The sequence below is a fragment of the Centrocercus urophasianus genome, unplaced genomic scaffold (assembly GCF_019232065.1).
Source record: "Centrocercus urophasianus isolate 14NV4802_14NV808 unplaced genomic scaffold, USGS_Curo_1.0 seq_11, whole genome shotgun sequence".
Taxonomy (NCBI): Eukaryota; Metazoa; Chordata; class Aves; order Galliformes; family Phasianidae; genus Centrocercus; species Centrocercus urophasianus.
Genome location: NW_024884253.1, coordinates 20,241,267 through 20,529,624, shown reverse-complemented (window position 1 = coordinate 20,529,624; position 288,358 = coordinate 20,241,267). Strand labels below are relative to the sequence as shown.

Here is a 288,358-nt window from a genome sequence, read left to right as displayed (position 1 = left end):
TCTCCACCCTGCCTTTTTATGAGACAACACTTCGCTTTTCCTAGAAGAATGTGTTCCTAGAAGTCTTGACTTGTGATAAGGAGACCATCAACACTTTCACGTGTCTCCACTTAGTATAGGCATTCCTGCCCTTTAGTCTGACCTTTACCTGATTGGGGTCAGAGATGGAATAATGACCTGGTTACATCACTGATGATAGCTGATATTGCCCATCTTTTATTAAGTTTGATGGCTCTTCACTGCTGGAGGATATCCAGCAGATGGTTCTCCACCTCTGAAACACTTCTCACTGAGTATGAAACTTTTGCTTAACATTTTTTTTCACAAGTATGATCTTCTAACCTTTTCCCCTTGTATGCTGTGTGCTATTCTTGGTGCAGCTGATGTATCACCGTGCTGTCTTAGAGGCCTTGCCATCTCCTGGCTCAACAGAACCACTCAGTGGCGTGTATGCAGTGAGGAAAATAAGAGACATATCTTCATCCCTATATGAAGATGTCACTCTTTTTGTAAATATCTCTGAAGAGCTAAAGTGGCCAGCATTTATTGTCCTTGTATCTACTGGATCCTATTATTCTATGTTCTCAGTGAAATGGGTTTACAAAACTGTAGTTCCACTATATCTCCTAATTTGAAGTCCAACTTGCTTTCATTTTCCTTGGGAGCGTGCATTTACTGGACCTTGGCAGAACATGCAGATAACTACAGAAGCACCTTCGTGGCGAGCAGGAGTTGGCCCACACACTTCAGCAATATCCCTATCAATTCCAATCAGATGGACAGATGTGCCATGGGGTGGCTTACAGAAGAGAGCACTGCTGTACCATCTGAACTCTGCAGGAGTTCTCCTTACTCATGGGATTTGTTCTTTGCAGCCCCTTGGCTTCCTTGGGCTGTTGCTGAAGACAGCAGTTCTGCACGTGGCTGTTTGCTGCACATAAATGCTCCAGGTGTGGGTTTAATGAGTTCGTGAGACAACAATACTCTCCTGCACATGCTCATTACGTGGTTTCCAAATCCCTGTAACTGTCAAGACAACAACAAAAGTTTCCTCTGGGACCCAGCCTTGTGCTGCACTCTGTGAATATGTTTCCATAGCAAGCGTCACTGCTTAGGACTGCCTTTTGCTTTGAAGTGTTGCTTGGTGCATGGGGGAGGGCAGGGAAAAGGGTCTGAGTATATTTTTATAATGAGGAAAAGATTTTTTTTTTCACTTCCCACTCACTCAGCAACAGCTGAACTTTGCTTCCTTTCTTCTTGTTAAGAAAAGGTGCCAAAATAAACAAAACCACATAGCTGCAAGTAGCCACAATGCCTGGAAATCTGGAATCTAGAGGTGGTAGTTCCATAAAGTTTGGGACTGAAAGTGAGGTTACGATCAAAGCCATTTTACCACATCAACCTCTGTTCTCACCTTGGTTTTTCACAGAAGACGTTGCCTAAATAACTTATGCGAAGCCAACATGAGGAGAAGCAATGCAAGGAGAAGGACGTGTTGGGAGAAAAAGTGCATGTTAGAGATGGGGGACTGCCTGCGAGGTGTGAGGTGAGCTCCAGCAGGCCTTCTGCCATGCAGCAGAAATTTGGAGGCCTCGGAGGCATGAAATGGTCCATGGAAGACACAGTGACAAAGTGTAGGAAAGGAGAACAAGCCACATGGTCATCCAAAGGGGTGAGAAGATGGAGGAAAGAACAACCTGAGAGGTTAAAGGTGATGGAGTGAGCCCATGGGGCATCTCACATGAGGAGGGACTATGGGGTGGTTGGGCAGAGCCGGAGGCCAGGGGAGCAAGCCTCTGGGACATGACACAGCACATCAGAAGATGAGCAGTCCCCTGCCCACCTCTCTGAGGAGCAGCCTGGCTGCTCTGCCTGCCCCATGCGCCTGGATCACTGTGCGGCCCATCTACCTCTCCCCAACACTTTGGCTATGCGCCATTGGCTCCTCACTGTGGCCAACAATTTTCAGCTGCTTTTCAAATGCAAACCTGGGACCTGTAGTTTAGCTCTAAGATAAACATTTTGAAAGCTGTCTTCATTCTCATAAGGCAGGCGTGAGGTGTTTTTAATTAGCTTAGGAAAGCTTTCCTTGGCCAGGCTGATTTGCTCACTGTTTCTTTTGTATAGTTGGTCTGTTTGTCTTGTGGAGCTGGCCTATAAACCAGCTATTAGGGGTTTGCTGTATAACATTATCAAGAAAATAATCTTTGACAAAACATGAAATCGCTTGTTAAATCCCTTTTTTTTTTTTTTTTCCCATTGCAAAGGGACTTCAAGGGAGCCAAATGTTCTCCACAGCTGACCAGGCAAACCTGCTGGAGATTGCTTTCTCCAAATATAAATTAAAACCTGTTTTAGTTCTAAAATATTTGAAGTGATGGCTTGGGTGGAGAAAAGTAAGGGAGGTGGTAGCAGTATTGGTATAGGAGAAGGATGAATTCTCTTTTCTTCAGAATGATATAGTTTTGAGACATCAATGCATGATACGTGCAGAGACGAGCTGGACATACTCTTTGCTGGATTTATATCTGTTTCGTACACATGCACACACATATAAAGAGAAAGTGATGAGGAGAGGGAACAGTGGATTATTACACCTACTGGCTTTATTATTGGTTTTGTTCTGCAAACTCCTAAACTGCGTGGGTGTTGATGGTTGACTTTTAAAGAGACTTAAGGTTACCAGTGGAAATTTTGACAGTCATGATGATAAATGCTCTATTCACTTAGAAGAATTCAGTCATCTTAATCACGTAGCTGAATATAACAAAAAATTCATTTTCTCTTTTTTTTCTTTGACATACTTTTGCATTTTTCCTTTTCAGAGTTAATGCCTGTATTTTCAGATGACAGTAATTTCTTTTTTGTTTTCTTACAGACAAGAGGAGAAGAGTTACCTTTCTTAAGTGCTCCTCAAAAAGAACAGAAAAGCATGGCCATTGTTAAGTGCCAAAAGGAGACTCATCAATATTTACATTTTTTCTTTACGTGAAGAGGAAATTTGTTGGGGTAGCGGGGAGTACTGATTCTAGTAAGACTCTCCTTTTATGTCTTTTATCTGAGGTACCTCTCATTCATAAAGAAAATGTTCTTGACTCTCAGAAAGCCTCTGCTCAACCCAGAAAATGAAAGAAACCCATGAAAAAGCCTGGTGCTTTTCAGAGGTGTCTTCTGTTGCCCGATTACTTTCCTTTCTTGATATGCTTTTACACTGCTGAATATTGGCCGCTTCACAAAAACTGCACTCCTCAGTTCTTACACACTTTGGTCACTGATGAACTGAAGTCATCTAGACCACACAGGGCACTGAATGTATCAGCTCTGATTTTATACTCTAATTCATGGGAACACCCAGGAGATCTATCTCTGGACTTCCACAAATGCTTGCAGAAGAACAGCATGGATTACATTTGCATTGGGATTTAAATATTCCCTTCACTCTGACAACAATTAGAGCACTGTTTTCTACTTAGCTGTAAATTAGAGCTGTGAATAACAATGGAGAGGTCTAACCACCCTTGCTCTACCAGCATTCCCTCATGAACTCGGCAGCTTTTGGGAACAATGCAGTTGTGCTCTAAGATTTTTTTTTGCCCAAGTGTCCTTGGGACAGTATTTCTCAGCCTGTACTCTCGGGACTATTCGTGGTCTGAAAGGTTTCAGAAAATGGTTTGTGAGATCTCTCTAAAACAAAGCAACTTCCCCACTACCTCCCCCACCCCAAAAATGCTTAAACCCACACGTGGGTTGTCACAACATTCAAAGGGTGGTCTAATTTTTAGTTGATTATTCATGAAGGCCACTGCATTAAGACTACTTCTACAGTCTACAGCTATGTTCGCCAAAAACTGGATTAAAAGGCATAGAGAAACACCATTTTGTAGAAGTTTGTCCACTGTTTTATTCGCTTGGGAAGACCCCATATATCTGCCTCATACATCGCCTGTACTCTTTAGAGTACATCATGCTTCCATCTTCCAACAGATACATAATTCTCAAGAAGAAAGTGTATTAGATGTGACAGTGCTGTAGTAAAACCCAGCAGCTTTATATGATTTTCCTCCACTTCTGGACACCATCTCCAGTGCTGCTGGAGTCCTTGTTACCACTGTTGCAGTAGGCTGGATTGGCTCTTCCAATGTAAACACTGCTGCTGGAATACCTCAGCTACTGTGCAGTCTGGGCTCAAGGGCAAGACTTTTCACTTCCTCGCAGCTCCGCTACGCACAGATGAGATGCTTTCTGCTATGCACAGGAGTTTGCATTGCAGCTACATCAGATTATGGAGCATGAAATGGGGAGAGACCTCCACAGCAATATGGCTGGAAGCTGTATTTCCAGACACATTTTTATGGTAGATGTCAGCCTATTTATTCTTGTGTTCATGCTGCCATTTATCTTGATGAATTATTTGTTCTGTGGTCACACTCTAAGCCCTAACCAACTTCCACTGAGTGCTTAACGAATGCTGCAATCAGGGTGACACGAAAAGATAAAGGGGAGACCCCTACATAAGAGATGCTCAACATCAATGTTTGCTGAGGTGTCAAACTGGTGTCCTGGCTGCTCACAGCTCTGGTACCTCTGTCATCACCAGGAGCACCGAAATGCACCAAAGTGTAAAGCAAAAGGGGAGACTGTGGGAGAGCCAACAAGAGTTGTTGCTCCAGAAGGAGGTTTCTACCAACATAGCAGAGTTAGGAGCATTTTGCAAAGTAGAAACCATTCCTACCATATTTTAGCACTTTCTTATAGGTTTCTGCTTAGATCATCTTTACAGCTCTACAATAATGTTTGTTGCATGAGTTACCTGACTTCAACCAGACTCAGCTGCAGCCTGGCCCTGCTCATGGCTTACTTAGAGCTACCACTCAACTTTATTAATTAGCATGGCCTTGAGCTCTGGCCAGCCAGACTTGATATATATTTTAGTTATGATTTTGTTTTGGCCAACGGTTAATGATGACATGTTTCAAAGCTGTGATTTTATCTTACATTTGGATTACTTACGTGTAGCAAATGAGTATTCTTCTTACTCCTGATTATATTCACTGCATGTTGCATAACTTTGGGCTCTAAGAAAAAATTTTATAAGGTACACTCTAAGCACGGTGTGGCACAGCACGTTGTATACTTGTGAATGCATGTTGTTGTCATCCCGCCAGGGGATCCTCACTCTGATGCAGAGAAGCCATGAGCCTTTCCAAAACCACAGGCCAGAGTGGGACATGTTAGCATTTGGTCTCCAGAGGAGTCTCCCACCAGGGCTGGGCTGCTTCTCTTCATATGTCTGGGACACTGCCACTATGACTGGGAAGATCTTGCCTGTTGTACCAGTGCTGCTGTCTTAGGTAGGAGGACCAAGGCAGACACAAAACAGGACCCATATGCTTTATAAAGCTCTACATGGCACCTGCTGGACTGCAACAGCAAAGATGCAGCCTAGCAGGGATCCTCAGCCCCTTTCTCATAGGTCTAGATCTTATCAGTGTTCTGACCAACAAGAGGTTCTCTGGTGTCATGCATGCCCTAACCCCACTTGGGATATGTTGTACAAAGCACTGCATCCTTTGGAGTCATGCCCATGTGCAGGAGCCCTACCCATTCCTGTGACTGAGGGCAGCTCGTGGATGGGTCTATGAGAACAGTCCCTGATCTGCTCTGAGCAGCAGCAGTGAGATTAGCAGAGGCATCCCTTCATCTGTAGTTAAGCTGATGTTAGAGTGATCAGAGCTGCTGTGTAACAGCTTTGGCTGTAGCCTGGCCAGTGTGATGGCCAGCAGCTGGGGGAAATGCCATTTTGTGTTCTGCACATCCTTGGCAGAATTACAGCTTGGCTCACTGTGAGAGCTTCGGTGAAGCATCTGGTGAACATGGGATGCTCCTGGAATTCACGTGGCCACTTCTTTCATATGAGATCCATGTAAGGCTTGGCCAGCTGTCTGCAGTATCAGGCCCTGAATCGAGGATCAGGCCTATGGTCAGGTCTCTCCTTGGCCAGCTCACCCCAAAATGTCTCTCTCCACTTTCCTCTCTTCCAAAGGTGTCCTTTGGGGCTCCCAAGCAAAGCCTTTGCTGACCACAGCTGAAGAACAAGGCAGCATGATCAACAAGAAAATAAGAGTCTATTTATCTCTGGCACAGCCTGCCCTTTTCTGGTCTGGATGGAAAAGAAGACTAAAGTCCATGGAGCCCTTCAGCAAACAACCAGCATAACAACAAATGCAGCAGAAGAGAATGCCAAGGTTGTCATCCCCCATCAGCAGTTTGGATGGATTTCACTCTGGAAGAAGCTTTTGGGACGCTCGGGGCGGAATCTTGCGCAGGAAACAGGTGGTTTGCTTTACTGAGAGGCATGTGTAATGGCCAGGGAGCTGCGCCGCACCACGCCAAGCTACAGCAGATGGGCTGCAGCTCGCTCCGCTCCGCTGAAGGATATTTTTCATGTTATGTGTGGAAAAGAGCAGTAACCCTTGTTTGTTATATGAGGCCTTGTAGGGCTTTGTTTGGAAAGAAGCCATTTGCAAGATTAAAAAAAAAAAAAGCCATTAAAAATATGAGTCACCATAATCACATTCAAAGTGCTCCAGCATGGCCTTTTATTTGCAAAGACTTCACTGTAAAATCAGCTTTTTTTATTATTATTTATTTTCAAATGAAGAATTCCACCACAGGTTACCTTGGGTTGATTGATGTGACTTTACTGATCTGTTAATTTTAAATTACTAAAAAAAAAGCTCAACAAAACCCCAAACAACTCAAAACACATAATTCAAGCTGTTCATGGAGCAAAAGAGCTGTGCCTTCTCTGTGCTGTATCACTGGACTAAGATTTGTAAATATATCCCAACATTATCTCAAATACAAATGCATTCTTTGCCATACCAAAATCTGATACCCCATTTTGAGTCATCACAGGTGATCACATCCTCCCAGAGGAGAGATGACTTAGCTGCTGCTTTCAAAATGCATCCTCCCTTTGAGACTGTGAGAGGCAGAGGGAGCAGGAACTTTTTTGCTACGTATCACAAATTAAAGCACTCATTCTCTCTAGTGAGCTGCCATCAATCTTAAAACAAGATCAATCTTTTGGGCAGGCTTTTCCCACATTGAGAGCCTTTCTTGCAGCCCGGAAAGCCAACCATATCCTGGGCTGCATCCAAAGACGCGTGGCCAGCAGGGTGCGGGAGGTGATCCTGCCCATCTATTCTGCACTGGTGAGACCTCAGCTGGAGTACTGCATCCAGATGTGGAGTCCTCAGTATAGGAGAGATGTGAACCTGTTGGAGCATGTCCAGGGGAGGGCCATAGAAATGATCCAAGGGAATGAACAGCCTCAAGAATGGTCTGGGTAGACCTGATAACAGCCTTTCAGTATCTGAAGGGGGGCTGTAAGAAAGAAGGGGACAGATTCTTTAACAGGGTCTGTTGTAATAGGACAAGGGGAAATGGTTTCAAAGAAAGTTTCCTGTAATAAGAGTAGTTAAGCACTGGAACCGGTTGCCCGGAGATGTTGGATGCCCCTCCCTGGAGACATTCAAGGTCAGGCTGGATGGGGCTCTGAGCAACCTGATGTAGCTGTAGGTGTCACTGTTCACTGCAGGGGATTTGGACTAGATGACCTTTAAGGGTTCCTTCCGACTCAAGTGATTCTGTTATCCTATGATTCTGTTTACTTACTGCATCTCAAATGGCTGCTAAAAAATCACTCTGCTTTCAAATCTGGGCTGAGCTCAAGCTGCTCTGGCACTGGAAAAAGGGCAGCTGTGTGAGGTTGCTTCCTGCTGCTGCTGTTTACAGTGAGAGTGGTGAAGCACTGGAGCAGATTGCCCAGAGAAGCTGTGGCTGCCCTATCCATGGGAGTGTTCATGGTTGGACAACCTGATCCAGCAAAAGACAACCCTTCCCAAGACAGCCTTACCCGGCAGAACCGGGTAATATTCAAGAGTCCCTTCCAACCCAAACTTTACTGTGATTCCACAGTTCTATTGCCCAGTGCCACCACTCCCCTGTCCGTCCCTACGCCACTCATTTTCAGGGTTTCCAGCTGTGCTGAGCCTCCTGGAGACGTCTTTGGACTACCACCAATCTCAGGGTGACTCAGAAGTCAAATTGCTGAGACTTATCTAGACTGCTGCATCTCTGGGAGTGCAAAACAGCCACTGTTAAATTATAGTGGAAAAAAAAAAATAATCAGGCACCTCTTGGGAGAGATGGCAGCTGGGCTGGGCTCAGCTTTGGGGAAGAGAGGAAGTCAGGCACCCTGACCACTGTGTTCTGGCTCCAGCCCAGCTCTGTGCTACTTTGTCAGTGGTGTTAGGGTCTGATTTCTACACCATATTTGGCACTCATTAAGCCAATTTTAGACTCTGGAAAAATGGAGATAGAGCAGAAGACAACCACAGAAGGCAATTTGAGGCTGACAAAAATGTCTGATGGTGAGAGACTTAAACGGTCTGTCTGTTTGGCTCGGCAAAAAGCCCAAGTCATCTTATTCTATTTTACTAGAGGGACTCACCAAGTGCTTTAAATCAATGGTAAAAGACAAATAGCTGCAAGCTAAATCCAGACACTTTAAAATAGACATAAGGCACAATTCAAAAGCAATGACTCACTGCTAGTACTCTTGCTAATGGCAGTGGTGCATCCTCTCATTTGACTTGCAGGAGAGGACGGAGTACCTTCTCCTGTATGTGGGCAACAGGCCTTGCACAGCAGTGCCTGGAGGAGGCAGAAGGCCAGGTAAGGTGACTGCAGGCTGCTTTCTCCTGTCTGCAACCCAGCTTCATCCATGCTCCCAGAACCCAGACAGTGTTTCCAGGACAGGCTTGTTAATTAAATGCTAGATATTGTTTGGAAAAAATAAACACATGAGTAACTGTGATGTTTAGTAATATTAAATAGTATTTCTCATCTCCTTTCCCTTGTAAAACACAGAACAGTTGTTCTTGGAAAACAACATAGAAGTACTTTGGTGTTGCAGTCCATTGTCATGTGAGTTATTACTGGCAGTAATCTCCAGTGACAGGTGAGGACTACCTAATGGGCTGCCTCTGTGCCATGCAGGCTCTCTCCCTTACTGCTGGCTGAGTGTACAAGAGAGCGTTTGACAACATGAGGCTCCAGGCCTGTGCACATGCTATTGAAACTCAAGAAAAACACTGTCATTTTTTTAAACATGGAGAAAAGTCCTGATCCTGTGTTAATGCAGCTCTGGACGTATGCCCACTAGCTATCAACCAGAAGACGAATGACGGTGCTGCTCTTTCAACCTATTTAATGATTCTGGCAAAAGACCTGGCAGCAGGCTCCAAAGATTTCATCTAGGCAATGCCTATTCCAAGAGTGGAAATCTCCAAACTGGAGAGCTGGCAAGTGCATATTTGTGCTGGAAGCTTAAATCAATCATTTCCATTTTCCCCGTTGTGACCTAGCAAAATACAGAAATTGGCTCGTTCATCAAGCACCTACAGGCCACTTTCATGTTTAAGGTATTAGTGCCGCCAGCTGCAGTGATACATTAACTTCACGTTAAGCAGTCAGTGTTGAACCACCTGTCTACTTGTTCTTTTACAGCAGTTCTGTTCTGAGAACTATCAGCATTGTCCTGTTGGCACTGTGGCCAGTTGTCCAGGAGCCGCTGTAGCTTACCAGTCACCTGATCCCATTTCTCTGTGTCCATGCAAAGCTTGCTGCCACCACCAATGGCCACGTCTGTCAGCAATCAAAATGCTACTGCAGATTTTATATTATTAAGTGCACTTTCCCCCTGAAAGGCTTGAGTTAACTGTAGGGGCCTAACAGCAAAACTGGGAGGTAGGTTAAATAAGAAACCTACTGAGTAGCCCCCTAACTCTTTATTCGGGGTCTCATCTGTTGAGTCTGGAAGTTCCTGAGGTGACAATAGTTCTGCTCCTGTGGATACGCAGAACTGTCTTTGCTAACTCTGGTGACAGTCAAGAAGTAAAGAGAATATTATCCAAATCCGTAGGTTTTCATAACTTCCTGATAGACAGAAACTCTTCTTAAGTTAAAGGAAATGTACTGCAATACTGGTATCTTTACAGGGTAAGCCTGTGGTACACACACACCGCACAGCAGGATTTTCACAACAGCTCTGCATGGAGTGCACACCAAAGACGTATCGGTGGGATGCTCAAGGGGCCAGAGTCCACAGTGTGGCTCAGTATGCTTCAAAAATATGTTTATGTGCAGCCTAAGAAGCCAGATCAGCCACATGTCCTCTGAACAGCTTCAGACATGACAACAGGACAAGGATCCCTTCTTAAAAGTCATAACTGCTTAATACGTAGTGGTGCATTTGCCAGTGCTGCCCCTCAGTTACTTAACGGTTGGAAGGAGCCTCTGTGCTTCTTCCAGCTCCAAAAGGTTGAAACAACTCCCAGCTGCCAACATCTCCAGCTGATTTTCTCTTTGCTTCTCTAGGCAGAGAACAGCCATCCTTCACTTCCAAATCAGTTTAAAAAATTAAAAACACATTCAATAATATATAGAATCACTGTTTATTCACTGATGTCTCTAATTCTGTCCCGGAATCCAGCAACACTGCAAACACAGGATTTTCAAACTCCTGTGAAACCATAGAGCTGAGCTTTTCCCTACCTTTTTCTCCTCAGGAAGCCCAGTGCTGTACAACATCCAGCTTGGCCCTCCAATAATAATTATGGTAATTAGCCTTTATCTCCTTTGGGCCAGCTGCTAACACAGCCCAGCTGATTTCTCCAAGAGGAATAAACAAACAAAAAAAGAAAAAAAAAAAAGAAGAGAAGGTCATGTCTCTGAGGATAAAAGCAAAAGGCCAAACTGAAAGACAGCTCTGTCTAATCATCTGCACCCCACTGTTACCAGTTTTCTCTCCAAGCAATCAAAGATCCTGCAAGTGGGTTGGGAGGAGAGATTGCAATGGGAGACCATTATAAGGTCAGAAGTAGGGAGATTTGGTTCCTGTCCATCCTTCCAGCACTGTTCATGCCCCTTATAGCAAATGGTGATTGGATAGAAAAAGTCAGTCCTTACGCCGAGCTGTGCACGTGTCCCTGCTCCTCACTGCCTTCAGGGCTCTCCTCATGCCATGAGCTGCCTACCTCAGCCCCACAAGAGCTTCCCAGTGCTCACTAGCCATGGCCTAGTGAGTCTGGCCCAGGGTTTTGCATTGTCACCATAGCTTCGAAACAAAGAAGCTCAAGCTACGAAGTCAGAACTCCAGAGCCCTCACATGCCACCAGAAGCTGCCAGGTTAGCGAGGAGTTGGCATCAACCCTCACAGGCAAATGCCAGGCTTCTGTCATTGGCAGATGCAGGAATCCAGTCCAAGATTATTATTATTATTTGCAAGCTGAAATGCATCCTGATATTTTCTTACGGCAAAAAACAAACTGCCTAGCTCTCCTCCAGAGTTCCCATTTCCAGGCCTGCGGCCAGTTAATATTTCATCTTTTACTGCAGCTGACCAGTAGTGGAACAAGCACTGAGTGAGTCCTGCTGGTTCTGATCTGTCAGAAATCCCAGCCTGGAGCCAGCAGGGACCATCTGAGATGCAGACTGTCCTCCATGACTCCCTTCAGTTTTATTTCAAATCCTGTGGTGCATCTGCTCAAGAAAGTTCAGTCTGCAGGTGCAAGTTTCACACTTTGTATCTGGCACATGTATTTGATGTCAGGAAAAACATTGCAAGAAAATAACTCATTGGTAAAGAGAAGGGTTCCAGGAGCTTTTTTTGTGTTCCAGTGAAAAAAACTTTTTGTTTGTGTCTTGTGTTTGTCTTGTCTTGTCTTGTCTTGTGTTTGTGTTTGTCTTGTCTTGTGTTTTGTTTGTTTGTCTGTGCTACTTGTCACCTAAACATCACAAGGCAAATCACAAAATCGCAGAATCATTCAGGTTGAAAAAGACTAAGGTCACCTAGTGCAACCATCAGCCCATTCTCACCATGCTCACTAACCACGTCTCTCAGTGTGACGTCCACATGTCTCTTAACATCTCCAGGGATGGTGACTCCACCACCTTCCTGGGCAGCCTGGCCACCCTTAAAATAACACTGATTACAAACCGATTCTTGAAACAAACTGTGTCCCTTTCTTTGCAGAGCAGTAATAAATTACCATCACCACGTTTCTCTGACCCTGTGATATGTTAATTTTTCGGAATATGCTCACACTTCCAAAATCATGTCTAATCACAAGTTTTAACTGCACATAATTCCTGCCAAGATTTTCCTCTATCAATTCATTTTAATTACATTCCAGTTTACAGAAAACATTTTTAACCCTTATAGTTTTGCATAAACCCATATGAAGGAAAGTTATATTATTTGAGAATACAAAAATTAAAAATCAATAATAACTTTTGCTATGGGTTTTTACATTTCATTTTGTACATTGAAGAGAAAATACTATATCTCCTTCAGCCCTCATGAATCACGGAAGCAGATTTCAGAAAGATGCCCAAGGCCAGTAATTTTAACAGGAAGCAAAAATAAATCATGTCCCGCTTCACATCCCAGGTCACAGAATGAAAAACTATAGGCCTCCTATTTACATCTTTAGCACATGTTCTCACTTGAGAATCAGAAAGTTACTTACATTTGACACACAAGAGGCAAGGGGCATAGGAGGCACAGAAGTATGCCCTTATTCCCTGCAGAAAGCATACAGAATCTGGTATCTTTTCTTTCATGAACTGTGGGAAAATTGAACTTAAACTATGAGAGAGTAAAGGAAGGCTGCAAGAAGGCAACTGGTACAAGCAAGGTGCAGACACTGAGCCCTGTCCTGTACCAGCTGGAAAAGATCCACAGTAAAAAACAGCTCTGCAAATTTCACAGCTGGAACATCGCTTGAATAGGAAAATCTACAGAGCTGTGCACACTTTGTTTGAAGTGAAACCATCTCATGGATCTTTGGCTCTACCTATGTTAGAATGAAATAAACAATTACTTGGGAGGGAAAAAAAAGGAAGATCTCATTTCATTGTATCCCAATGAAACAAAATCTGCTCAGCCTATGGCCCATATCCATTACAGAAGATTAATCCAATCCCCAAAGAAGTATCTTGTCCAAGATGTGAAGGCTATTATTGAATGCTTTTCAAGAGCACTTTTTGTCTCAGAGGAGGTGTGTGAACATCGCAGTATCAGCTGGGGCAGGCCAGATCTACCAGCAGGGTGGATGGGCACACCATTAATGCGCAGCAGCAGTTTTCTTTCCAGGAGGCTGAGACTTGGGGACACCACAACCTCCCAGACCTGAATCACAGAATCACTGAATCTCAGAATCATAGGGGTTGGAAGGAACCTCCAGAGATCATCGAGTCCAACCCCCCTGCCAAAGCAGGTTCCCTACAGTAGGTCGCACAGGTAGGCATCCAAGCGGGTCTTGAACATCTCCAGAGAAGGAGACTCCACCACCTCCCTGGGCAGCCTGTTCCAGTGCTCCGTCACCTCACTGTAAAGAAGTTCTTGCGCACATTTGTGCAGAACTTCCTATGCTGCAGTTTCCGGCCGTTTCCCCTTGTCCTGTCTCCACTCACCACTGAAAACAGTCTGGCCTCGCCACTCTGCCCCCCACACCTTAGATATTTATAGACCTGGATCAGGTCCCCTCTCAGTCTTCTTTTCTCAAGGCTGAACAGACCTTAGAACTTAGCCTTTCTTCGTAGGGGAGATGCTCCAGGCCCTTCACCATTTTTGTGGCTCTCTGCTGGACTCTTTCCAAGAGGTCCCTGTCTTTTTTGTACTGGGAGCCCAGACTGGACACAGTACTCCAGATGAGGTCTTATCAGGACAGAGTAGAGGGGGAGGATCACCTCCCTCCACCTGCTGGACACGCTCTTTTTAATGCACCCCAGAATGCCTTTTTTGGCCACAAGGGCACACTGCTGGCTCATGGCCAACCTGTTGTCCACCAGGACACCCAGGTCCCTCTCCACAGAGCTCCTCTCCAGCAGCTCATCCCCCAATCTGTACTGGTGCATGCAATTATTCCTCCCCAGATGCAAGACTCTACACTTGCTTCTGTTAAACTTCATCTGGTTTCTTACCGCCCAGCTCTCCAGCCTGTCCAGGTCTCTCTGAATGGCAGCACAGCCTTCAGGCGTGTCAGCCAATCCTTCCAACTTTGTATCATCAGCAAACTTTCTAAGGGTGGCCACTATCCCCATCAAGGTCATTGATGAAGATGTTGAACAAGACCGGACCCAGCACCGACCCTGAGGAACACTGCTAGTTATCTGAGAACTGCTATGGTCCCTCATTGATGTCAGCTCTTCAAAGAAGTGTAGAGAAGCTACCATTTAATGAAGGAAAATTTGTGCCGTTATTGTGACTCTAGTGACCCTATGTTTTACAGGCTTTCCTCATGCAAGATTACCATGGCTGTAGTAAGGGTGCAAAATTTGCATTAATTTCTATTTCAGGAGTATTTCTGCAATACCATAGAATCACAGAATAACTGAGGTTGGAAGGAACATTAGGGCCCACCCAATTCCAAGCCCCTGCCATGGGTAGGGCTGCCACCTGCCATCTCAGGCTGCACAGGGCCCCATCCAACCAGGACTTGAGTGCCTACGGGATGGGGCATCCACAGCTCCTCTGGGCAGCCTGTGCCAAGGTTTCACCACCCTCTCCTCCCTGGTCAATAGTTCCCAAGATTTTATAAATATTTTTATCACTTTAACTATCATACAGAGCTTTCTTGGGGTGTTGAAATACATATAAAGAGAGGAAGCCTGGATCCCTCTTTTTCTCTTTGCACTTCCTTCATTAAACCCTCTTTTCCTAAAAACAGTGGCTAAGCCTCAGACTAGTCTAGACTAATTTAAAATATGGCCAGTCCAACTCAGTACGCAAGACATGGGAAGGATATAAAATGCCACACTTGATTGCTCAGCTCCACCTTGGCTGGATTCCTTGCAAATACGTGCATGTGTGTCCTTTGAAGATAAGAGAATTAGTCTGATAGCAAAAGATAATCAGGATTTTCCCTCTGCACATAGTAAAAATGTGTGTACATGATTATTCATACCGCATATATACCTACAATTTTGATTATCGAACAAGCAGGATCAGATTTTTAAAGGCAGTAGATATACAGCAGAATATTTTGAAGTCTCTCACAAAAATCCTCTTTATTTCCCATATTTGTCCTTAAGCATCTATGCACATCTGGGGGTTTTCAAAAACAAATTTTAAAAATCCTGTCATGTGCCTATTTGCATTTCTAGGCAATTAAAAGCCTAAAAATATCCGTACTCGTCACTGAGAGGCATTTATACTTCTAGAACATTCTGTTTCATTAATGGTTATTAAGTTTTTCTTAAGGTTTTCTTTATCTTCAAAACACATTTGGGACAGCCAGAGGATAAATTAAGTAAGATTAAATAACATATGACTCATCAACGTGCAGGAATTCAATATCTACTTGAGTACATCCAATGAAAAGGTGCTGCGGCTTCTTGTTCCAGTGGCATTCCTCTCATTAAGTGGAACGTAAGGTGCCTTCTTCTTTCAGCTTTGATTTTTCCCCGAGTCATCTTTATTATTCAAAGTGCCATAGCATGAACCGTAAGAATCTGGTTGTATTTTGCCTGTCAATTTTTGTCCTAAGGAAATGGGGTGAGAGAAGGGAAAAACAACAACTCTGTGAAGAATTTTAATAAAACAAATCCCCCAACCAATCCATCATTTGAACATTCCTTGCTCCAGTAATCATTGTTTTCATTTGACTGGTTGTAACAATAGCTTGGAAAAACTCTCAAAAATTATTTGAAAAATCTGTTGGGAACAGGAATAGAAATTAAGGGAACAGTATATTTATTAAATACGACTACAGCACATTTCTGACTCAACTCTCCTAGGTCATTCCATTATCTGATATCTCATTTTTAAACAGACAGGAAAAAAAGTCCTACTTACCAGGAATACATCCACTGTCAATATAAGGAACTTGTAAATCCTCCTCTTTTTTATTTACTGCAATTACAAATACACTGAGGAAAGATAGGAGACACCTGCAAAATAACAGTGGCATTGTATTATTAGGAGCAGTTCACTGCGTCTGAGATGAGAACTTTTACCCATGTTTCTTGTTCAAGGATTTCCAAACACAAGCTGCTCTGTTCTCAAAGAGCCATTTCCTCCTGGCTGTTCTGTACCTTCATTTTGAGCTCCTGTCAGACTAGTTTGTGCCTCCTGAAGCTTTACAATTGCTTCCAAGGCTTTGTAGGAAAACGATGCTTTCAGTAACATATACCTAATCAAATACCTGTGAGCGTGAGACCGCAACCTTTGGGTTCCTGACCAAATCTTGACACAGCGTCTCAGCTAGCACTGCAGCATCTGTGATTTCATCAATAACTCAGGCTTGTTGCAGACAATCAACATCTCTGTTGTTTTTCTCACTCGACTGTGTGTCTCAGGGGCAAGCTGTAAGCCAGGAGCAATGAGAAACTGCTACGCTTGGACAAATCTCCTATCCACTCTGTGTTGGACACACAGAGTGTTGGACAAACTCTTGCCTGCCAAATCCATGGTTGGATTTGCTCATCTCCATTTTCTTTTACTTTTCCCATAGTCATGCAACACTGCAGTTCTGGGCATCTACTGCAGTCTGACTGCAGGGGACAAAGATGTCTGCAGCTGTTAGCCCAGCTGTTTGACAGCAAGGGGACAAGATGGTCCCGCAGTTCTGGAAGGTGCTATTAACCATCTATATCCCATCCTTAAGTAATATTCACCCCTCCCCTGGGCTGTTGCTGTGCTGGCAGCCATCGGATTACTGGCTCTCGACACTCAGAGTCTTCTTCAAATGTGTTTTAACAGCTTCTTAGCAGGCTTCTTTGGCACAGGAAGATCCTTGTAGGCAAGCAACTCCTCTAAGTGCCCACATCTAATGGCATCAAAGCGCAGCTGGACATGCAGGTGGAACGTGCCATGGGAGATTTCTCACATAGGTACAAGCACCCCTACAACATCATCTTTGGTGGAGAGCATTGGAGGAATACTTGCTGCTAGGTTTTCATACCACTGTGGTAGTAGTTCGCAAGTATCTCACATTTTTACATATTTGGATTCAAAACCAGGCCTCCAAACTCCCATAACATAGATATTAAGTCATTCCTTTAATGTCTTTTCATCCTACAATTCCATAATACTTTAATAACAAGATGGGTTCTTCTTACTGAGAAAAGAAGGGGTTCCACAAGGCAATGCTGTTGCAGTACAAGCGTTTGTGCAGATTGTAGGCTGATACACTTACCCGAACAGAAACATGAACACGCTCAGGAAAGTTGCACTTTGGAATTCCTGATAAAATATGACCCCTGGAATGTGACAGAAACAAGAATTGCAGATCTTGACTGGATTCCAAGTGATATGAATTACAGCTGGGAGGGTCAGGAGCGGTGTCATGCTCAAGTGGAGCAAAAAAATGCCAAATATGGTATTAATACACATTGTGGTGGGTTCATATTATATACCCATATGCCATTATCAAGGCTTTCTCAAGATACTGCAAGAGACTGGAGAAGATTTAGTCTATCGGGCTGGAGCATGTGCTATGGTAGTAACTGCACAGATGCAGGCTATTTTTTGCATTGTCAGCAACAGTTTTTGTGCAGGTCAAACTCAAAGTCTAACTCACGGGCATACAGCTAGCAGGTTCCTCATGGATTTAATTAAGCCACTCCAACAGTGTGGACACATTAACTCCAATTGGGAACAGGTTTTTGATAACTAGCTGTGTCCCTGGTATTTGCACCAAGTTAAGGGCTCCAGCAGCCAAGTTTGCCAAATCCTTCTGGCTGAAGGGATCACTAACTCTTTCTGGTCACCCCTCGAACAGGAATTAGCACCTCTGCAGTGGAGATGACAGAGCCAGATGTGTATCTGGATCTCAGCTGCCCTAATGCACAGCCAAGTGTATTTGTTTTAAACCACTGATGAGCATAGTTTTGATTAGAAACACCAGAGTGTGAACCAGAGCCACTGAAGTGTGTCTGTATATTCAAAGACTGCAGCTTGGGCCGGGAAATCACGAGAAGAGGTATCTTCCACCAGTATCCCAGCAAGATTCAGCAGAGCTTGTTCTCTAAGATCTACACTGGTTTAACTAACCTGATGCAAATGCATATGTATCCAGTCTCAAAGCCATTAAGCCGTTTCTGAATAGGTACTTGATCTCTTACTGAGGCACAAGGCCAATTTCCCCATATGGCTGCAAGAATGCAACCCCCTTTTGGAAAAAGTCTCAGTCACAAACTGTAGGCCTCCTAATGCAGGTGCTGAGGGCAATCTCTGCACAAAGCTAACTCTCCTTCTCATTAATGGCAGCTCTGCATGAGAAACTCCTGCGCAGCAATGACAGGAAAGCCCCCAGTGTGTGCTAAAATGAGTCATAAATGTTATAACAACATGATCATTTTGGCTCATTGCTGATACAGCGTCTTAGTTGTCCTCCCTGCTCATGTTCTTCCACTCTGCACCATTTCCAAGATCTGAAGTTCCTCTTTAACAGCACCGAGTTCAGAGTTCTCACCCAGAATAAAATGCTAAATGCTTAAAAGGTCTTTGGAGTCATTTTATTTCCTTCACTTAACCTAGAATTCCACCTTCTGAAACTGAATATACACTAACTACTATGAATCACAGCTGGTTGTCATTTGAGCAGTTTGCCAGGCTGTTAAAATTACTCTACCAGCTCAGATACGGGGAGGTTGGTGTGCACATGGGAAATGCATTTGCTTGATGTCAAGATGCGGCTAAGATAAATGCAGGTAATTCTAGTGAGCCAGTAAAGCACAGCAAGCTGTACATATCAATTCTGGTAATGCCAGAATTCAGTATTTTTTATTTTGCTTTGAAAGTTGCAAACTGGCTCATTTTTCAGAGCATAAACACCTGTCACTTAGGAAAATCTTCTTGTGGAGACAAATGTGATTCGTTTGTGGTCCTGTCTGAAGACAGTAATGTCTGAAAACTCAGTGTTTAGAAAACCATTCTGTAGAGACTGAGGGTCAGAAACCAACCTGATATGATGGCGGTCGTGGTGCAGAACACAAAGTTAATGGGCACAACTGCTCTTGCTTCATATAGATGCATTGCTTGATTTAAGAACCTGGAAAACAAGTGTTATTGCACCACTTGGCTACAGGAGATTCATTACACATAAAGTAAAGTTAAGCTGGCTTCTGTCGGTTCAGTGTGACCATTTTTTTAGTAGCTTTTGGTAGCAGTGGTAATAAGAAGACAGTTGGGGTAGATGATCTTAGAGCTATTTCAGAGTCATTTAGAGTCATTTCCAACCTTGTGATTCTATGATTCTATGATTTCTTCCCACTACAGCAAATAGTCCTTGACAGATAGGTATGTGTATTGAATTCACTTACTAGCTCTGACTTTGCAGAGTAGAAACAACAACAACAAAAAAAGAGCTAAGCAAGAAAGTTGGATTGGATTCTTCTGGCCATAGACTGCCAGAGAGACCTTTGAAGTACTGCTGGAAAAATTGCTTGCCACAGATAAGGGAGGAATGCTAGGATATTGCTGGCCATGGTGTGCCTCAGCTCTTGGAAGAAGTGCTGCCAGGGACAAGTTGCTCTAATTTGAGCAGGTTGGGTAAGGATATATTTCCAGCGCGGACATGCATATGCAACTCCTCACAGAACTGTTGCTCAGTCCAACTTGGCTAAAGCATGTATTTGCATGTTTATCACCCCATGCAATCACACCCAGACACACTCAGTTCCACTAGAAAAGTCCAGGGAAGTGGCTCCAGGCCTGTGCTCCTTGGTGTGGAAACTCTCTGCTGTGCTCCTCAGAAAGGCAACCCAAACCCTCATCAAAATAATCAACACGAATTTGCAGGAGCATGTGAGTGTGCACTGCACACAAACATGCAGCACTGAGGCACCGGTCATGGAGCAGCCCACACATTCTGCATCAGCAAGCAAAGAAGGCCAAGCACTAACCCACTTGTAAGGAGACCAAAGCCATCAACATTTACCCACAAGGTGATGAATCATGAGCATGAGCTCTTGGATGCACCGATAGTCTGTTACAGGAACGGTGCATTTCAAACTGAAAGAGAAAAATCAGAAGACTGAAGAGTGCATTCAAAACCTATAAAAAGAACCACACTTAAATGTTTCGGTGGTACAATATATGTGAACAGTAAAAATCCAAGCTTGGATCTGTTTTAGCCATTAAAGTAATTGCATGGTTATTTTAGCAACTGTTGAACAGTCTCCATGGTGCTTTAAAAATAAAGAAATTCTACATATCCACAGGATAGTCAGGATTTTGAAGTCATTGAAAACACCTCATTATTTTCTCTCACTTGCCACAAACTTGGTCACAGGGACTAAAACAGTGATACTAAGCCCAGCAGTGAGTCGAGGAGGATGCAGCAGCCCAGGCTGTCATTGTGAGCTGACATGACAGTCAAGTAAAATAAGAGAAGAAACAGTGAGAATGAAAAAAACTAAACTGACAGCACTGTCAGTTAGAAAATGTTTCCAAACAGAGCAAGGATGAAGAGTCACTGAGCCCAGGAAACAAAATGGGCACATTTTCATTTTGACCCAGCAAAAAGAAATAATGAAAGTGTTGGCAAGGACAGGTTAATTCAGCAGCTTCCTATTGGCAAGGAGAGGTTAATTCAGCAGCTCCCTATTTACCAAACTTTTATTTCCTATTTTTAATGCCCTGAGCTGTTGTCCTGGTGAAGACAAGCTGGTTGTAAATCACTCCACTATCAGTTATGGCGAAGTTCCTGAGTCAGCCATGGAGAGCCACTGCACAGTAATGCATGGACTTTCTGATTACACATGGAAATGGTATGTTCTGCCACAGCAATGCTGGATTGGCTCTTCTACCAGAAAATAATCCTGCAAGTAAACACTGGAGCAGCCTAGATGAAATTACTGAGTGATGCTATCACCACCTGAAGCATAAAGAGAAGGGACTCTCTGTTCAGCTGCAAGTCGTATTTTACCAGGCTGCCACCCCCAGCAATCTGCAAAACCAGCCTAAAACAATCACTTAACAGGCCAGAGGCCAGCAGGGAAAACTCTGATGTCCCCCATTCACCAAAAGCAAACTACTTCCTAAAGCAGTACAGACATACAAGGCAGCAGAGAGCAGCATGCACATGTAACAGAAGCGGGGAGAAAGTGGGGGTTAACGTTAACTCTTCTTCAGTATGATGAGTGGCATGAGCTAGGGACAAGAGGTGCAAAGTGAGGGTAAATGTGGCCATTTGATTATTCAGCACTGAAGGTTTCTGAAAGTAATAAAAAAAAAAAGTATCAGGAATATAAATTTTATGTAATGAGTCCAAAACTTGTGCCGAAACAAGAACTATATTTGGCCAAACTTTGTTTAAGGTGATAGTGAGAGAAAGCATCTGTCTAACTAATCAATTATAAACTGAGAAATAAAGCCTAAATAAACAGTATTATCAGTTGTAGACAATTCATGCATCTTTCAGGGTTCTGTCAGGAATTTGCTGCCTTTAAGAGCAACTTACATCTAGGGTCCATGTCAGTGTTGCAGAGAACTGACAGATTAATTGATACAAAGATGAGGAGATAAGGAGAAACTCACTTACTTGACCTGGAAAACACAAGAAGTTGCCATTAAGATGAGCATGATATAGAAAACAGGGTAAGTTAGCTGCATTTTCCCTTTGGCAGAGAGCGTTATCATGCTGGCCACAGCCTTCACAGCAATGACAGTCAGCGAAGCTGAAAGGGAAAAGGAAGGATTAACAGGGCAGGACCCACAGTGGTGACCTCAGAGCATCAGTGAGAGATGTGCCATGGAATTGATGCCTTGAGAGACACCGAGGTGGAGTTTGGGCACCTAAAGCCAAACGTGTGATTTATAAACATTTGCTAAGTTGATGTCTCCGCTCAGAGCAGCCTTAACTGTGTGTGTGCTTTACTGATGTGTTTTGCAGGTCTTCCAGAACTGATGTCTGCAACCTTGCATCTGTCCAAAGTCTCTCTGCTTTCAGTGTGGCAGAGGTAATAGACTAATAAAATCTTGCACAGTGTGTGAGAAAGAGACAGAAATTGAGCTGCGTTCAAAGAAAGACCCCATCCATTTTGTGCTGCTGAGTATATGCCCTCCACAATGGGCAGAGGTGCTCAAATAGCCTCCACATCTGCCAGACATCCTTTATTCAGCCCAGCTGTTAATCCGGAGTCCTCGTTGCATTGTGCAAGCATGAGAGGCATCCTTCTCCATTCAGAGAAGCCAGCACACCTACTGGCAGCCTGCACATGACATGGCAGCCAGAAATTACTGCTAACCCTCAAGATTTCTCTGCTGAGACAGGAGCTGGTCGGAGCTGATCTGTGGGATCGCATCACCAAGCATCTAACTTTCCCACAGGTTGTGTACAGGGTTCAAGCAGTGAGCACAGGCTCTGCACTACATGTCAGGGGTGAGTCTTAAGACCAGAGAATTGTGTGTTTTCAATCCATTAACTCATCTTCAGTGCATCACAAAAAAAAAAAAAAAATCCCAGCAGACGATGATTTGGTATATGTCAGCAATTTGGAGAAGTCTTGCAATGCCCATCTTTGAGAAAGGGGCTGAGAGCTGAGCTAAGAGCTACTTCAGGATTCTTTTTGGAGTGCGCTTGTGGTTTGTTGAAGCTAAACTAACGAGGTTGTGGTGACAGCAAGAAAAAATACAACAACCTCAAAACAAACTGATAATGGTAAGAAGAATCAGGGTGCAGTGGTGACCTTCAAAGAGAAGTAATTCATTGTCAGGAGCACCGCTCCCCAGCTGAGATCCAGTTCCACCCTGTTCCAGAGCTGGGAGTGTTGGATTTCCGTGTCTGATTCATCCTCCTGTCACTGCAAAATTCAGATTGGCAAGGCAAGCTGCATTGTGCAAAGAGTTCAAAGCAGGGGCTCGGAGGAAAGGTAGGGGAAGAAGAATGGATTTGGGCCTGAGGTTTTGACTGCAAGCATTTTTCTTACAACAAGTCCAAAAGTTCAGAGGGAGTTTTGGAGTTGTATACACTTGTGATGATCCTGCTCACTATCATGGAATTCACTCCTCTAACAGCAACCTTTGCACCCAGTGCTTTACTTCCTGCTCTATAATTGAAATAGGTGGAGTAGTTCACCAAACACAGCATAACAGTGAGCAGGATGGGTCAAATCCTGACCCACGCTAGGGCTTATGATAAAAAGCCAAAAATACACAAAGCCCCCACCAAGCAGCCCACATAATAACTGAGATTTGTGTTGCAGCTGGGAGAGTTATTATTTTGGAAAGAACAATTCCAGGTAAAAGTCAGCAGTTTGAATTGTCCAACTAAGTAAAAATTGCTGAAAATTAGTTTCTGATAAAAGCATAATTACTTCCCTTATATTTTTAACAAACCAGAAAAAATAAGCAGAAGGGATTTTTTGGTTTATGCTGTTATTTTTGTTTTGACGTTGTTTTGTTTGAAAAGATGGAATGCTCTTTCAGCTAACATAGACCTGGAATAGGTTTCAAACCCCTAGGAGATGGTTTCTCTGTTTCTGATAGAATGACCCCTTCCAAGCTAGCGTGACAAATGATGCCACTGTCCAGCTGTTAGAGCAGGAAACTCAGAAATCCCACTTTAATCTGAAATATTTCCCCCAAAATTTATGATAACTCCCAGTATAAGCATGAGGTAAGATAAGTCTCAACAAATGGACTTGAAGATTTACAGTAAGTAATTTCAGATTTCATGATCACCTCTGCATTTTCTTTGTAATGGAAGTAGCTTTCCCATCCAATGGAACACGAAGGATGCCTTTTCTTTTTACATTTCTTTTACATCCATGTGAACTCTCCACCAGGAATGAATCTATGCAGATGTTAGGTAAGGCAGAAATCTCCTTCCCGTGAGCTGTCCTTGAGAATTTTGGGCATGGTGACCCCATTCCTCATCTGCCTGTCCTACAGCCACTCCAAGGGCAGGGAACACACAGGATGGCTGTGAGCCCTTCCTCACATCCTCATGGCTGTGCCCAGCAGAAATGTCAGATAGGAAGCACTGCAGCTCTGCAGGGACTCCCAGGCACCAGGACAGCTTCAGGAGCTGGAGCCAGCCAGAGTTCTGCACTTCCTGCTTGAGGGAACTGTCTGAATTTCAAAATTTCCCATGAACCAGGATTTGTTTGTTTGTGCCTCTTTTAATAGAGCAGGAATAATGACACATTTGTCCTAAAGCTGCACATGCTCACCAAAACCTCAGCAGCCACCAGCTGCAATTGTTGTTTACGCTTGATTTCAGCCTTCCCACCAAGCTGCAATGAGTGCCTCCTGGGCTTCCTGCATCAGCATCCCCATACGTCCATTTGGCACTGCTGGTGTTGGGACTGGCAGGGTCCACAGCAAAACAAACACATAGGGCTTCACAGCCTGATGGACCAGCTCTCCTAGACTTAGCCCAGATGACTTTCTGCCGGTTCTGCCCCAAACTGTGGAAGATGAGCATGGAACTCCATCCTGAGTTCTTTAGCTGTGTGGCAAGAACGCCAAAGCTCTCATTGACCAGGAGCACTGAGGGGTTGGAAACCACTGGGCAGCTCAGTGAGTTCTGCCAGAGCTGCCAGGCTTCCATGCTAGGAGTTGTCTGGACTCACAACCTCTCTTCCAAAGCAAAACAGCAGTCAAACAGACTGATGGCTTTTGGGACTCTTTGATCTCTGCTTCATCCAGGGAGAAGGAAATCCTTCAAGGCTTCTGCAGAGCTGCTGATCCTAATGTTCAAGGTGCTGGGAAATTTAGTAGGGGGACAGTCCCAGAAAGGTAGATATGAAAGGAAGTCTGAGCTTTTCAGCTAGGTGAGAAGCCGGGCAGGAGTCTGGAGGAATGTGGCCAATAAAGCTGCATGTGTTTTACAGTGTATCACTGGCAAACTTCATTCAAATTCAGTTTTATCAAAACAGTTCTGACCAGCTCCATGAGAAACGCTCTGTCTTTGTAGGATGACACATCCATCCAGTGAACACAGTTAAAATACAAGGGTGTCTCCTCTGTAATGTCTCCTATTTGATCATGTTGGCCCATGACATCAGAGGCTCATGTTGGTGGTATGGCAGTAGAGGTTTGAACCTTCCCACCAGTATTCTGTTACATGTTTTTGCTGTGTGACAGATGGCAGCAGAGGGACAGTCTGACAGAATGACATTGATGTGGATGTGCGTATGGAGATGGTGTATCATCAGGGTTTCATAGACAAGTTGACAAGACAAAGATGAGAAAAGGGATGGAGCAGTGACAAATTCTTAATATATGCCTGCTTGCAGTGGAGCTTTAAAGGCAGCCTCCTGGTATTTTTCATAACTGGTTCCAGTTTGACTTCAGTGAAGACTACCTGATTAAATGCTCTCTCTTGTTTCTCTGGGTATTGATTCTTTTCTGGTGGCAGTGTTAATCAGGGGGCAAACTTCAGTGACCTGCTGAATGCTTGTTGTGTTTCTAGAAAGATGGTGAAGTACAGGCACCCATATAGTCACGGAGTGTCACTGCATACGCTTACAGAGTGCTTACACAGTCTTAAAATTGCTCTAGCTTAAAGAGTTGATTTTCTCAGCTATCCTGCTCTGCTCCACAAAAGAAAGTTTCAAACAGTTCACTTTCCCAAGATCCAAAGCATTGGTTAAAAAAGCTTCACAGTATTGTTGCACACACCATATTCATATAAGGAGCTCTCTAAAGAGAACTAGCCCCAGCAATGAGCACAGAAACTACATTCCGTAATTGGCTTCCCTCTTCAAAAAGACCACAGTAAAATGATGTGAAATATTTCAGTGATTCTCCTTCCCTTTGAAGTGACCCTAATCTAAACTGGTTGGGGAGTCTGGGTGACAAGGAATTATCAAGTGACTGACAGGAACATCAAAGTGAGTAATACGTTCTTACCCAGCATTGCCACCATCATTAACAAAACCACAATGTGCTTCACAGCCTTTCTTTTGTAAAAATAAAGGAGAACGCAGAATATTATAATTTCTAAAATCTGGAAATAAAAGGGAAGAAAGTTAGAGCTGTAAAACTGTGTAATAAATGCTTCATTCAAAGTCTTGTAAATGTCATGTTTTTGCACTTCTAGCTGTATTTTCTCATTGGTAGCACTGGACGATTTTCAAGGTGACAGTAAAGATATCTATAATTACTGAAAATAATTTTTTCAGAACTTCTGTGTTTTTAATTCTTATAGAGTAAGGCACTTACCTGGGGAAACAGCAGTTTCTCCTTCTGGATATGATATTCTTAGTGTCACTCCTTGTGATGTGCAGAATGCTTGTTGACCTCTTTGCCCTTCTCTCAAGCCCTGCTCAGAAAAATCCACCTAACCCAGCCTTTCTGCTCTGACTTTCTGCCATACATCATCAGGGAGAAAACATTTATTTGCTGCGGCTTTCTCAGATGGCAGGGTACCTGTCAGGAGCTCACCTGGAAAAGCTCAGTGACACACCAGCAGACCACACTGCAGGACAGCTGCAGCTGCTGAAGCACTTTTACTCACACTGCCCATGGTCCAGACTTGCTCCCTCAATAACATCTGACAGCTGGTTAAATTTATGGACTTGCTGTTAATTTGTCTCATTGCATCACCACCTCAGCAGAAGCTCCCTGCTGTTCCAGCTGCCCAAGCCACCACCAGGCTTTCCTCTGTGCTTAGTGGTGCCGAATGGCTTCAGGGAGTGACTGAGCTTCCACAGCATCCCAAAAGGATGGGGATTCCTCTCTTACCATGCATAGTGTAGTTGCACAAATGCCCCTCTTTGCTAAAGTCAACAGAAATTGCAAGTGCAGAAAGCCTCTTGAAAACAAGAATGAAAGGACCTCAATTCTGAGGGGTACTGAGAGCCCCCTGACCTGAGCAAGTGGATGGAGAAAGAGAGGTTGGTGCACATGAGGAAGTAACTGAATGGAGGAAATAAGACAGAAAATGAGATTGTCATCAGTATTGAATCTGATTATTTTCATTGTTTTACCAGTGAAACAAGTCAAAGAAAAACCTTGCCTCTACTCCTTTGGCTCCATCAATACCATGTTGTTTTATATTCTATACAGCCCCTCCACTCGTAACACAGCACTCCAATAAAGAAGATCTGGGTGTTGCTCTGCTGCTATTTACAAAGAAGGAACTGAACGATTAGCAACAATAGTTACATAATGTAAGATTGCAAATTTCTCATCATGGAAAATGAGTGCACAAGTAAGAAGCTGTCAACTGCATTCAGCAACTAACATTTTCTACCACGCTCAACCCTCCCCCAGATTATTAGTGTGCAAAAATATGAACAGAATGTGGTATGCTTTAATTCACTTTTGATTTACTTTCACACTGATCTCTTGCTCTTGAAGACAACTGAGACACCATTGCAGCTCAAAACAGTGCAAACACAAATTTAGATTTTATAATTTTATACCACCATTCTTCAAAGAAATTCAAGCATTTCTTACAAGTGTAAAACAAACAAATAAACAAACATTTTTTGATAAGTGTTTGAATGTAGGAAAGCATTTTGCTACTGGTTAAAAGAAACAAAAACATTTCTGGACTAGTTGTTCTATCATCTTTGCAATCTCTTGCAGAATTCTGCTCTCCTCTCCCTCCAGAACAACACCCCTTGTGTGCCTGCAGGGATGAAAGCTGGAACACCATATGGTAGAACGAGGCCTTTGCCTCAGCCTCCCAGTAGGGAACCTCTGCAGCCTACCCAGCTTCATTCAGCAGTGTAACACTGGTTATGTCTCAGCTGGGAAACAAAGCAGAAGACGTTAGCAACTGCAGGCTTGTGAGTTCATCTTGGTTTCCCTGTGGAAAACTGCAATGGTTCTGAGGGAACTCAAGAGGAAGAGTAAAGGTAGCAGCTTCACTGTTTGTGCCACTGGCAAACACATCTCAGGGCCTGAGGGAAATATCACATTATCCAGCTGCAGTTACAATAGCCTTCAAATTGCTCCAGTTGCCTTTTGTTTTGTTTTTATTTTAATCAGAGAACAATTGCTAATGGAATAGAAGAAAGCTGTGCTAAATAAGTATCTCCCATGTGGAAAGGTCCTCAATGCTAGAAAGAAGTTTCAGAGATGTCCAAGAACTCTTCCTCCATGATGTGCTGGCTCAGGAGGTGAAAGGCTCAACTGGCTCAGGGTGGGCAAGCAGAGAGTTGTGACAGGGATGGGGACGTGGCATCATGTGACATGGCACTGCAGGACCTGCTCCCAAGGCCCTGGTGTAAACCTGAGCACCCACTGCCTATCCCAGCTGCTTGGACTGGTTGTGCAGAGCATGCATAAATGCACGAGACAGCCTGCTGTAAGCAGCCAGCTGTACCTCAGGTATCCATTCATTCTATACTCCCTAGACAGCTTTAAGAGATCCAGTCACCATGAAAGAAAAGAGAAGTGCCTTTATATGCAGCTGAACCTAGGAAGAAAGCAGATGCTTGCTTTTCAGGGCTGTTATTTAAGTTTATACAACTCTCCTTTTGCCCATTTTGCATGAAATACAAAAACTTAGTTCTTACCTCCTGTTGCCCAGCAGCCAAACTGCTCTTACCATCAAGAGGTCCTCTTTAATCAGAAGACAAGGGGAGGACACTGCACTGAGTCACACTGCAAGCAGAGTGCATGGCTCCTAACAAGACCTCATGCAGATGGGGTCCTTCCTGGGGGTGTTCTAGGTGTTGCCTTTGGTTGTGTCTTGAGAATTATGCCAAGTGGTGCTCAGTTGCAATAGATGTTAGCTGCAGTTGTGTTAAGTACAGCAACCAGGAATGGGAAGTGTGTAGAATCTAACAACTTTCTTAATATATTCTGTTTATAGAACTGAAGGAACTTGACTCGTTTACAGTAATTTTTACAACTGTAACTGATGTGCACTGAAGTCTTCTCAGGTCCACATTATCAACATTTTTATAATTGTGATGTTTTTTATGTTTCTAAGCATTATCAGAGCCTGGAACAACATACTGCATTGTCTGCTTCTGTTGTTTTTCTGAGACATACAGCAATGCAGGAACCAATGAACCAGAATGGTCTCCTAGACACTTTGAAGGAAAAACAGAAATGTTTTGAAACTGATTTTATAGATATTAAAAATTCGCAACCCAGTGCTCACTACTCTTCTGTTTAGGGAAGTCTAAAAGCTTCATCCATAATTGATGTCTTCTGCAGTGACTCAAAGTGTGCATATACAAAAAAGAAAGAAAGCTAAGATAGTCATTCCCGCTTAGACATGAATGCGAAGTCTCAGAAGGTGGCTTGAAGTTGTCTCATGGGAACCACAGGCTATTTCTGCAGAACTCCACTGATGCCAGTGGTGAGCCACAGGAGGATGGTTTATCACCCACACAGAACATTTTGTACCACTGGGGCTTTGTATTCCTCAGCAGACTATACTTCAGGACTACTTTTAGAAAAACCGTTGGCCTGCTTTATACTGCTGCACTGTCTCCTTTCTATATATATTTATACTGGATACTCAGCAACTTCTGTAGCTGTAGCTGTGCTTTTTTATACATCATCATCAGCCAACCTGCACTAGAAATTTCACAAACAAATATGATGAGCTAATTTCCTGTCCAAAGAGAATATTTACAGGAGGGTCTGCTTGAACTTCCAGCAGCATGCAAGGCACATCAGGCTGGTACCTCTTGAGGAGACTTTAATTCTTCCCTTTTCTTTTGAAACAAAAAGCTCAAACCAAATGAATCTAGGGAGTAGAAGAAACAAATCAAGCTTGATTTGTTGTTGAATCAAGAACACTTGCTATGTAGTTGCTCCATTCTCCCCTGCAATCCATGCTAGAGAACTGGATGCTGGCTGAGGCAGGGAAAAGAGAAGAGGGGAAAGAAAGTCGAGGGGTTGCCTGTAACTTCTTTATACTTTCTCCTAAGAAGAACAGAATAAAATCTTCCTATGTATTCAGCTGTGTTCTTATTAAATGTTCCTGAAATGAAGTCTTTGGGAAAAGCACTTTTTCAACAACCTGTAATAACATGTGCACATTATATGGCACAGAAGTTTGTGGTGTCATGGTGGGTGGATGGAGGGTTGTCTCCTTCCACATTCTTTACACAAAAGGGTGAGGCAGTAGTTAAAGTCTGTACCTAGAACAACAGTCTGTTTTGGTACCTATAGGTGGAAGCACATGGTTGAAGAGAATATTCAGTAGGAAAAAGACAGGGTTCTCAAGCAACTGAGTTTTTTGTTCTGAATTACCTCCTTAAAGGGTCCCCCTCCCTCTGCTAATTACACAGACTTGCTGAAGCTCTCGTCAGAGCTGAGGATGGCCTAAGTGAGTACCCCAGAACTCCTAGGCCTTCACAAGCCAATCTGCTACATGATCTAAAGTGCATACTATGTTACGTATGTCTTTGGAGTGTAACCATTAATTTCTTTCCTTGGGTTGGATTATCATATTTCAGAAGCTTTAAAAGTGCACAAATAATAGAGCAAGAGGATCAACTTTTGTTTTGTGCTATTGTGTACTTTTGTGCTCAGCAAGTATCCTCAATGAGTGGTTAATATATATTTTAAATCTGCATGCTGGATGAAGCATAAAGACCCTCAGTCCGCCTACTCAGTGGTTTTCTAACTCAGCTTCCTCCTGGAGAGAAAACTGGGCACTAATAATCTAACCCAAGTGAGAGAAAAGTAACCACTTCTGAAGCATCTTTTACATTCAGCAGGAGGAAAAATTTTTCAAAATTCCAGAGAGGAAGAGAGAGAGAAATTCCTCCTGCTCACTCTTGTCTTGTTCCTGATGCTAATTACATACATCAAAGAAACTGCACGGGATTTGAAGTTTGTATGCGGATAGTTTAACCAAAATGGCATTTTTGTATTTAATTCAAACTGCAGTTCAGACGAATCTGAATGGAAGTGAGACAGGCTATCTACATTTCAGCTTCATACAAAGCTCCTTTGGGGTAGACTCAGCAACATGTAGATAAAATGGGGCGATATAGAAGAACAGAGGACTATTTTCAAAAGTGCAGTTCCATTACATTCCAGAAAAACACTGTAACTAATACATATATACACAGACAGTGTGGCATGAACACATATTTTGGTTCAGCACATTTTCAGCTTGGAGACTGGAGCTCTCTTGCCTGTGAAAACCACGCAGGGAACAATGCCTGTACCTGCAGCAGCAGTTTTTCTGCCACTAATTCATATGGCTGCTCACAGCCGAAGAACCCCAGTTTCTCTGATTCAGGCAGAAATGTGAACCAAATACTCACCACGTATACCAAGAAAGGCCAGCTCACTAAGTCAGTCTGTACTCGTCTTGCTGTGAGCTCTTGGGGTACATTTGGAGCAAATGTCACCAACAGGAATGTCCCTACTACTGCCAGAGTTCCTCCTTTAAAGAAAAGGAAATAATGACCTGTTAATACATGTAACCGTGGTGATTCTTGCTCTCCAGCTTACTTAGAAACAGCTTCAAAAAGAAGACTGAAGTTTTCTTGATCAGATCTGGGATTAGGTATTTGGACTGTCTGTGGTTCTATCTAGTACAATTTTTATTAAAGACATAAAGAATTCTGGAATTACAAAATAAAAAGCTGTCAGTAAAGCCTCATGGATTAGGATCACAGTGCAGCAGCAGATTTTCATTTATGCTCAATTCTAATACCAAGTGCTTTGCAAAGGAGAATTGATGTTTTGTATTCTTCATAGGCACAGTGCAGGTCGCAGAAACTTCTCCTAACCTGGGAGAACATGTTATTAAGACAGATCATCAACCGGCATAAACACACTGCTCTCCTGAAGTCACTGTGTCCACAGAGATTTGTTCAGAGATCTGCCATGCAAACAGTAAGTGCAACAGATAGGTTCTAGTCCAATGCTTATGCAAAGCTGTCAGGGAGCCAGTGTTTCAGCCACTCCTTGCTGCACTTGCAGACCTATGAACTGTTTTATGAAAGTCTGATTTGCAAAAGACTGCTCAGCCATTGGGTTGCTGGGGCCCCTTTTCAAGGTCAAACTTGCATTGTTGTGCTTTTAATAAAAATCTGGAAGTTCTGCCTTGTGGACAGCCAGCTGACAAACACAGATGTTCATTGAGTTATCTAGATAGAAGTGAGCTGATCCTGAGCTCATAAGCTGTACTGGATTAGGGAAGATATTAGCTAATCAATTTTTTTTCAAGCAATCTTTAAAATTCTTGGCAAACCTACAAATCGGTGTGGAGTACAATGCTCAGGAATACAAAACAAAGCACATCCGGAGGGTTTTGCTGGCACTGCTATCACACACAATTTCTTTGGAAAAGCAGCGCTGTTCTATATTTATGTGCTCGCAAAAACATCACCATATTTCCCATCATACAGCTCATTCCTATGGAATGTAGCAACATTGTTAAATCCTTCTTGCATAGTCTAACTCACAGAAATAAAATAAATCAGTGCTGAGCACTAGTTAAAACAGCCCACAGTTATAAGGCCATAAGGGAAACACGATCAGTTGAGGGGAGAGGGGGAATTTTGAACGTAGCAGCTGAGCTGGCAAATTTGGATCTCAAACCTAAATAAATATTATATAGTATTCCTGGAACAATTCTGAATGGATCTCTCCAAAACATTCATGAGAACAGCTGGGATGAACTTGTTATAGTATGGACAATCAAGCCTAGATGCTGGAAGCTCTGCAGTAACACCAGATGCCCCATGGCAGGTACCTGTCAGGTGTGCTCTCTATATTGAGAATGTTTGGTGCAAAATCCAAATTCTGAAATATGCTTGTCTCTCACTATTACAAGCAGGGCAGTTTTGATACGTAAAATATCTTGGACACACACACACAAACATGACATACTTTTGTAATGAAGACCACATTTCCCAACAGAACTCTTGACAACATGATTGCTTGCTCTTTGAAGTGATAAAATTAATACCAAAAGGGAATTTGCCACTTTTAATTGAACTCAAATTTTTGTGCAATATCTATGCAGTAAGAAAAAGAACCTTATATTTGAATGAATAACTCAATAATATCATTAATTTTATTAGAATTTACTCACAAAGATAACGCTAAATACAACCTCACAAGTAAAACCAGACTATGAAAATAAATCTGAGCAAAGGACACATAAGGAATGAGTTATGGCTATAAGCTCAGAGGATTTGGGAGCGCAGCCTGTTTCACATGCACTGAAGATTCTCCCTCTTTTTGTCACTTCTTCCCAATTTTATAAGTAACTGCCTCAAAACACTCGGGAAGTGGGAGTGTGAAGTGGGGGGGTTGCGTGAGAGCTTCAGCTTGCTAAGCATATGGCCACACACGTCCATATTAGCAAACACTTACCCAGTATATCTGCAGCCCTCATGGTCCTCTTTAGGAATAAGACAGAAATAAATGCACTACCTAGAACAGAAATATCAAGTCTTTTTTTTATATATATATTGGATAGAATATCAAGTGCTATAGCAAAAAGCCACTCTGAGCCAAGTGTAAATATATCTCAAAGCTGTTGCACTGTACCATGATATAACCAGACAGGAGTCCATTCCAGCAACCAACCAATACTTAATTTTGTATAATTTTAGACATAACCAGCATGCTCTTACGTAGTTGAAGAGCTCCCACACAGACACTACATGAACTGCCCTGATTCAGTCATATGTGGAAGCATCAGGAAACTTGGGTACTGATCAATCCTGCTGTTCCACTCCCTATTTTTCCCACAACTATCTCCACGGATTCAGACAAGGCACAGAAGGATAAATTTCTGCTTCTCCAAACTTCAGTGTATTAGAAGCCTGTAAGTAAACTAGCAGAAATACAACTGAAAGGAAGAAAACCACTGAAAAAGCCTAATGTCATGAACAAGTGGGAGGAGGAACTAGTACGTATAGGAGGGCTACTCACAGTCTTCTAGAATGACTTGTAATGAGAAAGGGGAAAAATGGAAGTGAGCACTTGAAATGTTCGCAAAAATGGAAATGAACTCGTCTTTCCTCAGCAGCTCCACCCCTTGCCCAGGTTTCCCACATTGCCTGTGGCAGCTTCCAGCCCAATTCAGCAGTAGGGAGTGGGTGAGCAGCAGCAGCCATCACAACAGTATTTCTGGTGAGCAGCTCAGTCTGGACGTGTGCTAGAGAAGGAAGAAGGGGTTTGGAATGAAGATGTACCACTAAGATTGTCAGACACTTGTAAGAAGTGGCTCTCTTCCAGTATGCAATATTAGAGTATCTACATCTAAGGGGAGGCAAAAGAGGCTGAAAAGCTAAAAGAGGTGGAGAAAAGCCTTTGGGAGAAGTTCATTGGTAATGTTAGATTTAGAAACTTCAAAAAATGAGATTTAGAAACCTCATTGTCCCAGAAGGGACTGTGAAAGGACACACTGAACCTAAGTTGTGGGAAGCTGTTGTAAGTTCTCTGTTCCTGTCTACATTAGTTATTGGTTTATTCTTGAAATAATAGATCTTTTTGTGACCATCTTTGCATCATTATCATTCCAATGGAAAAATTAATCACTTGTTAACTACTAGATACACTCTAGATATATCAAAATAGGTTCATAACAAGATAATTAGAATGAGAATTCAGCATCATGTCAGTAGAAAATGAGACAAAACTTAAACTGCATGAAGAGTAATGGAGCTCTATGCAAATGAATAAGAACAGTAAAGGAATCTCTAACTGAAAATGCCATGCTGAACGCAAACTATCTGACACAGTTTTCTTTTTAAATGAAAACTCTGCTATAGAAGACACTGGTATCCAGGCAACACTGGCAATACTGGTGCTAACTAGTTTCTGAAAAGAGAGAGGATAAAAGGCAGGAGAGAAGCAGCAGCAACCTGAGTTAGTGCAGGAATTAATTACTGCTGTCAGAGCTCTCCCAAACCACATCTCAGACCACCCCATATGTAGCCACTGTAACAGTACAGACCTGTTGTTTAATGAACTGATGTCTCAGTGATTTCTTTTCTTGACTACTTTGTCTGGGCTCCCCATGGAGATCTAATAAACACAACACAGAGTTCGATCCTGGTATTGGCATCCAATTTGGAGTGATATGATTTAAGCCCACATTTCCACTGCCTGGATCTCTGGAGATGATAAATAGCAACCTGAGTACACCACAATCTCTGAGGCTGGCAGTAGGCACAGGAATGCATCCAGATAAGGATTCCAGTCACTCAGCCTGTCATCCACTTGAATAATGCAAATGTGGCAAGCTCTTTCTCCAGAGATAGCTGGTAATGCACAGGAGATCACAAGCTCAACAGAATATATGTATAATTAATGCTCTTTATGATGTGTAATATGTAGAGGGATTTAAAAAAAAGAAGAGGTTCAGAGAATGTATATTAGGCCACCTGGGATGGGAGGAATTGGTAAAATCTAAAGTAGGAGGGAAGATGCCAATGGAAGAGGAGCAGAGTGAAACCCAGGGGAGACTTTGAACAGAAAAGGCACCTGTCCCCGTGGATAAGCCACCAACACTTAATATGTATTCAGGTGAAGCAGAAAAGCAAAAACCTCACAGCCTCAGGTGCATTCCGCTCCTTAAAATGTTCACTTCTCAAGCCACTGTTAGCTGACAAACATTGTTCCTGCCATCTCCTCTGTGCACGGTGACCTGCCATGCTATGGGCAGGAGGCTGGGACCTCCTAAGGTCCCCTCCAGCCTGAGTTATCCTAGGGCTGTGGTCACCCCTGGCAAAAGAACAAATGGGCTGCCAAAGGCCAGAGCTAAGCACACCACATATATGAGTAAAAACCCTTCCCATCATCCCACCCCAGTTTCCCCTTTCCTACGGAAGGTCCTCTTGTTCCCCTCTCTGCCACAGGAGCTGTGGGCATCCTCTGATGTTATACCAATGTGGGAAGGAGATCACTGAACATTGTGTTCAACCATATGAATGAACAGACTAAAGAAGTTGGGCAATCGCTGTGCTGAAAAGTATTAACGCATCTTTCCAATTCTTCATTTATTAGCCTGCTTTTCTTTAAAATAATAATCATAAAAATCTGTAGACAGTCATAGAGATTGAGATCCATGTCACCGAGGACTATTCTCTGGTTCTTTTCTTAATTGGTCAGCAATTGAATTCAGCAACAAAGAAAAGTAAACAACAAAAAAAATTGTCAGAGCATAAGCTGGCAACAGCATGGCACTAAAGCAAGCAATTTATCATAGTTCTACACACTAATTGTTTTGGAACCACTGGTTCAATCACACGCACAGCTCTAAGTCTGAACTGTCAGCCTGTAGTCACTGAAGCGAAGACTGCACCTCCACTTGTCTGAGACAATTTGTATACTTTCAGCTGGATCAAAACGTTTTCAGTTTATTAACTAATGAGGTAAAATTTTAAAAACAAGGCATGGATCTTACTCCAGCTGAAAGCAGACACAGCTGGCCTGCTAGACCAAAAAAAAGGGCAGAAAATCATCACTGGAAGTGTTCAAGAAAAGTGTAGATGTGGCACTGACAGACATCAGTCAGTGGGCATGGTGGTGACAGGCTGGTGGTTGGACTAGACGATATAAGTGGTCTTTTCCAACCTCAATGATTCTATGATCTGTTAAGGGCTGAACATTACATAATCAAGCCTGGGCAGAGGAGAACCATGCAAATCAGATGCAATCAAATAAAATCAATAAAATGTCTGTATCTCTATAATAGAGCCTTTTTGACAGCTCCTGAAGCTCTTCAATCTGGAAACCTGGAATTATTATTTCAAATGAAAAATATTATGGCTTGCTATTACATCAAAATTGTGATGAATATAAACTATCAAATGGGAAAGGGAAAAAAAAGAGTTTGTTAAGAAGCTTAATTGTTATGTTGAAACAACCATGCTTTTTTACACACCGGCATAAAACAGTCTGTTCTGCATTCACTGTCTGTTACTACAGTGTATGAATTTCTATTTAAATTGAAAAATATGATAGGAAATGTCCATTTTCTGCATGGTATACAATTAAGGGCCTTAAGGGAGAGGTGTAATAGTGCTGCACACAAATTAGTCAATGCTGATTCTCCTCAGAGAGCGATAGCATGCGATTATCTCCATATGTAGGTTTTCTGCAGGAGAAACAGAAATAAAGAATAGCATGATGTGTGGGTTCTACCACCAGCAGACACTGAAGGGTGAGAATCCAGCTGAGAAAACAACTCCTCTGCCTCCTAGTCAAGAAATGTGCCGTCCAGCTTGTTTCTTGTTTGTTTGCTTGCTTATTTTTAAGAAAGGAATAATATAGAGCAATAGAAGTTAAAACAGAGAATAAATACTGAACATTAGGGTGCATTTTTTGCATTTAATCCAATCCAATCTTAAAAGACTCAAATAAAAAACAGTGTTCATTATTCATTTTTTCTACGCAAAACAATTTGATGAATATTTTTCATTTATTAAACTGTTTTCCTGGTACTGAAACCATCTATGAATCTCAGCTCTTCAATTTTAATTTCAGACCCTACCTCAAGCAGTGATTTCTATAACTGTCCATAACTATAAATCATAGAATACCCCAGACCGAAAGGGACCTTCAAGGATCACTGAGTCCAACTCCTGGCTCCACACAGGACCATCCAAAATGCTAGTATATCCTTAATTTTCCTCATTTTAAGTCTTAGATTAGCTTTATTTAAAATAATTAGTACAGTCTTCAGAAATGCACAGATAAACTTTGCTCCTTCTGTTTTTTTGATAGAGAGAAAAAGAAATTGAACATTAGTCTCAAATAGCCATTCTCTTAAGCTTAGCTGATTGGTAGCAAAGCTGAGATCACACCAGTTAGGCAAAGGCTCCTAAAAACACCTGTTTTGCAGAATGCTTCTCTATACTTTTCACTGGCAAGCTGGATAAATGCCAAAGGAGGAGTACTAGCCATGATGTGAAGATTTGTTTAATGTTTGCACCTCTCCCAATTTATGCAGTAGGGAAAACATTTCACTTGATGTGCAAGCATTTGCACCACTTTATGGGTCTGCCTGCAACTTATGAAGCAGTTTAAACTCACCCAGATGATTTCACACTTGAAATGCTGAGGAATGCTCAAACTATGAAGATGCTGCTGCTCAGGAAGGTCACATCTGAAAATGTGACCATAAAATGTGCTCTGTACAGGGAGATCCTCAGAGCTCTGCCTATCTACTGAGCTGAAGAGATTCAGGACCATCCTGGTACAGATGTGAGAAAGATCGTAAATCACAGAATCCTACAGGTTGAAAAAGACCACTAATCCATCCAATCTAATGTAGGCTGCCACATAGGCAGGGAAATACGGAGAGAAGATGAGGCAGGTAGTACATTTGATCACTGTAACCCAAATGAGCAGGAGGCTAAGGAGACAGATGATGGGGAGCAGCTCTTCCTGGGTAAGTATCAATATGTCCACAGGGGTTCTGGAGGCCAAACACTAAGAGCGGGACAAGAAAAAAGTGAACAGTTGAGGTTGCTAGGTTGCTGGTCATCAAAAGAATGGGACGTAGCTGAAGAATAAGCACCTGTAATGTCATCTCCATGGTTGAGTCTGCAAGTAAATAATTCACAACAGAATCTCCCAGAGAATATCAGCTTGAAGCTTCTACCATCTTATCCTTCTGCATTCCTATCTCACTCACAGGGAGGGCAGCAGCCCAAGAAAATCCAGGCTATGGTCCTACTGTGGGTCATTTTGGGAAGACAAGGGAGAGGCTTCAGGTGTGAGGTGAAGAGGTACTGTTAGACCCGGTGAAACCTAGGCCTCCTTTGTTGCCCATTAACATGGATTTGGAGAACATGAAGGAACATCTGCATGCATAGATAGAGTTAAATAGAGAGCCAGCTCTGCCCAGGACATCTACGAACAAATTCATCATAGCTGATCATTAAGACTACTGTTAGTTTAAACTATAGCTATTAATGGTGCACTAATACAAAGGAAGGTATTAAAGATTTTAGTCAGGTGGTGCCTGACCTCACGACAGATATTCTGCAAACTGAACATGCAACATTTTTAATGTGACGAAACATCACTACTGGAAGAGCGGTGGACAAGACATTATTTGCTTTTCCCCTGTGTCAATATCCTAATAAACAAGCAAGCAAGATCTCAGAGAAACTGCTCAAAAGAAAGGCCATTATGGTGAGTTTAATTCTGGAAACTGGGCTATAGAACATACACATTGAAGAGAGAAGGAAGAACCCTGGAAATGATTTTGTTACATCTTCAGAAAAGCACTTTAAAGAACAGTCTGGTGACTGCTTCCCAGTTCCCATTAGTAACAGAGTTCTCAGAATCTCATGGTCTTGGACCACAAAGGTGTTATGTTACATGGAGTGGGAGAAATACTTTTCTGCACAAATATCTGAGATTGTTTTTTCCCTAAAACACCATCAGGGATATCATTTTCCAAAGCCTAAAGCAATGTCTTGCCCCATGGCTATTTAGAAGGAGCATACGAAAATGAAAAGGGATCTCAACACTGTCAGCCTAAGTGAGTTTAGTGTAAAAAAAACTCTCTAGAGAATGATGAAAACTGCATAAGAAGCCTTCTCTGATTCCACTGGCCTCTCCTCACACAACTCCCCTAAGTTATTTCTGCAAGCAAAAGCGAGGGAATGAACAAAAAAACCACATGGGTCTAAAATTACCCAAGCTGCTTGTAAAAAATGATTTTTAATTTTTAAGTATAAAAAGCTTTTTAGTGATCACATCAAACATGTATTACCCCTCTTTTTTTTTTTTTTAATTAAAAATTTACCAATTTTTCCTCTGAAAGAAAACAACTGCTGTCTTCTCAAACTATTTAAAACCCTGAACAGATGCAGAGCTTGCATCATTGCAACCACACACAGAAATGCTTCCACTGTGCAAGAAAAGAATATATAGTCTTTGTAGCTTAATTCTAAGAAAAGAGAAAAATCTACTGGTGTTGTGCCAACTCATGGTCTGTGGTGATGAATTCTTTCTAAAGCATCCATCAGAAGCACCCATCTCAATAGGATGAAGCACAAACTTTTTGCTATTTAATTGATACTGAATTAAATGCAAAATTCAGTTGGATTTGGTTAACTGTGATTGCAGGATATAATAGTTTTTGGCTCCATCTATTTTAAGACCCAAGATGCTTTCTATTTCAGAAGTTTTGAGATACATTATGGGAATAGCCCAAATCTGGACTGGGCAGACTCCAGTATGCCTTATTCTCTTTCCACATCCTGGTTTTGAAGCAAAGAAAAATGTGGATCCTGAGTCACAGAGATCTTCAGGGACAGCTGGGCGCACCACGAAGCACAGCTTTTCTCTGCGCGGCCACAGGTGCTGAGCACCCAGTCAGTGACAGAGAACTCTATTCTTGTAGGTGCGTTGAAAACACATTCAGAAAAAAAGTGCTTCTCAGAAGGTTCAGATACAGATTTGGAGTTTGTTAACAAGTGATTAATTTCTTCATTTAAAAAAAAAAAGTTATGAAAAGTTGCACATTCAACAGTGTGCCTCAAAAGAGCAGCCAACTAGACGACACAAAGTCCACAGTCTCCACCTAAACAAGATCACATCATAATGAAAAAGTATTTTTTGATCTCTAAAAATGGAAGACCTATTCTCTGCACAGCCACTGGCAGCTGATGTGCTGCATCTTGGTCAGTTTGTCATTGCCCTAAACTCTGAACTATTCTAAAATTAAAAAGAGGCTTGCTCTTTCTCTGATTCTAATTTCAGAAGACAGGGAAGTATCTAGTGGTAGGAAGCGTTACTGGGAAGTTATTGTTGTAATTGGCCATCCACATCATTTTTACTTTCCCTTCCTGAAGGGAATGTTAGCTAGACTAAATACAACTTCAGATATCTCTATTGTTTGGGCTAAGAAAGGGATACTGCCAGCTGATATATGGGAATGGAATATAAGTTATTAAAGTGCTTTCTGGGGTCTTCCAGGATAAACATTTTGGGGTCAGTTAAAAATTAAAAAAAAAAAAAAGAAAAATGGATAAGAGTTTTGACAAAATATAGCAGTAAGGAAAATGATTTCTTGGTATTTGTTACAAGTAAGGGAAATGGAAAATGAAGGAAACAGATGCAGTGCTTCTTCATATATTGCAAAGGTACGGAAGAAGAAATCTCTTCAGATAAAAATCACCCTAAATATGACCTTTTCTTTGCAGCAGCTTAATAACCAAAGTAATTTTTTCCCTTCCTAATGCTTTTCATTTCTTCTTTCTAGATGTATATGTTTGCATTTTCTTCAGTATGGGCAACAAATTAGATCAGGTTCCCGTATGTTCAGAAACATCTGGAAATGCCTACAATTGTTAAAGATAAAACTGCAGCCACCAAAATCACACTGGGATCTGTCCTGTTAATTTACATTTTCATCTCAGGTAATATCTCATTCCTTTCCTAGAGAAATCTTTCCTACAGTGGTGAACTACAGTGGTTTTTTATCTTTCTCCAAAATTCTGCAATAGTTTAACATTAAAGGTTACAGTAAATTGCCTGCAGTTTCCTTCCCCCACAACTTCTTTGCTAAATTGCACCCACATATGTTTGGCTGCCTCTTCCAATACAGACAGACAGTCCACAGGGAAGATAATTCATTTTTCGACCTTCCCATGCAGAATTGCTCACTGCAGCATTGCTTCTGAGCTTGAAACTGGTAGCTAGACAAAGACCATGAAATGTTATCACTTGTCAATAGCAAACAAATGAGCTTCAGTGTATACAGAACTGTTGTTATATCTCAGCCCTGTGTGTTTCAGCTGTGGATGTGAACTATATGATTAAGGGATATGCTGCACTCTGTATCTCTGTTTTCCCACACTCTGTATGATACTGCCCTGTGCACTCTGCTTTGCATTAGCACAACATAACCACGTCTTTTAAAATGTATGTTTCTTTATCAAAGAAGCAAGAGACCTCATACCTGGGATAGCCCTCTAAAAACCCTAACTACAAAAAAAAAGTCCAAAACAAAAAACAACTATGAAGAATAAAGATTGTATCAATTGCATCCTAACAATACAAATGATTCTACTGAAGTCCTATCTGCACATCTGATTTTTGGGTGATCTTCAATGAAGCCAGGAGTTGGACTTGATGATCCTTATGGATCTCTTCCAGCTTGGGATATTCTATGATTCTATGAAATATCCATAACTAAGATAAGAATTCCAGGAAATTTCTGCTCCCTACTGCCATAAGTATTCTTTGGTCAGAGAAGGGTTCGTAAAACACAGTGAGAAAAAGAAAGTAATGATCAAATGAAAGAAAAATTGCTGCCCATTTACAGAGCATACTGTTCTGCAAAAGTGACTCTAGTGTGTGAGTCAGGACAAACTGGTACCATTCAGACCCCAAGGTACACCCAAGTGTGAGGGTACCTGCCAGTGCCAGGTGAGTACAGACAGGTGAATTTGCCCAACCCAACATTAAGCACGGGGACGGGCAAGGAGCAGGCAGCAGGAACTACTTGGTGTGATGGTAGCACAGAAAACACACTGGGTACTCAGGATCTGACCATAGCTCTGCAGGCAGCAGGATATCAGCCCCTGGCCTTGACAGCTTGTGTTGCCAGCACCAGTGGTACAGAACCAGGTGACTAAATGGCAGGAATTAGCACAGCACAGAGTGACAAGAGTCCCCAGAGCAAAAAAAAAAAAAAAAAAAAAAAAAAGAAAAAAAGAAAAGAAAAAAGAAAAATATTAGAAGAGTCTCTGAGTTAAGTACAGGGTTTGTGTTAAATTGTTAGCTCACATAATTATATATGAGTCATTTCTTTTCAAACCACAGCATTAGCATTTTCCCCTCATGTTCCTGCTGCGGTTCCTGTGGTATTATCCTCCAGTCACAAATAAGCATTCAATTAAATCAGGTACCCAAGCAAAACATGGGAAACATCTCACCTATGATAGATACACATCCTAGTGGAGCAATAAGGGCAGCGGGGGCAAATCCATAGGCTGTGAAATTGCCCAGCTCTCCAAGGCCCAGCAGGACAGCTCCATACCACCACAGCTTGCTCCTGTAGAAGGGCTTCAGCTCTGCTTGGCGAGCCAGTCGGAGATGAATGCATTTCTGGAAAATTAATTATTAGGAACAGGCATGAAAAGAAAGACTTCCATTGTGTTCTTATGGATAGCAAAAGTGGAGTAATTAAGGGGTTGTCATCTCTGAATTCCAGGTGCGTCGACGTTTTCTCTTTAAGCACGCCTTTCAGCTTGCTATTGCAGACAGATGGCTTTGTGTTAACTCAGATGTGTACTTCCTAAGCCATGGTGGAAACGACTGAAAAATTAGACCTCTGAACAAACCTGAAAAGCATGAAGTGAATGCTAGCTAGTGCTTCTCAGCCATCCCTGCAAGCCTCTGTGCTAGTCTCAAAGTACAGAAGAGCAGGTTGTGCTGTGAATTTAGCAACACCCAGGGAGAAGAGATGGGCCAGAATCAGAACTCTGGCAACAGACTGGGAGAAGGGGACTGAACAACCTGCTGTTTCTGTTCCTGATAAGTATTCTAGCTAGGAATACAATTCCAAGATGGAAAAGGCAGCACTTAACTACTTCTACTGTTGGGAGGACTGTTAATTCATTAGGGAGAATTTAGGATCTGGCTACAATCTCCTACCTGACCTTAGAAAAAGACCTCAGCTAAAGCATTATTTTCAAAAGAAAAACCAGCTTTAACAGTATCAACAAGAGAAATACATACTCAAGTAGTATTTCATCAGTACTTGCCACATAGAGAAGGTATCACTTACACAGCATCATTGTTTTCCCTCTGACTGTACAGAAAGTACCTGTATGTAACAGGATAATTTGATTTTGACCATGCTGGAGTTCTGAAACAGAGCCCAGGCATTCACCACAAGGAAGGTGTCATTATGGGGAAGAACATCACGTCCACCACATTGGTTCTGCAGAATATCATTTCCTTTCTCAGATACCCCATCAGCCTCTCTGCATGGGGAAATGAGTCAAAAAAAAAAAGAAAAAGATGGAAACAAACTGATATAGCTATCATAGTATAAATTATTGTAAAGTATGCACTTTATACCACCATCTGATATTTGATTTTGGAAGTGCCACTGCAGAGTCACAAGGAAGTTCTAAATCATTTTCCTCATGCTTCCATTTCAATCGGCAGGTTTCGCTACAGAATATGGGTCAAACAGTGATGTCTGTGATATGCCATAGCCTCAGTTACAACCCTTTATGAGAAAAAGCAGAACATTATGGCAGCTTCATGCTTTGGAAAATGCTCAGGGGATTAAATCCTAGGAAGAAGCTTAGCCCTTGAAGGAAAAGGGAATATAAAGAAAAACATAATTCTCCAAGCCACAGGCCACCAATGCACAGTAATATACACTATTTTGTATGTTGCATCTCTATAAACAAAAACAAACAAACAAACAAACAAACAAAAAAATTCTTTATGCCTGCATATATTTAATCACATTGATCACTTCACTAAGCAGTCTTAAGAATATGCAGTCACTTCCAGTTTAGATTGGACCTACTGAGACAGGTTTCTGTGATGTGCATTGGGACCAGATGGAGGTCACATCTGATCATTCTTACAGCACAGTACAAGGAGGTGCAGGAGGACTTATGAATTTTGATTCTGTTCTCATATGGGAATCACAGCAAATAACCAACTGAGATATACCACCTAGCCAAGAACTGCTGCGAGTTAACGCGAGTTAAAGAGAGGGAATGTTTATTAAATGCAACAAAATTTGTATTTTGAACTTCACCATAAAAACAAATCATAAAATAAGTTGCTTTCTAAATACAAACAACTCAGAATAAAGAGAAATAATTTCATACCTGCATACTCAAAGAGATGCTAATCAGAACATTTGAGGCAGCAGCAAGTAAAACTCCCAAGAGCTCAGTCTGCAGGATCACCAAACAGAGAAATACAAAACATACTTATTAGGTGAAGAAGAACAATATGACAGTGGTTTTCTGATAGTACATCATAACAGGATCAAAAACAAATTATTGCACTTTTTAGTCACTAAGTTCAGGCTGCACTAAGAAACTGATAAAAATTCTCTCTGTACAGTGGACTGTAATAAGAAAGCTTGTGCATGGTGCCTAGGGCTTGAGTAGTAAACAACTGGGAACTGGAAGAGCATCCCAATGCAGGAGGTGGTTTTGCAGCCCTTTAGAAGAAAATGTCCTTTAATCTTGCAAAAGGAAAAATTAGATGTGTCTCACACGAACACTACACACACAGATTCTTTCCTTTTTTTTTAAGTGTGTGTTTTATTACATAACCCAGAAGTAAAATCAACAGCAATCACACTGTTCATATTAGAACACAGTGATTTTATTTTTCAACATATCCACTATTTGACAGAGCAGCCTGTCATAAGTCATATGGGTCATAAGTCTGCTGACAGTTTCTTTAATGTACCATGTTATTTAACCAAATCCTTTTCTAATCAGCCTAATTTTCTTTAAAAAACTTTGCAAACTTTCTGTGAGGCTGAGAAATTAAAAGCATTCAAGTAGGACTCTCTTATTTTGGGAAACAGCCATTCAAAGATGTCATTTCAGCAAGTTCAATGAACAGATGCACAGCAGAGCTTTCCATCTATGTTTGAAATGTTGCAACCTTTGTATGCTGCCCTAAGTACACTCACCCATCCAAGGCCACTGGTATGGTGCCATGAGAAGACACATTAGCTTGCAGAGAGGACAAATGTAGTATCAGTGGACTTTTACAAACAAAGACAATGAATGAACATCTCCAAAAGCATGAAGAAAGAGCAGCCTTACCACAAAAGGTCTAGCAAAGGATGATAATCTTAAGAGGCATATTTGAATCCAACTATCTCCAGCCCCATTCACTTCTGCAGCTGCTTAGGCTCAGGAGGAAAAGCAGACAACAGAATCATACATGGTGAAATGCTCTGCAGATTGCAAAATGTCACGAAGACAAGTACTATGGGAACACGATGAGTCTTGCATTCTCCTTCCACACTGGGAAACTGCTATCAAATGGCCATCACCCAGGGCCTCACAGAAGCACAGGGGGGTGAGTTTTCCTCCCCAGAGCTTTGGTGTTGGTGGTATTAAATCTTGTGCAAAGTTTGACTATTCATATGTGGATTACTGTGTTCCTTTCTTCATCCAGCAAACAGACAGCATTATCAATAAAATAGCAGTTAAATCAAAATTGTTTTCTTGCTCCCTAAGACTTGGTTTTTCTAAATGACACATTTTCCTTTGTGAGGGGGTGGAGAGGCGACCTTATCAGCCTCATCATGAAGGGTTTAAGAATAAGGCGGCAGCAGGGAACAAAAAACAGGAACTGCCAGTTCATTTACCTCATCATTTTGTTGCCTTCACGTAAGTAATTGTAATACATCCCTGCTAGTTGCAGCACAGAGCATGGGCTCTGCAGCTTTTTCCAGATCAGCAGCCAATACAGCCCTCACAGGTGTATCTCTGAGCAGCACCTTACAGCTCCTTAATCCCAGCCAACGGTTGCAGAAACCAAGCAGGAGGCAACCAGACTCAGGGAGAAACTGTGCTGGTCTCAAAGGGGGTTCTCAATCCAGCTTTTAAGCTGCCAAAAGCACTTTCATCATTTGGTGTAAAATTCCCTAGGAGCCCTAACTCCTGATGGCAGCCAGCAGTCCTCAGACGAGGTGTACGTGCCATGGCTGCAAGGGATGAGCAACAGTGTCAGTGAAGAACATGGGTGGAAACAGTAAGGTCACCAAGCTCAATCTGCATGAGTGGGCAGACCTGTGCACTTACATCCATCCTGGGTTGCTGAAAATCCAGGTGTAAGGTATCATATAGAATGACTGTCTTGGCCTATAATGTTTCTCAGAGCCGTTCCTTTTCTCTTAAGATAAAACTTGCATGCAGCTGGTGGCAGAGGATGAGACTGTTTAATTTGTCATTATAAACAAAAACTGCAAAATTACACTCACTTACTGCTTCCAATGATGATCTGAGTATCTACCTCCAGGAACTCTGAATCAAATGCCCCTTTTATGGCTCTATGTAACACATGAATAGGGATTCCAGTAGGAAGTCTTCCCATGCTGTGCATCGCTGGTGCCCCCTCCAGCACTAAATGCTTTTGTACCTCAGCGGTTGGTTTGCCAATTACATGAGAGCTTTGCTTCATTAGATTAGAGTGAGCTTTCTTCAACTAGCCTTGTGGGCTGCTCCAGATTTCTCACCATGATCACCCAAGTTCTGAATTGGAATTATCTCTCAAAAGTCATTGCTCTTTTTGCAGTTTCCAGAAATTCCTGAGAGCAGCTCAAATATTTGGCCTTCTAATTTTCTGGTAACTACTGAGACAATGTATGCAATCATAGTTTCAGTACTTCCCTGGTACTGAGACCAAAATTTCCCTCAGCATTCCGTATGACATCTCCCAGGGCCAACAGTGCCAGCAATTCCTCATGGAGACCATAAGGGTAAGGCCTTCCCATACTAAGGCAGGAACAGGCAGCCAGGGGCACCAAGCAGCTCCCTGGGGATGGAGACAGAGGATGGGCAGGGCCATAGGCTTGGCTTGGCAAAAGCCCATTTCAGGCTGCAGCCTGGCCTTTCTGTGGCCTCGCTGGGGCAGACTCTGACAGTCATAAGGCAAATGTGGAGACTTAGGCCATGGGCAGGGCTGAGGAGCCAGGGAAAACAGTGCTTGCACAGGATCATGGCAAATCTATAGTGGCAGTCTGAGCTCTAAACTTACCCTCACTGCTCAGATCATTTTATCGTAATGACCACATGGTTCACCTGAATGTTGCTGTTGGCATATATACTGTGCTGCCTGCTCTAAACTGACATGTGTTAATGAGCTCTGGTTAATAGTGTGATAGCATCGTACTTCCAAAGCCAGGGCTGGACAGACCCCTACAGATTAAAAGCAGAGTGCAGTGCATGAGGGAGGTCAAATATCACATGGGAGACAAGATGAAAGTACAGTCACACCACACAGCTATAGCACGGCAAAACTGTCTTATGTGTGTTCATACTCAGACATGCCAATGTTAAAGAAAACAACACGGAACAAAAATTCAGTAAAGGAGAAAATTAGATTGTAAACTTCACAAATCAAAGAGCATCATAAGCTAACAGACTTTTCCTAATGCACAAGAGCTATCATATAAAGAAGTGCTCAAAGCGAGAAAGAAAAAATAGGATACAACATCTCAGACTAATAAAACCAGGCATGAATGAAAGACGATGACTTGCAACAGAAGAAAGATTACACTATCAAACTGAAACGGTTGCTGTATTGCCCTGAAGGCCACCAGAATCCTTGTATTCTAATCTTGTCATATAAAAGGCTTTAGCATTTGTGCTGTGTCCACAATTCAGTGTCCTTTAGAGGTTAGAGGACTGGTATAGCAGCCAGTTTTCTAAGTAATAAACATGACATTCTCTGAACACAGAGTTTCCAGTTGTGATATCCAGTTGTGATATCATCCATACAACTGCAGAACTTCCCACACAAAAGTCTTGAGACAAATCTCCACAAGGGAATTCAGTTGCAGACACAACTCCAGAGCCATGGTGCTACTTCACTCGACTAAGAAGTTCTACAGGAAAAAGACTGAAATACTCAAAACTGTTGGCATAAGATGCAAATCCCTTCATCTCCAAAACATCTGTCTGAACCTACAGGCCACTTTGTTGTACCCCAGATTTCAAACTGTTGACGCATTCTTCCAATGCTTCCAAATACATTACACTTGTCCTAGAAACATCCTTCCTGTAAGTTTTCCAAAAAGTAAAAGAATACAGACATTTTATTTCATTTACCTTAATTTGATTTGAAACAAGCTGTTAAAGTCACTTGCTGGCTTTGCAGCACATGGACAATAGACAGAAGATTTACCAATGTTTGGCAGATCTCTAGTTGCGCAACTGTACCCAAAGAGCAGTGGTCAAAGGTTCAATGTCTGGATGGAGATCAGAGATGAGTGTTGTACCTCAGGGGTCAGTACTGGGACCAATGCTCTTTCACATCTTCATCAATGACACCAAGAAGTGCAGTCATTATTTTCTGAATTACACAAAACTGCCTGGTGTGGTCAACATGCATGAGAGATGGGATGCTGCTGTCCAGAAAGACCTAGACAGGCTTAAGCAATGGGTCCACACAAACCTCATGAGTTTCAACAAATCCAAGTGCAAGGCCTTGCACTTGGGTTGTGGCAACCATTGCTATCAGTACAAGCAGGGAGATATAAGGAAGGAACACAGCCCTACCAAAAAGGACCTGGCAGTACTGGTGGATGGCAAGCTGACCATGAGTCAGCAATGTGCCCTCACAGCCCAGAAAGCCAACTGTATCATTGACTGCATCAAAAGAAGCGTGGCCAGCAGGTGGAGGGAGGTGATCCTGCCCCTCTACTCTGTGCTAGTGAGACCTCATCTGGAGTACTGCATCTAGATGTGGAATCCTCAGTACAGGAGAGATGTGGATCTGTTGGAGTGTGTCCGGAGAGGGCCACAAAAATAATCCAAGGGATGAAACACCTTTCCTATGAGAGAGCTGGGGCTGTTCAGCTTGGAAAAGAGAAAGCTCAAGGGAGACCTGATAGTGGCCTTTCAGTATCTGAAGGGGGGCTGTAAGTAAGGAGACAGACTCTTTAGCAGGGTCTGCGGTGATAGAACAAGGGAAAGTGGTTTCAAACTAAAAGAGGGAGGATTTAGATTGGATATAAGGAAGAAGTTTCTTATGGTAAGGGTGGTGAGGCACTGGAACCTGTTGCCAAGAGAGGTGGAGGATGCCCCATCCCTGGAGACATACTGGTCAGGCTAGATGAGGCTCTGAGTAAGCAGATCTAGCTGTAGACATTCCTGTTCATTACAGGGGAATTAAACCAGACGACCTTTAAGGATCTCTTCTAACTCAAGCAATTCTATGAATTTATGATTCTGTGTTTCCCTTGCTGGCTAAACTGGCTCAAGGAATGCCTTTCGATCCCCATTCGTAGCCCTCCACTCCTCACTGCCTCATTTGTGTTAAAACAACTGTTTGCGAGTCTACAAAGGCACTGTTCCAGGTTTGAAACAACCCTCCCAAAATATACCCCATTAGTGTCATGTTCTTCATAAACCACCTGCCAATGTTGAACGCTGAAGGTGGATTAAAATTCACAAGCCACAGCAAGTGCTGTAAAATGGTGACCCTGCGTGGTTTGCCAGCCATGAAAGTGACCAAAGGATCATGACTTTACGAGGGACTGCCCGGGGGATTCAAGAAGTGATAAACTTGTCTCAAGTAAGGTACTCTCACCAGTACGTGGCATCCCACGTCCCAGCTGCATAAGCCTCTCACACAAGCTCAGGCGTGGGGAAGGGGGCTCTGAAGGATCAGACAGAAGGCATCTATTTGCCAACTGGAGTGGCAGTGTATTGCTAGTCAAAATAAATGAGCGGCAGAATTACATATTGCTGCATATGATCCTCCTCTGAGCACTCATGCAGAGCCTGATGCTTATTTACCCTAACACCTTTTCACATCATTCTGGCAGTGTTTTAAAAGAGCCTTTTATATGCAAGGTCTCTTTTTATTGTTAAAGTAAAGCAAGGGACTTATGACAAATGAAAGCCAGGCTGAAATCTAAATTTTTGGCAATAATTCTAATAAATTTATTCCCAGCACAGTAAAATCTGCATTGGAGATTCAGTTATACAGTGAGATGCAAGTTACCCATACAACAGCTGTGTTTTCCTATTGCACATTAAACTGAAGTTTCCAGGCCCCTGAAATGAATACTTAGAAAGATTAACTGAATTTGTATCGAGTAAAAGGTATATGGGCATTATTTGTGGAAACTTTTCATGCTGGTAAATTAAACTGATGAAAAGAAAAAAAAAATCATTTTGAAGGCATGTTCTCTGCTAGCTTTGCAATGCCAGTTAAACTATTTGTCTTTATTTCTGCATTTATTTGTGATCTAAAGGTGTTCTCAACAAACGTTATGAATTACATGGCTTCAAATGCCACATCTGAATTCCAGTAATTAGGATTTCTCCAGACAGAGATGAATGGATCCTGTAACAAAAATAGGAGAAACGCCTCCTAAAATTACAATTCTGAATTAACTCTGAAGCAAGGCAAATTCCGAATCCTTAACAAAAAACATAGCTTTGAAAGAGTTACCATGTGGAATTAGGAGAAGCTTATCATTTAGCTATTATTACTTATAAAGCTCTGGCTGTACTCAGTGCTTTACAGATGTATAAAGAAAATAAATTCCTTGTTTTCAGGGGTTTTCACAGTACAATTTGTATATTCATATGATTCAGGCCCACGTAAAGTACTGAAGGAGACCTGAAACAATAGCAAAAGAGCAATTAACAGTATTGGAACATTTAATGAAAAGACATGTGGATCGTTCACTGTGACATGGAAGACAAAGGACATTCAAGGAGAGAATTAAAACATTTCTCTCTGTCTTTTTTAGGAGCAAAAGAAGAGAGGAGAGCTAGGGAACTAAGCCAGAGTAAATCTGACTGAAGACAAGACACTTCACATGTTTTACCTGAGTTGTTACACAGGATTCCAAACCACAGTAGACATAGTTCCTATCTACAACTATTGCAGTTCTCTTGCCTTTGCTAGGTTTTGTCTTCCATTAGCTTCTGAATTTAGAGTGCATCTTTATTTTCATGAAGGATACAAATTGTAAAGGCTGAGATAAAAATCTTGGTAAGGTATCAAAGGGTGTGGGAGCTTGAGAGGATAGATCATCCACAGAAATGGGGCACTTCTGCTCAGCTCCACGCTTCATTTTCATGCATTCTTATTTATATTCCTCAGTCCGATTAGTTAACATCCATAATGTATTCCAAACTGAGGTGATGAATTTTAATGGTAAAAGATAATTAAAAAATAACTTTTAACATGCTCACTATACATGTACACAGACATATCTATCCACTATAATATTACAAGCACTATGAACAGTAATTTCTTTTTGAGGAGTTACAGCAAAATCTCTCATCTCCTAAATTTCAATTTCCTATACTCAAGAATCAAATAGCAGAATTAGGAAATAAATGAGAGAACAGGGAAGGGACAGAATGGATTTTTACACTGTTCCTCAGATGAAGAGACTGAGACGCCGTGCTGCATAATCAGAGAGCATTTCATGTTTTAATATCACCTGTTAGATTGCAAATAAAAGCCTCTCCAGTGTGTGCACAATAGAGGCTCTAAAAATTTCAATCATAGTTGATAACATCTTAATAGAAGGATTTTCTCAAGGATCATCACATAACATCTCCATGGCAACTACAGAAATTACATACCCAGAAAAGCAAGAAAAGGATTGCTTAACTTTGTCAGTTTTCAGGTCCCTCAGGAGAAACAAGGATGTCTGACCAGCTTCTCCCACAAAAAGGCCAACTGGCTGAGGGATATCCCTCTGCTGCTGTGCTTGAGCTGGCTTCCTAGGTATTCCAGTCTGGACCTGCCTTGTTTCTGGTATAAAAGGCAAGGAACAATCCCAACCACTAATACATTTGATATATTAATTCCCAGAAATGATAGCATGGCTCATAGTGAGATGCTCCACCTGTTAGACATGTCTCTCTGGACACCTAAGAGTCCAGAAAGCTGAGGAGGAGGCAGATCAAAGCACGGAGCACACACAAGATTCATGGGGACAGTTCATGCTCTAGAAGATGGAGTAGCTCTGTCCGTACTCAGAAACACTGCAAACTCAGTAGGGAGCTACCTGAATGACTGAATAAATCATGCTGTAAGTGTAATGTTAGGTTGCAGGAGAAGGCACAGAGTGCCTCGCTCTGCCTGTACACACAAACATGCCTCGGAACAAAACACACTCAGCTTGTTCCCTTCTGGTATTTTAGTATAAGCCTTGCTGGAATACAGAGATACACAAAGCCCAGACAGCAACAGTAAAAATCTCCTATACCAGCTGTGAGGAGCAAGGCAATGATATGCCTTTCCCAGCATGCACCTCTCAGCATTGCTTTCCAACAAAGGCAGACTACTCTCATCCCCTCTCAATGAATCTGTTAGCTGTAGCAAACTCTTCCCTCAATGTGCACAGAAGAGTCTTCTCAACATGCTCAGTTGTTGGACCCCACTGTCAAACTTGTGGGCCTGCGTAAACATGAATGGGAAATTAGACTTGTGAAGGGTTTGGAGAATATGCCCTACGAGGAGAGACTGAAGGAACTGCGGATGTTCAGTTCGGGAAGAAAAGGCTGAGGGGAGACCTTACTGCTCTCTCCCAATACCTGAAAGGTGCTTACAGTGAGAGCGGGGTTGGTCTCTTCTCACTGGTGACAGGTGACAGGATGAGGGGAAATGGCCTCAAGTTGTGCCAGGGTAAGTTTAGGGTGGATATCAGGAAACACCCCTTTACAGAAGGCTTGTTAAGCCCTGCAATAGGCTCCCCAGGGAGGTGGTTGAGTCACCATCCCTGGATGTGTTTAAAAACTGTTTGGATGTGGTGCTCAGGGACATGATTTAGCAGAGGGTTGTTAGAGTTAGGGTAGTATGGTTAGGTTGTGGTTGGACTCGATGATCTTTAAGGTCTTTTCCAACCTGAGTGATTCTATGATTAGTACACTCGCAGACTGGTGGCATTTCGGAGCAGCTTCTAAGAGAAGTAACAAGAGGAGGGGTAAAAAGAAAAGACCCAACTGCATTTAGAATGAAGTTTGATCCATCTGGGAAAAGAATTATGTGATTATATAGTAGAGGAATGGACAGCCCAAAGGCCTTTCCAGTTCCTGCAGAGGAGGGGTGCTGCACATTTTCTTGCTTTTCTTCCTGCCCCTCACGCACTTGGCTCTCCTTGTTCATTTCCACAGAGAGCGTTAATCATTTACAGATAGTTTGTAATGTAAAAAAAGGACTGGACTCCAGAAGGCAGAACATTCTGGTTAGCAACACCATTCATTTAAATATAAACAACTGTTAGATTATCAGTGATGATTTAGAAACAAGAGGTCTTGCACTCACTAAAATATTCACACACATGTATATGGGCGCATAGACACACAAACACAACTGGATGCTTTTAATTCACAGATGCTTCTGGTAAAAACTTTAAGATGTAAATCTGGGGTTTAGGATAACGAATGCATTTCTTAGAGAAATGATCTCATACGCCAACTTCTTGCAGGGGCCTGGGATATAGACAATGGCCTCATTTTCCCTTTCTGTTTTCCTGTGACACATTACAGTTGTACATTTTGATCTTTTACTTTGATTTGTAACTTGACTTAAAGCATTGTGAGCCAACTGTAGTTCATGATGGGTGCTGGCTGGTATACAAAGGAATGTCTAGTTTACCACAAACCAAAACATCTTTTGACCTGCTGGAGAAAACAGGAATCAGCTTAGATGGACAATTCCTTCTAGGTACCTTTATCTACTTTTTATGCTCTCTGTTGCTCTTGAATGAGATAAAAAGTATTTTCACCTAATTTTGAGCATTCTTCCAGAAAGTTTATCTTATAGAATTTGCTGGCTTCTTATTGGTATATTAATATAATATTGAATACAGTATGAGGGCTGCTCCAAGACTAATGCCTCCTATTTTATTAAGTTGGCCCGTGATGGCAGAGGCAGCTGGGCACTATGGCAGTAAAGGTTGAAACTTCCCACCAATATTCTGTTCTGTTTTGTTGCTGTGTGACACATGGCAGCAGAAGGCCAGTCTGACAAAATGGCATCTGACATAGAAACGTGTATGAAGTGAATGTGTGTTATTGCGTTCCTCTGTCTGGAAAAAAATGGCACCCACTGATATTCATTGATACTTTCTGAATGTGGAGACCAAACAGTGGATGTGAGCACAGTGAAGTGGTGGTGCATTTCAGCAGTGGTGAAAGCAGGTCACCTGTGCTAGTGCAGATTTTTACAAGTGCTGCATGCAGGCTTTTCTTCATCACTGGCAAAAATGCATAGCTAATAACAGTAACTAGGCTTAAAAATATTGCTTTGTAACTGATGAACTGCTCTACCAAACAGTGTTATTGTGCTTTTTTTTATCTGTTGTAGTTTCTGTGGAATAAATAGGAGAAATTACTTTCAGAGCAATCTATGTAGTAAAACAGTTTCCACTCAACAGGGAGCACTAGAGAGATGAGACCTATACAGATAAATTCCGTCCATTCTGTTTTAGATATTGAAAGAAAAAGTGAGAACTGAGCACCCTTTTCTTTAGGTGCTATCAGCTCTCTCTTGTAAAACGCATAATGATCAAAAGCTTCTAGTTTGTCCTAGAAGCTTTTGATCTATAGCCAAGAGATGCTAGAGCCTTGATCTGATAAAAGCTGTTAGTCTTTGTTTGACTCAAGGTTTAGCAGACACTACAAGCTTTGTTCTCCATCATTTTGATATGATGACTAAGTCACTACTGCATGATAACACAGACAATGAATGTTCATGGTACTTTAATCACTGCAAGGAGCAACAGAAATAGGAATAGTCACTGTCACTGAAATAGGAAAAAAAAGCAAAAAGATTAATGTCATTAGAAGTCAATAAATGCAAGAACTTTGTGACAAGTCCAAAACATAAATATATAAATAAAATGCCTGGAAAGAGTAGGTTAGAGTCATAAAGCAAAGTAAACGGAATCAGAATTCACTCACTCCAAGGCTGGAATCCCTAAAATTTAAAGCAGGTTTTAATTGTCAGTTGACTCTCTGGTTACAAGTCTGTTATGTACACAAAGCTCATATTTTGATTGTTTTTACAGGAATCTCTTTCCAGTGTGGATATCTTTGGCTGTTGATGAAAAAGGATTCAAGCGCAATTCGTATCAGTTGGCAAAATGACTGCATTTTGATCAAGATAAAGGTTAAATCATTGTACATGCTAGCTAAGACTCTGGTGTAGATTTTAGCTCCTTCTGAGCTGATTCAGTTAAAGGAATTAAAGTCAGCAAATTAGGCTTACTAACTACTTTGTCTTAGCCATACTGAAGCAGCAATGTCCAAGCAGCCAGCTTGCTTTCCTGTGAGTCATGACCTTCACACATGGAGCGTCTTCCTCCAGATCTTGCACTTAGTATGGTGGGCCAATATCCCACATGCCCATGCACCACGGGATTGCTTCTGCAGAAACAGTGCTGGATACAACGGATGATACAAGCCTTCTCTTAGACAGTTACTGGGTGCCTCATTCAGGTGTTGAAATCCAGCAGTCCCATGATTTCTCTCCACTTTTCCACAATATCTCTTCATTTTCACCTTACAGGCAAAACAGTTCATATCACCAAAGGAGGCCAAAGCTTCCAGCTTAGATAACGTAAATTAGCCATGAGCATCACAGAAAACAGTGAAGTTACACTGGTGTAACCCCAATTTTTGCAATACACATCTGTTTGTTTGATATTATTTACTTTTGAGCTTACTCTGCAAATATCACTGCCACATTTCTCAAGATCTCTGTTCTAGGCCTGGCGTTGATTTGCACACCAACTGGCTGTCTTTTGAAGCTGCTGGCAGTATGTTTCTAAGTCTAGATTAGTCACAGAATGGAAAGCATATCTCCCAACTGTTCACATTAATAAATGCCATTCTTCTGGGACGACGTGTGGTGACATTATAAACATGGACGTAACAGTTTATACGTGTCACCAAAACTCCAAATGGAATGATCACAGCCTTGGTTATTAGGTTAGCCAAAGGTCCTCACTCCCCTTATGGCTGAAGTGCACATTCTGGAGTTTGCTCATATTTCTAAAGCCTTGTTTCCTGAGTTCGGTCAAATTTCTACACAAGTCACTGGGATTTTTTTAATTCCTTCAAACAGGAGTTAATCAGTCCCAACATACTGCTACAGAGATGCAAAGGTAAGATTGAGACATCGATTTTTTTATGCCCAAAGCAGACTTCCAGGACATAAGAAGATGAACATTGTATCTTAGCTTCAAAGAACAACGAAGTCTTCTTTGGATCACAAAATTGTAAGTGCCCATGTGATCATAGGTGGGATTTTATGAGAAGGGCAACTTCTATTTAAGAAATTAGATGAGTATTCTGCTGCCCATTTATCCAAACTGTCTCACCAAATGAGGCACTACAGCAAGTGAAGCAGCAGAAGCACAGATTTGATATCTTCAATCTCTTCAGTGATGCCCCAGAAGCATGCAGCACCTTCATGAAATCTCACCTGCAGACTGGTGATCACATGAGCAGCCAGACCTTCAACCACGCCTTGCAACTCTGAGGCAAGACTGTGGGACACCAAAATCAACATAATAGCCATGGCCAGTTTAATTTAGAGCCCACTATTTACAGAGCTTCAGGGTGGGCAGGACAAAGCAGGGTAGGGATTGAAGCTTGTCCTGTGCCTGGTGTTTCCTACTTGGTGATGTCAAGGGGAAGCAATCACCCTATTCTGCTCCAGAATAAATCTGATTCCACTGCTCTGAATCACTGTCCTGAAGGACAGTGCCTGTTTTAAGCTCTGCAATCAGCGTGAGCTGGATATCTGACAGAGTCTGCACTATAATGAAAATCTTTCAGTTAAATACCATTTCGAAGCAGTCCAAACCAAAACTAATTTATGCACTAAGCAGGATATGTAAAATGGTGAGTAAAGTTCTCTTGCACTGGTCTTCTGCTCCCCCTTTCTGACTAATGGTAAGATGTTATTCATGCCTAGAAAATTCCAAATTAATGCTCTCAAATCTATTAAAACGGATTAGCATGATTAAGAAGCCTCAGGTTAACTCTATCTCCTGAACAATTAAAAAAAAAAAATGAAAGAAAGAAAGAAAAAGAAATCAAATTTATATGCTCTTTAATATCCTCAGAAAAACTGAAAAACTCATTTTACTCTATCAAGGGTGGAAGGGGAAGCACTGGAAGAAGTCTGAGATGTGGGAAAAATAACTCAGTGAGAATCAGGAAACAACGCTCAGCAGAGCTCTAGTTGGGCCTACACACATATAGTTCTGGACCTACAGCAGTGCTTGGTGAAAACCAGATCAGCAGATCATTCCTTAGATTGGCTGAGAAAACCGTAAGCTGCCTCCAGTCTTTGGACTACTTGCTCATCCATGGCATCTGCTCCAGACCTGCTGCCCTGCCTTCCCTATATTAAGGTATAAACTGCCCCATGGCTTACTCTCATTCTTCCTACAATGAGTAGAGGAAAAAAGGAATTTGAGAGCTGCAATAATACAAATTTTTCTATGGTACGAGCACAAGGAGGACAGGACAAGGGTAAGGCTCTTGTGTAGTTATTTCCTTTATCTGTGAGTAATTAATAAATTCTCATGCAGCAGCTGTTCTTTCTCTAACCTGGAGAGTGTTGATCAGAGCTGCAGCTTTGGCAGAATCTGAAAGCTTGTGCTCAAAAGCTGGCCCAGCTGACAGCCCTGCAGTTGTGATCCTAAGCAACATGTTCTTTTCTAGCAGAGCTTAATTAAATGCGGACAGAGCAGTGGAACTGCTGCTGGATTCCCGACAGAACAACACACCAAAAGAGCATGTAACAGCACTGACAGCAAGTGCTCACAGAGCTTTTTTAATTATAAGTTTTGACTTTTGGATTCCCCATGACAGATTAAAAGACAGAGGCAGCTCCTTTTTATAACTTCAAGGGCTGTGAAGAACATGCATTTCCACTGAGAATTCTGTACACATTTTCTCCCGTGCACACTCACTTGTGTAATGAAGGAAATGGAAACCCTCTGAACTCTGAAGCCTAACAGGTTGAGCATGATATGAGGAAGTAGAGTCAGTTTGATACCCTTGTTGGCTTTCAATAGTTTTAGAAGAGGGAGCTGGAGTAGGGGAAAACTTTCCACCATAGCCTTCGCAGATGAGCACAGCAGCAGAAAGCAGGGCGAGGGCATGCTTGTTTCTGCTCTTTGTGCTCAGGGACTGGCTTCCTGAACAGCCTAAAACAGTGAGCATCTGCAATCTATCAGGGAGCAGAGCGTGGCATGAGGGAAACTAGAGACTGGGAAGAGGAAAAAAAAACCAATACCCTACAAAACACTTAAAATGGAACAAAAATAGGAGGGTTTGCACCATTAACAGCCTGATAATACCTGGTGGTTGCTCCTTCCAGGGGAAAATTCATTCTTTAAGTGCTTTAAACATTCTGGTGGAAGCTTGTACAACAGCACGTGACAACAGCTTTCTCTGGTGCAAGTGCCAGCTCTCACAGAAGAGGATCTCATGTTTCTGGGGTGCTTCCTCAGCCAAGGGATATGAGGAGACAACCTTTCTCTGGCAACTCCCTCTAGGGCCAAACCATGCTTTCACCTTGCTAGAACATGAAGAGGCTGCATCGAGCTCATAGCAATGAGAGGTGAGATGAATTGCTGAAGACTTCCCCCTTCAAAACAATGAGCTAAAGCCTTAATTGTAGCACTTTACATTTCATGTATATGATAGAAGGTGGCACAGAAAAGACCTCACAGCGATGTGCTTAATCCTGGGGATTTCTCACCACACCTGATGGCAGCCACTGCTGCCAGCAGATCAGAGCACACGAAGATTGGGTTTCTGGCTGCACACAGCCACCACCTGCATAGTGAGCCTGTGACAGATGCTGATATATTGCCATGGGACAGGAGGCCACGGGTCCGTCTGAAGGAGCTGTCAACATTTCAAACCTCAAGGTTAGAGCTGAAATGACTTATTACAGCCCATGAAATAAAACAACCTCTTGATGTGAGTGTCTGGGCAGCCTGTAATAACCCCAAGCTTATTAAGACAGGCAAAGAAGGGAAAAAAACAGAAATGAAAAGACTTTCCCTCTCAGGCTCAGCTTCCACACTTGAACAACCACACACAGTGACTATACACAACAGTCACATAAAATACTGAGTTATGGAGGAAGCATTTCTTCTGAGCTTTCATTGAATATTTCTACCCAAGCTCTTTTCTCTTTCTCTGATACAAAGTTAAACCTTGATTAATATGATAGTTAACAACCTCAACTAACGCTGCAAAATGGTTTTGCCCATAAACAACAACACTGAAAATAAATAAACAACCTTTGAGATTTGCCAAGAGAAATGAAAAAAAGGATTAAACTGAAGCAATTACATACACTTTAAATTAAGCAGACAAATTCCACATGTGGTGGCTTCCTATGCTCATTACTCCAACAGACTCAAAATATTACAAAAGTGGTAGCTTGTCAAGAAATACATCAGGTAAATGAGTGTTCCGTCAGATTTTGCTACATCATTAAACACGTCCATGACCCACGATGCACAACACAAGACTGTGACAGGGAAGGCTGTCAGCGCATGGCCCAGAGCAGCACCAAGAAAGCTGCATCCATGTGATGCCAGCAAGTCCCACTTCCAGCCTTTGCAAACACGTAATCTCCAGCTACCTTTGTGCCAATATCTAGGATCAGTAAGGGCACAGGCGCTTTAACTTCTTCCAGAGAGCTTCGTGTTTACAAACGTCATTCAGGACTTACTTGATTGCCATGCATTTCCCTATCATATATGTTAGATCCTCTTGCCTCAGTGGATGTCCTTGATACTCACATGGCATGAGGCAGCTGTGGCCACCAGCCATGCCAAGGCCCTCATGTCTGGGGGATCTTTAAACTCCTCATGTCTCACAGGGCTGAGAAATGCTCCTCCCAAAACAATCCACTTCCTCTTTCCTGTAATGTTTCCAGGTAGATGAGAGCTGGCAGAGGCAGAAAACAAAGAGCTCCTCTTCAAAACCTAATGAAGAGGACAAAATGGTCTTGTGTTCCCAAGGGGAAAGGACAGAACCTCTGCCTGCAGACCTGAAATGATTGATCCACAGAGACAACCACAATCCATTTGCCAGGAGTGGAGGGAGGAAAAGGTTTGCAATGCTTCCAAAAAATGTAAAATGTGGAAACAAGGGTGCCCAGAAGAAGCTAACTCTTGGGAAAATGAAGGTTGTTGGCAGCTCATGACCCAGAGTTATCCATTGTCTGCTCCAAAGCCTCAACTATACCAACACAGAAAACCAGAGCAAGAAAACAGCCGACTCTAAAAAGCAGCCATTTTCATACAACTACTCTAAGAAACACAGGAGCAGGGCTGAGATGCTTTGCAAGCAAATTTAGAACTCCATTGTGATGTGCAGGCATCCCTGCATTCCCCAACAGATCTGCAAACACTCCAAGCCCTAGGGCCCTAATTCCCAAACCCACACCAACTCCTGGCTCCACACTCTTCTTTCCTTAGGGGGTCCCAGCTCTGGTTCCCAGAAGCATTGCCACTGGGCATCAGGCAGGAGCACTACTGCTCAGGGACCCCAGCAGAGGGGTTTTCCTCCCTCTGAAACTGAGAAACACCTCCTGCCACCTGGATATCCAGCCAGCAGCACATGCAGAATCCAGAGGGAAACGTTTTGGGGACCTTCCCTGAGTTACAACCTGCTACTGGGCTGCTCACAGAGAAAGGAGAGCAGTTACCAACAAGCCATTTTATGCACAATTTATACTAATACTTTGCATCATAAAAAAGTGGTTTGCTTCTTACGTAGTGAAAAACAAGAATGTTGAGTACCCTGCCATGCCTCCTACTTTATGAGGCAAAAAGAAAGGAAGAAGTAAAGGATTTAATCAGTCTCCAATTCATTTTTATTGTTAGCAGATGCTTCAACTTGCTAGATCTTGGGGGCTGCTTCAGTCTCTGTTTTCCAGTCGCCCAAACACCACAATGACCATCACTGACATCAGAACATCAGAACATCAGAAACTCCAACATCAGAGATGCTCCAGACCAGGACAGCACAGTCTCCTGCACTGCCACTGCTTAGGGGGTGCAGAAGGAACATGTACTGGCAGCAAGAAGGTGCTGGAAGGTGCTTTACAGAGAACAATGTGGAGAAGCTGAAATGATTTCCCCGCTCCCCTCTCCTAGTGCCTGAGGGCTGGCACTTACCTTGTGTTTGCTGTACCAGGAGCTGGAGAAGGTGCCCTCAAAGAACGTGCTCCAGGATGCCCACTCTGATTCGGGGAGGATGCCCATGTCCCCCTGGCCATGCCATGCGCAGACACAGCAGTAGGGATAGGCGGCTGGAGGCGAGGCGGGTAGGGGACGTGGCACTTGCTTCCTGGTGCAGACAGGGCTGTGCTGGTAAGTCACCCCACACCTAGGGGTGCACAAAGCAGCACAGCACAGCCAAGGGCTCTGACAGATGCTCAGCTGGAGAAGATCTGCATCAAAGAGTACAGGAGTGGAAAGGAACTTGGTCTACAAGTGCTGCTGCTCCTTCCCAGAGCTCTCAGGTGCCTTTTTTCCCCCTCTCTGGCTTCCCTGGTGCCCCACCCTGCTCTGAAAAGGCAGCCTGGGAATTTAACTCCTTCAAATCAGCGCCTAAATTTCATGGCCAGAATATTCACTGCTAGGTTATGGGTTTTGTTTCCATATTCATGTACTCACTTGCAGAAATTCTTATTTCTGTCATGTATACTTTACCTGTGAATAGGTATCCTGAATAGATTCTTTACAGATTTCAGGAAATGGGTTTGTTTCCAACCTGTGGCTTTATCCATTCATTCTGTTACTTCTAATACAATCACTTAAGCTCTCCTGGAGAAGACAACTGAAAAAGCTTCTTAAAAGGTAGACTAGCAGCTAGCAAGGTAGGAGCTTGGCAGAGTTGCACAAAGGGACAAAAAGGGCCTTCTAGAGGAGTACAGAAGGCAGAAATTAAGCTACTGCATCTACTGGCTCCAGGCATGTTAGCTGTTTGTTACCTGGAGAGCTCAGAAGATGCTCTACTGTGGAAGTACTGGAATATTGGTCAGCTGGGCTTGGAAATGTCCAAAGTGACGATTTCTGTAACAGATGAGGCTCAGCCTGCAGTGATTGTACCACCTGCTGCAGAAGAGATTTCTCCTGTTCTTTTGCAGAAGAAATGGGCTTGATTCTTAGTTGCAGAGGGACTGGTGGTCCCAGCATCAACAGAAGGTTTAGAGAGAGAAAAACCAGCATGCAGGAGAGCAGGCTGGGGAGTGTGGTCCAGAAGGCAAGGAGATGCCATACCCAATGGATCACAACAGCAATGATGACTGTAGAGAAACAAATGAAGATACAGCCCCCCTGTATGATTAAGCTGTTTGAAAATGGAAGGAAAGCACACTTACAGGAAGGAAACCAAATTAAATCAATACTTTCCTTCTTCACTACATCAATAATTCCTGCATTCCCCACAGGAATGGGATCTGAATCCAGCCAAAGGTGAATTAGGATATGGGAGAGGCAGAACTGGCAAAGCAGTGCTTCAGTTTAGATGATGACATAACACCTCACAATAAGAAACCTTGCTTTATAACATGAAATGTTTTGTTCGTGTGTCTGGTCTAACTGGAAATACCAGTTTCTGTGATTACAGCTCCATGAATCCTCTGTAAATACTGCAGCTAGTTGCAGTGTGTGTAGGTAGGTACACTGAAAAAATAGCAAACACAGCTCCAATAGTTCACAGCTATGTAAATCGCTGCAGACTATTTTTACAGTGTTGTGTAATTATTCTCTGGAGTCCAAGCTTACATTTAGAAAAAAGTTTCTAGGCAATTTGTATTATGATTGCAAAAAAACCTAACAACCTTCTACTTTAAAGTGGAACTGGAGTGTAAACTGCTGCAGTGATATTTGCCTGGTCCAGAGAGAGCTGGAACAATAGCTCAGAGGGAAGTGTGAATGGACTCATTCTTCTAACTGGAGCGCTAAACTGGAAGTCTGCTGACAATTTAAGTGTCAACATCAGCTACTTCAAGGGGGATCATTTTAGCAGAAACGCCAGGCTAATGTTCTTATTTGTCATCCTCAATTTGCAGTTGTTGGATGGCAGATCCTGGGGCAAGGAGGAAAAGCATTAACTGGTTGACGAAAATTGCTTGGGCTGAGGAAGACTCTCCCAATCTTCCATCACCTGTAGTCGCCTCTGCTCTAGCTCAAAATAGGGAGAAAAGAGGTTGGCATTTCAGCAGGCAGGGGCCCAAAACTAACTCTGGTGGCCAAAATCCACAGCAGTCTCCACCAGGCTGGCAGTGACCTATGCAACATGGTCCTCTGTTGCCAAAAATTCACAAACTGCTAAGAGATTGAAACAGAGTCTAAGGGGAGTGGAAGGAGTGGAGAGCCCAGAATGTCTCTTGAGGATAGTCTTGTTTTCCTTCATTCCCATTGGTTCCCTGCCTAAAACAGTGTGACTGTGGTTTTCTCATGCATAAGAATGCTACTGGAACAGGTTTTCTGTAGTGCTGTCTACGTGGAGCCCTTGTTGAATTGCTTTGGAAATTGATCTAGCAGTGATGGATCACTGTTCTGCACTGGGTCCAGACATGCCTGCTCTGTCTAAGCACTCCAGGGGCCCTTGTGGCATGCTTTATTTATTAAAATCTCAGATTGTCTCACATGTGTAAGAGCTCAAAGTTACTCAGATTAATTTTACCTTTCTTTAGGTTTTAAGCCAGTCCTAATAGGAAAGTAAACAGCACTTTGGAAACAATTTCTGCTCAGTTACCACCCTGCATTATTTAAACCAATTCAGTATGTGCACATGTCTCTGTACATGTACATTGTGGATTTCAGGCTGCTAGTGATACTGAAGTGATGGGTGTAAAGGTACTAAATCCCTTGAGACCCATGCTCAGAACATTCTGAGGACATGTTCCATGGGGGCAAAATGGAAAATGGGATCAGTAGGATGTTTTGACGGAGAGCAGTGTTTCCAGTCTTCAGTGTAGCCGAAGATGGAGTAGATGCTGCCTGAGTTGGCAGTGCTGCTAGAAAATCTCAAGGATGCTTAAATTGAGTCATGCATAAGATGGGAATTTTTGACACTTCTCATCCTATTGAGAGTCATTTTGAAAGGAAAGAAGGGGTGGCTCTCATCAAGTTCTTATCAGCTTGTGTTACTTCTGAGCAAAGGAGACACAATAGACTATTATGGGATTTAATTGTATGGTTTCCCTTACTTGGATATTGTATTTATATCATATATTCCTTGGCCAAGCATGGGTCTGCGTTAACAGAAGATGATGTTTGTTGAGTCACAAAGTTTTGTAGACTGAACGGACACTTTGTTGACGTCAGGCCCTGGTTATCTAGGACGGTGCTTCATCCTTGTCACTCCTGAACTCTAGCTTGTCTGTTACTGGGACCACATAAACCATGTCCTTTGCATGCAGTTTCTTAGCTCTAGCTGCCTTAAGCTCCTGCTTTCTTCCATGAATAGCTTGACCTGAGATTAGGGTTTCTTCATTTCAGGCATTCTATGCACTTGGTTGTCTAAAGCCTTTCTTGTTTGAGAGGTGCCCAAAGCCTACACCCTTTCTAAGATTATATTTTGGTTGGTGGGTACCTACAGCTTCTGAAATTGTAAGATAGAATGGCAGAAGAGCAAGCTTCTAAGAACCTGCCTCACTGCCAGTCAGAGGATCAAATACAAGAGATGCCTTAGTTCTTATCATCAAAAGTTCTTTCTTTTTAATTGCATTTGTGCCGATTGGGCTCTTTTTTGTTTCTGGTGTAATTTTGATAGCAGCTGGAACAGTCTGGAACTGCACTGTGGTTGCACTGTAGAAATTAAATTTTGTTGGCCAATATCCCATCACTTCTCAGAGTTTACACCTTGTCACTGTAGATGAATCACACTTTTAGATAAAGAAAGTACACGTTCCTTGTCTAATGGATTTTGGTCAGTTATGAACACTCCTTAAGCCATAAATGGTTGAAGTTATGGTTACTTTCTCATTCAAATAGGAAAGCACCCCTTTCTTCAGGGTATGTTGGTGTTCCTACCACTGTCTGCTCTCCACTGTTCAGAGTCCTGGTAAAGGAAAGTTCACTTCTGGGATGGATGGTATGAGCTGGACAACAGAAGAGAAAGTGAAGACCTTGGCTTTGAGGATATGGCTGCTAGTGTCATATTAGTGCTAAAAGCACAAAAATTGTGCAGAAATATTTCTAAGTTAAGTGTCCATCGGTAGGCTTTTGCTGGATCATTTACTGTGTTAAGTAAAGGTGGTACCTGGAGGACTGATCCCATGAGCTGGGGAATCTGCTCAGTGTGAGATACAGGTTGTGTATATTGTGTAGTACTAGCACAGAACAAATTGTGTAAGATTTGTGCAGACAGTACACTGATACTTACAAGCAATTTTCATCTCCCTTCCCTCAGAACTTTTACAAGTCCACAGTACAAGTGTGTCCTACTCCATATGCTGTCAATCTCTGGAAGTTACTTTCCATCTTAAAGCCTAGAAATGTATGAGAAACAGGAGTCCTGGAATCAAGATGTACATTACAGACCTTGGAAAAGTCTTTTGTCTTTCCTTTCTGGATGGTGGATCAGTGAGAGATTTGTAGACTTTGGATATTTTCATTTTTGCCTTTTAGACTCTACCAATTTAGGCTTAATACTGATCCTTTCCAAAAAAAATGGCAAAGTTCCCACTAACTTCAAAAGAGACAGCCTGAGCTCTAAAATACTTTAAAGAACAATTTTAAACAAACAAACCTAAGATGGATAAGAATTGCATTTTCTCTCTCTATTAGGTATGAAACTGATTTTCTCCAAATGTAAACGTTACCTGGAGAGCTAAGCAGTGATGTGTTTTTTATTATCTCTTTAGGAGGCTACGGTACCCAAAGTATACTCCATACATACTTGTTCATTTAGGAGCCAAACATAGCTATGTAAAGTGAGCAGCTTGTTTACAGTAGGCTCTTATGGCTTGCTATCAAATTAGTGGCAAATCAGGACTGCAGTAAACAGAGGTCAAAGATCAAACCCATAATTTCACATAAAATTCCAGACCATGTACACAAAATTTAAAATGCAAAATCTTCAAATCACAAGACCATCAACTGCTCTTAAAACTAATCAAAAGCAGTATAGAGACTGGAGGAAATGAAATTTAAACATGATTTTAATCCAAATTTTAATGGAACAGCTACATCATGGATATCTTTTAAACCATGACAGTTGACTCCATGCCATTTATTCTCACTTGCCATGAAATGGGGTTTTGATATATCTCACTCACTCTTCACACATTATTTTTCTTATATTTCTCCAATTTGAAATAAAGATAAAATAAATTACATAAAAAGTATAGCCATTTAAGAATTTACAGTGTTTCAGTTCCTGTTCATGCTCCTGGTAGTTTTGCCTCACTTATTTTTAGTGTAGTGATTGTCCACCTTTAGAATGAGAAAAGTCAAGACTCCATTTGTTCTATTTTGCACTGGCATAACTGAATTTGAAGGCAAATAGTGGCTAATGCTCCCTTCCTTACCTAGTGGACAAAATCCATTTAAATGTCGCTCAAGGGATTTAGAACAATTCCAGTCCCACAGGTGGGCATCAGGCTAACTCCTCAACCTGAAACTGTCTGGGAGGAACCCTCAGTTTCCTGATCCAACTGGAGGAAAATGAGAATAACTCCTTCAAGCTGAAACTTATTTGTTTAATGAAGATTTGGTTACTGAATGCCACCAGATGTCAGCATACGCTATATGATTGTGAGCAAGTACCTAAGACCTCTTAAAAATGAATGATGATAAAACTTAAGCCTTCTATCTCATGGAAATGATGTACAAGTTCAGCTTTGCTGACGGGAAAATTATGCCTGGGATGTGCTGGAAGAAGTTGGCTGGAAGATTTTGCTTGAATATCTGCTCAGTTCTTCTCTACTTGGGGGTGTCCATTTACCCTTCCAAGCAGAGTGCTGCCCCTTAATACCTTCTCTCCATCTACAAGCCTGCAGATGACCAGAAGACCAGACCTGTCCCCCATAGCATTTCCCTCAGATCCAGGGCATGGAAGGAACTTGGTGTGGATCCAGATAACTTTTGCATATACATAGTGAAGATACACATGACTCCAAATACTGCAGCACTGGCTACTCTGGCTATGCAGGAAAGTAGGAACCCACTGAGGAGGTGAGAACAGAGAAGTACTAGAGCTGGCTTAGGGAAAAAAACGAGTAGCAGGAAAATTGTGTTGTCATTTTTTTCCTGACAGACACTTTCCCACTCTGGTAAATGCCAGTAAACCAAAGCATCATCCTGTTTAATCCTGGGCAGATCGAGTGATAGCAGTTTTAGACATTCATTCAGGCACGAGGGCTCTATGCTCTGTTCTGAAATCAGTAACAAACCTCTTTAGACTAATAGCAAATCTTTGGGAACCTTCAGCCAACCCTGTCTTTTTCTTGCCTGTTTGATATGCCAAATGTGCCCAGTGTACATCCTCATAACTCAACAATTTAAATGTTGATACATTTTCTTAATGAAGAGCTGAAGACACTGTTCTGCCACCTCAGATTTTGCCCTCAATCTGCCACTGAGAACAAACATCTGAAGTGGTTAAAGAGCATTATTCTGTGAGAAAGGGTGAGCCCAAGTAATATAGTCAGAGCCCCAGGGGAGCAGGGCAAGGTGATATTCCTCTGGATGTGGGAGTCGAAATAGCCTATAGCTGAGCTTCCCAGACATTATCTTTTTTCTTTTTTTTCCCCCTTTCTTTGAGATTTAAGTTAGTTCTGAGGATTTCTCTGTGTTTGGCTGACTTTCTGATGTACAGCAGATTTAGCTGAAGATCCAGTGCAAAAACACTGGCATCCCTTTGGACTTCTCAGTCATGGCTACTGTGCTGTAGCAAATAAACTGTGCTGCAGGCACGTACTCTTGTCACCACACAGCACCATGGCAGATCTGATGCTTTGGGGCAGCTTTAGCGGCCATACGTTCATAGGAAAGAGACAAAAACTGTGGTGCTTCTGGACACTATCAGCACTGTTGCCTACATGCTGCTCAGCTGCCTTGTTCCTGCTCAGCTGGTCTGGTGCATCCCAGGAGCATCAGATGTCCCTGTCAGAGGCACATGTCTGCAGACCATCTGTACAGCAAGCTCAGAGCACATGTGCATGCATTTACATCTCAGATTCTCAAGCAAAATATCCATCAGGTCTCTCAGTTTCACAGCCTAAGCTAGAGAAATCTGGGGACGCCTCTGCCTCAGTTAAGTCTCACCTGAAAGAGTGCACATTTTGCGTATATAAGACTTAGTGGGTTCACCACAAGGCTAGGGGATTTGCAGCAATGAGATTGCCTGGGGTTGATCAAATGGCTGTTTAAACAGTCTCTGTCTATGTCCTGAAGAGCCCTTCCACCTTTGAAGGGTATCAGACAGATGCCTTGCTTCAAATCAGCGGAATATCCTTAGATTCAGTTTGGATGCCTATGTGTCTTTGAAGATCCAACCTGTGCCTTGGTAACTTTATCCACTGAACAGACTGATTTCAGAGGAAGGATACAGCATATCATAAACTCTTTATTCCAAAACCACAGTGAAACCAACCCTGGAGCCGGATACTTCATGTATTATAGCCTTGACAACACTTACATATGGTGGCAGTGAACTGAAACAGAGAATGATAAGATCTGATCTGGGTTGGATCTATCAGAAGAAAGATTAAGAAATAAAAATTATAGTAGTTTGGTAAATCCATAAAATCCCTTCAATATTTAAGATAAAAACTAAACCTGAGGCAACCTCCAGGAGAAATGGACTAAGAAAGCACTGGTTTCTTCCCTTCAATAAAATTTATTTATTGTTAACATGAATATCACATATGTGTGTGTGTGCATGAGTGTGCTGGGAGCAGGGGAAGAGCTCAAATATGTTTAGTAACTAGTGCACGTATATTGAAAAGCTTGTATATACAGAATATTGCTTGTTAAAATATTTGGGGAATTGGAAACAAGCTTTCTTCACGTTACAAAGAACAAAATGATTTTATGCCTTTCCATTTCAAATTAAGATTCGAGATTTATTTCCTTACAAGTCCTGATTTCATAAATGTACTATTTTGCCTTATAAAAATAGATAGGATATCCTGATTATAAACTAGCTTTTATAAACACCACAGATCAAAGTCCAGTGTTTTTTACATTAGCTACAGAAATACTCACTGGAGTGTTTTGGAAATGCTGCTTTAATCAGTGTAAATTGCAAACAAAACCTATACACATCTTCAGAGATGAGCACAAACTTGTTGGGTTATTGGACAACGCAACATCAAATACTAATAAATCAAGAGCATGGTGACAGATTTCTTTCTCAGAGAGCATCCTCACTGAGGTGTATGGACACAGATGTTTCCTGAAGGAGCATCCCAGAAGCATTTGCTTCCCTGAAGCGTAGACATTTATTTTGGTGAGGAATACTATCACCAGGTGTAAGCAAACAGGACTCGGATTTTGCAGGGGTGTCTAGTGCAGAGGGGCTACGCTTTCTTCAGACAACTGATGGAATTGTACTGCACTGCACTGAAGAAAAAAGTAACTACATTAGTGGAGAAAACATGTATTTGGTCTGTGATTTGTGGTTTCTGTAAACCTAAACAGTTTTGTTAAAATACATATTTGTTCTCAAAAGCATAGAAAGTACCTCCATCAGGGATGCTGCATGAGATTTATCTTCTTTAGGGGAAAGTATTTCTTTTCTTGCCAGAAATTTAGGTCCTTATTAGAGTCTGTAGAACATTCCTCCCTGTACTTAATATATTTTTACCGTATTATAATAATTTTAAGTCATATCGATCTTTTTTTTTTTAACTTTAGAATGTGTGACAGTGTCCCTTTTTCAACTTAGCCATGAGGAATTGATCTTCCTTCTGAAAATACCTTTTTTATTATTAGAAAGCCATTTGTGATACAGAGTTTACAGACTGTTTATGATAGTTTTGAACATGATGGAAAGAAAAAAAGAGCAGCATAAATTCAAATCTAGCTGTACCAGACAAGGAAACATATTATATAAGGAAAAGATTTACAGGATTTCAATCAAGAGTGGTTTATGTGTATAACACATGGAGAGGTTTCAGTTTGGTCATTGCAGATCCTCCAATTCCTCATCCAGTCTTTGCACATGTGGAATAAATGGATTCCACCCAAATCTCAAGTCTGCAACGTTTTCCTTTGCCCTGCAATATACTCTCCAAAGCAGAACAGGTTTTGTGGCTTTCTCCTAAAGGTCGATGATCAAATTCCAGATGCATGTGTGGGTGAGGAGAGCCCATTTCCAGCCCACGGTGGAACTTCATGCAGAAACCCACTCATCTCTTTATAAATCAAATGTGGCAATTACTGTTGTTTAAATAAGCACAGTTTAGCCTGCACACAGAGATATGTGCTTATTACCATGGTTCTGTAGATCAGAGTTTATACACTAATTTGCTAGCTCACGACACGTGTAACTGAAATGTATGGCAGAAACTGTGGTGATTGGCTTTACAAATAGCTGAGATATACATAGAAACTATAAGCCATGGGGATTAGAGGGCTCTGACATTTTGAGGAATTTTGATTTTTTTTCCCCAATTTCTTTGAGGATGATTTAGATTCTTAGTGAGAAATGATATTTTGGAGTTTGAAGGCTAAGCCAGGTTTCCTCTAGCTTTTTACACTGAATGCAAACTGCATTTTCAACTTCTGTAAGGACTTTTCTCATCCCCCTGACTTTTCCATTTTTGTATTCTCCTTCAGGATAAAGATTCCATATGGGTACATCCTCCCCATTCCCTCTCTCCTCAGATATAGGAATGGCAAAGCAGGAGTTACGGCATTAAGCCTGTGGTAGCCTTCTGAAATCACGTTTATTTAACCTGCAAAGCTCCGAGTTTGTTACTTTGGAAAATCAAAATGTAGACAAAGACCACTAAAAAGACGAAGAAAAAATCTTGAAATTGCCTTCTAAAAGATTTGCAGGTTTAGCTTCTGAGATGGGAAATCCCTGTGGACAGGCAGGCACCAAGCCAGCCCAAATAAAAATGCACATCCCTGGTGGCAGGAGAAAGAGGACCTTGGGGCATGCTGTGTGGCATGGTGCTGACAGGGCTGGATTTTACTTTGACACTGGTTGTGGTGTAGCACGGACATTCAGGACAAAGTGGTCTAAAATAACATTCTGCTATTTTTGCCTTACCTACAACTGAAAGTGAATTTCCTATCATTACCAGTATTATCCCTTGAGAGAGCTGCTTGGAAAATGGATATTTTTTTCTTTTGCAAGGATACCATGGCTTTTAAACTCAATATAAAGCACATCTGAGTCTCAGTTTTCCTAATGAATGTTTGAAGTCCTGAAAAGACAAGTTGGACACCAAGAAGACAAAAAAAAAGAATAAATAAAAATGAAATTTTCATTTGAAAAATTTCCATAGAAAACATATTTGCCAGGCATTTCGACATTTGTAGATCACCCATCAGCCTCAGGTACAGCTTGAAAGTGTTCCCTGTGTAGATACGTCAGTAATTTTAAATGAAATTTTGCAAGCATCAAGCTTTAGCACCAATTTAGTTCTGTACCATTAGCTCAACCTCGTGTTGTCTGGAGATAAATACATAGAATCATAGAATCATAGAATCACCAAGGTTGGAAAAGACCTAAAAGATCACCCAGTCCAACCGTTCACCTATTCCCAATAGCTCCCACTAAACCATGTCCCTCAACACAACATCCAGTCTTTCCTTGAACACCCCCAGGCTCGGTGACTCCACCACCTCCCTGGGCAGTCCATTCCAGTGCCTGACCACCCTTTCTGAAAAGTAATACTTCCTCATGTCCAGCCTGAATCTCCCCTGCCGTAGCTTGAAGCCATTCCCCCTGGTCCTATCACTGATGACACGAGAGAAGAGGCCGACCCCCAGCTCACTACAACCTCCCTTCAGGAAGTTATAGAGAGCAATGAGGTCTCCCCTGAGCCTCCTCTTCTCCAGGCTGAACATTCCCAGCTCCTTCAGCCTCTCCTCATATGGCCTGTGTTCCAGATCCCTCACCAGCTTTGTTGCCCTCCTTTGAACACGTTCCAGGGCCTCAATATCTTTCTTGCAGTGAGGGGCCCAAAACTGGACACAGTACTCGAGGTGCGGCCTCACCAGTGCTGAATACAGGGGAACAATCACCTCTCTGCTCCTGCTTGCAACACTGTTTCTGATGCAAGCCAGGATGCCATTGGCCTTCTTGGCCACCTGGGCACACTGTCGGCTCATGTTCAGCCGAGCATCAATCAATACCCCCAGGTCCATTTCCTCTATGCAGTCCTCCAGCCACACCGCCCCAAGCCTGTAGCGTCGCCTGGGGTTGTTGTAGCCGAAGTGCAGGACCCGGCATTTGGCCTTGTTGAAACTCATCCCATAGGCTTCAGCCCAGCTCTCCAGCCTGTCCAGATCCCTCTGTAGGGCCTCGCTACCCCCAGGCAGATCCACACTTCCAGCCAATTTGGTGTCATCTGCGAATTTACTGAGGGTGCACTCGATGCCCTCATCGAGGTCATCAATAAAGATATTGAAGAGGACAGGCCCCAGCACCGACCCCTGGGGAACACCACTCACGACCGGTCGCCAGCTGGATTTGACTCCATTCACCACCACTCTCTGTGCCCGGCCCTCTGGCCAGCTCCTTACCCAGCCAAGAGTGTACCCATCCAAACCTCTGGCTGCCAGCTTCTGCAGGAGAATGCTGTGGGAGACAGTGTCAAAGGCTTTGCTGAAGTCTAGGTAGACCACATCAACAGCCTTTCCCTCATCCACCAGATGGGTCACTAGATCATAGAAGGAGATCAGGTTGGTCAAGCAGGACCTGCCCTTCATGAACCCATGCTGGCTAGGCCTGATCCCCCGGTCACCCTGCACATGCCGCATGATCTCCCTCAAGACGATCTGCTCCATAACCTTCCCTGGCACCGAGGTCAGGCTAACAGGCCTGTGGTTCCCCGGATCCTCCTTACGACCTTTCTTGTAAATGGGAGTCACATTGGCAAGCCTCCAGTCTTCTGGGACCTCACCAGTCAACAAGGAGCGCTGACAGATGATGGAAAGCGGCTCGGCTATCACCTCCGCCAGTTCCCTCAGCACTCTCGGGTGGATCTCATCTGGCCCCATCGACTTGTGGCAGTCCAGTTGGAGCAGTAGGTCTCTGATTGTTTCTTCCAGAATCACAGGGGGGTTAGTGTGCTCCCCGGCTGAGATTACCAGGTCAGAGAGAGGGGTATCCTGAGGATAACTGGTCTAACTTTTAAAGACAGATGTAAAGAAGGCATTCAGAACCTCTGCCTTTTCCTTATCCTCAGTGGTCACATTCCCAGCCTCATCCAGCAAAGAGTGGATATTCTCCTTTGTCCTCCTCTTACTGTTAATTTATTTATAAAAGAGTTTCTTATTGCTTTTCACCCCAGCTGCTAGGTTAAATGTTGTTCCACTCACCCACTAATTTCAACAAGGAAGGATGTATTTTGTGTCTGACACTGCTAATAACTTGCATTCTGGTTGCACCTACATTTCCTCGGCACACACAAAGACTCCACTGTACAAAATAATAATTCTTTCCCCTAATAATGATTGTCACATGGAGGCAAACAGCAACTTTTGCATATTTGCTCCTTGATTCAGTGCTCCAAGGTACTGAGAACAGCTACTTCGAAATCATGTTAGATCTCTGCGTGCGGTCACACTGTAACCAGTTTGTTTGTTTATGATTCCCCATGTGTAGCCCATTACCTAGTAGTGCATGCTTATTTTCCAGCACATGCTGATGCTGCTGTACTGTCAGAGACATATTTCTTCGTTTGCAAATGTAGCATTATCTTTGAAGTTGTTGTGAGCTTCTCCATAGAATTGTGTGTGAAACCTACTGCATGGGGAAAAGCAAATAGGAAATGAAAGGAAGGTGCTTTTTAATTAATTTTTTTAAAAACCTCTTCTAGGAATAGCTTAAATACAGTGTCCCTGCAAGGCTTAAGTTTTACCCACAATGTCATATTGATCATATCAAAGGAGGATAAAGGTAGGACTTTCACATGGCTAGAAGTTTCATAGGCTTTCATTTTGGGTAGTTCCACAGGTTGGCTGAGGTTGGCAGGGCCCTCTGGGTCCATCTCATTCACCCATTGCTCCAGCAGGGACACCCAGTGCAGGGGTCCTAGGCCCATGTCCAGGCAGCTTCTGAACATCTCTGAGGAAGAGACCCAACAGCCTCTGGGCAACCTGTGCCAGTGCTCTGCAATGAGCTACAGCAGTGCTACCTATGGACCTGGCTTTGTAGGAGCTTTGTACATTTCATCTTGAAGATTTCTAATGCATCCATGCTCTCCATTCAGATGTGGAAGACTGAAAGCACCATCTGCTCCTCACAGCACCTTTCAGTGCTGCAGTGCAGGATTAAGAGACATGTATATGAAGCAAGCCCAAGTGCCATGTTGCACTAGGAGAACTCTGTGTCCAACCTGGTCTTTCTGCCACTTCAGAAGTCCACTTCTCAATGTTTTAAGGTTTTTCACCCCAAAGACAACGCAGATTTATTCTGCTCATCTATTCAAAATCTCCAAATTTTGTCCTTGGACAAAAATTGATCCTAAAGGATGTGGCAGGTACTGAGATTTTAAGAAAACTTGAAGCAGTCCAGCAGGTACTGCCACTGGAAACCACTGTCAGACATGACTCAATCTGATTGGGTTTTGCTGGGTTACTTTTCTAGCTTTTCTGCTTACAGTTATGCTTATCTTGATGTAGAAGTCTCACAATCCCCCCTGTAAATTATGCACACACTACAGTACACAAAAATAACTTACTACTTGAAGGGTTCTCAGGAACCACAGGCACCACATCTCACCAAGGGCCTTCACAGAGTGAATGAGCTTGTGCAGAGCGATAGGGACTACACAAAGTGATGGGCTTGCACAACGCAGTGGAGCCTGCACACAGCAGAAGATGTGTGAGCAGGGCCTGAGTGCTTTAGCACCATTTGGGAATAATGAACCTGACCTGAAATACAACCCACTGTCCTCTGGTGTTTTACTTTTCCTGAGTCATTATGTCACAAGCTGTTGTTTAACTGAAAAATTCCTGAAGGTGCTATTTTTTAATTTCTTCATTATAGTCTAATGGCAAGGAGCCAATGAATCCTTGTTTTTTGCAGCAGCTTAACTTGCTTCAAAACACGTGTTTTGCCTTATATAGCCTTGCCTAAAAGCACTGACACCCAGTCACAGAACAGAGTCACAGAACAGAGCATACACAGCCTGCTTATCAACACTTCCCTATTCTGATCTTGGTGGCAGCCTGCCAAAGATATTGGGAGAAGATTCTACTTGTTTCAAGAGTGGAAAAAAAATAAGATGAAATGCCATTATCTTTGAAGACCATTAAAAAAATCCTGAGCTACGCTGGGGCTGGGGCTCAGCTCTGTCCAGTGGTGCGCGCTGAATAACTGCTGCCCAAGACACATAGATGGGCAGGATCAGCCCAGCCTACTACTCTGCTGTGCTCTGTCTCCCAACAGCTGTCTCCCAGGCCTTGTTTATGACGGGAAATTACGCTGTGGTAGTCACCAGGAGTCCCAAGCAACATGTTCTAACATGATGTAATTTCTCATTGTAAACCGTCCCACTGGTGTCTCTTTCCAGTTGCAAGGCCAACAAATAGCATTAGCATTGTGATCAGTTGCTAGGATTGCAGAAGCATCCAAAAATGCCAGTGCAAGGAAGCTACAAACTCTTTTCTTTCATGCTTCTAATCTAATCTAGTGCATTGGTAGAAAACACAGGTGAGAGATTTCATACCTGTTCTACACATGTATCCTCCAACCCTGGAGGTGTTTGAGACCAAGTTGGATGGGTCCTGGGAATCCTGATCTGGTGAGTGATAACCCTGCCTGTGGCAGGGGGCTGGGACTGGGTGGTCTTTATGATCCTTTCCAGTACAAGCCATTCTATTCTGTGTTATGACTGACTTTTCCAATGCCAGGGTTGCAGGTTGCTTTTCTGTGTGCAGCTGTGACTGCTGTCCTCACCTCTGTTAGCACTCCGAGTAGCTATCACATAGGTACTAGTACCTCTGTTAGTACCCCGAGTTACTCTGAGTAGAGGAATGTAAGCACTCCTTCTGCCCAAGTAGCCCAGCATTAAAACCATTCCTGCAGCAGCAACATTCACCTGCACAGTGAGAGTGCTCAGTCTCATAGCTCTCGGTTACTTGAAGATTTATAAAGCATACACCAACTGATGCTGACATTCCCTTGGCCTTCTTGCTGACCAGTGGTATTTAATGATTTCCTACAGGCACAAGTGGGTGCCTTAAAATCATGTCTCAGCTTCACATACAGTTTGACATTTACACAGGACAAAAACTGCCTTCAGGATGCTATGGAGAGAGACAGGAGAGCACAGAAGGAAAAGTGCATTTCAGATGGCTTCAATACACTCAGCATCTTGCTGCCATGTGGATTCACTTTGTAGGAATTAAAAACGATTATGATGATGAGAATAATAACATTCTGCAGTTGGTATGTTGCAAGGCCTAAAGCAAGCACTAACCTTACTCTGTCAGAAGGGAGACCAAGGAATTTTGTGATCCATTGGGTCTCACATTTTTCCTTGCAAGGAGCTGTACAGCTGCTTTCCACCTTTATAAGTAAAAGCAGAAGTTGCTGGATTGCCTTGCTCTGTTAAAACAGAGAGGAGAATCTAGAGTTAAGAGCATGGCTTAGGAAGTTTTTCCTAGCTAATTGATAAGCCAGCATTTTCTGTTGAAAGAAAGTCATAGGAACGTAGCAATACACTTTTGTAGAAATAGGTTTTTCACAGACTTCTTCCAAGGCAGGTGGAGTACTGAAAAGATCTTTGCTAGACAAGGAGTTAATTTACCCTTCTTATTTCTTTTAAAGTTGGCAGGCAGAGGCACAATAGCTGTAAATGTAGTAAATCCAGGAGAGCATTGTGCTTGAACACAACCATGATTTCAGCTGAAGTATTCCAGAAAACTTGATTTCCATTCCATAGCATAGGCAGCAAGCACAGGACCTGCAGGTGATGTTTCTCTCTCCAAAGGCATTGATGCTTCCGAGCTGACAGCAGGGATTTCCTTCTTCAGCAGGTGTCAGCAGAAGGGAAGGTAAATACACAGCAGGAAAATCACCTATCTGTGAAATCTTGAGTGCTTGAATCACATTCAAACACCTCTACACTGGAAAGAGTTTCCTCTGCAAAAAGTCATCACTTCAGACAGCAAACATGATTTTAACACAGCCTCTTACCACCACACAACCACGATCCATTTATATTGGGCAGTCATACTGTCATTAGCCTGATTCTCTCTGGCTGTCAGCTGAAAACCTTTGTGATATTGCTAATTTAGATTAACTAAACACAGATATATTAATAATAAGTAAAATATTGTCTCTACTGTCTCTATTGTTTTGCCCCTACATCACAATGACAAGGAGAAAAAAAAGACCATTTGTTGGAATTAATGCTGAGGTTATTTTGGCTTTCGGTGGAAGCTTTTCTGCTGATCAGCTGTCATCCTCAAACAAGGGCATCAGGTGCTGTGTGGCTGCTAGCAGCACATCAGCATTGTGATTTCAACTTGTTTGTGATATTGTCACCAATTTCTCCAAGTTTGCAAACAAAACAGTAGTGACATAGGTGTCCTATGTGAAGCTACTGATCTCAGAATGTGCCTCTGCACCCAGAGAAGCAGCATTAAATTCACATGATGCTGAATGATTCTGATGTCCAGGGAAGAGTATGCATGCTGAAGGTGTCGAGAGCTGGCTCTGAATTAAAACAGTGGATTTGTATTTACTTTTTTTTGTTGCTTACTCATTTACTAAGAAGGAGAGAATTTGTCACTTTCTCAGTTTTTCCAGTGCTGCATCGTCTCTCCCTTCCTCTGTCGGCATATTCTTCAGCCGATTTGTGTAGGACTTACACTCTTTCTCCTACACCCACTTAACTCCCAATGTCTCTGAAACGCCTACGTCATTTATACCCCTGACAGCTTTTTCTCATAAATGACAACAGAAGTGGTTACCCCACCGACAGCATGGGGGAGCTGGAAGTTACCCTACATGGAACACATCCGTCTGCTCCAGAGGAAGGCTTCAATGCTATCCCATGCTCCAAAGGAGCCTCAGTAGTAACAACTACTCAAAAACCAACTTAATCCCCAGCGGAGAGTGATGACATCTACCTTGGTCCAGTGCCCAGAAGTCTGCCTGCCCCAAAGCTGTGTGCCAGCAGCCTGGGAGGGTTGATTCCAAAGCCAACACCAACATTTAGCACAAAGCTTTGTCTCTCATGGGGCTGCAGAGCAGCAGAGGAGCGCAAGAGAGCCTTGCTCCGAGAACTGCCCCTGCCTCCTTGCTCAGCCCCTTCTGTCCCTGGGAGGCAGTAGAAGCTTCCACATGTCCCTGGATCCCATGCTGGGATCCAAGCAGAAAAGCCCCTCACAAAGCTGTCACTGAAAAAGGTTTCTGTTGGTGGCAACAGTGCCTTCCCACCAGGAAGAAAATCGTGTGTGCACATGAAAAGGGATGTTTTCTCATTAATCACTGCCATTGCTTTCTCAGGTACTATTGCTATTTTACAAGATAGGAACTTATTCATTTATGCTTCTACCTTTATATCATTTCATTTCCTGTTAGTCTCTCACTAAAAGCCTGCTTTGATTTAACTTCATGTGGCCTGGCAGGATATTATCAGCCAGGAAAATAGAGAGGCTCTTGATATTATATTGATATATTGATATTTATGAAGAAAACAAAAGGTACGTATTTTCCATCAGTCTTTGTTCAAGGGGTTTCCAAATGCACCTTAACTTATAGCAGTAGCCAGGAAGGGTTCCAGCACTGTGCAGAACAAAGCTGGCCTTTTGCCCTTTCCGTGGCTTTTAGGAAATGGAAATGTGAAATTTTCTGTGATCATTGTTCAGGTGGAAAGCTAAAGAGAAAGTCTTAGGAGAGTGCTCATGCAGTACCTAGCACTTTTGTTGCCCTCAGGATTCATGAAAATTGAACTGCAATCATAAGTTCTTTCTACTTCAAAAAATTGCCTTATGTTTAGAAAGAGACATCCCTGAATCTATTTCATCTTAGTATGATAGATTTTTCCCTTCTCACATCTAGAACTTTGTACTTGCCTTTATTGAATTTCATCTAATTGATTTCAGACCATATCTTAAATTTATCAAGACAATTCTAAATTTTTTTCCTGTCCTCCACAGTGCCTGCCAGCATGGTGTTTTGTGGATTTCACAGCCATGTTTCTTCTTCCATCATTCAAGTAATTCATGACAATTCTGAACAGTACCAAGCCCAGGACAGATTTCTATGAAATACCATGCATGCCACTTGTCCAGTTTGTCAGCAAATTCTTGAGAACTACTTCTTTGACTATGTTTTCCAGCCATTTGCTCATCCTTCCCATGGCAGTTTCAGCTAGAATAGACTGCTGAATCTCTGCATAAGAACATTTTATTCAAAAATGACAAAAATCTTACCAAAGCTAAGACAGATCACATCTATTCCCACCTCTTCTGTATGTCCATTTCTTTTCAAAGAGAGAGGGTAGATTGCTTTGATGTAATCTATTCTTAACAATTCCATGTTCCTAACTACAAGTTTTCCATCTAGGTGCTTCTAAACAAATACATTTATTTGCATAAATTTAAATAATCACAAAGCTGTCTAAGTAATACATTTCAGGCTCTTCCCCTACATCTCACCCCTTTTAAAGGCTGGTATCTTTATCTACATCCTTAACTCTGTGATATCATCAATTCAAATCCAGTTACTTCTTGTTCAGGGATTGTTTTGATAATTCTTTGACTCTCCAAGTTTTATCAGGCCCTCCAGTGTGAGATCTCTAATTCATTAAAATAGACTTCATATATTTCACCCTTCCTCCTCCTAAGGCATTATCAACTTGTTATTAATAATTACATTATGCATCTGTTTAAAGCTTCATATTTTCAGTTATTTTTTGATGGAATTTCCTTGCCTTCTAATCAGCTGCATTCATTGAACCCATTCATGTTTGCTTGGGGTTTCCTACATCTCTTGCTGCTGGTGTTTTGACATCTGTAAGTCTTTTTTATGGTTACCTTGTTCTTATCCTGCAGTTTCTATCCAACTTAGGAGAAAGCCCTTGCTTCTCTTCTTTGGATTTCCAGGCAGAGAAGAGCTCTCAAGCATAGTGTGTCAGACTGCCATGGTGCTTTGAGCAGTGTTTGTTCTGTGTTCTTTCCTGAGGTTCTTGTTAGAGCTCACTGCCTATTTGCAAGGGAGGAAGAACAATTTGAGTTTCCACTTAGCAGGCAGTTAATAAAGGGTAAACAAGAAGTTGGCCCCATCCTGGCTAAGACCTTCACCACTTGAAGAACTCTGAGTCACATACAGGCTGCTGCAGGGCATCCGACCTCAGGGTGGAAAGTTAAAGTAAACCCAGAGCAAAGATTGAAGCTGGAGAGAGTGGTGCTCTGAAGAATGATCTGAAGCTGCCCATGAGTGAACCGGTGAGTGGCCATTTGAACTGGGAAGGCAAAGGTGCTGTAATAAGAAGAAAAACTTATTTTGTGGGCCTGGTAATGTCTTTTGGAAGTGAAATTGCTCTCTGGGGCTCCTCACTGGAAACCTTTGGAAGCAACCTGGACGTGGATCTGGGCCCCCTGCTCTGGGTGCTCCTGCTGGAGCAGGGATCAGGCCAAATGGACTCAAGGTCCCTACCAGCCTCAGCCACTCTGTGACTCAAGGATATCCAACTGTTTTTTTTTCTCAGTCCCACCATTAGAAAAATGCAAGATTTGGGCTGGATCAGAGAATGGATACAAGTGGAAACAAAAGAATACTTTCTCAAAGTCTTTTCTCTTTCTCATTCAACACGCTAGTTCAGAACAAAAGCGCACAAAATCGTCACAGGCAGCAGTAGCATAGCAGGAGGCCAGGAACAGCAGGAACCTCTTAACTCCGCTCCCTGGTGAGGACAGGCCAGCTCCAAAGGGGGGACCAACTTGCAGATCTGAAGTGAGCTCCAGTGAAATGCCATGCAGAGCAGAGCTGGTCAGGAATTTTGGCTTTAATTACTTTTCCCCACAAGAAAGTTTATGTTGCAGGAAGAGGGCAATAGCCAGAAACCTCCTTTTTGTAATGTTTTGTAAATAATTGAAATAGGATAGTTCAGGGGGTTTTGGATCAAAGCCAGCTTTTTTCAATTGTAAGTTATTCTGTAATTTTAAAAATATGATATCAACATCAGAGCTATTTCTATATTATTAGCCAGGCTGTGCAGATGAAGGGACTGTAGATTAATGGCTATTCCCTGAAAAAAAGCAGCATGTTGCCTGTAGGACAGAATTTCCATCTTCATCCTTTCTCAAACACTAAATATTTATCAGTTTTCAAGGAGGAAACATAGGACAGGAAGGCGTGATTGCTATGGGGCACAAAATGAGGCAGGGTGAGCTGGAGCAGGCTTCAGGAGTTAAACCTTACTTCTCTGGGCTGCACGCTAATAAAGTGGAAAACCTTTGGCTGGTCGATGATTTTGAGACAAATAACAATAAAAGCTTTAACTTTAGGCAAAGCTGCCTAAACTAGACACAGCAAAGAGACCCAAGCAGAACTGATCAGCTGATAGGGCTGAATAATCAGTCAGTGATATACCCTTGCAAAAAGTGAATGATAAAAACAAGGTTAACAGTATCCTAGGAAGGGACAGCAAGTTTTGTGGATGTCCTGATGAGCATCACACAGCTCAGTTAGCTCCTCAGATATGTGCCAGAGAAGTAATGGTAGGGTCTAGCCCTACTGGAATGTGATGACTTTTAAGAAGTATGAAAGTCAAACGCATTGTTGGTAGTGAAGATATCTTCCCAAGATGTAATCATGGAAAATTCCTTTCAAGAGCTGGTGTTTAGACCTCAGAAAATGCACAGCAAATTGCATTGTGATTTATTTGTCAGTGTCTTTATAGGTTGGGCGTTACTTTACCCCACAGCTGGAGTCAATTTTTAATATTTAAAAGTGGAAAGAAAGCAAAACCTAAACATATACAGATCTGTCTGTTTTAGATTGTACTTTTCCCAAACATTACTGTTTAGAATTGAACCCTGAATAGATTTCTGCAGAGGCCAGCTGGCAACGCAGAATTGAAATAACTAGGGCTGGGTAGACCATATAGAAAGACCTCCTAAACTGCAGTTAACTGATCTGGTATTCGTAGTTACTCCAAGAAAAAATCTAATCACTCTTTTTTCTGATAAAGGACACGGAGTTTTATCTTCATAATGTTTTAGCTCTATCCCTTTCGCCCTTTGTCTGCCTTTACATCTTTCTGTCTTTCTCCTTTTCTCTCCCCCTCCCATAGCAAAGCACTGTGCAGAGTAGGTGTGGTGCAGCGCATTCTTTAAATACAGTAGTTGCTGGTTACCATGAGAGCCTGCTGAGGAAACAGATAAATAGAGTGAGGTGGCAGTGATGATTTACATCACTGTTGAATCACACACATTCGGAGCAATTAATGGAGAAATGTGCGACAAAGAAATTTTCCGGAATCCATCAGCTTTTCCTAGGTTAGCCAGGAAAGGCCAACAAAATAGCAGCTGCAGCCAGGAACAGATCCTATTTCAAAGCTCATACTGTACCTATGCAAGTAACTTCAGTATGCTGTGATACGTGCTCAAGCTTTGTTACAAGCCTGGGCCTGGTTTGCTGCAGCAGTAAATTAACTGACAGCCAGAGCTCAAAGCACAAGGATTTAGGAATTTTATTGGCCGTTCTGCCAACGAGTCAGGTGATTTTGAAGCCTAGATGTGAAAGTGAGTTACTGCAGTTATTACTGCGGATCTAGCATATAGGGAAACAAAACCTGCTGAGCCTATTTCCCACCTCCCTCCTTTTTCCCAGGAATGGTACCTGTGGAAGAACAGGTCGCTTTTCCAGTGACTTCCAGCTGCTCAGTGTCCACATGCTGTTGCAGCACACGCATGAATACTGGACCATCTCTGCATGGCATGTTGGGCTTCATGCACAATTTCCATCTTGAAGTTGCTGGTGAGTGGCCCTGGCACCCCTGCAGGGAGCCATGGATATGTTTACCAACAAAAGGGCTCAGTAATATGCAACATATGGAGATAGGAAAAACAACTTTAATTGGGAAAGGCACAATCCCATTTGGTAACATTGTTGTACCTCTTAATAGTACTTTATTTATTCTCTCTTCCCTACTGAGTCATGGCGGATGCCAAAAGCCAGGACCACCATGCAAAGCTGGCTCCTTCCCAAAAACATGCCTTGCCTGAGTGGATTTTCTCTGTGAAGGATTGCAGGGAGATGTTCTCCTTCAAAGATTTTTATATGATTGGAAGGGATGTTGTGAGATAGGCAAAGAATGCTTCCAGCTGAGAAAGGGCTTTAGCTTCCTGCCTGTCTGGTCCAGAGCAAGAAACGTTTTGGCTGTCTTCATGAAGCCGCTGTGTGCAGACCACAAGGCTCTTGGTTCAAGCCTCAGCTGTGAAAACGTGCACAAAAGGAGCATTTATTCAGCAGATGGGGAGACAGGGCTGCTTGAGGAAGGCAGCTTATTCAGTATCTGGCCAGCAGCTGGCAGTCCTGGCAAGTGATCCTTTTTTTAAAAAATATCAGCTCTCGTGGTTTGTATTCTCCGTCATGAATTTTCACGTGCTTCTTTGAAGATTGGCACAATTACAAAAGGTTTCTATTACAGGATCAGAAGGGATCCCAAGAACGATTCCTTTTTTCTAAGGGCATCTGGCCTGAACGAGTCAGGCTCCCCCACAATGGGACTCGTTTATCTTCCAGAAACTTGCAGGAGGTGAGAAAGGTAATGCAGATTGCTGTAGTGGCTAATAGGAAACACTGGTGTGGAGGGTTCATTACTTCTTATCTCAGACTGCGTGTATTTTTTTGAAAAGAAGCATCTTGCTAGCTCTAGGTCCTACCTGTAGTCACAGAAAACACAGCATGAAGTTTTCCCAACAGAATAACACTACATGAGAAAATCTTTTTTTCCTACTCCAGCAGTGCTTTTGTTTGATAGATCTCTTGCTCATTCCAGCTTCCACCAAATCTGGACACCCCGCCACTCCAAAAGCAAGAAGCTTCCAAGCCCTGTCTCTGAATTTGTCTTGCTGCATCATAATAGTTATGCTGGCATCTTGCAAAGCGTCATGTGGAGCTGCCACTTTCCAGATGCAGAGACCAAGACAGGGCAGGAGAGCAGGGTGGGACTGCTGAAGCTCCTGAATTTAAGCAGAAAAGTCAGAAGGAAACATTTGGGGCCAGTTTGGCCCAAGCCAATATTTTACAAATTTTTCTGAGCTCAGACACTCTGCTTTTGGACCATCTGTAATAACACAACCAAATTCACATGTTAAAATAACTTGCAGTAATAATGGGGAACCCTGCCCAGGCTGAAGAAGCCACCTAGAGAAGGCCATCTCCTCCCTGGCATACGCGCACCCTTATCATGGGCTGTACTTGATTCTTACTCACACAAACTGTATGATCAGCTATCTGAAGGGAAATGAATAGATTTGGACTAGAACTGCCTGTTTGCATGATCCAAATGATCCAAATCTTACCCAACCACTGCAAAAATTGTCACGTCTCTATAGAGGTTCTCAAAACCAAGGATAGTAAAGACATGTACTTTTAAGTGAGCACTTAGAGCTCAAGTGGAGGAAAAAAGAAATACTTAACATACACAGAAAAATATTAAAAAATGAAGTCAGACACAGAAGTATAAAAGATTCTCTTTCTTAGACCTCAACTCACTTGATCTACAGTGGGCACATGCCAACCTTTTCATATATATCTTTTTTTCTGTCTGAGGCAAAGCAGAAGTAGGTGTAGAATCTAGGGATGGAAGGATACTTGAAAATCATACAGCTGAATGTCTCTGGCCTGATCTCTGCATCATGTCTCAACCTTCTTGTTGTACACATTCATAGCCAGGCTTGATTGACAGAGAACCTGACACATCCTTAAATAAGTTGTTGCTCTAGTGTTAAATTCTGCTCAGCAATAAAAATGCATGCTGTTAGGAATTGCCAGCCTTCATATGTCCTGTTGGGAAGGGGATCTATTTGAAAAGTCACATGGCAGAGGAAAAGATTTAAAGGAAGTTACAAAGTTTTGGTCAAGATTCAAGATTCAAGATACAACAACATTCTCATCCAGCCAGGGTCTAAGGAGGTTTGGCCTGGGTACATTTCTCTAGAGAAACCAGATGTGGCTTTGCATAGCCCCAGGGCTGAGTGCAGTACATAATTTAAGCCAGGACTCCGTAACCCTGCCCATGATTACTCTGTTCAGTGTCACATGAATGTGACAGCCTTCTTGCTGTGGTCACCCCAGGGCCTTTAGCCATGTTGGTGTTCATGGCATTGACATGCCTTCAAGTTGAACAACATAGTCTCAGAAAATCCATCCGTAATTCCTGTGGTGAAATCTCCCTTCCCAGGGCTACATGTGCTGATGAGGACGGGGAATTTCCCTTCACCCCACTCTAAACAATGCACTTCTTCAGAACCGAAAGAGAAGCTACCATGAGTGAAAAAGATGATCTGTGTGCAAGTAAGAGAGAGAAACTTCTACAGAGGTTCTCTGAAAAATATCAGGGCAAGAAGCTGTGGAACAGTTTTGTCCTCCATACAAAGTCTTAAAGTGGATGAACTAGAAATATCATTTCAAGGAAAAGCCTTGATGAAGGCCCAGGGTAGCTTTGCTCCCAGCTGTAAATACTTGCCATGTGACACAGGTGATCCTTTTCAAAAAGAGGATGCACCCCCCAAAACGTGTCCTCGTCAGCACAGATGATTCAACAGCATGCAGGTGGGAGCAATTCCAGCAGCAGCAGTGAAATCAGCCTTCCTACTCCTGGCAAAATATGACTAAGATATTCTCCAGTGTGGCTCCTCCAAGCAGCAGAGCACTGTGCTATTGCTGGATATGAAGGAAAGAGCATTAACCTTCAGAAACAAATCCTCCTGCTTTTCCATGTCAGACTTAATAGCACAAATGAGGAACATGCCTGAAGGGTCTTAGCAACACTCTGATACTCCCTTTCAACTGTTTGTTTTAAAATATGCTCGAACAAGCTGTTGTCTGACTTTCTGAGTTGTCAGGAAAGGAAGCTATAATGCTGTAACACTTAAATTCCTGGGTGAGATCTTGGCCACATTTAGTCACTGAGGTATTTGCTATTTACTTCAATGGGGTGAGAACTTCTCAGCTCTCACTTTCCTGAAACCACTGAGGGGGACTGTCTGCAAAGTTGGCTGCAGGAGGCTTTCACAGAGCCATTTCATGGGATTTTGAGATTGCTGCCCCAGGAGATGGATTCTTTATGGTTTCTCATTTGGCAATTTTGTGCTTCTTTTAAATTCTGCTATCGGATAAACAGGAATCGTCTCCAAAGTGAGAGTTGTGAGCATGCATCCTAGAGCAGGGTTTTTTTGTTTTTTTTTTTTAAGTAAAAAAAATTGATGCACATTATGTGTGAACTCCTGGATTTGAGTGTGCTTTTGAGAATCTTAGTCAGGGTGGACAAACCAGTTGTGTCCTCTCTCTGTATTTGGGCAAGACCTGCCTAGTAATGGTGGCTGCACCTCAGAATGACACCAAGAAATGGGGCTAGGTAGAACCCATCATGTGCTGCCAGATACCTGCTGTGGATAATCAGCAACTGTTCCTGAGTTGTACCATGGAGCCTGTCTGCTGCTGCATATAGAGATGGCTGGGGACAGTTCATCATTTTGTTATTGTTTTTCATGATGTTAGCATAAATCTGTGGGGCATCTCTTATAAATGTAGATCTACTGCAGAGCCTTCGAAAGTGAGAGATCAACTTTTCTACAGTATTACTGCTGTAGCATTTTTTGTTTGGACTGAATTACCAGGTACTGATAAAGCTGATAGCTTTACCTGATACCTGATTAGTATATAGCATGCTCAACAAAGTATCTTGAAATATTTCACAAAATTACACAATTCCTTTTATTCTGTATTCATCTGGAATTATCATATTCCTGATTTAGCTCATTGCTTTACACAGTCTGATACATCTTAGGAGAGAAAGGCAAACATGGAGGCCTTTACTTGGTGTAGTTATACAAGAGAACATCACTAGTGCTACACAATCATGGTGAACCTGGAATCAGGAGTAGGTGCCAGCAGTCAGTGAAGAGGGAGCAGTTGTGAGGACTTACACCCACACTCGCACACAACTGCAACTGAACCTGGCCTTGCCTTCAAGAAGGTGTAGAAAAATGTGTAATCTAAGTGTCACCTATCTCCTTATGGCAGTGAAGAAGCCTCAGAGAGTGATTCATGGGACCTAGAGGGGGCAGGAGGAAGGCAGCTGCCTGGAGATGGGCAATACAAACACGAGGCACAGAAATGCAGATGGAATTTGGCCCCAGTGGCTTAATATAAAAGATCTGCCAGTGACCAACCCACTGTTTGGGTGGTTCTTCCAATGGTAGTTTGTGGTTTCAGTTATTACTTTCAACAAAAGAATGACAATAATAAAGTCTAAATTAATCTTTAGAGGCTTGTAAAAGTTATATTTTGTACTAGCTTTGTGTTAGGCACAACCCAGCAGCTTTTATCTGTGTGAATGTCCTCAACTTCTGAAATATTCACAATACATGGAGACACTGGATTCTACAAGAAACACAAGGATGAAATCCACGTTCATTCTGCATTAAAATACTTGATGTTAAATGTCAAAGGCTTGTCAGTAGAAAATGTTTCTTGCAAAGAAAACACTTCAGATAGAGCAGAAACAAAGTTTTGCTTGGAATATACAGTTCCATGCTGTATTTAAAAAAAAAAAAAAAAAAAAAAACCAACAAAAAACAACAACTATGCTCACATGACTAGCAAATAGGCCAGAACAAAATGAGAGTTTTGGATAAATTACGTACTTAAGTCAGCTACTGTGAATATCTGAAAACCTATGCATGCTTGTAAACAAGTCATGCTTACATGGAAGGAGGTCTCTAAATACAGTGTGATTTATGAAGCTTGGGTTTACAGGAACAGATAGTGCATTGCATACTGTTGGAGTTTCCTTAGCATTACATATTAACAGACTTGATGCATGCAGCATTTTGAGGAGGCTTCGGTAAGAGCACTGGGGAGTGAGAGTGGCTGTCTACCTGGCAGATTTTGAGGGAAAAACGTATGAGTGTCACTTTACTTTCCTTCTCAGTAACAACTAATCAGTCTAATAATTACCAAAAGGACACTGTAAAAACTTAGGAAGGTCTAATAGCACCCAGTAAGGAAGGAAATGTGAGGCTATGCACAGAACAATGTCCTGCAGATTTTGAATCTGCTCACCATTGTACCATAGGCCATCTTCTATCTTTTTGATTCCTTATAGTTATGAATACTCAGAAATTAATTGCTCACAGGCTTAAAGTTAAGTGCATGCTAAGTGCTTTCCTGGACTGCTGCTTTGCTTAAGTGCTTCGCTATGCTCTCGATAGACTGTGGGCTCAAACCCTCATCTGTCTTCCCAGTGATTTTGGTATTTAAGTACATACTTTGCATCTACAAGTCCCTGCAGGATGATGGACTCAGCATCCTGTGCAGCTCCAAGTCCTTCTATAACATCTCCCTTTTCTGGGTCAGCGCATGGTTCTATGTGGATATGTACCCACATATTCTGGGGTTTGTGTGCCCCCAGCCACACCAGGGAGAGAAGAGCTAAGTGGGTTGGCACAGCCCCTCTTGATGGAGGTCCTGAAACTGTCAATATGAGGCAGCAGAATGCAGTCCAGGCACAGAGATCTTGATTTGAAGTTGTTAGAGCAGGGAGGTTTCTTGTCCATCGCCTTCTGAGCATTTAGAGTCTCAGATGAGTTCTTCTTGTCAAAAACAAATGCTCAAAGACAGTACTGACATGTTTTATACATTTTTCACATTATTCCAAGGGAATGAAGACTATAAACATCCTTTATTCGAAGCTGGAAGATGAGATTTTGGAATGCAGATCTTTGGCAAAATTGGTAATGAAGTTGCCTGGAGCTCTGAATTTGGCTGATGAGTGTACTTACAGGTTTGCAAGCCAGAAAGGGGCAGCATCAGCAAATACAACAAGGAAAAGCAAAGAGCTCAACTTTGCACACATCTACCCTGGGAACCTGCTTTTGGCCCCATTCATTGATCAGCACATGCTTGAATGCTTCCTTTAACTGGTGCTCTGAAACAACACAAACCATGTGCTCCAAGGAAGGAAAGGAACTCCTGAGACTTCTGCAGCCTGAATTTTGAGCATCAAACACTAACATCATTAATTGCTTCCAACCGAGCTAGCAGAGCCAGAGCGATGCACACACATCTGTGCATGAGCAGCTCACATTGAATGCATTTAGGAACACTGGGGCAAGCCTATTTGGAAGGCCAGTAACATTTGCTAGGCAAATCAGCCGCTGCCAATTATTCACTGTGCTGTAATTCAGAACACTGTCCTTATGTTACAGATTTTGTGATCATGGCCGCAATTCAGAAAGACTCTTTAGAAGCACGATGCATTCTGTGTACAGACTCTGGCTCTGCACAGGGTTTCTGAATATGAAGGACACCTATTTTCATTGGAAGAGGCAACTGTCAAATTTTGGCCCCGTGAATTTTGTTTGTAAAAGGAAAATTTTAAATCCATTCTTTGACTTGGAAAACAACTGAGTTTGTGACTCATCTTGCTATTTAAAGACACAAATTAATGAACTCTAATAGCACATTAGTTCAATCACCTCTTCCCTCCTCTTGAAAAAAAGAAGATGATATAGAAAGAGTTAAATAATGTTGTCTTCCTGTGTTTCATGAGTTACGAGGTGCACACATTATGAGCCTGCAGGGATGCAGAGCTTTGAGTGCATTTTGATGCCTTCCATTCTCTTTGCCATTGAGAAGTTTGCTGACAACCTAAAAGGGTGGAGGCACCTCTGCAGTTCTCTCTGGGGTCTTTTAAGGTTTATTTTACATTTGTGTTGTATTCCAGGCTCACAGCTGCAATTTTTCTACTGTCCATTTGATATTATTATTGGCCATGAGTTCATTTCCTTACCCAGACTGGCTCAGACCTGTTTGTAGCCATCCCATTCCCTTGCCACATCTCAAGACTGAAGACATCCCCATAGCTCTGGTGTCTATCTGAGGAATATTAACCCAGCAGCTCCACTTTCCCCTTGCCACAGGTCCTCTCTTTCTATAGGCCCAGGGACCCTGGAGATGGCTGTCAGGGACCCAGAGATGAGAGAGATGCCCAAGACCACCAGCAGCCCCTTATGTGCACAGAAAGCTCCAAAAGGCTCTCTCAGCCCTGGCTGTCCTCTCAGCTCTTTCCCACTGTCCCTTCCCCAGCCCCAAGCTCTGATACAATCCCCTGGCACACCATAGATGCCCCACATATTGGCTTAACAAGGTCCACAGCAGAGGCAGCCACACCCTGGTCTCTGTTCAGCTGGCACAGAGCTGCTTCCTGACCACATATAAGCTCAGATGCTAGTTTGAAAACAGGAGGCACGTGAGGCCAAGCCACCCTTTCACCTGGGCTGCAAGCCGCTCTTTCAGCTGGGCTGATGGGAACGTCTGTGACAATGCAGCTTGCTAACTCAGTTTTCCCTGTTTCTATCCATCCAGTTTCTTGCCACAGCATCTGGATGGCCCAAGGCTGCCAAACATTCAAGAGAAACAACAACAAAATATAAATCATGAAGTCAGTGTAAGTAGAAGCTGTTTGACAAACCAGTCAATCCCTTCACTACTTTTTCTCCCTGTTTTTGAGGGATTGGGATGTGTGTGTATCACATTTTGGGTTTTCCTTCTGCTGCCCTTCTTTCTTTAAATAAAGCTTAAGATTCTCTCTCAGTAACTTCTCTGTGAAGCTCTAAGAAAATCCAGAAATATGATGACAATTGTGTTAGAATCAGTGTTGGCAATACTGTCTCTTATGTTGAATTTTTCCATGGCAAAGTGTAACTTTGCCATTCACCCAGAACCTGGAGCAATGCTCCATTGGCTCACAGAATGACAATCTGGTATCCAACAGCCCCTTGGCAAGCTCCTTGTAGTATGAATGAAGAAACCAAATCTTCACTCCATGGGTGCACAGATCATTTGAACAGATAAGTCATGAAGACACATTGGCATCAGGTAAGATGCTGTTGCAAACTATCCGAGCCTGTCCCACAGCCTTCACATCACACTCCCAGAAGACAGAAACCCCTTAGTACTTACCAGAGTGCTTCTGCACAAAGCTGAGGTCTCAGAAGACAGACCACACTGATTTACACCTTTGCGTGTCCCATATCGTCGCCATGAAGGTATGTCATCCTGTACAAAGGACAGCATTCAGTATTGAATGTCCACTGCCAGTAGTTTCAAACTTTCTACGACTGGGGAATATTTTGAATTCTCAAGTCTTTGCCAAGAGAGAGACAATCAGCCATGGTGTAAAATATCCATACTTTAATGGCATCCATTTTATATTCAGGCTCAAGACTGGGAATAACTGAGTTAGCGTGGTTTCTATTTATAGCCAGTTTATGCTCAATTTCCTCTCCTGCCTTTCCCACAGTAACTCAGCATGGCAGGCCTTGGGCTGCGGACTGTACAGGAAAATTGTTAAGTCTGAGTTAAAATTTGTTTCACTAAAAGATACTCACAGTTCATACAAACACATTTAACGATCCCATTTTCAAAAAGCTTTACCTGCAGCCTACCTGAGCTTGACCACAACCCCCTAAGTTTTTGATGATTTGAATTTTCCCTGATATTACTTACTGTCTGTTTCTAATTCATATGCATGTTCCTGGTCTATGACAACTGCCTGGTTTATTTTTAATATCATTGCTGCACATGTGCAATCAGGGGTGACACTTCTTCAGAAACACCCAAATTCACAATGTGCTTCTTCGGTTACAAAGGAACAAAGTAGAGCCCAGCCATCATGGAGAAATCACCAAAAATGAGGGAGAAGTTGCAAACAGGAGGAAAAAGTCCCCGCATAATTTGCAACTGACAAACTTTTTTTGGCCACTCAGGTTTGTTGCAATTGCCAGCCAAGTCCTACAGAATAAACTCAGCTCAGCTAGTGAGCTGAACTGCTCTGGCACTCCGAACTTAGTGTGAGGCTGCCCTGTTTAGGCAGAAGTGGTCTTCCCAGTTGAGGATCCTGAGAGAAGAATAGAGAAGGTCACCAAGTGGACGCATGTAGGGCTATCATATCTAAGGCTTCCTAACATTTAGGCAGGTGTTTCAAGCAGAAAAGTCACAGTGGATTTTCAGGAGAGTTAATTACAGGTGAGAAATTACCATTCTGAGGCTAAAGAAGCTTTTGGACAGCACTGGGTTGGCCTAGCACCCTATTTGTCTTCCTCTTCTTAACCTGGAATGAACGGAGCTACAAATTCCCCTCCCCAGTGACATCATCTCTCCTGCCTGCTGGATCTGAGTGGGATGAGCAGCATGAGCATGAAGACAAACACTGTTGCTCTTGGATGGATGGTGGAGGGAGAAGTAGACTCTTCACCAGGCATCAGGACCTGCGGCATCCACCAAGGTGGCAGTTATTATAGAGTGAAAGAGCGTTAGAGTTTACATTTCTAGAACATTGTTTATTCAGGAATTTTATAAATATACACAGTTAAATACATCAGTTCATTCCAGCAACCCCACTGTTTTTCCGACACATCTCTTTTTGAGAAAGGCATATCTGTACAAAGAATGCACTTCCACCTCTGCAAGACACCAGATCTAGTGTTACACATTGCTTTGATGACAGCATTAGAAAATACCAATAAAGTGACCGTCAAGCTGGCAAGAAACTGACATATCATAATGACAGCCATTATCAAATGGTTAGCTTTGTTAAGGCTCCGTCAGGGCAAATGCTAAGCCTGGCACTGTTACTATCTTCTTCAGTGACCTGAAAGCACAAAATCATCACTGAAAATATATTTGGCCACAGAAATTAAGTAATTGTGAAAGCTGGGCAGTTATGTTAGACTGGGACTCTGTACTGATTCTAAATTCTATATTGTACACTACTGAACAAGAAATGGAAACTAAATGTTTTCAGAGAGGAGGGATGTTTGCCTTGAAGGGTGGCTTGGAATAGGACTTTCCCATTTTCCCATCTACGGTTCCCATTAAACAAATACTTTACCAGAAACTCCCAATACACAGAGGAAGAGATAGTGAGCAGAACTAACTAAAGTCTGCCACTGAATATGGGCACCGAAACCACAGTACTGCATATCACCAGCAATTTCTTTCTTGAGCTTTTTAGAAGGCTTCTGGGAAACTGAAGTTGATGCAAAAAGATGTAAAAATATTGAACCAATGGAGAAAATGCCGTATTTTGGGAGACTTAGATCTCAGGCTGCTAAACAAGTGTAAAAAAAAAAAAAAAAAAAAAAAAGATTATAAGGAACTAATTTGTAATCATATTAATAGAAGAAAATACCTGATTTTCATGGGAAAAAGCATAGCAAGAAACTGGACGGGAAGTAAAGCCAAATGAATTCACATTGGAAATACAGTGCAGATTCTTAGCAGTGAGAACAATTAACCACTGGGAAAAAAAGTTGGAAGGGATGTATTTTCCATAATTTTTCCTTAATGTTCCCTACTCAAATCTGAATGCCTTTCTGCAAGCTAACTTTCAGTTTTAAAAGCCCTAGTTGTTGGACTCTACTGAATAGCTGGAGATATACAGAAGGTTGGACTCAGCTGGCAGTTCCTTCTGGTCTTAAAAATCCCCCGAATCTATGAGCTGTGTTGCTGAAAATTTGCCTCATCTCATAACAAGTATAATAGGCAGAGAAACGTTCTTGGAATGGCTAACCATCAGTTTTGATTGGCCAGTGATACATATCACTTAATGAAATCTAAAATGAGGTGACAGATAGTATCAAAAACATCACTGACAGAAATTGTTCAGATATTTGTTGTTGTATTTGTTTGTACATTTGCCGAAGGATTTCTTGGCCTGCAGAGGTGATTATGTGCCTTATTGTACAGATGGGAAGACAGTACTTTTTTCATGTAGATGATGCAGGCCATATTGATTGCAGTAGTCAATTTATTAGAGAGGCAAGTTCCAAGATGCATACCATTTAGTTGCGTGGGGATTATGGTCAGTTGCAATTTTTCTGCTAATTTAAGTTACTGTAGAAATAAAAATATTTCCATGTTGATTTTATTTCAATAGCAATGAGATTGCATGTCTAGTGCACAGCTTTATTTGACAGAGAAACCTGCATCTGTAGTATATCACTGACAGCTAGAGCATTTGCCTGCATTATACTATGGAAAGGTCATGATTACCAAGAGAAACATAAATGCATATGCACTCACTAGCTTATTTGACTTGGAAGCTCACAGCTAAATGTAGCTGAGCAGAATATTGCAATAAGTAGGGATGTTTCTCAGAAAGGGGCGTAGTCAGTGCGTGACTTTCAAAGAAAACCATGAATGTGCCGTCAGTCTACCGTTCTTGCCTTCAATGGGCTTGTTGGTCTGTGTTACATTACTTTAGGCAGCAGCTGCATATTACAAGATTTGTGAAGATCCTGCTGATTCTGAAAGAGCAGGTTTCATGCAGACAGATTGAATAATAATACTGTGCTAGGAACCTCGCTTCCCACTCTGCTTGTGATCAATTTAAATTCTTCAGGAAAAGAAGGTATTCCTTTTTGTTGGTATCTCATGCCTATCTCTTCTTTCCGTGGATAATAACAAATATTTTCCCAATACTGACTTTGTTTAGATTTTCAGAAGATGTAGCAGTAATTGCACTGAAAGGCTCAAGCTCTGGAGAGGGGAGAAACTCAGCATGCCTCTGAAGTCATCCAGGCTCCCAGCTCTGACTGCCTCTCTCTCCCCCACACCACAAAAATAGCCCTTGAGTTCAAAATGATCACACACTCATCTTACATAAAATGCACAGGTTCCAGAGAAGCTCGTGTCCTATTTGCTGAGGCATTTATGGAATTATTTCAATCCCTGCACATGATGGAAAAATTCAGGGCTTGTGCTACCGTTTCAGAGCTAATACATGGGCTGGAGATTACGAAAAAAAAAGGATATTAGAAATAATAATGGGAACAGCACTGTTACTGATGGACCTCCAAAAATAAGACTGACAAAATGAATCTATTTCAAAAGAGAGCTGAAAATGTAGGTATTATGGCTTTATTGCCTGCCAAGTCTGGACCTAATGGTGTGTTTGAAGCCCAAATCACCTGTTGTGTAGATATCTGGAGAGACACCTATTCTCAGAAGTTTTCCATAACCAATGGAGAGCATTTGGTCAGCCCTGCCTTTGAATGTGTGGGTTGCACAGGTGCCTGGATGCCTGGATCCATGGCCATTATATACACTTACTCCATCAGTCCCTGCAGCTGCATGCCACAGCTGACATGCAGACAAACCTGCCACAGAGGGCTTTTTGTCAGATCTGACACAATGAGCATCCAAGAGTTGCTGGGGGTCTGCAACTCTGATCTGCACTCTGCACAAGGACGGAAGCTCAGAGAGTAACTGTTTCTCTCAGCTCTGCAGGGAGCGTTAGAGAAAAGCAAGCCTTCCTGCTGTGGGCAGTCCTGTCCTCATGTGCCCGCTGAAAGCTGGCAGCCTCCAACCTGCCTGTGGCTGCCTGTCCAGACAGGCATGGTCATTGCTCTTACATCCACCTGGTTTGGGAACCTGATGCTAACTTCCAGCAGGCATTTGCCTTTTTTGTAACTTTCCCCCAGGGACCTAAGGTGTTTCCAAAATTAAACAGTTACTGAGCGAGGGTGTTTGGGAACCATACTTTGGGCTCTGGTACACAGGAGCCATGTATGCAAGTCCTCAGGGGAATGCAGGTCCAGAACAAAGCCTCCTTGGTGGCCTGTCTGGAAACCAGGTGATTTTCCAGTTCCAACCCGTGTTAGTACCTTTGAGAGATACTAACAGTCACAGACTGGGACTAAACACAGCTCCCACCTGTTGATAGCATTATTATAGTTTATGTTATTTTTCCATAGGAAGGGAGCTCCCAAAAGCCCAATAATCAATGTGATTTGCATTAAATACAACACGCTGAAGTCCCTGTAATGTAACCAGGAGAGACTATCTTGCTGTCAGTGCCCTACTGCAGTTCGGGATTTGCCTCAGAAAGTTGCAGGAGGCCATTCTATCAGCAGGGCCCAAATCAGAGTTTGAAAACAGACCTTATAATAAAAAATATGGAAGTGGGTTAAGCTGAACACGCAGCTTGGCATTCCTTAACACAGAGGAAATTTGTTTTCATAATTTCTGTAACTACAGCCTCTCAGCCCTAGGCACATAAGCACCAATCAACCTGCAGGGAATCATTAGTTTAAAACAATTACCAGCAGATTTCTTTCAGGTCTCAGGAGTGCTGGAGACTGTAAAGCTTATCATTTGGCATTCACTGCATCCTTAACCTTTCCGAAGGCAGCTAGAGAGAGCAGAAACCAACAGAGAGCCTTTCAAAGATCTTTTAATAGCTGCTTTCTCCATTTGTGTTTATAGCGACCATAGCTGTTGCAAAAAGCTTTCTAAAGTACTCCAGGCCTCCCTGGAGCAAAGTCTGGCTGATGCAGGGCATTGTAATAGCAGCACACTCTTTTGCAGGTGCAAAGTCACTCTAAACCCTTCCCTTTTCCTCTCTCCAGAGACCTGAGCTTGCCATAATTTTCCATACCAAGCCGTCCAAGTCTGGTGTCATTACAGCAGATGTGGTTTCAGCACAGTGTGTGGGGCTGGGAATTGCACTGGCAGCTCACTGCTGTGTGCCTCTGTGCTGGGGACCCTCTCTCTGGAATCACCATGCTGTCTGAATAGGAACATCTTAATGACTTCTGCAGCTCAACTTTATTCAAACCAAGGGTGGCTTTACCCTTTTACACACAGCACTTAGGTATACGGATTGGTGCAAGTGGTGTTTTGTGCCATTACAAGTTGAGTCATTGAGAACATTTTTCACTCATGAGCAGGAAAGTCCAGATCCTCCAAACCAGCTGAGACTGTTTAGTGAAACCAAAGAGCAGTGACTGGTTAGTGGCTTCTAATCCTCTGTTATACTCTCTCTTCAAACAGCATCTAGTACCATTTAATGCTTTTAGCATTAGGAATCACTGCAAGACAAAGCACTCCAGCTATTCCTTTACCGTAACACACTTTTTCCTAATACAAGCTTACATGAAAAATAAAACTGAAAATCTGGCTTCTAAGAGTATTGAAAATGTGATTTTCTGCTCTGTTATTCCCATGCTCCCCAAGAACCAGGATCTCTGTGCACACCACTTATGGTAACTGTGCCAAAGAGCAAAAATTCCTGATCTTCCCATTTCAACATATGGATCCACATCTACTGCTGTCTTTGTTCCTCATGTTTTATGTGAGGCTGAGAAAACACTAATAATCTTCATTCACAAAAGTAATTTCTTCATATTGCACCCCTTACCCTTTTGAAGCCTCCCTACAACAAGCAACTCGAGAGTAAGCATCCTTATTTACAAGCACCTCCAGCATCACAGTGACACCTATGTAAAAATCAATAAGGGGTCCCAGATATTTCTGCTGCCTTACTCAAATGTCAAGAACTGTCCTACTAATGCACTCATAGGTGCAAGAAAAGAGAAGGAAATGAGGAAATAAATGCTCTGTTCAGTGGTCCCCATGCATGTGTATCATCGCATGGTACTTACCCCAGTAATGCACTGGACATGTAAAGGTTTTACGTTCTGTTCACATTCTCACAGCATTCCCAAGGGCTTCACAAGGGAACAACTATATGTTCTCACACAGCTTCATAAGAAGAGATGTAAAACCCAATGTACTCAATCTGATCGCTGCTGACGTGGCTGCCCAGACACCAAGCAGGGACACTCATTGTAGAGTGGCAGCCAATGCTTTTGTCTTTGCTTCTATCTAACTAACTTTTTAAAGTATATCCTGATTCCAATACTCCAGCTAAAAGGAAAAGTCAACGGTTTTGACTTTTTTATAAGAAGTTTTTCCATCCATATATTTCTTCACATTTACCAGACATCCTTCCTGTATTTTATTTCTAAAATGTGACTTTTATGTGGGATTTCTAGTGCTCCTTTTGTCTGTTAAGAATTGTTATCAGAGAAAATGACCCTAACCCAGCCCTCCTTAGGACTGTCCCTTGGGCTTCCTTGCACCCATGGGCCAGGTATGGCACACAGCAAGGTGAGCCAATGGAAAGGCTCTCCAATGCACCTTACGGACTAAGGAAGAGGTATGGGACTCAGTCTGGGATGTTTAGAAGGAACACAGGTGGGGAAGAGGAGTGAGCTAGATTGTTTGGGAGGAACAAGCATGGAAAAGATAAGGACAGAGAAATAAAAAGGGGTTGTTGCATGTAGACACGTGGCTGATCAGTATGTTTACTTGGCTATGGCTTGCACCTGATAAGTTCAGTTTATTCCATCTTCTGATAAACCTCCATTTCTGTTTTCCAGTGTGAATGGATTCTTTCCTACATGCACGAGAGTGAATGAAGGCCTAACTGCCAGCAGCTAGTTTTGGACCACAAGCAGTAAGGACCCACTGGGAAGTCAGCAACTGAAGAAAGTGTGAGCTCATATTTCAACACGTGATTGCTAGCGAATATCAAGCTGGACTAGCTGCTGACTACAGGAGGCCATAAGCCAGAGATCAGAGTAGCCATCAGGCTGGACTGGATGCATGCATGTCTTGAGGGGGACTGCAGGAACAGTTCGTTCGTTTTCAACCCAGGCCATTCTATGATTCTATATGAGTGCCTTTGCTACTAGAGGACTTTTATCCTGATCACCCATGGAGGGAATCCAGATAAGGCCTTTGTTGATAACTGGTCTGTGTACATCTATGCAGTTATCCTTGTGTAGAGTGTCTGCCTGTGTCTGTATGTGTTGTACATGTGTGTGTGTGTGCCTATTGAGAATATGTACCAGTCCTGCAAGTGGCAGAACCTGCTAACACAAAGCTGCAGTGGATTTGCCTCTATATGCCTGCTGCATTCAGTGACTCCTGAAGGGTTGTTTCTGGATCCCGGCTCCTGATCATACCTTGCCCTACCTCCCCTGCATGGTGTCCTTGCTTGCTCTTGCTGCAGGATTGACTGATCCCATCCTGAGACCCTGTCATACTGTGTGGACTCCATGGTGCTGACCTTTTCTCCAAATCCTGATCTACACTCTGTCTTGTCCCTTTCTGTGTATACAGCATCATCTCTGTGAGTAAATTATAAAGCACTAGTGACCGTTCCTAGGCACTGAACTGCATCACAGTAACTGCAAGGTCGTAAGAACAGTCCTTGTCAGACCTTGGGGCTATGCCAACAAACACTCCTAAACAGTTCAAAGGCATAATGTGGGATGTAGATCAAGTTAGGGTTTGCGTGCACTCATCCTTTTTTGGAAGCTGAGTGAACTAACAGGCATAAATAAATAAGGCCCATCCTGTGTCTGCTAATCTCAGTGCCAGAGATTCAGCCTGAGCACATTTAATTTACCGAGTTCTCAGGGTAGAACCCTTCATTGGGTCCTGTACCCTTCACTTGGTCACTGAGCATGATCTCCCTGCACTGAAAAGTCCGTGGCTTCTCCCATCTTTCACATCAGCCTGCCCAGACCATTGCTTCCTGCCCAGCTATCTTATGGATCATGTGTTAGGTCATGCCACCCACCCGTCATACACAGCCTTCAACTACACCTTTGCACATACCCTCTGTTTTTTCTCTCTCCATTGAGTCTTGATTCTCCTGGTCTGGAAGTTCAAGCATTTTTCTGTAATCCTTGCACAGTCTCCATAACAAAGCCATGGGCTGATACTAAATCTGATTGAGTTGACCGATCAAGACTGTTTTAATGCTTCTTTGTACTCTCCCAATAGATGTCTAACATCTGTATGCAGCTGATACCGTACCATAACAACACAATGTCCTCCCCAGCTTCTTAAAACAGTCTGAAGATATCACAGACCAAAGCCTCTAGAGCAGCAAGGCAGGAACCTCGTGTTGAAAGTGAAGTGTTGGCAAGTCATTTTTACACTCCCAAATGATCCTTTGGGATATTTTCCAGGCAGAATTGTGCATTTCTTCCCACAGGTGCTTTCCCAACTTGAGGTCCAGTGTAAGGGTACAGGAGCTGAGAGAGGTCATGTCTCTTCAGAAAGCAGAGAATAAGAAAGCAGATAATGAAATAGCAGAGGAAAAGGAGAGTACTAAAAGGATTGAACTCTGCCCCAAAAATAAAGAGCAAGAAGAAATTGGCAAGATGTTGAGATATCTTTTTCATGGAAGTTTAAGATGTTTAATTTGCATGTCTCAGCACTAATAGCATTCAGAGAAGCAAAGTGTCCAGCAGTGGAATGGAAACCTGACACAGCATTTCTCTCTGTTACTTTATCATGGATCAATGATGTTAATCCCCATGAGATTATCTTTCCCACAAGATGAGTCCCCTAATTGCCTCCTGTGCACCAGCATGTATGGCTGAGCCATGGCAGCATCCTGCCAGGGAGTGCCAATGGTAAGAGATGAGCTGCAACACCTCCTGTTCCCTAATCCTGCCTTCAGAGGCCAGGTTGCAGTGGTCGTATTGCAGGTTATACTGCAATGCAGAAGGGATGCTGACTCTGCTGGAGATGACATTCCAACCACTTGAATCTCCTTCCTGCCTCCACTGTCTCTGATCAGTCACAATTTTTTTCTCAGAATTTGTAAATGACAATCTAATTCCTCTTGCTACAAATTCAAGACCTTCCTAAGCAGGCAGAGTATTTGGGAGGCAATTAGAGACAACACAGAATAATCACTAACTGGTCATCACGACCCATATTTTACGGTTTTAAGGGATTGAGTTAGTAAATACTCATACAATGGGATTAGTGCATTCAGTAAACACTGAGGAGCAAAGGGAAATTTTGTGCTGGTGGAGCACAACTTATGTTACCAGTGATGGTGCATTTGCTTAACACCAGCATGAAAATCATCCCAAAAAGTTAATTAAGATTAATTTTTGCCCCCCAAAAATGCAATCACTCCTTTCTTATTGATTTAGAAAACCAAAAGATGAAGGGAATAAAGAGCTAGCCTACAGCCAATCCTGAGTAAAGCCTCAGCTACAAAACATGTCGTGAAAAATGAATGTAAGTTGGCTGGGAAATGAGTGCTGTCACAGAGATTGAACGCAGGCTGTGTGTCCATAAACAAAGAGGGATGAAAGATAAATATAAAGAGCTGATGGGAAAGTATCTGGGGCATGGATTGGTTGTGGGGAGGGGAGGGAGAGAGGGCTAGAAATCTGCTCTAAGTCTGGTTTTATTTAATGTCTATCTACGATCTGGAAGGAAGCAGTAAACACCACATTCATTCAATTTATATTTGATGTAATGACTCGTATGAATTAGAGGGGTGTTGTGTAAACCAATGGGGACAGACACAAAACACAAAGAAACCTAGACAGGCTGGAAATAACAAAGTGAGAGCCAAGTGGATGGGCAAAAGACAACAATCTGCAGGAGGAATCACAGCCTAAAGTGCAGATATGAAGCGGAGAAATGTGCTTAAAGAAGGGAGACAGAAGGTCCTAATAATGGCTGAGTCCAGCAAACTGGCTGTGAGCTTGTGGAACAGAGTCATCCCAAAGGAAGACAGAGGGTAAGTATCTGGACCTATTGATTTATGAGGAATTAAGTCAATGAGATGAGTTTGGCTGCATGACAGCTGAGCAAAGAGATCAGAGTGTGCCGAGGCGTTAATGCTGAGACAATCTGCCGGAGGTGAGGAACCACCCCGGGGACTTCTATCTACTTGGACAGTGTAAACACCACAAAGGAGGAGGAGGACTGATTTACGGTGTGGGGAGGAACGAGGGTCAGAAACAAGGTAAAAGAAATATAGGCTGGTTTAGCAACAGGGTGAGCCGTGTTACCCTGTGAAACAGCTACCTGTGAAAGGGTCTGACATTTCTTCTTTCTGAATCCCTTAAAGCTAGACTGCAGAAAGACACAAGAGAGAACAGGTTTTTGTCTTTAAGGGGATGAACTGAATGAGTATACAGGATAATGACAGTCAGGGTGACCATAGTCCAGATTTGTCTGCTAATACATTTAATATGCTGTAAAATTCTAAGAAGAGGTGAGCTTTTCCATCCCCTCAACTGCCCACGCAGCATAGTTGCCTGGGAGGCATAAGCTGTAAAACCAGGGTACTGCTACTAAGAACACAAGGATGAGAGAGAGGCCAAGAAGCTGCCAGAAGGTACCACTCAGGAAAAAGTATCAGGGACCTTGACATGTCACAGCTCAGGGGCTGGAGCATTCACTGGGGACATCAGAGACCTGAGCTCATTCCCCTTTTCACCGTGCTGAATATGAACCCACACCTCACAGCCCTCAGGGGAGTCCTAACCATTCAGCCTAGCAGAAGGAGTGGTGGTTGCCATCCATCCTGTTGATGCTTCTACTCCTTGTATCACCTCAAGGGTTTACTATGTTGCATGATGACGAATGAATATGATATTCTCACCATGCAGTAAGTAGACCACAGGTTTGGCTTGCAGTCCTGAGAAAACACACTTCATCATTCCTCAGAAGTGATTGCTCTAAAGTACGGTTAGAGTAAGACTTTCACGCAGTCTTTTCTCCAGGAGAAGGGAGGAGACATGATAAAACTTCAAGAGAAAAAAAGAGGGTGGCAGAGCAGACTATTAACTACCAAGCTGGCTGCTCTGCACAGTACGGATTTGTATGGCTCTGGAAGAAGGACCAGAAGCAGATGATTAGGAGGAACTTGGCTGACAGGCATGCAGATGGCTCAGGAATTTAGGCAGTCTGAGGGTGAAGTGAAAAGGGCAAAGGAATTCTGAATTTGGTTATGCAGTAGGTTAATCTGGCACTAATATCTTACAGGATCATTGTTTTAAGGCATTAAACCTCTTATGTGCACCACAGGAATGTTCAGAATACGCTGGAAAATTACCGTTCATTTAGATAAGTCCTTTCCTCAGACAAGAAGCTATAATGCGTTGTAAAAATGAGATCTCATGCACTGGGGTGAAGGTAAGGAGAAGAGAAAAATGAAAGAAGAAATGCATTGAAAATCATGTTTTCAGCTGTGAGACACTGGGAACGGAGTTCCAGCTGTCTGGAGAAGATAAGGACAAAAGTGAAAACGAGGAGCATTTTAATATATCACTGGTGACAGAAGCATTAGACTTGGCAACAAGCTGTATTTCCTTACTTAGACAAATAATGTTTTTGAAAAACTACACAAGGATGAAAGTAAATATCCAAAAAAAAAAAACCAAACCAATTATGCCTTGCTGCAGGGGGCTGGGAAGGGACCCAAACTCCCAATTCTTGGAGCAAGGGAGGAGTCCCACCGTACACACTCGTGAAAGATGTTCAAACATCAAGTAATTCTACTTTGAGTCTACTTATTATACATGAGTAAAACAGCTGCCTTCAAGCTTAATGAACAAATAGCTACCCAGTACCTTCATTTCCCAGGAGGATTTGCTTGTGCTCTCTGCACACTGCAGCTAGAGTCACCAAATAGGGCAATGGCAACTTCTGGGGGTCGTCTAGTCAATCCATGCTCAAAGCAGGATCACTTGCCCAGTGTCACATCCCAGTAGGTTTAAATATCTCCAAGGATGGAGATTCCATAACATCTTTGTGCCAGTACTCAACCACCTTTGTATGCACCAAAGAAGCTTTTTCTCGGTGGAATTTTCCATTTTCCAGTTTGTACTCTGTGCCTCTGGTCCTTTCACTGGGCATCACTGAGAAAAGGCTGTTGCCATCTTTACAGCCCTCTCTCAGATATCTATGCACATTGAAGAGCTTCCTCTTCCAGGCTGAACAGTGCCATCTCTCTCAGTGCATCCCCATACATCAGATACTTGAGTTCTTTAAACACCTCCAAGGTTCTTCACTGGACATGTTCTGCTACCTCCATTGGAGTATGTATTGGAGCCCAGAGCTGAACACAGCCCTCCAGATATGTCCCACGTGCCGCAGAGAAACCTCCCACTCCCCTGGCAAGCAGGATAGGAGCTTTCAGACAGCTACTGGAAAAGACTTCTTAATGGTGAGGAAAGTGAAGCAATGGAAAATTATGCAAGGAGACTATGAAAAGCCTGTCACTTCAACAAGTGCCTGAGAGGAACATATTAGGCCTAGAAGATCCTGATGTCAGGCAGGGGAGTGAATTAAATGAACTTCCAAAGCTTTTGCCATGGTTCTCAGCTAATTCACTATATGTAAATTGTGGCATCAGTATTTGAAAAAAAATCCTGTTATTCTAAGAATGGCGCCTAATCATCTGACACAGCGCTGAAAGACAGCTACTTATTTCCAAAGGACATTTTATGCTCTTCTCCTCTGCAGGATCCTGGAGTTCTGCAAACACTGATCATTTATCTTTGCAGGGCTCCTGAAGAAAGGGAGGGAATATGAACTTCCACGTTTACTCATGGCAGCTAAGGTGTAAAGAAATAGAAGTCAAAATTATTGAAAGAAACCATAACCACGGTTTCTCATTTCAGATGCTTAAGAATGCTGTTTCATCACTGTGCTTTTTTTCAGGATCTACAATATATCTTCAAAGCACATTTTCCATAATAGTGACTATTCACCAGGTTCCAGCTGTCAGGGTTTCCAGAAGAGCAATTACCATCTGTGAAAAGTTCTGAGTTAAGTGAGCAGCCCATCATTTCATAGGAATGATGTTCAAGATAATAACAACAAAATCCATAATAGCAACAAAATCCAATACCAGGACAACACTCAGTTTCCCAAACCACAGTACAATCCTTTCCTATCTTGAAATCCTCCACCGTCACCCTCCAAATTCCACAGTTTCTGAATGAGGTAACCATGATTCATCCCACAGCAGGTCCATCCTGTGCAGTGAAGAAAAACCACAAAAGAAAAACAGACTGTGGTGGTCATACAATTAGAAACTGCATGACAGTGCGCACAGTGGACCTGAATTATGGCAGCTTCAGTTCTGGCTTTCTCTGTCTTGGCTTGACAGTTAAGGTGTTCTTTTCTTATGGGTTTATTTTTTTACAGTTTCAAATAATTCCTTAGGTTTTTACAAAAGCGAACTGGAAAGATAAATTCCTTGCATGGAACCAGCTGATCCACAGCTGGGTAAACAGCAGAATTGGAACTCTTACATCCTCTGCACATTTCAGCAGATCTACGGAGATCTGCTGGCAGAGTTGCTAATAACAACACATTAAATACTGTCTTCAGATGGCATTTACATTTGCATATCTTCAGATGTGGTTTAAACATTCCAGAAGGAAACAACGGTACGTTCTCTTTTCTTGAAAAAAGGTATTCCTCAAGCAGACTTTTAACTCCTTCTGCCACTTCCGCTTCATTCCCTCAGGTTTTGTTATTTTTATAGCATAACAGCATGCTAACTATCCCCTAGTTCTAATAAAGTCACATTGTTAAAAGTAGATCACCTGGCTACATCTGTCTGCGCTGAAGCCTGGCACAAATAACCCATGCTGAATAGGAAATTTATTCCTGAAGCTGTGCAAAGTTCCTGTGCTGATTTCTGAACCTAATGTAAAACCAAAAGCATAGATTTCAGTTCTGATCTTCCACACGTTTTGTGTACATACAACTACTCTGAGTCCTGCATAGTTGTTTCCAGATAACTAACACCAGTGAGGACACTAGCAAGTAAAAATAGGTTTATATAAACGCATTTTATCATTTAAATATGGCCGGTTTCTCGTTTTAAAAGATCAAGCATGATCTAATACTTGTATCTACACATGAAGGCTTGGTTAATTTATTCTTGGCAATGTCTCTTGCCCCAATAAAAGTTATCATAGGAGCACTAATCAAACAATTAGGTTTGAAGTACCTCTGATTGTTTAATAAATTCAGACCTGTATACAAATGGGTCTTCCACTGAACAAGCCTGACGCGTTTCTCTGCAGATGAAAAGAGGCTGAGGCTTGATGTATCGCATTTAGGATGTAGAGGCAAGAATCACAGAATCAATCATCCAAAATAAATGATATTATTATTAATAACACTCAGAAGCCATGTGAAAGAAGACAAGATGAAAGCATGTGTTTAAACATGTGTTATCCCAAATGTGTTTGGGATATTTTACATACAGTTCACTGTCCACTGATACACACACATTGGTGTGTATCTCGGCTAGCTAGCAGTTACAAAAGCACAGCAAAGCACTACACTGGGAATCCAGAACATATAAGAGAAAGAAAGAGCATATTTTTGCCATGATCAGTGCTACTTACAACTCCAGTGATTTACAGCATAAGGAACACTAGGCTTTTACACATTCTTTCTTTCTAATAACTGGGCAAAATCCCCAAATGACACAACTCTGAAGGAGATCTTTGAGCCACGTTGAGGACTCATGTATCCCATGAAACAGCAATGGCAGGCAAGCGGGCTCTAATGTGATCTCTTTAATAAGATTCAGTGATATGGCAGGAACACCAACCCTTGACCAGCACATCCTGTTAGTACTTGAATCACACCTACTTGCTCTTATGCCCTCATATGATAGCCATGCTATATATCAGTGTGCACCTCTTTGTAACTACACACACTCCAGTTTTGTTGCTCCACTAATGATGCTTGATCTGTAATTTATACCCATTGTTTGCTCAACAAAAGAACATAACGTGCCTAAGCGCCAAGAGGGCTAACATCTACCTGATACGCTGAAATGATCAGCTCACTACCATCTGCACTAATGTGTACTTGAGATTTTATAATTGAATTTCACAGAATCACATACTGGCTGAGGCTGGCAGGCACCTCTGGCAGGCACCTCTGCCCAAAGCAGGGTCAGGTCGCCCAGGAGCATGGTCCAGTTTTGAGTATTTGCAAGGATGGATACTCAGAGCCTCTGCAGGCAGCCTGTGCCAGTGATCAATCCATCTTTCTTTGTAAAGATGATTTCTTTTTTTGTTTTCTTCAGTCTTAATGGAATTTCCTGTATTTCACTTTGCCCATTGCCATGTCTGGTTCAACCATCTTCACCCAATTTATGCACATAGCTGAGATCCTCCTGAGCCTGCTCTCCCCCTTGGCTGAGCAGCCCCTGCTCTCTCAACCACTGTTCCCATGTCAGATGCTGCAGTCCACTGAACATCTCAATGGCCCTTCACTGGACTGGCTTCAGTAATGCCCATGTCTCTTGTACTGCAGAGCCCAGTTCTGCTTGTCTGTTTCCCCTTGGAAGACATTGCTGTGCTATTCTATTTTGCACCATCCTATTCCATATTCTCATTCTGCATCCATTCATACACAGAATGAATACTTTCCACTTTGGGAAACAGTTAGCCTCGTTCACCTGTTTACTCTTTAATTCTTTCACAGGTAGAGATTTGGATGTCCTTCTGAAAATCACCAGATGACATATATTCCCTTGGAAAAGAGGAGAACAAAGCAACATATCCGCACTGAAGGTAGGCCTTCCAGCTACTTCTAGTTGATCTGAAGTTAGTGGTCACAGCAGAGGGGTCACATACATTTATTTCACTATAGAATGGCAACTACAGGACAGTTGGGAATGCATTATGCTATCAACATACACAGTATATTAACATACACTGAAGTCTTGCCTGGTCTTATGCTTTCATCATTCAAAAGAGCCAGCTATTGTGAAAAGGCCTTCCTGCTGGATAATCCCATGTTCATTTGGCAATGTAGGCAAGCCCTTCATGTCTTATTCCTTCTTCTGACCTATGCTTCAGGGCCAACCTCCAGGAAAATCCTGTGTCCTGCACAGAGAAGCCTCACCACTCTTGTCCCTCCATCTTTCCACGGTTGCGTCTCTGATATAAATCTACCCAGATTAACACAGGAATTTAGTGAGAAGAATTGGATATGTAGATAAGAGAAATTTTCCTGGCTTTGTTATTTGGCTACGCTGCAGTAAGAATACCTATCTAGAAAGCGTTTCCTGTTACTAAAGGCATCGTTGAGGAATGTTTAATTCTTAGCAGAACTTGTTCTACACAAACCGGATGATATAAATAAATAAACCATGAAATGTTCAGAGAAGACAAATCACCAGTCCATCAAAATGCCTGGTAAGTTAGTTCAACAGAATGGACTACGGGCATGTTCAATGAATCATCATCACCAAGAGTAAATAAATTCAGATGAAGTAAAACTTGATTGAATCATGTTGAAGTTTGGCACTTAACAAAATAGATCAGTCCGAAGTCTCGCATTAGGAACACATAATCTCTTAAGATTTATGAGTGTTGTTGCACACCACATATGTTTCTAGGTTACTGTTTGCTGTGTTGAGAACTGGATGCTCTCAGTGTGCAATGATTTGCTTGCTTTTACGTATTTTAAGCTCCAAGAAACCATTCTCCTTGCTCCCCTCTTTGGGGTACAGAGTAAACTTCTACAGTAGTAGACTTCCTGCTTTCTTCCTCTCCTCTAGACAAATTCCCAGTTTCTCAGAGGCAGTTTTTGGTTCCATCTGATTATTCAGAGCTGTTTGCTGACACATCTGTAACACGTTGTGAAATAGCCAGAACATAAATGGACTGCAAGCTGAACTCAGTCACTTGGGTTCAGTCATTGGAAAGAATCCTCAGCTTTTTAAATTTGGTAACACAATCTTCACACACTGGCCATACTATTAATCTCTATTGGTAGCCGTGTAATAGGAACAACATATGTCCATGGAAATCTTTTAAATAACAAATCAAGACAAGAAGTAACTTTTAATAAATAGTTACTTTCGTTCAGCATTTATATTGTGGCAATGTCCAGAGGTCGCAATCAAGTTGGAAATCCAGATGTGCTGACTGCTATGGAGATGGGGCAAATATAAAATTTGAAGCAATTTAAAAAAAAAAAAAATTAAAAATTATAACCATTTGCAAATCTGATGTCAAGTTCTCATTTAGTATAATAGCACACAAACCCCAAATATCTTTGCATGTAAGGTTTTTATTGTGCTACAAATACTGTCTGAGAATAGAGTTACTATTATCAGTCTTATTATACCAAGCAATGTAATATGCAGTTCAAGTACCAGACTAACACTGTGGGGGACAGGACTCACTTTTCAGCCTGGAATAGAAATCATATTTTACAGAATGCTTGAAAGAACCAACTAGGATTTACAGTGAGCGTTACGGGTTGTGGGTTGACATTGTCAGAAGCTGATATTTATAACCTGAGTGTCATCACATAGGCAACAAAGTCTCACGTCTTTATTCAAGCAGCAGTGCGCCTATTTGTCTGGAAATACTGATCCTTCTCCATACTCTCAAACCACATCTAGCTGAAGGACATTATCTATTCAGTATTTAAAGGGGAACTATAAGAAAGAAGGGAACAGTCTCTTTAGCAGAGAGTTGTGGTAGGACAAGGATAAATGGTTTTAAACTGGAAGAGGGGAGATTTAGATTAGATGTAAGAAGGAAGTTTTTTCCGTTAGATGGCACTGGAACAGATTGCCCAGAGAGGTTGTGATGCCCCACCCCTGGATATATTCAGCACCAGGCTGGATGGGGCTCTGAGCAACCTGCTGTAGCTGTAGGTGTCCCTGTTCATCAAGGGGAGTTAGACCAGGTGGCCTTTAAATGTTCCTTCCAACTCAAACAATTCTTTGATTCTATAATCCTATGGTTCCATGGAGTGACAGGGGGCCCAAAGCTCTGTCCCAAGAGGACACAGTTAGAATATAACATGCTGAATTTTAAGTATGTTCAGTAGGAGTCAAAAAGTGCACTCATTATAAGTAGTTTTACTGCTATAGAAACAAACAAAAATTCAGGAAAGATTAAGTTTGAACCAAAGTCTTGTCCAAAAGGTTAAGAAATACTGCGTACAATAAACAGTGCATACATACACACACATATACATAGATGAATACACACTAATGCTATTTCTTACATCACGACTCCACTCTAAAATAAGCTGAGTTTCTTGTGAAACACAGAAGTTATACTCCCTGAAGGAAACTTGCCCCTCAGTTAGCCTTTAAATCAACTCCCAGCAATACTGAGAATGGAGAGCAGAATCTCACTGCTGCTCTCCCTACTGCCATGCCTTGGCTGGCTGAGGTAATCTCAACACACATTTTGTTCAAGGAACAGCAGAGGAACAATCTGCAAACATGAATCTGTGTCAAATTCTGTCTGGAAAATATGGCATAAGGTGGGATGTCCCAAAGCAAACATGGCCACTGCATGCACTTGGCAGGGGACATAGGGAAAAGTGGGTGGAAGAACAAGGGACAGTGGAGCAAATTGCAAGGAAAGATGAACCCTTGTAAGGGTGGAACAAGGACTGCTGCATCTCAGACAGCTCTTATTTCCAGGCACAGCAGCAATACATCTGCTGTACTTGTGGCAGATTGTGTGAGTCACAAATAGGATTTCACAGTCAGCAGCAAACTTGTGAGCCATAAAACCCACTCCCTTCAATTACAAAGTGATCACCTCACGGAGATGCTGTAAGGCTTGATCAACTGATATTTATAGAGCACTTTGAGATCCTTGGATGAAAGTCACTATAAAAAGCTACAGATTTTTCATAGCGTTCATAGGCCACCTGCTCAGACCAGAAGCATTCACTTTTAGCATCGCTTGAGCCAGCTACCAATCTGATACCTCCACGGGAATTTCCTAAAACAGATGTGGCTGTCACATTTAATCTCTCTCTTACTAGGAACTCTGAGAAAAAGAACTCCTGGAAAAGGAAATAAAACAAATTGCATTAAAACTGATGGCGAGAAGAAGCCCCGTAATTCTGTTCTCACAACTCATGGATTCTCCATCTGTACCTTTCAGAAAGCTGCCATAGTGACTAACTCCACTGGCTTCACAAATTAGACCTGACCTAGATTCGCTGAAATCTTTGTTCAGCAGCTGGTTAGTGTAATATCCTGACTGCAGCAAAGTTCAGAATTGTTCTACAAAGCAGTGGGTTGAAAAGAAAAACAAACAAAATGGAATGCATGTTCCCTGTGCTCACAACATGCTGGCCAGCACTCCTCTTTATACCCAATGAATGTCAGAGAGTGGAATGATGAGGTTTAAATGGCTGCCATGTTCTCATGGATCCGTAGTATGCTCTTGAAAAAAGATGACTGTATTATTTCAGCTCTCAGTCTTTATTAACAAAAGAACAAACCCCAGGAGACTGAGGAAAGGCATGATTCTGAAGACCAGAATTGGTTCTAATTAAGCATGTCGTTAAACGCTTTGCAGAATTAAGATTAAAAAATGTGAAGTTTAAAATCCTGTTAGCTAAGGATAGAACAGTTCACGGTCTTTTTTATGAACTGATCTGAACCATATGAAACTCTTCAGAGCATGGATCAGGACTGGCATCCCTTCAGAATAAGGTTTCCCGTGATGTTTTGGACTTTCTACGTTGTGTGTAGAAACTGAGCACAGATGTCCTAACATGTTTCAGAGACTGAAAGCCTTTTGTTCCATGATAACAGTGGGAAACATCAATTAGAATCTTATTTAGTGATCTGGTTTGGTGCGTTTTGAGGGATGATTTCTTTTTCTTTTTGAGTTGGCTTGTTCCTATTTCAAATACAATCCAAAAAATACCAAAGTGAATTCAAAGGAAATGTCCTCTTGATCCTTCATCCACCAGTGAGAGATTTTTTAACAACCAGAATGTGTTCGGAAAGATGTCAGAATGCGCAAACTCCCAATCACACCCTCAGTCGGTCACGTCAGACCTCTGAGATAAATTACAGCCCAGGCTGCATTGGAGATACCTTTCAGGAAGGGCACTATTGCTGCTCAGAGATGAGCTGTTGCTGCAAACAGCTCATTATCATTATTGAAGGGGTGGAGGATGCTGTCCCAAAATAGTGACATAAGCATTAAGCACGCTATGGAAAAGTTCTTAAATTCCATTTGCTGTGTGGGCAGTTATTACAGAATAGAAATTTAAAGTTGATTATCTGTTTTCCACTGAGCAGAATTTTCTTTTTTGTTTTTTTTTCCAAAAAAATATCTGTACAAATCACAGTAAGGCTCTGTGAGGCAGAAATTTTTTCTCTTTGTGTTTTTAGTTTATCTCTAGAAGAGGAGAAACTGCTAAAGGCAATTCTCCATTAGAGAAACATATCCTGTTGGATGATGGTAATGGTTACTTATAGCCTAATCAGTGCCCTTCCAGACTATGTGCTACAGGCAGCCCAAGGAGAAAGATCTGTCCTAAATTGCCAGATGGCAAATTTTGCACATGATGGTCTATGAGGCAATGTTACTTGGTCCAAGAGACACAAACTGGGAGAGAGTTCTCACCTGTCCTGGGGAACTTCAGGAAACTGATTGCCATGATAAGCCTTTCACTCCTTTCCTCGGGCAATACCAGGCAGTGTGGATGTAACTGAGCTGAGATCCTTTCATGCAGCTACTCCCTCAGCCACACAGGGACCCTCAGCTTTCTCACTGCCAGGCTGACTCTAGTGGCAAATTTTGCTCTTCTTCTAGTGGAGTAACTGGTGCAGCTGAAGTGGAGACTGAAGAACTGTGAACTCTGAAGACTCTGATGTACCACCTAAATACATTGTAAGAAGTATTAAGATAAAGGCTATATTGTCAAGTGGCTTCATAAAGACCAGACACTGCTGTTACTGTATGCAGAAGCTGAGAGCCATGTGTAGTATATAGGAAAAAATAATTTTTAGTTCTGCTCTGAGATGCACAAACCAGAGAATTATTAAGGTTGGAAAAGACCACTAAGATCATGTACTCCAACATCAACCCACCCCCCAAAATGCTCACTACTCAGTGCCACATCTACATGTTTCTTGAACACCTGCAGGGACAGTGACTCCACCACTTCCCTGGGCAGCCTATGCCAGTGTATCACCACTCTTTCTGAGAAGAAATTCTTCCTAATAACCAACCTGAACCTGCCCTGGTGCAACTTAAGGCCGTTACCTCTCATCCTATCACTGTTGCGGGGAGAAGAGGCCGACCTTCATCTCTCCACAACCTCCTTTCAGGTCACTGAAGAGAGTGATAAACTCTCCCTTGAGCATCCTCTTCTACAAACTGAACGATCCCAGTTCCCTCAGCCACTCCTCTGATGTGGGAGGCAAAAAGTACTGTGGAGTCCCTGATGGTCTTCTGTGATCAGAGCTGGACTCAAGACTTAGTTAGTTCCTAAAAATCCTTCAACCCAGATCTCTATGATCTCTACTTCAGATGGGGCAGGTCTCATGGGAGGGTGTATGATAAGTAGTGTGACTGTGCTGTTGGGAGGAATTGGGCACTCGTCAGAAATTGATCCAAAGAACTGGGAGAAGGAGCTACTAGCAGCAGAAGCAGCTTTGGGGCTGTTAGAAAAATGATCCAAAAAGCTCCTGGGGGTACTTGTGGATGGCAAGCTGGACATGAGGCAGCAAAGTGCACTCACAGCCCAGAAAGCCAACTGTATCCTGGGCTGTATCAAAAGAAGTGTGGCCAGCAGGGTGATGGAGGTGATCCTGCCCCTCTGTTCTGCGCTGGTGAGACCTCAGCCAGAGTACTGCATCCAGATCATAGAATCATGCAATCATAGAATTGCTCAGGTTGGAAAAGACCTTAAAGATCATCAGGTCCAACCACAACTAACCATACTACCCTCCACTAAATCGTCTCCCTGAGAAAATAATGTCCCTGAGATGTGGAGTCCTCTGTACAGGAGAGACATAGAGCTGTTGGAGCGCATCCAGAGAAGGTCACAGAAATGACACAAGGGATGGAACGCCTCTCCTATGAGGACAGGCTGAGAGAGCTGGGGCTGTTCAGCCGGGAGAAGGCTTTGTGGAGACCTGAGAGTGGGATTTCAGTATCTAAAGGGGAGCTACAGGAAAGAAGGGTACAGATTCTTTAGCAGGGTCTGTGGTGATAGAATAATGGGAAATGGCTTCAAACTCAGAGAGGGGAGATTTAGTTTAGATGTAAGGAAAAAGTCTTTTACAGTGAGGGTGGTGAAGCATAGGAACAGGTTGCCCAGAGGTGTGGTTGATGTCCTGGGTCCCAGGAGAATTCAGGTGAGGCTGGATCAGGCCCTGGGCAAACTGATCTAACTGCATGTCCCTGTTCATTGCAGGGGAGTTGGACTAGATGGCCTTGTAAGGTCACTTTTAAGGATTCTTTGATTCTACAATTCTAATATCAGTGTTGTTAATATTTGAAATATTAACAATTGGATGAGGCTCCCATAACTCCACACTCACAGAAAAAGAGTCAAGAATTGAAAAGAAGGAGACAATCCTGATACCTATGGCAGGAAAGGATAACCACGCTGGAGATGTCCCACCATTCCAGCACCAAACAAGCCTGACCTGAAGCTCACTGAACTATATACAGAGCTGTGTGAGGAGCTGCATGGCCCTGGGCTGCTTCAGGGTGCTGGGAGAGCTGGTGTGATTGGGTCAGTTCACTGGAGAGGTTTCTCCTGCCCTCCCACATGCTGCTTTCATAATCAACATCAGTTTTCCACCTACAGTGAAACAGATTTCATTTTGGAGAGGTTTTCTCATAGTTGTGCTTTTGGAGTAAATTGTTTGCAAGTAAGGACTGCTCTCCCTGATTTTGTTCAGCTTGTTTTCTTTTTTCAAGATGGAGATTCCTACACCACAAGTATATACATATATATATAAACAAGAAATGATCTCAAATATTCTTGCTGTATTAAAGTGCTTTTTCCCACAGGCTTAGAACAAGTCACATTTTCACCACCTTCTTCAAATCTGAACAGAAAAAAAGAATGGAGGCAGAACATGCTGCTGTATGTAAGCTTGAGGCATGTTCTCAGTGAGAGCAAATCATCTGAGAGTATACCACAAATAGGGACATGCACAGGGGGTCTGTGCTGTTGCTGGATTTCCTCTGTCTTTATCTTCTGTATATATATATATATGCCTGAGAAGTGTAAGAAATGAAATGTGAGGGTAGGTTCCAAATGCAGGTGAAATGGCCTTCATACACTCCAGGTTATCTGGCTGACAGCACAGAACTAGGCTTTGCAGTCACTTTAAAGCCAACAGCCATAACCTGCATCCAAACAGGATTCTCTTTCTCCTCATTTCCATTTAGCCCAGTATCAAAGAAGTTGTGCCCACTGCTGACAGCACAGGTGTCACAGGGAAGGCAGCAGCTGGACAGCATTAGCTCATCATCTTAAATCCAAATTGCACTCCTGAAAACCCTTCTTCCCCATTGCTCTAAAACCCCAAAGCACAGCCATGCACCTCCTATAACATAGAGCACCTGCAGTGCAGACACCTACACCCAAGATAGGTGTTGGTTGTATATCTACTAGCAACCAGTGTGGCTCATTTAGAGCAGCTCGTTAAGGTGGAACACCTGTTGCATGCTGTAGGTGATTTAAAGGTTATATTGTCTGGCTGTAGGCTGGGAACTGAATGCCCATTTTTGCTGGTATGCATTAGATATGCTCTTGCAGCTCAGCTTGTGCACTGTTTTTACCTAGAAAGAATCCGGGTCTCAGCCTCAATGTAAACCAAGTCACAGTATTGGAGTTGGTCATCCCAAGTGGAATGCTCATGAAGGAGACCCACTGCAAGCTTCTCCAAAATTAGTCAGAGGAGTCCGTAGGGCTGGCTCATCTGACCCATCTCAGACACCAGTGTTCAGTAGGGTACAAAAGGCTGAAATTCTACAGTCTGTACTACATGGGAGCCAAACACAGAATGATCCTTTCTTGCACTCCATGACTCTGCAATATGATGATTTACTCAAGGAAGACAGTGCTGCCCACAGGGCTTGCAAAGGTAATTACCATCATTGTGTCCCTTGCAGCAGAGCACCAGGTGCAGTGGTGGCTGAGCAGGTCAGTTCAGCACAGACAGCAGTCCTCACAGCAAAGCTGCACTGCTCACACAACCGGTGCGCTGCCAGTAAGTGGGATGTGCCCCTCTGTGGAGTCACTGTCTGGTGAAACTCCTTCCCCTGTTTCAAGCTGCAAATGCCACAACTGACAGAGAGCCTTTGCCTCCCATGAAATCAGGCATGTGAGGCAGAATACTTATATACAGAGCAGGTTCACAAGCAAATGGCACTGCTGTTTGCCTGGGGCTGAAGGAGGCACGACATCCTTCTTTCCAGCGGAGCTTGAAGGTCCCACATCTGGGCTGGCCTCAGAATCACAGAATCACAGAATGGCCCAGGTTGGAAGGGACCTCAAGGATCATGAATCTCCAACCGCTCTGCCACATGCAGGGCCACCAACCTCCCCATTTAATGCTAGACCAGGTTGCCCAGGGTCCCATCCAACCTGACCTTGAACACCTCCACGGATAGGGCAGCCTGTTCCAGCACCTTACCACTCTCATAGTGAAGAATTTCCCCCTGCCATCCAACCTAAATCTTCCCTCCCTCAACTAAAAACCATTCCCCTCGGCTTTCTCAGTTGGCAAAAGCTGGCCATGGGCGGCTGTGAACCGTGGGAGCTTGTTGGTGGGAAGGTAAAGGTGAGGTGCTTTGGCACCAGCCCTCTGTAGCACCTCCCATTAGTCAGGTTCTGTCCAATTCTGGCAGTGCTAAGATCCCTTCTATAAACATCCAGAGAGGGAAGTAGGCTTTCTGAATTTGTTTAAATTCATTGTCAACTTATTCATTCCTTTTTGACTTGGCAATATTCTGCAGTAGACCTTTTCCAGTATTTAAATGAGCATTATCTGCAAAAATATTTTTGTTCTTTTGAACACATGCACCAGCTGGCCACAGTCAGCGGTCGTGGTAGTAAGAATGTTGTCAGGAAAGCTTTGCTCCCAGCTGCCTGTGAGACTTTGCAAAGAAAAACAGATCGTATCTATCGATCTTAAACTAACACATTAAGACTCTGGGATTTTCCAACCCATCTGGTGCAAAAGGAAGCGGTCAGCACGAATGTGAGTTTGAGTCTGGCTCCAGCCAAAGGGGGACCTTCCAGTAAGCGTTACGTGCAGACTTTCCACCTCCAGCCTAATGAGGTTTGTGGCCTCAACTCCAAAGCGAGCCTACCCACCAGTGGAAGTGCTGATTAAACCACTGAGCTGGGTCCAATCTCCTCATTTAGATCCTATTCAATATTTCATTAATGCTGCAGATGCAGCACTAGCAGAAGCAAATTCACTTCTCCCAAAGCTGGCGAGGCTCTGCAGACACCGGTGCCGCATCCTCATCAGTGTGGGTGGGTGTTGTGTGGGCCAGTGCACCCAGGTGGCCGCTTCTGACACCTGGCAACAAACTCCCATCCTCTTGCAGTTCGGGTCATAGGGCTCTGGCCATGGGAAGCACACTCTAGCTGGTATGCATTCAAGGCCAGGCAGCTGCATGTAGTCCGGGTCATTAGATACCACTGGCACCTTCTCATGCTCCTTAATTAACATGGTGCCATGTGAACCAACAGAACTAACTCTGTATCTTTCACACGGTCTCGGAGTCACAAGCACAGCCAGCACACCCCGTGTAATGTTGCCCTAAAGTGATATTAGTCACCCATCTACCTCCCACTCCAACAGGCAATTCCCTAACAGCAGAAAAATGCCCTGTCTGATTCCCTCTGGCAGACCAAAGCGGCTCGTTTCCCCTGGATTCCACCACTGTGGGGGTGTCTGCAGCAATGTGCCCTGTGCTCACCATCAGAAAATGCAAAAGCGCTGTTTCTGTGATCATGCGTCCATGGAGCAGAATGATGCCTTGCAGAAACATTCAGATGAGTTTTGGATTAGTACCTTGGGCACTAGAGGCATTTTAACCTTATTAGGACAATGCTCTGGCTGAAGCAATTAGCCCTAATTACAGGAGCAGTTATATTGGACTTGGAGGAGTTGTATTCTCGTAGCTACATGTTTTGCACTTTGAGTTATCTCTGCAGAAATTCCACTGTGTCCTCTGATGAGAAAATGCATAAAGATCCCAGGTTAGAGAGTGACCAGTGACCCTTCCAGGGTAAAGATAACAGAAATGGATAAATCCAATTTCCAAAATGAATATGAGGCTGCCTATGATTTCTTCTTAGACAAGCAGTTTAACAGGAAAGGAAAATCTTCTAAGTGTATCTCCACTTCGTTTCTTTCAAAGCAGCATTAGGGGGAAAAAAAATCTAATTTAAGAATAGGAAAGAAAAGTAATGAAATATACATCTTCCACAAATTTGCAGTGTTCCAAGCCCCTGCTTGGGTATCCAGGATGGTGCAGAGCTGGTAAAAGCACATTGCCTGATGCACTGTCAGCTGCAGCTCACCGTTCCTCACTATGACACCGAGAAACGTGTTAATTTTGTTTTGTCCTCATTTTGAGTGAGAAATCAAAGCAGAGATGTTCGGTGACGTAGCCAAGCCCTGAGGATTATGGGGGGATCTCCAGAAGAAAGCCCAGCAGGGGTGTCCACAGCCTTTGTCCTGCCATCCCTGCCCCAAGCAACAGGAAGAGCATCTCCAGGACTACGTCCATCAGCCCCAAGAAAATGAGGCTGCAACGGGCTGCCACAGGAGCTGCTCTGGAGTTGGGAAACACAAGGGGTCCATAAGGCAAAGGGAGGCTGTAGGACAGCCTTCCTCCAATGCCCTTGCAGCAGGAAAGCTGAGCAAGAGCAAGCCTCAAGGGGATTATTCAGTCTGGAGAAGAGGAGGCTCAGTGGTGACCTTACCGCACTCTACAAATGCCTGACAGGAGGTTGTGGCAAGGTGGGGGTCGGTCTCTTCTCCCATGTAATTAGTGATAGGACTAGAGGGAACAGCCTCAAGTTGCACCCAGGGAGATTCAGGCTGGATATTAGGAAATACTTGTCCGAGAGAGTGATCAGGTGCTGGAATGGGCTGCTCAGGGAGGTGGTGGAGCCGCTGTCCCTGGAAGTATTCAAGAAACATTTAGATATTGTACTGAGGGACATGGCTTAGTGGGGAATATTGTTGATAGGTTAACAGTTGAACTGGATGATCTTAGAGGTCTTTTTCAACCTTGGTGATTCTATGATTCTATGATTCTAAGAGCACCTGGAGGAAGAAACACACTCAGGTGCTGCAGGGCTGTGGCCCATGAGCAGCGCTAGAGGTGTCCCAGGAGGTGCAGGGGCTCCAACCACACAACAACAGCACTGGTGGGACCTGAGCCTTGAGAACAGAAGACTGAGAGGTGCCTGATCCAGGTCTATAGATGTCTAAGAAAGATGTTGGGGGGCAGAATGGCGAGGCCGGACTCTTTTCAGTGGTGAGTGGAGACAGGACAAGGGGAAATGGCTGGAAACTGCAGCATAGGAAGTTCTGCACAAATGTGCGCAAGAACTTCTTTACAGTGAGGTGACGGAGCACTGGAACAGGCTGCCCAGGGAGGTGGTGGAGTCTCCTTCTCTGGAGATGTTCAAGACCTGCCTGGATGCCTACCTGTACAACCTGGTGTAGGGAACCTGCTTTGGCAGGGGGGTTGGACTCGATGATCTCTGGAGGTCCCTTCCAACCCCCACAATTCTGTGATTCTGTGATTCTGATGGGGTGCTCACAGCACCTTGCTGGGATGTCTGAGCAGCACCTGAAGACCCGGCCGCTGGCAGGCACCAGGGCTTATTTATTGCAGGGCTGTATTAAGGAATGACTCAGGGTGGAAGGGATATGAAAGGTCTTCTAATTCCAGCCCACTGCCGTGAGCAGGGTAGCCCGAGGGTCCGAGGAGCAAACTGCGGGTGATGCGCAGGGCTGCGGAGGCTGGGGGCTGGCGGAAGCAGGAGAGGAGCACCACCGCCCCGCATCACCCCTGCAGCCCTGAAAGGTGCGGAGCCTCCCGCGGCCGGGAGCGGGTCGGGCGGGCAGTGACGGGGCTGGCAGGCGGGCGGTGAGCTCCCGGCCTGGGTGTGCCGTGCCGTGCGCTGCCGCCGCCCCCGAGCGCCGCCGGCGCGGCACCTCCCGCGGGAACCTCGGCCTCGTGTCGGGCTCGGAGGGAGGAGGGAGATCGCCTCGCAGCGCGGGCGAAGGAGCTGCCGTCGGCAGCCCCGCAGTTAGCCCTCATCCCGCACCCGAGGTCGGACCCTGCGACCCTCCGGGCGGCCGGACAGGTGCGCTGCCACCAGGACGGCGTAGGGGAGCCCGGAGCCCGCTGCCCGTCGGCAGCGGGTGGGGTCTCCGGACGGACCGGCTCTGCGGATCTCCCCTCCCGGCGGGAGAGGCGTCCCGAGGCGGGCGGGGAGCCACCGCCTCCCGGTGCGCGGGGGCAGCAGCTCCACCAGACCCCCCCGCCGCTGCCCCGCGCCGCCCCCCGCAGGCGGCGGAGCTCGGAGGGGAGCGCGGCCCCGCGGGGGTCGTCGCCATGACGAGCGCGTGTGCCGCCGGCCGCCGCCGCCGCTGAGCCGCCGCTGAGCCGCCGCTGTCCCTTCAGCACCGCGGCCCGCAGGCAGCGGAGCGAGGCGGCGGCACGGCCACAGGCAGCGGGGATGGCGGCGCGGAGCCGGCGGCCGGCCGGGCGTTGAGAGCAGGTAGGGGAGAGCCGCCCGAGGAAGGGTCCTGGGGAGGGGGGAGAGGACCGGGAGGATGGAGGGCTGGGGGTGGGATGGAGGGAAGGGAAGCGGGGAGCCGGCGGGGAGAGGTGGGAGAAGAGGTACGGCTGGAACAAAGGAGCAGCAGCGGTGTGTGCGGTAGGGAGGGGGAGAGAGAAGAGGGGAAAGGGAGAAAGGGAGGGAAAGGGCAGAGGGAGAGATAAGGGGAGAAAATAAAAGGAAGAAGAGAGATGGAGAGAGAAATGAGAGTGAAAGAGCAGAGAGAAAAAAGAAAGAAAGAGAAAGGAATAGAGAAAGGAAGAATGATAGAAAAGGAGAGAAAGGAAAAGAGAAAGAGAGAGACAAAGAGAAGCAACGAAGGAAGGGAAGGAGGAAGAAAGAAAGAAGGAAGAAAAGAAAGAAAAAGAAAATGAGAATGTCAGTAGGTGAACAGTCTTCGGATTTGCCCACTCTGCTGATGTGCTGATGCTTTGTGCAATTGCATTCTAGGCTTTTATTTCCTACACACCTTTGGAAGGAGGTCACTATGACAGGGCAGAGCCTGAAGGCTTTATCTGAGGCGAATTTTGAAGACAATGAGATCAGCATCAACGTTGGAGGTTTTAAGAAAAAGATGAGGTCCAACACATTATTGAGGTTCCCAGAGACCAGACTGGGCAAACTGCTGAGCTGTCACTCGAAGGAATCGATCCTGGAGCTCTGCGATGACTATGATGACACCAAGAATGAGTTTTATTTTGACAGGAACCCTGAGCTCTTCCCCTACGTGCTCCACTTTTACAACACTGGCAAGCTCCATGTGATGGGCGAGCTCTGCGTTTTTTCTTTCAGCCAGGAGATTGAGTACTGGGGAATCAATGAGTTCTTTATAGACTCATGCTGCAGCTACAGCTACCACGGGAGGAAAATGGAGCCAGACCAAGAGAAATGGGAGGAACAAAGTGACCAGGAAAGTACCACATCTTCCTTTGATGAGATCTTGGCATTCTATAACGATGCCTCTAAATTTGACAAACAGCCCTTTGGAAACATCAGAAGGCAGCTCTGGCTTGCTTTGGATAACCCTGGCTACTCAGTCTTGAGCCGAATCTTCAGTGTGCTCTCCATCATGGTGGTGCTGGGCTCCATTGTGACCATGTGCCTGAACAGCCTCTCAGATTTCCAGATCATTGACAGCAGCGGGACCCCCGAGGAAGACCCTCGCTTTGAAATCGTGGAGCACTTTGGTATTGCATGGTTCACTTTTGAACTGGTGGCGAGATTTGCAGTAGCTCCTGACTTTTTAAAGTTTTTCCAGCATGCCCTGAATTTGATTGACCTAATGTCTATCCTACCATTTTATATTACCTTAATTGTCAACTTGGTGGTGGAAAGTAGTCCGACCTTGGCAAATTTAGGCAGGGTTGCACAAGTCCTGAGGCTCATGAGGATCTTTCGCATCTTAAAGCTTGCCAGGCACTCAACGGGTCTTAGGTCCCTTGGAGCCACCCTGAAGTACAGCTACAGAGAGGTAGGGCTCCTTTTACTCTACCTCTCTGTTGGCATCTCCATTTTCTCAGTAGTGGCCTACACCATTGAAAAAGAAGAGAACGAGGGGTTAGCCACCATCCCTGCTTGCTGGTGGTGGGCCACTGTTAGCATGACCACAGTGGGCTACGGGGACGTTGTGCCGGGGAGCACTGCTGGCAAGCTGACGGCATCTGCATGCATCCTAGCCGGCATCCTGGTGGTAGTGCTTCCCATTACACTGATCTTCAATAAATTCTCCCACTTTTATAGGCGTCAGAAGCAGTTAGAGAGTGCCATGAGGAGCTGTGATTTTGGTGATGGCATGAAAGAAGTTCCATCGGTCAACTTAAGGGACTACTATGCCTATAAAGTGAAATCCCTTATGGCTAGCCTTACAAATATGAGCAGGAGTACTCCCAGTGAGCTGAGCCTGAATGATTCACTGCATTAGTGTACAAGTCTGACAGCAGTTTGCATGAGAGCTATCAAGAGCTGTGTTTATAAATGTTTTCCTATTTGTCATCCTTTTTTTTTTTTTTTTTTTTTTTTTTTCTTTAGAGGGTAATGTTGCTGACACTGCACTAACTTTGCACTTGAGAAACAAAAGAAATTTATATTCTGAGTTGACAGTTTGCACATTCTCATCCTGTTGCATAGGCACTGAATGCTGACTTTTCCATCTGAATATTTCCATTCCCCTGACATTAGTGCTAGCAGTATAGTGATGATTTGTTACTTCGTGCATTTCCTCATTTGAGCAAAGAAATGAACATACCCAAGTGGAATAAAAATTCTCAGCTGTGAAACTAATGATGAACAAAGCACCCACCACCTAAAGCGGTATTTGTAGCAGTTCAGGACCATCTCAAGACAGACATAGGACTTCCAGTGCATTTCACAACTGTTTTCAAAAAAATCACCTGGGAATCATTGACAAGGGACAACTCTTCTCCATCTTTCTGACTGGCAATTTCAATCGTCACATGTCTGAAAGCACCTCCAAGCTTCATATTTCAATGGAAGCTGGGTTATTCTTAAGCACGTGTTAAAAACTGGGTGTTCTTGTTTGGAAATGTTATGTCCAGTAATATTTTTTTAGAAGTTCCTCAGCATAGGTCTACCTCTATTTCCATGACGAGGTCAGTTTCTAGCCCTCCAGAGAAGCCCAGCCTCATTTCTGGTGGCTGTGTGTTCCAAGGCTGCACTGCCACAAGCAACTTGAGGTATGGAGGCCATGGAGGAGTCTCAGGTTCCTGCTTTCGGAGGGCACGTGCACACAGAGTGGTTCCAGTGAAGATATTCTGTATTTCAGTCCATCTAAATGGTTCTGAGATTAGGCACACAAAGATGTGGGTTTTCAGCGATTAGAAGCTCCAGTGGAAAATCTGGATTTGTTTAATGAAGAGAAATATTCCCACATGAAAAGTGCAGGCAGCATTTTAGGAACTGACATTCATATACTGCAAAAAGACTAATTATAAAGATGCCATATGTGACGCTGAGATACAGAGTCTAATTTTATCAGGAAAGCTTGAAAGCAGGTGTTGATGGCAGCCAATTCCATTACACTTTTTGCCAAGGAAACTCTAATGAAAAAAAAAAAGCCTTGCAAGTCACATTTTCCCTCAGAAAGGAACTCACAAGTTACAGCTGAGAAAGAGTGCAAGGGCCTAAGAAAAGAACACATACAGAAAAAGAGCTTAGTGCTGCATGCGCTGTGGGCAGATCCTCCCACCAGTTCCGTGACGCAGCCGATGCAAACCCTCTCAAGGGCTGGCCTGTACTTTTATTTAAAAAGAGAGAGAGAGAGCAAATCATCTGGGTTCTCAACAGTAATCATGAATCTGCATAAACTTATTGAGCGATCGGCCTTTTCCCTTATGTAACTGTTCCGAGATCAAACACTTGTAGCCAACCCCTTCCTCTCCCAGCACCTCTGTTGCTCTGTGCTGTAATATCCTGCTGGCACTCAGAGGGCACAGCGGCATTTCTTCTCAAATCCATCGCCTTTTCCACCCCATTTACTACATATGTAGTAAATATACATATGCGTAGCAACTGATTGTTTTTCGTTTTAACTTGAGAAGGCTAGAGAGGTCCAGAAAATACATTCAAACACACTGCAACTGAAACTGAAATACTGCAGCTAAAATTGGCTTGTTTGGAAGCCCATGTTTGTGTACTGCAACAAGGGGTGGTACCTAAACTAAAGCAGCCACAGTAGCAGAATGAAGCAAATATGGTAAGGATATGTCCTCTTTCAGACTATCAAGGGTTGCCATCTGAATCTTTTAATGGTGATGCTGTATCAGCTCAACCCAGAACCAGAAGGCTGAGCACTCAGGATCAGACTCCAGTGATCTACCAAAGAGCATTCAATAGGAAATACCTTTCCCGCACACAAAATGTCCTTTGAATGCTGTTTCCTCAGAGTTGATTTAGGCCACAACCTGAGGAAAACAGGTCCTTCCCAGCCTCATCAGAGCAAAACTCTGAGAGATTTCAGCACAGCATTCACAGATGTCAGATGATGCTCTCTATCTCCAAGCACCAAACAGCCATATACATGGCCCTGAAGACTGACTTAGGCGCTGAATGAGGTATCTGAACTCGAAACACTTTTCACTCCTGAGTTACCCAGGAGATTGAAATACCGTAAGTGAAAGAAGAAGTGGGCTTGTGTAGCACATTCACAAGCTCCAGTTGAGCTAAACACTGCAGGTGAGGCAGAATCTCCCACTGGTGCCAAGGCCAGTCCAGCTCCCATTAGTTTGGGGCCTGCAGAGAATCTCCCAAGTCGTGGTTTTATCTCAGTTCCACAATCAGCAGATTCACAGAGCTTAAAACCAGTGACTTCCAGGGCAGTTATTGGAAGGGACCTGTAAACTTGCCAAAGAGTCACAAATTCCCTCAGCTGTTATTAGTTTAGCGTTGCAAAGGTTGGATCCAAACTTTACAACACATCATTTCAATAACCTATAGCTTATCTTATGTTCCAGATTTATTATTCATCGAGCTGATGCTCTGTCATTTCTGCAAGTATTGAATGGAATGTGTCCAAATTGCGTTTTACTGAAGAAAATGAAATACCCCAAGGAATTATGACTTTTATTGTACCGGTTGAAAGGAATTTTCGTTATTGCTTTTTTATATAAGTGCTTTGGATCAAAGACACTAAATAAATAAAGTACTGAAATTTAATATGTTCTTATTATCATGACAATGACTCTGTGCAGTACACAGGAATTCCCTTCATAAACTTAACTAGCTCCATGTCAAAAGTAGCCAGCCTTTGCTCCCACTCCCCTGGAATTGCATTCCAGAACCGCGCTGCTCTCCAAGACTTGTTTAACTTTTAGCGTAATTTTACTAACAGCTGCTTTATATGAGGTTTTTCTGATGCCAGGACTCCTCCTTAGTTTAAATAATTCCTTTTCCTTACACACGCGCAGTGTATACACAGACAGCAATCAAATGCCATTTCAGGCTTATTTTCAGGGGATGATACCCGCCAGGACTGTTTTAGTTTTCCTTTTTGCTCTGATCATCCTAGGAGATCTAGCCTTATTTTCTGCTTTATTTCTGCTTAGATTTAATCTGTTTGAGCTGGCACTGCACACCACTGTATCCTGAAAGAGATTGCTTTGTCCAGCAGCATTAATATTTGCTTAGGCTATTGGAATTTTTCACTGAGGCAGATGGTAATTATTCCAAGTAATGTTGTCTTAACTCACCAAATATACCCATGTAAGGAAGAATGAGGTGCATCCTTCCTGCCCTTTGATGGAGTAACCAACCTCTATGCCAGGGCTCAGCCCCATAATCATAGGCTCATAGAACTACTGAAGCTGGAAAGACCACTAAGGTCACTCGTCCAACCACCTGCCCATCACTGCCATGCGCACTGACCATATTCCTCAAAGTGCCAAGAATTCTCATCTCTTGTTAAACAGAAAAATGTTTATAGTTTGAAGGAAAATTTCAGTATCTCAGAAGACTTTGCAACTGTAAGAGGTTACATTTTGAGTAATCAATACCTGCTCCAGACTTACAAAATCACTGCTCATCTTCACTTCTATACATCTAAAGGTCAGAATTCAGTTAGAGAACTAATTGGCCACTTTCTCCAGTATTTGAAACATGAAAATTATTGTGGTCAGTGATCTGCTTTCTACGGACACTGAAAAACATTGCATGTGTTATTCTGCCTTTTGATGGTCACTTTTTTGTAATCAGTGAAGATGCTGCAACTTCTCTCTTCAGGCTGAAAGCTCTGAAGTGGCTTATGAAGAGGATAATGGTAATATTTCAAATTAGGAAATTATCAACTCTTTGAAAGGGTAGATAACTGCAGGACAAGGAGAAATGGTTTTAAGTTGAGGGAGAGAAGATTTAGGTTGGATGTCAGGGAGAAATTCTTTACAGAGAGAGTGGTGAGGTGCTGGAACAGGCTGCCCAGAGAGGTTGTGGATGCCCCATGCCTGGAGGTGTTCAAGGCCAGGTTGGATGGGGCCCTGGGCAGCCTGGTCTAGTATTAAATGGGGAGGTTGGTGGCCCTGCCTGTGGCAGGGGGGTTGGAGATTCATGATCCTTGAGGTCCCTTCCAACCCTGGCCATTCTATGATTCTGTGATTCAGTGAAACTTACTTTAGGAATGAGCAAGTATAGAATCTTGATTTCTAGTACAAATCTAGGCTACCATGGAGATTCAGAAACGTCTTTGAGAAGAGATGCTACATTATTTTCTTGAGATGTAAAATCTATATATAGGTTGTGATTAAGCTTTTATATACATTCAGAGTTTGTATTATTGCCTGGTTTATGATTCACATACTTTCATCAGTTGCAAATTCTTTCTCTCTGCAGACTATGGTACTCACTTATAAAGCAATGTTTTCTTCACATAATGCAGCACAATCTCCTTCACAGTGCAAACTTCAGAACAATGAACTTTGCATTTAATTTTCCAAATTTATTCTCCAGTATTTCTTCCTTTTGGTACAATACTTCATGGGATTGCAGGAAACCACAGTATCTGGTGTTCATTCTGCAGCATTTCTTGTCCCCATAGTGTACTGCTCATTCAAGTACTCTGCTTTGTGCCACATTCTGGAAATTAAATTCACCAAAAAAGTGCATTAATACAGTGGTTAACAATAAATCTAGATTTCAGGGTATTGTGAGTATACACAGAGGAAAAAAAAAATAAAAAAATAATAATAAAAAAAAAAATATATATATATATATAACAAAAGAGAAGCATACCTCTGTATGTGAAGGTATGTTTCTTTTAAATGTATACATCAGGCTAAATTTCCATTTTTAAAGATGTTCTTAATTGGGGGGGTAGCGAAGATGAAACACATTTTTTAGTTGAGCAAATAGCACAAGCTTCTCATTCTCTACCTTCACCGATTAGGGACTAAGCAGCACACCAATGGCACTTGTAGGTACTAAATCAATTTGACATGACCTTTCATCTCTTCCAAACAGCCCCTCTCCTGGTGGGCCCCAGCTGCACACACATGAGCAGCAGAAAGCCCCTGGAGTAGCTGTTCTTGCTTTCCCAGTTATCCATTTCCTTTCACAACACTCCTGACTTTAATCTACCTTTCATGGTATTTTCAAACAATATTCAACCCAGAGTCACTACTCATATCCCTTAGTGAGGTGTTGAGCCCAAGCTATTTTTTTCTCATCAGGTTCTTCTTTTTATTCTTTTCTCCCAATTTATACACCTGACTTCCTCATAAGTTACACCAGAAATTAACTGGGTCTTCTGTAGCATATTTTCAGGCTTCCCACTATTCTGGCAGAGTTGAGCAATATTCCCATCTAGTCCTGAAGCATCTTTTACAGATTCTGCCTTCTTCCTAAAAAAACCCCACACAAAAACCCACCACCAACCTATGCTGAGCTGAGAATAATTTACAGTCAGCCACAATGCATGGGCACTCAAAGCAGTTGTTTGTCCCATCAAGGTTTGCTAATTCCTTCAGTGTTCAAACACAAAGATATGGGCCTTCAGTTGGAAGAAGCAACCTCCAAGCAGTCTAGAAAGTGTCTCCTGCATGCTGCTGGCACTCTGGCATTCACTTCTCCTGTAGTGCAGCAGAAGAAGAACCATCTCACAGCCTCTCGCTGAGCTTCTACTGCACACGAGACATTCATCTGCCCCAGTATGCACAACCCTAAACCTGAAAGTCCTCAGTTTGGTGAATGTATGCATCTGGCTGGACAGGCAGGGGAATGCATCCAACCCTTCAGAGAAACATTAGAAGAAACATCAGCACCTCAAACTGTTATCTGTTTCAAGGTACCAGTAGGATTTAGCTTCTCACTGAACACCCCAAACATCATCTCTTGTGAACATTTTCATCCCTCTCTGGATGTGCCTTTTCCCAGTACAGTATCATCGTGGGAGTATACCCTTCAGAAAGCTGAGGTCCACAAGAGGTTGTTGATGCTTTCCAGTCCCTATGGGAAGAGTGGGCTGTTCCCAACCAATTTCCCAATGCGACTCCCTCTGTCCGGTGCTACTGGCAAGGCCAGCTTCTCACAGTATCTCAAACTGAGATGGAATCTTCTTGTCCCAGTGCTGAAACAATGCAGGAGACAGGAGTCATGCTGTGAGGTGGGGGCAGCAGATGGACTTTGCTGTGTTTGGCTTTCTTGTGATTTCCACAAAGAGAGGTAAGTCTAGACACGGCAGGAATACAGAAGAGAGCAGCTGTGTACTTTGTCAGAGTCAATGGTTCCTGAATGAAGAAAGCTGGGGTGTCAGGAGGTTTTCCTTCCCTCTCTCCTGGCAGCAACAGACAGTTCTGAATGCAGAGTGGTGGCCCCTCAGTATTTGAGGCAGAGCAAGTGTTGGGAAAGCAAAGCCACACAACTGCAAATCCCAGAGCTGCTGGGGCTGCAGCGCTGTGCACATTCAGTCCTGAGCAGCTCCGTTTCTATACATCACTGCAGAAGCTGGAAGGCAGCTCAGAAGCACAAGAGTAATCTCTTCTTAAATACAACTTAATCATTGTTCCTTCTACTAGAGCAAAGAGCTGAACTAAACACTTCAGTTCAGCATCTGTCTACAAAATAAGTTATTAGTCAAACGCTTTGCTAATAAGACTTCCTCCTACTTCAGCTGCAAGATAGGACCTAACTATTGTGCTTTTTGTGGAGGCAGTAACTGAAGATAAGTGCTGTGAGATGTATAAAAATTGTGTCGGTTGATGGGCTGAATAAATCAGTGTTAACCACATTTAAAAGGCTTCAAACTTATACCCACTTGTGGAATAAATTTGCATTAATGATTGGGATGTGGGTCTGCTGTATTGCTGGTCCTACGATCACAGAAGTTCTTGATTATTTATCCCAATAATAACATACTCAGGGGCTACTCATGGATCCGTGTCAACAGAACACAGCTACACTAAGTAGGAGAAATGTGTTGATGGAATCTAACACATTATTGCCACTGATCTCAGACACTTTTAATTGTGGGCTATAAATAACCCCAAAAGCAAACGAACATGCGTGAAAGCTGAAACTCTGCAGTGGATATGCCTTCCTCAGTAACTGAAAATAAAATGGGAGTGTATGGTCCCTCAGCCCTTTCCAGCACAGACCCACAGTGGGCTACCAACTCACTGCTGGTTGTGTTTCCATGTCTGATAGGAGGAGAGGTTCTTGCAATGAATAAGAGCAGTATTTCAGAAGAGCAGTTGCATTTAGTGAAATACAGCACCAGTACTCACTGCGTTAGAGACCTCTACTCAATTTACAGGGGTAAATCAGACTTTGATTATAATTACTTGTATGTGCATATAAACGGCTGACATTGGTGAATTATTCCACTATTTTCTGGATGGTCTCAACAACGTTACTCTGCAAAGATCAACAACAACAACAAACTCACCAGGATTTTAGGAGACTCAGAAGTTATTTTGTTAATTGTATCTGTAAATACATAGTTTGGTCTGTTTCGCTTTTTTTTTAAATCATAAATAAAACTTTAAAAAGTCTAACCTTCTTCCATAGTTTCAGCAGGGAATTGGTATATGACAAATAAGTGACCTATCTGAAAGAAGGCCTGCATTTTAAATAGATTCTCATGCTTTTGGATATGGTTGCTAAGAAAATTGGTAGCTCTACTTAATCCTTCTTCAAATAATCTCTGACCTACATAATCCCTGGACTGCGACACCTGTTTTCATGTGCTGGGAGAGATCAAAAGGACACCTCTCGCTGTTTAGTCTGTATACCCAATTGTGCTGTAATAAAAATGAAATATCAATTGATGCATCACACTAAAGGCTTAGTGTCAGATAAATCAAACCAAAAGCTTTTGGTCTCTCTCTTTGATGTAGTCGCCGTGTGTTTTTCCTTAACAGTAACCACACTGGCTTTGCAAGTCCAGGAAGGTGTGAAGTGGCAGAAAAATCTTAAAGGCATTGTGCTGTGAATATCTGAGGGCCACAGATGCTTTCCCATGATGGGAACGGAGGAATGAACAGAAAGTTGAGGGTGTGTGTCTGTGTGCTCATGCACACACCTGTGTACAGAAAAAGGATTATACCAATTATACCAGTCAGGTACAAATATTGCGGAAAAACACGATTAGGAGAGCTGTATTTCTCTCTGGGAGTGAGGCAGGGAGAGATTCTGGAATATAAAATCTTCCTCTCTATAAGAAATATCTGCATAGGGCAGTGTCTAGTTCTTAAAAAAAGACCATATGCCTTAATTAACTTGTAAAAGTGAAATATATATCCAGACAATTAGCATGTGGTTGCACAGCAAGTGAGAACTCTGACTGTTTGCCCCTAACACATGAAAATTTCTTATTCCTGTGTCAGGCCATGCTGTCAACATGTCAAGTCCTGCCAACAGAGCAATGCTGCACCAAAAGCCATTTGCCACTGCATCATGGCTTTGCGCATTTGATGATGAGCTGCCCCTCATCAGGCTTCCTTCACCACAGGCACTGGTTTGGTATAGTGCTACCCTGATGCTCACCAGCAGTTTCCAGATCTGTGCCACATCTCTTGGTGGCAAGGTGACACACTGCTTTGTGCTGCTTCCTCACAGTTCTCGGGAGCCTTGATGTCATTACAGCAGAGGACTCCTGCTAAAACCATCTGCATCCATACAGCATGGACGGTCTGTCCATGTCGAGACATCTATATATCCATCATCTGCAGTAAAGGCCTCCATGACCCAGGGAGGAGTGGGAGAATAAAGGAAGAGAGAAACATTCTTTCAGTGACTTCTTCCTGAGGTTTAAGTACTTGGCATTGTTATGGTGTTTTCAATTATAATTTCTTTAAAACCACTAAAAGTGGCAGCTGAATAACACAAAGCATAGATATAAAAGACAGTAAGCATTAATGGAACCAAGTCAGGTGTGAAACACTGATGTAGAACAGTTAGCTACAAAGGTGCTTCTGTTAGCCAGCATCAGTCTCAGAAGCAGCATGTCCAGAGCAGCTGAGACTTCGCTTCAATGATCTCTCATCAACGACAAAAAGAATAAATGCTGTTGTTGGCACCTGAGGGACAACATCTCAAGGACACTTAGCTCAGAGAAACATTGCTTCTTTAAAGCAATGCCTACATTTGTCTTTCTGAGCAGGGAGAAGCAAACCAGGCGTAATGAACAAGTATTCTTCAAATACTCTTAACAAAGAAAAAAAAAAAAAAGAAGAGATCACACCATACAAATAGCAGCCCCTTTCCATAGTGAATACATTAAACAGGGAAAAAAAAAAACAAAACAAGACAACAAACATTTTGTGAAGGAAACTTGTTCTAAACTTAATGGGGCAAGTCCCCAGGTACAACGTAATGACCTTACATTGAACTATTATAAATGTAATTTTGCCTTTCCCCCAAAGCAGTGCAATATTACATCATCTGGCACCAAACAGTGACAGGAAGCACCACCTGCTGCACAAGACTTTTTTTTCTGCAAGGCCTTCATTGACAATAATGGACATAACACTGTTGTACCACAGCCTGGTACAGAAAATTCCCTAAGCCAATTTTCCAGCTCACTCTATGATGTTAGAGAACATCCTCCTATGCCTTCAAAGGGCAGAAAGAAGCACCACAGTAAGATGGAGCTCTTAATATTTATAAATGCAAAGAAATAAAGGCTTGCTTATGTTACAAAGTCTTTTTAATTAGCTTTATACCCATGAATACAATTAAAAAGAAAATGTAACCTTCATCACACCACATTGATAAAACAACATGCACACAAAGTGCTTTACAGAATTTGTGCCGAATACATTCCATTTAGAAGCACCAATGCATGTCAATGGTGACTAATGTTACCTCATGGACTTGTGCACTGATTCATTATTCATTTACCATCAACCACTTTTATACTGAGAAGCTCAACACACTGTGCAGGTGGACACAGAAGCAGACTGAGCCACTGCACCCCTCTGAAAATACCTGGGCAAATACAGGTAAGCTGTTATTTACTGGTGATACAGCTGTATAAATGAATATTAATGGTTACTAGAGACATTAGCTTTAGTTAGAATGAACAACAAGACAACAACATACATGAAAAATTCACTTTTATTACAAACGTTTAGTAAAAGGCAATTATTTTTCAAAACTATTTCTCTTTTTCTTCCTAAACCTAAACAGACAAGATCAGATGCAAATAAGAAACCATTTGGTTAAAATCTTACTGAAGGTTACCTTGTCAGTAGTTCTATCAGATATTCTGCAAATCTCGCCTTTAAAATGCCGTAGTTACTGCACTATCTGCTTTCCTTTATGGAGATGCTCATCCTGCAGTAGAAATGTGCAGCCGTTAGCATGGATGGTTTGATTCATTTGAACAAACAGAAGAAAGGAAAAATTAAGTTGTAATCATCTCTTAATATAAAACCTATTTCTACAGATTATGCTTGCACTTAATTTAGAGGCCGGAATGCTAGCTTCTGGAACCAAAGACAGGTTTCACACTGTCCCAGAAGGGCAACTGAATAACTTCACAGTCATTGGTGGAAGAATTCTTTGGTCACAAACTGCCTGATACTACCCAGTTTAAAGTGTTTCAAAAGCCATTTTCCACCTCTATTAAGTGGCTTGCTTCATTTAGTTTTTTTATTCCGTGACTTTTAGATTTTCCTCCTGCATGTGTGTATGCTCATGCACTAAGTTTACACAAATTGCTTCTATTCGGACAGATCAGGAGTGGAGAGAGGATGTCCTTTATCTTCTGATACCTTTCAGATGCCAGACTGCAGCACCTCTAGTCTAAAATGGCCTTTTACTGGAGTCCTCTGGAGAGTTAATTCATATTTCGTGCACTGCATTTAAAAGCTTTCAGGATACATGAGAGATGAAAATTCTGATCATTACATTACACTGCAAATTAAACTGCAAAGACATCATTCAAAATCAAAGCCCTTTTTTGGTGGGAAAAGTTTCAGAGAGTAAGGGAAAAGAAAGCTGCTAATGATGAAGGCAAGAATGTCTGGACGCTTTGCTTAAAAGGCACACCAACAAAAGGCAAGTTACATTCCGCTCCTGATGGTTTAAGTAATCCTGTTCTATATTTCTACTTACAAGTATGCATATACATACACACACACGTGCATATAGACACACACAGACCAGAAATTTGAGGAATTAGGAATGAATTTTAAATAAGAATCAAACTAACGGGGGAGGTGTTTGCTGCAGTTATTTTCTGCTGCATTATGATTATAATCTAATGGTACAGTGATATGATTATACACTTTTTTACTTTACATCATTTCATTGTATAAATGTGAGGCATAAGATTACAAGGTGCATTTATCTTACCTAAAGTAATTTTTATGGATCTTCTGTGTTCTTGCTTCTTCAGAAGGGATGGTCGTTATTTTAAGAAATATAAAAAGAGTTGAGGGTAAGGATGTTCTAACAATCACAATTAAAATTTATTTGACTCTGGGGTTTACAGATTAGAGTGTGGCATGCACGCAAACACACACAGAATGACAGTGACAACAATGGCTGTAATGCAGCTCAAAACCAAATTCTGGTCCCAGCACGGCCATAATACACTGATATTGTAAAATCTTTTGTTTTCCTTTTCCTTCAATTTTAAGATATAATGTTCCATTTCCAAAATCTGCATTGTTCCATCTAAATGGTCCACAAACGATGACAGTAAATGTTAAGAGGTATGAGATGATTACTAATTTCCAGAAAACATTCAACAGAAGATGCCCATACAGTAGTCACCATTAAAAGCTTAACAGCTGGAGGTTGAAAGTAAAGACCTTTTCAGTTGTATTGTTTAAAGAAGTATGACTATCACAGTAAAGTTAATTATAAAAAGGTAACAATTGTAAAGATTGCAACAGAGAACCCAGTAGATTGTTCAGAAAGTGAATCACATTTTTGGCTAAGTCTGAAATAGCTTTTGCAATCTTGTAAATTCTACCTATTAGATATTACACGATATAAATCAGACAGAAGAAGCTGTAAAAAGATATTAAAAGCTTGGTCCTGCATTTCTGATTTCCCAAAATCTACCACAGAAGACTACAGGAATTTTGTATGTTTAGTGATTGCAGGACAGAACCCTCAGAGATCTGCAATATCTTGCTTCATTTCAGTACTTACATTATATATAATTATCAATTGATATTCTTTGGCTTTTAAATTACTATCCCTTAATATCTATAATGTGAAACCAAACCAAGCCCAAACCACTAATAACTCCCCTCTTCCCTCAAAATAGTGCTGAAAAATTAAATGAACTAAAAAACATATCCAGTATGTGTAAAGTGTAGCTGTTACTTCATTATAAAACTAGGATATAACTACGGTGCAAAACAGGAAGGTGATACTGGTCAGAATTGCAATAGCAATTGGAAATCTACACTGCAGGAGTGACTGCAAGCATTGCTTCTCCTGAATAATAGAAAAATCAAAACCAATTAGGCACTTGTTTTCTTGTTTAATGAGAGACCATTCTGTGTGCGTAAAAATGACAGAAATATTCTCTAAAAGAATGCTCTCTAGTGTAACAATTGTATTGCTCAACTGCAGCCACAATCCTTCATTCAGGAGAGCAGAAAAACATGTGCTTATTATTTCCTTTATGCTTAAAATTCTGTTGATAGGAATGGACTGAACACATGTTCAAGTGCTGTCCTGAACTGGGATGCTTGCTGAAACTGGAGTATTAAAAGATAATATAGTGGTGAGTTGCTTTTCATTCTACTACAATACTAACTTCATCTAGTCTAGCTCTTCTCTCCACAATATTATCAAATATTTCCTAATTAAAAAAAAAAACAGGCATAAAATAAATAGGATAATCAAAGATTACACAATAAATATGCTACTAAGTGGGAGGAAAAGTATATTGCAACATAAGGCTCCGTAGTGTTGTACAATCAAGAAATAGTTCCAGGTGCTCCATAACTCACCTCCTAATGCACAACACAAAGTTACCACAATACACCTGAAAAAGACTGGGAAGTAACAGACCAAACTTCTATTACATTGAACGCTTGAAAATTTAACAAGTGGTAATGTGTTTCACTCCCTTTGCAGAACACCATGTGTTCTTTCACTGCTCCAATTGTCATTGCTTGTGAAGGAAGAATGAAAAGATTGTTGTTTTTTTTTTTTAAAACTCTCACAATAAAATTCCTTCAGACCTACACAGTTACCAGTGTCCACACTGACTCGTAGCATCATCTCTGAAAGTAAAACAAACTCAGAAATTTTGTTGTCTCCTCTTCTTGGCATCCATCGCATCCAGGATAGGTTGCCTCTTTGCAGTGTACCTCTGACGAAGCTCTTCAATTTCTCGTTCCATCATAGGGTCCAAAGCCTTTAATCTCATCTGTAATTCTTCTAAACTTAGATTCTTCAACTGCAAAAAAGGCAAAACAAGCACACAAAAAAACACAGAAAAAGATTACAAACTATTTATAAGCAGTATGAAAACCATCGCTTTTCATAACCCTTTAGATTACAGTTGCACTGTGTTTTTACATACCCCGTGTGTACATATATATATATATCACTGTTTATATAGACAGAAGCTCCACAGTAACAGCATATGAAAACACACACACACATTCAGCACAGTTAATAGAAACAATAACAATTTAAAAAATCCCTTTGAATATCCTGTAATTAGACTGCGAATAAATATAGCCCTGGGATTAAGCTCCTTGGGCTGAAAATAAATGCACACCATTATACACAAGATTATACTCACACATATAAATTACTGGCTAATCAAATATTTCTTACTGAATTCAGTCTCTCACAGAAGCCTTAAGAAACAGACAACTGCTGTAAGAAACAATCTGAGAGACATTTAGAGGTACCCTCTGATCAGAGTGACAAGACACCTGTACTCCTCAACAGACTGCTGCCAGAACCAGTCAAGGCATCTGCCAACAAGGTGCTTAAATAACACAAAATAATTTCCTGAATTCGTGGGAGGGAATTACCTTTTACCGCCCTCTTTTCTTTCCAAAAACGTTTTCTCACAGTGTTAAAAGAGTTCATTACATTTCATTCGTTTAGAGCGATGGCTCACACAAGAAGTATGCAAGCAAAGGCCAGGGTCCCGGCAGGCACCGGGGCACACCAGGTGTCAATGCTCCACCTGCTCTTCCTGGGAGGATCCACTATTGAAACACCCTCCATTGGTTGCCCTATGTAATTCTTTCCTGGGGAAATCCAGTGCCTTACTTCTTTTCTCTCTCCTGCTGGAACTGCCTGGGCGTCCATTTTTCACAGCGTGATAAACATCAACAGATTTCTAACATCCTAGGAAAGGGACAATCTATACTGTGTTTGCAAACATGCTGGCATTGCAAACAAGCGTATCACCTAACTCAGGAGGAAAAAAAAAAGAATACATTTTCTGAATCAACCTACTAATGAGTCAATGCTTAGTTTATGAATCTAGGGCAGTTTTCCATCAGCACCGTCCGATCTGCTTTCCCTGAGGAATGAAATACTACTTTTGATCTTTATTTTTATCCGCATCTGAGGCATATAAATTAGCAGCACATATTGCTACATGCAGTCCAAACCCTAGCACTATGATTTCTACTGATATACTACACCATACATAGTCAACAAATAACTTAAATGCATAACCAAGATGGAGTGAAGAGCAGAAATGCATAGAAGAGCATATACAAAAGGACGCCTATTTTCATTCAATGCTGTTTTAACAATGAGATTTCTACGAAGGTCAGAAATAAAAGTCAGTTGTCAAAATATCCCCAGGACCAGAGACACTCAGAGCAGCATCAGCTTCAGAAACCCCAGATGCACTCAGCAGCCCATAACCAATATCTGTCTCTGCTGAGGACAAATGACACCTTTTGCATCTCAGAAAGGAAGAAGTTGCCTCCGCTCAGTTTATGGCATTTCTCCCACTTGATAAATGTAAGAAAGGGTGGGGGAAAGCAATCATCATTCCTCAGTCACCAAGACTCTTAGAGAAAAACTTCCTACAATTTTCAGAGAATGAAAAGATTTTAAAAACAAATAAACAAAAAACAAACAAACAAACAAACAAAAAAAAAAACAAACAAAAAAAAAACCAAAAACCCACCTCTTTCTTTTTCAGTCCACTGGTAAATATTACTAGCATATTACGGAAACTTTTCAGAGAAGATGTTCTCTAGATGAGAGAATTTGCAGTACTATCACAGAAGATACAACAGTACTGATTCCTCTCTTTAACTGGTTCCTAGCATTAGAGATGAGAGAAGAAATAAAACCATTGTTTTCAGCACATCTGAGAAATGTGTTTGTGGCTCCATGGACTAGCAAGTGGACCAAGAGAAGCACCATCAATGAACACTTGTGTGAGTTTTCTGTGAAAAATGTCACTCATGAAGTCTTGTGTCTGCTTAAGGTCAGCTTGGGCAACCATTTATTCCCTCTGAATCACCACTGCAGACATAAAGTGTAAACTGCACATAATAGACTCAACCTTATGTGATCACATAACTTTTCTGCACAAAAAAAAATAAAAATTAAATTGTCAGAGAATAATGTGATGGCTGAGTTTTTATTTAAATTTCAGTCAAGAAACAGAGCCAGCAAATGGAATTAAATATTCTTTAAGAATCACAGACAGCTGGGCTGGAAATTAAAATACAAAGAGAATGAATTTTTAAATCCAGAGAATAAGAATCTTTCAGAATGATCTCAGTCATGTCACCCAGGGGACATGAGGAACTGCAGTGCTCATCTGTATGAACGGATGATGCTTGGGACACACAGAGGAAGCAAATAACAGAAAAAAGGGAAATTAAGAATCTGAAAACAGAGTTATGAATATCATCCATCTGACATCAGATGCTAGATTAGACAGTAATGGTCAGAGAGCTCTGTGTACTATAGAAAACCACTTAATCACGTTGAAATGATGCAGCTCACTCTAGGAAGTGTTTCTGTGCACACACACGTATAACTCCTCATTCAGAATGTTTGCTTCTTGACTTTTTTCTGTGCCATGGATACTTTTTCGTGAACCCTAAAGACAGCAGAAGCCCAAGCATTGATTGCAACAGCAAATACATTAAATGAGATGTGCAGAAACTACTCAAACAGGAAATGTAATTGTTCCTATGCAATTTATTCCCATGCATGATGATCATTTTGATTCAGTTTCTTAAAGCTGTAGAGCTTGGCACTCTCATCCACTTCCATTTGTAAAGAGTTCACAATTTAAACTGCCATAGCTAATTTCCCATGTGGCTTGTTGAAAGAAGGACTAGCAACACAAATAGGAAACTCTCTGCAAGCAACCAGAATTCAAAAAGGCTTTAAATGGTACTTTGCTAACATTTTACAAGCTGCAAAAACAGTAGTCCTGTAATCAAGCTATTATTAGTCTGACAGTGACAGTTTAATCTCTGCCACTCCAAACAAGAGAATCAATCGCGTCCGTTCTGAGCTCAGATGCTCACAATCAGATAGCAATTAGTGTCAAGATGGTCCAGCCCCAAGGCAGAGGCAGGCTTCAGTGAATGGAGCATCTGCAAGGTGTATGGGAACACTCGTCTTCACTGATACCCTTCAGATACCAAAGCATATCTATCGAATCCTGCAGCTGAACTGTTATTTTCTAGGAAAAGGCAACACAACCATACATTGCACACTCTCCTCTAAGGAAACAAAAGTAAGGAAATCTAATATAGCTCATCTTGAACTCTTACGAAATGGAATACCCACCATTTGCCTCCTTCTGGTTCACTTTTCAACCTACTCATAACAGGGTAAGCAACTTCTCCAAAAAAGCTGAGTGCAAAAGTTAGAAAGCAGCAGAACAGATTCAGAATTGTTAGCAACCTTCTTTTAATTTGATCACCTTCATTATTGAGAAATGAAGTTGGGATACAGCAACAATCAAGAGGCTGGGGAAGTTCCAGGCACATCCACAAGCTGCGATCAAATCACAGATGAGAGCTACTGAGTCCAGAGACAGGTACATTCCCTGGTGTGACGCTGGCAGGAACCACAGCCAATCACAGTTACCTGGGTTTTTAAGAAGCAGTGATAAGCTCTGCAGCTGAAGAGAAAATAATCCAGTGCTATAATGCAAGATAGAAGATTCATCAGAATATTTTCTATGCAGAAAACATTCTTATTCTGGTCAACACTGGTTTCAGGCTGTTTGCTTTCTATTACATCTTCAAACAGCGACATAGAAGGAATACCTTCCTCCCATGCTGATGCGGTCATCTCTCAGAACTAAACCCCAGCAAGGGAAGGGCAACAGTTTTTACCTTTTTCAGTGTAAGTGAGTGTATTTCAGATAGGTCAGCTACATTTGGATTGTTATGTTCAGCAGGACAAAGAATTACTTGCAGTCAATACTCCTGCCTGCAGAAGGACCCACACCGTACCTTATATATTTTGTTTGCAACCCTGATCAGATCATATTGACAAAGACTTGAGCCAGAACATGCAACTGATAAATATACAGGCATTCCTGTCTACAGACCAGATATTGATAAGCTGAGCAGGAAGGAGATAACACACAATCATATGTGGACCTTCAAAGGTCATCAAGACAAGCAGCGCAATGTGAATCCTAACTGCCTGTGTCCAGCACAGGAGTCAGGAGGAAGGAAATGTATCTGAGATACTTGGCGGTGCTTGCAGTCCATGAATTACAGTGAAGGGGTCTGGAAAAGAGTCTGGAACTCATTAGCTGGTCTTGGCCAGCACACATCTGTAGCCATCCAAACTTTTCAGGGGGCGAAATCCAAAGTTTGGGTGGATGTAGCACACTACAGTCTTAATCCGCCCTTGACAGCTAACAGAGGTAAATAAAAGCTCTAGGCCTGTGATGTTTTCAATATGATAAAATTAGATTTCATTAGTAATTCCATAATGCATGAATTACCATTGCAAACCTCCATTCTATCAAACTAAATTATGGAATACTGCCATTAAGCTGGTGCAATGAAAACAAGCAAATAGATATTTGATCAAAAAATAATCTGTATCAAGTTTGTTGTATTTACTTGAAAAAAACAATTTTTTCCTAGCAACTGCTTAAATGAATCTTACAGATGCAACATGCCTTATTAGAGGCCTTTGATTAAAAAAATATGGATTACTAATACTGTATTCTGAGTCATCTATTTTCCCATCTGCTAGTAATTCCTACAATATGAACTATCAACAGAATGGCTAACAACAACAATTTTCTATGGCAATTGCAAGAGTGGGTTGCCTATAGCACTTTCTAAGATTTAACCAGTGCATGCCTTGGATTGCTCTGTGTTGTTAGTGGCCTCGGGTAAAAGAAACTTTCTTTCCACTGTAGCCTTTCCTCTACTTTTGCTGAGCAGTTTTCTTCTCTCTTACTGAATGAGACCCACTGATGATTTCAAAATCCTTTTTACTAATATAACAAGTTAGACTTGAGTCAGGATCCCTTAGACCTTCCTGATGAATTTTTCTGGTCTATAAAAGTTCATAGAAGTTCCAAAAGCTCACTTATGTGATAGCTTTCTTATCCTTGCATGCAAAGAAATATGCCACAGTTGCTGTTACGTGCTCAGCAGCAGCTCTCCCCTCCTTGCTGTACTTGTCAGGCTGCACGTCAGAGCTCTGACCTGCTGTCATCCCTACCCCTGCTGTCACTGGAGGTGGCAAATCACACACAAGCAAACCAACTATAACAGACAGTAGAGCAAAAGCAATTTTACTGTATGTTAGGGAGCAGGTTTCCTTGTTGCAAAATACAAAATATGAGGCTATACAAATATAAAAAAGATCTCAATTACTACTGTTGCTTTTGGGAGAAAAGAACTAGGAACGTAAAATTTTAAAACCTAAACTTCATTCCACAGGACTACTTTATGCATTGGGAGGGGTAAAATAAGCACATAGAATTAAGAGAAAATTAAACCAGGACAACTTCACTTATTTTAAGAAGTCCTTTTAGGAATAAAATATTATATATAAACGTTCAATTATTAATTCCTATCTTCACTACTCAAACCTCCACTGTTCACACATTGAAACTGTATATTGTTTTCAAAACACAAAGCTCAATCTCCCCTACTATCCCTATTTTTCAGCTATTGAAGACTTTCCTCAGCTTCAGAAAGTACTGCATATGAATAGCAAACCACTAAGAGAGAGAAAAAAAAAGGGGGTTTTCTATAGCGTTAAAGCATACGATAATTTGCATACTACCCAGGGCTTTTCCTCTTAGCACATTAAGCACTGCCGATCCTAAAATTCAAAAATTATGAGCTGGGTCCTTCATCTTTATTAAACTACCATAAAAAATTGGATTCCTAAAACGACAGTTTTAGGTCTTGCTACCTCTTTTTATTTCTGAGCCATGAGGAGGCAGCTAGAATTTAAACGTTTCTGCTTAGAAACTGCAAAGACTAAAAATGTTCAGGGAAAAGAAAAACACCAATCTAGGAGCTTAAAGCTTTTATGAGTTATACTGACTACAGGAATTGAAATCTACAGAAAAGCACAAATCATCATGAAGAGTTGTGTAAAAATCAATGATATTACAACTCTTGCATACTGCAATTTTCCACAGCTCCTCACAACACCAGTTAAGTAGCATGTGTTTATGTTTGATCATACCGTAAGCAGCTCAAACATAATTCACATTGCTTTTACTACTAAAGAATATGATGTTCATGTGGTTGGATTATAATAATTTTCACTAAAAGGGGTAAAATATAAAAAGCAACTGAACAGAGGTAAATAAACTGCAAGCCATGTGCTCCAGAAAACTGGTAGCTCAAAAATGTTCGTTGATAGGTAAATGTGAGATCATTTTCTCAGATCATTTTCACTTCAGAAGTGTACAAAAGGAAAAAAAAAACAACTTTTATTCTGTTTCTTTTTGCTTCTGTCACTTAGAGATCGTATTGTAAAATTACACACTTACAATTGAATCTACTGAAGCACGACACTGTAATTTGCTATTGTCCTCTCTTCAGAACTGCACCATCTATCACAGACATTTTTCAAAATGACTTTTAAGAGTATCACAGGCAAATACTCTCCATTTAAAATGCCTCAGAGAAGACTTTGGCTTTCTTTTAAGTACTCTGATTTTCTTTATCAGGCACGTAAAGCTACGGTTAGCCATGAAAAAAACAGTGAATGTTTAGTGGAGTTTCCAACAGAATAGGTAATCTAAAGCTTAGGAAAAGCCCTCCATCTGGGTATCCACTGTGCTATTTAAACTGAGTTGCAAATACATCCACACAGTGAGGAGAGCTACCACACCAGATCTAAAAATATACAGGATCTCCCCTCTGCCCTTATTGCTTATGCAGGGGAAAAAAAACAAAAAACATAAAAACCAAACAAACTAACAACAGCAAGAAAAACAAACCTATGAAACAATAGTTTTTCAAACATTATCCACATAGATACACAGCTTTAAATAAAAAATGAATTACATAACTGGAGTTTTTAGTGTACTAATTAAGTAGTAACTGAAAGCATTTCATTCATACTAACATGTAGACCTCCAGGGTAAGTAGTTTGTCTTTCATAATTAGTTCTCTCATAAACAGCACGCTTAAGGTTGTAAGAACTACATATCCCATTTCAGCAAACTGCAGTTATCATTCACCTATATAAATGCAAACATTACTCCATATGTTTTTTTCAAGGTAAGGCACTGCCTCCTTGCCATTTCATTTTTCCATGACAGAGTCACTTACAAAACGGTCAGAAAATAAGATTTTTGCATCTTTTTAAAGTTCTACTGATCTACATGCAAGTACAAGCTGTATTAACTACTGACATACGAGTGATTTGGGATCTTTTTCTTTACCTAAATTAATCCAGATAAGAAGTCCAAGTATAATAAAGGTAAAATAATGAAACAATAAAGGTGTGCCATTTTTGCTGAAATATTTGGTAGATGCAGATTTACATTTGGGAGTAAAATTAAAAACACAAATAATATGAAATAGAAGTTTTGAAGTTAAAAAGAAAACTGTACCAAAGCAAACAAATTAATGCAATACATAATAAGTATTGTGTAGCAAGTTTACATAATAGTTCAATTCAATATTATATTTAAAAGAAAAACTGAAGTTCCTTGAATAATCAGGATCTCTGGCATACAAGATATATCCACACAGAAGTTAACTGCAGACACAGAGAAGAGTTTAACGTGAAGAGGTCGGAGAGTTTTTAAACCTTAATCTCAGTGTCCAAGTGAAAGACAATACACGCGAATCTGAAACTTCTTAGAAATGCAGAGTGGTCATAGCTCAAACTACAGCAAAAACAAAACCAGCAAAACTAAATTTTCTAGACAGGAAAGTCTGGGGAGGGGGGACATAATGTCCCCAGCCCATAACGGACACACAAATTCCTATTTTATTTGCTGAGGAACCTTGAGTTATATTCTTTACAGGAAAGAAAAAACAGTTTAGTTTAAAATAGCCTATTCAGAATTCTAGGAAAATTCTATTTTATTTTATTCTATTCTAGGAAAATAACATATCATCTTCAATAAATGGGAGAATGATAGACATACTGCTTGTTAGTTTTCATTTCAAGCAGAAAGCATTCTAGCAAGCATGTCCAACAGCGTATAGCTTTCAACCACTTTTGGTACGAAATGAACAGGAAAAAATCTATAGTCCAAAAACCAGAAAGGGCAGACGCTGAATGCAGCAAGTAGACAGAGCCAGAGCTAAGCAGAGAAATGTAACCGAGCTGTTAGCCACAGCAGGGAGAAATGAGACTCCTGCTGCACAAAAATCACAGAGGTTAAGGTCTGGGGATGGGGCCAAGGGAGAAGAGGACAGCCAGGCCTAGCTGAATGGCACCGCCATGGCTGCTGCACAGGGACTTGAGGCAAGCGGGGGGCAAGGCTCAGCCCCAGCGCCCTGCCATGTAATGACAGTTCCCACGTTAGGGAAAATGATTGAAACAGCTCTGAAACTTTCTTACCATCTTCATGAACTGAGAAGATTTGTGGAATATCTCTTCAGAATTTAAGGGATACGTTAATTCTCCCTAACAGCATCACTGTTTCACTGAAGTCTTATCTACAAATCAGCCAGACGCTGAGGTTTCAGAAGCTTCACCAACATGGTCAGTTCTTTAGATGAAATGCACCAGCTCTGCATTGAATTATTTAACTAAAATTCAATCAAAGAACCACTGATCACCACATAATCTTTAGCCAACCTGGGGAAATACACAATGCACAGCTCTAAATGTAGTACAGCTTCTGTTTTCCTTCTAATCTGACTAAATGATAACTAAAATAAGTTAATGAATACAGAAAGTGATAGCCAATAAAATAATACTACTTAGCTTGCAGCTTTTAAATAACACACGGTACCTTTTCCTGCAAAGACAGGTAACATGCTACTCACACTACAAGTAATGTACTAAGAAATATCCTATAAGAAATATAAGAATACTAAGAACAAGATAATAATTAAAACACATGAATCAAAAGGCCTACGTACTAAAGTACAACTAGCAGCAACAGTAATTAATAAAAAAGCCACTAACATCTTAATGAATAAGAAAAGCAGGCAATCCCAACACTGATTCTAATTCTAATCTCTAAAGGAGACTATTCTACAAAAATAAATCACCTTGTAAAAAGGATGATGCTTACTCCATGAAGAAACCCCATTTATTTAGTAAACAAGATTCAATGACTCAGTGGCATATTCACTTACAGAGTCCAGAACTGCCAAAATAATTTGCCAGATAAATATTTATTATCAAATATTTTGCCTATGACTCAAACGGGCATGTGATTAAGCCAAAAACTAGCTTTCTTACCTGCACAGTATTATCTCCTAGGAAGGTCTAAAGCATTTGATCTACATACTTTGAGCATAAGTTTGTTTATTCAGTTTTGGTTGTTTTTTTTCAATTATAAATTTAAAGATACAATTGTAGTTTATTATGATGAAGGAGAAGCATTAGACAGAGCTAACCTCAGTGCAAACAGATACCGTGGAAGCTTTTGTGACAACACTGTCATTTAATACCAGTTGCAGTTCTAGCATTCACTACTCCATCTTCACATTTCTAGAGTGACTTACACCAGCGACAGAGCCCTCTGCTAGGGAATGGTCTGAGCTCTGTAAACCCTGTACGCAAACGATGTGACTCCAGTTTTGGTAAGAATCCTTCTGGTCTCTCTACCCCCTGCTGGTTTTTCACCTCATCTTACTGATTGTTTGCATTCTGATGACGTTTCACTTTTCTAGACTTAAATTAATCAAGAAAAAGAAAAAAAATCACTGTACAGTAGTTTAGCAGTAAAGAAAAATAATTACAAAATTCGAATCATTGCATGATGTATCAACAACAAAAAAGCTGCACATACTGCACTCGATTTTGAGGTGGCTGCAACTTCAAATCTAAATCCTTATCCTGAAAAGCCCTTTTGGGAGTAATTTAGGTTTTATAATTGATGTAGCATTCATAATCTGGAAACAGAAGTAAAACTAAGGGCATTGTCTACATTATTTCCAACTGTAAGAGCAGGAAATAACAAAGAGTTCCTATCAAGCTCAAACTTGCTCCAAACAACCTATCTCATTCCCAGGCCATGTAAAAAGCATCAGGAAAATGCGAGACGGGCAAATGCATTCCTCCAATGCAAGGTGTCAGTACTCAGAAAAAATCTGGGCTCAGTTCAGTCGGTTGTTACGTAGCTCATCTTTAAATGAAATCATGTTTCACAATTGCACATTTAGAAATAATTAAAAGCCAAATAGATCTTAATTTCAATTTACAGTGTCTTGTAAATACAATTCCATTGTTAAGACCATTTTCAGAGTAGTGCTTTTCCAAAGCAAAGACCAAATTACCAATGTTGACGCTATTAAATGCTTTTGCAATTTATTTAAAATTCATCAGCCAGTTTTCTGCTCACAGCACATTTATTCCTGAGCTTGAATGGCGTAGTGCATCCAAAGATATAAAACTGAACAGAGAAAAGGTACAAATGAATGGGTTTGATGATCTATTAAGTGTTTGTTTAGAGTTCGTTAGAACAAGAGAATGTGAAAAAAACCCCTTCACCAACAGGATCTAATGCATACGCATGAGTACAAATACAAGGAAACACAGAGTTAGTGGCAAACAGACTGCCTATCAGTTCCAAATCTTCTGAGTTACACATGAATTTACCAACACAGGGATTGCTTCTTGATGCAGTTACTGCATGTGTCAGGATGCACCACTGAAAAAAGTCATGCTCTCAGAAAAACATATGAATACAGGCTACATATTCCTGAATTGATGCTAATGAAAATCAACTTATGTTGCAGAATGATTCAATTAAAAAAAAAACATGTATTTTAAAGATGTTAACATCCCTCACGAGTAGGAAAGATCACCATATTGAGCAGTTTAAAAACAAGTGTTAGTGTGTAGAAATTACAGCTGAAATTACACATACCATATACTTTATGGTAATACACAACACTGTAAGGAGAAAATCAATATCAGATTATATTTACAAAAAAAATTTGGTTTATTACAGGTGAATACCTAATTCACCAAAGGCCCTGTTAGAAGGCAAAAAATGAATGGAAGAAACGACTTCTAAATATTTAAAAATCTCACATAGATCAAGAGAGATTTTAAGTAGCAACGCAGCACAATGTATACAAAAACCTGAGAATCTGGTTCATCAGTTCATTTTTTTCCTAAATACGTAATTTGATGATAGCATTTTCAAACTTTAAATACTTTTTTATACAGATATTGGCTCCTTGCAGTCCTCAACCATTTCCATCTCAAACCACTTTCCTTTTTCCTACCCGAGCATCTTCTCTTGCTTTAAACAAAATCTTGTCGTTTTTGACATTAATATCTCCAAACATCAGCCCTCCTGGGAGCTTGTCTTTATAACATGTGATGGTTTGTATCACGCAGGGAAATGTAGTTATGAACTGAACACCTATTAACCTGGTTGTTATCAAGTTGCTTATCAATTTAATACCATGCAACATTTTAAAAGTAGCAATGTCACTTGAAAACTGACATATTTGCTATTTATTGTTGCTATAACAACCACAGAAAATTGTGTAAGAAAATACCAAGCAATGGTATTTAGGTATAAAGGATGAAACACCATAGAAACAGATAAGAATAGAACAAGTTGTGTCAGCACTGGCCTGAAGGAAAATTTTACACACAAACAAGTTTTTGTTTTTGAAATATAAAAAGCTGGAGAAACAGAAAAGGGCAGTTAAGGTGGCAAAATAAAAATATGGATTAGTAACAACGTTCTCCAACAGGGATTATGTGCAGATTACATGAAACCTCTGTGAAAACTAAAACGCATTAAATGAGAAATTTTGAGAAAACATCCAGCAGAGATAATGATACAAACTCATTTTGAATATATATTTCAAACCTCTTGCTTATAATAATACTGCTGCAGTGTCATACTATATAAATAGGCCTCAAAACCAGAACACAGTAATAGCTACATTGCTGCCAGTTCTACATAGTTTTCTAAAATTCCCTCCAGCAGAAGGAACTAGCAATTGATTTAGGAAGTTACGAAGGAATTCAAATGTGGAGATCTATTTTCCTGTAGGTCAACCCACTACTGCACTGTATAATGAATGTAAACATGAAATGATATCATTTCATCTCTGCTCCTCACCTTTCCAATGACCTTTCAGAGAAAACATCCCGGAGCCTGAATTTTGTTTGGCATGGAAGTCATACAGGCTGGATAATACGATATTCCTACCTACAAGCAGAACATCTTTAATGTATTAATTTCACTGAAAGCAAAAAGAAAAGTTAAATAGATATCTCTATACCAAAGCTAGTATCAATACAAGGGCCATTAAAAATCAAAATTTTAGGTCCAGCAGAAGAAATAATACATTTACAGCTCTTTCTTTAATCAATCTACAAAGCCAAAATTGAACTTCTGTCCAGTAAATCTTAGGATGTTATCCACTGACTTGTATTAAGACATAATCAAGACAAAAACACTTATTCTTCACATCTCTCTTGTTTCAAAAAAGGACAAAAAAGCAGATGGTATTAAAATGCAGCTCAAACGAAAGGTGATAAATTTAGACTTGATTCAGCAGACACATGGAAACCATTACATAAAGAAGGGAATTCTTCCATAAAAAGTTAGTTCAGGTGAGATGTAACTGAACCACAGGCAGGAATCTTAACAGAAAGGACTGTCATGATTTGCTGATATTAAAACAGTAGTAGAATTGGGGACCAAACAGAAGAAAAAAAAAAGAGTAAGGAAACAGCTTCGTTTTACACTTAATTTGACCTAATGACAGGGGGTAGCCAAAAGGGTCATTCCTACTGTGTGAAACCCTCAGGCTGCTGCTGCCTCCTTACATGGGATTCACCAACTCACAGCTGTGGGTGAGTGGGGAGGGAGAGGAGACAGGATGCAGGAAGGGGAGGCTGATGTTTGCTGTGCAAGCCCAACCAGCTTACCTTGCTGGGCATACGACTGCTCTGATCAGCACGGCTCAAGTCACAGAACTAGATGGTGCCCTTTTCTGCCAGACCCCTCTCACCCTCTAATACATCTCCCACAGGACTGAGGGTACAGTGCCCCACATCGATCCATGCTTCCAAGCTGTAGCGGAGAAGGTCAACCCACTGGCAGATCAGAGTAAACCCAGACCACAGCCCACATCTCAGCATAGACATACGACTGCAAACCTCTTCTTGGACACTACTGTATGTAGGAAACTCGGAGCAAATCGACTTCAAGATCTCCACATTTGCTGAATTTGGAAAAAGGCTCCAAAGTTATCAAGACAAACAGCACAGTCATCTAAGTCTCATTTCATCAGGAAACAGACCAGAAATAATACAAAGCCAGATTGCAAAAGATTTTTCTCTGAGCAGGGTAATTAAAAATTAGAAACACCAGCATGATTAAATGTTAACAGAACCACACAGTAAAACTGAATATTGCATTTTGGTAAGTATAGGTTTGGGGCGCAATCATAAATACCTATGAAGGACGGTCATGCTTTCATGACAAAGTGAATCAAATTGATTTTATACATTACAACTACTAAAAAATTAATCGTATAACTTTTTTTCCCCAAAGTTCTGTCAAGTGAATTGGTGGTTTCCTCAAATTCAGTCTGCAAGCAGGGGGTACCTGCAGGAGGGGTGTGAGAATCAGAACCAAAGCTTTTTTCTCTTTCTGGCATTCACATCCCTTCAGAAGAAACACAGAGATGGTGTATTCTCATCACATTTTAGGATTCATGTATTTGACAACGTACTCGACAACAGAGTAAGAAGACTGCCCCACCTACACCAAAAATGGCAGGGATTCTCAGAACCAATCAAGCTGTAAGTGAAAATCTAATACAAACAGGCAAAGCTTTTGTACCTACTACTTACAGGGTAAACTACTTGTCTACTTCAGAAATACATTTTTAAATGCTAGATGCAAACAGCCAATGCTGTGGTATGATTATTAGACATCAGCAGTGGATTGTACAATGCATGCTTTTGGAAACGCTATTTCAAAATATTGTCTTAGAAAACTATTGCAATAATTTCATAAGCTTTTGTGTATCTTGAGAATAAAAACTAAAACTATCACAAAAAATGAAAAGGGAATAAAGGCTTATTTTATCCTCTACATAATTTTAATCTTCTCATATTACAAAAAAGAAATGTATATTATGCCTTAGCAGTGGATGTAAATGGTGATCCACTCAAGCACCGCAGTTGCCCTGCGGTTGCCATCCAACAATATATTTTAAAACATATCCTAACTCATCACATGTATTTCTAAAAAGATTTTGCACCTGTGAAGTAGCAGAAATATGGTCTTTATAGAAAAAGCTTATGGTGTCACTGGCAGCCCACTGACAGCCCATCCTTTGTGTTGCTGCAGCGTTATCGCAAAGTCCTGCCTTGCTTTGATTTAACTGCTCAGGCAGCCCATCGCTTAATTTGGAAGCATTCAAAAGCCCTCAGAAAAGCGCTCAGGGACTTGGCATGTCTCCTCACTGCTGTGCAAAAGCACCACTTTGTTTTTGCATTTTCATCAGAGCTGTCACAAGAATTGTGGACTCTGCTGCTCATGTACTGCTTTCAAATTTGTGACGGTTCTGTCAACCTTAATGCTTCAACAAAACTTTTAATTAAAGTCTTTCAGAGAGAATATTGCTATTTCACTTTCTGCAATTTATTTGGCTTGATTACTTAAAACAATAAAACTAATTTGAAGAAACACTTACATTACAATCGCAGTCTAATTAGGGAACATTTCACCAGAATGTGAATGCTAAACAATTCTCTGTCCTACTAATTAAAATGCATTTGTGGACCTACTCAATACAGGAGAAAAAACAGAAAAATAAAAATCTGCAGGTACTACAAAATAAGCTACTGCATAGCCGACTAAAACTTTCCCAATAGTGTATCTTGATTCTGAAGTAATTTCACTTTTTACAAGTAATGACTCAAACACTCATACAGTTACTTCACACTATGAAGAAGCACATCACACAGAGGTCAAAAGGTGTCGTTAAAATGGCATGCTAGGGCTATTCACAGCCTAAACTGGTAAACCCACACCAGCAATGAAGATGAGGAGTCTATTCAAGGCCATTCAGAGCAGCACGTGGACCAGGACCATGAAAAGAGCCCCAGCAATAGCTGAGCCATAACGTAGATGGCTTTTAAAGGAACAAGTCTGAAGCACAATCAAATTGTGTTTAGATTTCCTGCATCACATCAGCATGACACACTCGTTAATTTAAAGGATTCAAATTATTTCAGATGACTGCTTTGAAAATTTCAAAAGCATACCAAGTCTGAGATGGTTACTGTCAATGACAAAGCCCTAACTGAGCATGTTTCAGTTTGACCTTTACATACATAAGACTTGGAAAGAAAACACCATTTCTTAACATAATCCATACACAGATAAAAGCTGAAAGCCCTTCTACACTCAGAAAAGAAGTCACTTAATATTTCCATACAAGAATAAAGAAATAGAAATGAATTCTTTGCAAGTAAAGACAGGAAGATGTTAATGATTCCTATGATTGTACATCTAGATATGAACTTCTTAACACATCAGTGTCAGCATGAGACTTCCTACTTGCAACATCTATTAAAATGATTGCACACCTCAAGGTATCATCACTAAGAAATTATGAACAAAACAAGAGAAGCAACAAAATATTTCATAAGAATTTATATAAAATTAAAACCATGTTAGCATCATTAAATGTGATCTGCAAATTAACAAATGATTCACTAACCTCCTGAGGTGTGTTCTGTAGATCCCCCAAAATTGATTTAAAGTCCTGCTGTATTTACAGCAAAACTCTCTTGCCTATTTCACAAGTACATGTGCGTTCACAGAAGTAACACAAAGCAGCATTTTTACTCTGTATTGTTTTCCATAAAATCAACATTTTTTTTCCGTTGTACAACCATTGGAGCAAGCGCTCCCTTCGAGAATGCATCAAGAATGAATAATCTGCTGAGAAATATGTAAGACATTACTCATACATAAAAATGTATATCCCATGTCTATGAATGTATCAAACACAGCAATTCCAGTTCAATTTCACCCAAGGTTAGTTGTGATCCTAGACTGCTTGGCACCAAGTACCATTTATTTAGATGAGTACAATCCAACCCAAGCATGAAGCTTCCTGGCACAGTCAGCTAAAAAATAAAAATATTAAAACATATGGACAACCCAGCCAGCTTTCACTAAAATACCTGACACTTACTCAACTGATAACCACCTGCATACAAAGTCCTTCACAGCTTTAAAATGACTTCCTTCTTTCTGTTTTTTCCTTTGAAAGAATAAAATATTTTTGAAGCTATTTCCCATCATATCAAGTACAAACATGCTTTCATTTAACTTCAGGAATGGAATGTGTCTTATTTTGATCTTTCACCTTTGTTCAGTTAGAGAAATTTGTATTGTTGGTAATAAGAGGAAAACCAGATCTTACTTAAAATAAGATTTATGCCATGTTTTTGTATATTCTCAGGGACACTGCATTCCAAATTGATAATTACTTACATTTTCTTTCTTTCTTTCTTTCAAAAAGAAAAAAAAAAAAAAAAAGAAAAAAAAAGCAAATATGTTTTTAATGTAGTCAGTCCTGCAAAGACAGCTGGAAGGATCACCAGCCTCCTGAGTCAGTAGTATCATACATCAGGCATTCATTTTAATTGTTAGCTGAAAAACTTACTATATATCCTATAAATCATGGTCTGGTAACAGACAGGAGTGTCTGCTTTAGCAGGGGGGTTGGACTCAATGATCTCCTGAGGTCTTTTCCAAGCCCTGCGATGCTATGTTTGCCTAACTCTGGCACTAACACTTTTATAAAGGGGAGTGCATGTTCTCGGAAAGGGAATACAGGAGCTATGCAGTTACAGACTCTATATGTAGTCACTCCAGTGTCTTGTTGGATCCCAGTACAGAATAGGATGGTTGGGCATGTTAACACACAGAATCATAGAATCACAGAATGGGCTGGGTTGAAAAGGACCACATCTAGTTTCAACCCCCTGCTATGTGCAGGGTCACCAACCACCAGACCAGGCTGCCCAGAGCCACATCCAGCCTGGCCTTGAATGCCTCCAGGGATGGGGCATCCACAGCCTCCTTGGGCAAAATGTTCCAGTGTGTCACCACCCTCTGTGTGAAAAACTTCCTCCTAATATCTAACCTAAACCTCCCCTGATAAATACATATACACACTTCAAATTGGACACAGAGAAGGACTGTGCCAGTGTTCAGTGCTATACAACCCTTGGGGCCAAAGAGGAGTGCTGACAGCTGATGTAGTTGACCATCAATTACAGTAGCTACAGTGTATGCTGCAGCCTGCTCCAGTGCCACACAACCCAGGTACACCTGATCATCTTTGTGTGTCTTTGTAATGGGACTTTGCCAATATCAGCTGCTTTGTTTTGCAAATCAAGAGCAGGTTTATGAGAAACCAGGGCAATAGTTTGGCTGTAGGTTTCAAGAAATGAATACTTTTGCAAATTCAAAATTGTTGGGAAAATCTGAAAAAAAAATAATGAACACTTTAGAGTAGAAAACAAGATTAATGAAAAAAAAAAGTGGGCATCAGGAAAAAAGAATTAGTTATATGGCAGTAAACAAGAGGAAGACAAGAAGAAAAATAAGTATATATTTATAAACATAGGCATTAATCTGACATGAAAATAATCCCATACATCATTACATTCCCGTAACTGCAACTGAAACAGCCCTGGAATACTTTGGCAATCCTTACTCCTCACTTGGGAATAGGCCTGGATTCCAAAACGAATAACAAAATTAAACAAGATTACAAGTTGTTCTCTCATGCTGACCCACTCTTGACAATTTCTGGGCTTGTTACATTTCTGGTGCTATCTATACAGAACGACAAATGACAAAAATAACATCCCAATTATTTTGGTTGAGCTTTCTGAAATTTCTCTCTCAGAAATTACTGCCCGAGCATAAGATTCAGCAACTTTTCCCACTGACTGCATTTCTGCAGGAAGCAAACAACTTCCCTACTCCTGGTGGACCTTCCAAGGCATCTCTCCACAATTCCTGGTTGCTTTTAAGCACACAAATGTTGATACAAACTGTTGAGAGTTTGTAACCAAGTACACTAGAGTTCTAAAGAAAACATGCAACTTTAAATCATCTAGTTTTTATGATTTCAACCACATAGGATATTCAAAATACAGAGATTCACGAAAGCTAAGTATAGGCCTTTCTTGTTTTATCTGAATTCGGTGAGGCAATGTATAGTACCTCCAAGTGACTGATTTCAGTCAACAGACTTCATTTTCTGAAATTACCACCAACATCTCCAGTGGAATTTTCCAAAAAAATTGCTTGTTACTTTGGTAAATACTAGCTTAAAAATTATGTACCTCTGTAGCTTGGGACTACTTTTAATTATGAAGATTAATTTAAAGGGCGTTACGTGCAGGTATGAAATCCAAGAAACATACATTATTTTCTATGTCTTTTACTTTTCCAAAAATAAACAAGGCATAGGAGAAGTTTGGCTGGGTCAGAAGTACAGAAGCAATGAGGATCATCACTGATAAATCAATTCTGCCCCCATTAGCATTTGGTTACTGTGTAGTGAAAGCAAGTTTCCACCACTGTACTATACAGAGCAATTACCAAGCAAGAAATTCAACCCCATCAACACAAAAGTAGCCCATGTCTCTCAAGTATGATTTCTACCACTTTGACTCACTTGCTTGGTACTGTGGCTATCAGTGGAAGTGCACCTTACTAACATTTTGCAGAGTCTCATAGATTCTCCTCCTAATACCTTTTTTTCTTTCTTTCTTTCTTTCTTTTTCTTTAATCTATGTCACAGAACTATGTATCATATAATTTTATCGTTTTATCTCCACCCAAATTCAGCACTAGGCATGGGAACATATTTCTGTGCTACAGGTACTTTCGTAAAAATCTGTGAGTAGTTTAATTTAAAAGCCATGGACAGCAACCTAAAGCAATTTTTAACCATGCAAAATGTTTTATAAATACTTCCATGTGCGCTGTTCATCTGGAGGCTCACTAGAGACGAATAATGACCTTGTATTTTGTTCTCATTTACTCTGAATTAGCCAAACCTTGTGTTTTTAATTATACACTTAATACACCTGGCACGGTCTAATTACAGAAAACAAAACATCATTTAAACAAAAGGTGACCTTGAACTCAGTCTATCAAAATACCAGTTAACTTCAAGTTTTCAGTTTTTAACAAACTGCCAAGACATGCAATAGCAATTTTCCAAACGCGATCATATGCCTTTAGAGCAACAGACCTACTGCATTAGGAAACATCTGTACGTACTCTTTATGGCTTTCTTCATTATTAATGCAAATCCCTCTTAGATTTCAATCGTGCAATAAACAGTTCTATAGGTAAACACTAAGTTCACACTACTGATATTTTTAATGTGTTAGAGTGTACTAAATCTAGATTTGACAACCAGCAGCCTGATGGAGCTAAAGCTGCATTTTTCAGGAACTAGTGACTTTGCACGAGTATTGCAACCACGAACAAACGGAACATGAAGCTGTAGCAATGAAAATACAATGCAGAAGAGGCAAAGGGCTTTGAAACAAGAAACTATTTTAAAAGGCGTGTTTATTTTAAGCACATTAGTTATCCTGCTGCTGCAACGCAGTTACTTACATGCCTGAAATTGAGTATGTGCTTAAATTTCCTCTTCAGTTGCGTTGAGTTTTATTGACAACTTGTTTTTATAAGAATGATTCAGTGAATGGTCTTTACATACTTGATGCATGTTTTTTACTCCTATTTGTGACTAAGTAATGCTAAAAAATTAGGCACAGCATATTTAATAAAGCATCTGGGATTTCAAGTAAACAGAATATTATTCCTACACAAAATTAAATAAAGCATACAATTTCTGTAACATAAGCAGACCACATATGATTTTATGTTATAGCTTTTTTTGACATTACAAATTTACTTTAGTACAAGAATAACTTCAGTATACATTCTCCTTAAAAGAATCCTAGTAATTTCTTTATACCTGTGACTTTGGTCATCACTGCAATCCTAATCCTTCCCACATCAATGAGCCAGAGCACTGAAAGTACAGTGCATTTGAGGTAAGCAATATTAATAACAGTATTAGAAAAAGGATGAATTAAAACATAAGCACACTCATCAAAGATCTACCTAAATGTGGCAAATTCATAAACAGCTGACTTCACAAACACATAATCTCAGAATTCCTATGTTCTGTATCATTGAGCACTGCATACTTCTAAAAAAGAATACTTCAGTGGGGGTACAGAAACCGGCTGTTCAATGTTGACACTGTTTCAGCATGACAACAAACTACCATTACTACTCAATACACAACATTATGAACACAAGTGACAAAGAAAGTGTTTTGCACAAGCAGTAGATTTGAATGGGTAGATGCTTGTTGAAAAAAAAGACTGTTAATCCATTTTTCAGTTATACAAATTCACATGAAAGTATACTAAACAAATGAGCACATCTATTCAAAGATATCATGAATATTAACAAGCATCCATCACTTTGTTAGGCTGACAAAACAAGGAGAATAGTTACTGTATGAAGAGGGAAAGAACCCCAAGCTTTTAACATCCAATAGATGGAATTTAATACAAAGAGAAAACAGTAGGAAAAGATTTTATAATAGACGTTGATTAAGTAATGAAATACATTACTTTTTATTTACCTGAACTGCAACAGCAACTAAACTAAGACTGCATTACATAGCACTTTCTGAACTGCAGAGAGTGGGACACAGCCTAAGATAAGCTTATCACAAAGCAGGAGATCCTTTGAAAGTGGAAATAAGATACACTGCAGTAAGCAATATTCGCACCTTAGATAAGACCTGATAATAAAACTCCTGCATCTTACAGTAGCTCTGCTGTGAACTCATCTTGGAAACACTTTCTGTTTTTGTGGGCTGAAGATAACAGAACATGTTAATTTTTGTTTTATAAAAGGTAACAAACCCATGAACAAATTCTTAGACCTGAATCCTTTCCACTGTCCTTCAACCAAATGGTCCCTGCCAGTGCAATTACACTGATTTAGCCACACCAAAAACTATGCTGATGCTGCAGCACAGGCTAGGCCAAGCACACAGATACTGCACCCAGTGAAGCACACAAGTGGCTGGATCTAGCACCCTTCCCTTTCCTACATCCCTGCTTAATTATCGTTCCCAATTATCTTTTGTTCAGCCAACACCCTGATGTTACCCAGTTAGACAGCACAACAAATATTCAAAAGGTTGACAACCTCGAGGCATTTCTGTTTTATTTATTAAGATTTTTTTCTGTCGTTTTGTATGCTGAAACTGTATACTTCTAACTGAATGCATTATGCAGTATGTTGTTCAATAAAGACAAGTTTCCCCATAAGCCACAATATTTGAAGCTTACAATTGTCTGTTTTACACAAACTGTGCTATTTATACACCATGAAAACCATTTTTCAGAAGTTCAGTCTTTCATTCCCATGAGACCTGGCACAGCTATGTTAATCTGGAAAGAAACGAGTGCAGTCTGTCAAACAATGCTAGTGATGCAGCCTGGAGAAAAAATGCGTGTCACTTTAGCACAGAGGACTAAAATCAGAACTAGCCATTAAATACATAATCTGGAGAAAACGCCTTGAGACCATGCAGGACAACATGTTAATCAAAAACAGGAAGAGTGCTTTCCTAAATGATAAATACATCAAATAAAAAATACCACCTATCCACAATCACAGTAAAGGCGAATTAATATAATATTTGTGTTCAATTAAATCTGATCCAAATAAACTGACAGTATTTAATCTCTGACAGTATTTAGTCTTTGAATTGTTCAAAGTACACGGTTAATCACTTCTATAGCTAGAATGACAACAAAATAAACTTGTCAAAATATTTCAAGAAGGCAAATCTATGGTAAAAAATCAGAACACAATCCTAAGTATCATCCCAGAATTTTTTTTTCATTTCTGAGTCAAGACATCTCATCCTTGGAGGCATTCAGAGCCAGGCTGGATGCGGCTCTGGGCAGCCTGGTTCGGTGGTTGGCAACCCGGTTTGGTGGTTGGCAACCCTGCACATAGCAGGGGGGTTAAAACTAGATGATCATTGTGGTCCTTTTCAACCCAGGCCATTCTATGACTCTATAATTCTACGACACAATCCAAAAAGTCTTAAGGCTGTTTCCTTATTGTGGCATTCATATTTCCAGTAATGAACTTAATTAACCTTCCTTAATATACTGTACAGTAAAAGATACTGCCTTCTTTCAAGCCCTTAATACCAGCCATAAGACATCACAGTGTAGTCCATTCACTCCTACAAACTGCTGGATTACATGAATGAAATACTGAAGATAATGGCTGCATCTCTACTTTGTACACTACAGAACTATTTTAATAACCCTGGCAGTATCCCTGAGGATAAATTCCTTGCTGTCTACCAGTTACTAGCCTCTTCCTTCCATGAAGCCAATAATTTATTTACTTGGTATCTGACAACAATTCACACATGAAGCAGAGTACTTTATCTATTTATTTATTTTTAATTTGACAGCGCTTTGTCTTAGTGCCCAGAAAGAAAGACTTTGAGCTCAAAATCCTTTTCTCTGAGTCTGTCTAGAATCAGTTTGGTACCCAGGCAGAGTGAGCAGCTCCTGTGAGAAAGCACATAGACTGATGAGCTTTCACGGTTTTGCTGTTGCCAAGGGGCTGTGAGGTAGTTACTGTACTTTTTCCTGTGCTGCTACAAAGACAGACTGTCACAACTTCAAACCAGTGGCCCACTGACAGATGTCCCTAATCCTGAAGAACAAGCTATTCCCACCTGTGGAAGGCTCAAGATGCAAGTACAGAACTGACACATGGGGAACTGATCGTATTCTTGGCAGCTACTGACAGCTTGGCTGTGCTCCAGGGCTCTTCAAAGTAGAAGTGAACTCCAAATCTTCATAATAATTTCTGGGGTGGCTATTTACACGCTAATGTATGTATTGTTTTATTTGTGCAGCGTTCTCCCTAATAGACACGTAAAGAAAGATTAAATAACCACATAGAGAAAGTTATTTCTCATTGCAGAAATAAGAACTGCTGAATATTGTTTGAAGAGCAATATCACAGAATCACCCGGGTTGGAAGGGACCTCAAGGATCATGTAGTTCCAACCCCCCTGCCTAGCAGGGCCACCAAACATACACATTTAGATCAGGTTGCCCAGGCCTTGAACACGTCCAAGGATGGGGCATCCACAACCTCCCTGGGCAGCCCGTTCCAGGGCCTAACCACTCTCCTTGTATAGAACTTCCCCCTAACATCCAACCTAAATCTTCCCTCCTTCAACTTGGATCCATTTCCCCTAGTCCTGCTGTTGTCAGCCCTTTTGAAGAGTTTACTCCCCTCCTGGGTGTAGGTTCCCTTCAGGTATTGATAGGCTGCAATGAGGTCACCCCGCAGCCTTCTCTTCTCCAGGCTGAACAAGCCCAACTCCCTCAGCCTGTCCTCATAGGGGAGGTGCTCCAGCCCCCTGATCATCTTAGTCGCCCTCCTCTGGACCCTTTCCAAAATCTCAATGTCTTTCTTGTACTGAGGGCTCCACACCTGGACACAGTACTGCAGATGGGGCCTCACAAGAGCCGAGTAGAGAGGGACAATCACCTCCCTCTCCCTGCTGACCACCCCTCTCCTGATGGAGCCCAGGATCCCATTTGCCTTTCGAGCTGCCAGAGCGCACTGCTGGCTCATGTTAAGCAATATTTAGGCATTACATGATTAAATTAAAAACTGAAAATTGAAAAAAAAGAAAATCACTTAGTAGTATGATTAATAAAACAGACTGTCTCCCTCAAGGAAAATTACAGAAGCACCTTCAATTTAGACTTGTTGAAACACTCTGGATTCAGTAGCGCATTATAGGAACATTCTACCTCAGGAGAGATACAGAAAAGATTATTTAGTAGGCCATTTTAATCTCTCATTTTTAATAATAGTAGTTTGGAAGAAGAACTACCTTACTAAGTGAAAATAATTCAGCATAAGACAGTGCTGGAATCATTAGCTGCTAATCTACTTTAAGATGACCTCTGCACATACTCATGTTTGACTTACCATGTCAACACTTCTTAAGTATGAGAAGTTCAGAAACTACTGGAAGAATAAACTGTTGTTCCAATGATTCTGAGCTGCAACAGATATTACCAGTGCATTTGTGTAGTTTTGGAACTCGATGATTTCTTCAAGTTAGGTGTTCAGTTAAAGTGAAACTCAAGTTTATTTGAATGCAAAATTCAGAAAGGACAAGACAAATTCATGACAGTCTACTAAAGCTACTCTTACATCCTTTACAAGAAAACCACATATTTGCAATATGTTAGACCTACCTGCTTTTAACTTGACAGGGAAAAATAATGTGTGGAATTCTCTGCAAAAACTTAAGAAAACCAGTGTTATTCAGGTTATTTAAACCCTCAAAAACCAAAGACCAGAAAAGAGTGATTCTCTTCTGCAGTGATTCTGCAGTGATTCTGCAGAATCATATGCAGGTACAATCTACCTTCAGAGAAACTCTTATCTACCTACAAACTAATAGCAGAAGCAGAAGCCACTTTTCCTTGAATACAAGGTGTTTTCTAGACAACTTCTGCCTACTGACACATTAGTGGTAGAAACAAATTATTACTGAGGCCCTCCAGACTGTCTCACATAATTACTTTGATTTTTTTTTTTGTTTTGTTTATTGCATCTGCCAAACTACCAGGCACTCTGCAGAAAACATGCAGAAGGTAGACTTCTGAGACTGTCTCAGTTTTAGCTGGGATGGTATTTTTTCTTCAGAGTGTCTGGTATGATGCTGTGCTTTGGTTCTAGGAGAAGAACAATGCTGATAATACACCGATGTTTATAGATGCTGCCAAGCAATGTCGTACAGAGCCAAGGCAATTCTCAGCAAAGGGCTCAAGCTGGGAAGAAACAGAAGGAGGAGAACTGACTTCAACTGGACAAAGGGATATTCCATGCCATATGACATCACATGAAAGGAGTTTTGAAGGGAGTGGGAGTTCATCTGGTTCTCTTCTGCTGCTCAAGGGGAAAGCTGGGCTCAGTCAGGAGGTGGTGAGCAATTGCTCGTGCACAACTTGTTATATACATTCACATATAAGTACAGTCATAAATGTAATCCTTTTCCTTTTCTCTATCTTAGTAAATGGTTTCATCTCAACCTACAAGTTCTACTTTGTTTTTTTTATCCCAATTCTCTCTCCCGTCTCACTGGGACGTGGGAGTGTGTGGTGCTCAGCCACCTGCTGGGTTAAAATACAACAGAGACTAAACAAATGGTGGTATAAGAACAAATTGGAAACCACAGTTTAAACAACACTGGTAAGATAATATCATACTGAATCAGAGGTAAAATCTGCTATTGGCACAGAAAAGGAACGAGAGGGTCAAACAGGGTGAGTACAAATTCTCAGAGAGGCAAACAGACAAATATCTTGCAGAAGTACGAAAGTGTAAGTAGTTGACAAATACCAATTACTGCTTATAAAATGTAACTAAATCAGAATTAAGTTTACACATCTTCACACTTCATTTCCTATTTAACTTGTGATATGTCGTATCTGAGATTAATTGATTGCAAGTTCTTTGATCTAGCCATCCATATGACTTTAAAGAGGAAAGAGACTTGAGGGTGTTGGTTGATGCTCGGCTGAACATGAACCAACAGTGTGCCCAGGTGGCCAAGAGGGCCAACGGCATCCTGGCCTGCATCAGAAATAGTGTGGCCAGCAGGAGCAGGGAGGTGATCATCCCTCTGTGCTCAGCACTGGTGAGGCTGCACCTCAAGTATTGTGTCCAGTTTTAGGTCCCTTACTACAAGAAAGACATTGAGGCCCTGGAGCATGTCCAGAAAAGGGCAACGAAACTGGTGAGGGGTCTGGAGCACAAGTCTTATGAGGAGTGGCTGAGGGAGCTGGGATTGTTCAGTCTGGAGAAGAGGAGGCTCAGGGGAGACCTCACTGCACTGCACAACTTCCTGAAGGGAGGCTGTGGTGAGGAGGGGTTTGGCCTCTTCTCCCAGGCAACAAACAGGACCTGGGGAAACGGCTGCAAGTTGTACCAGAGGAGGTTTAGATTAGACATAAGGAAAAACTTTTTCTCTGGAGTGGCCTACCCAGGGAGGTGGTAGAGTCACCATTCCTGGCAGTGTTCAAGAGGCGTCGGGATTAGGAGCTACGAATATGGTTTAGTGCTTGTGGTAGTAATGGCGATGAGAGGACAGTTGAACTACATGATCTTGCAGGTCCTTTCCAACTTTGTGATTCTATGATTAACTGCTATCACAGCATAGTACTCAGCAATTACAGTAAATGGAAAAGAAAAAGTATAAGACAGAACAAAGTGAATATGTTGGTATAAAGGTAACTTGGTACAATTTAGGAAAAAAAAATAGAAAAAGCATCTAAAACAAAGCTTACAGATTCTATCAACAGTCTTAGAAAATGTAAAATAGTTACTGACTCAGATCAGTGATTACCTTTACAAGCTGAATAAAATTTATAGCGCTAAAAAGCATTAATTGCCTTGCTCTTGTGTTATCAGATGCCTATGAAAACAGAATCGAGGCAGCAGCTCAAAAAAAACCCGTCATCTATTTTCAAGAGGCACTTTCTGCTTTCTGTTCTTTGTTGTTTATTTTCACAATTTTCAATACTATACAGATATCCAAAGAGTTTCAGCCTTAACTGAAACAACTGAAACAACAGTAACTGCTGAAATAAAAGAATGTGAATATCTTCTATAGTTATATTAACATATGAAAATATAACTCAATGTATTACACCAGCTATTTACCCCAAAGACCCTGTTACTCTAAAACGGTTATAATTAGATTGTACTGTCATGGAGAACACTCAGAGTCCAAGCTTTATTCTAATTTGTGTTGCTGCTAAAGTTTTTGCTTTCATCTCTCTTCCAGAATGCCTTCTGGGAGTCAAATAAATAAATAAATAAATAAATCCCTCTTCTAAGTGCCCAGACAGCAAACCAAAAACATAAACCTGGCAGTGAAAAAGAACAGGAATTACACATTTTCTAATGTTACTAGAAGACCTGCAGCCTGACGATGGTTTTATTATTCTTTTGGTTTTTTTGGAGTGTGTGAAGTTCACAATCCGCAAACTTAAACGAGTAGTTGTTAGGTAAAAAAAAAACAAAAAACAAAAAACAAAAAACATTGCATTTAGATGTAGGATTCTTCAAGGAAAAAGCAAAATGAGCACAGTTCAAACCTAAACTTTCTTGTAAAAAAAAAATAAAAAATTAAATCTGATGTCTCAGTCCTAGATGTATGTGACTTCGGTAAGAATGCAGACAGGTTCATTTTCTGGCTTGAGTCAAACTCTGCATGAATGACTTTAAGTACAACCTTGTAGAGGTCTTTCCAACATAAAGAAATCCAGTATGACTTGAGACATAGTTTTCCAAGATGGTAATCAGTAGAAAAGACTTTTCATTAAAAGTATTAGAATAATGAAGAAGTGAACACATAGCCCTAAGTTCACAGATCCACAAGGGTATGTAAAGACAACATTAACATCTCAATAAAACCTGGTTCATTAAAGCAGCCAGAAAATTCCAATTAAGCTTCTCGGAAATTTCATTCAAGAAAATCATGAGAACACTTCCAAGTGATAGCTGCACCCCTAACAAGTGCCTAAAAAGAGCAACACCTACTCTTGTTTTCAAAAACCGATCTCTGTCAAAGCGACAGAGACCTCCCCTCCAAAACATAGAACATAAAAGTTGGATAGGTCCATCAAAACACAACCCAGGTCCCAGAGAAATGTCTTGCATATCATCCTGAGAACTACTCACACAGCTCCCCAGCCTCCATTACCCAATATTATTAGGGATATCAAGAAACGGACAGTCAACATAAGAAACTGATATTAAATTGACCAATTCCAAATATAATCTTTTCTGTAGATCAAGAAAATCTCATGCTTCTTTGTGTGGTCATATAAATTATCAATCTGGTATGTTCTTGCCATTCTTGACATACGGAGACTTGGATTGTTCCTATTACCCTGTGGCCACAGGGGAGCACACAGTGGGATGGGGCAGTGGGAGAAAATCCATTTTTTCAACTGTAACTGCCTGTATCTGTACAAAATATGGGCCTGCCTGACAAACTTTACCAGTTGTAAGACTTAAACACCCACCAGTGTGGCTACTTGCAATCAGCCAGATGCTGTAAAACATCAAGATTACTCTAAGTGAGCTCTGATCATGATTTTGAAGCTCGCTATTCACTACAGAAAAAGGCCACGAAATGTACTCAGGCCACCTGGAAGGTCTTGAAAAGCAGGCAAGACATTATCTGAAGTCTCAGAGGAAGCTGCTGACTTAGTAAGGAGGAATTTGGAAGTAGAATTCTACACACACGATAAGGAGCAATCTCAAGTCAGTTCTGTAAAAGGAAATTACAAACAGTGATTTTATTAGAAATTACTAGACTGACTGTCTCTGGTAAGTGTGAGCAGTTATACAGAAAATCACTGAAGTGATCTGAACTGGAGGACAGATGGTATTTGTGCTTTAGATCACTGAGGGGGAACCAGACTTGGTGCTCTTCCCACAAAGCAAGCATCTGCAGTGGTGCTAGGTATTGAGCTCTGGCATGATGGAAGTGTTGTATCAGGAAAAGAGAAAGGTGGTATGGACCACACAGTGGGATGCAACTCTGTCCTGCAGGGGGCCACTGTATGGCTAGCTGTATCTGGTACAGGGAAGCACCCTGCCTCTTCCTCCTGCTACCAAAACCTTGCCACAGACACTCAGCACTGGGAAACAAAGAGATCCTGAATTATTTAAAAGCTTAGGCAGAGCTTCACCTTCCATTTCATATTGCAAGACTTTGCTCAAAGTGGAATAAAGAGGAAACTTAAGTTAATGACATCACACACTGTTCCAGGAAAAGTTCTGAAATCTACATATAACTGGTGCCTTTAAGAACTTTGTATAGGATCTCAAAAAAGAAAGGGCCAACTAACTTCTGTTTTTTCAGTTGCAGACAAACCTGAATGGCATGATGTGGAAGCTGTGCTGGCTGCAGCATGACCTCACAAACAACCCTCTGGGCATTTAGAGACTGTAGTATTAGGAGAAGGCAGGGAAGATGCCTTCTCCTAAGCAGCAGCAATTAAATGGCTTGCAAGAGCACCTATTCTGAGATATTTTTATCAAATCATAATTCAAGAGAACCCCTCAACTTCCTCCTGAGATAAACCAATCTGAAATGTGAAACAAGAAATTGAATAAGCCTGATTCAGAAGTCTAAACAAATAAAACCTGTTAGAATTATATAACTGAAGCAATTCTTGATATTTCCTTAGGAGTCAATTTCTCTATAAATAGATATTTCATAGGTATGTTGGTTTTTTTCCTCATCACAATACTGCCAAGAATGACCACTGTATTCCAAACACGATATACTTTATACACAGGAGACACTGCTAGAACTCACAGAGATTACGCATTTGTAGGCCCAAAATGTTTGAGCAAAAATGTTAAATAAAATCTATATATGAAATAAAGTAACAGTATGGCTCTCCAAAAGACCAGAAAAAAGTAAATTCAAACACTCAATAGGAAATATATTTCCAAGAGCAGTTAAAGAACTAGAAATAACTTAGGAATAGGAGATCAGTGTTATTCAGCTCAGACCTCTCCTAGGGGATGTACAACAGGGCAGGACCATGGAAGTTTCCAAAGCAAGTGTTTAAAATTCATACAACCATGTACAAACATGTCTATGGAGCACATTACTTGAAGGTGAAACTAACTGAATCAATCATGAAAACCATTAGTTGAATGAGAAAGTCCATTTCATGGCAATGCTCCAATTAAAGCAGATGGATACAGAGGTATTGTTATGCTCATCAGGCTGGTAGTAAATCTTTCATTATTTCAAAAATTAGCTCTTTCAGTGAGTAAACAAAACAGCTGTTTCAATATAATCTCTCTTCAACTTCCCACAAAAGTTGTTAGCATCAGTTCTAATGCTCTCACCATCACTTTGATAATCTACCATTTGACAAAGGGTTCCTATGGAAAATTCTCACATTCTCAACAGCAAAATTTGATACTTGAAGTTTTCTCTTAAAGCAAAGGTACTTTTACTGTAACAAATAATTTAGCATGTTATCTAGATATACAGAAGAAACTGATCTAGTGTTCTTTTGCAGGTTTGCAAGTTCTTTCATAATTGAACATTTGTTCATACTAAAATCACATAAAATATTGACTTTTACAAAAACATTTACTATTACTTTAGGGATTAACCAACACTGGCACTTTTAACACCACAGCCATACCTAACCACAACCAAAACATACCAAATGATGTGGTTTAATGGGCAACAAGGATAGCTTGCATATGAACACAGCTCTGACTCACAATTTTGGATAAACTCCCTTTATGGTATTTCTGTACAAAACAAAAATGCAGAGTGAAAAAAAAATCCTTAAAGACAAAGGGAAAGTACTAAATATAAAAAGAATAAATTCTGCCATTTTTAATCAGACTCAAGTACTTCTGTGGCAGGCACTTCACTCAGCTTAGTGTTACTAGAAAACTTCATGCCTCTGAAACACTTCTCCAAGGCAAGTTTTCCAAACTTCCATAAGGCCAGATACTTTACACATCACTGTGTATCCAGAGTTCTGTTAAAGCTAGCATGCGAGTTGAGGTTCAACATGGAGTTCTACAAAATATATCATCACTCTCCAAAAGGCAGAGACATATACCAGAACACACACATATGCTTAAGGAATATGTACATTTGTTTCCTGACAAACACAGGTGAATATCTGCATAATTGAGATTGAAATAATTTTATTATAGGAAGATAACTATATTTTAAATAAAACTATTTCAAACTCATTTATGTGTTGCTAGATGACTAAATAGTGAATTATTATGGGAACAGAGGATAAATGAGTATTTTGAAGTTCTCCAAGTATTTCAATATCTTGAATATCTAATGTGTTCATATTCTCACTTGCATTAGACATAGCCCAGATGAGCTGCTCTGTGAGAAGAACAATTTAACTAGACACAAATTCAAATGGTGGAGAGGGTCACTTTTAGGAATGCATATAACACACATGGTAATGCAGAATCGTTGAAAGTCAACAGATAACTCAGAAGAAATGGAAAATAGAGGCAATTAGAGCTGGTTAGACAGATGCCCACAAGAGGAAACAGAAGGTATGCCTGTTTACCATACTGTACTCTTCAGTGCACTCAGATAAATATGACTTGCTAGGACAGTATCATGAGCAAACTAGAATGCTGACTCTCAGCAGCACAGCTCAGATCAGGCTAGGGCTGGTTTCCACTCACCTGTAGAACACTGGATACACGTACCAAGAAGCAGGAAGATTATCACAGCAAGAAACAGCCAACTAAAAGCTGTAGAAGTTCTAAACAATTTTATTCATGTTTTAAGACCATTTTCTCCATCACTGTAACAGCTATATTTGCGTCAAAGAACTTTCATACTTCACAAGGTCTCAGCTTATAGTTGCCATAGCCCAGCTTTAGGTTACCTGTGGCTTGTACTAGTTTATATAATTCCTGTATCTCTGTATTTGTGCATGTGTTAAATTTATTTATGCCTAAAAGAAAACTCAATTTTATCCCTGATCTTGAGATTTCTTGTTTTAGCGTAAGAGGCCTTTTTGTCATGTACAGCAGCAACGATTCACAAGTCCAGCACCTCAATGCAATGTGTATCTCAGGGCCTGCCAGCTTTGACCACGCAGCAAGACAAGCAAACTTGCTCCTCTTGCAGCAAGAAAAGGAAATACCCTGAATCAGCCATATCTTTTCTGTCTCTACAGTACTAAGATCTAATAGGCCCAGCAGTATTGCAGCATGTTTTTCTACATACTGCACAAAGCTAAAGGTTGATATACGCTTCAGGCAGGCTGTCACTTACTCATCTGCCCAGTACGGTGCAGACAGACCTGACTGAAACCGTAACCCACTGCTGCTTTTAATGATAGTCAAATCCAGAGAAAGGCAATCAAAACCTAATGGTGGCATCTCTTTTCTGACATCTGAGATGGCTAAGAGTAGCAAGCATTCTTCCCTCTCTTAGGTCCCACTCAGCAATTCAGAGGCTCCAATATTACTACAACTAAGGTGTTTTGTTGGATCCCTACTGAGTTGGAGTTACAACTAGGTCTCCACTTAAGATTTGTGCTTGGCAAGAATGTCTTTTCCTTTCAAACATGGATCATATTACAGTTGCTTTTCTCACTTCATAATACAAAAAATTTGCAATAAACTGAAAATTGAATTACACCTCTACTAACCAAACATTCCTGTTAGCATGCTGTATTGTAGTCCACTTACTCAGAGACTGTTTTCACAATAAGCAGAGTACACTCCAGATGTCAGGTGAAGTTCACCACGCTGATTTCCAACTTAAAGCTGTTAAACAGTTTTTTGTATTGGCCATCTGCAAAATCTTCTCTCACCCGTATGTTACAATAGCAACTGCCAGCAGCAGAGGCATTTCAGATAGCAATTCACTGATTAAAATTGTCAGGCTATTTTTCAATGAAGGCATCTCAGCTCTGGAATTAATTCCTCCCTAACCTGTGGTAAAATAGAACTTATGTTTGCTGACTCACAACACAGAATACAGAATTGCATGATCATGGTGTTTAGTGACAGGCCAGCTTGAGGGCCACGTGGATGTGCTAACTACTGTTTTTTGGAGGTGCACTATTTTGAGAAGCAGACAATTAGAAGGAGATGATGAACAAATGAAGAATGTGTTGAAATGAAGCTAGTAACTGCTCCATTAGGATTCAGGCAGAGCCCACCCATTGCAGAGCAAGGTAGCCCCTGCAAAGGCACAACAGCCAACCTCAGGCTCAGAAGCTCTCATTCTCTGCTAGCTACTGTTGCTATAGTAACAGCTCTTTAAAACACAGAAAACAGGTCAGGTAGTTTCAAACTAACCTCTATTTCTTATGTCTGTTTTCCAACATTGCTGTTTTGAATTAGCCCACCTCAAAGTCAACCAGTGGGCTGTTGGCAATGTCACCAGCCAGCAGAGAGGAGAAATGCAAGCTTCAGAGTTACCAGGCCACAGAGATGCCCAGCAACAGGGTGCCTGGCCCAGCCACCACTCATTCAAAATACTTCAGAAATCCACATGAGAAATTTCTCCTGTTTTCATCTCCTTTTTTTTTTCTGCAAATTTCTATTACTCTGCAAATTGTTTGGTTTTTTTCTTAAATTAGATGACAGGGCACTGCTCAAAATTTGGAGGTTTAGTCTTGTAAATCAGTGAACAGTATCCTGGGGTGCATTAAAAAGAGAGTGGCCAGCAGGTCAAGGGAGGTTGTCCTTCCCTCTACCCTGGTGAGGTCTATCTGGAGTACTGTATCCAGTTCTGGACACTTCAGTTCAAGATAAGAAACTCTGAGAGAGAGTCTAGTGGAGAGGTGCAAAGATCATAACAGACATAGCACATCTCCCTTATGAGGAAAGGCTGAGAGACCTGGGGCTGAAAGGGGATCTTATCAACCCTTACAAATATCTGAAGTGTGAGCGTCAAGAGGATGGATACCCAAACTTCGTCACAGCACTTGACACAGGAAAAAACAATCTCGGTACAGAAGAGCTCCTTGAAACCCACGAGAAGGAAGTTAGTTGGCTCAAGAAACAACAAATAAAACAGCAGAGCACACACCAGATTACACAAATACAGCTCACTCTGCGTTGTGATGAACACATTTCCACCACTTTCTCCTTTCTCCCTGCAGTTGCACTCCTGGTGGGTAGCACACAGGTGCTCACATCTCAGTGGGTAATTAGTGACATGAAATCCCAAAGGAGCAGTATTAGCTTCATTTTTTTAAATCTAATGTCTTTGTTACTTTAATTAAATCTGTCTGACTACAGGCTTACTTACAACCATCTCTTTATCTTGACTCATAGTGGTATATTCTTATTAGTTAATGGAAACTCTTTAGAAAGACAGAAATAGCAGCGAAATTTCTAATGTAAAAGTAAAAAAGTAAAAGTAAACTATAAAGTCCATTTCACTTTACACATTCACATCATAAGCACCACAGAGCTCTCACAGTTCCATCGCTATTAATCCATCACTACCTGGATACCTCTTATCTTTTGATGGCTACGTGTCATGTTTTTCTCATGTATGGATAGCATTAAGAACATATAACTATGGCAAGTATTAAGTAACAATTTATTTCTACTAAAAGTAAACAATAATACTGTAATAACTCAAATGACACTGCAACAACTCGGGGGACGACAGCCCAACATTACATTCCTAACATGAAGCCTTGCACTTTATAGACAACAAACCACATTTTGATTTAAAAAAATATAACTTCTTTAGAACGAGCCCAAACCTACTGCAAAACAGTCTTCACAGTTGAGACTTGAGTCATTGTTTTGCTTTCTCCCAAACAACATTAATGGAAATAATTTCAACATAAACCCAGTCCTATAATTTTCTTTCCTCTATCAGTGCCTATTTTGACTGTTAATTTCCAGGAATTTTCCTTTCCATACTGGAGAAAAAAAAAGTTTGCTTTAGAAGCACATGAAGAACTACTTTGAAAACAGCATAAGCACTTTCTAAGCGTTCCAGTGGGATTAATGCTCAGAGCTCCGAGATAGCTCCAAACAACTCTCCCTTTTCTTTTTGCTGTATTCTCTTTGAAGATTGTCCTTTTTGACATAGGGAGTTACTTTAAGAAGTCTCAAATAGAAGAGGCGGCTCTCTTATTTTTACTGGTAGCAAGTTTTGGACCTAAGAGATCTTTTTGATGTGATGGGAAAGTCTGGTCTAAAGGTGTCTTCAAAGAACATTTTTTCTCCCATCCTTACTTGAAAGAAGAACATCCAGATAAAAAAAACCAATTAAATATACTGGTCTGTAGTGACACCATGAGGGAAAAAAAAATCAAATGTGTTTATAAAAAGTTTGAATTCATATCTACAAGCACTACAGGAGGTTGATAAAATAGCATGCAGTCAAGGCTGCACAGTATGCAAAGTTCCTGTTTCACAGCTAGCAAAACCCTAATCTTGTCCATGCCTAAGCTTGTTGCAACGTAAATAAAATACGTTAAATTCTTTAAAATGGTTTAAGTTAGCTTGTTTTAGTTCTCATAATTGCACACTAAAAACTGTCACGGTTCTCATTGTTAAGCAGTTCTTTTGGAAAAACTATAAACTATGTTATTCTGACTTCAGAGCTTTCTTAGAACACAGTTTTATCCTTGTACATCCCATTTTCATTAAGTCATTAAATTTTCTTTCTACTCTTATTATGCCTGTACAACTCCTACTCTCAACATAAATATAGATGTGCATAAAACAAAGATCTTTATGTAGATGCCATACAAGGGATAATTAATCAACATACCGAAGATAAGGAGATTTTGTTTCTCAGTGGTAAATTTGTATGATGCTTCCATAGAAATGACACTGAAGAATTCTGTGGAAGTGCACAAAGTGGTACACACACCTCTTTGTGTCAGTGTTCAGTCTGGGCGTCAGACATTACACACAGAGATGTGATACACTGTCCTGTCATTAACAGTGATTTATGCAACATGGAAACAATTTGGATTAAATATCTCCCTGCTTAAAGCCACCAAAAAACAGAATACAAAGATCTGAAACTGAACTATTTTGATGCACAAAAAACAAATCCTCTAAAACTTGTTCAGCCTTTCTATGCCACCCAAGGATCCCAAACAGGTGAATTAGTACAGACAGCCAGTTACCGAGGTAACAAGATGTTACTTTAAACCAGCAGTGCTGCTCCAGCTTCTTCTCAGTTCCTCTCATTTCTTTCACTTGTTCTCTTCAAACTACACACGAATTGCAGGCACACTGTATAATTAATTTATACACTTGGATTATGCTTCAGACTATCCTTGCGCTAATGAGAAAAAAAAAAGTTTTTTGACCTTTTCGGGTGTTTAAATGTAGACTCTTTGGGGTAAAGTAGTTTCATTCTTAACTCTACACCAAGAATTAAAAAATTGGTTGAAAAATAAATTTTGAAGTGTCTTCTCAGTAGAAGCTGTTTTCTAACTAAAAAAAAATAAGAATTACATTGCACATTGAAACTATTAGACATGATACAAACACAAGGACAGCAATGATGCTTTAAATTTTCAGGGGAGAAAACGTGGTTCACTGAATCTTGGCTGAACTTTTTCAGAGGCAGACTCACGTTTGGGAACGCTATTTCACTTTTAACTATGAAAACTGTCAAGGTTACCCAAGGTCTAGCTCCTCCAAAATACTGAGACTTCTAACAAACAAATTAGGCATGTCAATATTTTTGAATACTTGAGTTTGTAATGACCTATGTGCTCTCAAACTCTTCTATGATTATGAAGTTCAGTCACCAGCAGTAGCTTAAAACCCCTCAGGATTTACGGTTGAAGGAGACATTACAAGATGAAGTCACCTAGAACAGTCCTCTGCTCCAAGCAGACTTCACCAAGATTGCTCCTGACATGTTTACCTGATCAGATCTTGAACACCAACATCAGCAGCAACTTCTGCAACCCTCTGAGCAAACTGCTGCAGTACTTTGCTATCCCATGAGATGTTCTTGCTATTCAACTTCAAATACTTTGATGCAATTTAAGACTTTCAGTTCTTGTTCTCAGAGGATGTATGAATGATAAGTAAAAATACATAACTTTGTTATTCACATCAGAATGGAAAAAAGCTTTTTGGCCTAGAGAGGGTCTTCCATGCACTTTTAGGGTAGAAAATTCATATGAGCTTTGTCATGTAGTAAGATTCACCTTCCAAAACTGCCCAAGCATGGTGCCAGCCCTTTGACATGAATTATTTAGTGATCAGAATAACAACTTTTAAATAATCCTACCATTTAAGACAAATAGAAAGAATAGATTCTGTTTACTAACTAGCTAATTTATTTATGTATAGCACCAAATTCTTAGGCCTGGCTCTCAATTATTCTACAATAATGAGGGAAGGGACATACTCAAAGAGAAAGGCTCCTAAATTCAATACCAGTTGGAGAAACACTGTTCACATAGTAAATTCCCTTATTCTGTTGTTGAAATAATTCTCCTTTTGTGGTTAGACTACTCAATCAGGATTTAACTAAATCAGCTGAAGAGTTTAAAAAAAAACCCACAAGTTTAATAGGTTGGTCTGTCCTCTTTGCCTATGGGAAAAAATAAAACAATAATATATTTTTAGTCTACACATCAGGCCAGTGCAACCTCCCATACTGAATGCCTGCAGGGCTGTATGATACAACCACAGATAGCATACAAACTATCCACACTGGATTCCTAATACTGACAGCACTCTGAATTATTCCCCACATCTTTTATTTTTCTAAAAGACAACTCACACACAAGAAGCATCTGTACTGGCCTTCTGTCACAAGAGGCTCAGAAAATCTCCTCTGCTGAGGTTCGCACTCTCTTCATGAAACAACAAAGATAAAATACATTACATCTATTACATTCAGCATACAGTCTCTTGTCTGTTAGCTGCCTCTGAGCTGAAATGAAAGAAATTCCGCACAGAGATTAACTGCCAACATCAATAATATTTTTATTAACTGTGACCTGGCAAATGATTTTCTGTTTACCTCATCTACAAACAGTACCTATAAACCCAGACACCTAAGTTTCCTATTCCCTCAGTTAAGAAAATGCATGTATCTCTCTGCTCTATGATGTTCTTTCTGTCAGCATCTGAAAATGCTACATGATATTCATGCAACTAATTAAAGACAAAGCAAAATGAATGTACATTAATACTTCATTTAAAATTTTCTTTTAACTCAGAGGAGGATTTGAAAGGGTTGAAATTAGAGGAAATACATTCAACCCATAAACTAGAAAGAAGATTATATCAAATTAATTCATCTTCTGCTTAAATAAAGTCAGACTAAAGCAGCCAAGATTTTGGCCAAAGAGATATTTCCAATGAAGTGAACTCAAACTAGCTTTATAAATGAAGTTTTTATTAAATTCTTTATGGTCTTCAGTAATATTAGGATATTTCATTTATGTGAATCGTCACATTATACATTTCCAAATGGTAAGTGCTCTGTATGAGCAATATTATTATTTCACCATGATTATATTCTAATGTATTTGATCCGGTTGAAACCCAAGGAAATATTCTGCCTAGGGTAACAGATGGCTTTTAAAATTTTTGTTGCTATTCCAGAATCTTTAAGTCACCCAAAATGCATCTACTTAAACATGATGCTGTAGATACTGCAAAACATGATCTACATGTTCACTGTTTAATATTTAACAATCTGGATACCATTCTTGTTTGGAAATAATTCTACTAAAGACAGAAATCATTACCCTATCATTGCTACAATAAATAAATTTGCCTTTTAACATTTTATCATCAATATTTTAAAACAGAAAGTATTATTATTATTTTTAATTTAAAGTGAAATAATAGATTGAATCAGTGCAAGTGAACTTGAGCACCTGAGCATCATCAACTCAAGTTATTATCAGTTAGATACTTCATTGTAGTTCATGTAAATGCTTTGTTAACATTGTGTCCCAAGCTAATACAACACACCTTACAAAGGGGCAGGAGGTTTTGCAAAGCTATGGTGTATCTTAATGAGACCTCAAATGTAATGATATCATAATACAGTACAAATGTAAGAAAGAGGTTAATTCACAATATGTAAGCATAGCACACTACTCTTGAAAGTTAACATTTTTCCCCACATTAAGTTTCAAACAAGTTTTCCTTTTTAAAAGCTCACCATATTTGTTGTGAAAATTCTTATATAATGCTCATTTAAAAAAAATACTCAGACAAAAGCTATATATAAAACACACCACAAACACTGTAAAAAGCAAAAGGATAAATCTGAGCAATCTGCTTCAATGACACCTTTAGTTATTCTCATTTAACACATGCTTCTCTCCAGCATGAACATAGCTGATAGAAAACCACCTCATCCAAAGAAAAAAGCTACCATACCAGGAACAGGCCAATGCCTACCATCTATTAAAAAAATAATTGTTCTTAAAAGGACTGGTAATTCAGGTGGCCAAAACAAGCACCACATCATTCAGCCTAATTCGTTACTCCATTCCAAACAGCTGCCTGAGCTGCGAGGCAGAAAGACCAAAAGTTGGCCCATTCAGCAGTTAAGCTTCATTACAAAAAGCTGCTTATATATCATTCACACTGCCATAAATAACATCACTGCTTATTCAATGACACGATTCCACTTCTCTTCACAATGAGCAGTTTCTTGTTGACATCAGGTTCACTGGGAATAAAACATCACTTAAACCCAAATAAAACTGAGTAAATTACGAGTTGGAAATACTGATTTCATTTCATCATTTGCTGAATGCCTTAAAAACAAGGAAACATAAAATGACTGCCTGTATTCACAAGTAATCACTGAGAAAGACAATCCACAATGATCTCTGAGAGTGTAAAGTATAGGCTGAAGTGTAGTAAAAGCTGACGTTCAAACAAACACCAGTTTCTTTTTGTAACATTTAAATCCAGAGCTTGAGCATTCCTTTTTTGAAATGCCAAACTGAACAAAATGTTCACAAACATTTAACCAGAAATACATTTATCTGAGAGTTGCTGATATAGAAGATCCATATTTTGAGGTTTCCAGAGTTTACCATGATACAACATAAATAGGTAACAGAACAAATGAAAGCTAAAATTAAAAAAAAAAAAAAAAAAAAAACAACCCTATAAAAATTCCTATGCACAGAAAAATATAGCATTGAAGAATACAGATATGTTTTTTTAAAGAGCTTGGAAAAAAATATAGAAAACAACAACAAAAGAAAGAAATAGAAAAACACCCACATCTCATCCATGGAAAACAGCATCTTAGCCTTGAAGCACACGATTAGGGCAAATTTGGAATAGCATAATATTCCACTATCTATCTAAAGATATACTATATATGCTAATCCAATATATATATTCCACCCACATATATATAGAGAGGTCACTATTCAGTATCAAAATTAAATCTCATGAGAAGTTATTTATAATATATCTGATTCAATACAATGCTAAACTTGAAGACCTGCAGTGAAAACTTGTTCCTCATCAATTCATGGAACATGACATCCATAACCAGCACAGATTGATCAAGGGACTGAAGGCCAGCAGGACTAACAGTCAACAGGAGAGAGATGGATCTCCCATATGGCATTTGTGAAAAAGAAATATGAGCAGTTTTTGACTTTCGAAACAGATGGACTTCAATAGTAAAAAAACAAATCCCAAATACATACTTTCAGAGTGAAAAAACATTGCTGACATTTCTTATTTTAAAACTCAGATTGGTGACCAGAGCATCTTATTTTCTTGGACAAATCTTCTATTTTAATTGGCAAGTAGATTTTAAAACACTCACATCAGGACAGAAAACTATGCCCACACAAAAACTTTCAAACCAGACTTAGCGCTAAATTAATTTTGCATTATTTTACACTTTCATTTATCCAACTTACAATTTCCTGCATAATTTATTTACATAATCTAAAAATGTTAGCAAGCATGTAAGGCCATTATATCTGCATTACATGTCTATTTAAACAAAATTAAATAACCATTTCCTATTTTATCAAACAGTAAAATACATCAGTAATAGGATGAAATAGAATTGACAACTAACACAAATATATCCTTTGGCCTGAAATATTATCTCCTCAGGTCTCATCTTACACACACAGATGAGTAAATCAATTATTTGCAGGGAACTATAAGGATTATTCCTTCTTCCTTTTACCTTGAGTCTCCCACCAATTTCTCAACGGTAGTTTTCCTTCTCCATTTTATGCCACAGGAGACCCGCACGCTAATTAACTTTGAAGTCTTTCCAAGTGATACACTCAAATAGCTGCTCTCAGCATGGCACTGTCAGTCTGCCAGGGCTCGCAGGTAAAGCCAGCAGTGGCATGCTCTGCGTGGCTTGCATGACCACGTGGTTAAGAAAGCTTTCTTAGAGTAATGGTGTCATCCAGCATACAAGTTTGATGATCTCCAGCTTATAGAGCTCACCTCCCCTTCCTCATAGGAAGACAGAATTGCAGGAAAGTGTATTAGCATTAAGCTTGATTTTTTTCATTTAGACCTTCATCCTAATGTATTAATCCCTTCTTTAAATAAAATGATGACCGCAAGCATCTAATGTCAGGATCCCTTCCTAGATCCCATTAAGGATAATTCCAACCAAAAGAGAAATATTTACTAGGAAAAGTTTCCATTATTTATCCTTTCAATGAATCATTTAGAGACTTTATGCCAGCAACGGCAAACATTCATGTTCATCTTACAAAAAGTGGACAATATATTATGCATGCTGCCCACTGATTTAGCCTTTCAGAAAGTCTCTCGTAGGTCGCTTATCAATAATGCCACTCACTGTCTAAAAGATAAATAGAAGTCCTTCTAGAATGTATGAATAAATAATATTTGCCTATGGTTCAAACCAGCAGGCTGTTAAAACCAGTGTGCTGTGTGACATCACCTGGCAACACATGCTTCAGAGAAACATATTCGTTAGTGGTCTGCTCTGAAGCAGGACATCCATTATTGACGAGTCTTCCTGAAATCTTTCTTAGGCTGACTTACCTATGGAAGTATTTGGCTTTTGTTACGTTTAAAACAAAATCCCTCCAAGACTGAGTACATACTTTGCCCTTGCAAACAGTTATTACACTATTTGTTCCAATATCAGAATAATTTTGTAGTGACAAGCCTTTCAGCCTGCCTGCCTCTTCAGAGAGTCAAGGACAAATCACACATTGTACAGCTTCTGAGGTCCTTCATGTGCCAGTCATACTAAAACTACCAGCAATGTCTGCCTATCACACACTACACACATACTTCTGAAAATAAGACCTCCTCGGGGCATGGTTCTAGGACAAACTTATTACAAGAAAACTTCCATGTATGAGCAATACCAACAAGCTATTATGAAGATTACTCATGTGCAAATTATTCATGATAAGCACTTACAAAATCAGGATCAGCATCTACAAAAAAATCATTTATACTTGCATTTCTCAGTAAGTGATGGAAAAGACAGAATAAATTTTCAATCGTTCTAAGGGCAATTTTATTGCCACTTAGAGAACAGTCACTTTCCAATGACTAAAGAAAGTAATTGTTTTGTTCAATTATCAAGAAGATGAATATTACATTTTAGGGTTTAAAGAAAAGAAAAGCCTAAAAAGCCCACCCAAACTAAAATCTAACTCAATCAAAACTCTCTGGCAGCAACAGCTTGTACTGTGCTGTTTAACTGGCTTTACTCCAGTAGCTTAAAATTTAAGGAGTCAGCTTTATGTAGAGATGCAGTAAGTGAAAACTGGAAAAAAAATCCCACACCTACAGCTGTCACCTAAAATTAAACACAATGTTTTTCTCCAAACCCCAAGTGTACTTTCAAAAAGGTGCCATGTGATCACAGTTAGCTACTGCACTGCAGTGAAGAACATGTATGAGTTACAGCAGATAAACTAAATTCTTTCATTAACAATGCTAAAAAATATAAGAAAAAAAATGTAAGAAAAGTCAAAAAACAGGTGTAATTATCTCCAACTTTCTAAACAGGAGATACACTATTTTGAGAGTATCCTAAAATTAAGGAGTACTTATAGATAGCTTTTTTTTTTTTTTCTTTTTCTTTTTTTGCTTGTGTTATAATTTGTAACATAGGGGGAAAAAAACAACCAACAAAGAACCATAAATCAAACAAAAAAAAAAACCCCACATTTTGGACGGGAAGGAAAAAATGCCCTTAAATTGATACTCTGGTGTTAAATACAAAAATTCCATGAAGAGAGGTACTTGTTATTGGAATAGCATCAACAACTTGGCTCATGCAAAATAGTAAGTAATCTTGACCACCTCAGAACAGATGGACTTGATGTCTCCACCTATGTCCAAATGCTTATTGTCTCACTGAGATATTCACAAAACATGACAATATTTCACACCTGTAGCAATATTTTTAAATAGAACTGTTAGAAATAGAAATTTAAATAGAAATTTGAAAGTTTTTATAACACAAGTTGTAGAATCAAAAATACTTTTTACTAAAAAACCTGTACTTATAAAGAAGTTCATTTATAGTGTCATATAGCACCATGTATTAGAAAGGTCCCCAGTTCCGCAAATACACTTATTGCACAGCCAATATGAGATCTGAAGATTAGATAATTGGATAGTATTCTTGAAAGATTACTTATTTTCCTTGTATTAACATAGTTATAAAACAAGAATAACTATTTTGGCACCTATAAAATAAACAGCACGTACCAAAGCAAACAATAAAAATGTACTTACAAAATCAAAATCTCCATCTTGAGGGACTTTCCAGTTATCGGGGAAAACATTTTTAGATATGTGGTAAGGTTCATGCATATTCTGATTACAGTTTTCAGGGCTTTTATTCTTAGAATCTTGTTTATCAAAGTAGTCCATGAAAGAAGGTCTTTGTACTTGAGGTGAAGTAGCATTTCCTTGGTTGAAAGAAAAAAAGAAAATAAGATGAAATAATTTAAAGAAGTAAGGTTTACTGTAGTATAAAATTAACTCAATTTACTAAGTTTCTTGGAGTTTACAGAGTCTAATACAGTCATCTGTATGTGGTGCAAGCCTCCATTTGTCCCCTGAGGATCTCTGGCATAAAAGCTCATGGCCGAAGTGCGATATATTTGTAGCAAGATGCAATGTGGAGAAATGCTCAAGACATTTCAGAGCTGCACACACTGATAATATTAGAAGTTACTTCATGTGATATCTATTTGTTGTTATAGAAACTGAATAACACAAGGTGCTAAGCATCCCTCTGGGTGCTGAATGCCCTTAACTTTAAGGCCTAGTCCACATGCACTTGTAGTAAAGTAACAGAATACTGTGCAGAATACTGCAGTTTCACAAAAGGTGGGACTTCGATTTAGAAGAACTTGCAAAAAACAGCCACACAAACGGTGTCTAAATGCTGCTTAATCAAACTTATTGCCAGTTTGTCATTCTTAGCATATCATGGGATCACACTTTCCAGACGGCTGTAAAGCACCCATCTTTATGGTGTGGAAACACTGCAGGATTTTTGTCATCGGCTACACAGCTGCAAGAGCTTTATGAAGCAGATCAAGACCAGTGTGAGCCCCCGGTCTGTTATCCTTTTCATGAAAATAAACTAAAAAAATATATTTATCTACAACCCTAAATGATTTGGATTTGTTTTCATTTGTGGGATTTCAAAATAAGTTCATTAATAAACAGAACAATAAATAAAACATAAGAAATGTTTTAGTAGTTCTACATAGCTGTCTCCTCAGAGACTATATTCTGCATAGCATTATGATTCATGAAATGCATACTTGCTTACAGTATAATCCTCTCTACATAGAGTGAAATTAAATATGTATTTACAAGTAAAATACAAAACAGGAAGGAAAATATAAATAACCAAGTTGAAAAAATGCAGGGAGGACTATGCCCTTTAATTATAAGCATAATAAAAGAATTAGGAATTTTAATATGAACTACTTGTTTTAAAAAGAGAAAAGGAATAACACTGGAAGACTATTTTTAAGCTAGTTTTTAGCACAAGCACTGGGACTTGCTTATCTGCACATTTGGCCTTACTTTTGTTTTCATTAATTCATCAGATGTTTATTCCTCCACTTTCACCTCTTGTCTCACCATCTTTTCCTGCGATAACCCATTCCCTCTGTATGGGGCTTTAATATTCAATCTAATTTTGCTGCATGATGAATAGCAATCCTTTTTCATTAATCCATTTCGGTGCTGCTCTTTTTCATGGCATGTTGATTTATCCTTTTATTTCTGCCAGTACAGTTTCTCCTGGGTTTCTGAATGTGTTTTTTCTGCCTTGCCTTTTGTCCTAGACTTTACTGCACAGAGCCCAGTTGCTACTCTTCCACCCCGTGATGATTCTTCCATTCAGTCTGCTACATTTCCATACAAATCCCATTCGCCTCCCCTCTCCCCCATTTTAATCACATTTTCTTTCAGTTGCTACCATATTCTTCTCTGATTCTACATCTCAGTTTTTTTCTACTCACTATTTTCTATTTAATTTTACTTTATGGCAATTGTTTCCTATACAAAAATACTCCGGGAACTAAACTCCAGCTTGAATTTAGCAGACTGCACAGCAGTTATCCTTCTCCAGAAGCTCCCGGGCATGCCCAGATTGCCTGAATGAGGTTTATGGATCACTGGACTAAGGAGCAGTGGATAGAATAAGGAGGAAACAGCAGGAATGCCAAACAATACAGAAATAAGTACTAATGGGCAAAAATGGAAGAATCTATATTTCAGCAAAGCATAAATTCAGAAAACAGATTCAAGAGAAAGTATAATCTGTGGGGAGGTAAAGGGGATAAAAACAGAATACAAAGCACATTCTTGACAAAATATTTATTATTAGAATTTCTATTTATTTATTACTTGCCAAATACTGCTACAAATGCATGAAAGTATTTGTATCAAAAAGGTAGGACACCACACTGAGGACTTTCCATGTTTCAGTTCTTTCTTATGCAGAGATCGCTGTGAGTTTCATCCTTAAAACATACTTGTAAATAAGATTAACAGTGTCTCTGTTAGAAACACTGAAGTACCACATTGTTGGACCAATCTGTTGGTCTTAGAAACATGCTGAAATTTAAAGAATTCTGACAGGGAAAACTAATTCTAAATAGGCATTTCAAAGTAAGAAAGAATACACATTCCACTCTAATGCAATTTCTGATCAAATTCAATTGATGTCATCTATAAAGAAAAATGTCTTCATAGTGATATATTTCCAACAGTGAGATATTAACATTAAATTGATTTTAAATTCCTTTAGAATCCCTTCAATAAACTATTATTACTGTCTACGAATAATATAGTAAGTGAAGATCTGTTGCCCTGAAATTCAGGATCTATACCCAACTGTTTTTCTCACTCAAGTTCTTCAACTTCTCCATCTTATGGTCGCTACAGCCAAGTTGCCATTGACTATCAATCCCAACCAGTTGTACCTTGCTTGTGAATAGTAAATCAGCTGTGCATTACCCCTCTTCAGTTAATCCAGTATGAGTATCACAAAATGATCTCTGATGCTCTCCAGGAGACTCCTGAATTTCTTGCACTTCACTGAGGTGCCCCTTCCAGCTGATGTTAGGAAGGTGTAAATCCCTGTGACTGACCACTAATCCCCTGCAGTGGGAGAATATTGAGACGATGGGCAAGGGCAATGTGCCCATGATGTTAAGGGAAAAATGTAGGGTTTCGTCACACTCTGAAGCTGCAGGGAGCAGCATAGGGTACAATCACAGCTTTTTGTTGCAAAAAACCCACAATTTTTTGTTGCAAAAAAAACCCCTAACTTCATCTCAACACAAAGAGAAGACTAATTTTTGTTTCGGGTGAACAGCTACACCAGCTGGTGATGTAAATATTTATCCCTGAGTTCATTAAACACTGTATACCTCCCCAAGTTATATACTCCTTCCATACTGCTCTGGCTATGTACGTATCTCAGGCCACCACTGTCTTTAAAGCTGAACAACTAACAAACTGACTTCAAAGACAGCATCTCTAGCTTGAGCTGCCTGTAACCCATGTAATCCTTCCCAGCAACTGGGGACATCTAGTGTCAAGAGAGTGAGTGTAAAACAGAAACACACTAATGGTGATCATCTTGTTACTCTCAATGAACTACACACAGCTATTCCAATGTGTGGATGAGCGTAACTCACATTTGCATTATGATTTCAGCATATTTTGTATCAATTCTAAATCAAAAGTCCCACATAACATCAAATATCTTCAAATAAGTAAAATTGCTATTAAACATTAGACAAGAACCTGATCAGAGTCTATTGGACTCCAATACTCCTACATTAAAACAAAACCAAACCAATAAGGTCTGTACTCCAGAGACTTCCTCAAGTAGTTTCAAGGCCTTTTCCACCTCCTACACCTGTCCAGGTGGTTTGCATCACAATCTGCAGGTGCAGAGCAAGTTCCTTCCCAGCAGACAGGGGCCTACATCTCTTAGGGAAGTGTCTCTAACAATTTCCTGTTTCTTTTGTTTGAAAATCTACAGAGGAAAGCTTTCTGTTTTTGCCTAAAGCCACAAGTTTCTTAGCCTTCCCTATCCTGGCAATCTCCATCTACTTGACCACCATTTGCTTAGACCACAGCAGCTGGGAGTCTACCAGAGAACTAAGAAATGCATCTAGGGAATGTCTGACTGCAAACACATACCTAACAAAGTAGTCATTACTGATTTTGCAGTTTTCATACCAGTGACTTGCATACCCAAGCCAAGTCTCATTCAATATATAGGGCAGACAGCTAAGGGGAAAAAATGAAAGTATAAAACTGTCATTTCTTAAACTATTTAGAATTCCATCATCTAAAAGAAGATTTTTATTTGCTTTACACTATACTTTATAATCAGTAATTGCAACTGGTATTTAAGTGGAAAACTCAGGTACTTTTCAACCAGAGAAAGCCTTCAGATTTTTTGAAGAGTCTATGAACTCAAGTTTAAAAGCTTTATATGGAAAAAGTTTTCTGCACAAAATATTTCTTTTCTACCTGAGAATGGGACTTGTAAAATTACTTTAATAACTTCAGATCTATTTTTTCCACCTTCTGGAGAAAGGGGAAAAAAATTAAATGAAAGTCCTGTTATAAACTCACTACTCTGCTCCAGCTGAGTGAAACTTTATTTCTGCTTTCTGCAAAGCAAAGAAAATCCATGTTAAGCCAACATTTTGCAACAGTTCTTGATCCAACATGATCTTGACAGATCCAACAGATCCTGAATTGCCAACATTGTTTTTTCTTTCAGAAAGATCCCATTTGTAAAACCTACTCCCACTAATGGAATAAACGAGCAACTTAATTATCAATTACAGAGGAGGTCTCCAGCAAGCATAGAGACATTTATCATCTTTTTCTCTCGCTTGAACAAAACTACATCAATGAAATACCAATGCCCAGGCTAAAGTACTGCTGAAATCAACCCATAATTAAGTTTCTTTGCTGGGTTCTTATAAATTCATAATTACTCCATTCAAACTAAGACATCCTAATTGCCAAAAAAAGGAAGACAATTTTTAAGAATTGTTTTTAAAATGCAAGAGAGATATTTAAAGATCCAAAGAGCCTCTTTTACAGATGAGATAATTCTCCAGAGATAATAAGTGAAGCACTAAAGAGATAATTAGAGAGGTATTGTCTGAATTAGGTTGTTGAGTAATTTTAAAAGCCATTTATGAGAACATTTGAGAAACCAACATGGAATAACTAACAGTGCTACAGGAAAAAAGTCACGCCTTACTAACTTCTATTAGCACAGCTATTCTTTTCTGTTACTATAGGAATGCAGAGGGGTATTATACTGACATCTCTTGACAGGATTTTCCAAAAGTGCTAAAACTCCACAGTAGAGAATGAGACAGATGTTATGAGCCCTCACCATAAATGCAACAGTCATTCATTCTTGTAAATGAGAGTGAGCTATTTCTTAACTATGAGAAATAAGTGTATAACAGAAAACTTTCCCAATTCAGAAACATAACGAAGGCTTGATTGAAAAGAACTACCTCTGAGACTTTAGTTTATACTATGAATTCCTCTCTTAACACTGACTACACACTATTCTGCATTATCTAATAAATGCATCTGCCCAAGAAATTGTTATGTGGAAACTTGTTCACATCTACAGAGGTAGACAAGTACAGGAGGTACACGAGTCTAGTCCATGGCGAGGCTGTTAAGAAGTGCTGGGTCATAGGTTGTTATTGAAGATGAAACAAAAAAAAAACTTACAAACAGCTTTTTCTTTTAAGTTAAAAAGCAACTGTGGGACCATACTCATAAGTATGTACTTCACTTAACCAAGTGGTCAGCTCCTGTTACAAAGATTGACTTCTATGGCACTAACAGCTCTTAAACAGGATGGATTTTAATCACTAAGTAATTAATTAATAAAATCAACTCATGAATTCTGCTTTCAAATTCTTACACTGGATATGTAACTGGTAGTGCTACCTGCCATCAATCCCAATCTTTCTTTGACTCCATGTTAAACTGCCCAAATTTAACTCCGTCCTCCTGCATCTCTGTACTCTGCATTGTGTTTCCTTCTGTTAGGTACATACTGCATCATCTCTGCTCACAGCACACACAGGCACACGAAATAGGAAAGCATAAATGTTATTTATTGCTGGGCTGTATGTGGTATGTTAGGGTAGGATAACAGACCTCTTTGTTCCAAATCCCTGTTTTATTTGGGCACAACCCAGTATTTGCGAAAAAAATATATGCATGTTTTTAATTATTTTCTGTCATGGCTCCCAGAGGCTTCTAAGCATGGGCACTTATAAAAAAATTATTATTGTTTCTTATTTTGTTCTTGAGCAGAGGAACAAAAGACAGAGGGAAACAAATGCGAAACTAAACACAAAGGCATTACAAAAACATTTGTTGTAAGTATTTTGCGTCTCTAGGAAGGAAATCAAGTCCCTCTCCCTAGTTAACTAAGTTTATTTATCCACACTGCTTGCAAGTGTTTTGTTATTCAGAAGTATTGAAGAGCACTTTCAAGCTACCTGTTCTGCTGTATTGAGTTATGCAAACAACTAGGAAAAGCCCACTGTGCCCACTTTGCCTATAAGGGTACGCTGGAAAAAGCAAACACAGAAATCTTGTATCACTGTCAAGCACAAAAGAGCACAAATATGGGTCCTCTCTCAGGGAGAGCAATGATTTGCACACTGTCACATTCCCAGTGACATTGCTTTAGTGACCTGCTATTGCTCCTGCTCCAGTCCATATGAATCACAGAAGCAAAGGAAAAGCAGCTAAATTAGACATGGTTAATATTTATCTACAGCTGAGAGATGTGGGTGCCCTATTCTTGAATTACTTTTAACTTTTAAGCATTGGACATCTAATGCAAAACACAGTCAGTCCTGCAAGTGCAGGAACCCAAACCTGCCCCTATCAGATGGATGAGGAAACCATCACTTGCCATCAAGTTGTTTCCAGAGTGCCGACTTTCCTTCCTTACTGTTACAGGTACCAAGAGAGTCAGCTACAGGGAAGGAAGGGGAGAAAGCCTGCTGTCTCAGAGATTACATTCTTCTGTTTCATGAGATGTAAGAGCAAGCTTAATAACTACACTAATTAACCCTCAAGGTACAAAAAGGCAATTCCCTTTCTTAACAGGAATTGCTACCAAAAGCAATTCAATTTGATTCTTTCATTTGTTTATTTTTTTAACTTTCAGCAACGTAAGAAACTAAAAGGATAAGAGATTGCAGTGCAAATGGAAAGGCATTTTTTTTAAATTGGTTTGGCATACTAACAGATATTCCCCCTCAGCACATAGAAAAATGGCATGGATAGTTACTAAAACTTATGTGATTTGAAAGGCTGCATAGAAACTGCCAAAGTCCCCTGCTTCATAATAATCTCATTACAGGAATTATTTTATTTGCTTATAATATCTTATAAAATTATATAATAACAAGTATCTACTATCACTACTCCGTTCCTTAACTTGTTGAAATGTGTTAGTTTAAGAACCCCCCCTTACCCTCACAGTTTAACAGGTAAATACTGTATCAACATGAGAACAAATTAAAGCATGCACTGTTTACATGAAGTGAACCATCCTGCTTAATTTAAATACTAATCAACAGGTTTATATCCTTATTGCTAAGAACACTGAAGAAAAAAGGTCAACAACAACAGAAAAAAAAATAACAGGGAAGAAAAAGCAGAAATGAGCAGATCTTCCTCTCCTCCCAGTTTGCTGTACATTCAACCACAAGGTTTAAATGCACCTGATCTACACGTCCAAATAATCTTTCCAACCAAATTACAACAGGCTTTTGCACACAAACAGAAATGCAATCTTTTTGGATATAAATTATTCACAAATTTATTTAAACAATAGCCTGGAGTTAAGCATTATATTTTGTCTCACAGAATGAAGCACTAAAGCTACAGTATCACCTACTGATGCTGCCCTTTAAAATGAATGGATAAACTTAAATTCAGTGGGAAGTCTCCAGCCAAGTAACAAACAGATCAAGAGTAAACATGTATGTTCACTGTATAACAAACACATTATACTCGTCTCAGTCTAACTGACAACTTCCTCTTTTAAAACACTCTTTTCCTCTCTTTGTTATATAATCTTTCACACCACTGAAGTTGATTTTGACTTTTCAACTTACTTCAATGTGTTTCGGCCATTCCCTTAAATTAAGCATTACTAAATGAAATTTTAACAAATGACTTTACAAAATAATTTTGCAGCAAGATCTGCAGTACTGACTGCTGAATCCATGGAGAGTTGCAATGAGTTTCCAGGAACACTGACACTGAAACAGCACCTTCCCACACAATCGCACCACTTGAGTATAGTTCCATGGAGCTGCTCCAAACGGATGCAGGACAGGAGGCGAAAAGCAAGTGACAGGGAATTCACAGTAGGCTAATTTCTGAGTCCTCCAGAAAGGCTCAGCAAAATACCAAAGCTACTTGTAGTGCTTTGAATCTCCCACTATAGCTGCCCTTTTCCAACAAAGTGCATTCACAGAAACAAACGGCCCTCTCCCTGACTTTTAACCACTGAGCTTGATACTTAAAGGACACTGATGATAGAATGTTCTCACAGAAGATGAGATAATGCATTATTAACAGAAAAGGAAAGTAATAAAAAAAACCCATACTTTTCATGGTCCCATCTTCCTCTTCGTCATCGTCACTATTTATTACCATGGTCCCCAGGTCTGACTCTAGCATGGTACTGTTGTGTTCAATCATTGTCTGAGCGCCTTCACTCATCGTGCTTGTGGCCCGCATGGTACTAGCACTCTCTGAATTGGTCTTCACCATGGTGTGCGAGTCCAGCTCATCTTCATCCTATCAAGAAACACTGGTCAGAATGCAGCTGAGCATTTCAGAAAAACAAGTTAAGAAGCGATAATTTAGACGCTTATTGTTTTTTTTTTTTTATGTCTTCATACGACCTAGCTATACTGCTAGATTAGCAGGCTTAATAATACTAAAAAACATGAAACAAAAAGGTACCCTATAAAAGTAGAAGAAAAAACTTTATCCCATCTGCCAGCTGTACAGCAACATCGATTTACCAGAAATATGACCCACACACTCACTTTTGCACCCAGCTTTGAATATCTCACTGATCCGCATGCTTCTCCGGGACTGAAAATCAGTAACACATTTTGTTTGGTTGGTCTGTAATAGATCATCACCAAGGGTATCACCCTCAACTAAATAACACGTTTTGCGTCTAGTATCTTGACAATACTGTTTGGACAGAACATCATGAAGAGGGGCAATCCAAAGCACAAATACAGGTTGGGTGGAGAATGGCTTGAGAGCAATCCCAAGGAGATGGATCTGGGAGTGCTGGTTGATGGAAGACTCAACATGAGCTGTCAGCGTGTGCTCACAGCCCAGAAAGCCAACCATACCCTGGGTTGTATCAAGAGAGGTGTGACCAGCAGGTCAACAGAGGTGATTCTGCCCCTCTACTCTGCTCTCATGAGACCACACCTGAAGTACTGCGTCCAGTTCTTGGGCCCCTGACATGAGAAGGACATGGAGCTGTTGGAGCAGGTGCAGAGGAGGGCCACAAAGATGATCAGAGGGCTGCAGCAATTCCCCTACAGGGACAGGCTGAGAGAGCTGGGGCTGTTCAGCCTGGAAAAGAGAAGGCTCCGGAGGAACCTCATAACAGCCTTCCAGTACCCGAGGGGAGTCTACAGGAAAGTTGAGGAGGGACTTTTTAGAAGGGCACGTGGTGATAGGACAGGGGGAAATTGTTTTAAACCGGAAGAGGGCAGATTTAGGCTAGATATTAGGAAGAAATTCTTTACTGTGAGGGTGGTGAGACACTGGAACAGGTAGCCCAGCAAGGTGGTGAATGCCCCCACCTGAAAGCATTCAAGACCAGGCTGGATGGGCTGTGGGCAACCTGGTCTAATGGGAGGTGTCCTTGCCTATAGCAGGAGATTGGAACTAGATAATCTTAAACGTCCCTTCCAACCCATTGTATGATTCTATGATTTTGAATCAATGTGCCAGGAACGTAAAACAGAGAAATAATGACAATCCAGTTAATTAATTATTAACTTTATATGTAATATCGATATTTGAAAATACTATTGGGAAATGCCACTCATTTTTGCAGTTTGATTTCAATGATATGCACAATAGCACAGCACTTCATGAATGTATAGAAGAATTTTCTACATGAGTACATTTTTAATGTTCCTCTCACTGATTAAACAAGAAATAATACCCACCATTGTGAAGACACCGTATGCCAAATTTTAAAATTTTACATACAGATACTACTTTCACTAATTTTATAAACTTCCAAGTCCAACTGAAAACAGTCATGTATGAGTATGTATACATATTTTTGCTCTTCTGTAAAAGAACTTCAACTGCATCCTGATACAAAATATCTCTGGTTAGGAAAATCTTCCAGCTACACAGCTCACATCACAAAAGTATTATATAACGTTATGTGCCAATTACAAGTAACGTGCCTGCTGTTACACAGAACATTAAAACAAGATTTCACCCACAAACTAATTTTTCCTTTTGCTCAAATCTGTGTTGTTTTAATATAGTTCATATTTTAACTATGGAGAAACCTGTAAGGAGTGCACAAAGAAAGAACTCGAGTTACTCAACTCTCCAGTTCTGGCCATTTTTATTTCTTACTGAACTAGCTCTTTTCCTTTCTTGTTATTCCCTGACATGGCAGACAACTTGCCTGCAGCACAAATCTAATTGCAAGAACCAGGTACACTGTGTGAGTGCCTGTTTCACAAATGAGTGGTCAAAGTAGGTATGGAGAACCACATTTAGTAAGAGCACCGATAGACCACCTCCCACAAATAATTCTCGTATGTCTTGGCCCAGAGGCACACAAACAGATCTCACTTTGATTCAGAATCTAGCCAACAACACAATACGCTGAAACCAGGATACAGAGCAGATTTGAATAAACTGTCAAATGTCAAAAGAATTGTAGTTTTCCACGTTGTACTTTGTAAAAATGTTGAAGTTCTTAAATTTCATTTCTAAGCTGCATGCTAAAACACTCTGTGAAGTGCCGTACCCTTAAAAGCTTAGGAAACTCCTACAGAAAGACAGTTTACAGATACAGCACCAGATAACTGTGCCTGTAATAGCAATATTTTAGTAGTGCTCCTCCTGGTGGCAACTTTGATTTTTTTTTATTTTTATTTTTTTAAACCCTGAACATTCATGCTTATCTCATTCCTTTCTATATGTTTCCCTTCCCAAAAGGGTATTGGGAAGACAAAGTATTTTCTTCTAATATTCCCTCTCTCCCTTTTTTGCACTGTACTTGAGAAGTGCCTAAAGCATTTATTGATAAGTGCTTCTTTCAGTATTGCTACACAATGGAAAACCAAGTCAGGATATACTGCTTTTTATCTTAATAAACACTAAACGAAGCACCTCTAATACACAGAGGAACAGCTGAGATTAAAACAGAGTTAACATCTGATGTATGTGTTTGCTTGAGTAATATTAATACCCATATATTAATATTAGTAAAGTTGAAAGCAGAAATGAAATACATTTTCCTGAAGCTTAAATTCTATTTTTTTAGAAGTGGGGAGAAAGAAAAAAAGGAAGTGATGACCACCAATATGAGCAAGTATAAAATGGATTCATAAGTGACCATTTTCATGTCTTCTCCTTCATCAAAAATTCTATTTTCTTTTTATTATTATTTTTTAAGTTCCCAAGCCAAATCAAGCATCTGGATTCTTTGAAGGAATAACATTTCATTTTCTAACATAGAGTGACAGAAGACTTTGTCTTACTACTATCTTTCAGCATAGAGAACAGCTGTCACCCAGTACCTAGAAATCTGAGGATGACAAAAGCCAACCTCAACACCAAAAGAACTGTCCCCAAAAGGGATGCATGCAAAAATTCTGATCTTGTTTTCTCTAAATTAGAAATGAGCTACTGGAGGAGAGCAGTATAAGCTTTTTCAGAGCCTGTGTACGTCTTAAAATAATCAAAGTTGTAGATTAAACCAGGTTGCTTCCAGAATTGTCCTTCCAGTATTGCTCACAAATAGGAAATTTAGCTAATACTACAGCAGATCATACTGGACCTGAAAAAGTAACAGGATACTTTTATAAAGTTACATAAGTGCGTGTTTGCATGACAGATGAAAGTGATTCCTTAGAACAAATTATGATTCATTCTTTACAGTTCATAAATATTGATGTTAAATTTCTGATTTGTTATTAAAATGGTAAACTCCCTGATTAAATAAAAGCAAATATAATATTCATTTTAATTACCAAAGAATATAAAGTATTAAAGCTGAAGTGACATGTTCTCATACTGTTTATGAAAACAGATCCAAGAATCAAGAAATAAGAACAGCTAACTATGACTTTAAACTGTCTGCCATTTTCACGTGCACAACTAGTATCAGACTTGTATTTGCTAGAGGTTTCTGATACACATGGGCAAGACGGCTAACATCTCTTAAAGGCTAAGGAAATTTCAGTTAGCCACAGAAATTCTGAACAACATTATATCCCAAAGTTAGAACTTGGTTTCAAACTAAAAAAGGAGAGGTTTAGATTGGATATAAGGAAGAAGTTTTTTATTATAACGGTACTGAAGTACTGAAACAGGTTGCCCAGAGAGGTGATGCCCTATCCCTGGAGACACGCAAGGACAGGCTGGATGCAACCTGACCAGGCTGTAGGTGTCACTGTTCACTGCAGAGGAGTTGAAAGGAACCATTCAAGGGCATCTGGTCCAACTCCAACAATTCTATGATTCCCTAAGAATATGTAGAAGATTGCCAACACCTTACGTGGAAGATTGCCAACACCTTGCCACCCTATGTGATTAATTCTCCTCCATCTACCAAAGCAAGTTAGAAGACTAACAAAGCAAATTCTTAAAGCATGAAGATGTAATCATGGAGACTCAATTGCTAGAATAAGAAAATCAACAAGTCTTCCCTGGTAACAGCATGCAAGACGTCACGAAATGCTTGTTACACAGAACATACTGACACACAAGAAAAGTTTTCAGCTGAGGTGAGCTTGTTTGTCATATATGAATATACATTAGGATATAATCAAATGAAGTGAGATGATAAAGATTTATGGAATTTTTCAGTTGTATTTTTAAGATTCATGGGGAAAAAGTGGATGAAGACTAACAAAGAAAGACAAACGACAAGAAAATATGGCAACTTCCCCCCTGAAATCTCTATCTGTGGTTTGTGTGAATTAAAAAAACACTAGATGGCACCAAAGACAGCGATTAGTCTGTAATACATTAAGGGAAGATTTACATGCTGGCAAAATTTAGCATCCCGTAAAATAATTTCATTTACTATTAACACTTCATCATCACCCTTGAGAAACGTGCTTGTAGTCACAGCTATCTTTTTATAAAAGCACTGTAGTAGCTACATAAACACATAATACATTTTGGTGAAGAATAAGGATTTTTAAAAGTTCCTAACACCTACAAAGCCCAACTACAACCTGAGTACATGCTCAGTACTGAGCACACGTTGAAGTTTAAAGGCATCAACAAAACACACCAAGACAATTTTCAGCACGCACTGAAATTCCAGCAATTCCAAGAGTCCTATATATGAAGACTAAGTCATTACACAACATTTAAGAATTTTTTCTACATATGTTTAATTGCTACACCTACAAACAATGACTTGCTCACACCTTCTGGGTCTAAATTGCTGTGGATTTGAACAACATGTTTATGCTCTTCAGGTAGATATATTTCACAAAACATAGCAATCTATATGTTTCTTATTTCCACAACACTTAAAGGACTGCAGTCAAAATCCATTAGTACATATGACAATTGTCCTTTGACTTAAAAGAAAAAACACCATGAGATCAGAAAGTTTTATTGCTGTTCATCATGCAGAACTACATAGATAAATAGATATATACATACATACATGAAAGGCACATTAAAATAAACATAAAAACCTCCAAAAATACAGACTAGTGTACCAGATTTAAAAGACAGAATAACTCGAATGACTCAACAGGTCCTTCAAAACAGTGTAAATATTATTAACATAAAGGAACATTTATAGCAATTGTTTCTTAATATCCTGAAAGACAGAAGATACCTCCCTATATACAATTAACCAAAAGAGCTTTTGAGTGAATGAATAAGCCTGAAGACAGGAATAATTGATAACTGACAACTGTCCAAGCTGCTGATTGTTGACAGCTGATAGTTGTCTAAGAAAAAACAGAAGTGGATACAGAAGTAGTAATTACTCGTTTCAGTACCCTAAAATAATCAAGCATTCCTTACATAATAGAGGCATTAAAATGTAGAAGAAAACATAAAGGAACGAGTTGCTTCTTAGCTCATTCCTTTAAAGAGACACAGAAATAAATATTTAGACATGTTTCCTGCGAGCTGCCAGGCAACGAGTCACTTCGCATTCCCCTAATACAGCTGCCCAACCTCAGACTCAAATTCACATCACACTTCAAAAACTGCACAAGAGAAGAGATTGGTCATGTTTAGCAATGCCTAAGCTAACATTTAAACTTTGATATTGGGATTAACCTTCTGTAGAATAAACCACTTGCAATTTTTGCTTAATTAAAAAAATCTGTACAATTACCTCAGCACCTATCAAAACATGTCAGTTTGTCAGAAAGCATTCTCATCACACAAGCAGCTCTTGTAATAGGCATAAAATCAATTCAGAGTGCACTATCTGTAATGATATTATATATCTGCTGGAAGGATACAGAAATGAAGACTGTATTTAACGTGGCCATTTATTTACAGCCATATAATGAAGTTTAGAAGGGCAAAAGTTATTTACGTTACGATTGACAACTTCCTGTGCTACAAAAGATTCACAGAACGTTGTAAAAATAAAAAATAGGAGGCAGTTTTAGAGATGAGACTCTTCCTCACCTGAACGATAATGATCCAAAATTGATCCTGAAAACTACATACATAGCAGTGAAATCTTGGCATCTGCCTCAGTTGTTCAAAAACGCCCTCTACTTTCCATTCCACTTTCCACTATGTACATCACTTATAACCCAAGTGTCCATTACCATACAGACATGACCCGAAGAGGGAATTAAATATACATACTCAAATACAGCCAGTCAGGGTCAAATCCTGTTTCCTAACAAAAAGAGCATTACACTTGGAACACTCACACCTTTTTTCCTGACAGCTCCCAGCACACGTAACAGTGAGTAATTAGCATGACCGCTCCAGCTTTACATAGGAAATTCTTGGGGTTTTAGAGCAATAAATTCAAGCCCCAGACAGGTTAACTCAAACCATTCTTTTTCAACAGTATATGAACTCAAATCACTGCCCATGAGAGACCTTTAACATTGATGGACTGTCTGCTTACCATTAACACCAATACTTGCTCTTGCTGCTAGGTGTTACTAAATACACACTTCTCAGGCCCGAGACTGCTTTCACTTCTATGATTAGAGCTTCAGAGCAACATCACTGAGACCAATCCACTTTTAAGGTACCATTCTGCAGAATTTGTATGCTGTGTACCTGTTACATTCTGACCGAACAGTGACTCCAATTCCATATACAATCTGGAAATCAAGCATTATTTCAAATTGAAGATTTCAGGGTTTTGTTTCATTGTTTGGTTTAGTTTGTTTGTTTTCCTTAAACAAACACAAAAGTGCTAATGCTTTCATTTTATCCTTCAGTTTGTTCTGCTTTGCTCTAAGAACCTCTGGGTCCATTCACCAATCTCTGCCTAGGACAATTTACAAACTGAAATCTGCACTGCACAGAATTTCACTTAATTCTGGCCTCAGTCACACCTATGTGTTGCTCCAGTCTTCTAGGATCAATGCACTGCACTGTGAACACGTGAATAGCATGCAGTCAAGACACACAGTACAGAAAACTTCTCAAATTATATAAATTGCAAATAGTTCATCCTGCTCTGCATGTTTTGAGCTTTTAGCTGACTAGAAATTTGAGCAATTGCAAGTGAAAAAGATGTTGGTGTAATCTCTCAACCAATGTGGAATATCTTACAGTGTAGTACTGCACTGAAAGCCAGTGGCAAGATATAAAAAACCACTGTCACAACTGAATTATTATTGAAATCATCTTTTAACTCATCAGATCCAGCCCTGCCTTGAAAGTCTTCAGGGATGGGGCATCTACCACCTCTCTGAGCAAGTTGGTCCATTGCCTCACCACCCTCAATGCAAAAGACTTTTTCCTAATATCTAACCTAGATCTACCGTCTTTGAGCTTAAAACCATTTCCCCCTTGCTCTATCACAACATAAAATCATAGAATCATTGAGGTTGGAAAAGAGCTCCAGGATCATTCAGTTCAACCACCTACCTACCACCAGTATTTCCCACTAACCCCCCGCCTTTCCCTCAGTACAGCATTTAAATGGTTCTTGAGCACCTCCAGGGACAGTGACCCCACCACCTCTCTGGGCAGCCTCTAGCCAGTGCCTGAAGGCTCTTTCAGAGAAGTTTTTCCTAACATCCAACCTGAAATAGAGCCTGCTAAAAGAGTCTTCCCCTTTCCTTCCTGTAGCTCCCCTTTAGATATTGAAAGGCTGCTATCAGGTCAACTTGGAGTCTTCTCTAGGCTGAACAGCCTCAGCGGTCTCAGCCTGTCCTCACAGAAGAAACATTCCATCTCTTGGATATTTTTGTGGCCCTCCTCTGAACATGCTCCAACAGGTCTATGTCTTCCCTGTATTATCCGCAGGTCACTGCACAATATGGATTTCAGACAAACTATACTTTTCAACACTTTTCATCACTTCACTCTCAGTATTCTCCATTTCATTCACTTACAACTCCACTTTTCTGTATTGAAGGGAAGCATTTCCCAACTTTTTTTTTCACTTCTGGCTTGCCAAGATGAAGAGAAATACATTTAGTGATAGCAAAGATCACACCTAATATCAAATATATAAATAATTTTAACAAAAATAAAATTACATCCCAATCGTAACTTTATAGTTATTTTTGAGAAATAGAAAAGCATATGAAAGCAGGAAAATAAAAATGTACATAACTCAAAGGCATAAAAGAATATAAACCAAAATCTTTTTTAAAAATTTAACATATAAAAACAAATGTCCTATTTTACTTAACCTTTTGGTAAAAGTAAACTTTTTTAAATGAACTATGTATGAACTATGAACTATTCAATGTAAATCTTACTATAAAATTGCTTTAACATCCTTTTGTTAATTACACAGTACTTTTCGCAATAGCAAATAGCTACTGGTAGGCATGGTAGCTTTGATCTATCTGCCAAAGATAGTGGTGAAAAATGCACAGAACCTCTCCACAATAACTAAACCCTATGAATAGTGAAATTTATTTATCCATGGTTAAGAAGAAGAAGAAAAAAATTACCACAGAGACCTGTGCCATAGGCCGCTCTGTGGGCAGTAACAGTTACTACTTTCTTTTTGTTTGCCCCACCTACAATTGCATCTTCTTGTTACAGCTGGTGCTTCTCTACAACTGGAACCTCCCCATCCAAGCTGGAAGAGAAGACCTACTCCTTCCCCTATTAGATTTTGCAAGAATGACACAAACTGACCTTAAAGAAGTATCCATTTTCCCTGCCACATGCAATGCTGGCCTTTGCTGGGCAACTACACATTTAAACTCACAATGACAGTACCATGGTAATACAAACACATCCCCTGAATTCAGGCAGCTTCAATAGCGCACATAGGGCAGCAGCAAATGCAAGACAGCCTGATTTGCCTTAGTTCACAATGGATCTGACTACAGACTATTGGTATCCTGGACTTGACCACTCCAATGTGTTTCTTTACAATAAAGTCGCACATTTCGTTTCTCCACTGCCTTCCTTTTCTGATCTAAACTCATTAAGACCCTTTTGTGCTCTTCTCCCATACTGTCCTGAGAAGCCAAGTTAATCTCAGATTGCTTTTTTCCATTCTTTACTCATTAAGTGCAGTAACAAGTTAGAGCGGGTCACTCTTCACAGGTCCCCTACTATTAGTGGCAGGGCAAGTGGAAGAAAAAAAAATGAAAAAGGAGCAAAGCATGCTAGTGCCAGAGCTTTCCAAGCTGATTAATCAGTCTCTCTCCCGATGCCTGCCTGCTATCCATCCCACTCTTCTGCCTTAGACTTAAAACCAGTTTAAGACCACAGAATGGCCAGGGTTGGAAGGGATCTCAAGGACCATGAATCTCCAACCCCCTGCCACATGCAGGACCACCAACCTGCCCATTTAATACTAGACCAGGCTGCCCAGGGCCCAATCCAATCCGGCCTTGAACACCTCGAGGGATGGGACATCCACAACCTCTCTGGGCAGCCTGTTCCTTACCCCTCTCATAGTAAAGAACTTCCCCCTGACACCCAATCTATATCTTCTTCAACTTAAAACCACTGCATGATATTCATGCATGAGTGTATGACTACTGTCACTACTGCTCTCACATTCATGAGGAACAATCGTACTTCAGATACTTTCAGATTTGAACATCTCTCTTGTATAGTAACAAGTAGATTTTTGCTATCTTTTTAACTCTTATCCTACCATTTGGTTGAAGTACAGAAGTAAATTGTAAAACTAATATCTAGTGCAACAGTAACACAAGTAACAGACTGCTGCTTCAGTCCTGTACTTGAGGTTCCCTTATGCATTAAATAGGGAAGAAAAAAAACAATTATGCAATCTTAAATTCTGACATTTATACCCATGCAAGAAGCATGAAGAGTTGCTAAATGCTTCTTCCACTGAAGAGAACCAAACTTGGGCTGTATCTTCCACACAGTATGGGAGAACTGGCTGTACACCTCATGGTGAGCTGGTAGGGATTGTCTCATCCCCTGATTCCCCATCTGAACCTCAGCCTACATAATCAGAAGCCATACCTAATTTTAGGCTAATGGAAAAAGCATCAACAATGCCCAAATGTTTGAGTTCTACAATCTGTAAGGCAACAGTAGGGCGAAAAGCTGCTAGTAAATATATTAAGTTTTAACATCTGTAATATCAGATCAGCCTCTTCAGATGCCAACTATTCTATATATTAAGTAATGAACATCAACTCTGCACGTAAAGTCACACATCACATAGGTAGCATTTCTTAATGTAAAACAATAATCCACAAATCCACAACCTTCCACATCTGAGGAAGGTTAAGGAAATTCAGAGGAGGAATTTCTGGTTAAGGAAATACTATCCAGCGTAAAGCAACTTTATAAATAAAGACAAGCTATCAATATTCTTAGAACATACCCCTAAAGCAGAAAAAAGAAAGACCACAATGTATGCCATCATCCAAAACACAGAATTTGCTTGGTAAGTATTCCTACTTAGAGATTATCACCTAATGCTCCATAATACACAAAGCTTATAGGATTTGGGATAGGGCAGCCTGCCCTGTTGTCTTTTGTTGGCTGAGATCCTTAAGACTTCCACCGGTATTCCATCTTTTCTGTATATTATTTCTGAAGAAACCTGGCTCTCATTGTACATGTGTCAATATGCTCTTTTGAAGAACACTGTGCTGCACTGCACATTACTGCCCTAATAAATACAGGTTATTCTAAAATTAATGTCTCCTATATATTCCAATGGAGACTACAAATGGTATATAGAGCACAATAACACTATTTATAGAGCAAATCTCAGCTACAAAAACTATTTTTCAATGCAGTCACCATCATTAGCTATGCATTTTGGCCAGTAATTAACAAGAGCCCGCATGATACGCTCATAAATATCTGCACGGCCATACAGAACGTGGCTTGTATTTCATGCTGATGTCACCACTGCTGAAATGCACTACCCAGTGCCTCACTGCGCTCACATCCACTGTTTGGGTTCCATAAACATTCAGCAAATATTGATGAACATCAGTGGGTGCCATTTTTTCCACATGGAGGAATTCAGTTACACTCCGTAGGTTCACACACACCTCCATGTCAGATACCAGTTTGTCAGACTGCCCCTGTGCTGCCATCTGTCACACAGCAACAAAATGCAATGGAATATTGGTAGGAAGGTTCAACTTCTACTGCCCTGATGGTAACACCCACCAACAATGTTGCAGGCTAGCATAATAAAATATGTTACTTTTGGGCATTACTTTTGGAACAGCCCTTGTAAATAAATATCTAAGCTGCGAGAAGTCAAAACTCAGGTATGAGGGCCATGGCAACATAACGAGCGTTTATCTTTGCTTGCCTAACAGATATCCCATGCCCAATTTGCACTGAACTGGCCTTCCACCATTGAACCTTGAGTCCAACTCTGCTTTGCCCTGCCTTTTACACAGTGCTCTCATACAGCTTCCATGTCCCTGGGTGAAATCTGAAGCCACAGCAAACACAACAGCTAATGTCATTGGCCAACGCTAAATAGGAGGCATTACCTCCTTCAGAAGAACCTTTCTTCAGAACAGCCCTCATAAATCAATTAGAGTAATAATGCTAGGAACAGTGACTTATTTCTACCATTGCCAAATAATTATAATACAATTTCTCATATGATCTATTTCCCACCCTAAATGTGTGTTAATATCATAAATGAGGGAATTAAAAGCTGTCATCATTTCTACTTCATATATGCACAACTGAACACCAATTGTGCTGCATAAGTAACTACTTTGTGTATAACTCTGCTAAAAAAGCTAAGCAATCCGAACTTGTGAAAATTTTAGTACTTTTCTAGAAGCCCATGTGTGAAAATGAGACCCCAACAATATTCACCTTTTTTTAATGCTACTCAAAACAGCTGAACTTTACACGGTTTCTTTACCCACCTCCTGAAACTTACTACAGCACTGCGTGAAACAGTACTGAAAGCTGGCTCATACAGCATTACTCATTATGAATAAGGGACAAACAACTTGAACCTCACAGGCTAAAGAAGTGGTAGGAAAAGAAAAGTATTTGAAGAAGTGAGGATGGGAAGCTGTGAAAAAGAACAGTAACTAATCTACAAAATATGAATAGTTCTAGGGAAAAAAAAATACAGACCGAATTTTCCTCCTCTTCTTCTAGTTCTCTCTGCTGCTCCTCGTGTCTCTTTGCTTTTATCTCCATAGCTTCAGTGATAAGGTCCCTTAAAATTGAAACTGGCTTGGCATTCTTAATAAACGTATGCTAGGGAAAAAAAAAAATATTCAATGACAATTACAATAGATATGGTTCAGATATAACTGCAAGCATTATTCAATACCGACGACTTCAGTGATAAATGGTACTTCACATCACACAGTAGTTCAAATCTAAAACATGGTAATTTTCAAAAATTTTTTTTCAAAAATTCTCAATCTTCATAACTAAGATTTCACTTCTATTTACCCACTCTATGCTGGTACGGCCCTATAATATAAGGACATGAAAATATTAGCATCCAAACAAGGGCTACGAAAATGGGGAAGGATTTAGAAGGCGAGATGTACGAGGAGCACTGAGGCCGCTGTGTTTGTGCAGCCCGGAGCAGAGGAGCTGAGGGGAGGCCCGATGGCGGCTGCAGCTCCTCACAGGGAGCGGAGGGGCAGCGCTGAGCTCTGCTCCGTGTGACAGCGACAGGGCCCGAGGGAACGGCATGGAGCTGCGTCAGGGGAGGGGCGGGTGGCAGTCAGGGACAGGGGCTGCAGCGGAGGGCGGCGGGCACGGAACGGGCTGCACGGGGCAGTGGGCACGGCCCCAAGCTGACAGAGTTCACAGAGGGTCTGGACAGCACTCTTGGACATGGGGTTGGAATTTTGGGTGATCCTGTGTGGAGCCAGAAGTTGGACTCTGGATTCGTCAGGGGACATTTCCAGCTTATTCTACATGACTATGATTTTTATTAGAAAAAAATAAACAAACGAAACAAAACATAAAGCAGCAAGGCTTGGGAAATGTAACTACAAAACAAGTGCTTTATAGTTAGGGACATAATTGTCCCAAGGAAATGTGCATTAAGTAGTAAATAAATAGAGTGGTGATTGTCTGACATAGAAAAACAAACTTTTTCAGATATTCAGTTACAGTATTTAATTAATCTTAACAAGCTGACAGCATAAATTAGTGGCTATAAGTGGAGCAAGTATGGCTGTTGCTTACTTCAACAGAGCTGTACTTGAATATGCCATAAAACATTTCTCCATCTAGGAGGGTGAAATGTGGAACAAGCGAAAAAAAGAAAATACATTACTTTTAGCAGGAAGAATAATTTTGATTCAAAGCCATTTAAAGCATTAGCTCCTCCTTGAAGACAACCTGCAGATGATACCATTTACATTCCTTTTACTCTCTAATAACCCCCTACTGTTATAAAAATTCTTGTCTTGCATTATCGTATGAAAGTACAACTGAGTAAAAAATGTAGCTCTCAGCACTTCAGAAACATTATTACTGATTAAAACACTGTTCCATGAAGAACAAAATTGATAAATCCTCCTGTTCTCCTTTGCCTATTACCTATCCTGTCCCTTGATATATGAATCCAATTACCCTTCTTTCCCCTCCGTAACTGTTCCTCACAAGTGGTATTTTCATTCCCACTTGCACTCCTCCAGCGTACCTATGGCACCTCCTGCTCCACTACACATGTTCCAACTGGCAAAAAGGCAACAGATACAACTAAAGGATGCAGTAGTTGGTCTTCTGGCCAGTACACATAGGGAACATGTAACACTGAAGGTTTTTTGTTACTTGTATGCATTAATACGAGTCTCTTTTAACCAGATGCAGTTATTAGTTAGCATACAAATTTCTGATCTTGAAGGTCTCAAGTAATGATACAGTCATCAAATTAAAACCCTGAATTTCAACTTTTACTTCCCTTCTATTTTACTTTCCATGATAAGTAAAATAATTCATACCATTCAATATTAATTTTATAATTTATTATTGAATACTATTTTGAAAGTTATTCTTTTGTTTTTTTGTAAATTTACAACGAGCATGCTCCTACTTTAAGACAGAATAAAGGTATCACAATTCTCTTAGAGCTAGAATTTCAGAAGATCAGATTCTTATGTAGATTGACGAAATGAAAATTAAGAACAATATTTACCAATATTTACCAGTAGCAGTGAAAAGAATACAAGAATACCAAATTATCTAGAAGCTTACTTAATTTTTTGCTTCTTGTTAGCAAAGAATGCTTATTTCTGGGAAATTTTAGATTCCATTTCAATCATCAAGGAACCTACTACAGATATTCTTTTTTTTTTTTTTTTTCTTTCAACTGCCTTTCTTCTAGAACATAAAGGTGAACATGATTTCCTTTGGTTATTTGAAGGTTGACTATGACAGTATTGAAGTGGATAACAAAACTAAAGGAGGAAACAAAACTAAAGGAGCATACTTTCTTCACATTTTCCCTTTTTACTGTGCAACAAAACATGTAGTCCTCGTAAAATTTTGTTGGTTTCACAATACTACACCCTCCTTGACAGATCAGTTCCTCCTGTTTGTTTTTTGTAGTTCTTCGAAATTTCTCTGCTTTATTTGTATCTAAAGTACCAAAATATTAAATGGTTCTTAGTACCAAATGTTAAATTTCCAAGCAACATACAGGTTAGTTCACTGAGTGACCTAAAGCGTGGTGCATCGGTTCACACTGCCAACCGTGGTTGTAATTTAGAAGTGCTCAGTTGGGGCAAAAGCCCAAGAACAGCGTCTTTATCCTGTCCATTCATATCAGATCCTTCTAGGACACAGAACAACCTGTCTTGTTTAATTTGGCATGACCAAAAGGGCAGATTAAGTATACTCCACGGGTGGTCCCTACCGAAGGGTTCCTTTATATAACACTGGCCTAAACAGCTACTGAAGGCCTCTAATTACCAAATAAGAACCCATTTTTAATACTAAGAACCAGCTCTAACCTTCAAAAGAGGAAATAATTGTTTAGAAATAACAAAGAAGAAACAAAACAGTGCTGGAAATACAGATGGTGATAGAGGAAAGAGCTCAAAATGGAAAAGAAATAAGGCAAGAGATGTGCTCTTAAATTTTCACAACCATTCTGGTTTGAGACTGGGTGAGAAAGCCATTTCCTCTGAAACTTGACTGACCTGCAGCAGCTGTGTTGCTGTAGCTCTTTGTTCAGGATTTTTCACTAAGCACTTCTTCACAAAATCTGTGAATTCATCAGACCAGAGCTCCGGCTTCCGAAAGGTTGGAGGGGGATTTGTAGGAATCATAAAAATAGCCTAGATAAAAAGCAAGAACAACAGAAAGTTCAAACAAAACACATCATCACAGCACTGAATTCAAGGAAATAAATTGCTTTATCCACCTTTCTTATCAAGTTAGGAATCCGGAAGACAAATTTTAAATAGGGTAGGATTTCCACTCAGACTGAGATTCAGGAAGTAAATCCATCTGCTACTAATGTAGCTACTTCCCATCAGATTTTCTCTGTTTCAACTGTATCCCATTGAGCACATCACTCTCTACATTATCTATTACTGTTCATCAGTCTCAGGATATAATTTTTTCTTTCAGAAATTCTTGGTAATGGTACTGCTTCTTCAAACAGACCCAGAAAAGGCTCTATGAGAAGCTAAGTTCACCTTTTCATCTCCTAGCTGCATTTAGTCTTATAGCAGAGCTGCTCAGGAGAGTCGGTGAGTCTATTACTTGCTGCTGCATGCTTTATTCAGCTGTATTTTTGAAACTTGCTTTTCTTATTTTTTTTTTAAACAAATGATAAAAAAGCTAAAAGCTAAAAGATGACAAAACCAATCAAGTATCTTGCCTATTAGTAAAAAGAATTCACTTAAAATTAGAAAGGAAACATTTTACCTATATGTAAAAAAAATTCCAGACTGTTGAGAACTATAAAGAGTTTCTTCCACTATGAAAAAGATTCACACTACACTCAAAAAAAGTCCTACTTGAGGCTCTGTAAATTGTGCTATTTCTTCTACGCTTTTTACCAGACTTTCTAATTACAGATTTAAGAGGTAAGAAGCAAAGAAAGAAAGAAAGAAAAAAAAAAAAAAAAAAAAGAGAGAGAAGATAAGCAGTGTGATTCTGAGAGACCACTGCAAAATAACTGCTAATTTTGAACTTCCACACATAATACCAAATGTATACAGCTTCACTTCTGAAGCAACAAACTATTCACACTACCCAGATCTAGTGACAGAAAATATATTTCTCCTGCTTCCACCCCCCCCCTCCAAAACTAGTTTAATTACAACCTCTGAACTGAAGTGAACATTATGTAAGCTTGCAATCCTTCATTTGTTTCTCTCTACAAGCACAGACAGATTTACGTGCTCAGAAAAGGGGGAAGAAGGTGAAACATGCACGCCATGCATGTTACTTAGCACAGTTGTGGTACTGGAAGCTTCAGACTGTGACTGAAGAACAGAGCAAAAGGGAGAAAAAACTTGCAAAGATTTTACCCATAACTTCTTGAGAAGCTCGACTGCCCTTCAAAGCCTGTTTAACTTGTACAAAATCCTCATTCTAAATTCCTTCCCATACGCTGAAGAAAAGCAAAAAACATTGCTGAATAATATAAGAACTATTTACTGCATTTTTAAAGAAAAAATATTTTAGTATCAGATACTTCATTTCAAATCTAATATTTACAGAGCTTATTTTACTATATAATGCTGTCTAATTCAAAAACTAGAGGATCTGCTTTTTTTTTTTTTTTTAATAAACTAAGATGTATGTTATAACAGCTTTATTTTTCTAACTAATTTTTAATAATCAAACTAACATTGCCAAACTAACGTACGATCTCAGATTGGAAAAGTAGTGCTCTATTACCTTGTAATTGTCCTTAATTACTTACTTGTGATATAAAATTGTCAGTACAGGTGAAGTGCTTCTGGTAAAGGAGTGGCTAACAAATTCAGCTGCTCCTGTCCTTGAAAGTAATGACCTATTTGAACTCTGAACTGATTTTAATCTTATCTTTAGCTACTCTTAACAGCTAGCTCTGCAGTAGCTATTGAAAGCACACAGCTATCACAGAAAACCAGTGACTTCTGTTTACATGGTATCAAAACATATACCTCCTATTTGACAATGAGCATTGACCTATGTCTCAGCATATAAGCAAAGCTTAGCTCCGGAATTCTACTGAGCTGCAAAGTTCTGGAAAAATTATTTCCTTCTGCAAACTGTTCTGATCAACTACACAGCAGTGAAAATCATAGCAAAGAACTGACATCTTTATCATTTACAAAGGACAGCAAGAAGAAAGATAGAAAACATGAATCATTCTTTTATAGCAGGCAATAAAAATCACAAAAGAAGATATTCAAGAGCTAGAGTCAAGATCCTAAGAACACATTTACACTTTGTAAATTTGTCAGAAGTGTCAATTTCAGAAACACATACATCTATTTAATGCATACACTACAGGTTTTTTTAAAATCTTGGTATGTGACATGAGCTGCGATTATCTGAAAATAAAAATATGGATTACATTGCCATTTTTTTAATGCAAGGACTCATTTGGAAACTAATTCCTTCTTTCCAAATGTGTAGTCCAACTTGTTAATTATGCCACACACTTCCTAGTGTGAACCTTTCTTTTCCATCTGGAGCAGGCTGTCCAGAGAAGCTGTGGAGTATTCTCCTCTGGAGATATCCAAAACCCACCTGGATACCTTCCTGTGCAACTTCCTGTAGAGAAACTGCTTAGCAGGGGAGTTGGACTGGATGATCTCCAGAAATTCCTTCCAGCTCCTACAATTCTGTGATTCTGAGATCTCTCATCACTCCCTTTCCTTACTTAGCCTGAAATGCTGGAGGTTACATTCAAATCCACCTTGCCCCTTCACTTCCTAATTTTGGCTTGCATGCTTCCATGCAAAATGTTAAGCTCCCTTTCACCTTCAAAGGAAGTCCATGATTTAATTTCCAGCTTCTCCTGTTTCCTTCCAAGAAACTTGAAAAACAACCACTAGAGAATTATAAACTTAGTTCCAGATCACCAGGAATAAAACCAAAATTCTTATCTAACAGGAATTTATTCATCATTTTTTCTTCCATTTATTACCAAATATATCTTTTCTATCTCAACAGAACTCAGTCATTTTAAAATAAATCTAAGGTATTTCAATTACTGTCTTTCATGGCTGCCAAGATAGGATGTTACTTACATTCTTCTTTCATCTTATCCTGTGTTTCCCACACCTACTAATGTTGATGGTTTGGGTTTGATTCTTTTGTTTTGTTTTTCTGTTTGTTTATTAAAGAAAAAAAAGAAACACACCACAAACACAGTATCAGCAAGCACTTAATATATGCTACTATCCACCTAACTGGATGGGCTAAGCTGGCAGTGCCAATCACAGGATACATTCAGGGGAATTTTCTTCCACAGACAAGGCTCTGACTCATTAAAAAAGAGACAGTATTAATTCTTCTCTTTCCCACCTTCAACATCACCTTCCACACTTCCCTGTGTATCTGAGACAGACTGGTACATCTTACTCAAGCAACACATCACACAACCAGCTGAGACATTAGATTGAATGACTCCCAATCTTCCATTTTAAACATTTAATCATCCTTTTATTCATAAATAAATGCCTAAGCTGTGAGATGTCAAAACTCAGGCCTGAGTGACCATGACAACTTAATGAGTGTTTATCTTTGCCTGCCTAACAGACAAACCATGCCCAATTTGTCCTAAACAGGCCTTTCCACCTCTGAGCCTTGAGTCCAACTCTGCTTTGCCTCGCCTTTCACACAGCATTCTTAGACAACTTCCACAGCCCGGGGTGAAATCAGAAGCTACAGCAAACGTGCTATCTACACAAATAAAGAATGGGGAGTGGCACTGAAGGTGTTGTAGTAGCAAAAAAAACCCCACAAATATAAAACACTATATAATCTAACAATTTCTACCATAACTGTTGACCAATCTACTCTGAAAGGATGTATCAGCACAGTAAGCGGCTGCTGTAGTCAAGCTCAGTGTTGAACAGAGGACCAAGTCTCAAACTAGAGCAAAACAGCAATTCAGCATAGAATTTGCTTTTTATGATTCTTAAAGGGAACAAAATTTTGGGCCCTATAATGAAGTCCAGGCTGCAATCATTTCTTCCATGAAGAATCTCTCATGGACAATTTTTATTGGTGTGAAAATGCTATTAGATGAATTAGGAAATGCCAAAAGAAAAATGATATCCTCATATACTGCATTTGGAATTTCCTAATCAGAAAATCCTTGAGGCTCATTCCCTCCTGTCAGTCAGGGTAATACCACAGCCCAAGAACACATTAAGTAATCAACAGGAACTCAGTTGAGGTTCTACTCTTTTTTTTTTTTTTTTTTAAGCTCCATCACTTAGGTTAAGTAAGTGACTTGTAATGAAGTATTTTGGTTTCCAGCTATTTAACCGTTAGTTGTCATTTGTTCAGTATCATGGATGTAACTGAAGGATACAGCAAAGATTTTTCATTTCTGTGCTGTGAAGTAGCACAGCTAGACTCTGCAGAAAACAGACTCAAAAATATTTTTAAATCCGGCAGTATATTTATGAGTACAAAATACTATTTAAGAAGCAGGATGGGGTAAGGTATTGAATACTGCAACATGTTATTGCTTTAGAAACAATGAATCAACTGAGAAAAAACATATCATTTTCTTCTGAATTATGTTAAAGAACTTGCTTCCCCTCTTGCAGAGCCTTCAATACAGCTATTGAAATATCACTTACTTATTTCTCACTGCCTAGGAATAAAACAACAGCATGGGGAAGGTCAACAAGACCAAGTGCCAGGTCCTGCACTTCGGTCACAACTACCGGCACTACACTACAGGCTTGGGGCAGAGTTGTTGAAAAGCTACATGGAGGAAAAGGATCCGGAGTGTTGGCCAACACTGAGCTGAATATGAGTTAACAGTTTGCCCAGGTGGACAAAAAGGCCAGTGGCATCCTGCCTTGTATCAGAAATGGTGCAGCCAGCAGGAGCAGCAAGGTGACCGTCCCCCTGTACTTGGCACCAGTGAGGCCGCACCCTGAGTGCCGTGTTCAGCTTTGGGCCTTTCCTTACAAGGAAGACATTGAGGCCTTGGAGTGTGTCCAGAGAAGGGCAACGAAGCCATAAAGTTTCTAGAGCACAAATCTTATGGGTAGCAGCTGAGGGAATTAGGACTGTAGAAGAGGAGGCTTAGGGGAGACCCTACTGCTCTCTACAACTCCCTTACAGGAGGTTGTAGTGAGGTGGGAGTCAGCCTCTTCTTTATGTAACCACAATAGAACAAGAGGGAAAGGTCTCAAGTTGAACCAGGGTAGGTTCAGATTGGATATTACAAAGAACTTCTTCTAGATAGAGTGGTTAGGCATTGGAACAGGCTGCCCTGGGAAGTGGTGGAGTCTCCATCCCTGGGGGTGTTTAAGGAACGGGCAGACATGGTACTTAGGGTTTACTGCAATAACAGTGGTACGGCAATAATAGTGGTGGGTGGACAGCGGACTAGATGATTTTAGAGGTCTTTTTCATGATTCTATGGTACTTGCAGGTTCTTCTTTATTTTCTTTTGTTTGGTTGGGTTTGGGAGGTTTTTTTTTGTATTGGTTTTTTTTTTCTTTTCTTTGCTGAGCTTTCTGTTTGTTTTGGCAAAACACAGTAACGTAAAACCAAAGTTACTGAACAACTCCTTCAGTGTGTGACAATAAGGAAGTTGTTTTCTGTTCTCTCTTTCAGTGTGCATTAAATTTATTTGTTAGATGTACGCTAAAAATTACTATCTTCCTTTGCAGTCTGCAAACTGGACTTCATGAAGACCTCAGACTCATATGATTATATTTATTTTTTTCTTCTTGCCCAAGTTGCTTTTTCCCTTCTTGCAATAGTGTTGCTATTTACTAACCTCAGTGACAACAGAGCAGCACGAATCAGAGATCAAGAACTATTCAAATACAAAATGTACAACCAGTGGCCCATGCAAAATCATTTTCATTTTCCTTGTCTTACCAACTTCTACAGAAAATACACTGAAATGCAATATTCATTTCAATTTTATCCAAGAAAAGCTGAGCAACAATCTACCCTGAATTAAAGAGCAGAGAAATGATGCAGCTGTCAAGTAAATTTCACTTCTAAATTTATCACTAATGCTTCCCCAAAACTGTATCATAAAAAGACATTTTCTGAAGGTATTCAGTGAATAAGTGAATAAGCACTCCAGATGGACCTAGCTACCAATGGACAACTGCCTATCCAATATCTTAGACAAAATGCATTCTTGTTTTAAGCTAAGTTGTGGAAGAAGCTGTTTTCCATTTATGTATTTTATATTAAGGGGTTTTTTTTGTTTTTGTTTTGTTTTGTTTTTAAGTTGCTCTGGATGTATCGGTTAAAAAAAAGTTCTCTATCAAAATGAGAATTGGTCACGACCATCTTTGATTAGGACAAAGTAGTACATATATTCAGAAGATGTTATTTCACAAATCAGCACTGCATTCGTCCATTTGTTTGCCTTTCCTCACAAAGCTGATATTTAGATGGCTCTAATATATCAGATATCAAAAACGTGAGAGACAAACAACTTCATCCAGGGCGCCTAAATTCTTCTGAAAACTTTAACCATCATTTTGACGGAATGCGAAAAAGAATGATGAAGAACTCAGCTTGAAGATGCCAAGGCTCCTTTCCCTTCTCCCCCTTCAAGAAACAGAGGTTTTTTTTGAAGATTTAAGCTATTGTTTACATCTAAATACTGATTTATTGACCCTGTCCTACGTAGCTATTTAAACAAGAGCAATAGATGCTGGGCAGCCTGTCCCAGTGGCAATGCTAGGAGCAGACTTATTAGACCCTCTGGGAACACACTTCATAGAGACATAAAGACAAGATAACTGCTGGGAGCTCCAAATGGGAGTAAATCTCAGAGATTCAGCTACATACGTAAATTATGTATGTAAAAGTAAATTATCTTATGGCTAATATTAATAACGAAGTATCAAAATAAAATGTTTTGAAATTATATCTGAAAAAAAAAAAAAAAAAAAGCAGCAGTTATATTCTTCCAAGAGCTAGATCTGTAAAAGAAGTGGAAGTAGTGTTCCCCTTTCCACAACACTTGAAATACTGATATTGCCAAATATTAAAAAGCATGCACATCTAGGGGGAAAAAAAAAAAAAAAAAGATTAGAATTCCAACATTAAGCAAAAATGCAAAGACTTCTACCAGTGCTCAATCAAAAAGTCACTTTCTTCTCAGAGTTGCCAGTGGCAAACAGAAGAAGAGAGTTGGAAGGATGGGCTGTCACACTTGCCTGCCTCCCCAAGGTCCCAGAGAAGCGTGGGTAGAATTCCACAGATGAGTGGAAATTTAGTCCAAACACATTCTGAACAACAATAACACTACCAAATTTTTCACTGTTTTTAACATTCAAAATGTACATCTGTTGTGTTCAATAGTTCTTTAACATCAGCCAGTGATTAAATCACGTGAGCACTAGAGTGAAAATAATATCCCAGTAATTTTAAGGAAAAAAAAAAGACAAACATCTCACATATTAACATTAGCAGCACTACCAACAACAAATGAAAAATGAAAACCTGGGGGGAAGAGGGGAGCACATGTGAAGAAAAGAAAGAAAATAAATAAAAACAACACAGATGTTAGCAGTGGTTTAACAGTCATTCACTGGAATGGCTTCTCTGGAAAGATGACCTTTGCTGTTCAAAGCAAAGTATGATGCACTGGTGCACTTAAGATGTAAAGTAATAAAGTAATAAACACAGCAGAAAGACAGATAATGGACAGAATAATCATATGATTAACAGCAGAGATGGGTTACTGAAAGATAAGCCATATATATTGACCTGAACGTTTATTATTGGTAGTGAGTTCATAACATTTTGACAGCATTACAATAGGCCAAGAATGTAAAGATACCTATCTCAAACGTTTTGCAATAGCAAGTGCAATTGTATACCCACTGAGGAGAAGCAACCTTCAACCTTCACCTTGTGAACATCGTCACGCAACAGCTGCAGCTCAAGATTCACATTTCAGTTTATTCTTTCTACTTGAAGGTGATATTTAATTTTAAAAAAAGAAAGAAAAAAAAAAGGTTCACAGGTTCCAAAGGACATTACGGACATTTTGTTCAGTGACAACAAGCAGACACAGTCAGCATTCTACGACCACGGGTTTGTCCAGACTGCTGTGTCATTTTGCTTTAAACAAGCTCACTTATACAACTGTTTTTTAAATACCATGACATGTCATAACTTAGAAGTTCTAGCATATCCTGAGACAAACCTGCATTGGCATTCTTGAAAGGAGGAATTTATTGCTCTGGCCTTTATTCAATTAGCAAGACAAAGTGCCAGTTCTCACTGTTAACTCATCTACTGAGCCATCTACACCTGTGTTCATTATTCAAATTCTTTTTTTCTGCTGAGTAGTAAGAATCTTTATCAGCATGAACCCTTTACCAGAAATACCCCCCTTATGTACCATCCTACTGTCAACTAGCTCATCAATTTATCATGGATTTTTTTTCAATAAGTTACCACTTGTACTATTCAAAGAGATCTGGAAGCACTTCAAAGTAGTTGATCAGGTTGTATGCAAAGATACAACTTTTCCTTTGCCTTATTTTGTTTGCTTATTCTTCTGTCTCTCCCTCCAAGTCCAGCAGATGTATCTCCTTTTCTCCAGACTTTCTCTCAATATAGTTAAATAATCACCACAATTCGGAGAATCCTTTGTGATGTTTGCCTGTATGTTTTTCAGCTATTATCTTTAAAAATGGCATAGTTACAATTTTCTCTCTATCCAATTCCACAGGACTCAATTTACTGAAGCCAACCCTTCAGCAGAAAATACCCTTTACATATCCTATTCACTGAACTTTGTCCTTCCATTTCCTTTCTTTTTAGAGATATAACATTAAATTCCCATTTTGTCTACATTACAAACTCACTGAAGTCAATGAAGTTGTAAGGAAGAGCAATCGATCTTGCACTGTTCACCCCTCTTTGAAAGTTAAGATAGCAAGTCTGTGTAGAATAATAAATGTCTTTTTAAAGCCTGTTTAATGAAAAACAAAGTATCAAAATATCCATAATCCAATGAAGGCTTCTGCCTGTTCTCTTTGTTGTTTTGTTTTTTAAATAAAACTGCACAATTTTCAAAGTGAAAACATTCACTGAAAAGTGAAAACAAGGATCATTCCAGGGTACTCAAGACTTACTATTTAAACTACTCCAGGCAGCTAGAAGTGTACAATAATTCTAAAAATAAAAATTACATTAAAAATATATATACACACACGCAAAGGATTTTCAGAGAAATAAGTAGCTAGCAAATAACCCAACATAAGTAGAAAACCATATAATTACTGAACATGTTATTAAAAAGTTGCACTGAATGATCACATCACCAATAATCAAAAGTCCACACATTTTTACAGTATGCCAGGACAACAAAATGCACCATGTCTTACCAACACACAACAGTTTCAATTACCTGAAAGAAGCTGAAGTGCTGAGATACCATCTGTGACAGCACTGACAGTATCTCCAACAAATTCACCAGATGAAAAACTCCAATGAGCCACAAACTCATTCATTATCAGACTGAAAAGTACACTCAATCTCAACACTGACTGAGCAAAATACACTTAAGCAGGAGTAGAAGGAGAGAGGATGCATGCACATTCACTTGTTAAGATTTTTGCAAGGTAAGAAGAGTTGTTTTTTTTTATTTAAAGCAGGACAAAATAAATAGGCATTAAACAAGTTGTCTCTAAATTGAAAGAAGCATCTTAGCAGTGGTTTAATGTTCTGACTCAATTTTTACTTCACAAGGATTTGTAAAATAAGGTATTCTTAAACACAGTTGTGAAGGAGAAATTTTCCTTTCAGGCAACAGCTGTTCTTTGTAAAAAAAAACAAACAAACAAAAAAACAAAACCATAATAAAACAAAACAAAACAAAAAAGTCACATGGATTCAGCCAGTCCTCCAGAAAACAATGCAACACAACGTCCCAACAGAACCCTCCAGCAAGATCAGTCAAAACAAAAATGCCTCTCATTCCAAGTTCTCCACGATGACAGACCTTACTCAAGGACCAAGGCACTCATCACCTAACAGATATTCCATAGCCACACCAGTATCGAAGAAAACAAAGAACAAGAAAGAAACGTCATTAATTCTGGATACTTCTCTTGAATAAAAACATCTTAAAATCACCAAGGTTGGAAGAGACCTCCAAGATCATCCAGTCCAACTGTTCACCCATCACTAGTATTTTCCTGCTATACCATGTCCTTTAGTACAACATCTAAACATTTCCTTAACATCTCCAGGGATAGTGACTAAACCACCTCCCTGAGCAGCCCGTTCCAGCAGCTGATCGCTATTTTGGAGAAGAAATTTTTCCTGATATCCAACCTGAACTTCCACTGGCAAAACTTGAGGTTGTTTGTGCTATGACCTAAATCTCAAGTTTCACAGAATGTGAGACATTTGGAAGAAGCACGGAACTTGAACAAATAAATTTTTTCAGCATTGAACTTCAGCAACTTTTCTTCTTATCAGTTACAAAACAAAAATATTGCTCTGAAAGTGCATGTTACATGACTAAACCCAGGGAATACTTCGTGAATTATTTTTGCTCTTCTTTTACTAGTTCACTTTTACAACTAATCCAGTAGTACTTTTAAATTCACAGATACAGTGGTGTATTGTCTGCACTGCAAGGCAATTATATTACCCAGACTATGAAACTTACTTTCCATCCAAGAAAACCACAACAATATAGCTTACTTTAATAATAAAATCTTTTCTCTTCTTCCCACAGTATTTTCTACAGTTTCCCAGAAAATGAGACAGTGGTTACATCCAGAAATATATTAACATTCACTGAGACATGAAGTGGAAAAATTGCACATGCAATTATATTTACTAATAGAGGAGTCAAAAAGTGAGTAACTTATATTTGTGAGAAAAAGCTGCAGTAAAGTGGCTGGCCAGCAAATGTGAAACGTCTGCCATAACCACACACAGTAGTAATGACAAAAGAGATTCAAGAAATATGCAGTAGTTCTTCTTTGTTTAAGCCGTGGTAGACCTCCAGCAGCAGTACTGTGTTCAGTTTTAGGCATCATGCTTTCGGTGAGATGTGTGCCAACTGAAGGTGCTCCAAAAAAGGAGCAGCTACAGTACTCAGACACTTAAGGCACAAGATCTAGAAGGAAAGATTGAGTTGATGGGGACTAAGGAGAAAGTGAAACATGTATCCAGCATGTTAAATGCAACTTCAAAAAGGGAGACAATATTCTTGAAGTCTATAAGAACAGAATAAACAGCTGATGTTCAGCAGAGGATACTCAGAGAGTAAGAAATATCTTAAATAATCTAATGATAGAATTTCTGTACAATCAGTCCTCCAAATTACTTTCTCCCACTAAAACAGCTCCTTTGTCCTCAACTTTATGTGGATTATGTTAGGACTTAGATCTAAGAAACAATACTTCAAGAAGTTACAGATAACACAAAAGAAAGCAATAATTTAAACTGACAGTGGCACAACAAAAACATAACCTTGCTAGTAAAACTACCTGCGTGGTGTGAACGCAAAAGCTGCTCACTGGGGTTTCTGGAGGTGATGCTGGTAACAAGAGGATTGTAATGTTAGGTTGGCCAAGTACAGAAACAGAATGACCATATGTAACACAAGAGATGTGAAACACGAACTTCACCCTTCACAAATGACAACAGACAAACAAGTAATACAGCTAAAACCAACCACAAGCACAAGGAGAAATTACTCATTCATCTGCAGTGTTCAAACCAAGAAAAGAAAGTACCCACATCCCAGTGAAATAATGGAAGTGTTAAATTCATTACGGAACATTTTCCTAGAGTATAGAAGTGCAACTGAGAACTAACTTCTCATGTCTCAAAGTTCTGTCTTTCTTCAGAAAAGAAAATCATCTTCAGTCTGTGTCCCACTACCACACAAGGTTCTGAGAGAATATAAGAGAGCTGCCTTCCCGTGTTGCTCTCCTTATCCAGATAGAATTTCCAGTGTTCTCCCCAATAGTTAGACAAAAATATCATTTACACTGCAGCCCTTTTATTTCATTGCTACGTTAATATCCCTTCCTGTAAGAGAATGCAGTTGCCAGCACAAATTTAACTTTCTTCTATTCCATAGACAAATAGAAACTGTAGGAGGCGTAATAAAGTCAAATCTAGCTATTTGAAACATCAAGCGAAAAGAAGAGTAGAACCAAGCCATAATATTTTTACACAGTGACATTTATCTCACTTTATAACATCACAGAATCGTAGAATGGCTTGGGTTTGGCAGGGACCTCAAGGACCATGTAGTTCCAAACTCCCTGCCGTGGGCAGGACTGCCAACCACTAGATCAAGTACTGGATCAGGCTGCCCAGATCCCCATCCTGCCTGAGCCTGAGCACGTCTAAGGATGAGGCATCCACAGCCAAGCTGGGCAGCCTGTGCCAATGCCCAATCACCCTCTCTGTGGAAAACTTTCCCCTGATATCTAATCTAAATCTCCTCTTTTTTACTTTTAAACCATTCCTCCTTGTCCTATCACTATCAGATCATGTAAAAAGTTTATTTCCTTTCTTTTTATGATTTTCCTTTAAATACTGGAAGGCTTCAATGAGGTCTCCCTGCAGTATTCTTTTCCCCAGACAGAAGAAGCCGGGCTCCCAGCCTGTCTTTGTAAGAGGTACTCTGGCCCCCTGATCATCATGGTCCTACTCTGGATCTTCTCCAAAAGCTTTTCATCTTTCCCGTGCTGGGGGCACCAGACCTGGAAGGGATCTCACAAGGGAAAAGAAAAGGGACAACACACCCCCCCCCCACACACACACACCTCCCTGCAGGCCACCCCTCTTTTGCTACAGCCAAGAATACTATTGGATACTATTGGCCTTCTGGGCTGCAAACACACACTGCTGACTCATGCTAAGTTTATCAGCTACCAGGGAACCTAAGTCCTTTTTGACAGGGCTACTCTCAAGGAGTTCTTCTCTGTCTGCACGCTTATTCGGCACTGCCCTGACCCAAGCGGGCCCACCTTTTGAGTTTGTCAGTTCCCTTTGGGTGGCACCCCTTCCTTCTGCTGCACCAGGTGCACTACTCAGCTTGGTGTCAGTCGCACTCGATCCCATCATTTATGTCATTGATAAAGATGTTAAAGAGTACTGGACCCAAGATGGACTCCTGGAAGATGCCACTCATCACCAGCCTCCACCTGGACAAAGAGTAACAAACAACAATCCTCTTGCTACGAGTGCACAAACAATTCCTTATCCACCTATTAGTCCACCCTTTGAATGCACACACAAAATTGGATGCCAATTTCTATTTTTAAAAGACAACACTAAAAGGTAAAATGAACTCTGAGCCAAAGTTTGTTCCCCATATTTTCAGTTTTATTTATCAAACTGAAAAATCTTTTCAACTTTCTCTTTTCCTGTATGAGACCAAAACTATGAGATGTTCTGTTTGTATTACAATTACACTAATTCAATGCAGGTCACTTGCTTTTTACTGAGTCCAGATGACATTTAGTAAACTAAACAGTGGCCAATTATCTTAAAAAAAAGTGTATGGGGGGGAGCTGACTGCCGCTGGGTAGGTCATACAGTGGCTGCAGAATACAATTGCTTGAATTACATCTTGACTAAAATCAAATACAGAATCAGAGCTAAAAGCTATTCCTGCACACCTTCTTAATTTCTCACATTTGAATGTACTAACTTAAAAGCCATCTCTTTTTCACCCTGAGGTGACAGGCAGGAAAAGATTCAACAGAAGTTTGTTGTTTCCTCTCTCTCCACTCTTTTGTTTTTTAAACTGTATTTTTAATATTCTAAGAACTACAAACAATGGAGTTTCCACTTTATTTTTAATATCCCAAGTGGCTAACTAACCTTTTCAAGTCTGTTCAATTGAACTCAGCACAGTAAAAAAGAAAAACACAGCACTGAAGATTTACTGAACACCAAAAATAATAATGGTCTAAGCCTCTTCTATTTCTGCAATAACATTTGTATTCTTAAATCAACCTGAACTGCCATGTAATTAGCCATAGAATAACCTTTGCTGATAATGCACAGAAACTAGTTCCAGAGGGGTAGGAAAATCCTCAAGCTTATCTCCAAGAAGCAAATAAACAATATGTCTTTGTAAATGTCTTAGTTGTCATCAAGGGCTGTGATTTTTTCTGACCAAATCACTAGCTTTAAAATAATTAAAATCTACACTACTAAATAAAAAAACATATTAGACCTATTGTAACTGGCATAGATCTGCCAATGATATTATTTCTACACGTCTGGATTTGTTATGGCTTTTTTCCCACAAGTTTTATATTTCTGAAATAGAATTATCAACTGTTAGAATAAAATGTAATATACATGTTAAAACAGCAGCACAATTAGAAGATTATTCTATAATGCATTGAATGATGTGGTTGTTATTATTTGTAACACCTTAAGGTGTTTCTGCCCATCTCTCCTTCCTTCCCAAATGACTCAGCTTTCAACAAACTTCACCCAATAGACAAAACAGGACCACAGTGCAAAACACACAAATTAGATGCCATTACTGATCTTCAAACATGGTCATTATCTTCATAGAAGTCTACACCCTAGGGGAATTATGCAGAATTCATGCAGACAAATTCCTCAGTTGCATGTACACGATGTCACTCTACAGTACTGAGGAAGAAAAATATATAAACATCATTGAAAAAAAATGCTTATAGCATAAAACGTGAAATTTTGAAAAAAGAAGTAGATACAGACACTCAGATAAAAGGTTTGTAATAGAGTGAATTAACCTTATATCTAAATTTCTTTGCTGAAACCAAATTACAAATGAATCTGAAGGGAGAATACAAAAATTAAAAACATAAAAAAAAAAAAAAGAAGAAGAAAAAAGAAAATAGCAGGTACCTAGCAAAATTCCTGAATTATTTAACCTTGAATATTTTATTTCAGTACTGACAAGATTTTCTTGGCTTTGGTTCTGACCTGGTGTCAGTACTGTATTGCTTTGTTCAAACACTCCACTTACTAATCACATAATCAAAACTTTTGTTAGGGTTTGGTTTAAACTTTTGCATTGTGTTCCACTCAAAGATGCTTACCATAGCTTCCATAAGTGGCTGACATTAGGGAGGAAAAAAATAGAAAATAGAAAATAGAAAAACCTCCATTACTATAGGTACACGCAAAAATAATGTTTCATCACAAAAGATTATGGAACAAAAATTCACCATCTGCGTTACTAGAAAAATTTCAGTTTAGCAATACAGTGTAGCAATCACTCAAGGATGCAAACAACACAACAATGGTTGAAAAAGTCACCAGAAACACTGATATGTAAAGGGGCCATATCATACTCTTAATTCTTAGCTGATTATTCCAAGATTAATAGAAGCAAAATATCTTTACAACCAAATACAAATATAAACTGGGCCTGATAAATATAATGTTAGCTATGGGATGTATGCAGTTCTGAAAAAATAGCTGGTTAACCTTCCAGATAAGAAAACAATAAATTAATCCCATTAAGAGACTGCACCAGTAATGAGAAAATTGAGTGAACTGATCTGTTTCTCTTGCAGATAATGATCAAGACAAATGAGAATCCCATTAAATGTTATAGCTGAAAGTCAATGTCTACAAACTCAAAAGGATTTCTGAGGTGACACAGAATGAGGCCACAGGTCAAGGTTGGAAAGGACCTCAGGAAGTCAACCGGTCCAACTCCAGAGCAGCGTGCCCAGGCCCAAATCCAGACTGCTTTTGAAAATCTCTAAGGAGGAGATGCACCTGCCTCTCTGGGCAACCCATGCCAGTGCTCCAGCACCCCCACAGAATGTTTCCCGATGTTCAGAGGGAACCTCCTATGTTACAATTTATGCTCACTGCCTCTTGTCCTCTTCCATGCTCTCTGCACCCTTCCCTTACATATTTAAGGACAAAACCTCCTTAAGCCTACTCTTCTCCATGCTGAACAGTCTCAGCTCTCACAACCTCTACCCACAAGACAGATGCTTCAGTCCTTTCACAATCTTCATGGCCTTTTGCAGTACGTCCTTTTTATCTCTTGTACTCAGCACTACAGGTGAGGCCTCTCGAGTGCTGAGCAGAATCATTCACCTTCTTAGCAGCAGTGGCACACCACTGACCCGTATTTAGCATGAGGTTCTTCCTGCCCTGACTCTCTGAACTTTCAACATCAGCCTTTGATGCTGCTACAGAAGAAAATCTCTCAGTACAAGGAAAAAAAAAAGAAAAAAAAGTTTACGGTACTTTTAATAACTCTAACTGCGACTAAGGGCTTGTAAAGCTGAAGTTATCCACCTGCCACATCACAAAGATTAAGTGAGAAACTTTTCTTATTTCAGCTCCCTAGAATTGAAGAAAGAAGTATTTAACTAGAAAGAACATCTGGTCCCCTTGGTGCTGAAAGTATTACTGTTACAGTGTCCTTAGAAGCATCTGACATAGAACCACATATATACTGTCCCTGTGAATCACATTTCAGAAAGACACTATTGATCTATAACCCCAGCAAATACATCCAGAACTTAAGGCACAGACCACCTTCCTGCTCTGAAAGAGTAAGAGCAGACTGAGGAGGTGAGGGAATACCTCAGGTATGCTTCAGCACACTTCTTAGCTGAATTGGGCTCCTATCACTCAAATACAGCACGAGTGAACTAAAACACTACTTCACAGGAAATTACAGAGAGAAAATTAATACAGGTGCTGAAAATCTTTAGACAAGGCCTGAATAAGTGAGAATTCTTATTTTCTATGGATTTCCAAGGTATAAAGTCCTACTATATTGCAGCCCAGAAAGCCAACTGTATCCTGTTCCGCATCAAACAAGGAGTGGCCAGCAGGGTGGTGGAGGGGACTGTCCTCCTCTACACTCAAGGTCACACTGGATGGGGTCCTGGGCAGACCAATCCAGTCTGTGCATATTTATACATACCAGGAAACGTCATGCAACTTTGCATGAGGAGTGCCATAACTGTATAACAAATCTCTATACCCTTCTTAGTCCTTGAACTTTTCTAGAACAGTCCTCCTTCTATTACCATATTTAGAGATTCACAGGCTGATATCTCTGCAATGCAATCCTATACATTTAGCTGTAAACTGCACTTTTACAAATTCATTTCAAGCCAGTGAAAGAAGGACAATAGGATCAAAATCTAGCAATAGCTGGAAAGCTTCTGAAGACTAATGGCTGAAAGTTAAGATGGTGAGAGTCTGGGTGCTCTACCTGAAAACATGGCACTCAGGCTAAATACAGTGAGCACACATGCTAAAGCAAGAGTTTCTCTAGAACAGACAGCAAGACCAGAAAGCACAGAGGGTGATATCTCAATTATTCTTCCTTCAGTTTTCCTTGGCTCCTCACACAGTGCTGTGTGAGGCAATGTTCTAAGTCATGGTTGTCCAACCTTTTGGCTTGTCTGTGCCACACTGAGTGAACAGGAACTCTCTTGGGCTGCATACTCAAAGGTTGCTCTGAAAGTAATACCTCCTATTTATTTCCATGAAAACTACAAAAAGCACAACAGTATTTGATAGAGCAAAATCTCAGCTACAAAACACAATTTTTCAACATAGTCACCACCTTTAGCTATGCGTTTTTGCCGGGGATGAAAAAGAGCCTTTACGCCATGCTTATAAACATCTGTACCAGTGGAAGTGACCTACTGTCGTCACTGCTGAAACACATCACCCACCACCTCACTGTGCTCCATATCCACTGTTTGGTCTCCATAAACGTTCAGCAAGTGTCGATGAATGTCAATGGGTGCCATTTTTTTCACATGCAGGAATTCAATTCCACACCTTCAAACTCACTTCCATGTCAGATGTCACTTTGTCAGACTGCCCCTCTGCTGCTGTCTGCAGCACGGCAACAGCATGTAATGGCATACTGGTGGGAGGGTTCAGCCTCGGCTCCCATATCACCAATCTTTACCTTTGACACCATGGGCCGATTTGTAATAAACAGGAGGCACTACTTTCAGAGCAGCTCTCATAAGACACATAATATACTTCATGTAGGTAAGTAACACAACTTATTTTAATCTTTATTATTTTTTTAAAAAAGAAAAAGAAAAAGAGAGCAAGAGAAACACATAACTAGTGGGATATGTGACCTTGGTTTTATGAAACTAATGCATCAATACCTGTTTTGATGTCTGTGGTTGCAACTGTTAGTGAGTTCTCAAAGAGTTTATCAGATATTTTTGATGAAATGAATGAATTTTACTCTTCTTCTGCTTTGTCCTTGAAAACAGTTGTGCACAAATGTGCGTACCGCCAAAAGGCAATGACAGGAATAAGGCGTGACTGTAAAGTTCAGAATGTTTGGTTTTTTTCTAGTAAGAAAAGGCTTATAAAAGCAAAGAGACACAGTCAGATTTTTGAGTTGAGCATTTGACTGCAACCCCATTTACTCCATGCCTGCTCTAAGTAATGATTCAAAACCTGCACAGCACACTCCAACAGGTCCTTCTGAGGCCGCAGCACCAGCCATAATCAAGGCCCCAACAAACCACATGTTTTGGCAAGTTATCTTTGTCCATAAATGGATGTGCTCACTGAAGAAGGGAACAAGCCTTCTTAAGTTGAATGGAACGCAAAAACTTAGCTAAGAATGCCATAAGGGTGATTAAACAAGTTATCCAACCAGAATAAAGAGCATTAACTGAAAACAAAGAAGATGCAGAAACAATTTCACTTACGCCAGCCTTTACTTGAAGCATTAGCAAACCCTGAAGACAATCCTAAATCAACTGACATATAGGAGGAAAGGGAAATATGAGATTATCCTACTCGTCTTCTATACACAAAGAGCTAAAAAGAACCTGCCTGTTCCAGAGCATTAGGTAATGCCTCACCAGGTTAGACTGACAAAAGCACCAGTCATCATTTAAATGTAACCATGCAAAGAGAAAAGCCAGGTAGATACTTCAGTTACTTGAACTGAAGATCAAGCACAAATTAAACTAAAATGTTGATTTTCAGAACAATGGCACAGGCTTTACCTGCATGTAACCGGCACAGCTGAACAGGACTAAATCCATACGGAGGTTTGATGCTTGTAATCATATTTTTTTCATATGACAATATCCAATGAGTGGAAGTCAAAGTTTAAAAGTTTCCACGTGAATTTGTTTAGTGATACAGATAAACACAGACTGATGTACCAGGAGCTCTGGTAAAATCTGCTCCAAAGGAAATATGTGGCATACAATTAATGCTACAATTGCAGAACTACCATGTAAACAAAGAACATTTTCTACTCACTAGTTTAGCATTCCTGAGGCATTCATTCTCAGCAATAAAACTTACAGAGCCTCAGTTTAGGTGGAGATTTAAGTTAATCATAGCTAAGTACAAACATTTGTTAAGAGCTATCCAAAAAGCACACTTGTGGTCAGTTACAAAACAGTATGCAAGCTGTTGAACAAATAATGCTTTTGGAGTGTTGGTAAGCACAGAGATTAAAAAAAAGAAGAAAAAAAAAATTAAAAAAATCTGCACCTCTTTGTCACCGTAAATAAATACAATATAAAAAAAATACTATGTGTATAATATGTATATATATACACATATAATCCATATAAACACATATATTTTATATACACGTGTATATGTGTGTACATATATATAGGCAGAAGTGTATACATACATACATCTCACATACATCTACATGAAAGAACTAGCTTCATAAAAATTCACTGTATTTTTCCACTTCACTCAGAGACAGAATTCCACTTGTTTGGCAGTAGCTTATAACCATGGGAAAGAAATGATGGAGAACATAATCCTTATTTTTGTCTGAAAATCCTAAGGCTCCTGACCATCTACTTATCTACCAGAGTAAGTTTTTCAGATTCACTAGTCTGCCTCCAGATAAGACTTACACACACTGCCCTACTATTCTTATCTGAGCTGAAGCATAATCCTTAAGTATGTACACGCAAGGTACAGCAGTTAAGAAACAGTGAGTTCTTACAGTGTATCATTTACATCATGTCAACTACTCATGCACACATTCTGACCTTCTAGCAACTGTTCTGTTGGACTGGTGTTTTGTTTTTTTTTTCAATTAGGAAGTTGGTGTCAGTGTCAAAAGAATGCAGAAACATACAACTGCAAAATCTGAAAGCAGACATTCTTGCAGCAAAGGAGATCATTGGATTGAATAATGAATAGCATTCAAATACACACATACTTGCACAACTATTTTAAAACACATTAGAAATGCGTGTGAAACAGCACAGCAGATCTACAAGGACACTTTGCAAAGCATCCTGTACTTTGACTTTACCTTTTCTCTCCTGCTGGCCAGAAAGCTTCCCTTTGCAAAACCAAATCAACAGGGGACAAGAGAAGAAAGGAGGTTAATGTGAGGAAAACCTATGTAAGAACAGGGAGGCAGCCAGAAGTTCTAAGCAGATCGTGCCTGACCTTAACAACACAGAACGATTACCAAATTCTAATGCAGGACCAGCCAAGTTTTAGTCCAGCAATTACTTTGGTTTCAAACAGTGTTTCAGAGGACATGCCAAAGGACACAGAATCTTCATTTGAGCACCAGTGTTCTATGCATTAAAAATATTGATTACAAGTCAGAAGCTAAGCATACACTTCAGAATTTTTATAACAGTAAGTCACCTTCACTATGAATGCTCAACCTGTTTCTGTAATTACATTATAAATACACTTAATGATGAACTCAAGAAGCGATTACAAGCATCAAACATCTCAGACATTTGCCAGAGTTTCCGTGAAGAACGGCATCTGAAAAAAACATATTGCCTTCGCAGCCACTCAGCATTAGATTTCTCTGGCATTTGGACTTAATAACACCTCATACATATAAATGACTCTCTAAAGGAAGGAAAAGCCATCTTCGGTTGACTATCATTTGAATGGTTATTTGAACCCAGTAATCACACAATTCTTTCAAATTCTTATCATATTACCAATATTCTATTGGAAACAGATGTTAGCAGCACAACTTAGTCAGAATTATTGAACTTTTCTTTTACTTTCATAACAAATTAGGCAATGCCTAGTTGATGCATCTGAAAAAAATTACAGAATCGCGAGCCCTAAGGCCAAGCACTGGGTGTCATAATTTAAACCATCACCACTGAAATGCAAAGGCATAAGAAACATAATGTATCACTTTGTAGAACAAATTTCTCTTGCAGAAGATGAACATTATTTGTGAATAAATCCTGAACAGCAACCAATAGCAAATATTTCAATGTCAAAAGCCAAGCAGAGTACTAACAAACTTAATATAAAAATCCCTGAATGTTTAAAAATAAACACAGAAGCACAAATACATAACTAAAAACAAAAGGACTCCTGTAATTTGCTATTAGGCAAGGAGGAGGAGGAGGAGGGAACAGTAAGACCATATAAAAATAAAGAAGAAAATTCCTGTAATATTCTGGTAATATTTTAAAATGCTCTAGGATGACCCTGCTAGCCAGATAGAAGTCAAATTCCGAACAAATCTAACAAGAACCAATAAACTGTAAAATAAGACAGAACTGGGAGAGCAAAAACTAGAACCATTTGTAATCCTTATTTGCCAAAATACAGAATGGGATTGGCACTCCTGCCATGAGGAGGGGAAAATACAAGTAGGTATTCTGAGATGTACCCACAAATATGCAGCCCTCCTACTCACCGATAAATTAGAAAACATAATTGAAAACATACATATTTAACACTGGAGTTATCTTTGATGGCCACTTAAAAATTCCACAGCATGTCACTATGCCTCTTCTGACAACTGTTATGAGTTCACTGTGTTACAAACACAATTATGGCAACTACAGTAGACCCTCCATTAACAACAATATTAACTTCATGGAAAACAAATTTCCTTGACGTCTGAGAGAAAACTGACGCAACCATGTTTTTATTGTCTGCATTGAGGTAAGTAATCATAGTAACATACTAACTGGACTATTGAGCAGCAGCAGTAAACAAATGCTTCTGGTGCATACAACAGCACCTGAAGGACGCGTACAGTTCGTTAGTGACTTGTGAAAATGAACACTAGACACAACTGGTTTTATCTGTAATAAAAGGATAAAATAATAAAGCTCAAGAATGAACCTACAAAAAGACAGTCAACGAGCAAAAGTAGCCCCAAAAATCCAAAATGTGCTATAATAAAGTATGTATTTATAAGGCTTATCAGAGATATAACATCAGTAAATGATATTATATCAGGAACGATATGATCTCTGTAAAACATCATTTGCTGAAGACAAAGCAAGCCTAACAGAAGCCAAATACACTTCTTTAAATCACCTGTCAACCAGAAGTAATGACCACAAGGGTTACTCCATCTACCAAAAAATACACAGCATTTTCAAGAGGCACATGAAGCAGAAGCAGGCAGTTTTCATGTGAATGGGACGCTTGTAACTGCAGCATGTTTTCAGATCAGAGACAATGCAGCACAAATCCAGTGTGAAAGGGCAACAACCTGCTTTGACCTCTTTTGCATAATTCAAAGTCTACACAAAGAAAAAAAAAAGGTTTACAAAGAAAACCTGCAAAAGGAGACCTGATGAGAGAAGAGCAGTGAAAAATACGCTGTCATTTAAATGTTATGCATAATTCAGAAATAAAGGGTGGGATTAAATTTAGATTACAAGAATGCAGTTAGCTTCCTATTTTCTTTGCTGGGACAAACACCAGGGACTTTTAGTCAAAATGATTGATGCCACCTAAAAGAGAAGCATTTCTTCCCAATTGTTTTTTTTAGGTTTTTCCACCTAGTTCTTTGAATACCATAAATATGAAGAAGTAGCCTTTCCCTTCTTTCAGGAATCAGCACCAGTGAGAGCTCAGATACAACAAGCATAATATACAGAGTTATTTGGGTACCTCTAGCAAAATTTTAAGATAAAAATCTATAAATCTATAAACATTTCAAGACAAAGCCAGGCTTGTTTCATGGAACACAACCAGCCAACCGCCAACAACTTTATGTGCATGCATGCTACTATAAATCTCTTCGTCCCTTTCATTTTCAACCTCAGTGAAACAATTTACAATGCTATTCAAGAAACAGTTGTGTCAGCACAGCTGAAGCAATATAGTTGTGCTGCTACAACAGCTTCTTACTACTGAAGATGGAGTGGTAAGAAGCTCCTCCTATCGCGTGCTTTCAACTTCTCCAGTGCACCTCCAACTGCATTGAAGAATTGAGCCCCCCATCAGAAAACTGTCCCTCCATCCCAAAAAAGAAAGAACTAAAAAAAACCTCTCAGATCATAAATTTGTATCAGTGCACTGACAATAACAGGCAAGCTCGTCAGGTATGATTAGCACAACAGATCACAAAAGACTGGGTGCAAAATCCCTTCTGTATCTTAGGGCTCTTCCCTTCCATGGCAGCAAACTGAGGTAATTAAATGTTAACAATTTTAAGTTGGTAGACAGAGGTAACAGAGGTGCTTAGAGTCTGATTGTCAATCCCTATTTTGAATGGTTTTAGTTGTCTTTTTTTGTTGTTGTTGTTTTTGCTTTTTTTTTTTTTTTTCAATAAAAGCCTTGTAAGTATTTTAATTTTTTCTTTATACAGGTCAAACTCTGAAAGTTTTTGTCTTAAGTTAAATGCAAGCTTGCATTTTAAAAGTTTTCCAGAGAATCCTGGGTGGCAAGCGCAGCAGCAGAGGGTGTGACTGTGCTGCTTCAGTGTAGGCAGAAAAAGTGGAATCAAGTCATGGTAAAATCAGGTTTCTGAATTCATTAAATATGCTTGTCCTGGTCCATTGGCCAGTCCTCCCTCACTGCCATTTCTGTCCTAATCATTGCTATTGCTGCACACGCTAGGTAAATTGACACGTGTTGTCAATATGAGTCCCTCTAGCACCGTTTAGCCATATTAAAAACATGTTAATCAATGTGATTTTTAGCAAGGTTTGTTTCAGATAACGTTAAAGCAACCTCAGGAATCCTAGTGCCAGATCAGAAGTTCTGCAACGGAATACACTCTCCCACCCAGGTAATGTATTTAGAAACAGAAATTTAGTAGAATTAACTTTTTATAAGCTAATTTCATGCTGAACCAGATGTTCATCTACCCTCAACTGACATGAAGTTAACAAACCAGCCCTGGCAGTATGAAGAAGTCCAGTATTAAAAATCATGAGCTGCAAGCTGAAACAGCAGGTATTTTTTATATTTACATGGAGAGAGGTAAATGCAGATAAACTCAGAGGCCAGCCATGCCATTCTGGTTACACTTGGCAGGGCAGGGCACGGCTGCAGAGTTGGAGCAGAGGCAGGCACTGCAGAGCACTGAGAGCACAGGGAGCTGAGCTACTGGCCATGTTTCAATGCCCAGCCAGGCAGCCATGCCTGCTGGCTTTCAGCCTGTCCTAGAAATCAGCCAGAGACAGATACATACAGCAGAAAGACCTTTCTCTAGCACCAGCAGCTCACTGTAGTATTTCCAGTTGAGCAAGAACTGCCTAGCTACTTCATACTCAACGTGTTTTCCCACTAAGAAGCTGGCATCACATCCAGTTGCTCCAGTCCCACCATTTTATTCTAACTTAAGTCTAAGGATGTCTGACAACAGAAATAGAAAAAGGATCAAGTCTTAAGAAAATCTGTACTCACTTTCCTGCAAAATTTCATTACACCTGAGTGTTGAACACCATTCATGAAAGCTTTTTTTCTTTTTCTCTTCTTTTAAATTAATAAATTGCATGCTCATTTTTACCCCAAAAAACTGTTCACTCCTTTTGTGCATAAAAAAATTACACAAATTTGTTTCCCTGAGCAAAAAAAATGCACAAAAAGCAAGATAGAGCCTAACATCCTACCCTCACTGACCAGAAGAAAAAATTCAAAAAACTACTCAAAGGACAGTGTGAGTGCTGCAGACATGAACCATGACCTTGGGACACAGAACATCATTATTACATCCCATAAGGAACATTCCTGTTGAAACAGGTGATGATTAAAACACATGCAAATTAACTTCCCAAGAAATCTTGGGCTTCCTACTGCTTGGGGCTCCAATAACGTTCACTGTTCACTAAACATGAAATAGAAGAAGCTATCACCACCAACAACAAAAAAGACAACAAACAAAAACAGTAAAAAGGAAGAAAAAACAGCAGCTTGGGCAACCTGATGTAGCAGGTGGCAACCCTGCCCATGGGCAAATAGCTGGAAGTAAATTGTCTTTAAAGTCCCTTCAGACCCAAGTCATTCTGTGGTTTTTTATTTCCATCTCTATTGACAGCTCTGTAGTTATGGTTCCAGCACTTCACAGGTACTGGGGATTGTCGCAAGGGCCATCATGTCCCCTAGAATCTCTTCAGAATCCAACCCCACTACAGTATTCTCTTTGATCACTTTGCAAACTATTTAAATTTCTGGGGGAGAATAAAATACGCAACGTGCTCGAAACTCCCCAGCTGTTTTTCTGTAATTCTCACAAAGCAGACGTTGTCTTGCTATTTCTTATTTGCTCCACTGAAATGCTTTTATCATCATCAGGCTAGCATGATGTTCAGGAATACTTTGCAGAAAAGCTTCTGTTAGCAGAGTTCTTTAGGTAAGCACGTAACAGTTAATTCGTTTTTGCTTTCTAAAACATGGACTAATGCATAAAACCCATAATGCATTAAGATATCCATGGCATTCCCAACACCCCAATCTTCATAATCAATGTGAATTCTCGAACGAGGCAAAGAGGCAAAAAGAAAGCAGGAATCTGGAGGCAACATTTGTGTTAGCTTACTTTCTTTGTAGCAGAATTGTCAGTAATGACAACTTACATCTGGAATAAGAACTCGGATCCATACAGCTTTGGAAACAGACCACACTAGCTAACAAATACAAACTTTTACTCTACTTTATGCAGGTAGACAACAGAGGTTTCTGCCCTGGGATATTATTCAGTGTACTTCCTATGTAATCTCTTAGTCAATTTTTAAAATAACATTAAAAAACCTGCAAATAGTACCAAAAATTTTACTACAAAAATAAAAACCTGCATACCTAATCCCTAGAGTTAGTTCACAGACTACTGACCGCGTGCTCGAGCTCTATTTAGACAGTAAAATAAAAGACTGAAATCAAAATGTCAGGCTGGTTTCATTCTTCTCTGAAACCAGGGTGGTCCATGGGCAATTTTTGATACCACCACTGTTGCCAGGGAAACAAAATGAAAACAGGTGCCATCAATACAAATAAAGATTTAGTTCTGTTTTAAACCACCCTAAAACAACGTTTCCATAAACTTTTTAACTGGTACTACTACAACTTTGACAATGCCTTTTAACAAGAAATGGATTATAAGTTGTCTTCAGACCATCAAGTTTTAACTGAAACAAATTTAGTCTGATTGGCAACCTTTCCTTTGAAATAAATTTCTTACATTTATTATGCATCATCCTCTTTAAAAGTTACTGAGTTTTATTGCTTTAAGGCAATATAATACCAAGACAGAAACAAGGTACATACAATTTTAATAAGATTTATCAATTTGAAATTTTACCCTCCTTTTAATCTAGGTCATTTTTAGACTTTTTTTTTTTTTTTTTTTTTTTTTTTAACTTAAAATGCTTAAAAAAACCTTACGGTGAGTAGCATTAAAAGCTTAATATTCTCCTCATAATCTCATTGTGGTTTTCTCCCACATGATTCAAACTCAAGTAAGTGTCCCTCCAGACAAAACCCAAGTAAACACACTTTTGCTTCTTAAATGTGTAATAACGCATTGAGACTTTGACAATATTCTGGTCAAGTCTCCTTAAAGAACTTTCTTCAAGCCTACTAGCTACACAGACAGAAAATGTGCCAAAGCTTATGAAAAAGAATGAACATATCATTCATTTCAATAAAGCAGCATTGATTCAAGATGCCAATAAACTTATTATTTACTTAGTTCCTTCGGAGGCTTAACAAGACACTCGTCACAACCAAAAATCCAAGTAGACCAACTTCAGTTAAAGGCAATACACAAACTCTCTCTTCGTCAATAAAGCTTGCTGCCAGACCTGCAAATAAAAGGTTCACCTTGTATATTTTGTGTTAATCGTGGAACTTGAAAGATGATGGAAATAAAAAGAAATTGATTCATCTGCAGTAAATACATGTATAGCTACTCCCTTAAAGTTTTGAAATCTGTTCTATATTTTACAATGGTCCTGTAGGGTGTTGTAGAATTTTTAGTAAAAGGAATTCTCATAAGTCTGTGCATAAACACCTCACTGAGTATTTTTCCAAATCCATACTGCAAGGTAAAAATAAAGTGAATAAAATCAGCACACAATTACATGCACAAATGATGAGAAGGCTTTTTCAAACAAGAATGTCCATAAAGTTAATTAATATAAAAGCATCATGTAACATTCAAATTGTGATTCTATTTTCAGTGCGCTTGGATGATTTACCACTGGTTGCCTATTTCAAATAAAATTTTCTTGAGATCTTCAAGTCGCCAAATAGTTTTGCTCTGCACTTTGATCTATGTTTACAGTTTTCCTAACATCACAAATGAGCAGATCTGTGCGATTTAAAACTTCTGAATGAACTTTTAGGTTGAAGGTTCTTTTGCTTTTGTTTGTATATTTCTAACTTTCCTCCAGGGTGAAAGCAGCCAGCCCAGTACAGAGGGTAACATTAACCCATGCTGTCCTAGGTTCATTGAATATATTCCTGGCTTTACCCACAAAACAGTTCTATTAAACAATCTTCAACAATTCTTACTGAAGCAGCGCTGGATCGAACGCTAGCTGAAGTCATCAAGAATCCTTCAACCAATTTGATGGCTTCATTCTGCCTCCATTTACTGTTTCAATGTCTTTGAAAAATAATATTCCCACACCAAACATTTCCCTATTAAAGTACCTTGCAAATAACATAGTAGGACCATAGTATGGTCATTTTTTCAGATTAGCACTTCTAAGAATTTCAATAACACACAAAAGATACACAGCATTACATGAAACCAACCAACATCAAACTTCTCTTACAGTTATTTTAGTTAAAGTTTCAAATTAACTCACTTGTGTGTAATTATGAAATTACTATACTGATCCTCCACTTACTTTGAAAGTGATTAATCAAAGTCAGAGAAAACCAGCCATCAACTGAAGTATGTTTCAAATTTCCTACTCAGGGATAAGTCTAAAAAGATGAACCAATTTAATTTTAATTAAATCCTCATTTAGAAGCATGAAATAAATGTTTTCCATTTAATTCAAATTAAACTCCAGTTCCAGTCCAAATTTCAAATATTCTTTGTTTCTGCTACTTTATTACACATGACAGATTAACATTTCCTTTTCTTCTTGTGCACACATGCAACCAACAGACTTGATTCCATTAAAAAAAAAGCATGTATACTTTTAACAATAATAAAGATATTATTTATTCTGCCCAAATGATTTTATTGATGTGAAGGGGTGAAGGTGCATCTTCCAAACCATGGTGAAACATTTATGTTGAATTCTACAGCCACACATACTTTTAATTGCCTACTGTGGTCTGCAATTACATACACTCACAGACATTTCAAAAGCTGTAATGTAGAAACAGCTCTTTGTCACTGATTTAGTCATACACACCTCACAATTTAATGCTTTCACAGCATTAGTGCAGCAATGCTAACACTCTGTTGTTCTGTGCTGGTTAGTAAAGCAAATAGAATGAGTGTGAACCTTCATAATGAACTGATTTCCTCTCATTAGTGAGCTCTTCCAGATTTCACATAGCTTCCCCTGCCTTACCTCAATAGTAGCTTCTGGATTTCTGAAGTTGAGCTCAACCCAATACTGTTTGCCATTATCTCCATCCTACATTTTCCTCATTTCCTTACATCCTGCTCTGTGTCATTTTTCCTTTCTGTGAAGAGCCACGTGCTGATGAGGCAGTATCTTGGCTGAAGGAAACTAAATTAGCACGCCACTTGAGCACCCTTTCGTGATTCCCTACAGAAACAGATCTAACTACTAAATGTGTCCACTCCTTTATGTGGTTTGCACTCTTAGTCCCATAAGCTGCAACTATCTGTCAATCTTTTCTGCGGGAAGACAGGAATACTGGCTCTGCATAAAGCAACGTGGCAAAACCTCTTCAAAAAGTTCTTTAGAGTATTATGGAGAAAAATCTCTCTCATCTCTAAGTTTTGCCAGAGGATAAATGACATTTTTCCTATCTTGCTTTCACAAAAATATTACAAGAACTCTCCACATGAAATGTGCTGATATTAAGCATGCTATGCCTTTTTGCACAGCAAGCTGTCAAGTCTTGCAAGCTAGCTGCTGCCATGCTAGCATATCACTGCCGAGCACATTCAGTACATGTAGCTGAACCCAGTGAAGCTAAGCAATGAATTATCAATAGCAACTTAAGGAAAATCAGTAAAATATCAGACTTTATTCATACACTTTGCAACCTGACATACCTATATTTGTTTTCAATGTCTGAGAACAATTCACATACTTTTATTTTACTCTGTACGTAGTTTGCCAAAAGTAAGCAATGTTCAGTATTTATGAATTTCATTAAAATTCCATGCTATATGTGCTGAAAAATGGGGGGAAATTCTATTTCCATATCTCAAAAACACAACTCCACAACTCATTACCTGAGCTGACCTCCTCACTCATCACAATGTTCCCAGTTGCCTCCTCCTCCACCACCTCAACGTGCAGCCCAGAGCAGAACTGGTCACAAGCAAACAGGCAAATGAAATCCCTTCAAAATTTGCTTCCTCTCTGAGTTCTGAAGGCAACAGATACTCCAAAAGAAATTATTTTCCAAAGGGTAATACATCTGTATCTGTGCCTAGCATTTTCACAAAGAAGAGGAGCTATGAAGGAAAGTTCCTGAATCCTCTCTAGAACAGCTTACACACCTAAGTGAACACCACCCATGTTTTTATTAAAGCCACATTAAGCTATAACTTGAGGTTTGGAGGTCACAGAGTACAAAAATGCACTTTGCTGCTCAGTGTTGGTATTAGTATAGGCTTGAGCCACAGAACACTACCCAAAAAAAACCTGTTACATGTCCTGTTGCTATCTGGAGTTGTATTTCTCATGGTGACTTGTACAGGAATCAATTCCTTTGACACCGGAGGGAAAAAAGAAGAAAAAAAAAAGCATAAACAGCATTATTTTCTGCTACACAAACTTTGCCTGATACTAAGGCCCACTGCAAACTCACCCCATGAAGTTCAGCCACACCATAGCAACTATATTTCAAGCTGGAAGAGCAGAATGTTCAGAGGCTGGGGAATGAGGGAGGCTTTGCAGCAAGGACATCCTCCCTTAAAAAGTCTAGAAAGTTGTCTCATATTATTGATACGAACTAGAAAATCCAAAAAGAACAGATAGGATGGGCTACACAAAAGTAAGAGAAGTTTTGTGGTCTGCCGCTACTTCCTAGTCCATCAGCAGAAGAAGGAGCAATCTCTCCTTCCCCTGAGACCCTCCTGTATTCAAAAGGTAAAAAACATTAGACCACCAAAAGCATCATGGCAGTACAGCACCTGCAGCTATAGCTCCCAAGAGCATGAGGTCATCAGGACAGATGATGATCTTCAGCAAACTTATGTATACAGGCATTTCCCTAACTAACTCTGGCCTTTTAATCAGAGCAAATTTCTGAATGGACAGTTGAGACTCCAGCTTTGCAGCTAATTTAAGTCAAACTCAGCTGCAACATTGGTAACCCCAAAAAGGGATGATTCTCCCACCAGTTCCAGACACCACGTTAACCGCATCAGTATAAACTACCACTTGTTTGGTTCATTTTTGGATGGATCAGTTATCAGAAAGAGTTCATCATACAGCTGCCTAAAAGTTTATTGCAACAAAAATGGATGATAAAAACATAAAGAAACAGGAAGAAAACCGCTTTGAATTTACAGCAAACACTTCAACCCACGTAAAGCCCAGAGACACGTGAAGGTCCCCTAGCAGGCTGCTGGGAAGCCTGCAGCAAGACGCACACCAGCAGGATGCACCCATTTCATTTCAATGTGGCACTGTGTTAGACATCACACACTGCAGCACGTATCTTTGTGGGCAGACCAGCACAGCACAGAAGGCACAACAGAAATAGGAAAGAATTACAACCTTCCCGAGGAATCCCACCAGTGAGTGTTACCACAGCTCACTGCCCTTATTCCACACGATTCTAAAGAGGCTGTAAAGTAATAAACAGTAAGATACAATCAAAAATCCATATTTTAAATCTCTTTAAATATTAGCTTACTCTATCTAGAAACAGCAGGGAAGATCTCAAGTTACAAATTAACAAAAATCACCTCATAGAAAGTTCTTAAAAGGGAACGACTTTTGGAAGTATTCTCTAAAATTCTCTTCTAAAGATAAACGAAAGCACTAAAATAAGAAACTAGTGTAATATTTTTTAAGTAGGCTGCTTTAAATTAAAGGCAGTAATGCCAACGATGACCTCTGAAATAAAACAATAGACACCAATGAGACAATTCCATGTGTCAGAGAAAAAAATAAATGTAAGCATTCCTTCTGTTAGAACTGACTACACAGAAAAAACACCTGGCAATGCCAACAGAGCTTTTTTCCTCAACCTCAACTTCTGGCATAGAAGATGGAAAGGAAATTGTTCCCTCAATGCATGAAAAACTTGGCTAAATCAGTCAGCAATACGGAACAGGACAACTTCCTTGAACAGAACAACTTCCTTGGTTCTTCAACTTTATGCAGCAATAATTCTCACTTCAATTTCCATTTTTAGTGCAATATGCTGAGAATAAAAAACGGGGAAATGGTAGATTGTTATAAGATACATCAGGCATAAAAGGTTATTACAAACAGATTAGTCCAGGATGGAAATGACACAGGCTAAGCAGGAGGCATGGATAATCTGGGTAAGTGCCATGGAAAAATAAATATCATGATTGGACTTAAAGCAAATGGAAGCAGTTCAAATTGGCTTCCTCCAATTCACTGTAGAACATGTGATGCCCACATGTCCATTTCCAACAAACCTCATCATAAAATAACAAAGGCCAATACTGTGAAGTGTTGAAAAATGCATCTACCACCAGCTTCTTCTCTTCTTCCATACCGTAGCAACATGAATTATTGCAGCTGCCTGATAAGCATGAAAGAGTTTTTTTTTTTTTTTTAAAAAGTGAGCTACCAGCATTCATCTGAAATGCTCTATCCTGTCACTAAGTGTTGACCTTGCAAAGAAGAGCAAATTTTATAAAATGCAGGCTGCAGTTTTATTGTTGGCCTACACGGATCAGCACAGAGCTGTGGCCAAAAGCACCAGCTCCACTCCAAACACTTCCCCCGTCCATCTGTGTGCTCCTCCATCTCCTCTTGCTCAGTTCCAGCAGGTTCATGTTTTAGATCATTTACTTTGTCAAACTCCTTGTGGAGGCCTCAAAAATGCCAGTGTTTGCTCACAGAAAGGTCAGCAGGAGCTCCTGGTAAGGGCTAGGCTGTGCCTATAAGCAGCAGCCCACGCCTTAATTGCCTTAAACTGATAATGAAAATCACAGCCTCATAGGAGTAAGTGAATATAAAGAAAATACATATGATATGGGTGGTCTTAGAGAAAGGATCTCAAAAGCTGCCATTCTTAATGTTTAAAATTAGTTTAATGGCAAAGTTAACACAGACAAATATCAGCAGTGGGTAGACTGTGATCAAGTTAAAAACTTCACAGCTTAGATGATCTTCCACCAAAACCAGCTCCCACAGCTTAACAGGCAAACACAAGACATTTCAAAAGCCCTTTACGAAATTCCATCAAAAAGCATGACAACTCCTTTACAAAAACTGTTAATCTCTGTGTTTTCCTTACATAAAATAAATAAAAATTTTAAAAGGCCTCCAGAAACAAACAGATAATAGGGACAGATATCATGAAGTCACTGGAGGGGATATTTAGAGGTCATCTAGTCCAACTACCCTGCAATAAGCAGGGATACCTACAGCTAGATCTGGTTGCTAGATCCAGCCTGACCCTGAATGTCTTCACAGCTGGGGATTCCACCACCCCCCTGGGCAACCTGCTCCAGTGCCTCACTACCATCACCACAAAAAACTTTGTACCTTTGTACAGATCTGCATACATACTTCAGTCCTTTTGTGACACAAGAGCACAGCTGTTGAAGATCAGCAGTGAAAGTCCAGAGCAGGAGCTCAAGTCTTGCTCTAGAATCACACAGAAGCCCTCTTTAATTAACTCCCCTATAATTTTCTGAACCACTCATCCCAGCAGGGCAATCAAAGGTAGATGCACACACTGTTAGTCTGATTAACAGTGCTCATTAAGCTGACTAGTGCAATCAGCCAATGAGCTTTTAGTCCTGCTGAACAGGTAAAATTATCTAGCTTTGAGTCATTTTTATACTTAACTACAAATTCACTACTTCTAATGGCTGTACCACCATGTTTTCACAGAATCATAGAATGGCCTGGGTTGAAAAGGACCACAACGACCATCCAGTTTCAACCCCCTGCTACGTGCAGGGTCACCAACCACCAGACCAGGCTGCCCAGAGCCACATCCAGCCTGGCCTTGAATGCCTCCAGGGATGGGGCATCCACAACCTCCTTGGGCAACCTGTACCAGTGTGTTGCCACCCTCTGGGTGGAAAACTTTCTCCTAATATCTAACCTAAACCTCCCCTGCTCAGTTTAAGACCATTCCTCCTTGTCTTGTCACTATCCATGAGCATGCCTGTATGTTTTTTCCCTTTAAAACTGCTCCAAACTACTTGAGATTACTCTTTGTGGGACACTTGTCAGAGAGAACACAGAAGTTTCACTCCTCACCTTTAGCAAAGCACACCATGATTACAGCACCACCAAAAGCACAAAAGAGTTCTGACATCTAACATGCAAGGCATAATTCTTAATTGAGTGAAGTATGAGAGCACTGGGCTAACCAATGGCCTTGATCTTTGAGCCGCAAACCACGTTCGATAACTTCAGGTTACACTTAACTCAGATGCCTCAGAAACAAGTGAAGTAACACTTACGATACGTATGCAGACAATTAAGCTTAACGCGAAATACTTGAACAGAAAGAAAGTGATTTTTTTTCCCACATCAAATTCCATTTTGCAACCCCCGCTTCTCATTCTTTCCCAGCTGAAACCAGCACAATTTTTCAGAGTAGCCAGAGTGTGGTTAAGCAGAGGAAGCTATGCTTGTTTGCATGGAATCTGCTATTTCCTCTCTGCCAAAACACTTGTTTAAAGAAGTCATGTAATATTTCTATTAAGCTGTAAATGCAGTTGACAAGGAAATGGCCTACTGGCAGCGCATTACCTTTGTGGCAGTGCCAGCCAGCCTACAGCAAAATAGTGCACATGATAATTTCAACATGCATTCCCAAGCAACAAAATTGTGCCTTACATAAATACCGCAGAACTCCAGCAACATCTAGAAAAAGCAATGAAAATTTGCCCAAGCTTTCATGCTTGCCTGTATCAATTCTGTGTCATAACTAAAACAAAGTAGGAAAGCATCTACATATGTCCAAATGTCCTGTGAAGCTGTATCATATGACGCTGGGAAAGCTATTGCAACTTAAATCTGTGTATTTCTTGTTAACCACTGTAACAACTCACTAATAAAAATTAAGAAAAACCCTAAGTATCAAATACACAAAAGAGTACTAACAGCATACAAAGCCCTTAAAACCATAACGTAATTTATTAACAAGAACATATGTTCAATGTAATCCAGAATTGTCGTGTTAAATTACTTTGGCCTTTGATAGCACTCATTTGATTACAAGAATTAAACAGATTCACAAGCCTTCAAACTCAAACAGTGACCTTTGATTTATAAGCAGCTATTGTCATGCTTATAAAATCCTTTCCGATAACGCAGTCCTCACCTTTCAACAGCCAGTGCAACTACAGGCTATTTTGTTAAAATGAATTCAGACATAATGAAGACTACTTCAATTAAAGTACAATCGAGAAAACAGCATGACCAAATACAACTGAATTCTCATCAGTAGTTCTTCAAAACGTTTTTTTCACGTCACCTCATATTGAATTAAATTACCCATTAAAAACAAGCGGTAGAGATATTTATCTTGTTCTTCTCAGCTTTCTTCTGAGTATGTTCAGTTCAGACACTGATTTTAAAATAGCTAATTACCCAGAAAAAAAAAGTGGAGCTAGAAAAATACAAAGTTTCATTTTCAAAATGATGTAATGCCTCCAAGCTGCAGAACACTCACTAGCTTTAATTGAACTGCACACAGAAAAAGCTTCAGGAAACATCTTGGCTCCAAAAAGCACAAACGAAAACCAAGAATCCAACAGAATTAAATACCCTTGAACTTGCATATGTGCTACCTTTCAGTAATCACATATGAACAGCACCTTCTCTCTGAGGAGTACTGGCTTACTTAGATCAAGATCCTGATATGGAACAGAAGCAAAGTAAAACTGCATGCAATAATCTGGTATGTTGTTTTTGCAGCAAAGCACAAAGATGAAAAATTTGCTTCTGAAAACACATAGTGCCTTTTTACTACCAAAGAGTTTTAGATATAAACAATCCAGGAATGGAGTATCTGTTGATGCCCAGTCGGTGTAGTGAGTCCACAGTTCATTTCAGAAAAGAAAACAGAAGTATGACTAACACTGGCAGCAGTCATCCATAGACAGTTTTCCCCATGAACTTCACAGAGCAATTCCTTTTAAGTGCTACTTCTCATACGGTGACTAATTGTATTTACATTTTATTTTGCAAGAAGTGTATTAATGCAGTAACATACTGTAAGAGCCAGTATAAATATAAACTGCCAAGGGTTACTAGCATTAACAGTGCCCACTTAGGACAATCCTAAATTCTTTCCCAGACAACTTTCAAATCAAAATTCCCTTAAGAAAGGAGAATGGCCTCTCGGCTGGGAACTCTGCAAGTACAGCTGCAGTCCAAATCAGGCTCTGTACGTTGCCTTAAGTCAATTAAGCAATTACTGCTTTCGATCTCTCTCACTCTAAAAATTTACAAATACACATTAAAATACAAACTGCAGCAAACAGGAAGCAAGACAGCAAATGAAAATCTTCTAAATTTTGTCCATGAATGCAGTTTTATGATTCCCGTATCATTATTTTTTTCTTTTTCTTTTTTTTTCCTGATACAACAACAACAAATTGTCCCCACACACGCTTACCCTCATTGGATGAATATCAGCATAGGGAGGCTTTCCTTCAGCCATTTCTATTGAAGTGATACCAAGGGACCAGATGTCTGCCACACAGTTATAGCCAATCTCTTGTATTACTTCTGGAGCCATCCAAAATGGAGTTCCTATAACAGTATTACGTTTTGCCATTGTATCCTGTAATTATATTATTTATACAATTAAAATAGAGATGTTTATTTTCACAGATTCCTTTGATATTTATTCTATATTTAGAAATTAAATTAGCCACCCAAAGGTCAAACTGTAATGACTTCCAATTAAGACTAAACAGATTGAGGCCACCAGGTTTTAGAAGTCAGAGAGTTGTCACCTCAATCTCGATCATAAACCTTGAACAGAAGTTTAAAGTGAGATCAGCAAGCACTTGAAGTGCAGTAGGTTATAATAATAAACCACTAGAAACTAAATAATCTTGCAGTACATTAAATATTCATCATGATAAAGATTGTTAGCACCATTAATTCCTCCTTGGACTCAAAATTCAAGGCAGAAGAGACTGTGTAAAACACAGTTAGGAGTAGTAAGCACTTTCAAATCACCTTTCCACAGGTACTTACTGTTAGCTGGCCAGCCACACCAAAATCAGCTAATTTTGCATGTCCTTCAGTGTTAAGAAGAATGTTTCCAGCCTTTATATCTCTATGTATTTTTCTCATAAAGTGCAAATATTCAAGTCCTTTAAGAGTAGATTTCAGAATAGTTGCAATTTCATCTTCCGTTAGCTACAAGAAAACAAAATCAATAACACTGTCAGGAATACACGTAGGTTAAATGCACAGAAATAGTCTATTTAAAATATGATCATTTCAGGTTTATTATATACAATGCAGACAATGTACATTAAGTATATTATAGACAGGAATATGCTGAATAGCATTTACAGTTCAAAAATCTTATCTACTGACTTTATCCATATAGCCAGACTGCTACACCTCTCAAATCCAACTCTAGCAAGCAAACTGCAAAATTAGTAAAGGGGTCCAATGATTAGTTCAGATTATGGATTATTCTCTTGCCTGTCAAAAATTATTACTCTTTAGATGTTGCCATCCTTCATATGAACAGTCACAGTTTAGATAATATATAACAAAACATTTATTACTAAGGTCATAAATATTCCTTGCCAAGTTATGTATTACCTTAGTCAAAACGGTGCTCACCCCCACATGGATGGCACATAGCAGGATCCTTCCCTGCTTCCCAGCCCTTTGTCTGCTGCAGAAGGTCAGATCTGCTAAGAGCATTCATTGCCCAAACTTCCTCATACAGTTTGTACAACAGACCACCACAGTGCTTCATTTGGAAAAGGAGGAAAGGAATGCCACATATTCTTAGTTTCTCAAATTCCCACATGTGAAGTGACTGTTAAATCTGTTAGCACTAACAAGAATCTGCTTTTATCCATCAACAATTCCTAACTGCACCACTTGCAGCTTCTCACTCCTGACAACGTACAAATTAGAGAGAATGAACCCAAACAAGAACAAAGAAACACACAACAAAAAGCAAGGAATACAGGTGAAAGTCTGTCCTTGAAAAAGGGGTTATTTTTAAGACTAGTCCCATCATGTTGTATGGGACTTAAGTAAACACTAATTTTTGAAAATAATTTGGTTCACTCTGCCTTTGCTTCATAGTGACACAAAGAACTACACCCATACAGATGTGCCCCTTTAAGCTTGTCAAAATCCTACTCGGCCTTGAAAATGGACAACTGAGATGTCAGGGCACTCAGATGCTAGAAGGTGCCAGTAACGACTATCACCTGTTCTTTTGATCCACGGACAATTACAGAAATGATTGGGAATGGATGCCAGCCAGATGCTTTGGGCTTTTTCTACTATCATTCTTCTTTCTTGTTGCTGACTGATGCAGAAAATGAATGCTCCCTGAATTTCTGGGTACTTTTTCAATTATTTGTACTATTCAACAATTGCTAGATCACAATCTCACAGGAAAATATAATCAGACTGAATACGTGGGTCTTCATTTCAGCTGCAAATACAGAATCTTTAGAATGTCTAAGAATGTTAATTATTTTACTGTCCATGCAAAGGTTTCCTTCGCACAGATAATCCACAAAAGTTATACTGCAATATAGCATGTTACTATAGCACTGTAAAACTGCATACCTGAACTGAGAGGAATCTACATAGCTGTAGCTGGCCCGTGATACACTTCATTAAATGATCCACATTTTAATGAGCACAAGTATTTCTATGTGAAGATCATACAACACATCAGCCACAACTTTCAAAGTGCTCGCAGACTTAACCTTTGGTCTCCAAAAAGCTTATTCCCTTACATAACATTTACCAGCTCAGAACACGACTGTCTATAGTTGTACTGAATATTTTAGCTTTCTCTGAAGAACTCTGTTGCTTGACTTCATTTCTTTTAAGGGAACCAAGCAAACAAACTTTAGTTTTAAAGCTAAAAAATAATAATAATTTAAAACTATAGTAATCAATGGTTAAACTACTAATATAAATAGAGGTGGCACGGACTGGACAGTTGAAAATACTCTTCTTATTTACTAGATTATGATGACATATAATTCATAAATCATCAGAAATAATGATCACATCAGATATATCAGATATATCATGATCATCAGAAATAAAAAGTATCACCCAGAAAACAAAGTGGCACTTCATTACCAAAGAAAAGACAACGCAAGTACACAAGTACAAAAAAAGAAGAGCGGTTTTCATTTTCATTTATCTGCTTCAGAAATGACAGAGACAACTAAACAAGGCATCGGCTGCACAACTGTTCATCTTCATACAAGGACAATTGCTCCACACAAGCTGCTGAACAAAAGCTACCAGAGGAGCAGTCAGAGTGAACCTTTTGCAGGTACCAGCTCCCCTAAGAACACTTCTCAGATTGTGCTCAACATTTTATATTAAAAGACAAAAACACAAATACAATTCACCCCACACGACACAACTTCGGGAAATAAAACAACAAAAAACCAACCAACCAGCTGCTCATGCAACTGAAATGTTGATCATTTAAAGCACATTGATGCTTTAATACAAGAACTATGCAAAACAATTTGGCACATGTTTTGAAATGCAAGAAAGTATAAAACCTAAGATGAATATACTAATTTGCTTGCAACATCAGTTGTACTTTTCCCTCTCTTTTCACAATCCTACGCAGAAATTAAATTAAGCCACAGCAATTTCCTCTAGTTTCAGTTTTGAAAGTGTTGGTACATGTTTGCAGCTCTCTTCCAAAACAAAAACAAGAACCAAAACCACTCACCATCACTCTGTCAACCAGCTCCTGAGTTACTCATAACTAGTTTTAATCTTTTAGTAAATAGAACCATTTCCCTATTCCTGCTTCAACCCAGTCCCAAAAAGACTGGGTATGAAACCCAGCACAAAAAGGCACAGTCGTATGTGCACTGACTCAGAATCACAGAATGGCCAGGGTTGGAAAGGACCTCAAGGATCATGAATCTCCAACCCCCCTGCCACAGGCAGGGCCACCAACCTCCCCATTTAATACTAGACCAGGCTGCCCAGGGCCCCATCCAATCTGGTCTTGAACACCTCCAGGGATGGGGCATCCACAACCTCTCTGGGCAACCTGTTCCAGCACCTCACCACTCTCTCTGTAAAGAATTTCCCCCTGACATCCAACCTAAATCTTCCCTTCCTCAACTTAAAACCATTTCCCCTTGTCCTGCTGTTATCTACCCTTTCAAAGAGTTGATTCCCCTCCTGTTTGTAGGCTCCCTTTAGGTACTGAAAGGCTACAACGAGGTCACCCCACAGCCTTCTTTTCTCCAGGTTGAACAAGCCCAGCTCCCTCAGCCTGTCTTTGTAGGAGAGGTGCTTCAATCCCCTGATCATCTTCATGGCTCTCCTCTGGACCCTCTCCCTGTCTTTCTTGTACTGGGGGCTCCACACCTGGACACAGCACTCCAGATGGGGCCTCATAAGAGCAGAGTAGAGGGGGACAATCACCTCCCTGTTCCTGCTGGCCACCCCTCTTCTGATGGAGCCCAGGATAACATTTGCTTTCCAAGCTTCCAACTCAAATAGTTGCATCAAGCTCCAGTCTCCCATCTCACCGAAGCCTCCGCACTAACTCCCACTGTCAGCCCTTCCACTAAACAATTCTAACTGACCACAATAAACCCGTCTGCCAAATCGTTCTTCTAATAAACAGTTTCCTGACTCAGTTCATGGCACAGTCAACAAGGATGTAGCAGGGACACGAGCTGCTCAAACTTGCACAGACTTCAGAACAAGTGCCTGTGTTACTACTCCTGAAGATTTTCACTGACTCATATAAGCTTTCCCTTCTCTCCACAAGCAGAGGACGAACATGATGGTAGCATTAATTCAACACTTCACAGCGATGGGTGACTGCCTTCACAGCACATTATGCATCCCTGTCTGCCATTTTTCCTCAAGATTTTTCACAGTGGTTCTGTTGTGTGGTTGCTCAAAGCCTTTATTTGTGCTACTTTTTCATGCTGACCACTACGCTGCTTCAAAGGATGCATGCTGCAAGAACCAAAGCCAAGCACGGCTCAAACAAGACGGTTCTCCTGGCATTGCTCTGTCCCTGAAGGAGTGAAAGTGCCCACCTGGTCTGCAACTAAGCATGAAGGGACTCTACAGCCAGCTGTGAAATAAACTGAATTATGGGCAGAAGAGTATCTGGAGAAAGAGACAACCCAAAGTATGTGAACCAACTATTTTCTCATTAATATAGTAAAATATTATCTAAAGACTCACACTACACGCAATCTAAGTTCCAGCTATTAAAAAATACAATTATGTAGAGTTTAGGACATCTGGAATGTAACATTTTCTGTCAGAGCTTTGCGAAATCTACCCCACTTTACAAACAATATAACACCCTTAGTCTCCAAAGACTTCCATGCCGTTAGTCATGAATGTGCACACTGAAAAAAAACACTATATATACACTACTATATCACTATATGTTCAGCTTTCCGCCTGCCTTCTTCTAGAAAGTAGTATCATGAGAAATTGTGATTAAAAGGCTCTGCAGGAGAAGTATCTTCAGTACAATGTGCTCTTATGGAAGTAAATACCTAGTTTCAGTTCTTGAAATATTAGCAGTAAAACCACAAGGATATCAGGGTGACCTCTGGGTGAAAAATGCTTTTACAGTCACCTGGTAAAATCCAGCTCTCAAAAGGAGACAGTAACAGAATACTTGTATCAAAAGGCTGACAAGTTAAGGATCAAGGAGCCAGCAAATAAGGTGAGTTCTCATATACTTCAGCCCATTACGCTATCCAGTCCATTAATAAAGGAAAGCCGATGGCAACTTGTTATGCAACTAAAAAGTATTTAACATTAAAACATACACAGTGGCCAGAAAAGCCCACAGAAGCAAATGCAGCCTATAAAAAAGTACGAGTGACACTTACCAGGAACAGAAATAAGAGGGAAGCACAGAGAGATAAAAGGGAAAATAGACATATTCGGTCTTAAAATGACCCATGACACACATCGGTCCCAACTCCAGATGTCCTAGAGCCATCCATGCTTCACCAGACACGCGTAGCAATCATCTATACAATGTGACACAATTACGGAAGGAGTCCTTTCTGTCTGTATTATGACTAAACACGGCCAAGTGTATGCACAACCGTGCAAAGACAAAATACTAAGCTTTATTATCTTGTAACATTTAGAAGGATATAATGAATCATAGAACAGAATCACAAGGTTGGAAAGGACCTGCAAGATCATCTAGTCCAACCGCCCTCCCAATACAACCGCTACCACAAGCACTAACAGCTCCTCATCCAGAGGCCTCTTGGAATTGCCAAGGACAGCGACTCCACCACCTCCCTGGGCAGCCATTCCAGTGCCTGAGCACTCTCTGAGAGAAAAAGTTCTTCTTCATGTCTAATCTAAACCTCTGGTACAACCTGTGGCCATTGCCATTGTCCTGCTCGTTGCCTGCGAGAAAAGGCCAAACCCCTCCTCATCACAACCTCCCTTCAGGAAGCTGTAGAGTGCAGTGAGGTCTTCCCTGAGCCTCCTCTTCTCCAGACTGAACAATCCCAGCTTCCTCATAAGACTTGTGCTCCAGACCCCTCACCAGTTTTGCTGTCCTTCTCTGGACATGCTCCAGGGCCTCAATGTCTTTCTTGTAGTGAGGGGCCCAAAACTGAACACAATACTCGAGGTGCAGCAATTTGAGTCACCCTCACCAAAACAAGAAAGCACGCTGTAGATTATGTAGTGCCTGTGTTTCCATGAATGACTTCCAAAGGAAGCAAAGGAAACTGCAAAGGACTGAATGAGCCCACGGCATGCCTTGTCACAGAAACAACCTGCTATCTACTAATACCAAGCACTCTCTGGTTCTAATAGTAGCTCAATGCTGATACACAATTGGTGCCATTGGCAAATACTACATGGTACAATTAAAATGAAACTATGTAATACCTTAATGCTAGGAATACATCAAAGTAAATGTTGCTATCCTGGTCCAGATGTACAGTTCCTATAATGCACTGTTCCTTGATCAGGCCATAAGGATATGATGTTTCCTGTTAAAACAGTTGATTTACTTCAATTCTAAGCTTCTATACAGCACCATTCTTCCATCAGCATAGCACACTCTGTAACTTGCAGCTTCGTGTAAATTCAGTCATCATCTTTCTGCTTCACTTCTGATGTCTAGTTGTGCCCAGATTTTCATCCACCTCCTTGGTATCTTCGGCTAGCTCTAATTCTGTAGGCCACATTCCTTTGGTGTGTTGGCGCTGCCCTCTAAGCATGAGTTAGCCATGAAGCAACTTCAAATCCAAGCATTGATGAGAATAGAATAACAGCTGCTAGACAACAAGCAAGCACACAGTCAAGAACAGTATAACTCATACAGAGCCATGAGACACACTGCTCAGAGGATGGCCTGGAATCTTGACATGTCTGCCTGGCATTAATGTAATGGCATAAAGCCACTGGATGTAAAGACCATGTGGGTTTAAGAGAACATGCCCAGATATCTTCTTCATCATTAAAGTCACATGCAAGTCAAACATCAAAATGAAGGAGAAAAATAAAGGTCAGCAACTCGATAGCCTACATAAAAGAACAAATAATGAAACCAATCTTTAAAAACCTTAAAAAAAGTACGGGGCAAATCAGATCACAACTTATGCACATATTTCTGTCTAACTGGCCATGGATGCCACACACAAGGGAGACTTAAGGGTGCATTTAAACAGCCAATCACACACTACCTAATCCATGCAGCTGTTGAGACAACTCATCTAACCAGTCTCTCTGCTCACAGTCAATCACTCTTCTTCCTGAGGGCCCCATAGAAATGGTTCAGCTCAATTGCTTTAACTGCCTACGTCCTTTCCCAGCTGCTCTTTTTACACTAAGTCATACATGCACGTGAGGCCTGGAAGTATCAGATCACTGCATCTCAACAGACTGATTAGATCAAGCACAATGGGTAGGTCCACTCCCATGGCAAATGAAGGAGGCATGGATAACCAATCTTTCCCCCAGAAGAATCTGTAAGATCAGACACCACCAATCTCACCTGATCACATACCTCTCCTCCATTTTTGTGAAGATAAGGCTGGATGGGGGACATAAGCAAATAAGAAGGGGAGAAAAGAGGACAGTTATTGAGACACCTTTCCTGCTTGTAACATAAATTAACCTTCAAATAAGGCAGATAGCTTCAGAGACAAAAAAAAATAGTTGTTATCATTGCTGCTCTACTCTGGATCCAGCATTTGAATCCGGTTCCCACTCTGACTGCTACAAACATCAATGGGGTTATACTTCACTGAAGCCAGTAACTATCTGACCATCACTTTCAGAGCAATTACCTTTGAGTTCTTTTCTAAGTAGTTCTGCATGCTGTGTGAAGACAGCGTTCTTCAAATAAAATTCCCAGCCTACATCTTGAGTGAGATACCACATAAGACATCTAAATTCTGTAAGCAAACTTGGTTTGCTCTAAGTCTTGGAGTAACTGCTCAAACTAAGGGACATAATCCCTTCTTCTTCCTATACCATAACTAAGAGCATACCACAATATCATGGCAATGAAAGGAATAAGAACTCACTACTATAGGAGAACTGTCAATTTTACAGAAGTAGAACTTAGAATCACAGAATGGCTTGGATTGGAAGGGACATCAAGGCACTGGATCATACAGTGAAGGATGAGATGCAGCAACGACTATTCTTCCTAATAAGCCTAAGCCATTCTGCACATACAGTCACAAGGAAAATACGCAATAATAGATGTAACGGTGCCTATTTACAACAATCGCACTGCTCAAGTGAATGGGTGCTCTTCAGATTTGAGTTTCCGGCGATGCAGTCCCAATAGCAAAACCTCTGTAATGTTTCTTGAATATATTAGGCAACAGATCTTGCTTTCTCAAATTAACATGTTTAAAATAGTAATTCAACACAGTGCTAGTAAAACAGCAATTTGAACTGCAGGGGATATAACTACAGTTCCAGCTGTAGTTTGAATATTAATATAGCCCATCAGCAACAGAAAATTATGAGAATAATAAGAGAAAACTATTTCAGGAAACCTCGTGCATCTCCTACTGTCAGGTGCTCAATATCAGCTGGCACTAATTAGCAGGCAAAGAGAGATCAAGAACTGATTTGAATATGTAAGTTGAACTCTTCAGGCCTTACTCTTCACTACCAAGTTCCAGTTTGCTGAAACACATCTATGAAGTACTCAACTGGCTAACCAGATGCTGACAATCCTGGAACTAGTGCAGAACAGTACAAAGCCTCTCCACCACTGGAGAAACATTGAGCCATGTGCACAATGTGAATGAGGGGCAATGTGGTGATTTTCTTGACCTTGACAAAGAAGAAGGCTTCTGCCTTGAGCAGATGCATCTGCAGATCACCACCTTTTAGCATGCTTGATAACACCACCAGAGCATTACTCATTTTACAACCACTTACAGCAGGCATTCCACGGGATCAGCTAATCATGAGCAAGGAAGGGAGCAGGGATGTCAGCCTGCAGCAGCTTTGGTGGTGACTATTAGATGGTAGAGGTTAAGGTAAAGAGGCAAGTCACAGAAGCACGCAGCAGAACCAGATTTCAGATAGAAAATCTAGGCTTATTAAAGGAATTAAGATGGGATCCCAGGGCATGCTGCCCTGAAGGTTGATGGAACCTTGGAGAGCTGGTTGAACATCAAGGGCAACCTCTTCAAAGCAGAAAAACAATCCATCCAGATGTACAAGATACTGAGCAAGTCTAGCAGGAGGCCATCTTGAAGGAACAGTGAACTACTGATTGAGCTGAAGTACATAAATTGAAGTATTAGAGACAGAAGCACAAACAGATCACAAAACACAAGTAAAGCACTGCCTGGGTACTAAGGAGCTGCATTAGTAAGGCTATGCTTAGGCTGGGTTTGAAAATGTACAGAAATACACAGGACAGCAAACAAAAAGCTTCTATTTGTCTATACGCTGGAAAAAAGCTCAAGGAAAATGTTGGTCTATTAATAAAGAAGGTGGGCATTCTGTTGACAAGAGGTGCAGGAAAGGTTCTAGATATCTTTTCTCCTCCACCTTTATTAAGGTTTCTCTGGATCTCAGTTCTCTCTGCCTTGCAGCAAGTTGGAATGAGTTAGGACAAGTTAGAAAGCACTGGCACAAGCTGCCCCAAGGCTGTTGAGTCCCCTCCTTGAAGATCTTAGGAAGGAGGCACTGAGGACCTGGCTAGTACCAACACAGTGGCACTTTCTATCATCTTTAAGAAACTAAAGTAGAGGAGATCCCTCATGAACCATATTCAAACAGGGACGGAATAAAGATTTGAGAAATTACAGGCTGACCAACTTATCCTCACTCTCCAGGACAAAATCCTCAGATAAGTTATATTCTAGGCAGAAAGGAAGTAACAAGGCGACCAGAAACAAACAGCTCAATTTTATTAAAGAGATGTCATACCAAACTAACATGGCCGCTTTTCTAGAAGGACTAAAAGACAACTGTGGATGTAATTTACTTTGACCTCATGAAAGTTGTTGACACTCACATCTCTTTTCTTCAGCTGAACTGAGGACTCAGGGAGCAGGTGAAGATAAACAACTACAGGGCTCAGTGGTGCTGCAAAGTTTAAGTAACAGCCAGCAAGTGATATTTCTCAGGGGTTGATTTTAGGACAAATATTCTACGATCCTCATTAACAACCTAGACAGTGAGCTAGAACACACCCTCATCATGTCCATGGGTGACAAGAAACAGAAGTTGCCACTCCACTAAAAGGCAGAGCTGCTACTCAGCAGCAGCTCAACAAACTGAAGAAGTGAAGCTGACAGCAAACTTGTGAAGTTCAAAGGCGAAGTCCTATACTTGTGACACACAAACCTTATACCATGCAGTAGTATGGGCTACTGATCAGTGAGGCTGGTAGGATCACTGCAGGAAAGGGTCAGGATAGGCAACAAGGCCAGCATGAACACGAGTCAATGATTCACCCACACAGCAGCACAGGCTCGTGGTGTGGCAAGCTTCAATAGGAAAACACAGTTGGCAAATTACAGCAAATAAATATTCCTTTTCATTCAGCACTTGGAAAGCCAAATCTGGAAAGCACAGTAAGCACAGTTGCAGGCTACTCTTAAAAAAAATGCTCACAAATTGGTAAAAGTCCAGCAGTGGACCATTGAGCTCTCTGGGGGCTTGAGTACAAGTTAACAGAACTCATTTATCTGGTCCAAAGGAGAGGTGGGTAGTTCAATTCAGTTTCCAAGTAAAGGAAGTGTGGTTTAAAAAAAAAAAAAAAAAAAGAAAGAAAAACAGAACATACACACCACAAAAAATTGTGAGGAAACAGCAGAACAGATAGCAGTTACAAGTTGCCACAAAGAAAATTTCAGTTTATTTGATGAAAAAAATTGAAGAAAACAATGGTGAAAGTGGATGGAAAGGAAGCTTAGAGAAAGAGGAATGGAGGGAGAGAGACAGCTGAACTTCCATCAGGATCTTCACCTTCACAAATTTTTCAAAATTCAGCTGGACAGTGTCATTATCAACTTAACTGAGCTTCAAAGTTTACCTTCCTTGGAGCCAGAAATTAGACTAGATCACTTTCAGAGGTCCTTTCCAAACTACAATTTTCAAAACAGTGCCACACTGTTCACCTCCTTCTTCAGTATATCTCAAAGAAACCTGATAGCCGCCTTTCAGTATCTAAAGAGGAGTTACAGGAAAGGATGGGATAAACACCTTAGTAGGGTCTGTGGTGACAGAACAATGAGAAGTGATTTCAAGCTCAAAGAGGGCAGGTTTAAGTTAGATACATGGAAAAAAATCTTTTACAAAGAGGGTGGTGAGGCACTGGAACAGGGAGATGGCTGACGCCCTGTCCCTGGACTTTCAAGGCCAGGCTGGACCAGGCCCTGGGCAACCTGATCTAGCTGTGCATGTCTGTTCATTACAGGGGAGTTGGACTAGAGGCCTTCAGAGGTCCCTTCCAACTCTAGGAATTCTATGATTCAGTTTCAACAGAGTACCATTTCCTTTATCTGCAGTTTCTCTGTATTTCTAACTATTTCTCTCAGCAATAATACAGAATACTAAATACATCCCAACAACAAACTCAGTTTGTTTTATTTACATATACATAGATACATGAAAGATTCACAGTTCTGGGCTTAGTTCACTAGATTGAGATAAATTTTATTGGCTCAATTTTAATTTTACATGCTGATAAAATTGACTCAAGTTGGAAATAAACAGGTAATTTATCATAGTTCTGGCCAAGGCAAACAACAGACACATGACTGTTTTGTGATGTCAGGTGTATATGGGGTATCAAAAGAGAACTGCCCTGATTAAAAATTCATTTGAATGATTATCTCTGGCTGAAGCACAGGTGTATAAATTATACAGTACATATACTATTGGAACATATTAGTACAGAGTTCAGCAAATGCTGCCATTAGAACTGAAATAGCATTCTGTAATTTTTCTTCCAAGAAGCATATTTTTAAAAAATACGCAAACCAATGAATTACCTGATGCTAAGCATTTTAATATTATACGCTTACCGGTGATGTTAAGATTGCTCACAAAATGGATCTCAAAGGTCTCAGGCAGCTACCTAAAGCAATCTAGGTGGAAACTACAGAAATCATCTAGGAAGCTAGATCTCTTTAAACGTGATTTGTATATATTCATAGCAATATACACAACTAGTTAATACCAGCATTTATTTTAACGGGAAGACGAAGGTCAGAAATCTGAGTGAAAATAACTGTCTTCAGAGCAACTTCAGTATTTTGGCAAATATACACGAGATAACGAGTTATACAGTATTTTACTACAGTATATGATGCCTCACTGAGTGATCATGATTAATATTATAAACTGAGTCTTGTTGAAAACAGGGGAAGACAATGTTTCACACTGCAGACACAACACAGGATGCCATGTGGCCAGTCCTCATTCCAAACCTTCTCAACTTCTGAAGGTATTATACGAACATCTAGTTCCAATCCCCTGCTATAGGCAAGAACACCTCCCATTAGGACAGGTTGCTTGCAGCCCATCCAGCCTGGTCTTGAATGCTTTCAGGTGGGGGCATTCACCACCTTGCTGGGCAACCTGTTCCAGTGTCTCACCACCCTCACAGTAAAGAATTTCTTCCTAATATCTAGCCTAAATCTGCCCTCTTCCGGTTTAAAACAATTTCCCCCTGTCCTATCACCACGTGCCCTTCTAAAAAGTCCCTCCTCAACTTTCCTGTAGACTCCCCTCGGGTACTGGAAGGCTGTTATAAGGTCCCTCCGGAGCCTTCTCTTCTCCAGGTTGAAGAGCCCCAGCTCTCTCAGCCTGTCTCCGTAGGGGAGATGCTGCAGCCCTCTGATTATCTTCATTGCACTCCTCTGGACTCGCTCCAACAGCTCCATGTCCTTCTCATGTTGGGGGCCCCAGGACTGGACGCAGTACTCCAGGCGGGGTCTCACAAGAGCAGAGCACAGGGGCAGAATCACCTCTGTTGACCTGCTGGTCATGCTTCTCTTGATGCAACCCAGGATACGGTTGGCCTTCTGGGCTGCGAGCACACACTGACGGCTCATGTCAAGTCTTTCACCAACTGACACCTCCAGTCCTTTTTCTCAGGGCTGCTCTCAAGATATTCTCCACCAATTCTCTATCTGTTTGGGATTACTCCAACCCAGGTGCAGGACCTTGCACTTGGCCTTGCTGAACTTTGCAGGGCCTGCCTCCCAAGCCTCTCCAGGTCCTTCTAGATGGCATCCCTTCCCTCTAGAGTATGAGCTGTACCACTCAGGTTACCAACCAGTTAGAGCTTACTTTTGTTCTGCTTTCCTCATTTCTTATCCAGTAGAGCAAAGCACAGTACTGTTCACTTTCTAGTAAAAGAAGAAAACTTTAAGAAAAGAAATACAGCTACAGAAAAATGAAGATCTGGTGGCAAGAACATATGCTTAATCAGGTCTCCTCTCCAAATATGAGGAGACTTCTACTTTTTCCTATGACTTATTTTTAAATAACTACTGCAGTAAAATAAGGGTTCCTATGTACTTCAGGTCTCTCTTCCTCAATTCCTTTTTAATTCAGCATGGAGAAATAGGAAAACCTCCTCTTTGTTTCAGCCATAGTCTTCATTTGACAGCTGAGGGAAATTAAAGAACACATGCCCCCAGGTGCCTGAGGCTATTCAATATGCATTCTGACAAAATAAGAACCAATTCCCTCCCCACCTCCAAGCAACAATGCTTCTCTTTTCTTCCAAAAACAAAAATACAATAAAACCACTTCTTGTTTTCGTTAAGAGAAAGAAATCAAGGTGAGCAATAGAAAGCTGAAGGACTTCAAGCCTCATTTATGTAATTAAAAAAAAATATCTCTACAAAGTAGTCTGGGTGATCTGATCACCCTTTCAGAAAACTAAGAGTATAAATTATGTGTTTGTTTCTCAATTTTTTTATTTTTTATTTTTTTTTTTTTCTTTTTTTAAGTGATTTCATTCTTTTTCTTAACTTACAGAATGGAACATGCCCCAGCTTAGAGTTACTAAGATAACTTTTTCAGGTACTGTTAATTACAATATAAACAATTAAAGCTAATTTTATAAGAAAAGTAGTACAGTGGTTTACTGAACTGGCCTGAGACTGTGGCCAAGGAGGTCAAAAAGAACTGCAAAGTGAAAAGTAATTTTAAAATAGGCATTTAAGCAAATTTAAGCAACTTCTTCTGACTCACTAACTAGACACAACAGAAAGAAACTGACTCGTGTTTAAATTTAACCTGTAGAAGAATGAATACTTTAAAGAACACACAAATTGCAGAGTTAAATTCTTGCTCTCGCAGTACAAGGGCACAGGCTGATAGTTTCATGTAAGAACTGATACAGACCACCAACATGCCTGCCAGGAGAAACTGAGCCACTTCAAGTTCTTTGTTCTTGCGACAAGAATATTTTCCACAAGATCACCATACAAAAACATTCATTACGACATGCAAATTCAAGCAAGTTTTTGGGTTTCAAATTCAGTGCACAGATACAACAGCAATTGTCCATCTGAACTGCCTTCGGCAGGCAGAACACTGAATACTGAATACTTTCTGTATTTAACAATACAACAAAGAAGACTGAATGGCAATCCTCACCAGTATCTACAGAACAAGTACTCACCAATATTCAAATTTCACAATTTGTTCCATGTAAGATAGAGATGCTAAAATTATTAATGAAACGTCTGTGGAAGTAGAGCAATAGAATTCAAATAAGCCCAAAGATCCTGCAAGCCTATTCCATCTGTACTTTTTCTTACTCTATGTACCAGAACACCCAGTATTCTAAGGGAGAATAAAAGTTCTATGTAGCCTGGCAGTCTTTCTTCTTGAGTGGCCTACAGGATGGAAAAACATATAAACAGTGATAACCATCTGTTTCATCTTTCTGTAAGCAAAGATACGAATTTCCTGCTCCAGGTATTTAAATATTCACATTCTACAGTAGTCATTTTTCCTTGGTCTGGTTCAACTCTTCTTGAAAAACCAAGTTAAAACCTATAAGATCTTCTATATCTACACAGAGGACACAGAAAAAATTTCCACAAGCGGAGAAAAATTGTTTACTTTCAGTTTAAACAAGTGATCCTTTGTTGTTGTTGTTGTTTTAACCAAACAGTACATAAGCACGTCTTATTCACTCTGTGCCACTCGTGGTTTTCTAAACATTCTACCATGTCCCCCCCGCCATGTACCCCTGCAGATACTTGAAACTGACAGGAATGGCTGATTCACCAAAGGCTGCCACCTCAGCAGGCTGGAGAAATGGGCTGACAGGAACCTCACCTACTTCAGCAAGAAGTGTAAAGTCACACATCTGGTGAGAAACAGCCCCAGGCACCAGCACACATTAGGAGCACACAACTGGAAAGCAGCTCTGCAGAGAAAGGCCTGGGGGTCCCAGGGACACCACACTGAACATGAGTCAGCAACATGCCCAGGCCACAAAGAAGGCAAGTGGTAACCTGCGTTGCATTAGGCAAAGTATTACCAGCAGGTCAAGAGAGGTGAACTTTTCTCTCTACTCAGCATTGGTGAGGTTGCACCTGGATTACCAGGTTTAACTCCGCATCCAGGTCTCTCACGTACTGGGGAGCTCAGTGAAAAGAGTCCAACATAGGATCACCAAGATGCTGAAGGATCTGGAGCACCTCTCTTGTGGTGAGAGAGTGAGAGAAAAAGAGGTTCAGGAGGATCTCACCAATGTCCATAAATATCTGATAACAGGGTACAGAGAAGACAGAGCACAGAGAAGATGGAGCCCGGCTCCGTACAGTGGTACCCAGTGCCAGGACAAGAGGCAATGTGCACAAACTGAAACACAGGAGGTTGCCTCTGAACATCAAGAAACACTTGTTTACCAAGACAGTGACCAAGCACTGGCACAGGCTGCCCAAGCAGGCTGCAGAGTTTCCTCCTTGGAGCTCCTCAAATGCAGCCTGGACATGGGCCCAGGTTCCCTCCCCTGGGTGTCCCTGATGGAGCAGAGCTTGGGCAGGATGGACCCGGAGGTCCCTTCCAATCTCAACCATTCTGGGACTCTCCTAACCCATGTATAACAAAAAACTGTAAGAACAGTAGTTACAAAAGATGGAGGAATTTGATCCATGCAGTCTCCTGTTTTTTATTTTTCCACCATCATTAGCTCAACACAGCAGCCCTGATGTGCTCCATCTTTTCCATCAAGGCTCCCTCTATACTGGACGTTACTTCCTAACAAATCCAATTCCATCTTCCCTTATAACCTTTTTCCCCCCTCTCTAAGCCTAAACACTCTCTTCTTCTTTTTCTTCCCCCACTCATGTGTGGTACAAGTATACTGACAACAAGTATACTGACAACATGTAGAAAGCTAAAAATCAGAGCGTCATCTCACAGTAGATGTCAGTTAAATGAATATCTTTTATTGCAGGCCATCAATGGATATCCTCAAAGCAACTAAAGATTACTGGACATCTACAACAGAATCTTTAAATAAACAGTTCGGGGGGGAGAAGCGGGGGGGGAGGAAAGGGGAAACAGACCAAAACCTGTTCCTTACAGGTATGCATCCTCCTCTTCATTACAGCTCTTATAAGCCCACAGCAACTCCTCCTAACAACTCTGCCTTTTGGTTCTCTCTCACATTCCCTAACTAGTATGCCTTTCCACTCTCATTCTCTGAACAATAACAATTACTCTTCATGCTCCCTAATTACTGAGTAGGAGCAAGTCAATATTGAGCCAGCTTTCATGTCATGCTTATGCTAAATGGCCTGCTGACAGGCTGCCAGGTGGAAGAAGCCATACAGTTTTGCCTTTTACACAGCAGTAATTTTCACAAAGCTTACAGGACTTTCACATTTCAAGATGCATTTTTTACTACTTACAATCACACACCAAGGAAAAATGAATAAACACGCAGCCAGAGCAACTGCACAATCAAGGCCAAAGTACATCTCTTGGCATCAGCCAAAACCTCGTCTCACATCTCTTTTATTCAAGCTTCTAATCGTAATTCACAGTTTAATGTTAATAAATGTTACACATTTTTGAAGGAAACTCACCGTTTTATTACGAAGTCTAATTATGTCTGAAACAGATCCAGCTCCACAATATTCCATAACAATCCATAGATCAGTGTTCTTAAAATAGCTGCCATAGTACTTGACAACATAGGGGCTAGACAGAAAGGAAAAAAGATAATAATTAAACATATGAATTCTGAATGGAAAAAGAAGAAAAAAAAAAGCAGCACAAATACTGTTAAAAATTAGTTTGGAAAAGACAAACAGCCAAAATGCAACTGTGATCAAATACATTTCAAAGCTGCAGTTAGTTTAACTGATACCTTGCTAGAACGATAAATTTGACCAATTAATGAAATGCCAAAGATACTGCCATACACATCACAAGCTTCTGGTGATCTTGCTCCTTTTCAATTCCTCGAGTTAGGAAAGTTACTATTACTTCTGACAAAACCCACTGATTTTTGTGACCGTCTTGTGAAAGTCAGCAGCTGACTGACTATGAAAATAGTGTATTCATACTGATCAGGACAAGATAATCAAGACAGCAAAAGCTACTCAATCTGAAAACACTGTTCACGTTTAGTTATAGCCTTGTCCTAGTTAGCTATACGAGCTAGGCTCTTCCTTTCAACTGACTTAGAAAACACAAAGACAGCCCATCCTCATGTACTACCACCAAACAAGGGCTTTCTCCTCTTTTCCTATTTAAAGACAACTTCAACACCACCACAGCACAAAAGCAAGAACAACAGAGAAACAACAGACCTATTGCTGCAGTACAGTTCACTAACTTGGTGACAAGAGCAATCAATATTTTAAAGAAAAAAGTTTCTCCCAACAGGAATTAAACTTCAAGTTGCAAACAGTATTCTCATAACGCTGATCAGCCATGAACACACGAGCAAATCTGACTGAAAAGTTGTAACCACCATCTTAAGATTAACCCAAAAAATAGAAAAGACAAAAATTACAGTAACTTTAAAGGGGGGGGGGGGGGGAGAAATAAATTTCTACATTCTTGCCAACACTTGATGCTGAGGCCTCCATTCACACAATACTAAAGACACACTGTTTTTCAGCAAGAGTAAGGGAACCAACTTTCAGAACCATTAGAAAATTGCTAACTTATCAAAGGTGTGTTTCTGTGTGAAAAAGCTGATGACAGAACACCAGTTTGGAAGTTCACGGGCAGCTATTAATTTTGCTCTAAGAATGTCCTTATTGGTCTTCAGAAACAGGTAATTCAGAATTCAGATGGCCTAAGCAGGTATACAGGAAATATTAACCCCTGGGCTTGCCAATGCAAGTAAAACAAAGCAGGCATGGAGAATTCTAAGCAAATGCAAGTACTTCTTTCACTTAACAGTCTCTATGAGGTACACTACCTGTACACTTCCTTCAGCTCAAGCTAAGGATAGGAGTCAGTCTTCAAAGCAGTTCCTTTACACAGACTGTTCAACACAGACTGCTTTAATTTTCCACATAAAAAAAGCTGGCAGCTGCCTGTATTTCAGCTGTACAAAACATTACAAATATAAATACATTTTCACTTAAGTCTTTGAATGGGAGGAGAACTGATACACTGATACACCTACCTGTCACATTGCTGCATTATAGAGATTTCTTTAATTATTTCTTGAAGGTCAGACTCCACAGGGACCTGCTTAATTGCTACGACTTGTCCAGACTCTTTGTGTATTGCTTTAAACACGCTACCATAAGACCTAGAAGAGGGATTCAAAACGTTATTTTTCTTACAAGATAAGTTGCCTCTCATTTCTAGTATGCAGAAGTCATGTGTTCATGCAGCAAAAGTTTGAGGTTTTTCTCACAGGCTGCCAATATTTCATTTCTATCAGGATCTCAGCAAAGGTGTGCATTCAAATACCAAATCTTTGACAAGGTGCAGCACACCTCATTTTCATGCAAGCACAAATGTCTTTGACTTAATAACTGAGGGACAGTAAAAGCACATAAGTAGATTTGGGGAAGCATGGAAGCTCACTGATTTGCCTTATTATCAAAAGTTGCCTAAAGAAGGCACTCCTTAGGACACTTACAGTCATTCTCTCTGTTACTTAATATCCTAACACATGCTTCATATACTGCCTTCCTCTCATCCCATCCCCTCACAAATAGCTGCACTTACCCTTCACCAAGTTTCTCCAGAACATCAAAGACCTCCTCGGGCTGCTTAGTTAAACTGTCTTCACTGAGCTTTTTCAGTTTGCTAGAAAAAAGACAAAGCTCGTTTATTTTTTGTGGAAGAGAAGCACTGAACTCAGAGGAAATTTTCACACAAGTAAACAGACGTAAGAAAAGGATTACAAGGAAAAATATACCGCAATGAAAATAAAATGACTAATCAGAACACAGTAACAGAATTCTATCAACCACCTTATAACATGGGCAACTGTTCTGTATTGTTGCATTGTCTATTTTTGTCATTATTGCTTTCTCACTGATGTTTGCTCAACTCAAAGCAGCGTGGGACAAATTTACTGCCTAATCTGTTTCCTTTGCTAAAGCAGAAACAGCTCAAGAACACACCAAAGCACACCTTTAATCAAAAAGCCAGCAAACATACAGTCATTACCGAGAGAAGTATCCCACACCAGTGTTCATGAAAGTATAAGCCAACCCTTCACCCACCTGAAGTTTCCAGTTTTTAAATTATGCCACCTGTAAACCAGTGGATTACATCAAGCTAAACACAGAACCCAAAGCCAGGATGACTCTGGAAGCACTCGGTAGCACCTCAGCTACATATATGTAGCAAAACACTGCATTTCCAACTCTTGGAAGAGTTGTTGGCGCAGTTCTTTTCCCCTCCAGCCTTCTTTCACAGTTTCAAATCGCTCTGCATTGCACTGTCACCTCTGTACCACCAACCCACTCCCACCATTCAGCCTTTGTTCCTTACAGCCTATCCCAGCCTTTCCCCAGCCCACAGATGCCTCACAGATCTAAGAACACCACCTGGCTGCGAGCCTTTGATGAAGCTGACACTGAACATTCTGCAGGCAAATATAACCACCCAGATATTGCAGTGAGATTGCATGGCTGCAATGTGTAAATCTCTCATCCTGAAAGTTACAGGGAATTCTTCTACAAGACTGGAGTAACAAGTTAACTCTATATAGTAGCCAAGGGTACTATTAAAGTAGGAGACAAGCTGAGAATAGCTGGTGCTGTAGTGCTAGATATAGCCAATAATTCCATACGCAGGAGGAGAAAATGGTGAGGAGAGAAGCTATGAAGCACTGCACATCACTGAGACCTCATGGAAAATACGTTATCCTGTGACAATGTACTGGAAATGAATACAAAACAGGGAAAGGGAAGAGCACACAAACAGAACAGATTGGCAAGCATAACATAAGAACAGCATTCAAAAGCAACTCCTTCTTATAAAAAGATAAATTTCTGTGATTCACAGAACTAAGAATAACTCAGTAAATGAAGTGGTTGATAAAATAATTCCCAAGTCAAAAGGGACACATAATGCTAATCCTCTAAGTAAAGAGGAAAAATTGAACACGGATGAGTGCACAGTAATGCAGTGTTAAACAAGGGAAGCAAACTGTGTGCGCGTGCTACACACAGATTTATATAGCAAGCAACTCTGCAACAGATGGAGCAGCAATATGAGTGCAGAAGTACCCATCATTGCTAAAGCAAGGTGGCTCAACTGCAGTAAAGCCCACACAGTTAGCTACAATGAACAGGCAGGAAGCTGGAAAGTGTGTGACAGAAGGCAGAATAAAAACCTCCCTTATGAAGGTAGAGCAGAACACAGGAATAGAGAGAAAACAGCTGAAAAATCAGATGGGAGCAGCTAAAGAATGTCTGCAAAAGCAGCCCACAAATCAAACACAGGAACACGGTGCTATGCTTTCTTTTTCCATTCTCTCTGCTTGTTAAGAGACCAGAAAGCAGGAAGATGGAATCAAGTCCTACAGGAAAGCATATAGGCAGTAACAAAACAAATAAATAAAGCAGAAGGGAAGAAGACTTGGCAGGCAAATATTAAAGAAATAATTCATTTGATTCTTTTGTTTCAAATTCTTTCCCCCTTATCCCCAAACTCTGTACAGGTTTCTGCATCCTTAAAGGCAGCACTAACAGAAGAACATTTATTAGAATCATTCTTAGCCTGCCACCAACAGAAACACTGTCAGCAGAGCCTCAAAAAATGAGAACCACGACCATTTGCTGAGTCTGTTACCTGACCAAAGAGCTGCACAACAAAAGACATACTCAAGAGAGCAGAGCAAGGACTGCAGTTCTTTAGTAGTAAGGAAAAAACCAAACACCACAGTGACCTTCCCTAAAAATGCAGAAGAAAACAATTTCACCTGCTCCAAAGAACAGTGCTCTCCTAAATAGGAAAAAGGCAGGAGGGTATACTTTCTGAAGCACATTCTGAAGAGGTCTTAAAAATGTCCCACTTCTAGATGTATCTGTTTTATCAATCCTGCTTCATGAAAGAGAACCTGAGGTTATTGGAAAAGCTTTTCAACTTTTGGAGACGCTCAAGGTGAGGCTGCCTGGCTTCTGAGTGCCCTGCTCTGGCTGTAGATGTCCCTGCTCACTGCAGGGGAGTTGGACCAGATGGCCTTTTAGGGTCCCTTCCAACCCAAAGGATTCTATGATTCTGTGATATGCTCAGTGACAAAGGGTTTTCAGCAGCACCGTTAATGGCAGTACATTGCTTGTCAAGAGCTACAGAAACAGCTTAGAGCTGGCCATGCTTGAACAAAACCACTAAAAACAAAAAACACACAATATCTCAAAAACAAAGGCACCTTGAAGACTGAAAAAAACAGTGCAGTTTTAAATTTATTTTCACATTATTCAACTCTGACAAACATTCTCAGACCAAAGAGAACTGGACACCAGCATAGCTAAACACACCAAACCCACTTAGGGGTAGAAAGACATGTTAATCTCAGAATGTTATCAATAAATACACTGCTCCAAGTACTTCACAGTGCTTCACAGAGATACTGCAGGAGTACAGACACTCAGACCGGTATGCAAGCAGTTGTATTAACGCTGCAGCTCTTTGAACCACAGGAAGATCTTAATGGCTCAAACTGCTTAAAGGCTGGGAGTTCTATTGACTTTCTAGAAATAGAAAACATTGAACAGCAGTACATGATATAGCCTGAAAGGGCTGCCACAGAGAATGCTTCTGAAAACTTGGGGAGAAGCACGGAGGAAGATGGAAGTTGTCATGTCAAGAGGCATCTGGATGAGGAGCTACAAGATACGGTTTAGTAGCTTGTGGTAGCAATGGTCGTGGGAGGACAGTTGGACTAGATGATCTTGTAGGTCCTTTCCAACTTGCAATTCTATGATTCTATGGCTGTAAAGCACAAGGTAGAATACAAGAAGAAAAGGGCTAGAGATATTAACATTAATTAAGAGTTAATATCACCCGTCTTACAAAGAAGCAATAAAACTATGGATGGAGAAACATCTGAGACTTCATTATCAGCCCATGTGCATCCATTCCTGCCATTTGTCCAGCCTAACAGCATCACCTCTGTGCACAAGGCAAACAACATGACACTGAGCCCAACACTTGAGAAGTATCGCTGCTTCTTCTGAAGCATTAAGGCGTTCTACATTACAAGTCAATGCTATGCACTCAACAAAATGCCTCCCTGCTATGGTGGGGGCACAGACAAACCGGTCAAGAACCATCAGATTAAAAGCTCCAGTTTCTCTCCCTTCCAAACCCTTTCCTTTTACAAGTGCTAAAGTAGAACATCAGCCACACAGAAACTCTGGCCACAGGATACAGGTGTCACATGTATAAACTGTGAGAAAGCCTAAAGAAGATGGTAACTATAAACACCAGGGAGAAAATCACCCCAGAAGGGACTCCACAAGCATCAGGTAGTGATTATGGGAAATTCCAATGGATGTCCAGAAGGAGAACTCTTCCTGCAGGCAGCAGGACAGACTCAATTGCAGGTCTAGGACAAGAGCTGTCGGAAGGGTTTTTTCACTCCAAGCAGGTTTGACTCCCTGCATCAGGCCTGGCTTCTTGAAGAAGAAAAATGCACTCTAAGAATTTTACTTCCATAAATCCAAGTGATGGGAGACAACAGCCATACTTACTAGCATGACTAGAATCTCAAACTTCATTGAAGTACTCCAACAAAACAACTAAATGGAAGAAAAAGATTGAGCCAGAGTTACCCATGACTACCATTCCCAGCATAAACATCAGAAAAATCTCAACTGGGACCTTAAAGAGTGCGAGATTTTGTCCTATCAACACCTGAAAAAGAACTACGATTTTAGTGTCCTATGGTCACAGCATACAGATTTTACAGAACAAACTGGTGATGTGTTACAAAGGCAGATATTACAGTAAAAGTAAAAAACTGAACGCTAACAGAAAAATAAAGCAAGACTAAAGATACAGCTCCAACAATTACCATCATGAGTTAGGGAAAACTGGAGAACTACTCCAAGAAAGATGAATATGTGGTTTATTTTGCAGAAGAATCAGCACGACGAAACATTCAAAAAGAATGGCTGGCATCAATTATACGGATGCACCACAAGGGAAGATAGTAAGAGAAATCATTGCAGTCATCAGAAATAGCACTGGCACATGAAAGTCTTGAGATATTAACACTGCTTTACATTGTTCACACAAATAGAAGTCTAAGAGAGTTTACCTTGCTATACTGTGTACTTACCTTTCATTTTCTATCAATAAAACCCAAGCAAATTTGCACGTCTTACCATTTTCAAGACATCCATATGAACTTAATGTCCCTCCATACGAATGTTAATAACAACATATTTTTCCCACACACATTTCATACTTTAAAAGCAAGCTTTTCCCTTCCCACAAAACACGGGTGTATTTCAGTGAAATTTAGACTGAGTTAAGACAAATTACTAGAAAGCCTTAATTAACGCTCTCCATGACTGCTACAAGGCCTTTTACTTGGCAGTGGTGGGCAGGAGACCAATAAGATTAAAAGCTTTGTATTTGATAGAATTCAGTCTCTCCTTTCCCAGCAAGCCATTTCCTGTTACATGAGCATGTCAATATAAACAGAAAACCGCAATGATAATAGAAGGACAAATTATAAACAACTCAAAGGCAGACTCTGCAGTTAAAACAACTGTCAGTCACTTCTTGTAACCGACTATAGGAAGAGCATTCACTTCAGAATTAATAAGGAGCTACACAACACATCTGAAATAGATGCAAGATTCAGATGCAAAGGAACACCTGGCATCAAACACTGTGACAACTACTGACTATAAAATCAGAATGCCCACCCTAAGTTATTCTTTCAAAAGAAGTAACCATTATTCTGAAACCACTCCTCAGAAGTCTTCAGTTACTGCTGCACCACACTGATCAAGCAAGAAAACCTTTCCAGTTTGATACCGTTCCCATTTGAAAGCTACAATGGCCTGATTTGTCGCTGAGGCACCAGCACAGCAACTTCTGAAAGCCTGTTTTAGAGATTTGCAAACATCTACCCAGAATTTTCATGTGCTCCTTTACAGGGAAAGTGGGAATAAATGCCTTTCACCTGCAAAAGAACTGAGATCTTAAGAAGCTCTGAAACGTGTGCGTGAAATTCTTGCTGCCTTCAGACAAATGTCTCACACAGCACACATCACCCAACAGGTCCCTCTCAGAAGCTGCTCCTGAGGACAGCAGGCACTGACACAAAGCCACCTGGTGATCCCATCTGCTTTTCCAAGAAAATGTGCTGTGTCCATGCCAAGTCACCGCTGCATTCAAAGAAAGCACCGAAAACATGCAGCCCACAAGAAGTCATTTGTACTCCATCTGCACTTGCAGAAGGGGGGCTTAAGCTGAACACTTGGGGACACCAAACAATCAGAAAACTGTAAAAAAAAATACATTATAATAATAAAAGATAAAAACACCAGATGAAGAGGATATATGCACGCAGGCTGTAAGCAGTATTTTATGGAGAAAAAAATATTCAATTCTTCTAAAAGGAGATGGGTAGGTGGTGAATGGATGAGGCCAGTACTTCTGTACTTCTCAGTGGTGCGTAATGACAGGACACGGAACAATAGCCTAAAGTATGAACATAGGAAGTTCCATACAAAGATACTGAAGAACTTCTTTACAGGGAATGTAACAGAGCACTGGAACAGTTTGCCCAGAGAGGTTGTGGAGTCTCCTTTTCTGGAGATACTCAGAACCTGCCTGGACACCTACCTGGGCGATCTGCTGTAGGGAACTGCTATTGCAGGTGCTTGGACTCGATGATGTCTTGAAGTCCCTTCTAACCCCTGCAATTATGTGATTTTCCCTTCTCTTCAAGAAACAAACCCACTAAGTTCCCATCATATTTAATCTTCCAAAAGTAAAACTTCAAAAACTATGATAAGAACATGCAGGAGTTAAAAAGCTCACATATCAGCTTTCTAGTTCTTCCTGATTCAAACAGTTCACCAACAGCAATTAGTCTAGCCACAAGCTTACAGCTAGGTAATAAAGCTAGAGCAAAACTAGTTCTTCAGAACAAAACCAAATAAAGAAATGCACACAATGCTGCAGGTTGTGCTAACTTCAAGGTTTTTTTTCGCTCCTTTGATATAACCAGATCCCAAGCTTTACACTGGTGCCTGTAATTGATTACTTCTCAGGTATTCCCATTTCTTCTCCTAAATCCTTACTGGTGCTTTTCCTATTCCCTGCATTCAATGTGCAGAGCACTGTCAATCTGAAATCACACTGCAGACCTGTCCTTCCTCCGCTGCATATCCTGAAGTGTCAGACAAACTTTAAAACGTCTGCTGAAGCCTTCTCTTCTAAATCTTTTAAGTAAGAAAAAAAAATAATGCAGAAAACACATTTGTGGGAAACACTGTCAACAATGTTAGCACCAGTTGTAGGAATGAATTCAGTCAACAAAATCCCACCAAGCTGCTTCTACATGAAAAACTGCCCGCCAGTTCCTTTATTGTGCATCACAGAAATGCACAGGGGCCAAGATATCCAGCTCAGGGCAAGGAGCTTCATCACAAAACAATGTCAAACATCACAAAGCTTATCATCAGACCAAAGTAATGCCTAGAGTGATTCTTCTCACATGTTCAATTAGGAGAAAGACAAAACTGACCTTCATGTTGAGTGCAATGTAAATTCGATGGAAACCAGACACCTTTTTGTTTAGGATCATAAAATAGCCTGGGTTGATAAGGACCTCAAAGATCATCCAGTTTCAACTCCCCTGCCACAGGCAGGGTCACCAACCACTAGACCAGGCTGCCCAGAGCCACATCCAGCTTGGAATCTGAGAATCTGGGATCTGAGACTACGATGAAGGCACTCAGCAGAACAACTGCTAGTTGACTCTTCACTAAGGATTTCAGCAGCAGACATGTTTCTTGACATATCACGGGAGAAAGAAGGACATAGCTCCACAACAGCACTCTTCTGGAGCCCTGGAAAGTCACTGTAAGAAATTTCAAAGGCTCTGAACATAAACAACTGTGTTTACACGAGAAAAAAAAAAGTTCATTATCTCCTGGCAGAAGAAAAGATAGTAACTACATAATATAAGCTAACAGGAAGTGAAACAGTTGGAGCTAACACAGCCAGTACGTATGTAAACTATGTACAGCCTGCACGCCCCACAGCTCTGCTCTGCACAGCACATAACTGTACCACAAGAAGGCTGCTCCACCTAAACATACCCACACTGTTAGATACTCCATGCATTCAGATGACAGCAGCACATTTACAGCGAAAGCTGACGGTTTCACGTCCTACTTCACACACAAAAGGCAAATATTAAAAATCAAAACAATAAAACGAAGGTTAAAACGAAGATTGGCGTACGTACTTCAGGAAAGCCACTCCGAGCCCGCCTCAGCACCCCCGGAGGCACGGGGGACCGGCAGAGAACGGGGCGCTCAGCCCGCCCGCCCGCAGCCTGACCCCCACCAGCCCCGCCAGGCCTCGCCTCCCCGCGCTAGCTTCCGGGAGGGGAAGGGGCCGCGGAAAGGTTCCGAGGGATCGTTACCTCTTGGGCGCTGCCTGCTCCATGCCGCCGCCGTCCCCCGGCCGCCGTCTGGGTAGCGCAGGGCCGGCGCCCGCCCAACTCCTCGCAACTTTTCCGGCGCGCGCAGCTGGCCCTTTAAGCGTGGCTCGCGCCCTCCCTCGGCCGCGGACGTCGCCGGCCTTTCAGGCAACCACCGCTACCGCCGCCTACCCTGGGGCCGCCCCCTCGCGGCTCTCATTGGATACGAGCGGAGCCGTCTCGAGCGCTGGTTGGCCAGCGGAGGCGTCGCTCGGGATGGCCCCGCCCACGCATCGCGGAGCAGACGGCGGCGCGCCGGCGGGAGGGAGAGAAGGAGGAAAAAGATGGAGTCGGCCGTGTGAGCGGCGGAGGCGCTGAGCTTCCGGTGTGCCCCGCGCCGCCGCGTCCCCCCAAGGCACGCCGGGAGATGTAGTCCCACCGAGCAACCCGCGCTTCCCATCCCGCCGGGTAGGGCGCCGAGGTGCCGCCGGGCGAAGGACGGCCGTCCGCCTACCACGCACTCGCGTCACGCCCTGTCTCGAGGAGCCGGGCCTGCGGGCACGGGCAGCCCTGCGGCGGAGCATGTCGGCGGCTCTTTTCCCCAGGCCCTTCGCCTCGCCCTCGGGGCCCGCGCATCTCGTCCTCAAAGTAGCGGGGAGCGAGCCGTGGTCAGCGCGCCGACCTCTGCTTGGAAAGGCAGAATAGTTCCTCCGCGCGGCCCGCGGGCGGTCAGTCACGGCTGCGGGCCGGCAGCGCTCCCCTCAGCTGGCCCGGCGAGGCCGTGTAGCTCCGAGGTGAAAGCGCAGACAGTTGGCAGGAGGCTGTTTGCAGTGCCAAAGCACACAAGTTACCCTGAGAAGCCAGAGGAAGCCATCACGTAATTACTCAAGTAGCAGCTTTTAGGCTGCTGAGTACTGTGTGACAGTTATCTGCCATTTCTCCACGTTACAACTTCCCATTTTGTGCTGTTTGCATAGAAATGAATGTTGCTGACTGACAGCATCCAGGCAGTCAACCAACTCAACACAAGAACAGTTAAATGCTACAGCCAGTGTCCATATTCCTTCCTGAAAGCAGGTCTATTTGCCTAACTGATGGAAGTTAGAGGTAGTAAAACACTTGGGTAAGATCCATAAAAGTCCAGAAATGCCCATGTTCCACTTTAAGCTGCATTTAGATTCACAACAGCACTCAAAACATACAAAAAGTCCACACTCCACACCTAATTTGATTTCCCTGATGGGCATTAGCAAGGAAATTCTGAATGAATGAAGTCCCACTCTTGTGGATGTTGTCTACTTTGCCTGAGTCAATTCCAGACAAGTTGACTCACTGTGGTCAGACTAAATGCACAATGGCAATATTGAATGAACCTGTTTAACAAATCACACACGACCATATGACCTTTTGGTTTTCTTTCTTCTTCTGAATCATGGAAAAATGGAGTAGGACATCTTCCTTTGCACAACAGATCAATGCAGAGCTCTTCAAGTATCATCCCTTAAGCCAGAGTGGCTCACTAGCAGTACTGCCAGATTTCTCCATACCACAGAAAACTGTAGGTAGGAGGTGCAATAAATAAATAAATAAATACAAATAAAAACCACATCCCAAGAAGGAGCCAGCAGACACTTCAGTCACCGTGCCTTAGATAGAGGTGGAGGGGAACTCTGCAATACGCCCAACCTGCCTGTTCAAGGAATGGGGAGGAGAGGCAGGTAGGAGATGCCATATGGCTATTTTCCAACTTCATTTTGGCTGACACACTGAGCAGTTATTATTATTTACACTTCACTGATTTCACTGAGCAAAGGGCAGCCTGAAATCCCTACTTGGCTGTGACACTTCTGGAGGGCAAAGGCTGTCCATCCACATCTTTTAACGCAGCTCTTGAAGACAGCATTTTGTCCAGAGGAGGCAGTATTTATTTCAGAGGAGGCAGGTGCTTGGTTTTTTTGCTTCTTTTTTTCTTTCCCCAGCTCCTCATTTCAAGCCACAGCTCAGATAAGCTGTGCATTCCAGCAAGGAAAAGCAGTCTTAAAAAAAACTACACAGGTACTACATTATGTCTCTAACACCAAGAAAAACAAATAGCCAAAAAGTGTTCCATCTCTGCATTCACACAAATTTAACTTTCTTTGGAAAGAAGTTAGGCTAAACAGCCTAATCTGCCACTCCTTCCTCCCCCATTAAAACAGTTGGAGAGATCAAGGCTAAAGAAATCTAGACCTAGAATTTAGATGTTAGCTGTCCTCATTTAGAGGACAAACCCCTCTCCCCCAAAAGTCATTAGGTAATTGAGGAAGAGGGGTACTGGAGAATCCTCCACTTCTACCAATGAAGAATGAGGAGTCTAAAATAACCCAAGATGTCTGAAACAGGAAAAGTTAGGTAACCCGGCATTATATCCTAGTGGGATGAGCAATGCCAAAAAATACAGACTAATTCCATGCCTTTTTCACTCACAGAAGTTTCAGTTGTGCTTTACTCAAACGCCAGAATGCTTTCTAAGTACATTTATGCTGAAAATAAAAGGTCAATAGGAAGATAGTGTATATGCCATAGAGTTCTTCAGGATCACTTTCTTAATCTCTTCTCCTTTCAAGTGGTATTTTTATGCCTTTAAGACCAGGATAAATAACATCATCGCACCTCTTCGCTGCAAGATGAATTTGGGAACCTTGCAGTGAAACATGACACTGACTTGGTATTCATTACAACATTATACCTAGCCACCAGCAAAGAAGGAATTTTGAAAGGGAAAACAGACTCCCTCTGTTCCTACTGCCTAATTCAGGCTTTCCAGTAAAGGGAAGTCTAGATGTTCTGGAGGCATGAATATATGATGAGGTTGCTGGTGTCTAGACAACATGGAGATGAGGAAGTTACAGGCAATCTACGGGAGTATTCCCATGATTTCTTCCAAGAGTGGAACCATATGACACTACTAAGAGAGTAGGTGAGCAAGGAAATACTTAATGTAGCCCAGTCTTAAAAATACAGGAGAAAACTGAGGTTTTTCTGAAGTATTTCATCCACTTCCACAATCTGCCAGCATGCATTAGGACTCCGTTCTCCATGGAACTGGCATCAACATCAATTCTGTAGACCAAAGGATGAATGGAGCCCATACTTAGTTTTTGAGTACTAAAACTATTTTACATTAAAATGTAATTTTGTAAACAAATAAAATAATTTATATTATAATTACTTAAACTGCAGTAGAATCAGAAATCCTGATGGCATTGACAAGAATAAAGTCTGTGTAACAATCACAAACTAAGACTGTGTCCAAGCCCCTAAGTATATGACCCAGCAAGCTGCAAGATGTCAGTCCTGTCTCAGTTGTGCAGAATTCAGTGTGTCGGAGAAGGACAAAATGTTACCTGAAAAGCTCATGTCTGAGTCTCTGACAGGTATTACTAATAGTAACATTCAAATTTCAAATATATACTTCAAAGTCTTATTCATAAATATAATGCAAATAAATTCTGTATGTTATAGTAGCTACCTTATCTAGTTCCTTTGATTGCAAATAAAAGAAACATTTATTTCAGAAGGTATTAGATCAGGCTCATTTAAACAGTATGTATTTTAGCTAATAAAAGGTACCACTAGGAAAAAAAATAATAAAAACACCACAGGATTAATGGTGCACGTTTTTCTGCTGATTTATGTCATAAACACTTTACACTCTTTGGGCAACATACCACTAGCCCTTCCTGGCATCCACAGTGCCATTCGCAGCCCAGCTTCCTTCTCCACATGCTTTCTGCCCTTTCACCACAGGAACCCCCCAGTGCTCCCATCTGTCATTCTGCAATGATTGTAGTCACCTTTGCACACTGAAAATCATGGCACCTGGAGTGCCCTAGTAGGCACTGATGCATGCTCCAGCTTGAAGCTCTTTCCAAACCCTCCACATCTCCAGCAGCCCACTGTGGCTTTACCACACAATTATGAGGCTGGATCACAGCTTCGTTTTCAGCTGGAAGCCAAAGGCTGGCAGGCTGCACCACAGCTCAGTGACAATTCCTACAGCCAAGCACAATATTTCCCCTGCTGAGGGGCAAACAGCTCTGCAAATGGGGCATTTCCTCCTTTGTCCATCACCTGTGGGTTTGATACAGATGGGAACTCAATTCACTACAGACCTCCAGCTTTCCATTCAGTGTGATTAATATGATTCCTAAGTCACAAATTAGTGCAATAATAAATATTATTATACTATTATATAATTATATATTATATAATAAAGGAAAAAGGTAAAGGAATAATAAAGGGAAAGTTTGGCAGGCAAGCACATAGACATAGAACGAATGCAGGAGCCTTGTTTCCTTAGGAAACAAGTTCATAAATTCAGTAGACAAACAGTCAACAACAACATGTTTGCATGTCTCTCATGGTGATTGCCTGATAGTAATCTGGTATGCTGAAAGTTAAGGAAAAGGCCTTGAATGAAATACCAGCTTGTTTATACAGATGATAAGAAAAACTGACTTCTGCCTGTTTGTTTTTTTTCCCCCCACCTATCATGCATAATGAGAGGTAACCTTGAAGGCTTATCTAAGAATTTGTCCTATACTTCCCTAACCCTGTCAGTCATAAAATAGTTAAAAATAAAATATAAAAGAACAGCACATTCTCAAGTTTGGACTAAATTTTTTTTTTTTTTTTTGAAACAAGTTTTTTTTGAAGGTTAAGAGTAAAAAACTGTATTTGTTCTCTTTTCCTGAACGCCTCACTACTTAATAGCCAATTAATACTGCATAAAAGGAAGTTGACTTTTTTGCTCGTCCAGCAAAGGAAAGGTAGAAGATAAACAGCCAGGACATAGAGGTACAGATTACAGCACCCAAATCCACTCTGCCAAAACCAGTGTGATTCACAAAGTTCCTAAGATCTGTAATAATGAAATATTAGTTGTACTGCTGCAGTTCTTCCCACTACCTATAATGTATCATACTAGTATCCGAAATATCCTTACTGGACCTGCAGACACTTGTTGATTAGGCTAGTATTTTCCTGTTGACTGACTGTTCAGCTCACAGTCTTAGTAACAGGCTATGTATAGACTTACATTTGCTATTTTTCTTAATATAGTACACTATGTTAAAAATAAACCGTGGAAACAGAGTCGCTATTTACAGTTAACCACAAAAGATATCCCAGGGTGTATTACAGCTGCATTGATTGTACTCATGGGATCTAAGGATTAGCATCCACTTGAAAAGAAAATGCCTTTTGGTTTGTAAAAGAGTTATCGCTGCTGTAATAATACTCGAAAATACTCTGGTTTCCTACCTTCATGAAGATGTTCCCTCCCTCATAGAATCTATGATTCTGTGATTCTTTATGGGGCAATCATCTGCAGAGGCGCGTGCTTGGACCCTGCAGAATAAATGCCACTTCACTAGCATAGCTTGATGCCTGAATTAAGACAGAAACGGATATCAATAGCTAAAGACTAATGAAATCATCAGTACTTGATGGTACAAGTACAAGCTTCAGCTGTCTGACCGTGAGCAGCTTTGTACTCAAGGCTTTCCTCGCTGTGAAGGCTGCAGCTTCTCCCATCCTCTTGTATAGCTCCTGCACAGAGAGTTTGGAGAAGATGCAACAAAAGCCTTCTCCAGAAGTTCAGAGAAGATCAGGATATTTTTTATTTTGGGTGAGAACATTTTTCAAGAAGCTAACAAGACCCATTCTTTCAGCTTTAAAGAAGAAAAACGTCCTTACAGTTGCGGGCCTTTCACAGAAGTGCTTGAAGCATAAAAAGTGCAAGTACAAAGCAATAAGGAGCAAAAAAGGGGAACCCAGTACTACTGGGAAGCACACTGTGAGTACTGAACTCTATAAAACTTAAGTTACAAAATGCCCGTATTTTATTCTAGATAGAGGCTTTTCAGTTGTTATTCTGTTTGTTTTTTAAGGAAAACCCTACTTGTTTATTTCTGCAGTTGATCTCCAGCTTTGTTGCATGGCTACAGCAAGGCAGGTGTTCTGTATATGAAAGAATCACTCATTCTTATGGCTTCATAATCAAGAAAACACCAAATTTCTGTTTCCTACTTTTTTCCAACGTTTCCCAATCAAAACACATCAGAAGATCATAATTCAAGTCCAAATAAGCTACTCGTATAACATGTACAGTCACACTGAAAAAAATATCCAAATACATTTCTAATCTAATACCCTACAAAAAACACTCAGTGGCATAACAGCCATTTCATGACTGACTCCGAAGTGACGGGTCTGATTACAAGATAAGATACCATGGAAATACAAGAATAAATTTAGAACAAGGAAAAGATTAGGATTTCCACTTACATTCCCATTCTGCTCTTAAAAACAGCAGGAATCTTTCCCCATAGCAGCCCATATACTAAAAAAACAGCAAAGCCACAAGTAATACAGTTTTGTTGGACATGTTTTATGCAGCATACTGATTTGAGCCTCCACTAATTAGGCTCAGTCTGTATCAGGAGGGTTTACAACAGCCAGGCTGCTAAAGACGAGGGTTTAAAATGGCATTGTCACACAGCAAGGGTACTTTCTGCTGAAGACAAAACTTGAAACGACTGAATTTACATAGGTCAAACTACAAAAACACAGCAGAACATAAAGCAAGTTGCTATCTAGAACGCTCATGATCCACATTAAGTGTCAGACCTAAGCTTTTTCCCTTATTTCTTCTCTAAAAAAGCAGGGAACCAATGAAACACGGGTGGAATTACTGGGTAGCCAAAAAGAGTTTGTCAACAGCCATCAGCACTGCCTATTTTCAAGCAGGCTGGAATTAGCAAAAAAAAAAAGCACTGTTCTCGTGGCATAATTTTCCCTGCAGAGAAGAAAATAGAGCAATTCCATATGCTAGGAACCTTCTAATGGAAACATTTAATTTACCACATGAGGAATATCGGATGCATACCACTTCCACCTAAAATGAATCACTCCTTCCAGCTGAGAAAACTGAGGCCTTTTATCTTCCTCAGGGTGGAGTCCATCTCCTCCCCTAAATCCCTACAGAGCAAAGCTGCTAATCGTTTTAAGATTTGAAGACATTGCTTCTTTTGTGTTCATATATCACATTTCAATGTCTTCTAAACAAGAGAGAATTTAATGTTTTGTGTAACCTTGAACTGGACGATACGCCACTTTTATTGCTTCATCCTTGAGCTCCTCTCTCGTTCCATGATCTAATTCATTACACTGGTGGTATTAAGCTGCTCTTCCTAGATTAGCAAGTCACATTTTAAATTCCTTAAATCAAATTTTAAAACGAATGTGCTAATCTGAATACTAGGCAATACAATGAGGAAAAAAAAACAAAACAAACAGAAGTAAAAAGTAGAACTTCATGTGTTGGTATGCATTGTGTCTTCTTTCAGTAAGATTTATAGACAGTAAATCCCTGCTTTACACAGCTCAGACTAGGCAAAATATCTCTAGGACCTGATCCAAAATCTATTAGTATCAATAGCATCTTTCAAATATGCTGCTTTGGAGATCAGTTCTCAAAGGAGAACCCTGTCTCATTCATTCATGGGTGTGTGAGTATAAATGCAAACTTTTCCTTGCCTGCTGTTTCCATCCTCAGCCCAATTCATCTCCCAGGAGAGGATGGAAGAAAGGTCAAAATCAGACATAACCTCTAAACAATATGTCATAAGTTCATCCAATTAGAAATGATGCAGTTCAAGAAGATAAAACAAACAGTGCAGTCTTCTTATCGTGAAATAGATACTAAGAATCTGAAATTTTAGACAATTGCTGTTCAGAGTGACAGGGGCACTTATGCAATGTTGGAGTGGCTCTTTATATGGTAGAGTACTTCTAAGAGAGAAAGTGTACAGGAAGATTAAAATCACATATCTGAATTAAAGAGGCTACCCACAAAAATGAATAGCACTGGTTGCACATAAAGTAACAGGAACAGCACATTATAAACACAAATGATTGATTTTGTGTTCTACTATTAGCATTTATCTTGAAGTTTCCAAATGATCTTTCAAAAACATGCACCTCATTTTGATGGATGGATGATACTCAGCAGCTCTTAATTAAATGTTCCAAAAGTAGACTTCAAAGCTGTGCTCCAAAATACATGAAATTAGGCTCTACAAAACCACTTTTTTGACACCTGTTCTTGAAATAAGAAGAAAAAAAATAAGCACACTACATTAAGATTATGCATTATTTTCCAGGAATTCAGTAATTTCTTGGAGTGATTAAATTTACCACAGCTTTGAAATGAAAGGGTTTCTACAGATTCTGACTGGTTGAGTGTCTCTTGCAGGACGAGTAGCAGCTAGCACAGAGGGGTTTCAGGGGATTTTATCACTGCTTTACCCATCCTCTAGGTTCTGTGCCTACTTTTGCATGAAAAAAGAAAATGTTTATGCTTCAGACAATATTTATAGCCATAAGTAATAGCCAGTTTCTTTCTGGTTTTACTGTACCAGCATGTACAAGAAATACATAAAACTACATCTATTATTGCTACTACTCTGCAAGATGTTGCATATATTGTAAAGCTGGCTCTCTAATAGAAGGCAGCTAGAGACCTCTGCACTTAAATCTGCCAAAGCTGATACAGCAATCACAAACATGTGTTGTTACACTTCTTGTGGCTCATCTCCACATGGTGCAGCTGTTGTGTTGGCTAAAGAAAATGCAAGCCCAAGGGAAACAAATTTAATTCAGCTGGGGTGACTTCCACTAAAAACAAAAGTGTTTTAAGGAGAACAGGTGTCTTACAGTAAGGGGGATTGTTTGAAGGGTTTTCCCCAAACTTGCTGTGCTTCTAGGAAGTCTGCTCTAAAGAGTTGTGCCTGCAGTAATAATCTCTCGCAGTGTAATTTTTAAATAACACCCTGAAGAAAAGCAATGAATTCCAGAAATTCTGTTTCATTTGTTTGTCCCAGTTGCAGAACAAGGCGATCAGCACAAGGCCTTGTCAGCAAGCCAGAGGCTGAAGTAGCCTCGGGGTTCCTCAGGGGGTTCGTTGAGCCAGCTAAGGGCTGTACTGGGCAGACCCTCAGCCAAGGCTGCAGGATGACTGGGAGCTGGGCAGCACAGGATCTGTGGAGCTCTCTGTGTCTGTGCTGCAAGAACCAGCCTTGAGGCAAATGTCACAGCAACCAGCAGATCTTTCTCTTCCTGTTGTCAGCCCTCTTTCCAAAATAAAGGTGCTCCAGGGGGTTCTCTCTTGTCGCGTAGGTGTCTTCACGCTTCAGTTTCCAGCTTAGGGCCTGTTCTTTCTCTCTCCCACGAGGTCAAAATCCCTTCTCTTTGGGAAGCAGAAACCTGAGTGAGGGATTTGTGCACGTAGCCCCCAGTCCCTCATTCCTGCAGAACTGGTTCTTCTGTAAGATGTGGCTTTTGACTCTTCCTCTCAGGTGTTACCCAAATAAAAGATATGATGGCAAACCTCTGATTTTCTTTATTGTAAGGTTCAGCAGGTTAGCTCTTGCATTAGTTTTTCTTGCTACACACTGTGTCCTTAGAGTCTTACATAGACCTTGGGCAGTTTTTTTAGGCTCCCTCTCAAGTTTCTAAGTTAGAGACCTAGCACTCCTACCGAGTTCCTCCTTTCGAATACAATCCAAGTCTCTTCAAGGTCCATAGCAAAATTCAGGAGATTTTGTCTTCTGTGTATATGCACATGAAATGCAGGAATATTTTCACAGAATTTCCCTTGCCAAGGAAAGCAATTCATCCCACTCTTTCCACCTTTCTCATCAGGAATTGTTCCTAAGCCTTCAGGACTCACTGCCTGTAGAAGATGACAGCCACTGCCCGTCCTGTATTTGCTTTGCCCTAATGTCAAAGCCGGGAGAAGATGGACCAGGGAGTGGACTAGGTGTCCTCCAGAGATCCCTTCCAGACTCAGCCATTCTGTGACCTGGAATTTGCCACAGTGAACAGAGAAAAGAAACAGTGAACAAAATTGGAGGATGGATTGTCCAGGTTGGATGGAAGCCTGGGCAATCTGATTTAGTGGCTGGCAACCCTGCCCACAGCAGGGTAGTGAAACTAGATGAGCTTTAAGGTCCCTTCCAACCCAAATTGTTCTATAATTCCATGAAAATAAGGAGAAGAAACTGTAGAATTAAACTTGGGTTCACAGTGAAGCTGTGACTGGGACATCTGCGCTTTTCTTTATGTATGTACAAGTGGCATCTTTTCCAGACACTGAAAAACAGAGCTGTTTAGAGTGAAATCAGTTCAGCAAGAAAGCTGTTTGAAGTGACATCTGAATTTAAGAGTAATTTCTTGCTTTTCGTGACATCGGAGTATGTGCTTATCAGGGAAGTTTTATGTTTGAGGTTCAGGGAGAAGGTGATGGCCATCTCCTCTGAATGCTTTCAGATGACTCATTTTCAGACTGCAGCTGGCAGTCTTCCAGCAGGAGGCCTGGCCATTAGATAAGCTTAATATTATGGTGGCCATTTGTAAAACAGATGAGAGCAGAAATAGCAAGAGGAAATGAGAAACTGAAAAGACCTGCTGGTATTCCCTTCAAATAAAGATCCAACCTTGGAAGGAAAAGTCTCAGATCCTTCCACGAAGAAAAACTGGTAAGTATAAGCTTTTATCTGCTAAAACTACAACCACTATCTCAAGGGAGATAAAAGCACGAGTCAAAGAAGGACCACCGCAAGTGCCAGCCTCAGGAAACCTAGGAAGCATTGCACTTGTTTCCTTGTGAGAAGCTGTATTAAATTTTCGGTGTCATCAGATAGGATCCATTTTCTTCTGCTTTCAGGTTGTATAATGATAAAGCCTGTGGCCATCCTGGCTATGAGTTCTGTTTTATAATCCCTTCTTTGCTGGTATTAAAACGCTGTCACAAGGCGCAGGAGCATTTTGGCAGTAGAGGACATGACAGATGCCCTTTGGCAAGCCTTGTGGTGGCAGTTAGCATTCATCCCCCCTGTCAGAAATTCCTGCTTCTGGAAGTGGTGTGGCAAAAGGGACTGCACCTGCAGTTCAGTCACGCGCCATAACTTGAGCTTGCAAGCACATACAGCTGAGGGCCATTCATTTTTTGTTCTTTTAATAGCTGACATCTTCTTTGGAAATACTGGTGTACCGTGATCTTTGGTTACCATGTTTTCACTGTCAAGGTTTCACATGGAAATGGAACTGATGTGGTAACAGTAATGGGGCTCTCTCCACAGACTATTTCCTGGCAGAGAGAAAATATTAAGTCATCTTTTTTATTTTTTTTCCCAATCAAATAGTCTCACCTGAGTAAATATTCCAGCAATTCCAATATTTTTAATTTTATTATCATAGTCTATTGCTCAAGCTGTGTTTTCTGAATCTGTGGCAATAACAGTGCTATGAGCACATTAACATTTTTTAAACTGGCATTGTATCTGGTTCCTTTTACATTTCCACACATAATCTGCATAACATTATTAAATCTTTCCTGTACATTATTTAGCCTCTGGGATCAAATGAAATCATACATAACTGGAACTCCTTGGGCTTTGACAGATGTCCTCTGGCAAATTTTTTGCAGCGGTTTAAGTTCTTACTGCTCTCGGCTATTTTCTTGGCCTTTTCCTGGAATAGGATGTATCTCAGCTGCTCTGGTGGAGAACACTGATGTCTTTGCCTTTAAGGATGATAAAAGTGGACCTAAGTTGCCGTGCCAGACCCTGGGCTGAAATGGCTGACAGACAGGGACTTCTCCAGCAGCTCACCTGCAGGAAGAGCCGTTGCGCAGACAGGCAGCTGTCCTGAGCAGATGCAACAGTAGCATGGAACGCTCACTCCAAGTTCTTGGAGGAATATTTATTGCATCCAGCTTCTGCTTCTTTTTCCATAGGAGAGCACAGGAAATCTGGGTATTCTCTTCAAGCGGTGAACATCACAACTGAAATCCCTCCATTTTGCAGCTCCTTTTAAACATTCAGATCCTTGGGCAATGCCAGCTTCTCAGGCGATCCTGTTCTATGGGGTCATGGAGTCACCCTATGTAATGGTACCATGGTACCTAGAAGGTACCTAGATGGCATGATAACTAGAGTTTGTGTCCATTCATCTATACTCCCATGGAAGACTGTTTATGTGAAGGAGAGCTTTCTTCTGTCCCGTGTAAACAACCTCTTTACTGATGAAAACCCTGAGCTTAGGGTCTCTACCTCTCCCTACGTTACTATACTTTCTACAGATTTGGATTGAATAAAGAGTCATCCGAACATCCCTAATTTGTTTTTTAAAACTGCTATAAACCATTTAATAGGGGGAAAAAGAATAAACCTTCTAACTACCATCACATTTTAATGAGCCCAGGCACTCTTTGAGCAATTGAGCATTTAAATCTGTGATTAAACATAAGAATGTGCCACTGCCTTCGAGAAATGTACTTTAGTTTTAAGAAACCACAGCTGCAACAATAAGATGGAAATTTGACACACGCTAGTTTGAAGGTGGCAAGGATTAAAGGTATGGAATTGGGAAAAAAAAAAAAACCAAAAACTTGTGCTGTGGAACAGAGTACAGCACATAAATCAATGCCTAGCATTGGCTGAGCTGCGTGCTGTGGAAGTATGCAGCACTGCAGCTTCGCAGTTATCAGTATTTGTCATCTCGAGTATCAGTACACATGCCAGATGCAAAAGAGGGGCCCAGAGAGAACATGGGGGATGAAGAGAAGAAAATTAATAATTTCAGTGACAATGTACACTATTTTGATGTGAAACAGAACTTCTGTAGTATTTCAAGGGACTTACATATATATGTGTGTGTGTACGGGCAGAAGCTGTTGGAAGTAAGCCTATGACTTCAAAATGTCTGATTAAAAAGAATCCTGATAAGAATTGGGAAGAGAACAGCTGGAACTTTGATTGCAGTTATGTTTTCTTCTGGATGTTTACTTCTAGATCACTCTTGCAGCTGCTTTTATCTGCTCTTTAGAAGTTGTGGTAGATTTGAGGAACCATTAGCTGCTAAAGTAAACATCTGCTCCGCTCTGCTTTTATATATCTTCTTGAAACCGTTGTGGGGGGAGAAAGATAACATGAGACTAATGCTGAACTTGATCAGACCTAAGTGATGCTTTGAACAGCCTTTTAGCATTTCAGGCTCCACCTGTAATTCTACCAGTAGATTGTTTTTAGTATTCTTGTTTACCAGGCACATGTAACTGCTCCAAGAATGACAAAGCTCTTTCTGAGAGATTAGAATTCCTATCTCGCTGTGTTTCAGAAGGCAGAAACATTCAAGCGTGCTACTACTATCTAAGTATAGGGATGGTCCTGAAACCAATTGCAACTGCCTTCAGTATCTGTCATCTATAAATATTATGCTTTGAATAAAACAGACCTGCAGTTTTGGCTTTGCTTCACTCTATTTTGTTACTATCATTGTTGAAATGTTTTTTAATAACTGTGTTTGTATTTGCTCAAGGGCTGTCTGCTTGGAGGCTGGAGACAGGTCAGGGTTACCCTGCTGAGCCGCTGGTGACCTTTTGGGCAGTCTCCTCTGCAGATCCCGGCAGTGCCGGCACTGCTGCTTTGGCCCCACAACTCCCACTGATGGTAACACACCACGCCGTATTTACTTGCCTCTTCTTCCCAGCCAAAGTTCTCACTGTGTGCCGTGTCGGGCAGAGCCCTCTGGCCAAAGTCATGGAGAATTTTCCAACTGCGGGTTCTACATGAGATTCCTTTTGTCCAACAATCCTGGCAGGTGGCATCAAGAGTCTTCCTGTGGGGGCTTTCTGAGATTCAGAAAATCTTTTTTCACTTATTATGGTGAGCTTTGATTTCTGTCATTAGCTCTCGGGGTCCTTGAACACCAGCTTCCCCCACAGCTGGGGACCCTCACCCTAAATTATTCCTTGTCCCAGGGTCCCCACTGCTTCCCTCCATGCAGATGCAGCCTTCCTCAACAGCTGGCACAGCTGTACCTACGTGGGCAGCCTCCAGACAAGCACAGCGGGGAGGTTCAGACGGCCCTGGTTGCATTTGAACAACCAGCAATCATCAGGACAAATGAAGTGGAAAAGGGGAATTCATACTGCACTTGGAAGTCCGCAGTGAGGCTGAGGTATCTTTTTCCCTTCTCCATCCATCTGTGAAGCTCAAAATAGCAGCCTGGAGGCACTTCTGGTTCTGCTGCAGTGCAACGGCCTGGGCTTTCAGCACTTCTCTTGCGGCTAAAATGAGTTCTGCTGTTGAAATGAATGAGCTTTGTATTTTTCTTGGAAACCGCTCCCAGAGGGGTGTTTGGATGAGCGATATTACCCACTAATAGGCTTCCCCAGCCTATGGAGGGTGAGCAGGTCAAACGAATGGAGCAGGCAGCTCAAACAGGGCAGAGCTGCAGCAATCAGCAGTGGCCTTTACTAGCCTTACCGTGCTGCCTTGCACAGAAGGAACGGGAAACACCTTTCCACCAGCTTCCATCTCTCACTTTTCCAGCCCATGTGGGTCCTTCAGTTACTTTTGAGGGATTTGTGAAGGAAACTAAGGAGAGTGAGCTGGATGCTGTCCTCTAACCAAGGATCAGCCACCACGGGAGGAGAATGCAAGGTTTGTGAGTAGAGGAGAGAGAAGCCCACTGCCCGCTCTCTGCTCAAATTCACTCTGGATTCTCCTGCTTTCTGCCTGCTCTGTCCTCCATCCACATTGCCTTCTCAGTCCTTCTCTGACTATGCAACCTTTCTCCTCTGTAGTGGGGTCATGCTCTTGTCTTTCTCCACAGTGGCCATGGAGAGTTCAGACAGAATTCCGTTGGAGATCAAGGATCTGTGTAGATCACCCTTTCTACACAGTAGATCCTAACTGCTCTGAAAGCCCCCCAAGGCACACTGCAATCACATCCCCAAGCTTGGGTTGGAGCAGTGTCCTCCCAGCTGCTGGGCTGCTAAAAGGTGGCAGTGGGACAGCCAAGGGACACCAGCACTGAAGACAACCTTGCTTGGAGCAGTGGCTGCTCTTGCTTTTGTGTTGTGTTTTTTTTAATAAACTACTGTTCATGAGACATTCTAACAGTAATGGCCTTGATTCAGGAGATCTTTAAAAACAGTGGTAAAACACACACTGAGTGTGTGACATCACCATATGGAGAAGGTGGGACACTTGCTTGGGCAGCACCCTGTTTGGGTAGTGATGAGCTCAAGCATACATTGAAGTACTTCTCTGGATGATATCCCATAGATACATGCCCTTTTGCAGAGCTTTCAATGCCACAGTATGGTGCATTTTCCCTCAATTTCCTTGTGTTTGAGAACCTTCAGTCCCTTCTTTAGAAGACCCCAACTTTGCTCAGAAATGCAGTGTTCCATCAGCAAGGTCTGTCTGGGCATCCCAGGGATGAGTATGCCCAGGAACAGTTGGTGCTTATTCAGAATATCCATTATTGTGTTCTTCTTCAAATCTGGTGCCACAAACAATTGAGAGAGCATGCAGGGATTAATACATGCATTGCACACAGCTGTATGTGATGATTTGCATATGCTTGCACTGTGGTCGCAATACTCTGAAAGCCCCCAAAGTGCTCTGTATTGCCCTGGTTTATAACAGAATTGGATGCAGTTTAGACACGGAGAATGCATGCTGAATGCAGGAAACACACGTGCAGGGTGGGTAAAGGGGATTACAGCACACAAGAGTTGAACAGAACAGCCTTGGTTTCAGAGCATCGTGCTAGCATAAACAAATCAATGCTCAGCCCACAGCTGTATCAGTGACCATATGTATTCTGCTCACTCAAAACTGCAAATACCCTTCTGGGCTTTGCTGTTGTTTGCTGACCTTCACCCTGCAGCACTAACCCCCGTCTGTACAAACTGAGCTGCTCACTGGGCTGCAAAAAGTCCTCAGAAGGATGCAAAGTTATTTGATGTAAGCGACAGAACAAGATGCACGGGCCCCATTCTCAGCTTGCCTTGGAGTTACATCTTAAGTGAGTTACAAGGCAGGAGAACAAATGTGCAACGGCATTTCTTAAGCCAATGTACGGTTTCTGTGCAGTATTCCCTTCAGATTTCTCCCACTAACATTTGGCTCTGAGGTTGCCAGCCTGACGAGCCCCCCAGCCGCGGCCAGCTGCCGAATTTCACCGGTGCCCAGCCTCTCATTCCCAGCAGCGAAGGGCACAGACCCGCTCGGGGCTCTGCAATCCGTGAGGTCCCGTCGGGCTGCAGCCCGCTGTCCCCTCAGTGTGCGGGATTGCCTCCGCGATGAATCGCGGCGATGTTATGCGGGGTTGGGACGGGTGATGCCGAGCGGGTGTTGCAGAAGCCCGCGGAGCTCCTAAGCTCCTGCCTCTACGGGCGGTCGTGAAACCTTCTCTCCTTGAGCGGGCTGTTAAAAACAACAACAAATATCAATCGGAATGAAGCAGGGGACCAGTGAGACACCGAGAAGCACCAGCGGAATCGGATGGCAGATCGACGGACGGTCACTTTTTCTTTAAAATACATAAGTATTTTAAATAAAAAATAAAATAGTAATAACAAACCCACGGCGCGCAGCCCGAGAACCTGCAGGCACCGGCCGGACTATCGGGGTAGAACCTCCTGTAAGAAAGTCAGCCCCGGCCCCGACGCACCGCTCCTCCCGCCCCACTGCAGCCTGGGGCAGCCCCCGGCGGCTCCGCACGGTGCCGGGAAGCAGCGAGGAAGCGGCAGGGCAGCTCCCGGGGCGGGGGCGAAGGTGCCCGCAGCGCCCGCAGCGCAGGGAGCGGTGAAGCTTTACCCCGTGGTTACGCTGCTAGAGGAATCATCGAATATTTATGAATTGCCGTCTGAACGACGGCAACGGTTAATCCGTTCCTCGCCGCGGGAACAGCACCGCGCCGCTCCGTGCTGCCTTGCGTGGAACCTTGCGCTGGGGTTCCGTATTGCTCGGTACCTCCAGGGGGAGCTGCAGCACCGCGGGCCGCCGCCGGGCGCGGAGCTCAGGGCGGCCCCCGCAAACCGCGCTGCCGTCGGGGCCGGTCCCGAGCTTCGGACGGGGGAAGGCGCGGGGCGGGAGGGGCCGTCCGGGTGGGCGCGGGGCGGCGAGGCAGAGGTTGCTGGAATCCTCGACGTTCGACTCTCCTGGGCGCCTGCGGACGGAACCAGACCCCGGTGGAGCGGCCCCGACGGTGCCTCTCCACTGCCGGGAGCCGCGGGTCCCCTCGAGCTCCGGTGGCTGGGAGGTGCCCGGCCCCGCACCTGCAGCCCGCGGCAGCCGCGTCCCAGGCCGGGGCTGTCCGGAGCCGGAGAACTCTCGGGGCGGCGTGTGACCCCGCGCTCGGTGCTTGCCCCAGGCCGGCAGCGGCCCGACGAGATGCGGCCCTGGAGGTCTCTCTGAGCCGCCTCGTTCTCCTCTGCTATTCCGTTTGTTTTGAGGCTTTTTCGTTCTTGGAGGTTCGGTTTGGTTGGTTTGGTTCGCTTAGGTTCGTTGTGTGTTTTGTGCTTTTTCCCAACTAGCGTGGCTCATTTTAACTCGCTGTAAACACGCTGTAAATTGCTGAAAACGCGAAGTCCCCACACCGCAGCGGCCCTAAAGAGCCGCGGGAAGGGATCCAAGAGACCTGCGGACCCCGCGACAGTGTCAGTGTCAGTGACAGCGGCTCCGGTTCGACCGCCCCGCATAGCAAGCGCCGGGGATGGTTCCTTCTCCCCAAGCCCCGGCCCGGAGCGTCGCCGCTCTGCCCACAGCACGAAGCGCTATCACTACGGGGCGGCGGGGCAGCAGCTGCGCGTTTTCGCGGTGGTTCTGTAGGAATGGGAACGAATCCCGGCCCGAGCGGCCGTCACGCCGCGGGCACTCTTCCAAAGTCGCCGCCGCCGGCTTCGTTCCTCCGTCTGTTTCCCGTTTTTGCGTGAAATAAGAAAAAGTTCCCAGCGCGGCCGTCGCGGGTGTCCCCTTCACTTCGGCGCGCTGAATTCATCGCCACGCACCGCACCTGGAGACGTTCTCGGAGCTGTTCGCCTACACCATTCCTCCGTACAGCTTTTCATACCCCTCAGAGTCTCTCTCCATTCTCCTCCCACGACACATCACGAATCCCCCCCGTTGGGGACCGAAGCAGCGCACAGACCAAGATAACGTTATTGCTAAAAACTCGGCCGAAATCCGCGCACCGCCGCTATCGGGGACAACGAACGCGACGCTCCTCGGCCCGGAACGCGCGGGGCGGCGGGGAGGCCCCGTTCAACGGCGAATTCCCCGCCGTGACCCCGACCCCCGCAGCCCTCCGCCCGCCCGGGTGCGGGCTGCATGCGGGGCACGGCGCGGCCCGGTACCTCCGCGCCGAACGCGTCTTTCGGCTGCTGAATGCCGGTTAAAAAGCGAAGCTGGGACTGGAAGGGGCGGCCGTGGGTGACCCCGATGTGCGGGCCGCGGGCCCTCGGGAAGGAGCGTTACCTGCGGGCGCGCCTGCTCTCGGGGATCCACGCTCGGGTCTTTGGGGGCTTTTCTCCTCCGCCGCGGTGCCCGCTCCGGGCTGCGAGGGGCACGGCGGGGGCGGGTTGGGGGTCCGCGCCACGGGGCACGGCGAGGGGAGCGGGGCGGCGGGGAGCGGCGGAGGCCGCGGGGGGGGGGGGGGTGTGACCCCCGGGGACACGCGGGGGGCGGGGGGGAAGAGCTGCCCCTTCAAAGCCCAGTTGCTACCCAAACACAAGTAAACAGCGAGGCCGGCGCGGCGGGGCGGGCCGGGGGCGGGCCGTCGGGGCGCGCCGCGGGGTGGGCCTGCGGCGGGCGGGCGGGGACAGCTCTCCCCGCCACTCAGCGCTGTAAATGTGATGGACCGGGCAGGGGGCGGCTCAGAGCGCGCCGAGCCTCGCCGGGCTCGAAGGCAGCAGCGGGCTGCGGGCGGGAGGCGGCCGTCAGCGCCCGGCGCCCCGGGAGCGCCGCGGCCACAGCCCCCCCCGTTCTGCCCTGCCCTGCCCGCCCCGGCCCTGCCCGGCCCTCCCAGCCATGCCCCGGGCCCGCCGAGCCGCCCCGCTGTGGATCTAATGTCCCCGTGAAGGTGCCGGAGGCCCGGCAGGAGCTGCCCGCTGCGGTACGTGAGCGCTGCCCGTCGGCGCGGGGTCGCTTTCAGTTCGCGGCTCAGCGCGGAGTCCCCTCCTTCCGTCCCCGGGTCCTGGAGAGCCCGAGGAGGGCTTTGCCCGTGAGTTTTCCACGGGGCGGGACGGGGCCCCGCTCCGCGCTGAGCCCGGCGGTGGAGGGCCGCGATCTGGGCGTGGAGGCGGGGAGTGGGATCCGGGCCTGAAGGGATCCGGTCGGAAAGGCCGTGCGGGCAGGTGGGGAGCGGGCGTGGGGCGGCGGGATTCGGCCGGTGCGCGCTGTGCGGGAAAGGGAAAAGGAAGTGCCAAGGTTTAAGGAACATCCGTTTGGGGTTGGCTTTTCCCCCCTCGCCTCGTTGAAAGTAACCTCAAAATCCCGTTTGCGGGCCGTTTCGATCGGGTTTAATAAAGGTCCCTCCAAGGATGAACAGTGGCATGTGTACCGTGGCCAGGCGACGGGTGCGGATCGAAAAGTTTGGGCGTTACAATGGGAATGGAGCTGGAAGTGTTGCGGACGGGCGATGGGCTCCGACCCTCGGCACCCAACGCGCGGGACCGAGGGGCACCGGGCCAGACCCCCCGCAGCGCTGTGCCTGAGCAGGGACCCGGCCCAGGAGCGCTGCCCCTGAGACTTCGCTTCGGCCCTGGGGGCCGCCGCAACCGGGGAGGGATTTTCCCCGCTCCGCGTTGAGTTGCGCGGCAGATAGAGAATAGGAGCCAAAGCTGCGATATCTCTAAAAGACATCTTAAAAAAGACATCCTTAAAAATTAGTTCAGTTTATAAGAATTCTTAAAAAAAAAAAAGAAAGAAAAAAGAAAAAAGAAAAAGAAAAACGGAGCGGCTCTATAGAGCGGCCGTACCGATACCACAGCCCGCGATCCCGATACGGGAGAGAGCGATACGGGAGCCGGGCGGCAGCGTCGAACCGCGACCCGAAGGGAACGAAAACGGAGCGGGGAGCGGAGCGCTCGGGGCCGAGCGGGGCCGGCGGGGGCAGTCAGGACAGAGAAAGGACAGGGGAGTGACAGAGCGGCGACTGAGAGACATCGCTCTCCCGGCCGTGCGTGCGCGGGGTCGGGCTGCGCGCTGCGAGCGCTTCCTGTATGCGCTGCTGAGTCTGAGGGCTGGTTTTGTGGTTTTTAATTTTGCTTTTATTCTTTATAATTGTTTTTGTAAATATTTGAAAATAATTACTTAAATAATTTTTTTAATAATGATTTTTATAACGATTTTTTACGTTTTCTTTTCGGAAGCCACGCGTTGCCCTCTGCCCGGCTCCCAGGAGGAGCCCTCGGCCCCGCCGCGCACAGGCCCCGTCGCTGCTTTCCGCTCCCCATCTCGGGGCTGCCGCCGCGGACAGGAGCCCCTCCGTACGCACGGCCCCGGACCCCGCTGGGGCCGCCCGAGGGCTGAGCCCGCTGCCCGCCGCGGGGCTGCCGGGAGGCCTCGGGCCGGGCTGTGTGGGGCGGCCGCGGCCATCTGGAAGGGATCTGAGCGCAAAGTGGATTTATTTAGGACCCGCGGGCGGGAGGTGGGGGGGGCGAGGGGGAAGGGCGGGGGTGGGAGGTGTGCGTGCGTGTGGGGCAGGAACTGTTTTTCTCCCCCTCGATTATCTTGACAAATGACCCGGTGCCGAGGGAAGAAAAATAAGCACCGCGCGGGGAGCAGCGCCCGCCGCCCCCCCGCCCCGCGCCTGGGTCGTCGGCCCTGGGGCTGCGGCGGG

General features: G+C 41.1%; 3 protein-coding genes across 4 annotated transcripts; 1 reads left to right on the top strand and 2 right to left on the bottom strand.

The window, feature by feature from the left end:
* Positions 1-15,114: 15,114 nt before the first annotated feature.
* Positions 15,115-66,152, bottom strand: NIPAL2 (NIPA like domain containing 2). Its single transcript, XM_042808909.1, has 12 exons — positions 66,091-66,152; positions 61,869-62,143; positions 44,803-44,871; positions 42,880-43,051; positions 33,341-33,400; positions 31,276-31,397; positions 25,937-26,033; positions 21,621-21,756; positions 19,039-19,127; positions 17,271-17,334; positions 15,929-16,023; positions 15,115-15,615 (listed from the first exon to the last, which is right to left on the bottom strand). The coding sequence occupies exons 1-12, from the start codon at positions 66,101-66,103 to the stop codon at positions 15,521-15,523; spliced, it is 1,287 nt and encodes a 428-aa protein (XP_042664843.1). The 5' UTR covers positions 66,104-66,152; the 3' UTR covers positions 15,115-15,520.
* Positions 66,153-102,333: 36,181 nt separating this feature from the next.
* On the top strand, positions 102,334-123,439 carry KCNS2 (potassium voltage-gated channel modifier subfamily S member 2). Of its 2 annotated transcripts, none has more exons than XM_042835675.1 (3): positions 102,334-102,496; positions 108,229-108,317; positions 121,828-123,439. In XM_042835675.1, exon 3 carries the CDS (start codon positions 121,865-121,867, stop codon positions 123,296-123,298), a length of 1,434 nt encoding a protein of 477 aa, XP_042691609.1. In that variant the 5' UTR covers positions 102,334-102,496; positions 108,229-108,317; positions 121,828-121,864; the 3' UTR covers positions 123,299-123,439. The 2 variants fall into 2 exon arrangements, with proteins under 2 accessions (XP_042691609.1, XP_042691617.1); XM_042835683.1 differs by lacking the exon at positions 102,334-102,496 and adding an exon at positions 104,856-104,932.
* A 9,977-nt stretch (positions 123,440-133,416) lies between these two features.
* On the bottom strand, positions 133,417-267,719 carry STK3 (serine/threonine kinase 3). Its single transcript, XM_042835661.1, has 11 exons — positions 267,617-267,719; positions 259,711-259,791; positions 259,157-259,285; positions 257,598-257,712; positions 241,030-241,194; positions 240,440-240,607; positions 204,259-204,396; positions 201,221-201,346; positions 188,830-189,022; positions 180,392-180,567; positions 133,417-136,747 (listed from the first exon to the last, which is right to left on the bottom strand). Exons 1-11 carry the CDS (start codon positions 267,637-267,639, stop codon positions 136,589-136,591), a joined length of 1,473 nt encoding a protein of 490 aa, XP_042691595.1. The 5' UTR covers positions 267,640-267,719; the 3' UTR covers positions 133,417-136,588.
* Between the last annotated feature and the right edge of the window lie 20,639 nt (positions 267,720-288,358).

What these genes read in the sequence shown, in the direction of transcription:
- KCNS2 (XM_042835675.1), top strand. Translation starts at nt 121,865, where the DNA reads ATGACAGGGCAGAGCCTGAAGGCTTTATCTGAGGCGAATTTTGAAGAC.
- NIPAL2 (XM_042808909.1), bottom strand. An exon ending in GGCCTTTCTTGGTATACGTG is followed by an intron (nt 26,034 to 31,275) that starts GTGAGTATTTGG and finishes TTTTATTTCCAG; the next exon opens with ATTTTAGAAATTATAATATT. An exon ending in GTGTTCATGTTTCTGTTCGG is followed by an intron (nt 16,024 to 17,270) that starts GTAAGTGTATCA and finishes GTTATTTTGCAG; the next exon opens with GTGTCTCCTATCTTTCCTCA.
- STK3 (XM_042835661.1), bottom strand. Translation starts at nt 267,639, where the DNA reads ATGGAGCAGGCAGCGCCCAAGAG. An exon ending in ATAATGCAGCAATGTGACAG is followed by an intron (nt 257,713 to 259,156) that starts GTAGGTGTATCA and finishes CTTTCTGTCTAG; the next exon opens with CCCCTATGTTGTCAAGTACT. An exon ending in TTAGACTTCGTAATAAAACG is followed by an intron (nt 241,195 to 257,597) that starts GTGAGTTTCCTT and finishes GTTTTCTTGTAG; the next exon opens with CTAACGGAAGATGAAATTGC.